General features: G+C 38.2%; 3 protein-coding genes, 1 non-coding gene and 1 pseudogene across 6 annotated transcripts; 3 read left to right on the forward strand and 2 right to left on the reverse strand.

Moving 5' to 3' along the window:
* Positions 1 to 20,070: 20,070 nt before the first annotated feature.
* Positions 20,071 to 128,415, forward strand: ATF7IP (activating transcription factor 7 interacting protein). Of its 3 annotated transcripts, none has more exons than XM_061125052.1 (15): positions 20,071 to 20,235; positions 70,273 to 71,774; positions 80,003 to 80,083; positions 81,445 to 81,590; positions 82,959 to 83,096; positions 90,044 to 90,109; positions 97,841 to 97,914; positions 98,499 to 98,587; positions 100,686 to 101,324; positions 106,845 to 106,909; positions 114,315 to 114,393; positions 115,953 to 116,108; positions 117,576 to 117,758; positions 119,667 to 119,779; positions 123,776 to 128,415. In XM_061125052.1, the coding sequence occupies exons 2-15, from the start codon at positions 70,280 to 70,282 to the stop codon at positions 124,193 to 124,195; spliced, it is 3,744 nt and encodes a 1,247-aa protein (XP_060981035.1). In that variant the 5' UTR covers positions 20,071 to 20,235; positions 70,273 to 70,279; the 3' UTR covers positions 124,196 to 128,415. The 3 variants fall into 3 exon arrangements, with proteins under 3 accessions (XP_060981035.1, XP_060981034.1, XP_060981033.1); XM_061125051.1 differs by lacking the exon at positions 20,071 to 20,235 and adding an exon at positions 38,408 to 38,735 and having other exon boundaries at positions 80,006 to 80,083; XM_061125050.1 differs by lacking the exon at positions 20,071 to 20,235 and adding an exon at positions 38,410 to 38,735.
* On the forward strand, positions 101,834 to 101,939 carry LOC133044069 (U6 spliceosomal RNA). The gene has a single exon (XR_009689821.1). It is a non-coding gene; the product is annotated as a U6 spliceosomal RNA (small nuclear RNA).
* Positions 128,416 to 129,102: 687 nt separating the features above from the next.
* Positions 129,103 to 215,594, reverse strand: PLBD1 (phospholipase B domain containing 1). Its single transcript, XM_061125054.1, has 11 exons — positions 215,259 to 215,594; positions 192,625 to 192,844; positions 167,456 to 167,539; positions 165,530 to 165,668; positions 160,660 to 160,800; positions 159,897 to 160,041; positions 140,900 to 141,100; positions 140,651 to 140,791; positions 132,801 to 132,986; positions 132,006 to 132,112; positions 129,103 to 129,401 (listed from the first exon to the last, which is right to left on the reverse strand). Exons 1-11 carry the CDS (start codon positions 215,362 to 215,364, stop codon positions 129,234 to 129,236), a joined length of 1,638 nt encoding a protein of 545 aa, XP_060981037.1. The 5' UTR covers positions 215,365 to 215,594; the 3' UTR covers positions 129,103 to 129,233.
* Positions 173,829 to 175,010, forward strand: LOC133043288 (dnaJ homolog subfamily A member 1-like; annotated as a pseudogene).
* Positions 196,130 to 209,500, reverse strand: LOC133043801 (hyaluronan synthase 2-like). The gene is made up of 4 exons (XM_061125053.1): positions 209,459 to 209,500; positions 206,242 to 206,336; positions 205,963 to 206,122; positions 196,130 to 197,868 (listed from the first exon to the last, which is right to left on the reverse strand). The coding sequence occupies exon 4, from the start codon at positions 197,786 to 197,788 to the stop codon at positions 196,130 to 196,132; it is 1,659 nt and encodes a 552-aa protein (XP_060981036.1). The 5' UTR covers positions 197,789 to 197,868; positions 205,963 to 206,122; positions 206,242 to 206,336; positions 209,459 to 209,500.
* Positions 215,595 to 252,178: the final 36,584 nt, after the last annotated feature.

The following is a 252,178-nucleotide window of genomic DNA, read 5'->3' on the forward strand; positions in this document are numbered from 1 at the left end:
ATTATACTAGTTCTTCACTGCCCCAACAAATTCATCAATCAAGGTTCAATTATTCACCCATCTCTGTAGCCATTATGATTCAACTGATAAGAGAAGGCCAACCAGGTAGCGATTCTTATTTTACACAAGAATTAGCTAAGAAGCTAAGATTCCTGGCCTTGTACTCAGATACTCTGATTCTGTAGGACTGAGATCAGCAAAGAGTCTGAATTTTCACTCAGATCGCCCAGGGAATTCTTAAGCACAAGGTCCTGAACACATTGTTGAAATGGTAAAGTAAAACAGCTGAAAATAGACTTTGAAAGCTAATTTCCATACCAACTGACATGGAGGCAGAAAACAAAATACAATTTTGAGTAACTATAGCATTGGGAGAAATTGGGGCTAGCCTGGCCCAAGTGGCAACTATTAAGAAAATAAAACAGGTATAGAAGAGATTACTCATTGTAAAAGACCCTGATGCTGGTAAAGATTGAAGACAAAAGGAGATGGGGGCAGCAGAGGATGAGATAGATAGCATCAGCGACTCAATGGACATGAATTCAAGCAAACTCCAGGAGACAGTGAAGGATAGAGGGGCCTGGTGTGCTGCACTCTACGGGGTTGCAAAGAGTCACATATGACGTAGTGACTGAACAACAACCAAGTGATCCAGGCACAGCAATTGCAGAGGTTAAAAGAATGGCAGTAGCTATTTAGACAGTGTACTGTGAGTTCTGCCAAAAGATGCTTCACTTCAGAAATCAATGGTTTTAGCCTCACTGCAGTGGAATCTGCAAGAAAAATTTGACAACCAGCTTACTAAGATGTTGCTAAATGTGTATTTCAAAAAGACACTGGATGTAACAAAAACTGATTTAAGCCATGACAATAGAATTATAGGCACTTAAGCAGTTCTCAGACTTAAATAAGTTTATAAAAGTAAAATATCTGAATAACGGGAGATGAGAAATCCCACAGAAAGAATGATATAACATCACACACTGGGAGAGGGAAAATGGCAAAACTTTTGGATATTGGCTGTGACCTAATATACAAAGTTCTTATGACCCAGGACATCACTAATTCCACTTATCAGAATAGGGCTTAAAGATATGAGAATGATAAGATATATTATATATTCATCATAAGATATATGAATTTGTTGCCCAATGGCCTCAGTCGGATTCTGAGTTCATTCTGATAGCCCTTGCTTAAAATAGGATGGCTAGTTATTAGTTGGGTGATGTGACCCACATTATGGTTGTCAGTCACCCTTGACCTTGTTCTTGCTTAATGCATCCATAAGCAAAGTAGCAACAGTTGCGGTGAAGGAGGCCATCATTCCCATTTATCACCTGTACTTCACTTTGCCATTGCTAACTCATCAGCTTGGGCTTCCCTGGTGGCTCAATTGATGAAGAACCCGCCTGCAATACAGGAGAGTGCCTGTAATGCAGGAGACCTGGGTTCAATCCCTGGGTTGGGAAGAAAATAGCAAACCCACTCCAGTATTCTTGCCTAGGAAATCACATGGACAAAGGAGCCTGGCAGACTACAGTCCATGGGGTTGCAAGAGTTGGACATCATAGTGGCTAAACCACCAGTATTGCTAAGGGTTTAATTGGCAAGGCATACTGATCAGTGAACAATTAAGAAGAAACTAGATAGAGGGGGTAGGGGAAACCATCTACCTGATTGTATGATCACATGACTCAGTTCTGACCTGTGAAACATAAGCAGAAATGTTTGTGAAAGTCCTTACGTGGGGGTGGTTGGGACATACCATTTTCACTTCTTTCTTTACTTGCTGACTGAAAGAATGTATGTGTGCTGTCTTATTTGAGAATATTCAATTCTTCCAATTCAGGATAAAGCAAATAAATGAGATATTTGAAACTCATAAGAAGTACTAAGTCTAGATACTGGGTAAGCTATGAAATAAAGGTGAAACTCATGGAGGGTGTTAACTATAGATATGTGTAGGCAGGTAGCTTATGAGATGTAGGCAAATTTCATAAAGTGTGTTAAATACAGATTTTAAGTAAGTAACTTGTAAAACATGTCTAAGTTACATATAATAAATGGAGTATATGGCAGGATAAACACGAATTTTATTCATAGGTAGAAAGGGGTAAACATGTTGAATCACAAGGTACAGGTATATCTTTGGGCTAACAGCTAGGTTATCCTTCAGCCAGCTGTTGTCGTAGGCAGAACTGTAAAGTGGTCCTCCAAATTTCTATACATCTTCACTTATTTATTCATCAAACATTAATTTAGGTGGTGTTGTGAAGGGATGTATTATGTATACATAATAATGCAATGTATACATTGCAGATGTATTTGAGATCCTAAATCAGTTTATTTTATTATAGGGAGATTATACAGGTGGGCCTGACCTAAGTTTAAGAAGGCTGTAGCATGAGACAAGTGCTCGGGCCGGTGCACTGGGATTACCCAGAGGGACGGGATGGGGAGGGAGGTGGGAGGGGGGTTCAGGATGGGGAACACATGTAAATCCATGGCTGATTCATGTCAATGTATGGCAAAAACCACTACAATATTGTAATTAGCCTCCAACAAATAAAAAATAAATAAAACAAAAAAAAAAATAAGAAGGTTGTAAATATAGGCATAAAGATCAGAGACAGAAAGCTAGAGATTCAAAACATGAAGAGTTGATGCACCGTTCCTGCCTTGAAGACGAAGGGGGCCACAGGGCAGGGAAGATCAGCAGCCTTATGGAATCAAGAGCAGCCCCTAGCTCACAGCCAGTGAGGAAAGGGAACCCCAGTCCTGCAACTTCAGCAACTGAATTCAGTCAACAGGAAGAATGAGCTTGGAAGTGGATTTGTTCACAGAGCCTCGAATAAGAACTCAGCCCAGATGAACCTTGGTTTCTGCCTTGCAATGCCTTGAGCAGAGAAACTAGTCATGTAGAACCTCTAGCCTCCAGAACTGTGACTACTAAATGGGTGTTGTTTTAACCCTCCAAATTGGTGATAATCTGTGACACAGCATTAGAAAAGGAATACAGCTGCTCATTAGTGATATTTATCATGGTACCATTTTGGCCTCACACATGTTCTACCCTACAAGCATAGATAACACTCATAATTGCTCAGCAAGCTAATTAGGGAGCTACACTTCCAGCCAGGCATACTCGTCCATACCTCTTGTTGATAGAACATATCAGTTTGTTGGTTCCAGAAACCTGCCTGCCAAACTCCCTTGCTCAAATCCTAGTTCTGCTTATAAAAATCATGCCACCAAAGGGGAAGAGTGATGAGGTTGAGAGAAAAAGAGAATATATAAACATTATGTAATCAAGGATTCAGTTAATGTGGTGCTTCCATCTACTTGCATCCTAAGTGTATGAAACTATTATCCTTGATCCTTTTTCCTTGTTTTCTCATTCTGTGTTATAAATTGATTTAATAAGCCACATAATTTGAGCATCTTCATTTCATCTGCAGACCTTTTTGTTCCAAAAACTCTATGATAGCTTGCATGCTAGTGTACTTAGAGTTTACTGTTGCATCAAGGAAATTTCTCACAAGACAAATGTGGGCATAATGTCTGGCATGCAAGCAGCCATTTTGGTCCCATGAGACAAAAGGTCCATGCTCAGGATGGTGTTGCTTTCAGATAGAAGGAGAAACAATTTAAAAGGAGCCTGAATTTCTTACATAATGGTGGGCTGTGACAGCCCTGAATTGCCTATTTTTTATGTGTGAGAGAAATAAGCTTCTATCTTTAAAAAGTGTCAGTATTATTGATTTTTCATCACTAACAAAACTAGCTGAGCCTAACTTTAATTTATGCAGTAACGTTTCATGTTTCCTCCACTGTGTCTAATAATTGGTTTTTAAAACAGTCTTTAGTTGTGGCATGCAGGATCTTTAGTGATGACACTTAAATGCTTAGTTGTGGCATGTGGGCTCTATTTCCATGACCAGGGATCGAACCTGGGCTGTCTGGATTGGGAGTGCAGGATCTTGGCCACTGGACCACCAGGGAAGTTCCCCCTACCCACCCCACTGTCATCTTTTAACTCAAGCCCTGCTCAGGGAAGCTGCCTTGAATTGCATTCCAGGATGAATGATTAGATCAGGGTAGGTATATGATTGGAGGGAAGCTAGTTTACATCCTATGAGATGACCAGTTAAACATGTGATTGTAAACATCTAAGACAAACACCCTAGCTTCCTCTGTAATTTGGACTATGGAGTTTGAAATGTGGAGGTTACCAGTTAGCAGAGAGTTTTGGGTTTAACAGTCTAGGGTGGGGCCTGAGAGGTTTTTTTTTTCTTTTTAAATATCAGCTTTCTACTAGTTCCTATTTATTTCCTAATTGGAGATCTCAGTTGTATTGAAAAGATTATGGTATACTGAGTCAAGTATTTAAATCTCATTCCTACCACTTACTAACTTTGCTAGTTGTCACGTAATCTCTCTGATCTGTAATTTCCTCCACTATGAAGATTATGTCTAACTCTCAGGGTTGTGAAGATTACATGACACAAAATATTTAAAATACCTGGCACATACTAGGCACACTGGAAATCTTCAATAAATGGAATGTAGTAGGTACTTTACTGATATCATACAATATTTGTCTCTCTCTGTCTGACTTACTTCACTCAGCATGAAAATTTTTAAGTCCATTCATGTTGCTGCAAATGGCATTATTTCATTCTTTTTAATGGTTGAGTAATATCCCATTGTTTAGATGGACCACATCTTCTTTATCCATTCCTCATTGATGGACATTTCGGTTGCTACCATGTCTTGGCCTTTGTAAACAGTGCTGCAGTGAACATTGAGGTGCATGTATCCTTTCAGATCATGTTTTTCTTTGGATACATGCATTATCTGGGTAATCTAGAGGGCTGTTTTAAAAGGCTGTGTCTTCTTGTTCACAAATGATATTTTCCTTCATATTTGCAAGTCCCATTTTTAGAGAATTGTATGTTGAACATTGTATATCCAAAAACTTATGGGAACTGAAATATTATTTTTGTCCCAGAGAGTTCATGTCTTTTCCACTGTCAGGAAGTTAGATTGAGAGGCATTGGTTTGTTCCACTTGGGATTATGCTCTGTTTGGGTTTAAAGTGAAAGTGAAAGTGAAGTCGCTCAGTTGTGTCTGACTCTTTGTGACCCTGTGGACTGTAGCCCATCAGGCTCCTCTGTCCATGGGATTCTCCAGTCAAGAATACTGGAGTGGGTTGCTGTTTCCTTCTCCAGGGGATCTTCCCAACCCAGGGATTGAACCCAGGTCTCCCGCATTGCGGGCAGACGCTTTAACCTCTGAGCCACCAAGGAAGCCCGTTGTTAGGTTTAGATTATTACAGATTTATTTTGTTTGAGTTTACCTCAGGTTTCAAGTATCTGGAGAGTGAAACTTGGAGTTCTCTCCTGTGTGTATAGCATATCCATTCCTCTAGTAGGACTTTTGAGATTAGGTATTGGGAGACTGGCTACATCTTACTGGGAAGCAAAACTCCTACAATTAACAAATTTATACTTGCTTTTGAAAGACAATTTGGAAAATAATTCCAAATAAAAAGACAAAACTCAATCAAAGTACCATCACTTCAATTAAATTTCATCATTATTTTCATGTATTTTCTTACAGAAATTATGCAGGGGTTTAATAGCGTATAATTGTCTTGTTATTTAATTGAAATGCTAAAAATAAATGTATACTTTGACTGAGAGTGAAACTACCTAAGAAATTTTTTTTTGGTCAAAACCTAAAGGAAAATAATATTTATAATGAGACTGCTTGCTTTTACATTTTGTCTAGTTTTCTCTGAGGAGACATCCACACTTTTGCATTCTTGCAAGACCTTTTAGTGTGGTAAAGTCAATTCAAAATGGCTTCTTAAATTATTATTCTCAGAATTTTTGTTGGGAGTTGTGTGCTGTGCTTATAGTTCTTTTAAACAAATCTGCTTAACTAATACCCAAACCTTCTAATTTTGGAAGTATTAATTTTGGTTAATCTCTTAGGTAAATAGGCCTATAACTGTCAGTAGCTTTTCTAAAAGGATACATAGGTCATATATTTTCTGAACCTTTGAGTATCTAAGAATAAATTTGTTATTTACTTTTTTACATTAAAAACAATTTAAACATAATATCTAATGTCCCATCCTTTCCCCTCTCAAAACTATTAAGATATTGCTCAATTAAGTATTTGGTATTAATACAACAGAGGAGAAGTCTGATGCCAATTTGATTTTTGTTCCTTGAAATATAACATTTTGTATCTCCATTCTTTATACACCCACCAAAGACCCACCCATGGCATATATACCTTCTTACGCTCCTGCCAAGCTAAAGGTCATAGGATTTTTATCTTGCCTATTATTCAAATATGCTGATAAAATGTTTTAAAACACAGGTTTCTGTTTTATTAATATCATTTGAAATGTACTTCAGAAGCCTGAAGTTAAGCACTGGCCATTGCTCTCTAAAGGTCATCTTAGTCAAAACTGGTGCTGAACAAAGAGGTCAAATACTAACCTTGTCAAGTTCCAGATGGTTCTCACTCTCCTTCACTTCACCTCCAGCTTGTCTTCCTATCTGTGAAACCTGTTGATGAGCAACAGACACTTGGTTAGGTCACAGAAGCCATAGCTAACTACACAGAGGCAATAGCTTTTCCTATGCAGTCCCACTTAGGCAGCATTACAAGCCTTACTTTTCAGAGAAGTTAGTTAGTGACTCCTTCTCTGTTCCTTCAACTAACCTTCTCTAGCTGTTATTTCCCTAGCTTCTACTACAGGTGTAGAAGGTTTAAATCACATAGAATCTCTTACTTCATAAGACTCATTTAGATCTCTGCTTCTCTTACCTAATACTAACTGATATTGTTATTGGTACTAACAATTGGTCCCAGGGAACAGAAACAAAATGATGGAACTTTCAAACTGATTCTCTGATCTGCCTAAATTTGGGATTAATGACCCTGTTGCCAGTAATAAAATGGTAGTCTATTGCATGAATTGGGCAAGATACTTAAATTACAACACATTGTCATGAGCAATCAATGGCCTATAGAAATAGCTGTTACCACAGATTATCTCATGGGAAAAACAATAGTGCTGGCTGATTGCTTCCAGAGGCACTGTAGAACTTGAAGAACAAAAATTATGAGTTCAGAACCTTAAATTTCCAGCTTTAGATCCAGATAAGGAACAAGATGACTTCTATGACTGCCTTAAAATACATATCTATCTCTTTTATCCGCAGAGTGTCAAGGTTTCTGACCAAGTCCAAAGTCTAGATGTGTGAATGGCTAAGTTACAGTGCAGATTAAAATTATAACATCAAATGGTCTCTTATATTAATGTTAGAACTTTGATTAGGAGTGAGAGAATTGGGGCTGGTACATAGAGGAGACTCCAATTAGGCTAAGAATTCACATTTTGTCAAGCATCTTTCGCATCAGAAACAGCCTTTTGTATTCTGTCTTTGTTACTTTTCTTTTGTCTGAAGGGCCAGTAATGACCTTTCCTAAATTGGTTGCTTTATAGGGTCCAATGATCCGCAGTATGGACTTGGAAGGTATCCCTTTGAAAATAAAGTACAAGTTGTTTCATCTGATCCCTTCTACCAGTAAGAAAGGGACAGGATGCTTTTTGTGTCTCTTCGGATTTTAGAGATAACATAAGCTACTACTATGATGCACTTACTGGATATTCCAAAGCCTGCTGGTTTGGTATGGATCCTGGAAGAACCTCAGCATCAGATCTAGTCTTCTGCACAATCTGTTCTGTCATTTGGGCCATATAACTTAGCAGATATGATTATCCTGTGTTTTCTTTGGTAGATAGGGCTACTATATGGAACCTCTGACTGACTCCTATAGGATTTTGAGGCAGAACTACACCATCTTCTGTGGATGACTACTGTCCTTTGAGAAACGGCTTCTGTCCCACTATAGGCCCTAATACTGACTGACAGCTTGACCAGAAGCCACTAAGTTACCATGTAACCTCAGTTGCCTGTCATGAACTGAGTATTGTATGATACATAGAAGCATAAAATTAAGTATTCATCAGTTCAGTTCAGTTGCTCAGTCTTGTCTGACTCTTTGCAATCCCATGAACCTCAGCACATCAGGCCTCCCTGTCCATCACCAACTCCTGGAGTCTACCCAAACCCATGTCCATCAAGTCAGTAATGCCATCCAACCATCTCATCCTCTGTCGTCCCCTTCTCCTCCTGCCTTCAATCTTTCCCATCATCAGGGTCTTTTCAAATGAGTCAGCTCTTCACATCAGGTGGCTAAAGTACTGGAGTTTCAGCTTCAACATCAGTCCTTCCAATGAACATCCAGGACTGATCTCCTTTAGGATGGACTGGTTGGAACTCCTTGAAGTCCAATGGACTCTCAAGAGTCTTCTCCAACACCACAGTTCAAAAGCATCAATTCTTCAGCACTCAGCTTTCTTTATAGTCTAACTCTCACACCCATACATGACCACAGGAAAGACCATAGCCTTGACTAGATGGACCTTTGGCAAAATAATGTCTCTGCTTCTTACTATGCTGTCTAGGTTGGTCATAACTTTCCTTCCAGCAGCACCCTATCATCAGTATAGATTGGTCTTGAGAAATTCCTACAGGAAGTAGTAAGTTGTATGAGTCTGCTTCTGTCTTCTGCTACACTTCTTCTTCTCTCTTTTGCACCTATGAATGCATTGAGACTTCCTATAACTAAGAAAATTTTGGGTGGACCTGGATTAAAGATGGTTCTGAATTATATACTGGCATCATTTGAAACTTGATGGCTACAGTACCACAGTCACACTGGAGTAGACTTGAAGAATATGGGTGAAGGAAAAACCTCATTTGGTGGGATTTCAACTGGTACATTTAGTTGTCTACTGTATCAGGACTACAGAGTTGGTTAGAAGTATGGATCTATATTTATTAATGGGCATTTGCTGTTATCTGGCTGGATGGTCAGGGACAAAACAGAATTTGAAGACTGATGGCACAGCAGTTTGGGGTAGAGGTATGTGAATGGACCCCTCTAAATAAGCACAGAGTGTGGATATATTTGTATCCCTTGTGACTGTCACCCAAGAACAACCTCAGCAAAAGAGTACATTTAAAATAAGGCAGAAAAGACAATCCATTCTATAGATGTTAGGCATCATTTTTCCTCAGACATCCCTGTCCTTGACAAATGGGCTTTTGCACAAAGTGGTCATAGGGTCAAGGTTGGAGGTTATGCATGGACTTAACAATATGGATTTCCACGGACCAAAACCATTGCAATGAGCCCATGATTAACATTAGAGACCAACAATGACCCTCCTGCTTTAAGACCATTCCTGGAGATAAGTCTACCTTGGCAGCAGGCTGATTACATTAGATTAATTCCATCATTCAAAGGGTATACTTTGTTCTCACTGATATAGACTATTTCAGACTAATATAATTTGGAAGAAGATTTACCTTTCCTGCCTATAATACTTCTTCCAAACCCACTACAACCTGTGGATTTACAGAATGCCTTAAGCACAATATTTCAAAGAATATAATTTTCAACCAAGGAACTCATTTTATGGCAAAGTATGTTGATATGCTCATTTCATAGAATTCACTAGTCTTCCTGTTCTCATTACCTAAAACAATTGTCCTAATAGAATGGTAGAATGACCTTTTGCTTTAAAGACAAGTTATCTTTTAGAGTAATTGAAAATATTTTCTTTTACCTTCATTTATTTCATTTCTGATACTCTTTAGTCCTTTATGTTGATACATGTTTCTGACCTATCTAATATTCCTTATCCCTGAGAACTTCTTTAACATTTCTTTTAGAGAATTTCTGCTGACAATGAATTTCCTCAGTTCTGATTTGTTTGAAAATATTTTTATGTCTTCTTCATTTTAAAGGATACTTTTGCCAGGTATAGAATTATGTTTCGTTTTGTTTTTTCTTTCAGCACTTGAAAAGTGTCACTTTATTGTCTCTTGACTTGCATTGTTTTTGATGAGGCGTATATGTTATAATTCTAAGCTTTGTCCCTCTATGAGTAATATATCTTTTTCTCTGGATGACTTCAAGATTTTTGCTAGTCTTTGACTTGCAGCTATTTAAATATGATATGCCTGAATTGTGGGGCTTTTGTATTTATCCTACTTGGTTCTCTGAACTTTTTGGATATGTGATTTACTCTCTGTAATTAACTTTGGAAATTTTTTGGCCATTGTTTATTCAAATATTCTACTTTGTTCTTTCTTCTCCTTCTAGGATTCTAATTATGCATAATATCAGACCATTTGATATTATTCCACATCTCCTGAATATTCTGTTCTATTTTTTTGTTGATTCTTGCTTTTCTTTTTGCATTTTAGTTTGGGTAATTCCTATTGACCTACCTTCAAGTTTATTTGTTCTTTGCTTCCCTATGTTGAGTTTACTGATGAGCTCATTTAAAGCATTCTTCATCTCCATCACTGTGATTTTTAGCTCTTCCAACTGTACTGATATTTTAAAAATCTAATCATTTTAGCATGAGGGGGTGGGGAAGGAGGTGAGGGATATAATGTTGAGATTAAGTCACAGCTTTAAGCAGCCCTGTAAATTTGGGTCTTGGGGTATGGATTTCTTAAGTGTTCTGTCTCTCTTGCTTGAGTGTACAAGCCTATCTTGGATCCCCTCTATCATTTCTTTTGGGTTTATATTCCAGGAATGGAATTGCTGAATCCTATGGTAATTCTATGTTTAACTTTTTGAGGAAATGTCAACCTCTTTTCCACAGAGGCTATACCATTTTACATTCCCACCAGTGGCTCAGATGGTAAAGTGTCTGCCCGCAATGTGGGAGACCCCGATTCAATCCCTGGGTTGGGAAGATCTCCTGGAGAAGGAAATGGCAATCCACTCCAGCATTCTTGCCTGGAAAATCCCAAGGACAGAGGACCCTGGTAGGCTATAGTCCATGGGGTCACAAAGAGTCAGACACAACTGAACGACTTCACTTTCTTTTTCTTTCCAATAATGCATGAGAGTTCTAATTTCTTTACATTCTTGTTGACATTTGTTACTATTATTTGCCTGTTTGTTTTTGGTGATAGCCCTCCTAATTGCTAAAATGTGGTATGTCATTGTGATTTTTAAAAATATTTATTTTTAACTGATTGATGATTGCTTTACAATATTGGTTTGATTTCTGTCACACATCAACATGTACAACATAGGTGTACGTATGTCCCTTCCCTCCCACCCGTTCCCACACCTCTATGTTATTACAGAGTTCCAGTTGGAGTTCCCTGAGTTGTACAGCATATTCCCATTGGCTATCTATTTACATAAGTTAGTACACATGCTTCCATGCTGTTCTCTCCATGCTGTACTTCTCCCTCTTCTCCCCCACCTTTGTCCTTAAGTCTGTTCTCTATATCTGGGTCTCCACTGCTGCTCTGTGAGCAGGTTTATCAATATCGTCCTTCTAGATTCCATATTATGTGTTAATATAAGTTTGTTTTTCTCTTTCTGACTAACTTCACTTTGTATAATAGGCTCTAGGTTCATCCACCTCATTAGAACTGACTCCAATGTGTTCCTTTTTATGTTTTAGTAGTAGTCCATTGTATACACGTACCACAGCTTCTTTATCCATTCATCTGTTGATGGACATCTAGGTTGCTTCCATGTCTTAGCTATTGTCAATCGTGCTGCAACGAACATTGGGGTACATGTGTCTTTTTCAGTTTTGGTTTCTTCAGGGTATATGCCTAGAAGTGGAATTGCTGGGTCATATGGTGGTTTTATTTCTAGTTTTTTAAAGGGATCTCCATACTGTCTTCCATAGTGGCTGTATCAGTTTACATCCCCACCAGCAGCGCAGGAAAGTTCCCTTTACTCCACACCCTCTCCAGCACTTGTTATTTGTGAATTTTTTTTTTTATTATGGTCATTCTGTCCAGTGTAAGATGATATCCCATTGTAGTTTTGATTTGAATTCCTCTAATAATGAATGAGCGCCAAAGAATTGATGCTTTTGAACTATGGTGTTGGAGAAGACTCTTGAGAGTCCCTTGGACTGCAAGGAGATCCAAACAGTCCATCCTAAAGGAGATCAGTCCTGGGTGTTCATTGGAAGGACTGATGCTGAAGCTGAAACTCCAGTACTTTGGCCACCTCATGCGAAGAGTTGATTCACTGGAAAAGACCCTGATGCTGGGAGGGATTGGGGGCAGGAGGAGAAGGGGACGACAGAGGATGAGATGATTGGATGGCATCACCGACTCAATGGGCATGAGTTTGAGTAAACTCTGGGAGTTGGTGATGGACAGGGAGGCCTGGCATGCTGCGATTCATGGGGTTGCAAAGAGTCGGACACGACTGAGCAACTGAACTGAACTGAACTGAGTGAATAATGACTAATGTTGAGCATCTATTCATGTGTTTATTAGCCATCTGACAGAAGATAAGATGGTTGGATGGCATCACCAACTCGATGGACATGAGTTTGAGCAAGCTCCGGGAGTTGGTGAAGGACAGGGAAGCCTGGTGTGCTGCCGTCCATGGGGTCGCAAAGAGTCGGACACGACTGAGTGGCTGAATTGAACTGAACAAAGACATTTCTTTGGAGAAATGTCTGTTGTTTTCTACAGAGGTATATCATTTTACATTCCCACCAGTAATGCATAAGAGTTCTGATTTCTTCACATTCTCATCAACATTTGTTATGATCGTTTGCTTGTTTCTGGTGATAGTCCTCCTAACTGCTATAATGTGGTGTGTCATTGTGATTTTTAATTTGCATTTTCCTAGTGACTAATACTGTGGAGCACCTTTTTGTGTGCTTATTGGATATTTGTATATCTTCTTGTAGATAAGTTTGTTCAAGTTCTTCACCCATTTTTGAACTGGGTTTTGTTGTGTTTATTGCTGTGAGTTATAGGAATTCTTTATAAATTCTGGACTTCTCTCAGATTTTCAATGATTTTGTCCCATTAGGTGGGTTGTCTTCTTATTTCCTTGATATTGTCCTTTGATATATAAAAGTTTTAATTTGAAAAAATAGAGAAATAATTAACACGGTATTTTATTATTTTCAGATATACAACAGAATTCAATCTCTGTACACCATGCAAAATGATCACCACAATAAGTCTAGTTAACATCCATTACCACACAGAGTTATAAATTTTTTTCTTATGAGAACTTTTAAGGTTTACTCTATTATCAATTTTCAAATATATAACACATTATTTTAAACTAGACACAAAGCTGTAGATTACATCCCCTTGACTTATTTATAACTGAAAACTTGTACTTTTTGACTCCTTTCACCAATTTCACTTACCTCCCTATCCCACATCTCTTGCAAGTGTCTGCCTGCTTTCTGGATCTATGAGTTTAGCTTCTACTTTGTTGATTTTTTAAAAAAATTCCACGTGTAAGTGGGATTATATGGTTTTTATCATTCTCTGACTTATTTCACTTAGCCAAATGCTCTCAAGATCCATCCATGGTGTTGCAAATGGCAGGATTTCATTCCTTTTTAGGACTGAATAATATTTCATTATATATATAGATCACATCTTCTTTATTTATTTATCCATTAAATGATCACTTAGGTTGCTTCCATGTCTACTGTAAACAATGTTGTAAGGAACATGGAAGTGCAAATATCTTCTTGAGTTGGTGTTTGAGTTTCCTTTCAATAAATACCTAAAAGTGTAATTGCTGGATCACATAGTTGTTCTATTTTTAAGTTTTTTGAGAAACTTCTGTACTGTTTTTCATGGTGACTGCACCAATTTACATTCCCAGCAACAGTGCACAAAGTTTCCTTTTTCCTCTACATCCTCATCAACACTTGTTATCTCTTGTTCTTTGAATAATAGTCATTATGATAAGAGTGAGGTAATATCTCATTGTGGTTTTGATTTACATTTTCCTAATGATTACTGATTTGATCACTTTTTCATGTATCTGTTGGTCATTTGTCTTCTTAGAAAAATGTCTATTCATATATTGTGCTTATTTTTCAATGTTTTTTTGCCATTGAGTGTATGAATTCTCTCTGTATTTTGAATATTAATCCATTATCAGATACACAATTTATGAATTAGTTTTTCCCATTCTGTAGGTTTCCTCTTCATTTTGTTGATGGTTTCCTCTGCTATGCTGAAGCTTATTAGTTTAATGTAGTAATACTTACTCATTTTTGCTTTTGTTGCCTTTGCTTTTTGTGTCAAGTGTAAAAACTCACTAAGACTAATGTCAGTGAGCATAACATCTGTTTTCTTCTAGGAGTTTTAAAGCTTCAGGTCTTACATTTAAGATTTTAATTCATTTTGTATTAATTTTTATATATGGTATAAGACAATTGTCCAGCTTCATTTCTTTGCATGTGGCTGTTCTGATTTCCCAACACTTTTTATTGAAGTGACTGTCATTTCCCTATAGTATATTTCTGGCTCCTTTGCTGTAAATTAACTTACTATATTTAACATATTGGTTGATTTTACATATTTGTGGATTTACTTCTGGGATCTCTATTCTGTTCCACTGATCTATATATCTGTTTTTATGCCAGTGCCATACTGTTTTGGTTATTATAACTTTGTAATATAGTTTGAAACCAGAGACCATGATGTTCCCAGATTTTCTCTTTCTCAGGATTGCTTTGGTTGTTCAGATGTGTATATGTGTGTGTGTGTGTGTGTGTGTGTGTGTGATTCTTTGTATCTTTAGGGTTTTCTGCATATCATATCATGTAGTCTGCATAATAAAACTGTCATAATGACAGTTTTGCTGCTTTCTTTCTGATTTGGATAACTGATTTCTTTTTCTTGTCTAATTGTCCTGGCTAGGACATTCAATACTCTGTTGAATAAAAGTGGCAAGAGTGGGCATTTTTGTATTGTTCTTGGTCTTAGAGGAAAAGATCTTAGGTTTTTACCATTGAGAGTGATATTAACTCTGGGCTTGTCATATATGGCCTTTATTATGTTGAGGTATATTCCCTCTGTACCACTTTGTTGGGAGTTTTTGATCATAAATAAGGTTGAATTTTGTCAAACATTTTTCTGCATCTATTGAGCTGATCATAATTTTTATCCTTCATTTTATTAATGTGATATATCATTTGATTTACAGGTATTGAACTAGCCTTCCGTTCAGTTCAGTCACTCAGTCTTGTCCGACTCCCAGGTTTTCCTACTTAACACCTCAGTAAACTACTCTGAAAATGGAGGACAGAAAGAAGTATCAGGTTATGGTTCATTCATATTCTATCTTAATGGTAGTACAGAATATATAGCAAGAAACTGCTCAAAGTGATCTATGTTTGTGACATTACTACTCTGACAAATATTACTACTACTACAATTGCTACTATGATTACTATTAGCTAATACTCATCAAGGTATTAAGGCTAGTATATACTCAGCATTCCTCAAAGTGTTTTATCATAATTTAATCTTTGTAAAAACATTACCAGATAAGGGACATTTTTACCATGCCCATTTCATATTTCTGAAACCATTTGGATAGACAAGTTTAGAACATGTAATAAGAAGCTGAGCATGCATGTGTGCTTAGCTGCTCAGTTCAGTTCAGTCACTCAGTTGTGTCAGACTCTTTGTGACCCCATGGACTGTAGCACGTCAGGCTTCCCTGTGCATCATCAACTCCTGGAGCTTGCTCAAACTCATGTCCATAAAGTTGGTGATTCTCAGTTATGTCCAACTCTTTGTGAACCCATGGAAGCAGCACGCCTGGCTCCTCTGTCCATGGGGATTATCCAGGCAAAAAAACTGGAGTGGGCTGCCATACCCGCCTCCAGGGGATCTACTCAAGCCAGAGATCAAACCAGGGTCTCCTGCATTGCAGGCAGAGACAAGATTTTAATTCAGGTAGTATATCTTCAGAGCCCATTTTTATAAGCACGAAATAAGACTGTTTCTAACTGATTTTGAAGCTGAAACACCAATACTTTGGCCACCTCATGCGAAGAGTTGACTCATTGGAAAAGACCGTGATGCTGGGAGGGATTGGGGGCAGGAGGACAAGGGGATGACAGAGGATGAGATAGCTGGATGGCATCACTGACTTGATGGGCATGAGTTTGAGTAAGCTCCGGGAGTTGGTGATGGACAGGGAGGCCTGGAGTGCTGCAATTCATGGGGTCGCAAAGAGTCGGACACGACTGAACGACTGAAATGAACTGAACAGTACTTAGAAACTCCAGCTTTCCTCTTTAACTGTTCCTTTCTCAAGTTTATATTGCTTTTCAAAAGTTTTATTTTCCTTGTTCAATTGTTGCTCAATTGCTTCATTTTAAAATGTTTACTATTTTAGGATTTTTTGCTTCTTGTTTTTTGGAACTTTTTCTGTGATATCGCTTTACTCCACTTTTTCTTTTTCTAGAAGACTATTCAGTCTGTATATATAAATAAGCCCATCATGGAGGGTAAAATATGTAAATCCTTCAGTACTTACTGGTAAGTAGCTGCCCTACCCCAAATATCCCTTCAACCAGCCAGTCTGTCTCAATGCTCAGCTGAAGAACCCCTGGACCTCTCCACAAACCTACAACTAGAGGATTCAGTTCAGTTCTGTCACTCAGTCGTGTGACTCTTCGCGACCCCATGAATCTCAGCATGCCAGGCCTCCCTATCCATCACCAACTCCCAGAGTCTACCCAAACCCATGTCCATCGAGTTGGTGATGCCATCCAGCCATCTCATCCTTTGTCGTCCCTTCTCCTCCTGCCCCCAACCCTTCTCAGAATTAGGGTCTTTTCCAATGAGTCAACTCTTCTTATGAGGTGGCTAAAGTATTGGAGTTCCAGCTTCGGCATCAGTCCTTCCAATGAACATGCAGGACTGATCTCCTTTAGGATGGACTGATTGGATCTTCTTGCAGTCCAAGGGACTCTCAAGAGTGTTCTCCAATACCACAGTTCAAAAGTATCAATTCTTTGGTGCTCAGCTTTCTTCACTGTCCAACTCTCACATCCATACACGACTACTGGAAAAACCACAGCCTTGACAAGATGGACCTTTGTTGGCAAAGTAATGTCTCTGCTTTTAAATATGCTGTCTAGGTTGGTCATAATTTTCCGTCCAAGGAGTAGCGTCTTTTAATTTCATGGCTGCAATCACCATCTGCAGTGATTTTGGAGCCCAGAAAAATAAAGTCTGACACTGTTTCCACTGTTTCCCCATTTATTTCCCATTAAGTGATGGGATCAGTATACAGATGACATCACCCTAATGGCAGAAAGTGAAGAGGAACTAAAAAGCCTCTTGATGAATGTGAAGGAGGAGAGTGAAAAAGTTGGCTTAAAGCTGGACATTCAGGAAACTAGAGGATTAACATCTGGTAAATTCAGTTCAGTTCAGTCGCTCAGTCGTGTCCGACTTTACGACCCCATGAATTGCAGCACTCCAAGCCCCCTGTCCATCACCAACTCCCGGAGTCTACTGAAACTCAAGCCCATTGAGTCAGTGATGCCATCCAGCCATCTCATCCTCTGTCGTCCCCTTCTCCTCCTGCCCCCAATCCCTCCCAGCATCAGGGTCTTTTCCATTGAGTCAGCTCTTCGCATGAGGTGGCCAAAGTACTGGAGTTTCAGCTTCAGCATCAGTCCTTCCAGTGAACACCCAGGACTGATCTCCTTTAGGATGGACTGGTTGGATCTCCTTGCAGTCCAAGGGACTCTCAAGAGTCTTCTCCAACACCATAGTTCAAAAGCATCAATTTTTTGGTGCTCAGCTTTCTCCACAGTCCAACTATCACATCCATACATGACTACTGGAAAAACCATAGCCTTGACCAGACGGACCTTTGTTGGCAAAGTAATGTCTCTGCTTTTCAATATGCCATCTAGTTTGGTCATTAACTTTCCTTCCAAGGAGTAAGCGTCTTAATTTCATGGCTGTAATCACCATCTGCAGTGATTTTGGAGCCCAAAAAAATAAAGTCTGACACTGTTTCCACTGTCTCCCCATCTAATTCCCATGAGGTGATGGGACCAGATGCCATGATCTTAGTTTTCTGAATGTTAAGCTTAAAGTCAACATTTTCACTCTCCTCTTTCACTTTCATCAAGAGGCTTTTTAGTTCCTCTTCACTTTCTGCGGTAAGGGTGGTGTCATCTGCATATCTGAGGTTATTGATATTTCTCCTGGCAATTTAGGGGTCTTCAAACCTTCTTCTATTCTAATTGGTCAGTGCCTGGTATCACAAGGATTGATAAACATTTTAAGTATCATATTACCATAAATTTAAGCCACACCTTTTCCTCTTTTCAGTGCCTTTGCATTTCTGTTTTATCTAACTTGAATCTTATTTCTTTTGTACCTATTCTGACAGCCACTTTATGTTGTACATTATAAGTCAGATCAAGCATCACCTCTTCTGTGAAATTTTCCTACATTCCACAAAGAAGATTTATGTTCTCTTGTTTTATATTTCTTTTATTTTTAGTATATAACCTCATGATTGTAATGATCTCATAATGTGAATCTGTATATATGACTCCTTTCTGATTAGAGGCAGTGTCATTTCCTCTGGGCATCTCTAGTGCTTAGGAAAGTGTGTGAATAAATAATAAACAGTGTACTTGATTGAAACAGTGAATGATTGGTTAGATTAACCAGCAGGTAGAATGGCTAAAGAGCCTATAAACATGTGATTGAGGATATATGGGGGAAGATTCAAACACAATAAAACTGTCTAATTGGAGTTTTAGGGAGGCAAGTCTAGAATATGAGCAAGAAAGAAAATTGACCAATTGGTGATTTCATGTTCAATTATTTTCCCTTTGTCATTAGCCAAGACAATTAAGAATGAACTATTACAAAAATGATTCCTTTTTATTTGCTTATAGAAGACAAAGAGAAAGCTAATGAACTCTACTATACCAACCTCATTTCTTATTATAGAATTTTAAATATTGATAGATTTATAATTTGCTGAGCATCCATTTTATAATTGAGCACCGTGTGTTAAGTAAATTATAATACCTAATTTGTTATAATTGAGCCTCTAGTTCTTTATTGAGCACCACTGTACTATATTCTGTGCTAAGGACAGAATCAAATTATAGAAATAAATATTAACCACCCCACATTAATTTCTAATTATTTACAAAAACTTCCTGTTAACTTTTTTGTCTCCTCCACTGTAGTAGAGATTTCTTAAAGACAGGCAAATTAATATAGGTCTGGAACACACTCATTGCTAAATAAATACTGAATGAATAGATTAAACGTTAAGGTTTACTAATGATATTAAAAAACAACAACAACCAAACTTCATCCATTTGTCAGTCTGCTTTTGCTTTCCAGAATACATTTACATCTATCCGATCATTTAATCTCCTCGACTGATTTGAATTACAGTTATCATCATTTTGGAGATGAGAAAACTGACTAACACACTTATTCCAAGTAACAAGTAAGCAGGAGTAACTGGACGTAATCCCAGATTCTTCAAAAAACATGAGGAGCATCTTTTTTTTTTTTTTTAACTGCACTCTGTGGCCTTCATGAGGGTTTGGCTCGCAATAAAAAACTGAATAACAGGGATACAACAGGTGGAAAGGTATAACTGGAAGCGCTTGTTCTGGTAGAGAACAACTGAAAGAAAAGATGTGTTTGCGCCATTCCCTCGTGACTTACACAGTTTAAAGTATATTTTCGGAGTTTTTAATATAAACGATAAAGTAACATGCTACAGCCTTTTTCGAAAACCTTGCCCTAGCTCTTTTAACTTTCACCCACCTATTTCCTTCCTTCTTTGCTGAGGCTCATAGAGGGCGCTCACAAAGTGCTACTCACTGGTTGAGCGATGCGCCACTCAAAAACACACCTCACTGCAACTAAAGGGCGCAGCGCCACCACCTCGGTCTAGCTTCTCTTTTCCACGGCAGGAGGCGGGGCCAATATTTCTCATTCAAATAAAAACCCAGGAGATTTGCATAGGGAACGGCCAACCCGGGAGCCTATTGGCTGAACGCACGGCGGGCGTGGCCAATAGTACGACCACCGAGCCCCGCCTACAATAATTTGCATAACGGCCCCGGCGCGTGCAGGGGAGAAGCGGGTTTGTTTTTGAATCTGCGGAGGCGGCGGCGGAGGCAGCGGCGGCGCGGCGAGTGGGGAGCGAGAGAGTGAGCGGCCGCGGTGGGGACGGCAGCGCGGGACGGCTCTGTAGGACGGAACTTGGTTCCTCCTGCCTCATCTCCTGCCCCGAAAGGTATATGTGAGTCCCAGGGGCTGTTATAACCACATTTTGTTAAATTACTATTGTATTTCTTAAGAGTCAAGACCGCATTATGGCGGCTGCGGGAGTTGTGTTTGCGCCTGCGCGGTTGCGGAGCTGCGGGCGGGCGCTGCATGGGAGCACGTGATCTTGCGGGGTCGGGCTCTAGCTGCAGTTGTGCAGCTGGCGGGGCGGTGGCTGCGCAAGCGCAATATTCATTTTCAAGATCTAATGTTCTTGGACGCCATTCGGGTTCTAGATTTAATTTTTCCTCATTCTTGAGGGGTTTCGTTTTGTTATGCGGGACTTCCTGTATTTTTCAAGGAAAACGTTTCTCTTATGCTGTATTCCTGTAGCGACCTGAGAGGAGTTTTTTTGTGTGTGCGTGTGTGTGTGTTTCTCCTATTTTCTGAGAAGCTGTGGACTTAATTTTGTGTAAAAATGACTGTCTACTTGTGGTTCTCGATTTTAGTTTCACTTTAAGTGTATTGCTGGATTCAAGTTTATATTTAGGGAGCTGAAGATCAGCACCTAGTGGTGTTCTCACGGGAAGTGCAATTATTTGAACTGCATATTTGCAAATACATTTTTAACCCTATCCTTACCAGTTCTATTATGGAATGTTTTCAAAATAGGAACAGTTGGAGGTTTAGAAATATGAGAGGGAGGGGACATTGGAAGAATCTATATAATGTTGTTTAAAAAGAAATCTCAATCTCCTTAGGTATTTATGTTTTTTAAAATAACTTGATCTTCGGTCGGTGAAGTTTTAATCAGTGGTGTGCCTCAGACCTTGCTTGCATTTGAGTTTTACATTTTTTTCTATTTCTGATTGCTTGTCTATTACTGCTTCAGTTAGATTATTTTTGTTACTTTGACTTTTAAAATTGTAATGATATGTAAAATATAACTCTTAAACTCGGTACATTTTCCTGATAAAGAATTCTACAAAGAACTCCCAACTACCCGGAGGCCTTTAGGAGGAGATTGTGAATCATCAATCAATCAGTTGATTAAAAAAACAGCCTGCTATATATAAATGTGTGTAAGATAGTTTGTGTTTGGTTTTTTAAGTTGTCTGTTCCTGGTTTTAGTTTCTTAAAGTACTTACAAGTATCCTGATTATTTTAGTTTAAAATGGTAGTGTTACTATATTTAAATCTTATGTAAGCCTCTGGGAGAAGTTTTATACGATTTAATATAATTCTACCATTGTGCAGATTATTTCTTACTGGCCTGAAAACTTGTAAATGGTTGTCATAAACGTCATCTTTGGCTTGTATATACAACAACTGTTTTCTTGGTTGGTTATGTAACTCTTAAGTTAGTCACCTGTCAAATGAAGTGACTGTCATTTTATAATCTTGGTTGGTTTAGGGACTTTATTGCCTACAGGTACCGTTAATAAGTATTAAATAGATGTAGTTGAAAGGAATACTTTTGGTTGATGGGTTTTTTAAAAATGACATCGCATGGATAAAATGCAGTGATAGGAATAATTCTTTTGTTCTGAACAGAGTATTTGTTATTGTGATATAATTTTTTAATCTTCTAAGTCTTTTACACAGAAATATATTTAGAGGGCAGTTGTGTAATTTTTTCCCTTATATGCTTCCAGGTTGATTACCCAACACACCCCTTCCATCTCCAGATATAATTTCAAATATTTTAGAGTTGAAACATGTTTTTTTCTGTGTCTGTGTATGCGTACATAGGTTAAGAAAAGAACTTCTGTCATAGGGCGTGTTTCATTCTGCACTTCCAGAAAAGTGAAATATTTTGTTTTATATATTTAAGCTTATGTTTTTATTTGCATATACAACTGATTGCCTCAGGTTAGTGTTGAAGCTTGTAAGAGGCACTTGACAATACTGAAGAACATAACGAACTATGTAAATATTAGTATTGGTAGGATAGTTTTGCTGTTAAACGTTTGTTAGAAAGGCAAGTATAGTTCTATAAACTTAAAACTAAGAATAATGTACTGTCTGAACATCTACTACTTTTTGTTCATTAGTACTCTGTGAATAGCAGGCGTGATTTGGAATTTAAGTTACTGTTAAGACTGAGTGAATACTGACTGAATTCCGTTACTGGGAGTTAATTAAAATCCTTTTAGATTTGTACATTTTAAACAAAAAATTCAGGAAAAAAAGGTTTCACTACTTAAGCCAAAGCCATTAAAGTTTGTTTTTTCTTTAAATTGTGGTTTGAATATTGATATTTAAAACTTTCTACTTGTTCGTTTTAGCACATTTCGTTTTAGAAGGTGTTGAAAATTAATTAGAAATAAACACACTAGATGTTTTTGTGACTTTCCTATTTATTGATTGATCAATTAGTTTATCTTTTGGATCATAATTTCATTCCTGCCCCTTAACCTGAGCATATGCATACACACATGATGTTGTATTGTGGATATTTACTTCCCTGGTGGCTCAGCGGTAAAGAATCCACCTGCAATGCAGGAGATGTATAGGAGACATGGGTTTGATCCCTGAGTCAGGAAGATCCCATGGAGGAGGAAATGGCAACACATTCCAGTATTCTTGCCAGGGAAATGCCATGGACAGGGAAGCCTGGCAGGCTACAGTCTATGGGATTGCAAAGAGTTGGACACAACTGGGCATGCACACACACACACATACAACCTAGTGCTTGCTATATTGTGGATATTTATCCATTTCATTGTTCTTTAGAAGTATGTTTTTCAAAAATGATTGCATAATATTCATTTTGTGAGAATATCCTAAATCATCAGATGTTCTTGAAATACACTTTTAAACAGCCACATAATATCAGTGTCTTTAATGAGAATGTACTGTGCCTTTCCTTATTGAACATTTTGTTCATTTTGCATTTCTCTATTATAAATAAAGCTACAGTGAACATCTTGTACATGAATTACAATCTATATCTTATTTCTTTGAAATTACTGTTTCAAAGGACTTTTAAAATAATTTACAAAATAGATAAAAACTTAGTTTTTTTGAAAAGCATTTCCCGTGCCACCATGATTTTGGTGGTTGAGAAATAGTAGCTTATTAACTTTTTTTCCTGGTAACTAGTGAAATTGAACTTTTAAATATTTAATATATATGCAGCTTTCTCATTTTTCTTGACTTTGCTGTTTGAGGATATTTTGTGTATCTTTTTTTGTGGTAAATGTTAATATTTTTCTTATTTGTAGCAGTTATTTGTGAATATGAAAATTGCTTTTCATATTTTTTGCAGGTTTTTTTTTTTTTCAGTTAAATTTTTTAAAACAATTGCTGTGGGCTTCACGGTGAAACAGTGGTAAAGAATCCACTTGCCAGTGCAGGAGACACAAGGGATATGGGTTCGATTCCTGGGTTGGGAAGATCCCTTGGAGTAGCAGTGGCAACCCACTCCAGTGTTTCTTGCCTAGAACATTACGTGGGTGGAAGAACCTGGCTATCTACAATCTATTGGTTCACAGATTTGGACATGGTTTTACCTACTTAGAATTGTTATATTTTAATATAGTGATGTGCACTGCTTTTTCATTTATATTTCCAGGACTTCTCTGCATAAAAAATATTACCTGTTGTAAGATGAACTAAATGCTTGTCTGTTCTGTTTATTTTTTCCAGGTGTTTTAATTATCTTAAAAAATACCTTTGCACCTACATAGAGTTTATTTTGACCTTGTGTAAAGATGAGTTGCAAGTTTCAATCTTTTCCAAATATCTAATTTTCTTTGAATTTTGTGTTGGTGATTCATTTCTTATTGCTTCTTTGACCATAGCTTACTAGATTTGAGCTGTCAGTTCTGCTTCATTTACTAGGGATATTTAATTAGGTCCATTGACCTTTGGGGGATCTATAGATAGGTTTGAAAACTTGCATGGATTCCAGTTTTATGTGAGTGAACATAATTTGCAAGTTTTTCTGGGGAAAGAGTTACAGTTTTATCAGTTTCTCACAGGAATATGTTATGTAAAATCTAAAAGCAGGTTAACAACACTGTAACTGGGCCTTGTTTATATAGCAGTACTGTGTTGTTTTATCTGCTGTAGTGCTATAGACTATATAAATATATGAAGGGACAATACATAGCGTTCCTTTTCATAATTTTCTAAGTGAGTTTTCCCTGCGTTTGTAATAAATTTGGCAAAGTTTTAAAACAGCCAACTATTTGAAGTTTTGTTTAGAGTTGCATGAAAGCTAAGTTAGGATAATTTACATCTTTATACAGTTTTTTTTTTCATTCATGAATATGATTCATTTCCTGTAGATCCCACAAAATGTACTGTTTTTAGGAACTCTGGAAAAAATTGTGGTACTTGTTACTTTTTATTGAGGTGTTACTTTACTGGTTTCCTATAATGGTATAATGTTAATAGGGATGAGAAGGTAGAGGATGTAGGATTTCATTTTCATTTTTAATCTGCTTTAGGATATAACATCATGTTAATAGTGCAAGTATAAAGTTAGTAGTAAGAGAAATAGCTTGCTGAGGTAAAGTGTTCTACAATATTTAAAAACAATTTTTCTTCTTTGTTTAACATAGACTGTTTTTTTAAATGGGAAAATTTTGAAATGTTATCTGATTCATTTTTTGGTCAGTCTGGAGCCTAGTAGATAATATGTAATAAAGATTAAAATTTTTTCTTTTTAATCTCTTTGATAACCTTAAATATTTCTCTCATAAGTATGTTTCCTTAATTATTAGCATAAATTCATTCTCTAGTAAATCTATTCTTTGTGCTGATTGCAGTGAAAAATATAATCTTGATTAATAGTGTATTTCAGTTGTAATTCTACTTTTAAAAATATTTTTATAATAAGTACAGGAAAGAATATAAAATAATTGCCAAAATATTTATGTTGAATATAGTGAAACTTGAAAGTTTGTGTCATGTGTGTAATGGAGAAATCAAGGAACTAGAGATAAAAAATCAAATGGTAAAATATTGGCTTTATAAAAATGAATCTAGGACTAGTTAGAAATCATGTTAAGATACTAAATTACTTTTCTTCAGTATTTTCTTTTTAATGAGAAATTTTGTCTTTGGGTATTTTTCAAGCAAATCCACTTATAGAAGTTTGCATATTTTTATTTTTTTGTGTATGACCTTTGCCCTTACTTGAGAATTTTTCCTAGTTCTCAATATTGTGATTCTTATGTTTCCAGACTATAATAGATAAGTTGCAGTAAACTAAAGAGTTTGTCTACAATGCAGGAGACGCAGGAGACATGGATTTGATCCCTGGATCAGGAAGATCCCCTGGAGAAGGCACTGGCAACCCACGCCAGTATTCTTGCCTGAAAAATCTCATGGACAGAGGAGCCTGATGGGCTACAGTCCAAGAGGTCACAAGGAGTTGGGCGCAACTGAGCGACTAAGCATACAGCACAGTAGTAAATTAGGGAGAGGAGAGGAATGCGTATGGATGGGGTTAGGAACTGATGGCTGGCATCTTCTTAGTGAATTGGGGTTAGGTATCAAGTGCGAGAACAAAAATTTACTAAGTTAATTTTGAGGTTATTTCGCTTGGGAATTATTACTCCTAGAGACGAATCAGTATTTATAGAATGTTCATTATGTTAACTGAGGATCTTATTAACAATTCTGAATTATAGAGGATATCTAATGATGTTAAATTTGTTCAAGAAGGCAGAGGTTTAGATATGGTTTGGCTTAAAAAGACTTCTATTACTTTGTTTTTAAGTTTTGAGGTATAGGGAAAATTGATATATTATCATACCTAGTTATTCAAAGGAGTCACAGGCAGAAAGAAGTTTGAGAGTAAAGATCTTACTTTCGAGTTCCTAACAGCTGTGAGGCATTATAGGAAAACTTAGGTGATGTTTTAACAGTAAATTATAAAAGCATCATTGAGTAACTCTGGGGAGCATTGTCCTTCTTAGTTTCCTAGAGTACGCAGAAATTGCCTATCCGTTAGTGGAGCTTCTCTTTTAAAATTCTCGCCCATTTGATCTTGTTATGTTCTTTAGAGATTCCAAGACTAGAAATTACTTCTCAGTATTCTTTCTTAGACAGTCATGCAGTCTAGGGAGTAACTCAGTGGTCTTTTCTGTCGTTTTAGTGTTTTTCAAAACAGAAAAGTGAATTCCAAAATTAAACTATGTTTATATATGCTAAAAGTTGTATGGTGAAATCCATTTTGTATTGGAGACAGTATGAGTGCTGGGCAGCATTTTCAGTGTTTTTAAGTGCTGCAAAATGAGAAAACCAGGGTATTAGTATTGCTTTATAATGGAATGTTTCCAGGTTTGAATTTTGATCTTTGGGTTTTTTAATCTTTAAGAGAGTGACTAGGACATCTCGTTGGTCCCCCTCCTAAAAAATGTGGCTGGCCTAAGGGTGCAGTTGATGGTGTCTGCTTGACAGTCTTTATGTAGTAATTGGACTTATATAAACACAAATGTCTGGGAAATGAAGATGGTCTATTAACTTTACTGTCAGAAATACTTTATTCGGAACTGCAGTTTTTCATTGTTCAGAATATTTTCTGTGTTCTTTTGTATCAGATAACTGTGATTAACTGGCTGTACCTCTTTTAGTTTGGGAGGGAGGGAGAGCCCCTTGTGTGCTGATGATGACTTGCGGTAGTAGTGTCATTATGTCGAACTATATAATCTTTTCTCCCTCTCTTTGTGGTTTGTGTAACCCTATGCTACTTTGTGAAACCTTGTTTTGGTAGGTACCCAGGAATTACGTGTATGGCACTTTTATATTCTATTAGAGAGCTTGAATTGGATGTAAAAATGGAGGTTCGTGGAACTGAAAGAGCTGTGAAAGAATCTCTTCTTGAGTCAGTAATTGTCAAAGATGTCTTCCATTTTGTAGAGGAGTAAACTTAGATGCTAAGAAAAGATTCTGCTCTTTTGAGGACCAGGGACAAAAGAAAAAGAGATCGGTGAAACAATAATGAATGACTTTACTGCTTCAGCTCTTTCTCAGTTAAGACTTTTCAGCTTAGGTATGTACCTGCCCTGTTACCCTTATTTGATTAAATGTCTCAAGAAAAGGAATAAATGGGGAAACATATGGCAAAGAGGCTGTTTTTGAACTTTGTTTTCTTTTAGGTAGTAAATGTCAGGAGCTGTTGGAATACAGTAAAGGCTAAACTTTCTGAGAAACTGTTAGTATTAAGGATAATGAATGTTTATTTCTCTTTTAAAATAATACAAAGGAAAACTCTTCAGGTGTGTAAGTGGCTTTGGCTTAATATTTGTGGTTTCTCTATGTTGAACATGGTTTCTAGGTTGAACATGGATGAATTCACCAGCCAGGGGCAAGGGAGAAAGAACAATGGGAGTGCACAATCATTCTTTTGAGAGCCTCATATCGATGTGGCATATATCAGTTTGATTCATGTTTTATGGATCTGCATATAATCATTGGAACATACATAGCTGGAAGAGGAAGGCTGGGAAATGTAGTATCTGGCTGGACAACCATTCATTCAGCTAAAGTTAGAAAATTTTATAAAAGAAGGAAAGAAATGGATATTAGAGAAGTTAGCATTTTCTAAAAGCTACTAAAGGAAGCTGGAGAAGTGGTCTCTAATTCATAATTTGATACTGAAAACTGACTGTCTGTTTTAAGATCCAGTTAAACTTAGATCTAATTATAACTCTCTAGCTTCCTTTGAAGGGCTTCCCTGATTGTTCAGTGGGTAAAGAATCCACCTGTAATGCAGGAGACACAAGAGACATGGGTTTGATCCCTGGGTTGGGATGATCCCCTGGAGGAGGGCCTGGTAACCCACTCCAGTATTCTTGCCGAGAGAATCCCATGGACAGAGGAGGCTGGTGTACTGCAGTCCAAAGCTTCACAGAGTCACATGTGCCTGACTGAGTAAACACACATGCATACACACACACATCTTCCTTTGAAGTGAAATTTTGAGAGCTTTACAGTCATGATTCCTGACTGAGGTTCTAGTTACTATGAATATCTTAGGTAGAATTCTTTCTCTTTCTACATGTCTCTGAAAACATTAAATCATGATGAGTTTTGCAAGAACTCAGTGTAATATCTTTGAATTTTGCCAGTTAACTTACTTTAAAAGGATGAAAGACTGTAGGTAAACTCTGAGTGAAAGTTTGAACTGCTTCTTTTAGCTTCAAAGTTGAGTTTATGTTTGAATTATCCATATACTATTTTTCTTCCTTTTATATCTATATGAATAAACTATACTTACTTTTTTCAAGATAGAAAATGTCATTTTTGAGGGCTTTGCAATATACACAGGTTAAAAAAAAATTGTGGTCATAAATTCTTTGCTTTCAGGTAAAACTTAACTGATAAGTAATAAGTAAGTAAGTAAAAGTTATTGTCTACAGATGATAAATATAACAATAGATATTTGTGTGAGGCACAAAAAGTGGGACTCTGTTAGATGGAGGTCAAGGAAACCTTAGAAGAATTGTATTTTAAAGGAAGAATTAGAAGGATATTCTTAGTAAAGGTTATTCAAAATCTCAGAAGTGGGAAAGTAGTATGTTTAGGAGAATATACTTATAATGTGCCTAATAAAGGATATTGTTATTCTGAGCTACTGCTAAGTCACTTCAGTCGTGTCTGACTCATAGATGACAGTCCACCAGGCTCCCCCGTCCCTGGGATTCTCCAGGCAAGAACACTGGAGTGGGCTGCCATGTTCTTCTCCAATGCAAGAAAGTGAAAAAGTGAGAGTGAAGTCACTCAGTCGTGTCCGACTCTTAATGACCCCATCGACTGCAGCCTACCAGGCTCCTCCGTCCATGGGATTTTCCAGGCAAGAATACTGGAGTGGGCTGCCATTGCCTTCTCCATATCCTGAGCTAGGAGTCTCTAATTTCTCTTTTTACTTTGCTCTACTTTGTATCTCTTTTAAAGGCTTTTATTCCTTTCAACTTTTTATGTTTATAATTACTTATGTAGAACTTTATAAGCATCCTGCAGTTAGGAATTTTATCTTATTGATGTATTTGACAACTGTCACATTTTAAAGACAAAACCCTTTTAATTGGGTATAAGACTGCTATTAAAGTTACAAAGTTGCTTTCGACAATACCTACATTATTACTGAGTAAATATTTGCTTATCGAAAAACAGAACCCCTTTGTTTTAGGTGCCAAAAAAAAGGGCGGGGGGCGAGGAAGCTGTTTTAACTCCTTTCATTTACTCATGATAATCCACAGATGTCAGAACTTTTCAGAAAATAATTAACCATGAAGTTTCAAACCCACTGGATAAATTGTCAAAAGATTTGACAGACACTTTGCATCTGGAAAATTATAAATAGTGAAATAACTTTTGGAAAAAAATCTTCAGTTTCATTCATTAAGAAATAGAAAAAAGAAAACGCTTTTGCTTACCTATTAGTAAGTTCTTAAAATACAAATCTGAAGGACAAATGTATGCAAATAAATAAGGGTTTGATGAAAAGGTGGAATGACTTAATTTTGTGTTGTTTGTGTGATTGTCTTCTTCCCTATAAAACTTAAGTGATATAATAGTTGCAAGATTAAAAATATGCAAGCAAATTAAGAAGAAGAAAAAGAAAAGACAAAGAATTTTCCTAAAACCATTTAGTAATATAGTGAAATGGAATGTATAGTAATTTTGTCTTGGAGCCTGGCCAACTAGTGTCTCGGAGCAGTATTTCTTACACATAAAATGGTGATACCACCTACCTGGTAGGCTTATTTTGAGGATTAAATGAAATTAGTTATATAAAATGCTTAGCATTTGTTCCTGACATACTTTTCAGATTTGGCTTCAATCAGTTGATGAATCTTTTAGTAAGACATGAATATTTACTAAGAGGCAACCATGTGCAGCTTTAGAGCGCCCTGCAGTACAAGGAGGTATATAGAAAATGACAGTGTTCTTGATTACTGGAGTTAGAACTTTAACGGTGTTTAAAAAGTAACTTAAAAGAGTAAGTTTGATAATGCCACTCCCTAGTAGGAAAAATATACATTCAGAAAAATAGTTTATTTGCAAAGGTTTGTGAGAGTTCAGATTTAGGACTTACTCATTACATTAAGACAAAAACAAAAAACAGAAAATACCACTAGAATATTTAAAGGATAAAAATCTTTCAAGGATATTGAATTCACCAGCCTCATCATGATGAAAAAGCAGCCATTTTCTCACATTAGTTATTTATCTTCAAGATTTATCATAATTCTTCAGACTGTCATTATTGTCAAAGTTAGAAATGAAGTCATTTATTTGGGGGGCTAGGTCCATACAGAATTATCCTGTTTTCTTTTTGTAATTTCAGGGTGCAGTGTGATCCCTCACCACTTATTTACCTGTCAGCTGTGGAACTTGCTGGACATGCTAACTTAAAATTGAGGCAAAACAAAGTGTCAGTTTTCTTCCATAACCCTTCCTGTGACCAGGTTTCTACCCCATAAGGCATAGTCTTGACCATATAAGTTTGTTTAATGATTTTCTGATTCTTTATTTTATTTTGATATTTTGACTACTTTATTGATCTAATGAAGTACTGTTAAGTATAGAAGGGCTTCCTTTTATCTGCTAACAAAACTATACATGTTTGATATGAATTAACTTCTGTCTAGTTTTATAAAGTATAATAATTTACCTATTTATCTGCTTGATTACAAGATTAGGAGCTAAGGTCCATCTAATTTATCTCAGTGAGTTTTCACCTGGAGTACTTAAAGCTGTACTATATCATGGTTCTTTAAGATTCCCACATTTGTTAGTGTTCCTTCTGTCAGCAAGTGATATTCTTTATTCCTCTGAGCTGGGAATCCCTTAAGTTATAAAAGAGATACTATAATGATTTCCTGTGAAAACCTACAAGGCATCGTTTCTACACTTGAGGTGCAGTCGTTGTTCCCTTTCATAGCTAATTAAAAGAGATAAATATCACCTGTCTCTGTGGTCATGGTTACAAATTTGATTTATCCGGTTTTATTCTGGAAGGGAGGAAAACAAATTCTTACTGAAACTATGTACGTGAGTTCATAAAAAGTAGAGAGACTCAGTTATGCTACTTTATACAAGATTTAATCATTCTTCTAAGTAGTTTAAACAAGGCCAATCAGTATATTTAGTATTTTTCTATAGAATTGTGCTTAAAATAACCTGATGGTTTATTAACTTACAACATATATTAAGATCTTTCACAGAATATTTTTTACTCCTGAATTCTGAGGGTATTGGATCAAGAGACTATTTAAATAATCATTTGTACAAAATATATCTTAAATTAAGAGTTAAAGGTAGATTAAGAAGATAGTGATTTTCTTATATGACCATTAAAAATAAAATGTTAACTGCAATTAGTTAACTACAATGTAAACTAAATTAAACTTCAGTTCTAGGTAATTCTTACTCTCCTGTTCTAGGGTTAAGTAATCTGCTTAAACAAAGTTGTCTACATTGAACTAACAGAAGAGTGGAATTCCTGACTCATTTTCTTGATACAGTTATGACAGAAGTTGATCACTAGGATGTGTGTATCCATGAACCTCATCTGTATAATAGTTGATATGTAGTCCAGTCTGACTCTGGGCAACCCTACAGACTGTAGCCTGCCAGGCTCCTCTGTCCATGGGGTTCTCCAGGCAAGAATACTGAAGTGTGTTGCCATTCCCTTTTCCAGGGGATCTTCCCCACCCAGGGACTGAACCCACTTCTCTTGTGTCTCCTGCATTGGCAGGTGTGCTCTTTATCACTAGCGTCACCTGGGAAGCCTGATAGTACAATTGGTACAGTTCTTTACTAAGGACTTTTTGATGTTTGTTAAGAAGACACTCCCCCTCCCCTACCCATCCAGCTTCAGTGGCAGGAAGGGTCATGATTCATTTTTGTTTCTTAATTCTCTTTGCTCTGGACTGCCTACTCACTTTCTACATCTGGTACACTACTTTCATCCTTAAAATTTTATTCACCATTGTGGGGATTTCTCTCACCCCTCTTTTTTGTAGGACTTTTGTTTTCTGTGTGCTGTATCTTTTTATTGACTTACTCTGTCATTAGGAGGAGTGGATCACATTCTCTAGGAGCTTTTTGAGAAAGAGTATATGGGAAATATGCTTTTTGAGATCATGTGTGTCTGAAAATTGTCATTTTATATTTTCATGCTTGATTGATAGTTTGGCTAGGTATACAAGGCTAGGTTGGAAATCATGTTACTTTAGAATTCTAAAGGCACTGCTCCATTATCTTCTTGCTTCTGTTACCACTGAGAAATCTGAGGCCATTCTTATTTTTTATTTTTTTCCCTCAATGGAAGCATGTAGAATCTGTTATTACTTTCTAGGTGTTCTGAAATTTCACTTTAATTCCTTGATATTGATCTATTTATTATTGTTTCCTGGAATTAATCAGTCCCTTTCAGTTTAGCAGCTGTTGTCTTTTAATCCTGGAATTTTTCTTAAATGGTGATATCTTCTGCTATTCTATCATTCCAAGGTGAATTTTTGGGTAGAGACTCACATTTTTTTCTCTCCTGTTTATGACTTTGTCTTTTTGCTCAGGTAGATTTTTTTTATCATGAGGTCCTTCTATTGAGCTTTTCTTTCTTTCTTTTTTTTTTTAATCATGTTCTTAATTTCTGTTGTGTATTCCTTGCCTGTAGTATTTTATTCTTGACACATGAATGCAGCATCTTTTAATATATGTGGATATTAATTTATTTTTGAAGTGTTCTTCCTGTGTAGTCTGTTACTTTGTGTTTTATTTTTTGTTTGTTTGTCTTCCATGTTAGACTTTTCTTAGTTGTCTTTCTCTTCCTTACCTGACTGTATAATGTGTTGTGGCAGAGTAAAAAGTTGATTAGAATATCTAAATCTGTCAGTTTTAGACTTCATTATGGGCTCGCCTGGGTAGGCTGTTTTTGGAAAGTTCCCAAGACCTAGGGTCTTGTGTCTTGTGCTTGTTAAATACCCTTAGAAGGTAGTCTTTCATTTTCATACATGGAGAGTAAGGATGTTATTGCCAGCATTCTGGAAGATTAATGGAGGAAGAGGATTGGGTTGTCCTCAGTGAGCACTCAATCCCTCTCTTTTTCATATGCTACTCTCAGTTTTTTAAAAAAACTTTTTATTTTATGTTGTAGTATAGCTGATTAACAATGGTGTGATAGTTTCAGGTGGACAGCAAAGGGACTCGACCATACATGTATTCATTCTCCCCCAAACTCCACTCCCATCCAGGTTGCCACATAACACTGGCTGTGCTGTGCTGTGCTTAAGCTGTTTTCGACCCCCATGGACTGCCACCAGTCTCCTCTGTCACCAGGCTTCTCTGTCCATGGGGATTCTCCAGGCAAGAATACTGGAGTGGGTTGCCATGCCTTCCTCCAGGGGATTTTCCCAACCCAAGGATTGAGCCCAGGTCTCCTGCATTGCGGACAGATTCTTTACCATCTGAGCCACCAGAGAAGCCCAAGAATACGAGAGTGGGTAGCCTATCTCTTCTCCAGGGGATCTTCCTGACCCAGGAATCGAACTGGGGTCTGCTGCTTTGCAGGCAGATTCTTTACTAGTTGAGTTACTACTCTCCTTTTAAACTGTGGATGTTGTTTTCAGATCTTTGCTAGGATTGGGGAGAGCAGGCATTCAGTGGAATGTGGTAAGGACATCTAGAGATTTCACTGCTTCACAAACAGCTTTCACTAATCTCTTTTTTAGTCATGCCATCCTACTATTTGCTCCCTTCACCTCAATTTCGAAAGTGTTTAATTCTTCTGGTTTCTATGTCTTTTGAAGTTTCTGCCATGTAAATCAAATTGGTTCCTAACTTATCCCCTGTGCAACTTAGAATGTAGTGTTTTGGGAACTGCTTGCATAGTTGCCAGTGAAAGTGAAAGTGAAGTTGCTCAGTCGTGTCCGACTCTTTGCAACTGTAGCCTATCAGGCTCCTCTGTCCATGGGATTCTCCAGGCAAGAATATTGGAGCGGGTTGCCAGTGGTTCTGCTTATTTTCCAGTTCCCAGAAATCTTTGTAGCTATTGTCCCTTTTACTTTTCTCTTTGTTCTTGAGGATTCATGCCTTCAAAAAATACCTCCAGTGTAGGTTAGTGGGATTTGAGTGAGTGAAGTTAGGTGTTTTCAGTTTACCATGTTAATAACCTTCTATTGTTATTTTTAATGTTGATAGTAACCTGTGTACTTAAAGTGTATTAACAAAATTAATAAAAATGTATTTTTACTTAATACAGTGAAGCCATTTGTTTAGGTTCCATGGAAGTTTCAACATTCACATATGCAAAGTTTTCTAATAGTGTGATATGTGATATATTAAAAGTATAGTAGTTGACTAAAGTTAATTCTCTTATAGTTCTTTTTCATTACTACTTGTGTGACCCCTGACAAATGATTTTATTCTATAGTCATAAAATGTTTGAGACTATAGTACCATTATTTTACATGGTCATAGTAAGAGTGAAATGAAAGTGCTAGTTTTACTTAGGAAAAGGGTAAAACATTGAGTAATCATGGTGATGTTTACTTTACATTAGAAATGCCTTCCAAATGTTTGCTTTTACAAATAAACATTAATTGGGTTTATTAAAATTCACTCTACCTAAAACAAGTTGATTATAATCTCTGACGTTATATAATCAAGCTGTACTCTTTCTTAGTAATATTGAAATTTTTTAAAGTAGATACTATGATTATATCTGTAATTTTCTATAGACTTTTTTTTTTTTTTTTTTCAGAATTCAGCTATTCTAAGCACATGTTATCTCCTGTATAGTGCCTATAAAAGCACTTTAAAAACTGAAAAATGCTCTACAAAAGATAGTTTTTCCACCTTGGGTTTTGAAGTGCAGAGTTTTTTAAGTTGACAGTTAAAAACTTAGCTGACATATTCTCCTTCCTAGAGAATAAGAGTTGAGATCCTAAAAAATGAAGATTCTTAAAGATGTAGAATTTTCAGGGATTTTTGTGGAAGAAATGAACACATGGGGAATTACCCTGGATATGCGCGAGTGCTTCCTGGTTTATAGTCTATGGGAACTTGAGTAGAATTTGTATCCTGCTGTTGTGTGTAAAGTGTAAATCTTTTAATTATGTTGAATTGGTTCATAGTGCTTGTCAGGTCTACTATATCCTACTCTTCTGTCCATTCTGTTAATTTTTGAGAGTTTGATATTGAAACTCCAGCTAAAAATCTTCATTTACTTAAAATAATTGTAATATATAGTGGAACTATATGTAACTTATGTTCTGTATTTTCCAAGTCTCTTGTAAATGTGTTATAGTACTTTCATAATTTAAAAAAACAAGAAGAGAGGAAGACAAATACCATAAGATAGCACTTATATATGGGCTTTGAAATTTGACACAGATGAACATATCTACAAAACAGAAACAGACTCATAGACATACAGAACAGACTTGTGGTTGCCAAGGGAGTAGGGTGGGGTGGGGGAGGAATTGGGAGTTTGGAACTAGTAGATGCAGACTCTGTTATATAGGGAATGGATAAACAACAAGGTCCTACTGGGTAGCACAGGAAACTGTATTCAGTATCCTGTGATAAACCATAATGGAAGAGAATATGAAAAGTTATATATGTGTATGACAGTCACTTTGCTGTACAGTAGAAATTAACACAATGCTGTCAATCAACTATACTTCAATAAAATGCATTTTTTAAAAATTAAAAAAACACAAGGAATTAATTCCAACTCACCAAATATTGAGCAAATAAATACTGTGTTTCACATTATGGAAGTGAGTGGAAAATGAACTAGGTTGTGATTTCTGTCCTATAAGGACTCATACGTAAAGATGTCAATGACAAAAGATGCTGAGTATGTTGGTGGTATGTATAAAAGATCTTGAGAGAGCAAGTACACCTGGTTTGGGGTTTGTACATAGTAAGGGGAAAGGAGAGCAAAAAAAGGATTGTCAGTGATAAAATAATTTAGGTTGAATTACGAATAGGATTTATTGGGTAAACCAGCACATAGTTTCTTTGGGATAAGGAGTGAAACTTTGGCAGTGACACCAGATCTCTGAGTAGCAGCCTGACCATTATTCTGAGTTGTTTACGTGTTGCACAGAAACAAGCACTGTGAGAAGGGATGGACAGAGCTCAAGTAGGCTTAGGCTGAGTGTAGTCTAGAATATATTTTAGCTATTAGCACTTCCATGAAGTTATTTACTCTCTGTTTCCTCAATCACGAATTGGAGATAAACCTATTTTTGTAGGGTTAGTGTGAGGATAACTAAACAATGTATGTAAAACTTACATGAAATCTTGATTTATGTTAATATACTTTACTACTCCTTTGTCTTCTAAAGCCCCTTGCGTGTAGACAATCGATACATTTATTGATTTGACTTAAAGTGTCTTGGGATAATAGAGAGAATACAAATAAATTGGTAGTAAATTGGTTGTAGTGGCTGGAGGAGGATTGGCATAAGGAGGGAACTTAGATTCTGTTTCTTATTTTGAAATCTAAATTGGGTGAAAAGGTAGCTCTTATAGCCAGTAGCTGTTGGGAAGATCCCCTACAGGAGGGCATGGCAACCCACTCCAGTGTTCTTACCTGGAGAATCCCCATGGACAGAGGAGCCTGGCGGGCTGCATACAGTCCCCGGGGTTGCAAAGAGTGGGACACAAGTGAGCGACTAAGCACACATAGCCAATAGCCAGCAGCTTAGCTTGCCCTGGAGAGCTTAGATTGAGAAAAAAGTATTTAGTGTTTACATTGGAAAGGTATTTGGCAAGACATAGGAGGTTTAAGGAGTGTGGGGGAGCAACCTACACTTGAAGGTATGTTACATAATGTATATCTCCGTAGAACAAGCTTCCAAAAGAATCTGCTGCTTGAACATCAGCTGCTGTTCATCAGGCAGCTCAAAATGTTTTGGTTGTTTGTCTCGCCCCATTAACCTTGGCCACATTCTGGTGCTACAGTATGTCTGTCCTGTTAGAATCTTTCCCAGTTTACCAATTTCTTGCTTTTAACAAATAGATCTGAGCCACCCTCAGAGAATCCATTATATTTTTGAAGAATTAATGTGGCTTGGATCAAGTGTTAATATCAACTTTTCTTCCCCTAATGCAGTACTTAAAGCAGTTTACATTGTCTGGCTAATCTCATGGAGGATAAATAAGGACTTTTAAAAAGCAGAATTTTTTAAAAAAACTTTTATTATGGACAATTTCGAATGTATACAGAAATAGAATGAAATAATGAGCTCCATGTGCCCATCACTCAGCTTACGCAATCATCAGTTTTGGGGGCCAATCTCCTTTTGGCTAATCCCTACCACACCCTTAGCAAGTTTTCGTAAATACCTACCTTTAGTGGTGGATAGAGACAAGAGAGCACAAGGCAGCTAAATTTAGGAAGGTAAACCAAGTCAGAGAAAAGGAAAAGATGGATTTCTTGGCTGATGTGAGTTATCAAGCAAACAGGTTCTTCTGTGCCTTTGTCCTTTTCCTTTTAGTGGTTGGTTAATGCTAAAAACTAATTCTTGTTGTTAATACACCCACTTTCAGACTGAATTTTACCCTTTTGTTCTTCCTATTTGTTTTTTCCCCTGAAGGTGTCTACATTCTTTATTTTTATTTGCTTTTCACCCATGTCAAAATGTTGAGAGATCTGTGCCAGGGCATGAAATTAAGTTTGCCCTGGGACCAACCACTCACCTGGAGATGTCTTTGTGACCATCTGGACTACAGACTAGAAGAAATTGTTTTTACCTTTATGGCAGGTTATTTAAAATAAGCTTTGTTGCCATTTTAGCTGTAAAGTCTCTAGTCCTCGCCAGTACTTATTTAAAATTATTTAGTCAAAAATCTGATTGCAAGGTTTAACCACTTGGCTAGATTTGAGCACTTTGGAGCTTAGATTCTGTGGGAAAATCTTTAACTAGCTTTCTAAAAATTGAAATTGATTATCAGGATTTAAAAAACTTAATTTTCTAGAAATTATAAAAAATTGGCACTCTTTTCATGTAAAAAGTACTGTAAAAGAGTTAAAAAAAAAAAAGACCTTGAGCAGAGTTTGACTTTTTTTTTTTTTTTTTCTGGACTGAAATGGAGGCTTTCTTTCAAGCGAATTCCCTGATGTTTGCTGTGTGTGATTTGGCTCTATCTCTGTAACTGCTAATATGTGGCGTGGACTTTTAAGCTGTTTGGGATCAGGATGTACCCAAACTCTGTATTGCAAGTCGGGATTCGCAGGCATTATGTTACAAAACTGGCTTGCTGCCTTCTGTTTTCTGTGTTCTGAGTAGCTGCATTGTTTGTTGCAGTATATGCACAAGCTGTTGTCAGTGTTGTTTCCTGCAGGCTGACATAGTGGGAGGGGCTTTGTTTGATACATAGCTGAGTTTCCACTGTGTGAGTTCTTGAGTGCACACTGCAGCCATCTTAATTACACTTTAGTGCAACTGAGACAGTGCAGCTGTCTCAAAATGGCTGCTAACCTGGTCTTTGTAACTGCTTAGGCAGCCACTATGCCACTGAGGAGACCTGCCACATGCATCAGGACCAGAGGTAAGAACCAGTTACTCTTTATCTCTGAACATTTTAATTAAAAAATATTTGCATTTTACTAAATTTATATAGGAAGGTGAACTTGGAGCTTGCTTGCTAAGAAGTTGAAATGTTTGCTGATAGAACCTATAAACCTCTTTTATGGAAACAGTACATAGCATGCTGAGGTCAAAGGTTAAATTCCTGTAATTTCTCACCATCTTATGCTTTGTCATTACCAGAACATTTGATCACCACAGTAGTGCTTTTCTGGCCCTGGTTAACTTCATTGTTTCCTTTTATGTTGGAAAATTCAGTGTGCTTGTTATTTATTTGTAGAAACAAAGCACAGTATGTTATCTCAGATTTTTTTTTTTTTTTAAAGAAGCCATAAATAAGTCTTGTTTTGCATGAAGATTGTGATTTTTTTAAGTTTGTATGTGTGTATCTGTATGTTTTGGAGGTATTGTTTGATAGCTTTCTGGGAAGAATGTTAATTTTCTGGATATAAATCACAGTTACAAAAATTAAAAAAAATTTTCAACACTGTTACTTTTTTTGTCCTGTGCGTTCCAGTTCTTTATTATTATGCTGCCTCCTCCCGGCCACCCAGTCCTTTCACAGTTTTGATGGGGCTAACTTTTATCATTATATTTTTTGCTTAAATTGACATTCAGATTCAGATTTTGAATTTAGAAATAGCTCACATTTTCTAGGTCTGGATACCCTTTTTCTTTGTATCTAATGTATTCTTATCAACAGGACTGAAGTAAATCACAGTTTTTTAGTTAATTAAGTGATATTTTGTGTGTCCAGTTTACCTTAGTTAAAATGTGTAGTATACTTAAATTAATGACTCAGTAACTTTGTCAATTTAGTTTCAAAATTTTCAAAAAGCTTTCTTAACGTTGTTCTGAAGCAGAAAACTTTATTGAGATATTGTAAGTCGGTAGTGACCCAGAAAGTAGGAGAATTAAATTTTTGTTATTGTATTATTTCAGATAGCAGAACAGTTATTTATAATTAAAGCGCTGATATTTAAGCAGTACTTAAAATTTTTTTTGTAAATGATATAGTGCATCCCTCTATCTTTATCAATAGAGTATTATGAATATATCCCTGACTAATATGACTTAGAACAGTAAGTTTTGAACTTTCTAAATACTGCAGCTTCTAAAAAATAGCAACTTTTTGCATCTTAAATTGTTGTGAAGAATCCTAGCATATAAAAGGGATATATGAATGCTGTATTTATTGTATATTTTATAATGTAAACTTATGACATCTCCTTATTATAAACTTACTTAATGAAATGAGAACAATTAGGCTGTTATGATGAAAATGATAGTTAGAAACCAGATCGTGTATGACAATTATGGTCTTTAGGATCTAGGTCACCTATTTGTAGATGTCTAGGTGCTAAGGGATTGTGGAATTCAGCTTGAAAAATACTCTAGAACATATATCCTTCATTTCTTTTCTGATACACAAATTTTCATGAAAGTAGTGTGTAAGACCTATATTTGCATGATTTAATAGTTTAAGATTGCTGCCTTGCCTTGAAATTGTTTTACTTGTTCTTATTTTTAAACTTTTTTAGCAACATTTTTGTTTTTCCTAACTTAATCAGTATTTATTTATTCAGTGGCCTAAAATGTATCTGGGATCATTAGCTCAGTTTTATCAACAGCTGCAGTATGTTCGTTTTATGTATTAATTTATTACTTTGTAAAGTTATTAGGACTTTTTTGTGTGCTGTAATGAATTCTCATAATCTGAACATTTCTTTATGTAAGTATGACCTTGCCTGTGAAAAAGTAAAAGAACTACGAATCCAATATGTGTGACAAATCCAATATATGTGAGTGATTCTATCCATTGTGCATTTCGTTTCAGTAAGGTTTTGCCCTAGAGTATGAAATAGGAAAGTGAATGTGCTGTGACTCTAATCACTCTTATTTTTTTTGGCTTCTTATAGTACAAACAGCTCACTGTGTTTCAAAAATTGCATATGATGTAAACCAGCTACTTGGTTTTATATTCTTTATTGCTGGAGAGAAACTGACTAGGTTGAAATTATTGATCAATTTATGTTGACCTTCAGAGTAGGGCCTCAGGGAAATTTTAATGATCCATTCTTCTTGCCTTCTATTGTGGACTATAAAATTTACATCCATCTTACCCTCCACAAGATGAATCCACTGATTATTACTTACACAAGGGGAAACACCAATACACTGCGGTTACTCATTTCTAATTCTTTCAGTGCCATGTTGCACTTTTGCAGCTATGAACATAAGCAACTATGACCTCACTGGGATTATTACTTTTAGGATTGGTGACAGTTTTTAAATTTTCTATGCTGAATTCCATGTTGGCTATTATGCTCAATAATTGAGGGCATGGTAAATCTGGGTAATTAAGGTGTTACATTATTATTTTGTCACTTTTTGCCCTCCTCATTTGTTTATCTCCTTTCACAAGCCATTTTGCTAGCATAAACCTTCAAGGGAAATGTTGAGGTAGCAGAAAGAACATTGACCAAGAGTTCAAACCTATATTTGAATTATACTTTTGCTACCTTTTTCTTGGCTAACTTTTACATTTTCTGACTTTCATTTCCTTATTTATGAAATGGAGGAAAAAATCCTATCTATTTGGCGAGGATATGTTGGCAATTTACATAATGTTTTTGAATAATACCAGAAAATACTCCACAAATATCTAGTACGCTAACTTTCCTGTAGTACTTGAATGCTCTTCAGTTTCTTTTCTCAGATGTCATATACTATATCAAATACAATTGGATCAGGGAATGTGTTCTGTTTAGAAAGAATGGGAAATTTCTCATAGAACTCATGCTCAGAAGTGGTAACTAACACCATTATATCCACCTGATAACTGATATATTCATATTTGTACTCCTGGGTCCTCTCTGTTGAATAAATTAGCCTTCCTTTGCTGCATGTGGGTAGTGGCAGAGGTATTATTAAGTCAAGCGAGTACAGAATGTTGTCATTGCAGGATTAGAGGAGAAAGCTTTGGTTCCCGTCTAGCTGCGTAGTCCACACATGCGGTGAGAAAATAACTTTTTCTAAAGAGATAACTTGAATTCAGGGCCTAAAGAGTTTTATATGTTTCAGTACAGAGGAGAGTCCTTACAGTATAGTTCTCTTTCGGTGGCCACAAACTGGCAGTGAGCAGACTTCTGTAATGTTTTAACCATTGCTATATTTCTCTAACACTTAAAGTTGCCAGATTTTACACAAAAATCTGCATGTCTCATCTTTTAGAAAATAGAATATTGGGTAGTGCTAGAAATGTATTTGCTTGAGAAAAATAATCTGTCTACAGTTGAGTACATAAACTCCTTCAGATAGTGCCTCCTCCTCACAGCTGGTCCTCTTCATTGATTCACATTACCTTCTGGGCTCCGGTGAGCTGTTCCTTTTAAATCCCTATCCTGCTTACTTCACAGATTGTTGGCGGCCGTTAATACCTAAAATACAGCTTCTCATCCAGAAGAAAGTAAACATAAGTAAAATCTAACCTATTTCATGTGGCAGGAGACATAGCATATGTAAAATCAGCTTACTCTTTAGAAGATACGGCACATTGTCTTGTCCTAGATTTTATATTAGAGTACCATGGTTACTGATTGAAGGAGATCCACTGACTTCAGCAAAAAGTGACATTCATTTGAAGGTAAAGTAGTTAAAAAAATACAAACTAGGAACATTTAAGTTCCTCAAAGTCTTTTAATGTGATAATAAATTCTCTTTACATGTTATCACTGTATTAAATCTGTCACTATATTTATTTGTTATATCACTATTGATGTTTTTAATGATGATATTGAATAGAAAATGTTAAATTATATTCACGATGCACAATTTACTGAACAGGTAAATGGAATGAACTTTATAAAAGAGTTTTGCTTAAATTGATTAAGAAATATTAGCACTTAAAATGAGTAAGTTCCTAATAGAAAGTTCTCTTCACTCTACTAGACTAGATAATTTCAGAGGTTATTATATATACTTGTTTTTGTTAATATTTCACTTCCATGTATAAAAGATTTACCATCTCAACTATGTGAAGACTTCCTTGATGATCCATGAAACATGGTAGTGTATAATTGTGATCTGATGGGAATTTGAATTCCACATTTTCCAGAGTAAGCCGGCTTCTTAGTGTTCATGTAATGCCATGACATTGGTAACTCCAGTGATGTGCTAGAAGAATGTTACTCATTTTTAGAAAGTGAGTTTCAAGTTAGAAAGCTTTAGGGAAAATTGAAAATCCAGTTAACTTGCACAGGAAACATTGATTGACTCTCTTGTTTTTCCACTTCTTACACTCCTGAAAGAGAAAGTGATTTGGAAGAAAGCGTAAAGTTTATTCACATAAGGGATTGTTAATAAATTGCTCAGGTTAGAACTTCCACTGAGTGTTCTCTATTAGTAATTTGTAATAGTCTGTTATTGGACATTAATGTGTAAATACGGAAATGATGAAAATAGTGCTTACTCAATAAATCTTTGAGTTTAATGAGAAGGGGGAGTTTAACACCAGAAAAAAAAGTCTAGAGTTGCTTCTGCATCTTCTTGAGGGCATCAGCCTTCTCTGCTGAAGTAAACCAGATAGTACTGCCCCGTGGAGTCATCTGACTGATGCTTTTTTTTTTTGCTGACATACAAGCACCATGGCATGCAGAGTGGAAAGTATTAGTGCAGAAGTCAGGAAGTGATTGTTTTGGTGCTGCTAGTGAGTAGTTGCATAGTTTGGATAAATTATTTAGGCTCTAGATGCCATTTTGTGACCATTAAATGAGGAAGGTGGTTGGACTATAGGTAAGAATACGAACTTTAGAATCAAACAGGGTCAAGGTGATTCATGTTCTTCCACTCATTTGTTAGAATAGTGCTCAGAGTGTCAATATAATGCCTATTTATAGTAAGTGCTCAATTGGTCCTATGCATTATTTTTTCTGGGATGGAGGCTATTTGCTTATTTTCAGAATTTCAGTTTTCTTAAAAATGGGGATAAAGTACCATATAGAGTTGATACTGGGATTTAAATGGGCAAGACAAAGTACCTAGTGTAGTGTTTGATACAAATAAAGTATGAGTAAGATTGGTTGGTTGTTTCTCACAAGGTTCTCTCCAGCATGAATTGTTTTGCTCTGTGTTTCTTTTTTTAATCATTATGAAATTGAGAGGTCTGGGGTACTAGATACTCTAGAAAAGGGTTTAGGGGAGAGGATTGTAAGGGCCCTGGCTGATACACAGTAACGATGCCCAAGAGCAAGGTGTTAAAATCTCAAATTGAAGACCTTCAAGAGCCGGAAGGAGACAAAACAAAGAGTTTTTATTTGTGCTAGGGCAGCATGATAGAGTGAAACAAAAATGTACTGTGAATTGATCAGTTGAATCAACAAATTTAATAAATATTTATTATGCTCCTCTTAATTTGCCAGGCACTGTTTTGATGGCTGTAATACAAGATCCCTTGCTCTCAAGGAGTTTACATTGGGGCAGGGAAAAAAGGAACATAGAAATAAATATGAGACGCTCAACTGAAGATGCTGGAGGTGGGATGGGGTAGTGACTAGCTAGGTGAACCCTACTCAAAATGTGTTCTGTGGGTCAGTTCAGGGTCAGTTATCAGTTCATCTGCTCCTGGTCCTCTGTTAGATAACTAAAATTGAGAATGTCTAGAAAATTTTACATTAATCTAAGAAAATAATTTTATATCAGATCAAAGAATAAAAGTCATATATTTTATATGCTTCCCTCACCCCCCAGATAACTCATCTTCATTGTGTTTAACAAGAGTACTAATCTGTAATGGATTGGAAATAAAACTTTGATTCTTTACCATTGTTAGTTTGAGAAACATTGTTTCTCAGTGTTTCTCAACTTTAATTTAGTGTGGTAATTTCCATTCTTGGCACTTAGGTAAGCAGGCTGCAGAAATTTTGAGCTTCTTGTGATTAATTAATTCATTGTTGGGATTAATTTATTTCCCTAAATATTGTTATTGACATTATATTTTATGCTGGACTTAAGGACTTTAGGTCCTTTGATTTTAAGTACATTTATTCAAAGAGTTGGGTGTATAAAGTAGAAACAGAAAGGGAGGAACCAAAATTAAAACTGGAATGAATACAGTACTTAGCTGATTTCCGACTCTGAGATTTTATGATCAGTTGTTCTTTTGGTATAAAATCTTTCCTCCCACCACGTGTTAACTTGCACGGTGTCTATATGAAGTCACATGATCTTATATATTTGCCCCTGTCCTTTCATCTGATGCCGGTGGAGCACAGATCCTAAGAAGAGAATATAGTTGTTTGAGGAAATCTACTACTGCTTATCAGAGATAATGTAGGTAGCATTTAGGATTATCCACATATTAGAAGTCTACCAATTCCTGTTTTTATATAGCTTTATCATTTCCTTATTTAGAGCCTTATTTATTGCACAGTAGGGATAATTTAAGACCTGTGTTTTAAGACAACTGAACATAAGATTAAAAGATAAGGAACATATTTTGGATAACCCTTAGCATAGTAAATGGACTTCCCTGGTGGCTCAGATGGTAAAGAATCTACCTGCAGTGTGGGAGACCTGGGTTCAATCCCTGGGTCAGGAAGATCCCTTGGAGAAGGGAATGGCAATATTCTTGCCTAGAGAATTACAGGGACAGAGGCTATGTAGTCCATCGTGTCGCAGAGTCAGACATGACTTGAGCGACTAACACTTTCATAGATAATGACTCAATTCTTACCCAGTCAGATCTGATCCATTAAAACAATACATAAGTGATTTAGGTTCCAAAAGAATATGCCACACAAAATATGTTCTTGTGTAGATACTTGTTACATAACATGCCTGAGTGTTGATATTGAGTGCATACTTTTGTAGTATTCACCAGTGGTAAAAATGTCGAATAATTTAAACATCATAGTAGTGACACTTGAAGATATATTATCTTACTATCTGGTAAAACATAAAGCAATATGATTCTAAGAACATGCCTATTTAATGATCATTTACTATTTAAATGATTAATTAAATTTTGAAGGTAATTGTAGAGTAGAATAAGGACAGCTTTTAGCTAATATGAATTATAATTTATATTTTTAATGGTTGTTAGAATAGCAATCATTGGATTTATGTGATCATGTTGGTCTATGCCACAAATTAAGGCTTTTGAATATCTCGGGGGGTTAAAAATATTTTTGATGTAGTGGGGTTAGAATTTCAGTTATATAAGAACTCTAAGTTGGTTTTTTTTATTACCTGGATTTTAATCATGTTAGTAAACAAATAACTGGATATATTCTAGAACCAGTCAGTGCCTGTTGGGGAACAAGTGGGGGAGGGTTCACTCGGCAGTATTCTTCAGTTTGGTCATGAAGTGAGGACTGCTTTATGTAAATTGTTCTTACTGGCGCCAGCTAGCTGTAACTGCAGTCTGGCTGTGCTAGGGCAGCAAATAATATGTGTCATGGATTTTCTGTTTGGAATGTATAAGAATGCAGCCTTTTGGACTGAAAGAACAGAGTTGATGCATTAGAATAGGAGTACTGAGACCTCCACAATTGCCAGTGAATAAGTGAAGTAGTGAGAAGCTATAAGCCTTTTAAGTTTCTGTTCTGCTTTTATAGATTTGTACCTATTGATACAATTGGGTAATATGTGGGAGGTACTTAACTGCACACAGTTGCTGCAGACTTAATAGTTGGCAGCATAGAAAGCTATACAAAAGAATTCTGATTCTAGGCATCTTCACTTGCAACAGTCCTTTGGAAGATGTACGTTGAGTATTCTGTGAGCTTCACTGACATGCTGTCTGATGTTTTTTGGCTTTTGAGGTTGATGGGATATTTGCTGCACAAACTACACAACAGATGTGAACCACTGAAAGGAGCTTTAATATGTAGCCAGTCTACTGTATTCCTTTTTTATTTTTTTAATGAATATGTACCAAACAAGGAATTTAGGCTCAAAAAAAGCTGATCTAGAAATCTGCATGAGCTTTTATGCTTACACAAATGAACTGAGTAGCAGTGGTTAACAGAAGAGGAAGTCTTTTTCACAGTATCAAGCTGCCCACAGGTAAGAGATTCAGGTCCTTCTTCTAATGATAACTTTTCTCCCTCCCCTACCTCCTCAGGCCTTATATCTGCCTCTCACCTTTGGGAAGTTTTTTTTTTGTTTTTAGTTTTATTAATACCAGGATTACTAGATTGTTTAATGTTAATTTTCAGGAGATTCTAAATGTCATACTTGGATTTGATTTCTTAAAAATATTTTCATCTTCTCTAATTTATCTCAGGTTTAAATTGAAATTAACAGTAGGCTTCATATATGAGTATTATTCATGCATACAATATGTTCTTATTACATGGAAATCAGTTTTAGGTCTCTTCATTATAGTTCTGTTACTGTGTTCTCAGTTGTAGTGACACCAAGTGGTACATGAAGAGCGATGACTTTTTGTAACCTTACTAAACATGAAGTTTTAGTTTAAATGTACCCCTTTAACCTCAAAATCAGAATGCTTGTGTTTTCACAAGTGACTCATTAACATACATTAGATAATGTATGTTTATACATATAACATGGTCAAGTGTTCCATACCCCCTTTATCATTTCCATTTCCACATATTTAAATTCATCACCATTTTATGAAGTGAATTTAAGAATCTAAAACTAACAAGAATGTATTAATTAGAAATTCTCTTGAGTCTAATATTTTATTTCTTAAGCTCGGTGAAAGGTACATGAGCATTTATTATTTTTTTTTTGTATGTCTGAAAAATTGCATGTAAAAAATCTCATTGAAAAAAAATAAAGAACTATATAAAATAATGAATATGGTAACCATTATTGTAAGTCGGGCATAACAGAGGCAACCCAGCACGCATGAAAAGATACGAAGATTTATGTTTATAAAGAAATTCATATATCAGTATTGCTGTTCAGTTGCTAACTCTTGTCAGACTCTTTGTGACACCATGGATTGCAGCATGCCAGGCTCTCCTGTCCTTCACTCTTTCATACTGTATCAGTGTGGCCAATGAGAAGATATATTACAGATTGATATAACAGTTTTAGAGGGATGAGAGTGGGGAGGTAAGAAAGTTGAATGAAGCTAAGAGGAGGGGGTAGTGAGGCTAGTTTAGAGAAATGGAAGGAAGGAATTAGAGTAGGCAGTTCTCTGCCTTTGCATTCTTTTCTGGGAGTTAAATAGCAGGTTCTTTCTGCAACCTGAAAGTGCTGGTTTTAGTTGGGACTTCAGTTCTCTAGATGAAAGGTAGTTGGTCCTTTATTACTGAGTAGTTGAATACTTAAAATCTAGAGGTCAACTGTGATAAAAGGCACACTCATGTTTCAGGGGCCCGAACTATTTCCCGTTGCCCTTTGACTGTATTGCTTGGGATTTTAAAAATGATTGTTTTAATATATGTTCTGTTGAAGTATGAAAATGTATATTTGTGGATATATTTCCTCTAAGTAAAGAGTTTCACTAGAATTGGAGAAATAGTGATAGTAGAAATATATCAATTTTGAATAATGTGCTTGAGGTTCAGTGGAAGAATGAGGCTGGATATGTGCTCTTGGTGAAGAGAGCACAGCTGGGAAATGTTTTCTGACTTCTCTTTGAGGCAGTGTTTGGGAGAATGTTGGGCTAGGAAGACAGTGGAGATAGACTGGTTTATATATGTATATAGATAAAGAGGCAAGGAGTTGTTAGACCAAAACAGAGGCATTTATTGATTACTATTAGAGTTAGGGGTCAAGGCAAAGAAAGATGATGGAAAACAGGAATATTCTGTCTATAAAGAAAAAAACCTAAAAAGAGGCACATAAGACAAAAATAAAGGCCATGAGCATAATAAAGATGTGCAATCTTTGAGACTGTTAAGCTTGAGTGTGCATGATTCAAAAATCTAGGGAATGAAATTTGAAGTTTTAGTTTTGGTGTTCCTCTTAGGCAACAAAACTTTTGTTTAGCAAGCAGTGTAGACTTAGAAAATCTTCGAAGTGAAATGGATGTGAGTGATCTAGTAGTTCTAACATCACACCTTGCACTGGAGTCTACTGTTTGTTATTTCTGACGGGTAATTTCTGACAGGTAGTTATCTGGCTTCTGCATCTACATTTCTAATGACAGAAAAGAAAGGCTCTAATTTTATAAGGCAGTTCCTTCTTTTGTTGGACATCCAAAACAATGAACGCTTGCAGATTTTGAGACAAAATTGGCTTTTCATTGTTTTGTTCCTGCCCTCTACCTTGTGTCTGTCTCTTTCTCTGTGTATCTCTCTGTATTTTTTACATGACAAATCTGCACTGTTTAAAGAAAGCCATTAAAATTCTCTTGTGTTTTCTAGGCTAAATATTAACCATTTTTCTAACGTTTGCTCATTGTTCTAGGTCATTCTTTAGCCTGGTTATCCTCTTGTTTATTCTATTGTTTTTAAAAGTCTCTTTTATCTGTTATGCTCATAAGTAAATACATTACTAAAAAGAATGTTCTTTTTTTCTGACAATGTACTTCTGTTATCTAGTTTTAAGTTTGCATTGACATTTTTGACAGCCACTTCCCACTGCTGAATTTTATTGAGTTTGCAATAAGTTAAAATCCCTTAGTCTTTTTCATGTATTCCATTGATAACATGTAATATACTTAAATATTTGAACCAAGTGTATTATCTTATATTTTCTTCTTGATTTCTAATGTGGTTTATTATGCTTTCTTTCGATTTTCCTTGCTTGTTTCCCCCCCTTTCGGAAGTCTTTCAAAGAGCTGGTTTTGGATTTCATTGATTGCTTGCTGTTTTATTGAGTTTCCCATGATAATGTTCAATTTTTATTGTAGTTACTTTCTTTGGGTTTATAACTTTTACATGCATTTTTGAGTTTGTGCTTCTTTATTAATATATGCATTTAGGTTTTCTCCTGAGTATCATTTTAATTGAATTCCCTGGGTGGTATTTTGTTAATACTTTGTTGTTTTTATTATTTTACCACTGAGTCCTCCTTAATCCAAAGTTTTTAAAAAAAATTTATGAGGAGATAACTTTCCCTCTCATTTCATTATTGTTTATCTAACTGTATTAAGTTATGGCTAGAGAATGTGGCCTTGTGTGAATTTTTTTGGGGGGGTAGGCTTTGAATTTATTAATATTTCCTTGTCACCACATGCACAGTCAATATTAATGTATGTTGATTTTTGTTCATAAAAATTTGTATTTTGTGTTTTTTGGATATACGATTCTATTTACTTTTCTACTGAGTGACTTCATTTCTTCACTTCAGCATGTTAATTGAGAAATGCATTTTTAATATTGTTTTTTTCATCTGTAGAGTTTAGAAAGAGGTGTGTCTATCTTTCTGGATTTATTAGTTTTTCCTTGAATTTTTAAAAATGTATTTTTGGTGTATGTGATTTGAAGTGGTATTATTTAGGTATAGCAGACATAATGTTTCTAGTGGATTGTACCTTTTATTAATTAGAAATATCTTTTTTGTTCCATTACTGGATTTTAAATTTGAATTTTTTTTTATATGTTACATGTGGGTTTTATACATTATACTTCTTTTTTGTTTGGCATTTGCCTCATGTATCATTTTTACCTATTAGTTTTCAACCTTTCTATGCTATTTTATTATAAGGTGATATATAGCACATATTTGATGATATTTTTGTCATTTTACCCAGTTTGAAGCCTACGTAACTTTTAGATTGATAGTTTTCTTTATTCCTTTGTTCCCTATTCCACAATCTTAAAGTCCGTTAATTCCCATTTTGTAATTATCTTGTATTTTGTTCCAGAATATTTGTTTTAAAGATGGTCGGTCCTCAATTATTTTAGTCTGCTCATGAGTTTTACTTCTTTTGTGGAGCATTGCTATTTCCCTTATCTGAGTTTCTTCCTAGGGTCTTTTGCTGTCTTCTATCTGTAAGTATATCTTTATATGATTATGTTAGCAATAATCTATTAACTCAGTCTTTGCTCACAAGTAATACTTTTATTTTTTCTGTCCTTGTTGATTTCTGGCAATAGGATTCTAGGCTAAAAATAACTTTCCCCCTGACTTTGGGGGATATTGTTGTTTTATTTTAGCATTTAGTATTGCTGATGACAAGTCTGATGTCAGTTTAATTTTTATTCCTTTGTAGTTAAAATGATTTTTAAAAAAATTCTGAGTTATTAGTATTTCTTCATATGGGTTTTCTGAAATCTTAACATAGTATGTCTATCTAAGTGTTAAAAAATTTAATTTAGTCTCTTTTGGTAATTAGTAGACCTTTTTCTTTGGAAACCTTTTTTTTTAGGTCTGTGAAATTTTTTTCTTACTATTCTCCTTTTTTTCCCTCAGTTCTTTTTTTCTATAATTCCTCTTGGATGAAAGTTGTTGCTTCTGGGTATATCCGTCATGTCTCTTAGCTTTCTGTTTGTCCTTTGTATCACCCCTACCTCCCCCTGCCCTGACATTTTTAATTGACTGTACTCCTCTTTGTGCTTGAGAGTTCCTGCTTTGTTTTGGGTATGTGCTGACCCAGGTGACTGAGGGGGCTGTCGCCAGCTGCTGATGGCATGAGCTGGGGATGCGCGTTTTGAGTGGGAGCCTCCCTCCCCCTGTCTCTTCTGGAGCTTACTTAGTGTCTGGGGGTCACCACCCTGTCTGCACTCACAAATGTCGCATCACTGCTGCCTTGGTTCAGCATTGGCATGAAAGAGATTGGGAAAAGTGGAATGAGCTTAACTGTTAAGATAAATCACACAAATATGCTGTCATCTGAAAACTGAAACTGGTATATGAGGTCTAAGTAAAAGTTTGTATTTATGTTGTTGTCTTCTCCTCAAGGGAACTGCTGTAAGTAGTTTGGCATTTATCCGTCCAGACTTCGAAATATCACTTATATGCATATATCGATGTTTATATTTATATAAATATATTATTTTGCATTTTAAAGCATAATTGCGTAAAATTTGGAATACTTATTAACTACTTAAATGTCTAAGAATTTTCTATTTATGTCCTCATTAATCTCCATAACATTTTTATGAAGGCAGGCCTTATATAATAGTCTCAGTTTCATAGATGAAGATACTGAGGCAAGGAGAGGAGAAGTCTCATGGACAGGTAATTTAAGAAGGAAATGATCATACCTGTATTCAAAGGGGTATGTCTGACTTCAAAGTTTGTACTGTTAAGTATGTTGAATTCTGCAGCTACTTGTATACTTAATATTCACACCAATAAGAATATCTACTGTGTTCTTAATTTCTTATTGTTCTTTATTCTTTAGTGGATCTTCAGTATTTTTTAACTATTAGGGATTAAGTTTTAATTTGTTTGTTTGCTATTATAGTACAGCAGTAGATATCCTGATACATTACCTTTTAAAAACATATTACATATTATTAGTAATACTTAAGATGGATATCTCAAAGTATCTTTGGTGTGTGAAGGTGAAAGTGAAAGTGGCTCAGTCTTGTCTGACTCCTTGGGACCCCATGGACTGTAGCCCACCAGGCTCCTCTGTCCATGAAATTCTCAAGGCAAGAACACTGGAGTGTGTTGCTGTTCCCTTTTCCGGGGGATCTTCCCGACCCAGAGATCTAACCTGGGTCTGTTGCTCTGCAGGCAGACTCTACTATCTGAACCACCAGGGAAGCCCTTTGGTGTATCAAAGTGATACACAGTTCTGCTTATTTGCCCCTGAAAATAGTTATGACACTGAAGTCTTATATCAGCAGTGTATGATGCTACTCATTGCTGTACATTATTGCTAACAATTTTTTTTTCCATTTATTTGTATTAGTTGGAGGCTAATTACCTTACAATATTTTAGTGGTTTTTGTCATACATTGACATGAATCAGCCATGGATTTACATGTATTCCCCATCCTGATCCCCCCTCCCACCTCCCTCTTTACCTGATCCCTCTGGGTCTTCCCAGTGCACCAGGCCCGAGCACTTGTCTCATGCATCCAACCTGGGCTGGTGATGCTAACAATATTCTTTACCATCTGAGCCACCACGAAGCCCAAGTAGTTGCCAATCTGATGTAAATGAAGTATTTTCTCTTTGTTTTGTCTTTTTCTGATTATTACCGAAGTTGAATATTTTTTCTTATGTTCCTTTTATGAATTGCTTATTTGCTTTTTTTTTGTCCTTTTGAGTTTTTTGTCTTTTTTACTCACTAATAGATACTCTCTTATTCTGGTACTAATCATATTAGCACTATGCTTTTTTTTTTTGAACTGGGGACTGCTCTGGTACTGCAGCTGGGCAGTAGGCCCGCCTCCCACCCCCAGGTGACAAGCTCTGCCTATTTGGCGGTGCAGCCACTAGGCTGGCAGGCTGCTGCCCACTGATTGGCATGCCCCTGGCGCGAGGCACCCCAGCTCAGTACAGCGTCCTCCCCGAGATTGGCGCCCACGGAAGACGGGCAGGTGGAGGAGCGGAGGAAGGAGGCCTAGTGCCCGAGAAGGGCCGGGGTGCGAGCCCACTATGCTTTTCAGCTTTAAAGTGTTTCTCGAGAACAGCATTGAAACAAGTACACTATCAAGGGTGAAACTGATCACCAGCCCAGGTTGGATGCATGAGACTGGTGCTCAGGGCTGGTGCACTGGGAAGACCCAGAGGGATCGGATGGGGAGGGAGGCGGGAGGGGGGATCGGGATGGGGAACACATGTAAATCCATGGCTGATTCATGTCAATGTATGGCAAAAACCACTACAATATTGTAAAGTAATTAGCCTCCAACTAATAAGATAAATGAAAAAAATAATCTGTGATTAAGAAAGCGCTAGAGTACTAACACTGACTAAACAATTTAGTTTAGAATTTTAAAAAGTGAAAGTGAAGTCGCTCAGTCGTGTCCGACTCTTTGCGACCCCGTGGACTGTAGCCCACCAGGCTCCTCCGTCCCTCGGATTCTCCAGGCAAGAATTCTCCAGGCAAGAATACTGGAGTGGGTTGCCATTTCCTTCTCCAAAGTAAATGCTAAATAAAGTGTTTCTCGAAACTTGTGGTTACTTGTTACTTTTCTGTGCCTTTGATATTTCTCTACATTGAGTCATATATCCAGCATAGTTTTGTCAGTCTTTTTCTTATATGTTGATGTTTCTAGATACTGTTTTTCTTGCTATTCTGAGTTAAATGTTTTCTTCTTTATATCTTCTCTGAGGTCTTACTCTTTTTGTTAAGATTTCTAGAACAATAAATGTATGAATATAGTACCACACTTTTTGTTTCTGCCTTTTATGGAAATATCTGTGATGTTTTACTACTAAATATGAAGTTTTCTATTGGTTTGAAGTTGCCATTATCAGCTAAGCAAGCAGTCTTTATGTTCTTAATTTTCATTTTTACCTGTGAATGAGCCAGGGAACATACTCAATGCCTTTTCAGTTTCTGTTGAAAAATGACAGTTAATTTTTAGGTTGTTAATACATATCTGAATATGCTTAATTTTTAAGTAATTAGAGGTATTTAAAATGTTTACAAAGTGCAATTTAGGATAGAAAACTATTTTCATTTAGTAGTTAGCCACACCTTAGGGATAGAGTGCTTCTAATGAGAATGTATAATTTTTTGTTTCTGGGCCTTAAAGATCTCATAGGAAGTGTCAGTCATTTCATACAGACTCCCTCCTAGTTTCTCCAAGGACTGTTCTCTGCACAGTATATTATTCAGAGAGTTGTTACTGCCATTAACAGTGACCTGGCTAATCACATGTCTTCTCCAGTAGAATAACTTTAGAATGTGTATTCCAATATTTAAAGGATGATAAAAAAATTTTGTAGAGAACTGTGATAAGTATTTGAAAATACCAAAGTAAGGTCTTTGATCTGAATTTGTGAACCCTTGAAAAGAACTTGGTGGTTTATTGCGTTTACGATTGTACTTCTTTGGGTTTCCCTCCCCAACCCCTTCGTTTTCCCTTTCTTTCATTTATTTATTTTTTTTTAATTCTGGAGGCTCTAGGCTCAGTTAAATATTTTAATGTGGCAGACAGCCAGATTTCCAATAGTCCTGAACTCAGCATGTTGCTGTTGCTTAGCAACTACTTGTGAAGTCTTGTGGATATAACTGAATTATAAGTAGGGTTATGGGCAGAAGTGCAATTGAAATTGAGATTGGTAAGAAAAGCATACTCTTTTTTTCCCCCTCCCGTTTGAATTTGAGTTATTCTTTATGCAGAGTCAGTTTTCAGAAATCTGGCTCATAAAAACTGGGTGTACTAACCCTATCAGGAAGACAGTAAGGGCTCTGTAGAGGTCTTGTTTGTAATTACACATTTGAAAGCCTGTTTTTATTATTAGGATTAAATAGTCTATACCAGAGAGGTAGCAGTTAATGGAAAATAGAGTTCTTCTCCTAATTTTCATGGTTATTCATGTAGAAATGTTTCTACAGATTGTATTACTGCCTATATTTCTTTTCCACATTTATGTTAAAATTTACATGTGTAACAAATTTTTTGTTATATTTCTATAAAAGTTTTTAATCACATTGTTTCTTTGGTGTCTTAAAAGCTGTCCTATAATAGTGACCATGTAGGCATTTGATAAATACACAAGTACTCCAAGCTATCTTTGCCATTTCTCAGTAGAGCAGTGGGTTTTCAAGTGGAATTTATTAAAATTTTATTTAAGGGTCAAAATTTAAGGATCCTCTCAGTCCTTTGTTTTCTATTTATTCCAGATGGAAAACTTTAGATCTAAAGGTCTTGAATGATTTGCCCAAGCCAACTCTCTCCAATCTGTGTTTTTTTCCTGCATTATTGTCTTCTACTGATGCAGATCTAAAGCTTTTTTTTTTTTTTGCACTCATATTTCATCAGTTTATACAAAGTTTAATTGTAGTCTGTAATTTAAAGTAAAAACATAAACTGAATTCAGTAGCAAGCACAACTAATCTGAGCTGATTTAGATGAGAACAGAAGAACGTGAGATCTCAGTAATACTTCTGGTCATCAGTCAATATATTTATAGAATGGGTGGAAAACATTGACTTCCTTGGTCTAATGGTTAGTAGGAGAGAGATTAAGAGAGTTTCCAAAGTATAATGTTTTGGTGAGATTTGCAGATTTTTTTTAGGTTCTGAAAGAAAACAAAGTGATAATCCTTAGTTTTGGGGAAGGAAACTGTGTTTTCTTAAAATACATCACAAGCTTTTTGTAGTAGCTTCTGATAGCCCAATTTGTGAAACTAAGCTTTTTAGGAACATTTGCCTAACACAAGTAGATTATATTCTCATGCATTGTTTGCCAGGGAAGTTCCAGAGTGGGCATGTAATTTTTCTTTTTTTGCTCCCTGGAAGAGTGCTGGTCCATTCCGAGTTGTATGCCCAAGAGAGATCTTGTTATCAAAAGCACAAGTTTTTTCTTAAATTCTAACAGAAGAAAAACATAGATTTGCAAATAAAATCAATTCAAAAAGTCGCAGTAAACATAATTTTAGTTAAATCTATTCAGCAATAATATACTAGCAAATATTGCTTTGCTACAGAAGAGAAAAATTATAGGTACAAAGAAGAATTTGAGTTTCCTCTTTGAAATGAAAGATTAGGCTTCTTTTTTTAATTTAGTTATGTTTATTGTTAGAGTTAAACTTCTGTACACATAGGCTATGGCCACAGAATATCTGGTTTTCAGACGACACTTTGAATACCTGTGGGTTGTAGGAGGGGAGGGTCTAGAGATGGGTAAGAGTATAGAAAGATGGAGGAGGGTGACATTTCTTGCATGTATCTAAACTTCTCTAGAACATTTACTTGCTGTACTAATTTTTAACGCTAAGGTGCCATTGATAGTTCAGACCTCCCAAAATTCCAATTGGTGTGTGATAAAATGTTTACTTTGAATAATATTCTGCAAATTTCATGCTTTTTCTGTTCTCTTGAAATATAAAACTGGTGTCAGTAAAACAAAAACATATAATAACTGCTTTAAATAATTTTAAGAAAATATGAAGTGCTGAGATATATATTTAAAGTGATAATTTGACTTACATATCTGGAATTGTAAAATACTTTTTTCCCACTTGTTGGGCCTTGTTATCAAATTTTGACCCATTTGTTACATTCTTCCCCCCTAATTATAACTTGTAGGTTAATTCATATCTTTTCTTTTGATGAGGATCATAGTTTGTTCAGGTAAGTAAACAAGATGAATTTACATTTAAGATTTAAATTGCCTTAAAGGTGTGGATACAGTTCTAGGTTAGATCTGAATATCCAAGTCACATGTGAATACAACATTAAGAAAAATAAGTAAAACAATAAGCTAAATTACCTTTCATTCAGACCACTGCTTAAAATAATAATATTTATGTTTTTAAAGGCTTGGTTAAACTTAATTTTAAAATCTAGCTATCCTTAAAAGGATATACTACCAATGGATTGCTTTTTTGATGTATTTTCATCCTTAACTGGAGCTCTTTTTGTTACTTAAAACTGTTCTGCATTTTTATGTCTTAAACACATTGTTTATAAGCTTTATTAAAAGTAAGTCTTTTACATGTAATTTTCATAATGAAGTTTTTAGACTTTCCTAATATCAAATGGCTTCCCTGGTGGCTCAGACGGTAAAGCATCTGTGTGCAGTGCTGGAGACCCGGGTTCGATCCCTGGGTTGGGAAGATCCCCTGGAGAAGGAAATGGCAACCCACTCCAGTACTCTTGCCTGGAAAATTCCATGGACTGAGGAGCCTGGTAGGCTACAGTCCATGGGGTCGCAAAGAGTTGGACACCGCTGAGCGACTAATACTGAGAGAGACTGAAGCATAATTAGGTTGGAAAGTTAGAGTGGTGACAAACATTCTTTTATTTGGGTGACAGAAACGTGTTGTCAACTTTAATATTATCCCACATTAGACAAAACTGAAAAACCAAACATAGCAGTATTGTAAAGATTAAATATTTATATGTTTAACTTTTGCTTGACATGAATAACAAGATTGTTTGTTTTCCTCAGGAATTGTTTTAGTTTGAGAAAACAGTTATTGAATGTTGACTGTGTGGAAAGCACTATATGTTGGAACAAGTTTGTGTCAAAAATAAATAAGGCCTAATCCCCACCTGGTTAGAGATCTGCTTTGATTAATATTTAATCTTTGTATTTTTAATACACAGTAAAATCTTTTACCCTTAAGTGAGATTCTCAAATGATTGCAGGGGAAAGGTGTTAGAAAAAAAATGCAGCGCTATTCAGATTTTGACAGATTTTAGAAGTTTAGAGATGTAAGAACTATGATTAAAGTGTTAACTTTTTCTCCTGAAAAAAGAACACTTAAATATATATGTACATACATACATGTGTACATATATAAGTAAAATGGTATGGACAATGGCATGTAACTTGAAATTCGTCCATTAATTTAGCTTAGAATTCATTTTTCTTTAATTGCCACTTAGTAAGAAAAAGTTCCAAGTTAATATTCTAGATGATGAAATGCAAGGTACATCATTTTCCCCAGGAAAATAAAGTGTTTTTGCTGGTGGTTTTCCTCATATATATTCACATCTATTCTGGGATTCATACTAGCATATTGTTTCTATTTTTAGGCTGTTGCCAGGCAGATTAAAAATTTCTCCTTTTAGGATTGCCCACTTTCTAGTTTTCTGATTGGTTACATGAACCTGCTTTCTTTAGCCAACCACAGTGACTATGCAAATTGTATTTCAGTTTCTGTTGCAGTGAGAGAACTGATAAGATGGCTGCAGGGGTTTTCCTTTGGGGTATGTTTATTATTCTAAAGAGGATTTTCATCATTATCTAATAATAAGCAAAAGTAGATTTTTTTCAAAATGGCATTTTATTTTTTGAAATGTGAAATCAACTAATTAAACAAGTTTTATAAGCCTTGAGAAATGCCTCTTGTGTGTCAGATTAGGTTAATTTTAATGGAGTTCTGTATTGAACCTTGTTAGAGGCAGCATTTTCTGTCAGTGGGTATATGTTACTTTTTGTTAGTAAATAAACATCCTGACTTCTCAAAGGAAGGCTGACTTCTCTGTAAACCTGCTGTATGTGAACATGCCAACATGTTAGTGTATAATTCTGTCAGAGATATTCTAGATTACTGCCTTTGCTTTATAAAATAATTTCATTGTTTCGCTTAAGAATCATTTTATTTTAGTTATATGTATATAGCCCATCATTCTTTTAGTCGATGTTCACTAAGTGTATATTATATTCCAGATACTGTGTAGCTTATTAATATTATTCCCGGATATTTACTTTATTTTTTATTCTTTTGTTAAATGACCTGTGAAGTACGTCATAGTGATACCAGCATATTTTTAAGGTGTTTTCTGACAGCAAAACTTGGGCATTTAAAATGTATTAATCTTATACCAAATACATGATAAGATGTGCCAAAGTATTTCATAAAATATACTTAAATGTAGGTATTATAGTCCATTTATAATAATTATTTATTTTGAAAATTGAAGTATAGTTGACTTACGGTTTTACATTAGTTTCAGGTATAAAATGTGATTCAATATTATTATAGGTTATATACCATATAGAGTTATTACAATTTTACTGACTGTATTCTCTGTGCTGTGACATTCCTTCCCTGTGACTTATTTATTTTATAACTGGTAGTTTGTACCTCCTGATCCCCTTCACCTGTTTCACTCATTCCCCACATGACCTCTCCTAATAATTATTTCTAGAAAGATACAAGTAACGTACTGTTAAATACAGTGGCAAGACACTTCATACTGAATAAAGATAGCACTGATAAACTGTAACAAAGTATTATGTAACTCCAGAAAGTTCAGTAAATAAACCTTGTTTATAAGCAAGTTTATCATTAATTACATGTAAGGCCTCTTGGTTATAGTGCCAGTTTATAGTAAAAGAGAATGCTCCTGTTTCACTTAAGACTCCCTAGTCCTTTTGGAAAAGGCAGTTGATTGCATTTCCTGTGCATAGGATACTTGATTCATATATGTACCTGGAGTGTTCATTTGCACCATGCTCAGTACTGTTTTCTTGTTGGTAAAATTTCTTTTGTTCTTTTATCTTATATGAGTATCTCATGCCCATTATTACATCCTGTGAGATAAACATACTATAGAATTATGTCCCATTTAGGACAGGGGAAAAAAGTAATTGGCTTATCTGAGAGGAACACATGGAGAACAAGGTTGCTGTTTTTTTCTACATATTGCCTTTTATAGAAGTATACTAGTGTAAGTACAGGTATACTTGTTGACCTAGAAGTGTTAATTCCCTAAAGTGGGAACCAATACTTAGTTCTTTTTGTTTTTGTTGCTTTGTGTTGAAAGTGTGACCCAGTAAAAGTCATAGGTTGAAAACAAATGAAAAAGTACTCAACTCTAGTTTTGCTGTTTAAAAAAAAAAAATCACAGGCTTATTGAGATGTAATTCACATGCCATACAATCCACATGATTAAAGTATACAACTCATTGGTTTTTAAAATACACAGTTGTGTAACCATCACTATAATTAATTTTAGAACATTTTTTTTTATTACATTATAAAGGAATCTTGTATCCGTCAGGAGCCATTCCTCATTTCTTCCCCAACCCCCAGTCCTAGCCAGCTACTTATTGCTTTCTGTCTTTATAGATTTGCCTATTCTGGACATTTCATATAAATAAAGTTACTCAATATGTGGCCTTTTGTGATGGGCTTCTGTCACTCAGCATGTTTTCAAAGTTTATTCATGAAGTAACATTTATCAGTACTTCATTCCTTTTTATAGCCAGATAATATTTCATTTTAATGGATATACCACATTTTATTTATCAGTTGCTGGACATCTGTTTTTATGGCTATTATGAATAGACACTTTTAGGAGGTTATGAGAAGTGCTTCTATGAGTATTGTGTACAAGTGTTTGCATGGATGTGATTTTATTTCTTGTGGATATGTATACCTAGGAGTAGAATTGCTAGATTTTTATAGCAGCACTGTTGAAGAAGTGCCAGCCTCTTTTCCAAAGCACCTGCTCCACTTTACAGTCCCGTCAGCTGTATGAGGATTCCAATTACTCTCCATCTTTTGCTAACACTTGTTATTTTCTGCTTTGGTTATAACCATTGTGTTGTGTGTGAAGTGTTAATTATGGTTTTGATCTTCATTTCTCTAGTGACTAATGATGTTGAGCATCTTTTTATGTCTGTTGCTTATTGGCTTATCTTTGGAGAAATATCTATTCAAGTCTTTTGCTCATTTTTAAATTGGGTTGTTTTATTGAGTCATAGCAGTTTTTATATATTCTAATAGATACAAGTCTCTAGTTCTATTGTTATTTGCTTGGATAACTTAATGAAAAGTTACTTTTAAAAAGATACTTGGATGTTTAAGAGCTTCTTGGTAATAATGTTGGAGCTAATATGTGAACCAGTCTGTAGGCTGATGAAATTGAGGGTGTACAGTCAGAGCTCATTCACTGTGTGAATAGGCCTTAGCAATTATATTAAATGACTTTTCCATTTTCAAAGAGAGAAGAAAATAGTGGCAAATACAGTATTTATGGTTTATTGTTTTGAACACTAGAAGACTCCATGGTTGCAAAATTTAAAGGATGAAATGCATAAGAAGTGTACGTATGCAAAGAAAGCAATTTCATGCTGAATCAAGTGTCTTTTTTACTTTACTAAGTTAATTATTATCCATGTAGTGAATGATAGTGGCATAGCTATTGATGTAAAGTTGAACTTGTATAACTTGTCACTTAAATGGGAAAAAAATATGCCTTGGTATAGGGTTATCTTTGAGTTAAGGAGTTGGGATGGGGAAGGAGTAGCATGCTCTCTGATAGCATTATACAGGCTTTGTTTTTAATTTCTTATCTGGATGATGGGTACACATATGTTCATTATATTAGAGTTTATATCTTGCTGCATGTTCTCTGTATTTAATAATGAAAAATTAATTATAAAAGAACATAAGTATTGCTAGACTTTAGTAAAATAATTCAAAATTTAAGCTAGAATCAAACCTAGCAAGCATCTAGTCTCACCTCCTCAGTTTTACTGTTGAGTGACATGAAATCAGGAGAGTTTGGGTGATTTATCCTGTGACAACTATTATGCTAATGTTGGAACACAGAGTAGATTTGGTTTTGTTAGTTTAGAAATCTTTGTTTTGCCAAGCTTTTATAATTATGTATTTTTGAGATGTGGTAGATTATATGTGCATGCATGCTCAGTTGTGTCTGACTCTTTGCAACCCCATGTACTGTAGCCTGCCAGGCTCCTCTGTCTATGGAATTTTCCAGGCAAGAATACTGGAGTGGATTGCCATTTCTTACTCCAATGGGTAAATTATATAGTTCACTGTTATTCTGGTAAGATTACATATCCCTGTGTTTTTCCATGTGACATGAATTGTTTCCCCATGAGAGCTTTTTTTCTCTCTACCCTCTTAACTTGGGTTTAGCCAATGGGCTATGAGTGAAAGTGGCGTCTACTGTGTCTAAGAAAAAGCTTTAAAATCCATTGTATATTGTATGGTTCTGTCATTGTGGGCTTTTTTTTCTCGGTCATTATGGGCTTTTCTCTATGCCACAAGACCTGGAATTGTGGGGGCTGGGGAAGCATTTGCTGCTTCTTCAGCTGATGACCTAGAATGAAGATTGTTAGTTATTAGCCAGTAAAAAAGCATTTTTTTTTCTTACTGCTTTATTACCTAGTGAAAGCTGACTGACACAGAAAGTAAGCTCTCCATCCTTTCTCCTTAGATTGAGTCGATAAGAAAAGTAAGCGCTATTTCCTATCATTTGAAGGATTTACCTCTTTCAACTTGCCCTCCTAAATCATTCTGGGTGTTTTATTTCATCCAAGTAAAGGGTGAAAAATTTTGGACAAGTGGTTCTTAAATTCTTGAGGAAATAAAATACATAGCAGTCTGTAATTTTACTCATGCTGCCTGGGTGCTGGTGGAGTTTGATGAGTCGACAGATAAGCTAGTGGGCCCTGATGGATAACTGGCTAATTTTCTGAGGGGTTGTAATTTAATAAGTGTGTTCTATAATTGAGTTTGTTGGATCAGGTCAATTAGTTTGACTTTGCGTGTATGACAGAATGATCCCCGAAATACACTGGAAGAAGTGATTTTAAGGTATCTTGTGTTTGCATTTTTTCATGTAGACTACTCTAGTATTCTTCAAAATATATCAGTGAATGCAACAAAGTAGACTGTAGTGACTGTTCTGGTTTGATGTGCTTATTAATCAATATTGATTTGCTCTTGCTTTGTCCAAGGGATTGTTGGTAAAGCAAACTTCTGTTTCCTTTGTTGCTGATGAGTTTTAAACATTTGGTTAAGGGATATCCCATTATATGTTTTGATATCTCAGCTGATATCATGAGGTTGCTGAGAGGCAGAGGGGTTATTTGTTGCATCAAATATTATGAGCGCTCGAAACCATACCGAACTCGTGAGTATTACTAGATAAGGAACGGATTTCCAGCAGTTAATGTTTCCTTTTTTTTTTTTTTTTTAAGGTAGTAGTGTTTTTCTGCAATTGAGGGAAGAACCATAGCATAGTAGAATTGAGGAATTGTGAACTGTAAGGGATTCTGGATTCTCAAGTAAAATATTGCCAGTGCTTTGTGAGTGACTTCAAGAGAAGTTTGGAAACAAGATGAAAATCCTTGTGGAAGTTTTAATAGGAGTAGTGATTATGTTTTACTACAGTTTTAGAAAAATAGTTATGGACAAAGTTGACAAGATACCTAGTATTTAAGATAAAAGTTTAGAAACTGTATTAAATCTGTGCAGATAAATAACAAGAGGATGAATCATTTCACTTGCAGTTTCACCATTCTTCACTAATGAGCAGTAAACACTACACAGGTTATTAACATTTACTGTGCAGCAGAGTGATTATTCTTTATGATTTTATTTCCAGGAGTATTGCAGAATTCTCAAGTAAAATTTAGAAGTGCAGAGTAAAGTCACACAGTTCTCGATTGAGAATGGAATTCTTAGCACAGTAACTGAGTTGCATTTCTACAGAGGCTAGGAATCCTCAGCATAAAGTGATCATTTAAGAGTAAGCCATCATTAGTCAAGCCTACTGACTAATGTTTATTTAATCTATTTAACATAAACTCAAATCTGAATAAAAATTATTTTTAGCATCCCATTATTCAGAATAATGTTATAGTACTACCAGTTAAAAGCATGAATTTAATTTGGAGTACCTGTGTCAAAGATAGAAATGTCAAGTCCACTTAAATGGCTTTGCTTAGCATTTTGCAAGTTTTTGCTAAAATTTTATTTTTAAATATACTTCATCACATATCCATACTTTGAATTAATATAGTGTTTGTGTATGTGTCTGTGCCCTTTGACCCAACAGTTGTGGTACTTCCTGTTGTTTTGTTAGTTAAAGCAGTTCTTGGAAAGCAGTAGTATAGATCCTCGTTTATTTAATCAGGAAAACCCTGCTATGGACCTGTTACTGAAATAAGAATCTGGGGCTATGTTACAAATATGTGTCAATTTCATCGTTCACCTTTAATTTTACACGTTTGGATTCTTGGTAGAGCACTTGCCCTCATCTGCTTCCCTTGTTGCCGGGCAAGGTTTGTGATGCTGATGTCTGATTGGTCTAGGCAGCTATGGCTTTAAGCCAATCAAACAGTGAATTTCAGTTCTCTCACAAGACTAAAGCATTCAAGCAGCTGCTGATTTATTTTTCCTATGGTGAGATTATATAAACTAAAAGTATGGCTGCAGCAAGCTCCCTCTTGGGTATGTTTGAAAAATTACAAGGTTCATCTGTAATTGAAAGAGAAAAAATGAAGTTTATTTTAAAAACTTGCTACTAAAAATCTCATAGGTTTGAGATTTTGAGGAAAAATATTCTGATGACAGATTTCCTAATTTTATTTTATAATTTTATATTTAAAGGACTAGAATGATATCATATAGAAAAAATTTCCCTTCAGTTTACATGAATATTTATTATGTAGTATATATATTTGCTTTATTTCTTCAAAAGGGGAGAGCTCATAACCTTTTTGTAACCTGCTGCCAAAGGCAGTTAAGGTGAAAAGAATATAGTAATTGTACTTATAACACTTAATACAGGTTATCAAGAATCACATTTTAATTTCATTAAATGAATCAAACTAAGTCAGTTCAGTGCAGTAGACAACAAAACATTTTATAATGCTATCCATAGTTAACCTTTGGGTCCAGAATACAATTAACTTCTGGAATTGGAAATCTATCTATAGGGATAGATGGGTATGAAAATAATCTTGTTAGTTATTTGGGTTTAAGATTTTGCTGGATTTTTAGTATAAATGTTTTATATATGTTAAAGACTATGGAATTTTAAAAAGAAATTTACAGTTGAATTTTGCAGATTCTAACCCATTGTGTAGAGACGTATGTTCTTGTTATGTATTGTCCATATTTGACTCATTCCCCAGGTAGGGCATGGATTTACATTTCTGGAAACATTCTTTAAATGAAGATAAATAAGATTTACACCTTTTATCCTATTTTATTTATGTGGTATATTTTGTGCATATTATAGGTTTAGAATTTTATGCAATTATGTTCTAGATTACTTTTATCAGACAAAGAACCTCACTGAAGTGTTGCGAATCCAGGTTTTAACTATGTTTTTCTGACCTTATTGTCTGTCTCCTGTTGCTGGGCAGGAATCAGAATGCTGGCTGCTGATTGGCTGAGTTTGTGAGCAGCTCTTGAATAGCCACTTAAATTCTTAAGCTTTTTGAGCAGGCAGATTGTAGGCTAAGACATTACAGCTTTTGGTAATACTTCTCTTTGTTGTTTCATAGCTATAATCTCTTTGCTAGAAAGAAGAGTGTGAAAGGAATGGGTGGAGGGGGATGAAGCAGAGAAGAAAATAATGGTTTCACTGAAGAAGAGGCTTATTGGGCTTTCCTTAAAAATAATTTACCCAAAATTTGGAAAAAAAAAATTCCAAGCCATAGAGACTTATTTGCAGGTAACACACCCTTCTTGGTTATTTAAAAATAAATTCCTTTAGTAAAGGTGAAATTCTTGTTAATACTGTACAAAAAGATTTTTTTTTTTTAAAGTGGTGATATTTCCCCACAGTTCTTGAATCTGAACATTAAAGTAAGGACTTAAAACATTTTTTCTTACTATCTTCCTTATGAAAAATGTTTTGAGGAGAAATAGTTCATTACATTTTACACATTTACTTCTAGATATGGCAGACACTTTCTGCTGTAAAATATAAGTGCTTTTCCTATGAAAATAAATTACAATCTTGTGAGAGCTTCATGACTGTAGTGTTGCTGCCTAAAAATGTAGTGTTTCTTTTGTAGTATAGTTTTGTGAATGATATGTCAGTTCCGGATGACGATATTTAAAATGATCTTTAGAAATGTTTTGTTCCAGTCATATAGTAATGGAGACTTGTTTGCAGGTAACACACCCTTCTCTCCTGTATCTGTCTTAAATATACATTATTTATGCAAAATAGATTTTCAAAAACTTACTGCTGATTGGTTTGCATAGATATGGCTGAACTAGTTTGAACTGGTTGTTCATGCTACTTCCTTCTTGCTTTGTTATTCATTATATTTACTTAGAACCCTTAAAAGATCTTGTAAATGGCTGTAGTGTGCACCCTTGTGGGTACAAATGGTAGTTATTCTGTAATTGTTTGTATAGTCTTTTATTTTACTGTATTGATGGCAATTTTGTTGATAAAATCAGCTTGCTTTGATAACATTTATTTTTATTAAATGTTACTTGGTGGCAGTTAACATTGAACATGATGTGTGCATGGTAGACTTTCTAATTCATATACAAACTACCAAAAATATTTAAGAGATACTTGTTTCAGATTCTGTATGCCTGAAAACCTCCTGAATATACATAGACAATTACAATAACATTTGTTGAGTGCTAACTGCTTTCCAAACACTTAATGTATAGAATCTCATAATCATTACTGCAACCTCTGTCAGGTACTGATATTCCCTTTTTAAGGTGGCTGATATTAAACACTGAAATGCTAGGTAACTTGCCCTGTGTCACATAGTAAGTACATGGGAGAGTTAGAAATCAAGCACATGTTTCTGTTGGCAGAATTCATGTTCTTACTGGAATTACTAAAAATTATGAAAATACGCTTTTAAAAAAAAGAGGAATGTTTGTTTTTAATGCATCTGGCAACAGCAACCAGTTATGTATATAACGGCTGAGAAATGTGGCTGTTACAATGTCAAAATCCAGAAGAATTGCAGTTCAGTATTTGAAAATATTTAAAGGGTAACCACACTCCTAGTACTATAAATTTAATCATTTTTATGCTTGGAGTCAGCAAGGAAAATGTCTACAAAACTTGCATTGTATCTTCTTTGCAGAACATTTTTCAATAAGTGCGAGTTTAAAATGGATTGTAGGTGGGAAAAATTTTGAAGTTTAAATTGTAGCTGCATTTAATAGTCCTTAAAAATAGTGCTGTGATAATTTTGCTTTGACGTTTCTTCTCATTTTAAGGTAATTTTTGTAAATAGTTTTACTCAGCTCTGTAACTTAAAAACCCAGGAAGACTAAGACCTATAAGTAGTTGGCTTACAGTAAGAGTATGAATGCAGATTTTATACTGCAATCTAAAAGTACTGTGACAAAATGGTTGGTTCTCAAGCTTTATTGGCCTCCATCAAATAGGCTGGGCCATAGTTTTGTGCCTTCCAGCTAGAGGAATGATGGAGTATCAGGAACATACCTGTAACTGAAAAGTTGGGTTTATTGTTTGTTGCAGTGAGAGAGAATGCTCACCACAGGGGAAACTGAGGCATATCAGTAGGAGGATATTAGAAAAAAACCTGGTAAAGGATTTATTTATAGTACAGGTTGGGTTTTGGTGCGGGGGGGGGGGGGGGTGGCGGTGGGGGGGGTGGGTGTTGAGGCAGGAGAGCCTTACTCTGGATTAGGTACTATCAGAAAGGCGGGGAGGGAGCAATTCTGTGCTCAATAACTATGTCAGTAACTGTTATCTATAAGGAAGACAAACTACAGTGAGGATAAAACTACAAGTGATTTAAAAAAAAAAGTGTAACCATCACTGTTTAGTCAGAGGGGGAGATATTTAGTAATTTATGGGTTGCTGGGTTGCACAGTGACGTTGTCTAATTTAAATGCTGAGTTTGTTATGTCCAACATGGCTTAGCTTTAAGCATCAGGTCAATTTTTAATAACATTGATCTTTGAACCTTAAATTCCTAGATTTCAGAGCTGCTTTTTTTCCTTTTTCAGGCAAGTATATCCTAGCATCATTCATGCTGGTAATGGTGATATTAAAGCAATATTCATGATTCCTGTGTATCTTAGTCCTTAAAAGGATGTTTGTTTTATTCCACTGCAGAGTGGCATCATTGTCTTTCTCTAGGAACAAATCTGAACTGGCCAGATGTTAACACAGAAACATTGATAGAGAACATCCTTATCTTAGTTCTTATCTTATTTTACCATTAAGTATGATATTTGCAATTTTCTTTTGTAGATAACCTGTATTAGATTTTAGTTGTTTACTTTTATTACATTTCTGAGAGCTTAATTATGACTCAGTTTTGAATTTTGTAGAATAAATATTCTGTGTTGAGATGATCTGTTGTTTATTTTTACCTTCTATTCTGTTTATGTGGTAAATCACATTGCTTGAAAAAGAAAAAATTTTTTTCTTAAATAACAGAAATGTATTATCTTACATTTCTGGCAGTTAGAAGTCTGAAATTAAGGTGTTGAGGGGGCCATGCCCTCACAGGTGAAGCTAAGGAAGGATCTGTTCCATATTTCTCTCCTAGCTATGGCTTGTGACTGACTAACTCCAGTTACCTCACAGTGTTCGCATGTGTATGTGTCTGTGTCCAAATTTTTCCCTTTTAATAAGTGCACTCACCATATGGAATTAGGACCCACCATGATGACCATATTTTAACTTTATTGTCTCTGCAAAGACCCCTATTCAAATAAGGTTACAATTTGAGAAATTATGTCTTAGGGTGCTAATTTATTTTTTTCAAGTGGACATCTTCGTTAGGCCTAAAATCTGCAATGCTTAGTGACTTACTTGTAAATCTACAATTGATTTTTTTATTAATGAAATTGACGCTATATATATGTATTTTAAATAGCTTATTCACATAGTTGTGTGTTACTACCTTTTAAAGAAATATACTTTTAAATAACTCACAGATGAAAGAAGAAATCACAATGGAAATTAGAAAATATTTTAATAGAACAGTGAAAAATATGACACATTAAAATGTGAGATGCAGCTAAAGCAGCGCTTAGAGGGAAATTTATAGCTTTACATGAATACATTATAAAAAAGAGGAAAGATTAAATTTAATGCTTAATATTTAGCATATTGTGGAACTGCCAGACTATTTTTCCAAAGCAGCTGTACCACTTTTACAATCCCATTGCCATCGTATGAGAGTTTCAATTTGCTCGCATTCTTACCAACACCTATTATTTCTTTTGATAATAGCCGTCCTGGTGTGTATGAGGTGTTACCTCATTTTGGTTTTGATTTGCATCTCTCTTATGACTAAATGATGTGAAGCATCTGTTTATGTTCAATGCTTATTGTCTTTTTTTGTATCTTTTAGAGAAATGTTTGTTCAAGTCTGTTGCCCATTTTTAAGTTGTTTTTTTTTGTTGTTATTTTTCAATTGCAAAAGTATTTTACATTTCCCAGATGTAAATCTCTTACCGGATATATTATTTGCAAGTATATGATTTGCAAATACAGTTGACCCTTGAAAAATGTAGGGACTAGGGATGGCGAACCCCTGTACAGTTGAAAATCCTCGTGTAACTTTATAGCTAGCCCTTTGTACCTGCAGATTCAACCAACCGCAGGTCAGGCAGTAGTGTAGTATGTATTTATCAAAAAAATTCCAAGTTTAAGAGGACCCCTAAAGTTCAAACCACATTTGTGCAAGGGTCAACTGTATTTTCTTCTATTGTGAGTTGTCCTTTCACTTTCTAGATAGTAATCTGTTATTAATATGTTAAGTTATTTAGATATTTCTGGTTGCAAATGTAATATTTCTTTATGTTCCTTAATTCTCCTTTCTTTTTTCCCCTATCTCTCTACATCTCCCCATTCCTCTACTGCTTTCATTCTCTTATTTTTCCTATGACAACTACTTTTTTACTTCATGTACTTTTTTAACACTCTCTCCTCCATACTCTATGAATCCATTAGCTTACTGAGAATGAAAACTAGGAATTAGTCATTTTCCCCCTAACATGCCTAGTAATTGATCTCTTATGAACTGTACCTATTATCAATTTTATGTTATATAAATTCAATAAATATAAAAATTAATACACAGCATTATGTATGTTATGCTTTAAGTTAGCATAAATAATTATGCTTTCTATAAATACTTTAAAATTATATAAAGTGGTGCTTGCTTCTAAGATCAATTTGTAATAAGTCTCTAATTAGGTGGCTTTGGTTTCAAGTGTTAAACTCTTTTTCTTTCTTTTTTTTAAAGATTCAAAATGGATAGTATAGAAGAACCTCAAAGAAAAGTCTTTAAGGCTCGAAAAACAATGAGAGTGAGTGATCGTCAGCAACTGGAAGCAGTGTACAAGGTCAAGGAAGAGCTGTTGAAAACTGATGTCAAGCTGTTAAATGGCAACCATGAAAATGGAGATTTGGACCCAACCTCACCTTTGGAAAATATGGACTATCTTAATGACAAGGAAGAGGTGAATGGCATTGAGGATCTTTGTTTTGATTCTGAAAAAAGTAAAGCAGAATGGAAAGAAACACCCTGTACCTTAAATGTTCATGTAAAAAGCAAGCAGGATGATGACTTAAAGTGTGAACCTTTGTCTGCAAATAATGTAAGTCCAGATCTAGCCTCTGAACTGGCTACTGAACCATCTTCTGGTGATTCAGCTTCTGATCTGGCTACTGGAGGTCTGGAGTCTGGAGATTCTGTCTCTGGAGACCTGGCCTCTGAAGCATTAACCTCTGGTGATCCTGCTTCTGGTGACCCTATCTCTGGCGATCTTGCCTCTGGCGGAATAGTCTCCAGTGAACTGGTCTCCAGTGAGCCAGTTTCTAATGAACTGGTCTCCAGTGAACCAGCCCCTGGTGAGTCGGTCTCCACTGAACCAGTCTCCAGTGATTCAGCGTGTGATGATCTGGCCTCTGGTGATCTTGCCTCTGAATCACTGGCCCCTGATGATCCAGGCTCTGGTGATCTGACTTCTAGTGATCCAGCTTTTGGTGATTCAGCCTCTGGTAATCCAGCCTCTGGTGAACCAACTTCTGATGAACCAACTTCTGAGACAGCCTTTGACCCCACCTTTGATCCAAGTTCGGTACCAGCCTGTGAACCAGTTCCTGAAACTGATAATACACAGCCCAGTAGCAATAAAGGTGATGATTTTCTTCAACAAAATAGAGACAATGAAAAGTTAGATCAAATTTTCTCATTTGATGAGAAAAATAAAGCTGATAGTAATAGTGATGCTGATGCAGAAGCTCTCGAAACGGATGATACAATTATTTGTTCAGATCTGTCTCCTGAAAAGAAGTTAGAAGAAGATGCAATCACAGAATCTGCTCTTGGAGAGGAGGCTATATCTAGCAGTGTGGAGATTGACCAAAGTGAAAAGAATGAAGAAGAAAATTCTGCAGACCTTATAGAAACCATTAGTGAAGATGTTATAAAAGATGGCAAAAATGAGAATATCCTAGAAAATACAGATTCTATGGAGACAGATGAAATCATTCCTATTTTGGAAAAGCTTGCACCTGCTGAAGATGAACTCACTTGCTTTTCTAAAGCTTCTCTCCTTCCAATTGATGAGTCAAGTCCAGATTTGGAAGAAAAGATGGAAGGTTCTTTTGGTTCACCATCTAAACAAGAAAGTAGTGAGAGCTTGCCAAAAGAAGCCTTTTTGGTCCTCTCTGATGAAGAGGATATTTCGGGTGAAAAGGATGAGTCTGAAGTTACATCACAAAATGAGACGTGCTCTCCAGGTTAGCATATTATTTAAATTTTAAAGATTTTTATTAGCTTTAATAAACTGCTTAGTAAAACATTCTCATAAAGTTTTAAGTTTCTTTTAGTTACGGAGGAAGTTGAGAATGATGGTGACTAGAATACTCTCTTAACTTGACAGGTTCTTAACTTCACAGAATTCAGAATTAACAAAGATGCACTCTGAGAGCAGCATTGTGTAAAGTGCTGAGAAGGGAGATAAAAAACGTAGAAAATATTACACTTGCCTGTAAGGAGCTTGTAGATTGGGAATAGAGACAAGATGGACCAATATAATACTGTGATGTAACAATTTCCAGTACATAATTAATCAAAATTCTAAAAGTTGTTCTTGCTGTCACTTACCAACCAAATAACTTTGAATCTATTATAAAGGCCTACTGTTTAATTTATTTTCTTCAAGTGTAACAAATTCCATTTTACAGTTTTCCAATTGAAGTCTGATTCTTTTAAGATTCTTTGTCCAGGGAATGATACCATCATTGCTGGAATTCAGAAACCTGGAGGCCTAATTATATGTTTGATATAGACTATCCATTTGCTTCCTAAGCATTCTAGATTCTACCTAATGTTTGACTCATTTTATAAATGATCTCTTAATAACTTAAATCTCTATTATTTGATTATGTTCCTCTCTTTGGTTAGATTCCCTATTACTTTAAGACTCCCTCAGACTCCCTATATAAAAACTGTATAAACTTCATGATTTGGTCAATGCTTGTCTTTCCCATCTCTTTTATTATTGCTAGAGAAAAAGGGAGAATGAGAAAATCCTACTTTGCTTTCATTGGTGACTCAAGCATCATTCCCATGTGAAACTTTCTCAATTACTTTCAGACTGGCATGAGTACCTTTATGTTTGCATTGTGTCGCATTCTCTTAGCCTTAGAACCCTGTGAGTGGAGTGACCTTGTAACAAGAAACACAGCATTTGGTTTTAGTTTGTTTGAAGAAAATAAAAAGGCAAAACACAGGATTCCCCAACCCCACTCCAATATATCATACCTACATTTCTTTTGGAGATAGAAACTTTTCCCTTATTAAAGATGACTTCATTTCCAAAGAGCATTCATTCATTTATTAAACCTGTATATATAGAAAGGCCAGTTTCTTCTCGGCTTGGGGATTTAAAGGTAAAATTTATTACTTGCCCTGAGGATTCTGACAAGAATTAAACCACAGGCCATTAAATACAAGGTTGTGAATACAGTAATAATGTTAAATTGGTAGGCTGGGAGTTTAGAGGAGAGTAACTTTATGAGATATAGATGTTTCAGGGAAGCACTTTCCTTTCACTATTTGTGTAACATAGAGTTTTAATGAAGATAATCCCTCTTAATTGCAACTCCATCCTACTTGCTCAGGTGAAAGATCTTGGAATGATACTTTTTTTGTTTGGTTCACGTTCCATATCCAGTCTGTCAGGAAATCCTGTTGTTGCTACCTGCAGAATAGATCTAGAATGTTGTCTCTTCTCGTCATCTTCACTGCTATCACTTCTGCTCTGAGCCATCATAATCAGGTCAAAATAATGCTTGGGTCACAGTTAGTGCTCAGTAAATGTTTGTGGAATTAAGTAAGTAATTCGTAATGTAAGAAATATAAGAATATTTTAAGTAATGTAAAAAAAGTGTGTCATGGAGGACCTTGCTTATAATGCTGAAACATACTAGCACTGGGGAACCATTGAATGAGTTCAAGGAGAGGAGAATAACATGATCAAATTTACATTTTGGAAAGATAATAAGTAACAGTGTTTAGGGTGAACTTCACTCATTTCTCAGTAAGTATAGAGAGAGTAGTATTAAAAATATCTTTTGGTAGTGAATATAAGAAAGTTAGAGCAAATTGAAGCTTTAATGGGTTTATACGTTTTACTTTTATTCCAGAATCTAGGATATTGGAGACCATCCCTCCCACACAATGCTGTTAAATGCAGCAAGATGAATATTAAGCTACCCCTATTGCATACTTTGAAAATTCAGAGTTGGGTTTATTTTTGGTTACTTACTTTTAGACTTTTATTTGGTTGTATGCTGTTAACAGAGTAAGTTTAGTAATAGATTTAATTTCTTAGCTGGTAACTGAACTTTTATTTTCTGTCCCCGGTTCCAAAGGAAATTTTGTTATTGTAGATTAAAGTATAGCTTCTTAACTGTTCTTTGTTCTTTTTATGTGGTGGTAGAATCTGTTTCATGTCACATTTGTTGCTGTTCATCTGTCGAGGTATTATTACTTTCTTCAGATTCTTTATTCTTGACTAATTTTTAGTATTTTCAGAACACAGAATTGTAAATCTGGCTTTTCCCGCTAAGTACTAATGCTTATGTGCTGTACTAGTAGGAAAACATAGAACTCTTACTATTTCAGACACTTCTTTAGCAAATTTGTTTTAAATGTAGCAGTTATGATGTGTATTAGCATCAATAAAAGATAATGAATGATATCAGAAAACAAATAGAAAAGCTATTTCAGGTTTACAAAGATAGGAAAACCTAACAAATGATTGCAGCTACTCCTGCTGTGTAATAGCTGATATTAAATGTTTAAAATCATAGTCTGTGTAAAAAGGCTAGGAAAAGAAAGGTTTCTCTCTGGGAACATTACAGCAACACTAGAGGAGGTATACACATTAGTTATATCTTTCATGTATTTTCCATACTGTACTCTCCTCTAGCTGCTGTTCATCTTTCCTGTCTTTCAGTGCCACTCTTTAAGTTATGTTAACAAAGCTAGCACAGTTTCATCTCTTCCTGTTTACTCTCTAACTTAATTGAATTGTGATTTCCACGTTGTCAGCCTCCTACCTAATTGTTCTCAGTGGAGTGACACTGATGCTCCCATTGTTAAATCCAGGGGCATCCTTTTTTTTTTTTAATTTTAATTTTTTTAATTATTATTTTTTCCATTTTTATTCATTGGAGGCTAATTACTTTACAGTATTGTAGTGGATTTTGCCATACATTGACATGAATCAGCCATGGATTTACATGTGTTCCCCATCCCGATCCCCCCTCCCGCCTCCCTCTGCATCCCATCCCTCTGGATCTTCCCAGTGCACCAGCCCTGAGCACTTGTCTCATGCATCCAGCCTGGGCTGGTGATCTGTTTCACCCTTGATAGTATACTTGTTTCAATGCTTATTTTATTCTCATACTTAAATGATCTCTTAATAACAATCCCTCCCTCTTGAGGTGTTCCTTAGTTTTAAAGCTACTGCATTCTTAGATTTTTCCTCCATTTTTGCCGTTGTCATTCTGTTTCTTATGGAGAAATGAAAGGGAGAGCTCTTCTGACTACTTGGCTTTTTAAAATTCTTTAAACATTGTTATTTCTTAATATTTTTGAGGAGAATAATCTGTTTTAGAGTAAATAAGATTTTATACGAAGTTCTGACATAATTTCCTTCCAGATATTACTTCAAATTTTAAAAATATCTGATTGATTTGTTTTCCCCTTTTCATTGAATCCTTAAGATAAATTCAGTTCAGCTCAGTCAGTCAGTCATGTCCGACTCTTTGCAACCCCATGGACTGCAGCAAACCAGGCTTCCCTGTCCCTCACCAACTCCCGGAGCATACTCAAACTCAGGTCCATTGAGTCGGTGATGCCATCCACCATCTCATCTTCATTTAATTTATTTATAAATTAATCTCATCCTAATTTATTTATGAGATAAATTAAGTGATCATAAATGCTAACCAGGATAATTGCATGGGAATAGAATTTAAGGTTTCTGTCTAATTTTGCTTTAGGGAAAGTGATAGAATTGCCATGGTTTAGACAATTAAAATTATTGGTAATTTGTTTTCACTGTTTACTGTGTTCAGCTAAAATTCTTTATTATCTCAGCCCATTAATATTCAACTGTCGTACCTATTTGGATTTTCTTTATGGAACCTTGTATTTCTATACATTGGTGTGGAAGTTGCAGATTTTTCTATCAAGAAGTTGAGGAAGATCAAAGATAAAACAAATTTTGGAAAGGGAAATGTGAGAGGAAGATCAGCTTCAGATGGCTGTTGTTGCCCATGTTAGATATATATCTGGATTTTAGGGCAGAGGCTTGGACTGTCTAGGAATAATTAGGAGTAGATAGATTACCATATTATAGCTGGCGTAGGAAATGGCAACCCACTTCAGTATTCTTGATTGGAAAATTCCATGGACAGTGGAGCATGGCGGACTGCACTTCCTGGGGTCTCAGAGATTTGGACATGACTAAGCATGCACACATAGATAATGTCTATATAACCATATAGACATTAGCTGATGTCGAGTGAGAGCTGAAATCATCTCAGAGTGAGTATAAGTGCGTGAGAGGAGGTCCAAGAACTGAGCTGTTTGTAGTCCAGTGATTAGAGATTGATGAGATGAGGAAGAACCAGCAAAGAGTACCAAGAAGGAGCTTCAGCTAGAAAGAAAATTAGGAGATTTTGTTGTCTTAGTAAGTCAAGTAAAGAATGTTCTGAGAAGGAAGGAATAACTAGCTCTATTTATGTATCAAATGCTGCTGTTTGTTCAGTTAAGGTGGAAGAGAGTATTTAATGACCTGGAGATCATTTGTCACGTTGACAAGGAGCAGTGGTGTTGAAAGCCTATTTGAAGTTGACTTTCAGAGAGAATGGGAGAATTGAAGATAATAAAATGTAACTTTGCCCCCCACTTTTGCTTTAAAAGGGAGCACAAAAACTTACTGTGGAAAATATATTGTTTGGAAATTTGTGTTAGTTAAATAAAGCCTTTAAAAATGTTCTGGAAAAGACATATTACCAGTAATGGCACATTTTTCTGACATTTAATATGTCTTGTGAGGTTGACATTTACATTGGCTATTTATGTTCCTAGTATCTATAAATTGCTTGTTTGTTTATCTTCTTTGCCCATTTTTTTTTGTGTGTGTGTGTGGATTATATTGTCTTTAGTTAGTCTGTAGGAACTTTTTGTTTGAAGTGTTTCTCATAGTCATTAATCTAAGGCGGGGAATTGGCAGACTGACTGATAAGCCCTAACTGTTTTGGTCAATAAAGTTCTGTTGGAACATAGCCACATCTATTTGTTTATGTACTACATATTTTTTATCAGTAGTTCCCATCATAAGTACAGAATCGAGCAGTTGTGTCAGAGACCATAGAGCCCACAGGATTGAAAATACTTACGTTTTGGCCATTTACAGAAAATGTTTGTCAACCCTGACCCAGGGCAGTGTTTTTGTCCATATTTTTTTGGAATAAAGTTCTATTCCATGTAATTCTGAAAATGGGGGACTAACCCCTGATGTAAATTCTGTCTTCTCATCCTCTACAACACAGTTTTTCTACCTTAATTTAATTGAATTATATTAAAGATAACTGTGATCAGGAACATTTGTTTCAGCTCTTTCCCAAAGTTTTTAGGATTACCAAAATTACAAGGTTTGGTACCTGCTCTTAGGGATTTTACTGCCTCATCTGGTTGAAAGGAAAGAATACCACAGATAGAACTGCATAGGGAAGCATGCCAATATATGAGGCTGTACTCAAGATGGGGAGGAATTACAGCAGAAACTGTGGATGAGGACAGCTTCTACAAAAAAAAAAAAAAAAAACCAGTCTTAAGCTAAGTATTTGGATAAGTTTTAGGAATCCCAGAAACTACTCTAAGTTATATATAAATCTGTCTGTGTACATAGGCTTTTGATTATTATTCTGAGTTGATGAAAGTTCACTTAGATTCTGTATAGGCTTTGTGAACAACAACAACAACAATTAAAGAAAGATAGGGCCTTACTCCTTTCTGTAGATTCTGTTAATACCATTTTTGTAATCCCAAGTTCTTTATTAAGTCAAACTCGAGCCTAAATTTTAATTCTCTTTGTTCTTTATTAAGTTCTTTACTGAGTAAAACTCGAGCCTAAATTTTAATTCTCTTTGTCTATTTTTAGTTCTTTATTAAGTCAAACTCGAGCCTAAATTTTAATTCTCTTTGTCTATTTTTAAGTCCTAATTGTTTTAAGTATGAGAATACAGTCACATCTTCTGAACATATCTGGAAAATGGAATTGGATGATAAGAGGAGTTTTTTGAATAAAATGAAGGAATCACAAGCTCAGCTTGACATCTCTCTCAGAAGAGAGGGAGAGTAGCATACACATAAGAGAGGCAGACCAAACCAGGCCAGTTTGCTCGGCTGTTTTCTGATTGAATGAAGTTACAAGGCTAATTTTGTCCTTTGGTGGTATGTTGGTTTGCTGAATAAAGACTAGGTAAATCTTAATCTTAAGCAACCAAGTTACTCTGGAAACTTGGAAACTATGGGAGTCACCACCCTTAGTATTAAAGATAGGAAAACTTGGAAAAGTAAATATAGTAAATGCTTTGTAATGAATGTGCAGTCTACAAGGGAGCAAAACAAACTTTCATTTCATTGAACTGAGGTTGAGGGATGAGATCTTAAAAACATTTCTCATGAGCATAGGGTGGTAAATGGGAAGTTAATTTTCTAATACTCATTTATTTTAAAGTTTAAAAATAGTCTCAGTAATCTTTATATGTACTGTGTTAACATTCTTGTTCTGTTTACTACTGTCAGGTTTTACAGAGTAATTGTTTTAATATCTTAGTGTGAAAAATATTGTAATAGGTTCATCAGTGATCCTCGTCTTTGCCTGTTTTCACCTAAAAATTCTTTTTTTTTTTTAACCTCATCTTCTACTTAGTATTCTTGCCTGGAGAATTCCATGGACAAAGGAGCCTGGTGGGCTATAGTCCATGGGGTCACAAAGAGTCAGACACGACTGAGTGACTAACACACACACGCTACTCAGGTCTGTTGAAACTAAAATCCTGGTATTTGAAGCAGAAATGCCTTATCAGAATCTTTATATAGTGCTATATGCACATGGTTGCTTATTTAATTTTGGTTGCAGTATATGATGAAATATGGCATCTTTTATTGAAGCTAAAGGATATAGGGGAGGAAAATAGAATCCAAATATATTAGTGATTTGTTCTTCTCCCCTTAATGATTAAGTTAGTTGAGGAGCTATAAATTGATTGACCAAAGACCATTTCTGGTGCCTCTGGAATTTTCTTTGTTATAACAATGCAGTTGTATAGATATCTTTATAAATATTTTTTGGTCGCATTCTTTAATTGTTAGCTTTTATATGCCTGTTGTAAAAATTACTTGTGCTACATTGCTTCAGTCATGTTCTATTCTTTGTGAAGCCGACCAGGCTCCTCTGTCCATGGGATTCTCCAGGCAAGAATACTGGAGTGGGCTGCCATGCCCTCCTCCAGGGGATCTTCCTGACCCAGGAATTGAACCTGCATGTCTTACTCTCCTGCATTGGCAGGCGAGTTCTTTACCACTAGTACCACCTGGGAAGCCCAAAAATTCCTTAACCTTTCTGAATGTTACTGTCCTTATCTACATGATGGCAAAAATACTGTTTATGCTAAGTCACTTCAGTCGTGTCTGACTCTGTATGACCCCATAGATGGCAGCCTACCAGGCTCCCCCATCCCTGGGATTCTCCAGGCAAGAACACTGGAGTGGGTTGCCATTTCCTTCTCCAGTGCATGAAAGTGAAAGGTGAAAGTGAAGTTGCTCAGTCGTGTCCGACTCTTAGCGACCCCATGGACTGCAGGATTATTTGGAAGATAAGAAGTAATGTATGTTAAGCACCTAGCTAAGTTAGTTGTTGGCACTGGTATTGAAGTAGCTATTACTTTTTAGTAAAACTTTTTTTATCCTTAGGATAGATTTTACCTATCCATAACCATTAAAATAATGATTCAGCCTATCTGGTCAAAAATATTAGGTGTTTTGAGTTTGTCAGTAATTTGTAATTTTTTTTGGTATTTTTTTGGTAATTAGTCACAACTAATGTTTTAGTTTTAATAACTGAATATAAAGGAGTCTGAATGCACTATAGTAGTTTTCACATCTATTGATGACAGTAAATTATTAAGATTTTTTTAAAATCGATATTATTTTTTTTTTCATATTAAGAGTTTATTATGAACTTGCAAGAACTTTTAAAGCTAGACTTGGTCATTGATTTCCACCAGTTCATGCTCCTTTTTTTATTCCCAATATTTTACATTTTGAGACTGATTTCATGAAATATTAGCTGGATAATTACACCAAAAATGTAAATTATTATGAACTGTTGACAAATTATAATGGAAGAAATTTTCCTTTTCTATTTTTGTTACGGAAGAAGTAGAAAGCAATGAAAAGGACAGCAAACCTGAGGAGGAAGAGCAAGTAATACGTGAAGATGAAAGACCTTCTGAGAAAAGTAAGCATGTATAAGCAAACCTGAAATTGTTTTAAAAATTGTTTCTGCTTTTAAGGCTGTAGAAAATACTGTTTTGTCCATGAAATGATTGTAAAATTTTTCAGTTTAAGTAAGCCACAGTAAAATAATTTTCTTGATGGTTAACTATCTTTGAAGGTGTTAATTATTTCATGTGCTTTATTGTTTTGTTTATTCTTTCCATTGTTCCATAAGAAAGATTTAAGCTTACTGTTTATTTAGTAAGGTACTATCTGAATATCTTGAGAGAAGTTGTTTTAGATTTTCTTTTAGAGCATGGTCCTATAGGAATTTTGTCTGAGGTGATACTGGCTAATGGAAGTATATATCTCAGTTTATTTAAAGCTCTTAAGCTTTATGGGAAGGGGAAAACAATGTTATTGAATGTCATTAGGTTTATGGAAAGATCACTGACCAGAAGTCAGGAAATCGGTATTCTGTAACTCTCTGTCTTACTCCTCTCCATTTGTGCATGTGTAAGTTGTAATACAAGAGAAGTTGTGGAATAGAATTGGATTTTAAATCAGGCACATAGATAGGGATATAGGGTGAGGTAGAGAGGAAGATTTATGGTCACATATGGCCATTTTTCTTTAATAAGTGTGGAGATTTTAATATTTTCCTTCTTACATATTCAGAAAGAAACCAGATAAAACTTGCTTATGATCTCATGAGTGTTGTCAGTATTTAAAAGTGAAGGTCTTTGAATATTTATTATTTACCAAATTACTTTCATAATAACATTAATTTTATTATTTTTATCAATAAATATTTGCAGTTTATTAAGATATATTAAGAATAACTGTTGACATGTTATTTTCCTAAGGCTAATGATAAAGGAAGAATTTTTCCTAAATTTAGTGAGGAAGAAATTTTACTGAGGGGATAGAATTAAATAATTAAAGCTATGCACACTTGTAGAAGTATGTAATGTGAGAATGAATACTGAGAAATCTGTGACTTGTGAATGAATGCTGTATTTTGTCAGAATTCATATTGTAGTATAGAATTTATTAAAAATGAATTTAAGATGATCTCATATTGTTAGTTCATTTTCCATCTTAATACGAAGATTTTGAGGAAGGAATGTTCTTTGTTCATATTGTTCGTCCACTTGCTTGTTTAGCCATTAGGAAGTTCTTATTTAGCATATTGAAAATTATTTCAAGTTTAAAGCTAAAAGCTATCTACTAACTTTTCTGATCACAAAAGCAAATGATTAAGAATGCTGTTTTTTAGATAGAAATAATATTTTCCTGAGGATGGAAAATAAGCAGTACAGCCTATCTATAATAAAAGCATTAGATTGGTGTTTAATAAAAGCACCTACTTTTTCTTCTCAGGTGAATTCTTTAGAAGAAAACGTTCTAAGTCAGAGGACATGGACAATATACAGTCCAAACGCCGTCGATATTTGGAAGAGGAATATGAGGCAGAATTTCAAGTAAAGATTACAGCCAAAGGAGATATAAACCAGAAGCTACAAAAGGTGTTAGAGATTATAAGTTAAAACCATATTAAATAAAAGGCTTCACCATCTTTATTCTTCTAGGTTTTTTGACTTTAGTCTGTATTTTATTGATATATTCAGATTTCTCATAGAAACAAAGAACATGAAAGTGGTTGGGTTTATTACCCTTAGTTTAATTCTAAAATTCCTTGTGACCCTTTTGAAGTTAAATCATTTTTGTTTTTCTAAAGATACAATAATAATCATCAAAATGGGAGAGAAATTATGACTTCTTATTTGCTTTATACAAAACTGAGTATCAGTTTTCAGCTTTTTTTTCCTTCTACACTCAACTTCATTCTAGTAGGAACATTAGAGTCTCATATGTTAACATTTTAGCTTTTATAACTTTTTTCATAAGCTGGTTTCATGGCTGTAAGTCCTTGCATTCTAAGATTTTTGTTACATATTTTAGGCTTAGTATTAAAAATGGTGTGAGCAATGCTCTGGAAGGACTAGGGAAAAGGAATACTTAAAGTACAGGCTTTGGAAACTTCTCACTATATGTATTAGACTAGAGATAGAAATAATGAAAATATAAAGTATTTAATATATTTTTCAAAATGTGTTCATGAATGTTGACAAATCTTTTTTTAAGAGAAGAATAGGAGGCTTGGGTGAAATTAATTTTTCAAAGCCTTACAGATTTAATGGTGAAATTATAAATAATCTAGGCCAGTGTTCTTCTACTCAAAGTGTAAATATCCCCATTAGAGAAAGGAACAGAGAGACGGTAAAAAAGTGGCTTTTTTTCTCTCAGATCTTTTTATCATATGGTGATAATAGTGCCAGTTTAGTCTTTCTTTTAGAGCTATTAGAAATATGAAGATAGCTATGTGAAAGGATTTTGAAAACATCTGTGTATACTGATGGAAAGTGCTACTCGAGTGTGGTCCATGGATACACACCATGTGTCCTCTTTATGGGTCCATAATGAGATAAATATAAAAACTGTGAGTAAATTTCTTAGTGCAGTGAGATTCTTAATGTCTCATAAAAATATCATCTGTAACAGATTAGAAAATATTAAAATCTGGTCCTTCACCTTGTTTCCTTAAATCACAATAGAAGGTATGGGAGGAGAATATTAAAACTTCAATTTCAGATTGTTTTAAAAATTTCACCCTCTGGAAATTTTCCATTTTTAGTACACTTTATTCTGTTACAGTAGATATTATATAGGCAGAAGTAGAGGATTTCAACAGATAGCATTGTGTTATGGATGCCAGTATTTTTTTTTTAAACAAACTAGCTAATGTATTAGTATTGTCTTAGTACTTCAGAATATTTACTGTTTGCTGCTTGCTTGAAATTCCTTTTTTGTAACAAAGGAATATATATTTTTAGGTTGTACAGTGGTTGCTGGAAGAAAAATTGTGTGCACTGCAGTGTGCTGTATTTGATAAGACACTGGCAGAATTGAAAACACGAGTGGAAAAGATTGAGTGTAATAAGAGGCATAAAACAGTCCTTGCTGAACTGCAGGTTTGTACAGTGAATTGCATATCTATGTGTCATCATTTTCATAACTTTCTTTTTTTTTTTCATAACTTACTTTCTGGTATATGTTTTCCAAGTTTTACAATAAAGTATATTTAACTTCTAAGTATTAGGAATAAAAAGAATCTCTATTAGTTTGCTCAGGCTGCCGTTAAAAAAAATACCATTAACTGGGTGACTTCCAAAACAGAAATGTAATGTCTCATAGTTTCTGGAGGCTAAAAGCCCAAGGTCAAGCTGTCATCAGGATTGGTTCTTTCTGAGGGCTGTAAGAAAGAATTGTTCCATTTGTCTCCTCTGGCTTCCTATGGTTTACTGACAGTCTTGGGCATTTCTTGTCTTGTGGAAGTATCATTGTGATTTCTGGCTCCATCTTCACATAGTGCTGTGTCTGTATGTGTGTCTGCTTCCAAATTCCCCCCTTTTCTAGGGATACTAGTCACCCTGGATTAGGATCCACACTATCTAGTAGGACCTCATCTTAACTATAGTTGACTTTTGGACAGTGTAGTGGTTAGAGGTGCTTCCATGTCCTGGCTGATGTAAATAGTGCTGCACTGAACATTGGGATGAATGTGTCTTTTTGAATTATGGCTTTTAGAAGCTTGAGCTTCTAATTAGTTGAAATGAGCACATGGTAGCAGGCTTTAGTAATTAATTTTATTTCAAGATTAAGAAGCTGGGAAATTTCATCAATACATTCATTCTGTCATAAGAGAATGTGTGGTTTCTATTTGGTAGGTTGTCTGAAATATGAGCATTGTCTCAGATGCTGACTTGAAAACCATTTATAGAGCCTTATTTACAAACAAGGGAGAAGTGGTTCATGAAAATAAAGTTGCGCAGTTGAAAGCAAATTGCAAGCAACTTCGATTTTAGGAAGTATATATGTCAGCCAACAAGTTTAGTTTTTTAATTTCGTATTGTAAATTTTATTTAAAGTGAGACTTTATTAATAATAAGGTCATTGTAGTTATTTTATAATGCATCATTTAGGACAACACTATTCCTCTCTTTTACCTTTAGTGGATCCTTACAATAGTGATAGTATTTTCTAATCATTACATTTTATTTTACTAGTACTATTTACAATGTTGAATTAGAACTTGAAAATGTTGGAAGATTTAAGAGAATAATTTCATTCATGGTTTGTTATCAGTCCCATGGCTGCATCTATGATTTTGTGCTTTTAGAACCTGAGATTTTAACTCTCTTATTTTTAAGATACAAGTCTGTCTCTAACTATAATAAACCTTTGCACTTGGATATTTCTTTGTAGCCTTAGAATCTTAAATCTTTCCAACATCAAACCAATCATCTTCTCCACAAATAAGTCATGTTGTGGAGTTTGCACATTGTTTTCCTTATTCAAAATTTTTGAATTCTTAGAAAAATTTTCCCATTGTTCCTTTTATTCACAATTTTTCAGTTCTTGGAAACTGATTCCTCTGTATCACTTTACATATACACAGTGAGTTGCCAAATTAAAACTTTTAAATTTCTTGTAAAAGTCTGTCTTTTACATCTTTTAACTTTCTACAAGACCATCATCACCCAGCTCCTTGATTATAATAGCAGCCTTTTACATGATCACTTTGGTACTGCTTTTTCCATCTTTACTGGTTCTTCTCAAGCATTGTGTTCATCTTTCTAAAATGCTGCTTGTTAATTCTCTTCGTATAGTCCAGTTTCCTCAGTTGTGTACCAGTTTAAACCTGTCTTCATTTTCTGATTTGTAATTTAGATCTCCTAGCTTTTGATCCACTTTTCCTAATCCCACCAGTTGCTTCACTGTCCTACAGAGTATTTTTTTTTTAAGATTTAAAAAAATAATAATTTTATTTATTTGTTGGCTGTGTTGGGTCTTCATTGCTGTGTGGGCTTTTCTCTGGTTGAGGTGAGTGGAGGCTGCTCTCCCTTGTGGTGGCTTCTCTTGTTACCGAACATGGACTCCGGGCTGTGCAGGCTTAGTGACTGCAGCACAGGGACTCAGCAGCTGTGGTCCCCGGGCCCTTGAGCACAGGCTCAGCAGTTGTCGTGCATGGGCTTAGCTGTTCCACAATATGCGGTATCTTTCCAGACCAGGGATCAAACCTGTGCCTCTTGTTTTGGCAGGCAGATTCTTTACCACTGAGCCACCAGGAAAGCCCCCTGCAGAGTGTTAAAATACTCACAGTATTTTTATTTCAGCCATTTGATTTCATATTGTAGCTTCCATTCATTTATGATCTGTCTTTACCATGCCATTTATTTACATTTTACTCAGCCCAGTTTAGTTCCCATCTCTTTCTTTGTTGTTCTGATATTTAGATTTTTATGGAAGCAAAATTTGGATAGCAATTACTTTAAAGTTTACAGTTCAGTGTCATTTGGTACCTTCACACTGTTGTATGATCATCATCTTTATCTAGTTCCAGAACATTTTCATCAATCCAGAAGAAAACCTTGTACCCACTAAATAGCCACTTCTCATTTCCTTCTCCCTCTAGCCCTTGGGAACCATAATCTGCTCTCTGTCTCTACTGAGTTACCTCTGCTGCGTTATTTCACATGAACAGAGTTATACAATATGGGACTTTTTGTGTCTGGCCTGTTTTCATAGCATAATGTTTTTCAGATTCATACATGTTCAGTATGTATCACTACTATATTCCTTTTCATTGCTAAGTAATATTTATGTTTCTATACTGTTGAAAATAAATAGGAGTTAATTCAAGATGTTAACTTGTGTATACACACACACACATATTTTGTTTATGTATTCTTCAGTTGATGAACATTTGATGAGCATTTGAGTTCTTTCCACCTTTTGAATATTGAAAATAATACTGCTGTGAACATTTGTATACAAGTATTTGTTTGAATACTTGTTTTCAAATCTTTTGGGCATATACCTAGGCATGGAATTGTGGGTCATATGGTAATTCTTTTGTTTGATTGTAGAACAGTCAATTGTTTCCTGTTTTATATACCCACCAGCAATGTTGAGCGTTCCATTTCTCCATTTCCTTGTTAACACTTGTTACTGTCTTTTTAAAAAATAATCATAATATCCTAAGGGATATGAAGTGGTATTTCATTGTGATTTTGGTTGTGTTTTCCTAATGGCTACTGATGTTCATCATCTTTTCATGTGTTGTTTAAACATCTGTGTATCTACTTTAGAGAAAATTTAAGTTATTTTTATTCCTGGATTTTTTGTTTTTGCCTTTTTATTGTTGAGCTGTAAGAGCTCTTTACATATTTTGGATATTGAACACTTTAAAGTACATGATTTATGACTATTTCACCCACTCTGTAAGTTTTCTTTTCACTTTCGTCTCTTGATAATGTCTTTTAATGCACAGAAATTTTACATTTTGATGAAGTCTTTTAGGCAGCATAGAGTTGGGTCATGGTTTATTATCCACTTTGCTAATCTTTTAATTGAAGAGTTTTTCATCTCTTTACATTTAAATTAGTTACTGATAAAGAAAGACTTAGTCCTACCATTTTACTTGTCTTTCACCTTTTTTGTTCCTTAATTCCTACATTACTGCCTTCTTTTGTGATTTTTTTCTAGTGAACCATTTTGAGTCTCTTCATTTTTCTCTTTCTATAAAGTTTTTACTTTTTCCTTAGTGGTTACTCTGGGGATTAAACTTAACCTCTTGAATTAATACCTATTATACAAAAAAGTATACAAAACTTTTCTTTCACAGTCTTGTCCTCCCATCTCTCTGGTGAATTTCTTAATTCAGTTATTATACTTTCAACTGCAGAATTTATACTTTTAAAAAAATATATAATATCTGTCTCTTTACTGATATTCTCTCTATTGGTGAGACATTTTTTTCCTTTTTTTTTTTTTTCAAGTTCTTTCTCAATGGTATCCTTTAGCCCTTTGAACAGATTTAAAACATTTATTTAAAGTCTTTGTCTAGTAAGTCCTATGCCTGAGCTGTATTTCTGTTAATTTTTTTTCTTTCTGTGAATAAACCATACTTTCTTATTTCTTTGTATATGTCCTAATTTGTTCATTGTTACTGTTTAAATGGATATTTTGAGTATTGCAATGTGACAATTCAGAAAATCAGATTTTCCCCTTCTCTCCAGGGTTTGCTATTGCTGCTTGTTGTTGTTTGCCTGATTAGTGGGTTTTTAAAACAATTTTTGGAAAGTATATATTCATTATTGTGTATGATCACTGAAGTCTATGTTTTGTTAGCTTAGTGGTCAGCTGATATTTTGACAGTTACCTTAAATGCTCAGACAGTAAGGAATCTACCTGCAATGCAGGAGACCTGGGTTCAGTCCCTGGGTTGGGAAGATCCCCTGAAGAAGGGAACAGCTCACTCCAGTATTCTGGCCTGGAGAATTCCATGGACAGAGGACCCTGGCAGGCTACAGTCCATGGGGTAGCAGAGTCAGACATGACTGAGCAACTTTCACTTACGTGCCGGGAGCCTAAAAAAGGAAAAAGATTACTCTCCCAAGTCTTTGCAGGTTAACTGTATTGGGGTACTCTTTCAACACAGCTTCCCTGGTGGCTCAGACAGTGAAGTGTCTGCCCACAGTGTGGGAGACGCGGGTTTGATCCCTGGTTTGGGAACATCCCCTGGAGAAGGAAATGGCAACCCACTCCAGTACTCTTGCCTGGAAAGTTCCATGGACTGAGGAGCCTCATAGGCTACAGTCCATGGGGTCACAAAGAGTCAGACACGACTGAGCAACTTCACTTTCACTTTCAACACTTAGTCTAGGCCATTTACAACCTGTTTTATCACACTTGCCTTATTCTTGTCTTCCTGCTTGCATAGATTCTGAAGGCTAGTCTGAGGTGATGGCTTAGGGTCTTTTCAGGCCACTTCTGAGCTTGCATTCTGTCCTGAACATTCAGATAGTCTTCTTAATTTCCTGAGATGGGTGAGAGCTTTTAAAGCCCCCTTCTGCCATGTATCTTCTTTTCCAATGTTTTCCATCTCAGGCATTTCTTTTCTTTTTTTAATACTTTTTATTTTATGTTGGAGTATAACTTATTAATAGTGTTGTGATAGTTTCAGGTGGACAGCAGAGGGACTCAGGTATACACATACATACATCATTCTCTCCCAAATGCTTCTCCCATCCAGATTGTCAAATAACACTGAGCAGAGTTCCTTGTGCTATATATAGCTATATATAGTTCCTTGTTGGTTATCCATTTTAAATAATAGCAGTGTATACATGTCTGTCCCAAACTCCCTGACTAACCCTTTCCCATATCCCTTCCCTCTGGCAATCATAAGTTTATTCTCTAAGTCTGTAAGTCAGTTTCTGTTCTGTAAATGTTGATTTGTATTATTTTTTTTTTGGATTCTGCTTGTAAGAGATGTCATACAATATTTCTCCTCCTCTGTCTGACTTTACTCAGTATGAAAATCTCTAGGTCCATCCATGTTGCTTCAGATGGCATTATATCATTCATTTTTATGGCTGAGTAATACTCTGTTGTATATATGTCCCAGATCTTCTTTATCCATTTCTCTCTCAATGGACATTTAGGTTGCTTCCATGGCCTGGCTGATGTAAATAGTGCTGCACTGAACATTGGGATGAATGTGTCTTTTTGAATTATGGCTTTCTCTGAGTATATGCCCAGTAGTGGGATTGCTGGGTCATATGGTAGTTCTGTTTTTAGTTTTTTTAAGGAACTTCTGTGCTGTTCTCCAGGCTTCCCTTGTGGCTCTGCTGGTAAAGAATCTACCTGCAATTAGGGAGACCTGGGTTAGGAAGATCCCCTGGAGGAGAGAAAGGCTATACACTCCAGTATTCTGGCCTGGAGAATTCCATGGACTGTATAGTCCATGTGGTCACAAAGAGTTGGACACGACTAAACAACTTACACACAGATACATACCATTCTCCACAGTGGCTCTATCAATTTACATTCACACAAAGAGTGTAAGGGTATTTCCTTTTCTCCACACCTTCTCCAGAGTTTGTTGTCTGTAGATTTTTTTGATGACCATTCTGAGCAATGTGAGGTGATATCTCATTGTAGTTTTGATTTGTATTTCTCTAATAATTGGTGATGTTAAACATCTTTTCATGTGTTTTTTTGTCCATCTTTATGTCTTTTTTTGAGAAATGTTTATTTAGGTCCTCTGCCCATTTTTTGATTGTTTTTTTGTTTTGTTTTGTTTTGATATTGAGCTGGATAAGCTGTTTTTATGTTTTGGAGATTAATCCTTTGTCAGTTGCTTCATTTGTGAATATTTTTCCCCATTCTGAGGGTTGTCTTTTCATCTTATTTATGGTTTCCTTTGCTGTGCAAAATATTTTAAGTTTAATTAGTCCCATTTGTTTATTTATTTATTTTTTGTTACTCTAGGAGATGGGTCAAAAAAGATCTTGCTGCTGTTTATCTGCCAGTAGGTTAATTTTTGAAAAGAAATATTTGAGTACTGTAGATGTAGCTTCCCTTGTGGCCCAGCTGGTCAAGAATCCACCTGCAATGCAGGAGATCTGGGTTCAATTTCTGGGTTGGGAAGATCCCCTGGAGAAGGAAAAGTCTACCCACTCCAGTGTTCTGGCCTAGAAAATTCCAGACTCATATGTACTATTGATTAGGGATCTTTTGTGATTTATAGATATGTTAACTATTAATATATAATTCTCAGTGAGAAAATTAAGTGTGGTTCCAACTATGTTAAATAATAAGAAATGCAAGCACATATATTCATAAATATGCTGGTTTGTGAGCAAGGAGGAAAAAATCCAATCTTCTAAAACTTAAGCATGTTTACTTTGGGTTTTGAAGTCAAGGATTGTACAACAACTTATCTTATTTTCTTTGCTGTTGTCTGTCTTCTGAGGATCCTATTACCCATAGATTTCTTGTTATGTATGCACAGATTCCTTTTTAATACTATAATGCCATTTGATTTCTGTCTCATTTTTGCTTTTTTTAGGCCAAGATAGCCAGGTTAACCAAACGCTTTGGAGCAGCCAAAGAAGATCTTAAGAAAAGACAAGAAGTAAGAATTTCTATTCTTACATAGTTGATATTTAGCCTTAAGTGGTAATCTTAGGAGGTGCTGACCTAAGGAGGAAGGAAGTCTGAAATTTTCTTTCATACTGTGTACTTCCTGCATGTTGTTTCTGGAACTTCTGCTCTAGAACTAGTTATTAACCCTTTCTAATCCTCACTGTTTTCATACGAACATCAGTACATATAATATGTATATATAAGGCATTCTTGAAATTGTATTTTCTCTCCATCTTTAAAATTAAACTTTGGGGATTTGCCTTACCATGTTTCTCTCAGGCATACCTTGGAGATACTGTGGGTTCAGTTCCAGACCACTGTAGTAAAGCAATTATTGCCATAAAGCAAGCCACAAATTTGTTAAAAAAAATTTTTCATTAAAGGAAAAAATACATAAATGTTATGTTAATTCTATAATCTATTAAATGAGCAGTGGTATTATGTCTGAAAAATCATTTAGATACATTTTAATGTACATACCTTAATTAAAAAATGCAAAACATAAGATAATTGCAATAACATCAGAGATCACTGGTCACAGATTGCTGTAGTCTATAGTAGGGTCTTCCTAGTGGCTACATGGTAGAGAATCTACCTGCCAGTGCAGAAGATGCGGGTTTGATCCCTGGGTCAAGAAGGAAATGGCAATCCCCTGCAGTATTCCTGCCTGAGATAGCACATAGACAGAGGAGCCTGGTAGGCTACAGACCATGGGATCACAGAGAGTCAGACACAACTTCGTGACTAAAGCAACAACAAATAGCAGTATAATAGTAATGAAGAAGTTTGAAATATTACAAGAATTACCAAAATGTAACACAGAGACATTAAGTGAGGAAATACTATTGGAAAAATAGTACCAAGCTTGGTGCGTGTTGCCACAAACCTTCATTTTTTAAAAAATGCAGTATCTGTGAAGTGCAATAAAGCAAGGTATGCCTGTACTTGCCAGTGTAGTATGTCCTGCAAAATAGTTCAGTATTTCACGGCCTCAAGTAGCTCAGTTCTCCTCTTCCTTTCTTCCTCCATGTAGTTTAGTCCAGGTGTCGTAGCATAGCACAAGCTGTGGTCTGTAATCACACTTTGCTTTCTGTTGTTTCCTTAGTTATTCTGTAATATGGATTTTTAGTATAGCATTGTATGTTGCAGTATTGTTTTTAGTTGAATTTCTTCTCCTCTTTCATTTGAGCAAGTTATATTTCTTTGTGTCTTGATAACTTTATTGCCTGGTACATAGAAATTTCCAATAGTAGTTTTTTTTCAGTAGTAGTCATTATTCCTATAGATATTTCTGTCTTGAATCATTTTCATATCTTCTTTACTTGACTTTTTAAAACAACTTATTTTGAAATGATAGATACACAAGAAATTGCAACAATAACACATAGACTCCTATGAACCCTTCACTCAGCCTTGCTCATTGGTGAAATATATACCTGTAGTACATTATCAAAACCAAGAAATTAGTACAGTTCTATCAAATAGTTTTGTAGACTTTATCAGTTTCCTTCAGTTTTTACATAAATTAATTCTGTATATCTGTGTTTCTCTGCAGTTTGATCTCATTATAGATTTATGTAACCTGCCACCGTAGTTCAAGATACAGTCCCATACCACACAGGGACTCCCTCCTGCTTCTCTTTTACAGTTTCAACCTTGCCTTTATACCCTACCCTCACCTCCTGTATTCTGGCAGCTACAAATCTGTTCTTTGAGTTTAAATTTTTAAGCTCTGATTTATCTTTTCTTGAGCAACTGACAGTTTGTTTACACAGGCTAATCATCAAATCCTCATTTGGCCACACCCAAAGATTTTTTTATTATGGTCTTCTTCACTGATATAATTGCTTTTCTGATTTTAATCTAGTTTCTCTGCTTTAAAAAAAGTGTTTCTTTTTTTGGTCACACTTTAAAAACTATTTCTTCAGTTAGAAAATTGGTATAAACCTTTTTTTAACCTTTATTTGCTATGCCTGAACCAAACATAGGGGTTTGAAAATTTTCCATTGTTTTTTTACAATATGATGTTCCATTTTTTTCTTTTCATCCTGTGTCTGAACTAAGTAGTGCTGCCCACCTTGTACTTTTCCAGTGTTTGTGCATATCACATTTGTTATCAGAACTGTTTTCGAGGTCTTACTTATTGAGTTAAAGGCGATAGGCTGAGACCTTAAGATATACAGATGAAAATATTATGATCCCTGAAACGTTTGTCTTGAACGGCTACAATAAGTATGGAAAGAAGGACAGATACTGTGTTAATTCCTAAAGATCAGAAAAGATTAATTTGAACAATTAGTGTGTGTGGCACTTGAAGAAAATGTTAAGGTAGTGTTCAGTCTTTCAAAATTGTGTTACTTTTTTTAGTTTGTAAGGCCAGTTTTAAATTTCAAAACTTAGACATCTTTCTAACTCATTCTTGTTATTGTTTTCTTCTTGTGAGAGATATTTCTAGAGAAATGTCAGAAGATTTTGTTCTTCCATGTTTTAATTTCCTTTATGGTTTCCACTATAACGTTTGTCTTGAAGAGCTACAATAAGTATGCAAAGAAGGACAAATACTGTGTAATTCCTCATAAGCAGTTTGCTGTTAAGACCGTATTCATATTTAATCTATTTTATGGCTTTATGACTGATATCTTTAACTTTCATCCTTTCTATTTTTTTTTTTTTTTACTATAAAAGAAATATCAAGATATTTCTCTCCTTTATGGAAATCAGTGACTTATAATTCTCAAATTTTAGATTTAATCTAAATTCTTTTTATTTTAATTGTGATAAAAACTTAACTTAGAATTTACCATTTTAAATTCTGCAATTCAGTAGTGTTAACTGTATTCACATTGCTGTGTAACATATCTCTAGGAATTTTTCATCTTGCAAAACTAGAGCTCCATAGAACAACTACCATTTCCCCTCGCCGTTAGCCCCTGGAAATGATCATTCTACTTTGTTTCCATGGTTTTGACTTCTCTAGATATCTCCTAAGTGCAGTCATACAGTATTTGTTTTGTTTATCTTATTTCACAAAGCATTATGTTCTCAAGGTTCATCTGGGTTATTGCATATGACAGGATTTCCTTTTTTAAGGCTAATATGCCATTGTATGTATATACCACATTTTCTTTATCCTTTTATTTATTGATTCATATTTGGGCTGGTTTCAACTTCTGGCTCTTATGAATAATGCTACAATGACATTGGTGTGTGCAGACACCTCTTTGAGGTCAAAGTTTTGGATATTTCTACCCAGAAGTGAAATTGCTGGGTCATTTGGTATTTCTGTTATTTTTTGAGGAGCCTCCATATAGTTTTCTTTTGCAGTCACATCACTGCTGAAGTCACATTTAGGGCTTCCCAGGTAGCTCAGTCCGTAAAGAATCTGCCTGCAGTGCTGGAGACCCCACTTTGATCCCTGGGTCTGAAAGGTCCCCTGGAGAAGGAAATGGCAAACCACTCCAGTATTCTTGCCAGAAAATCCCATGGACAGAGGAGCCTGGTGGGCTGTAGTCCATGGCTTTCAAAGAGTTGTGCACGACTGAACAAGTTAACACTGAGGAACTGAGCAATCACATCATTTACATTCCCATCAGCATGGCACAAGGGTTCCAATTTCTGTATATTTTTGGCAACACTTTTTTTTCCCCCTCTTTTGTGATAGTGTCCACCCTAATGGATGTGAGGCCTTATCTCATTGTGGTTTTGATGTGCATTTCTCTGATTAGTGATGTTGAGTGTCTTTTCACATGCTTATTAATCATTTTGCATATTTTCTTTGGAGAAATGTTTATTCAGGTCCTTTGGCCATTCGTAAATCTGGTTACTTACCGTTTAGTTGTTAAGATGTAGGAGTTCTTTTTATGTTTTGGATATTAACACCTTACCAGTTACATGACTTATAGTTATTCTCTGCCATTACGTAGGTGTCCCTTTCACTCTGTTGATTGTTTCCTTTCATGTGCAGAAGATTTTAAGTTTGATGTAATCTTCTTTGTCTTGTTAATGCTTTTGTTACCTTTGCTTTGATCCAAGAAATCGTTGCCAAGTCCACTATCCTGAAGCTTTCCTCTGTGTTTTCTCCTAAGAATTTCATAGTTTTAGGTTTTATGTTTAGTCCTTTAATCCATTTGGATTAAACCTTATATATGATTTAATGGTCTGACTTTATTCTTTTGCATTTGGATATCCAATTTTCACACAGTTTGTCAAAAGACTGTTCTTTCCCCATTGTGTAGCCTTTACACCCTTGTAGAACATCATTTGAGTGTATACATGAAGAGTTTATTTCTGGGGTCAGTGTTCTGTTTCACATTTCTACATGTCTGTCTGCATTCCAGCACCATACTGTTTGGATTACTGTAGCTTTGTAACATGTTTTAAGATTAGGAAGTATAAGCTTTCAACTTTGTTCTTTTCTAAGATTGTTTTGGCAATTCAGAGTTTCTTGAGATTTCATTTGAATTTTAGGATGCTTTTTCCTATTTCTGCAAAAAAATGACAGGAATTTTGGTTGAGATTGCATTGAAACTTTTGACCACTTTGGGTAGGATGGACATTTTAATAATACTATAGATTTTTTTAATGATGGCCATTCTGACTGGTGTGAGATGGTCTCTCATTGTAGTTTTGATTTGCATGTCTCTTAAGTTTACAACTGTTTTAAACTGGAAATAAATTCAGGTCACTTTTTTCTTCCCACCATTTTGTTGACATCACACATTATATCTTTTTGTATTGTGTGTATGTTAACATAGATTTACAATTATATTTCATACCTAAATTCTGTACTAGAATTAGATGTGATTTCTGTTTGCACTTTATAGTAATGCAGTATTCTGTATTTATTTTTGTATTTACTTTTACCAGAGAGTTTTATATTCTCCTTTGCTTTCAGGTTGCTCTCTAGTGTCCTTTCATTTCTACTTGAAGGACTCCTTTTAACATTTCTTGTATGGTGGATTTAGTGGTGTGAAATGCACTCAGCCTTGTATTTACTGTGGAAATCTTAATTTTACTTTCATTTTTGCAGTGATAGTGTTGCTGGTTATGATATTCTTGCTTGGCAGTATTTTTCTTTTAGCACTTGAATATATCATTCCACTCCCTTGTGGCCTGCTAGGTTTCTTCTGAGAAAAAAGCACTGATTATCTTAAGGGAGCAGCCTGAAATGTGATGGGTCTCTTTCCTCTTGATACTTTTACAGTCTTTGTGACTTTTCACAGCTCCACTATAATGTTTCTTAGTGTAGGTCTCTCTGAGTTGGAAGTCTTTCACCTTCTTGAATTTGTCAGGTTTCTTTCTTTGGGAAGATTTTGGCCTTTACTTAATTAGGCTTTCTGCCTATTTTCTTTCTTTCCATTCTTGTTCTCCCATATTTGTATATTGGCCCACTTGATGGTGTCTAATAAATCTCTTAGTCTGTCTTTACCTTTTTTTCATTCACTTTTTCTGTTTGATTCTCTTAACTCAGTAATTTCAAATGATTTATGTTTAGGTTTGCTGATTCTTTTTTCTGCTTGATACAGTCTGGTTTTTATCCCTTCTAGTAAATGTTTCAGTTCAGTTGTTGTAGTCTTCAGCTCCAGAATTTCTGTTGGTTTTAATCTGAAGTTTCATTTTCTTCTTGCTTTGTTTTCTTAATTTCATTCAGTTTTCTTTCTGTGTTCTTTTCTGTCTCATTGAACATCTTAATGATAGTCATTTTGAATTCTTTGTTGGGTAGTTCCTAGATCTGTTTCTTTGAGATTAGTTTCTGGAGATTAATTTCATAGATTGATCCATATTTCTGTGTTTGTTTGGTTTTGTATGTTTCTCTTTTGTTGAAATCAGGCATTTGAAAAAATACACTTCCCATCTTTTTGGAATATCTTTGTACAGATGAAGACCTTTGTACAGATGAAGACCAACCTTTAGTTGGTCCAGTTAGATAACTCTGATCTCCTTTCAAACCTTTTTTCAGAGATGGCATTTTCTTGGAGTTTGTGCATGTATCTCTAATCTGCAGAGTTTTGTCTGGTTCTATTTGGGATCTTCCCATCCCCCACCTGGTATCTGCCTTTCAAATTGCTGCTGCTTTAGCAAACCATTATATTGGAGTTACCCCTGTTGTCTCTCTGTATTACTGCCAGTTCTCTGGTTTAGGACCAAGAGGTTTGCCTTTCTTCTCATATACCCCCCAGGACCCCCAATGTGTGCTTCTTCTTCCTAATTGGGTGAGATTGAAGCCAGTACTTTGATCAGTGTCCCCCCAAAATCTGCAAATTCCACTGTTTCTTTCCTGAAGGAGAGGACACTTGTTGGGATTTTTTTTCTTTTTCTTTTATATTTACCACACTGTGTAAGGAAGGAGGTGGGATATGGTGGTTAAGTGCAACAGACTTTCCTACCTTCTATGATTTTATCTCTTTTGGGCTTACTCTCATTTAAGGTGCTCTAATCTCTCAACAGATTTCTTGACTTATTTATACTTATTTATTATGCATATACTCCTCCTTTTATATTTTTTCCCTCTGAAATGTTTACCTTCATTTTAAGTGTTTTGAGTGTACTGATACTCAAAGGCTTATTAGTAGATGCACTTCTTTCCCCTAAAATTTTTTAAAACTTTTCCCAGTGATGCTACGATGTTAGTTTCATTTGCTTTCCTAGATGTTTCAGATGTTTCTGTGTCAGAGCAGTTTATCTTAATTCTTTATCTTTTTCCTCCTCTACATGGATAAAATCGTTCTTTTATCCTATAATAAGTAGCAAAATATATTTGTTGTTGAGAAGAGTGATTAGTGGCATCTGCTTGATGTGATCCTAAGTGATTATCACCATTTGTTCAATATGTATTATATTTAATTAAGACTTGAGTGGACTTATTTTTCTCAATTTAAGAAATAGATGATGATAGTGGCATTATAACGGAGGCCCAAATAATGGTAATTAGCATATAAATGTTACAACTCTATTTCTTTTTTTTTTTTTTTTTTTCATTTATTTTTATTAGTTGGAGGCTAATTACTTTACAATATTGTAGTGGTTTTTGCCATACATTGACATGAATCAGCCATGGATTTACATGTGTTCCCCATCCCGATCCCCCCTCCCACCTCCCCCCCCAACTCTGTTTCTATAGTCCCTGTTTTGGAGGATGGAAAAAGGCTTAAATTAGTTTGTACTGAAGTTTAGAATTGGGGCATCTTTTTATGAAATTATAAGTCACATAGTGACAAGTCGTTATTTTTTAAACAAAAATTATAAAAATAATTTTGATTTGTGACATAGGATACCACTTAATTGGTAATTAATTACTTCTGAGGATAAACATATTTTCCTTGTTTGTTGAGTTTCTGCTTGTAATCTGGTGCCTCCTCTGCCAGGATATATAGTAGGCATTTACTAGATGTTTATTGAATGAGTATCTAGTTATTCTTTAGATTCATATTGTTAATGCTTACTGAAGACTTTTAACATGTAAACTATTTTTACATTCTTTATTTACTCATAAAAACTGAGGTCTAGGAATTATTCACTTTTCATATGATAAGTAGTTGTGACAATATACTAATTTGTGTAAGCGCTTTATGTGCCAATGCCAAGGTTTAATTTTTTTTTTCTTAGTAAGATTTTATCTTGTACTATAGAAATAACAGATAACGTATCAACAAAGCACTTAAAGGTCTGAAAGATTCCTTGTGAATTGGGCTTTATTTTACCTTGGTATTTTTCTCCCCAGAACCCACCAAACCCACCTGTATCACCAGGAAAGTCTGTAGTTGATGTCATCAGCAATAACAGTGTGCCCTACAGGTGAGAATTGTAAACAGGCTATTTATCAAGTTTTTCATTAAGAGAACAAGGTTCTGATTTTCTTTATTGTGCAGAAAGATCTTAGAATGTGATGCTATGTATTTTTGTAGAGATAAGTATTTGGTGTACTGAATTAAGTATATTTGCTTCTTTTTGCTTAGCTGTAATTGTTCTCCTATGGATATTGATTTTGCTAGTTTTTTATAAGGCTTTCTTTTGTCATTGCAGATTTCTTTAACCACTTGTGCTAAATAGTATTACCTTAAGTATTTGAGAAATTCTTTGGTCAGAGTTGATAAAAACTAATGTGTGCAGATATTCGGACCCATTTTTGGTTTTCAGGTTAAAGTATTGAGAACATAGAATATAAAAGGAAGACTCTTCCCTAATGCCCTACACCCCAGCATTCCAGTGTTTTCCTACCAGCTTTGCTTCACTGCATTCACTTCCAGTTTAGTGCTTTAAATTAATATCCACGTCTAGCTACCCTTTGTTCATATGGGCCACTGCTTTCTGTATGCATAAGTAGATATCCCTTAGAATGGCATGTCCAGTGACCATTTGTGTGTGTATATATTTCATAGAAATACAAACACGGTGAGACAGATGTTGGAGTCCAAAAGAAATATAAGTGAGAGCGCACCGCCATCTTTTCAAACCCCTGTGAATACAGGTAATATTCTTAACACCGAAATACATTTTGTTATGAATTGAAGGCTTTTGTTTTCTTTTCTTACACTCTTTTGAGCTTGAAATGGACTAAGAAACTGAACACAGTTATGTAAAATTGAGTGCTAAGAGCAAATTTTTGTTTAAAAAGTAGGATCACAGATGTACGTAAAAATACAGAAACTCAGATTTCTGCTGTAGTGATTGTCAAACTTTTGGGTGTTGGCATTCCTGTATAATCTTAAAAATTATTAAGAATCTACAGAGTTTTATTTATGTTGGTATATTAATTGATATTTACTATGGTAGAAATTAAAACATATAATTTTTAAATGTTTATTAATTCACTTAAAAATAATTGCAAACCTATATTTTTTACCATTATACAGTCCAGTATTCTTGCCTGGGAAATCCCATGGACAGAGGAGCCTGGTGGGCTGCAGTCCATTTGGTCATAGAAGAGTTGGGCATGATTTAGCAATTAAACAACAGAATTACATACCATAAGTAGCAAGTTTTGGTGAAAAGTAACTCTTTTCCAAAATTAAAAAAATTAGCGAAAAGAATATTATTATATTAAATTTTTATGTCTCTTTTATACTTCACTTAAAACATTAAGATGGCCAAACACACCTGGATTCTCATATCTGCATCTGCGTTCAATCTGTTGCAATTTGTTGTTTTAGTTGAAATATGTGAATAAAATTCAGCCTCATACAAATATGTAGTTGGGAAAGGCCTAGAGAGAATGTGGGTGTTATTCTTTGACACAGCAAGTAGTGGTTTCTTAAAGGTTAGTTGCAAAGTGAAATCAGAAATCATACCAATAAACCTTTTTAAATTTTTCACAAAGTTCGTTTGTCTTGTACTTGGATGGGTCTTTTACTAATATCATACATTGATCACTTGGAAGATATTCACCGAGTTTTCTAAGTCTTCCGAACATGGGTACATTTCATTAATAAATTTTTTTTAATTGTATTTATTTACTTTGTTATCAGTTATTCTCAAAAGAGCCTTTAAAGATTTGGGAAGCTAACCATGCTCTCAGGGTGGCAGGTAGATGTATTTTCCCAAGTTCTAAGTTGTTTATTTTTTAAAACTCAGATTTTACTGTTACCAGTATATACTGTTGGTTGTTTTCTTTGAAGTCTCTGCCTTATTTGGTTTATTTTCAAGAAAAAATTTGCCAGATACCCTAATGTGAATAACCGTAGTGTGTTTATAAGTCAGTCTTTCAAGTAAAAGTGGTATTCCATCAAATAGGCTGTGAGCTCAGCTTATAGCTCAGCCAGTCGTCCAAGCACTTTTCCTTGAGCCAGCCAGCCTTATTTGGTATGCAGCAGTAATGCTTTATGTGTGCCTGTGATTTTGGAAAGACTTTACAAATCAGTGAGAAGGAGATTTGGTCATTGATTTTTATTAAACCTGCTTAAATGAGAAGAAACACAAATGGCTGAGTTAAAAAAAGACTATAAAACTGCAGTGACCAACATTTTTATTTACTCTGCTCTTTGTTGTCAGCTCCTTAATTCTTCTCCCATATTCCCTATGTTATTTTCCATATCACATAATGTCAATAGAACTTTAATAGAGGTAGTAGCCTCTCCTCACTAGTTCCTCTCCCAGGGAATTCAGTAACATCGGATCCACAGGTACAGGTTTCACTTTATCCATATGGCAAAATACCATCACTAAGTTTAACTATTATGAATTTATGGTACTCTTTCTAGATATTCTATTTGAGTTTATTTATTGCCAGTGTTCTAAGGCATTTTTAATGTACTTTCAAAATTGTCTTTTCAGTTTTGCCTAGTTTTCACTGTTTTTTAGTTGTATTTCCAGCTAGTTACTCTGAAGTAAGTATGCTAATTTTCGGAGACTCTTGATACAGAGATAGCAGTCCTCCATCTTAATGATAAAACACAAATGTAAATGCAGAAATGATTCTGCAAATAATCTAAGAATTCAAGGATTTAAATCAAATTAAAAGATATGAGAGACTGCTGTATATATTGCAGTACGTCAAATTTGTATTATATTATCTTAGCTGATAAAGATAGCTATTTAAACTGAAACTTCTCTCTCTTTTTTTTTTACAGTACCTTCAACCAATCTTGTCACTCCTCCAACAGTTGTCAGTAGTCAACCTAAATTGCAGCCTCCAGTGACTTCAGGTTCTCTGACAGCCACGTCAGTTCTTCCTGCACCCAACACAGCTACAGTAGTTGCTTCTACTCAGGTGCCTAGTGGAAATCCCCAGCCTACAATCTCTTTACAGTCTTTACCAGTGATTTTACATGTACCTGTTGCTGTATCCTCCCAGCCTCAGCTCCTTCAGAGCCATCCAGGGACTTTAGTGACCAATCAACCATCAGGCAACGTTGAATTCATTTCTGTACAAAGCCCACCTACAGTGAGTGGTCTTACCAAAAATCCAGTGTCTTTGCCATCTTTGCCAAACCCCACGAAACCAAACAACATTCCTTCTGTGCCCAGTCCTAGTATTCAAAGGAATTCTCCCGCCAGTGCTGCACCGTTAGGAACAACACTTGCCGTACAGGCCGTTCCCACAGCACACTCTATTGTCCAAGCCACAAGGACTTCTTTACCTACAGTAGGCCCGTCAGGACTGTATAGTCCATCAAATAATCGAGGTCCTATACAGATGAAGATTCCAATTTCGGCTTTTAGTACTTCATCTCCTGCAGAACAGAGCAGCACTACCACCACAAGAATTGGTAAGTCAACATGTAGATTTAATAATAGAAAAGCAGGCTTGTTAATAGTCTAGATAATTGAATTTGTGTGTGTATGTGTATATGTAGTTGACTATCATTATTAGAAGACAGAGTGAATAGAATTTCACAGAGACTATTTTAGTTACCTAAGAGAAATGATGTTGTTAAAGTGGGATCTGAGAATTTATTTTGAGTAAGAAGTTACCATTTGTAATTCATCTTTTACTAGTTTTCCTAACCTGGGCAAATTTTTAATTTTGGCTTTGTAGCAAGCATTGTGAATTACTTTTATAATATATTTTACAGATATATCTGAATATACAGAAAACAGTATGTTTTAAAATATCTAAGTGATGTAATATATGCTAATAAGAGGAAATTAAGAACCACACATCTTCTCTAGTGAAAGTGTTAGTTGCTCAGTTATGTCTGACTCTTTGTGACCCCATGGACTGTAGCCTGCCAGGTTCTTCTGTCCATGGAATTCTCCAGGTAAGAATACTGGAGTGGTGCTCACTTGGGCAGCACATATACTAAAATCAGAATGATACAGAGAAGATTAGTATGGCCCTGCACAAGGATGACACACAAATTCTTGAAGTGTTCCATATTTTTTGTTCATGTTTGGCAGAAACCAACAAAATTCTGTAAAGCAATTATCCTTCAATTAAAAAATAAATGAATTAAAAAGAAAGAATTGTAGAGTGGGTTGCCATTCCCATCTCCAGGGGATCTTTCCAACCCAGGGATCAAATTTGAGTCTCCTGTGTTGAAGGCAGATTCTTTACCATCTGAGACACTAAGGGAAGCCCCTGCCCATTACTCCATTTGGAAAAATCCTTTGTGCATTCTTCACTCCTATCTTCCAAATTTGAATGGTTTTATACTAGGTCTTCCCTCTTTAATTTACTGCAGAACGTTTGCTTGCTTCTTGTTTTCTCTTATATAGTTTCCTATATGGCATATTTTACATGATTATGTTTGTATATTTATATATACTTTGAAGTATTGCAAGAAGGAGAACTTGATTGTTCCTAATTTAAAATCTGTAGAACTCTGTCTTCCTTGTTCTTAGAAAGCATAGATTGTATATACATTCTTCAACTTGCTTATTCTTCATTTCTGATTTTATATTTATCCCCACTACTTTGGAAAGATAGGAAAGAGTACCTGGGCATCATGTATATAGTGAAATTGTAGTAACTGTCCTATTGATATAGTTGACCTTGAAATATAAGAAAAAATTATAAAGTACAAAACTACTTTTTATAAGTGAGATATACAGGGCTTGTTTTTTTAATTTTTTATGTGGTCTTCAGGAGAGTACTTTTCTTCTGAGTATATATTCTCATAAAATAGAGTTTCACAGAGTTACTGAGAGTAAATGAATTGTAGATAAAAATTCATACTGGAATGAAGCTGAATATCACCCTCATACAATTAACATCTGGGATATAAGATTGAAATTTCAAATACAGTTATTATTAGTATTTAAAACTAAATATTTGCATGGTACAGTAATGATATTTATTAGCATTATCTGCTGTCACAACATTCCTTAGATGCTTACTTTTAATTGAGTTCAGTGAATGAGAAAGATTTTCTGGGGGTGGGTTACATTTCTTCCAGTCATTACTATTTTTTAACATGTTAGGTGGAAGATGATTATCATGGACATTGTTTTCTGTGATTTTGGAGTTTTTCTTCTTTATGAAATTTTGAACTTAGTTGTCATTATTTTTAAATCATGGTTACAAAATAAGGTAAATTCTTAAATATAGAACTTTCCCTGAAAGACCATAGCCTGAAAAGAAGTCAATAACTTGAAAGATTACTTTGTTTAATGTTATGATTGCAAGTTCCCTAAATACTTGTACAGTATCAGAATTATGAGTTTCCCAGGTGGCTTATTGGTAAAGTATCCACCTGTCAATGCAGGCAACTCAGGAGATGGAGGTTTGATCCCAGGGTCAGAAAAATCCCCTGGAGGGGGAAATGGCAACCCACTCCAGTATTCTTGCTAGGAGAATCCCATGGACAAAGAAGCCTGGTGGGCTGCAGTCCATAGGCTTGCAAAGACTTGGACCTGACTGAGCATACACACACACATCTGAATTATACTTCAGTTCATTATCCTGTTAACATTGTATGAACATTTGTTGACCCAAAGTGTGTGTTTTTCCCAAAATTATCTAGCTTAATGTGCTTTATTAGTTGTAATGTCAGTCTGTTTAATTTCTTGACTGTCATTAATTATTTTTGTATATAAAATTAATAATTTTAGTAATTATTAGTTTTGTGATAATACATTTATATTTATATTTAAAACTTTATATTTTAACATATATATACTTAACACATATATACTTTAATACATAAATTATATTATGGAGATCTTCATTTTGAGTTCTATTTGGAATGCTTACATATATTTGAAAGTAAATTATTAGATATTAACCAAAACCATTAATGTTAAGCTTGACTTTGTTTACCATATTAATTAGAAGGAGGTCCTATGAGATGATATATTCTCTGATTATGCATAATTTTAAGGATGCCATAAATGGCATGAAAGTGGGCATTTAGCTATTGAGACTTGCAAAAACCTAAGCCAAGATCAAATAGCAAAATTTGGGTGAATATGAAGGCTGAAGCCAAACATTAGTACACCCATAAGGTGATAAATTAATTAGTTATTTAAGTAAAACTTTTTAAAAACTATGCTTATGTAAGTTTTATTTGCATAATGTATAACTAGACAGCATGCATTTGTATATATTTATGTACATATGTCTTCATAGAGTAAGTCAATATTTTTTATAAGTATAAAATAAAAGTTGTTCTAAGGATTACTTGGAAATTTAAAGACCAAATATAGCTTGTCTCATTCATTCATAAAAGGAAATGGCTACCCACTCCAGTATTCTTGCCTGGAGAGTCCTGTGGACGGAGGAGCCTGGTGGGCTGCTGTCCGTTCAGTTGCACAGAGTCGGACATGACTGCAGCGGCTTAGCATGCTTGCATTCATTCATAAAACATTGAATGCCTGTTTTGTTCTAAAATCATGCAGACACACAGAAATGTACAAAATAGTCCCTATTGTAACCAAGCTTATAGTCAAATAGGGAACTTGAATGTTAAATAATTATAAATATGATGAATGTAAATATATGCAGGTTTCTGTGAGAGGATATGGGAGCTCTGGGAAGGTATGAGAATGGAGTGAATGGCAAGATGGTGGGAAGTAGAGTTTTAAAGGATTTTTACAGAGAGGAAGGAGTGTGACATCCAGAAACACTGGCTACAGGAGGGGAGAAAATGGAGTTAGAGAAACTAGAGGCTCTTGGGAGTGTTTTAGATGAGAGAGAGGGTGGTAAAAGTGACTTAAAAGTTTTTGCATTCCATTTATTTTCATTCAGTTATCCAGCACCTACCAACGTACACTACTAATGCACCCCTGTAAAATACACATGCTCATAATACACATCCATTTTATGATGCTGGTAAAAATTCAGTGTTGGTTAAAAGTGACAATATCTTTAAAGAATAGAGAGACAGAGATGTTTCTTATATGATAGGGTTTAGTGTACAATTTTTTACTTTATATCCTGCCAATTTTATTGCTTGATAGATTGATTCATAACTTTTTACTTTCAAAATTCATCTGAAGTGGTAAAAGAAAACAAAAGATGCAGTGAAACTATAAAATGTTACATTGAGAATCAAGACAACAATCTAATAAAAGGGTAGGAGAAGTTAGTGGAACATCTAGGATAAAGAATATTTTTACAGCTTTATGAATAATTAACTTTGTGTCCTGAGACAATTAGGTCAAAGAATCATGCTCGATAAGAAAACTCTCATATTTATTAGTATTTGTGTGTGTGTGTGTGTGTGTAGAAATAAAACATTTCATTAATCAGTTTAAATCTTTCCTGAATCTTGAGAATAATTGTATGAGGATAATTCCACAGAAAATTCCATGGACAGAGGAGTCTGGTGGGCTACAGTCCATGGGTTGCAAGAGTCAGACACAACTTAGAACGAAACCAGCCAACCAGCCAATCAACAGAAAATAAAAATGAAACTCCCTCACCTGCTTTGCTTCTTGACTTACCTTTTATTTTCACTTGAAAATGTGTTTTAAATCCAAATGAATGTATTCTTACACTGTATATATATATTTAAAAATTCGCAGTAAATTGCTTATGTTTTGGTAATGTCTTGAGTGTGTATTAATACTCTGCATGTCAGTAACCTGGAATTAATTTTTTTTTATTAAGTAGTATTTTTAAGAAGTATTATTTAAAAAAAATTTTTTTTATTAAGTAGTATTTCAAGAAATTTGCAGTCCAGAAATGAAGCTGATTCATTGTAAATGAAGCAATTTTAAGATATTAAAGATATGTGTATACATACATCTTAAATATACCTGGGAGATTCCTTAGGTTATATATACACACACATGCATTTGTACATATGTGTATATATGTATATTTTCTTGCTATGCAAAGATCTAAGATAATTCAGATAGGGTAGGCAGAAATTGGAAGGGCCCCTTTTACTTACCTAGCCTGTAAAACCCTCTTTTTAACAGGTAGATATTTATCCTCATTTGTTTAAATGTATAGACAGAAATAATTCTATCTACCATTTCTGGTTTTGTCTTTTTAAATATATTGATAAATTATTTACTTTGTATGTATGTTATGAAGATTTACAAATGAAAGGAGTGTCATATTTTGACTATAAAGTTTTTTTGACAGAAAGTGTGGATAGGATGTTTCAGCATTAGAAAACTCCTATTAATGTAATTGACCACGTTACCAAAGAGAAAAAACTGATTAATCACCTCAGTAGATGCTCAAGACATTTGACAAAACTTAATACATTTTCTTTAGAAATTGAGGCAGAAAAACATCCTTTGTTTCTTTTCTGTGCTGTTTTTTCATTCAGCTATCTTTTATACAACTATATAGTTGTAGTTCCATACATGCAAAATTCTTATGTATGTGTGTGTGTACAGACTCAATACAAGTTTATTGAAAAATGAATAAAGGAAAACCATCTGTGATTGAGCTGTTGAGATTATGCATGTATGTTTCATCAGGATCACTTTATTTTTCTAGTGAATTTATTACATTTTTGCCATGTTACTAAATTTTTTTCTCCAGAGTTGTGTAGTATGGAAGGATTATATTTTATTTAACTTTTCGTGTTATAGCATTTAGGTTATACACATCTTAAATTGCTTCCCTGCAATATTCCTTTGGTTAGAGTTAAAATTTGTGTTTAATGGGTATATGAAGTGTTTGGATTTCTAGTATCAATTTGTCCTTCTGAAAGATTTGTAGCAGTGGTCTATGAGAGAGTAATTTACATATGTGACATGTTGACAGACAAAAAACATATTGGAGAAAATTAACGTGAATTGTTGTATATAAAGAAACCTACCCTTTCACATTTTGTAGGTTCCTTTAAAAATAGCTCTGAGTTTGTTTTGTTTTTTTGACTCCTTAGAAAACCAGACAAACAAAACAGTAGATGCTTCTGTTAATAAGAAAGCAGCTGATAGCACATCACAGGTAAGATGTTTCCTACTGTTTCAAAATGAAAGAATGGATTTCTATTGATGTTCTTTGATAAAATGAAAATTATTCCAAGTCTGTTTTTTACAACTGTCCAGAATTTTTCAAACAGCTTCTCTGTGTTGTTTGACAAGAATTGAATTTTTTTACTGGTAATTCTCTTAGCGATATTGGATTATATATAACTGACAGTCTAGTAATTTTCTTTCATACAGTGTGAAGTTTTAGTCGCCAAATTACATGTAGCCCATCTTTTTAAGAAGGTCTCACTGGTTTATCCCTCTCCCCACTCCTCCCCATCCTCTGTCCTGCCATTGCCAACACACACAGAGACTCCATTTTAGTTTGTTCAGAGCTAATCAGAAACAGTTTTATGGAAAGAAAATTTTGGTTTTTCTGATAGCTTGTTAGTATTTTGCCGTCCTTGGTACTTTTTCATGTTAAATTTAAGTCACCCAGGAGTGGAGTAACTCCATTTTTCCTGTATTAATAAAGTTCATCATGATTCTTTTTCTACATTGCTTTAGGTGTAATAGATTCATAGGGAAGTCATTGCATGTTTGATGGTCTAATTTCTTCCCTTCCTCTTAATCATATCTAGAAACTCATATATTTTCCTAGTGAGAGAAAAAATCTTGAATAAGTCAGGCGTGAATAAAATATGTGAATTTTAAAACAAGGGCATAGTGATCTTTAATTTTGACTATTCATCTTTAAAATGATGAATTTTTGACCAGAGATAGATATACACCATGCTGTATAGATCACACTAAAGCTATTAGAAATATTTTATTTCTTACAAATTTTAGCAGGCTTTTTATATTATATCAAAGGTCAAAGTTCTGATTCTGAGAATGTCTTGTAGCTATGTTTTTAATTAAAAGCATATGGAGTACTTTTTTGGAAGGCGTGTAGTATAGGAAACATCGATATATTCAGTGACTTTTCTGTAACATTTATAGCAAGTCTAGCTTTACTTTATAAAGTAAAACTAAAACTAAACAAAGAAATTACAAACATCCTCATTTCTCTCAGTAACTTTTTTCTTGTTTATTTGGACATACTAGGTGATGTTTTAGAAGAGGAAAATGGACACTAATGGCTGTTTTTTCTTGTTATAAATGGTGATTCTTCTAGAGTTGTGCTGTCTAATGTGGTAGCCACTAATCACATGTAGGCTATTTAAATGAAAATAGATTTAATTTAGCCTTAAATAAAAAATTTACTTCCTCTATCATAGTAGCCCCATTTCAAAGCTCAAAAGCCACATATAGATAGTAACTACCATATTGGAAAACAAGGATATGGAATATTTTCATCATTGCAAAAAGTTATATTCTGATGTTATATGGCAGCCTAGATGGGAGAGGAATTGGGGGAGAATGGTACATGTACATGTATGGCTAAATCCCTTTGCTGTCCACTGAAACTGGCATAACATTGTTAATTGGCTATACTCCAGTACAAAATAAAAAAATTTTTTAAAGTTTTATTAGGTTGCTGAAATAAAGTGTATGGAATATTGTAAACATTTCAGTAAAAATAAATTGATATAAAAGTTTGCCATACTTTTAAAGTTCTTTACTTAAAAATATTCTTTTTAAATTAAAAAAAAAAACAAAATAATACAAAATCTAGTCACACTCAGCTACTTATGTTCTAGAAAGTCTAAAACATGTATTACCACTTCACAAGTTTTAGAATCGTAACTATTTTAGTTTACATTGTATTATATAACTTTTATTTTGATGAAGCAACTTGTACCAGTAGATCCAAAAGACACCTGAAATAGTAAGTTACTGCATCAGATTAGCAAAGAGACTGTACAACCAAATTCTAAGTTCTCAAAGAATATTTTTTTAAAAATTCTTCTTATTTATTTAATGAATTTATTTGGCTGTACCAGGTCTTAGCTGTGGCATGTGGGATCTTACTTCCCTGACCAGGGATTGAACCTGGGCCCCTGCATTGGGAGCATGGAGTCTTAGCCACTGGACCACCAGAAAGGTCTCTCAATGAATATTTTATTTGGCTTACAGGAATAGTAATTCACTACCATTGTATGAAAAACACAAGTAGCATGACTAGGCAGCTAATCTGTTAAAGTCATGTCTGATCAAAGGTTTGAATGAGTTCCAGTTATGGGTTTAAATAGTAAATATAATATGCAAGTTTTATTATATAATAAATTATTATGGAAATATATATGGGCTGCTAGTTATAAATTGATGCTATATTGGCTTTTTGGGTTATAGATAAAATTTTTGTTGTGCAGAAATATTTTGATAATGTTAACACTACAGTTTTTTTGAACATATGTTAAGAAATTGCTGTTAGCTTTTTACCCTGTATGTTACTTGGTAGCAAATAGAATCTGGTGTGAAATAGGTAGCCTATGATTCTTTACACTCTTAGCTTTCTAACCACTCAGATGACTTCTTTTTTCTATGCCAAGTCTTACTTAGTTTTACTTCTGAACACTTGTAAAACTATCATAATTTAGAAGGAATCTAGATGGCATGTATGGAAATGATAGTTGTTCAGACATAGCTAATGAGAAAATAATTAAAGATATAAAATATTCTTTTTGTAGTCCTTGAATGAAGATTTCTCTAATGTCTTTCAAATAAGCATTTATTAGCATATTCCATATAATTGTTATTATTTTATTCATAGATCTCATTTCATGTAGTACATTACTAATATATTTTATGGGGTAAAACATTATTTATTAAAACTACCATCATATGTTGTAAAACAGTGTAGAAATCATTTTCTGCTGCTTCTGTAGTTTTATATTACTGTTTAGAGGGACTTGAGATCCACCTCAGTTTTGCTGATTTGCTAGAAGGGCTCATAAAACCTGTGACAGGTTATATCATGGTTATGGTTTATCACAGCAAAAAATAGAGAACCAAACCAGCAGGGAAAAAAAATAAGCATCAAGTGGGATCAAGTGTGGTCAGGCTGAGGCTTCCATGTTCTTCCCTAACCAGCACTGCACAGGAGGGGCTTTCTCTCTGGTTATTACCTTAGGGAACAAGTGAAAGGTCTTTGCCCTGGTAAGCCTGACTGAGTGTCACGGCCTGAGCTGATTGGACAGCTGCTTCTTTCTGTGTAACCAGCTATGGCAGTCACAATGCAGGACTCCCAGCAGTGAACCCAGGTGTGCATCATCAGCCTTGGTGTTTGCACAGATCAACCTTGATAAGCCAGTATGACACAGTTTATTGATTAAGGTGTTTAAGGTACATAAGAAAATGATCAATAATTTATGTAAAATTTCTAAGGGCCACATTTTTGGTAGCCAACCAAACCTTGAGATAGTTCCCAAGTTCCTTTGGAGAGATTGTGGAGTGAACAGCCGGGTCTTCTGTACTGGCATTCTCTGCAGTTGTCGAAGTGCCCTGTTCTAGCCTTTCAAATATATTCTTTGTTATTGCCTTTTAAATATGATCTTATTATTTTAGTACAAGAAAAAAAATACTCTACAAAGCCAATATCTTTGCCTTCTTGAAATTTTCTTAGTGTTCATACGATGAGAGTGGTCATTTGGGGGGACACATGATTAAATAACTTTTTAATAAAATAAATTCTTAGTATTAAAACCTACTTGACACAAGATGTTTTTTAGCAGTTTCAGAACTTCAGTAATATGTATAAATGCAGATATAGGCATGTAATGTCTCTTTACATAAGTTTTCTCAGAATTGATGGCAGAAAAACATGAACCTAGTGACATAAAAATAATAAGCTCTAGAGTCAGACAGTCTGGCAACTGTAACTTACCTAATATGTAAGGCTTGAATACGTTATCTAAACCTTGGAATTGATTTCTTACCTATAAAATATGGTTAATGCTGATCTCAGCCACAGATTATTGTAGATTAAATTTGTTAGTGAAAGTAGAACACTGACCATGGAGCCTGATGGAAATAGTTCCAGCTATCATGAATATCTTTTATTTGCTGTTAATAATTATTGAAATAATTAGATTTTATTTCTTAAGAAAATAGAAACAGGAGACTACTGTAGTATGTGATAATAGATGAACTTTATCAGTCAAGTTAGGATAAATAAAAATACAATTCAGTAAATTAGCTCATTGATTATAGACCTTTCTTCCTATTATAGATTATACATTATAGAAAAATATGCACCTTACAATAGAGCATTAAAACAATAAAAAGAAATAGACAAATTGACCCTTTTATCTTTATAAGATTTACTCTTTGTATCTTCTCTAACATTAATGTAATTACAGCAGTTTTTTTCAGTGTGTTTGTGTATTTGTATTTAAAGTGAGTATTTAGGAGGAAAAAAACTAGTTATTTTCTTGATTTTTTGATGTGTTATTTCATCTGACAATCCCTAATATTGATAGGAAATTTCATTCTGTTTCTTTGGTTTAGTCAGTGATATGGTTGAATTTAGGTCTGCTGTTCTATAATTTAAAAAATATATCATCTATTTTTTGTTTTTGGGTACTTTTCCCCCTACTTTAATTTTGTGTTGATTTTTAATACTCTTAATTTTTCTGTTGTCTGTTCTTAAAAAGTTGAAGTATAATTGATTTACAATGTTGTGTTAGATTGTGGTGTACAGCAAAGTGATTCAGTTATACATATGTATATATTCTTTTTCATTACAGGTTATTAGAAGATATTGACTATAGCTCCCTTAGATACATAGTAGAATCTTACTGTTTTCTATTTTATATATAGTAGTTTGTATCTGCTAATCCCAGACTCTTAATTTATCCCTCCCTGCCTTTTCCCCTTTGGTAACCTCTAGTTTGTTTTCTATGTCTATGAGTCTGTTTCTGTTTTATAAGTGAATCCATTTGTATATTTTAGATTCCGTGTGTAAGTGACATCATATATCTTTCTGACTTGCTTCACTTAGTATGATAATCCTTAGGTCCATTCTTTTTTGTGGCTGATTAATATTCCGTGTGTGTGTGTGTGTGTATAAGAGAGACATCTTTATCTATTTATCTGTCAGTAGACATTTCGGTTGCTTTCGTATCTTGGCTCTTGTAAATAGTGCTGCTGTGAACATTGGGGTGCATGTATCTTTTTGAATTAAGAGTTTTCTCTGGATATGTGCCCAGCAATGAGATGTTTGGATCAAGTGGTAACTCTAGTTTAAGTTTTTTAAGGAACTTCTATCTTTTCCTCCATAGTGGTTGCCTCAGTAATTTACATTTTCACCAACAGTGTAGGAGGGTACCCTTTTCTCCACACACTCTCAAGCACTTATTGTTGGTAGACTTTTCAATGATGATGCTTCTGACCAGTTTGAGATGATACTTTCTTGTAGTTTTGATTTGCATTTCTCTGGTAATTAGCTGTGTTAGCATCATTTCATGTGCCTATTGACCATCTTCTTTGGAGAAATGTCTGTTTAAGTCTTCTGCCCATTTTTTAATTGGGCTATTTGTATTTTAGTTATTGATTTGTATACCCTGTTTAAATATTTTGAAAATTAAGCCCTTATCATTTGTGTTGTTTGCAAGTATTTCCTCCCAGTCTGTAGGTTGTCTTTTTGTTTATGGTTTCCTTTGCTGTGCAAAAAGCTTATGAGTCTTTTTAGGTCTCATTTGTTTATTTTTGTTTTTATTTCTATTGCCTTGGAAAACTGACCTAAGAAAACATTGCTGTGATCTATGTCAGAGAAAGTTTTGCCCACGTTCTCATCTGGGAGCTTTATGGTGTCATGTCTTACATATTTAAGTCTTTAGCCATTTTCAGTTTACTTTTGTGTATAGTGTGAGGGCATGTTCCAGCATCATTGATAGACATGTGGCTATCCAGCTTTCCCAACTTGCTGAAGAGACTGTCTTTTGTCCATTGTATCAGTCTTGGCTCCTTTGTCAAAGATTAGTTGACCATAGGTGTGTGGGTTTGTTTCTGGGTGCTCTGTTCTGATCCATTGATCCATGTCTGTTCTTATGCCAACACCATGTTGTTTTCATTGCGATAGCTTTGTTGTATTATTGATGTTGGGAGTGTTAGGCCTCCAGTTTTGTTCTATTCTCCCAGGATTGTTTTGGCAATTTTGGGTCTTTTGTGATCCCACATAAGTTTTAGGATTGTTTGTTCTAGTAATTCTTGGAATATATTTTTAACAGCTGATTTGAAGTCTGCTAAATTCAACATCTGGCTCCACTTGGAATTATTTTTATTGACTATCTTTTATTTCTAGTTGGGTTCTACTTTACTAGTCTTTGCCTGTTGTTCTAGTAATTTTTGATGAATTTAAAATTTAATTTTAAAAGTGGACCTTAGTTGGACAAGTGGATCTTATAGATCTGTTGTAGCAAGTGGATTCTGTTATGTTCTTCAAAGGTTTGTTAAGAACTTTTCAGTTTGGGTTTTACAGATTTGTGATGTTTATTAACAAGTCATTTTCTGTGAAGTCATTATCATAGAAAAGGTTTATAATTGTAAGATTTAGAGTTACATCATGGTCTTTGGATTTGGTCTGTATATCTAATATTAAGAAATTATTTTCTTTAATTTTGTAAAACTTTAGTATTGTAGATGAAAACCTTAATCATTTGGAGTTGACATGACTGTAAATATACCATAAAGTAATTATGATTAGCATTTATTGAGTGGTTCTTGTGTGTCATGCCTGGTGTTAAGCTCTTTGTTTGCATATTTGTATTAATCCTTATAATAGACTTCATATCAGTTTTTTGAAATTAAAAAAATGGCATTTTAACATAAGTTCATGTAACTTGTAAGTGTTGGAACTAAAAGATTCAGTCATTCTTTTTGACTTGAGGATCTTGGCTCTTTAGGTCTATGTTATACTGCTTTCCTTTTTTTGTTGCCATTATATAGTTTAAAAAAATTGTTTTAACTACATTTCTAATAATTTTGGACAATGAGTTGACTTTGGTCAAATTGGATGTCATCTGATTATAGCACATTACATCCTGTGATACCATACCATTCTTTAGGGAGAAAAATAGATTATTTTATGTAACCTAATTCTGGCTTTAAAGTTGCCTTTGGTCTTTTTGTGAATTAATGTTGATAATTTAGTATAGGTTTGGTCAACATTTTATTATTAGAAATGAATTATGTTTACATTTAATCACTTAAAGCACTTGATAGTCACTCTAATAGCTCTATGTAATTGACAGTATAATTAAAAAAGAAAATAATTTATTGTGAAAGATTTCTTTCTTTCTCTTTTTTTTTTGTGTGGCAGATATTTGACTCATGAGGATCCTTGGGTCATTTATCTGACAAACACTCTTTACGTAAAGTCATTTAGGGGTCTGGATTGAACCAGGCTATGCATTATCATTGCTTCCCCTCAGTATCGTTTTATTTTCCTTATGCCTACCAGAGTTCCCATAGCAAAATGCAGATGTTTTGTTTTTTAGAGTGGAAAAGCCACAAGCAGCGATTCAGGTGGTGTCATTGATCTCACAATGGATGATGAAGAGAGTGGAGCTTTACAAGGTACTTAAATATAAGTAATCATACTAAGGAATGCTTTAGTACCATTTTTCTCTCTTAACTCATTATACTTAGTGAGGACAAATTTTGACAGCATTGTTTATGTCCTTTTTAGAAAGAGTTTTTAAGATTAGAAGTAAAAAATAGAAATCAAATCTTGGGAGAATATTAACAAAGCATAAAGGAAAACAGAACAACTAAGAGAATATTTAACTTAGGGAATACTTCTCTTTTTATAGCTGTTATTTCACTTGATCCTTACCATAACCCTGTAATGCCCATTTTAGAATTCAGGATAGATTCAGAGTACAAATTAAATCTAGGTCTTTAGACTTTAAATGTTTTTTCCATATGTGTGTATGTGTACTTTAACATAGGTGTTAAATCAAGATATTGATAAAAAGCACATATACCCAGAATTCTCAGTATTATTCTGAGTTATAATATTTAGAAATTATATTGGTTAGCTGATGACCGACATTCCAAGTTATTCTTCTACAGTGTTAATAGGTGTTCTGTAAATAAAAATGTTCATGGTTAAATATGCTTGGGAAATGCTGAGTTAAAATTATATGGGCTTTTTTCCTTAATACAGATATCTCTGAACCTTTACTGTGCTGATTTACAATGTAAATCTCCAAGAATGATTCAAGCGATAGAGTATTTCTCAAACTTATTTGACTGTACAAAATAACTTTGCTCATAGACATATCTGTAAAACTTTGTGGTGGTAATTATATAATGCATGTGAAAAATCTAGTAGGATCAGAGTTATTATACCTTTAAGACATTAATTTTTTAAAAAATATTAGACTTTAAGAAATTATATTTTAGGGAATAAGATAGTTCAGTTGGTTTTAGAAAAACAAAATTAGCTATACAGTTCATTATGTGACATTAAGGTCAGGTTTTTTGTAAAAACTGCTGTAAAATTGGAAGATTTATGTTGGGTTTGAATTCATGCCTGTCTGATTACTGTTTAAACATTTCAAATTTTCTGTATTGCTTTTACTATTTTTTTAATACACAAATCTTAATGAAAGAAATTTCCCAGAGCACAAAAGTAAATACTGGTTATTTGTAAGAGGACACAGATAGGGCTGGTTTTGGATAAAAAAGTAAAATAAAAGTTCGTCATCTGTACTCTTGCCATTTTCCTTTGTAGCACCCCCGCCTCTTAGAATCTCTGTCCATTGTCCCACCAATGAGTGTTACTTAAATTCTCCCATCTAATGTGCATTGTCTTCATCAACACTCAGATATTAAAGTAGCTGCTGCTAAAGCCTTAAGCTTTTTGTGTTAAGTTAGAAGTAGGATTCTTTCATTAAAAAAAAAAAAAAATTACAACTATATTTTCTTTAAATGTGATTTAAAATCTGTGGTAGAACCAACAGTAAATTATTTAAGGTTCTGACTTGGTTTTCACATTGGCAGAAGTACACTTAATTAAAATACAGTGAAATTGTTCTCTTAGTGGTAAAATGCAAATAAATGGCAAAGATAAACTTGTATATCTGATATTTTTCTATCATTAATCATATTGCCTCACTTTTAATTAACAGACTCTAAAAAGGTAAATCACACCCCTGTGTCAACCATGAGTTCTTCTCAGCCTTTATCTCGACCGTTGCAACCCATCCAGCCAGCGCCGCCTCTTCAACCATCTGGAGTGCCAACAAGTGGACCTTCTCAGACAACCATACACTTACTACCTACAGGTAAACTTGCTGAATCACTGAGCTGAAACTTTAGTTTGGCCTGTTGTGAAATATGACTGTGAAACTGAGTGGAAGGGTTAGACAGAAAATTAGCTCATTTAAGTAAGTACCAATGGATGTGATTACTGGATCATACAGGAAATTGTGGTTTTGCAGAAACTGCCAGAGTAGAGTGGCTGTACCAGTTTGCATTTTTACCAGCAGTGAGTGTGAGGAAGGCACTGTTGCTCCACATCCTTACCAGCATTTGGTATTGTTAGGGTTTTAGATTTTCACCATTCTAATAGGGATAGTAGAATCTCATTGTTATTTGATTTGCATCTCCCTGATGATATATTATGTTGAGCAGCTTTTCCTGTGCTTCTTTGCCATCTGTTCATCATCTTTGGTGAGGTGTCTGTTCAGATCCTTTGTCCACTTTTTAATTGGGTTATACATTTTCTTACTGTTGAGTTCTAGGAGTTCTTTGTATGTTTTGGATGAGTCCTTTATCAAATAATGTCTCTTGCAGATATTTTGTCCTTTTCTTCACATTCCCTTGAGATGAACTTGATTTTAACCCTAATTATGTTAGTAATAAGTTATAAAAGCTATAACTATTTTTTTAAAGATTAGAAAATTAAGAATAATCTTCATTGTTATTTTTTATTTTTTAAAAAATTGTATTGGAGTATTCCCATTGTCATTTTGAAGACAATGTGTGTTTTTGAATGCAGTGTGACTTAATTTTGCAGATAGTCTTTTAACCAGCAGCACTGATACAGAATGGTTATAAAGAAGAGTTAAACTATATGTCTTTGTCATCTAACAGTGTAAACAGCAGAAATGAATATAGTTTCTCTGGAACAGATGAATATAATGATTCATTCTAATTATAACCAAGATGTTATAATTGATCAAACAAGAGTTTTTCAGTGATTCTTAACTAGAAATTGTTTTAACTGGCCTAACACTACTGTCAGAAGATAATCATTAAAATTTTATTGTTTCGAATAGGAGGTGATTTGACTCATCTGAAAAACTTGTCAGTTATAATAGCCAATCGGTTTTTTGAACTATGGGACCACAAGTTATTCTTTTGGATTTATACCCATCGGTAGAAGGCCTAGAGGGCCTAAAATTCCACTCTGCTAAGAATAATTTAACATTGAGGAAGGGAAATATATATATAAGATTATACTCCCCAAAGTCTAAACCCTTTCTTCATCTTCACATGCTTATTTATCTAGACAGACTAGAGTGGGAAGGGCCTTGGACATGGTCGAGGTGTTCTTTTCTTCTGAAACTTGGATTGTACTAATACTAACCTTGGTTGACCCTGTCATTCTTAACTTTTTCATGGTTACAAAAGGAGACTTTTATCTATTATAGTAAATTAGATTTTGTATAAAGTGAATTGTCATTTAATATTGCTTACTTAACATAGAATTTACTGCATCTTAAATCTATTTTTCTGCTTTTCATTAGCTCCAACCACCGTGAATGTAACACATCGTCCAGTAACTCAGGTGACCACAAGACTCCCTGTACCGAGAGCTCCTGCAAACCACCAGGTGGTTTATACGACCCTCCCTGCACCACCAGCTCAGGCTCCCCTGCGAGGAACTGTTATGCAGGCTCCTGCTGTTCGGCAGGTCAATCCCCAAAACAGTAAGAGACCCTTTTCCTATTTATGTTCTTTTGCATGTAGTTGGAGTGGCTTATATTGATGTTAGATGCAGCAAAAAGTGTTCAGTATCATACTAAAACTATTATTCATTCATTTTCTTTTCTTGGGAGAGTTAACCAGAAAAAAATGGACTGGTATCTAATTTGTGTTCTGTGTGTTGTCTTCAGTTTAATTATTTATGGCCTACTTGATTTGGTGTTGGTCTGTACAGTACTTTAGAGACAATTTGCCTAGTTAAAGTGGGAGTGATCAATTGTGACTTAGCCCAGATGGAGATAATGGTAAAGGATAGCCTCCAATGAGAGTCTTAAAGGTATGGAAGGTGGCTGAGAAATAAAAGATGGGAAAATGTTTAAGGTAACTTGTAATTTCCATGTGTGTGTGTGTGTATGTATGTGTGTGTGTATATACACACATATATATATATATATGAAATATATATGTTTTCAGTTGCAAAATATACAAACAAGTTTCTATAAAGGATATATTTAAAGCTTAAAGAAAAATAGCAAAGTGAACCACATATGAACTCTCCACTAGACTAAGAAATAGGACTTCATCAGAATCCAAAAGTCTATGTATGCCCGCTCTTAATTGCATCCTTCTCCCTTTCCATCAGAGGTAACCATCACCCTTACTTACTTTCTGTTTCTCTGTATGGTTTTGCAGTCTCTATAGGTATCACTAAAAATATTTAGTTTTGCAAAACTGAACAAGCAGGGACAAATCCAGCTATTTACTGAAACTTCAGTCATGCCATTATTAGGTGATGGCTATAGGAGGAAATAAACTAAACAGAGTCTCTAGTTCACATTCTGGCTTTAGCTTTCTCAAGCTTACAAGAGCTTTCTCTGGGGAAATCAGTCAGCGGTGTCTTAAATGAATTCTGGGAAACAGGGCTCGCCCCTGGCAAGGTACCCACAGTACTGGATATGTGGCAGAACTATGGTTGGGCGATGAGTGGCTTCTAAATTTTCTCCTTTTTTTAATTAAGAAAACTTATTTTATTTTTGGTCACACTGGGTCTTCATTGCTGCACATGAGCTTTCTGTAGTTGCGGGGAACAGGGGCTACTCTCTAGCTGTGGTGTTCAGCCTTCACACTGCGGTGACTTGTGCAGTGCAGGCTCTCAGGGCTCGGGCTTCAGTGGTTGCAGCTGTCGAGTAGGCTGGATTCTAGAGCAGTCTCAGTAGTTGCCCCATGGCGTGTGGGATCTTCCCAGACCAGGGGTCAGAGCCGTGTCCTCTGCATTGGCAGGCGAATTCTTATGCACTGTAACACCAAGGAAGTCTGCTTCTAGATTTTCTGCTTTTATTGCCCTGATGTCTGTATAAAGAGTTTTCTGTTGGATGAAATGAGTATCCTCAGCTGATTAGCAGGGCGTGGAAAGGAAGAGAGGAACCTTGTTAAAATGAGTCAAGATTAACTTGCCTGTTCTGGAGGCAGCAGAGATCTTTGTGAAGAGAGCTTCGTGTTTTCTATCTTTAGAGTCACAGTGCTCCATTCTGACCTATTTGCCTTCTGTGTTCTGTGTACCTCCAGTGCTTCAGTGCACTAGGATTTTGGGCAGGGATCGCATTTCTTTCTTCCCTATGCTGGGTCTCCTGATCACTGTGTCTCCTGTTGTCCTTTGTTGATCTTGTCTCTCGTGTGGCTACTTGAAGAAAAGTTCATGGAGGTAGACTGTTTATGTTGGTAGCTTGCATATGTGAGAATTTCTTTATCCTCATGCTCAAATGATATTTTAGCTGAGTATAGCCTTCTAGGTTAGAAATATTTTTCCTTTTGAATTTTATAAGCATCACTTTACTGATTTTTAAATGTTTAATTCAGTGTTCTACCAAATTTAGAATAGAACTCTAATTCAATCACTTCATTTTCTTTTATAGGTGTTACAGTTCGAGTGCCTCAAGCAACTACATATGTTGTAAACAATGGATTAACCCTGGGATCAACGGGACCTCAGCTCACAGTGCATCACCGACCACCACAAGTGCATACTGTAAGTGTGGACCCTTGGCTTCACAAAATTCTCACTATAAAGCTGTCAGATACCACTGCAGTTGGTACTTTTTCTTTAAACTAGTTATATCAAAAGAAAATAACAGGTCTTCTGTTTTTCCAGCAGATGTTTATTGAAGAAAGTAGATCTTACCATTAGATCTATCACCATTACCCAGAAACACTTCTGGGTAATGATGGTTGGGGAGTATAGAGTTTGCTTGTGGTGGTGTGCAGCATATAAAAAGAGTCCACGTCTGGGGCATCACAAGTGAAATAGACCATGTTAAACTTATGGTTAGGTTAAAGAGCATTCTTGAGTAGTGAATATTTTTTGAAAGTATTAAATATTTTAAGAAATATTGTTGCATGTTTAATTTTATTTTTTTCCTCAGAATTTTATACTAGTTCTGTTACATTGCTATCATTTTATTGGTTTAATTTTAAACTTTTATTTTAAAAAGTTTTTTTTAATTTAGCTGTAGTTTATCTACAGTATTGTAGTTTCAGGGGTACAGCTTCAGATCTTTTCCATTATAGGTTATTATAAGATATTGAATGGAGTTGCCTGTGCTGTAGAGTACATCCTTGTTTACCTATTTTATACATAGTGATGTGTATCTGGTAATCCCATACTCCTAATTTATCCCTTCCCCTCTCCTTTGGTAACCATAACTATTTTCTGTGTCTGTGAACCTGTTTCTGTTCTGTAAAGAAGTCCATTTGTGTTACTTTTTGGATTTCACATCTAAGTGATATCATATAATATTTGTCTTTCTCTGACTTATCACTTAGTACTTTTAATCATCCAATAGTATTGGGAATTCATTGGTTAAGAGATAATAGAGAAAACCAAAAATTTCTCCTTAGTTTTAGTCTCCAAATCAATGTCACATTATCCTGTGACCTGACTGTGATAGTATTTGGTATGATAGAGTGTGTGAACGGAAATGCTGGCTCTAATGGTGGTAGGAGATTGAGGCTGATACACTTTTTACCAAGCAAAGCATCCTTTTTAAAATATACATAATAATGGCTAAGTTTCTGAAGTGCTTTCTATGCACCAGGCACTGTTAATTTATGTGGTCCTTACATAGAAATTCTTTAGAACTCTAGCTTTCCTTTTTTTATCCTTTATTATAGGTATGGCCGCTAATGTACAGAGTGGTTGAGTAACCAGCCCTAGGTCATACCTCACAAAACCCGGTATATTCCAGTTCCAGAGCCTGTGCTCTTAGCAGCTGTTATTTTACTGTCCCACTGCAGTGAAAAAACGTCATGTTAATGGAGCACTTCACATATATGAGACACTCTACTATTTTGCTTGTATTATTTTATTTACTCCTCCCAACCCTGCTGTGTGCTGAGTCGCTCAGTTGTGTCCGATTCTTTGTGACCCCATAGACTGTAGCCCGCCAGGTTCCTCTGTCCATGGGGGTTCTCCAGGCAAGAATACTGGAGTGGGTTGCCATGCCCTCCTGCAGGGGATCTTCCCAGCCCAGGGACCAAACTCAGGTCTCCTGCATTGCAGGCGGATTCTTTACCGTCTGAGCCACCGCCACCAGGGAAGCCCTTGAGAATCAATATTCTCCATTTGATAGAAGAGGCTACTGTGTCTTAGAGATATTAAGTGATTACTCAATGTCATTACCAAACTAGTGTTAGAGGCAGAGCCATTTTAAAACTCAGATTTTCTGGTCCCAGCACCTCCAGCATGTTGTCACAGTTCTTCAGATCTAGCCCTGTAGGATCTGTGGCAAATATCTCATTACTGTTGTTTGCAACTACAAATAACTTACTTCATCCCATATTCCTTCGAGAAATATATAGTAAAAATCTCTTATTTATGCTACAGTTTTGCAAATGGGATGATCCATCAGAGCTTTTTTTAAAACATGATTCCATATGAATTGTCTTAATACACTGTATCTCATCGGAGAAGGCAATGGCACCCCATTCCAGTACTCTTGCCTGGAAAATCCCATGGACGGAAGAGCCTGGTAGGCTGCAGTCCATGGGGTCGCGAAGAGTAGGACATGACTGAGCGACTTTCACTTTTCACTTTCATGCATTGGAGAAGGAAATGGCAACCCACTCCACTGTTCTTGCCTGGAGAATCCCAGGGATGGCGGAGCCTGGTAGGCTGCCGTCTATGGGGTCGCACAGAGTCGGACACGACTGATATGACTAAGCAGCAGCAGCAGTATCTCATAGGAGAAACATTCTTTTAATTTAATTTTAGTAATATTTTTAACTGGGAATTTTCAAATATATATAAAAGTAGAAAGATTATTATAGCAATCCCCACGTACCCATCACCTGTCTTCAGTAGTTATCAGTCTTCAGCAGTCATAGCCAGTCTTCTTTCATCTGTATTGCCACCCACAAACTCTCACAACCTGTGTATGCACTGGAATATTTTGAAGCAAATCCCTGATATATTATCTCTAAAACTTCAAATAGAAACCTCCACTGCAGTGGCAGAAACAGAACAGTAACTCAGTTGACTTAACTGTTTTGAGTTATAAGAGGATTCTGTAGCCTCAAATTTTAAGAATTAGAAAGGGCTGTTATAGGCTGTAAGGTATTATCATACTCCTTAAATTCCTACTCTCTCCAGTCAAGTTCATGACTTCAGCCTTGTTCTCTTAGATCTTACTAGTTGTATGTTTTTTTAATGTTATTTACTTAATTTGAGAGAAGTAATACAGCAAGATGGCCAGTATTCAAATCTGTTTTTCTTCAGCTTTCAATGTTTCATGTATTTGCATTTGCTTTCCCCCCCCTCTAACTTTGTATTTATTTTAGCTTTTAAACTGTGGATTATGCTTTTTTCCAGATGTGTATATGAATTTTTTTCTACTTCGCATATGAATTTCAGCATGTTTTCATTCCTTGAGATTATTTGGCAGATCATTTTCTGAGTTGTTACTATGTATACATTACTAGCACTAAACTTTGAAAAGGCATGGAGATTTAGAAGTTATCAGATCTTCACAGAATTCCCTATTTAGTGTATGCAAATTATTCATTTAATGAAATGCATATTAAAACATAATTTTGTTAAATGAATTTCAGTTAAGGAAATCTCATTTTTTTCATGACTTCCAAACTAAAGTCATTGAGCAGTAATGTTTCACTTGGCGGGGAGGAGACTACTTATATCTCTGTTTCCTGGCTCTTAAATCTTTTTGAAAAAACTGTTATCATTGTAATCTTAAAACCTAGATGATATAATGTCGAGCATTAGGTCAGTTTGTAAACTTAGTATTCATGCTTTTTCATTATCTGGCCTTAACTTACCTTTCCAAATTTGTGTGTTCTTCTTCACAGTCTCCATGTTTTTGCCCCTAAGTCCCCTCACTTGCCTATCCCCATGCACTTGTTCATGCTTTTACCTATTAGCAGAAAGATTCACAACTATTTCTACATTTCTAAATTCTCTCTCTCACAGTCCAGTATAAGTGTCACCTTTTTCATGCAGACTGACCAAGAACATAATACACAGTCAGTGTTATATGTATGTACTTATAAAAATATGCTACTGTCTTTTTATGAAGAAACAGTCTGAAAATGAAAGTAGAGTTGATACTCAAATCTTAGATGATTTCTAGACTGCCAACACATATACTGAAACAAGGGCCTGTGGTATAGATCATTAAATCATTAATTATTTTATCAGAAGTAGATGATTATTTCAGTTTCTGTCAAGATGATGTTCCATCAGCCAGGGCTTTTGTTTCCTAAGGAAAACTCAGTATCTCAGACCCAAAAAGCACAGAGGGAATAATCTCAACACTCATCTTCTGGGTCGTGACTGGTTTACAAATTATCAGGGAGAACTTGCCAGATGTGTGATATTTGCTATTTCCCAGTATTCTTGATGTAAAATGAAGACTCTCTGAAAGTAAGTGATTTCTAGGATCTTATAGTTCTTGCTTTAAGAAACAGTCCTTGCTCTGATCATTATCCATCAACATGACTCTTTTTTCATTAGGAGCCCCCACGCCCTGTGCACCCAGCACCCTTACCAGAAGCCCCACAACCACAGCGTCTGCCCCCTGAAGCTGCCAGCACGTCTCTGCCTCAGAAGCCTCACTTGAAGTTAGCACGAGTTCAAAGTCAAAATGGCATTGTACTGTCCTGGAGTGTTCTGGAGGTGGACAGAAGCTGTGCCACTGTTGACAGCTACCACCTGTACGCGTACCACGAGGAACCCAGTGCCACTGTACCCTCACAGTGGAAGAAGATTGGCGAAGTCAAGGCACTTCCCCTGCCCATGGCATGCACTCTCACCCAGTTCGTGTCTGGCAGCAAATACTACTTTGCAGTACGAGCCAAGGATATTTATGGGCGTTTTGGACCTTTCTGTGATCCTCAGTCAACGGATGTGATCTCTTCTTCGCAGAGCAGTTAAACCTTGGAGCCTTTCTCTCTTCCTCTTTCAGAGTTCTACTTTTTGGTCTTGTTTTAATCTTGTGCATGATACCCATTGTAAAATGCACATTGTGCAAGATTTCTTGGACCGATGTGTATATACACTACATTTGTTCATAATCAGAATAAACTCAGCCCATAAAGCAGAATCTTTTCCTGAACAATTCGGGCTTCAAGGTTTTGAAATGTAAATGTGCACCTTGCTTTAGTTTTGAGGCTGGGGTATATGTGTGGTGTGTGCTTTTCTGTATTTATTTGTTTATTACAGTGGAATCTCCCATTTTCATTCTCAAATTTACCTCTCTTCCAGTGTGAAGTAAGTAGATCAAAGGATTTGAGGTATGTATCTGGCATGATTCTGCTTCTATGTGATCTGTAGGTTTATAGATAGATGATTTAAACTGACTCTAAATGAAACCCAAAGAAAAAATAAAAAGCAAAATGGTCAAATAGTTTAAAATAGGTTAATTTGAACACAGGAAAAGATCTTTTCATATTTTCTTTTGTCTTTTCTGGGTTGTCAGTTCGATGAGAAAGATGTGCAGTGGGCCCTCCCTTTTCTAATCTGAGATTTTTTCCATTTATTTTTGTGCCTTAAAGATTAACTGCAAAAGTAAACAGGGCCATTTTTCCATTGTGGTTTACTCTTCTCTTGTCAACCTTTCATCCTCATTTCCCTTTTTTCTCCACCAAATGTAGCACATTTCCCTCAAGTAAATTTTAGACCAAGGCTTTTATATGTAGTGACATCATTACATTTAACTTGCTCTTTTCTTCCAAGAAAATTAATGCTTTTTATTTCTGGTCACTATTTAACTCTGTGTAAAGTGAACCAAAAGAAGACCACATTGTGTAAGCCAATTGCCCTTCAAATATATTTTAGTTATCTATGTTGCACACTGTCTTAGAGATTATGAAAGCAATTCTAGTTTACCTTATCACCCAAAGTATACCTTATCACCCATAATATTCTTTCAAAGGAAGTAAATAGTAAAATTCACAAAATACAGTGAGCTAAACTATCAAAGGGAGAGTTCCTTTTCTTCTTTATCCTCGTATCATTCTTCCTGTATTAATCTTTTCTTTTGATGGTGCTAAGTTTTATCTGATTCACCATATGTCAGCTTTGGATAGGGTTTAAAGTATATCCTTTGGGGTCATTTGTGTAAGAAGTGACTTTACAACTTCTGTGCATCTCTGTTCCTCTTCAAAGTTTTAATCAAACTTTGGTCATGGATTTTCTATTTGAGTGCCAGTTATACTGGTATCAGGTACGTGTTGGAGTGTAGGTAGCTTAAGACAGGAGAGCTGGCGTAATTTGGGGGATGAGAGTGGGGTTGGCGATGCTTGGGAAGGAATTTATGGAGTTTGTGGAATACATTTTCAAGCCATCTTCCATATCATGTTTGAAATCATATTCCTGCCTTCTTAAATAAGTTACTCATTAATTTATTCCGGACTTATAAGAGGGAACTGTCATTTCCATATTAATGCTTCTTTGTTTGCAACTTCAATGGCTTGTAACAGGAAACATTCTACTTGTAAAGAAACTCTCTTTAGAGACTTTTACTGGTCACTGTACTGTCAGGTTGGATGTGAAGTTTGATCGATGCTGAAGAAAGCCTACATATTGCCAAAAGTAAATGCTCCAAAATCTTCCTTTTGCTTTCAGAAAATAGACCACAATGAGAATTAAAATTTCCATGAGTCATATTTGCCAACCAACTATGTAGGCGTTACTCAGTGTGGGTCTAATGATGATGGTAAAGAAATTGCCAATGTCATGCCAATGAAAAATTTTAAAGGGAGAAATTGATGATCTTCTAGATGTATGTGAGCACCTGTCTTATATCTGCATGTACATATGTTTTTACCTGCAATGGTTGCAGTGTTGATTATGTGTTGGAGATCATTTCAGTCGACAGAATAGAAAGCCCATGTTCAAAATTGCTCTTTATTGACCGGTTTTATGGTCATGTGATAATTTGCTTACCTAGCCTAGAAAGCTTCCCTTGGTGAGTACTTTATGTTTACTAATCCCTTTTTTTTTTTTAAAGCTTTCATAGCATTATATAATCAGGTGAAGAAAGCCCAGTATCATGAAAATATTATTTTGACCTATACTGTGTGATTTCTGTCAGAGAAAAAAGAAATAAATAGTAACCCTAAAAAATAGATTTACTACAGTAAAATAAAACTTTTTATTCCAAGTGGTGGAGGGAAGGTACAAAGAGAGATTGTAATTATTTGAGGGAAAAAATATTATAAGATGGTTTCTTTCAATTAGTCTGCCACAGGATTTATAGGCAACAACTATGTTGGAGTTACTGATGGGTGCTAGACTTGAACTCTAGGTTTTTATTTCAGGCAGGTTTTTTAATGTTGAAGAGAGCTTTCTTTTTGTTTGATTTGTTTCTTTAGAGACAGAGAATGGAGGACTCAACTAGAAATAGCTACTGGTCACATATTTTTAATAGCAATTCACACTTCATGGTACCTTTTTTAATTTCACAGTATCTTTTCACAGAGTATTACAAATAAGCTTAATAATCCCATTTTGGGAATGCGAGTTTGCTACGTTTTTAGCCTGGCAATACTTGTGTAAGTATTGCCTTATTGGAAATCCTGGAAACTTCTGATACTTCAACTTGAAATATAGGGTGTTTATATGATGTTTAAAGGTAATGGTGATGTTTGTTACTGTCTACTTTGCACTTTGTCAGAGTAATTTTCACCCAATTTTAAGTGTGAGTAAGCCTCACATTTTAAAATAATATTCTTGCCAGTACATTTATAAAGTATATACAAAGACATCTGTTGGTAACAGGTAACTTTATGAGGTAACTATATCCCTCTATTTCTCTGGACTCACTTTTTAAAACATGCAGAATACTGTGTGCTATTTAACACAGTCAAAGTTTATGAGAGAAGTGAAGAACAGAGCTTGCTTCCTTGAAAAGTGAATGTTTGTTGGGATGCCATTTGCCTCACAGACATGTGTTCCCCACTGTCCCAACCCCCATTGCCAGATAAGAAATGAAAAGTTTGATTGAATAAAATGACCTCAAACAAGGAGCTTAGGACCACCTGTCAGCAGAACTCCTTAGGCAGGCTGCACCATACAGTTCTCTTCCTGTAGCCGATAAGTGTTAACGTGGCTTTTTTTGTTTGTTTGCTCTTTTGCTTATATTTTCCAAATTATTGTTTATGCAGCAAGGTGTTAATATTGCATGATATGCATTTATCTTGTTCCACAAATTTTTCATTACTGTACAACATTAGCAGAATAATGTCTGCGTTATCCTCCTCTCTCGCTTGTATACACTGTGATGTTGGCACAGTACGTTACTGCAAAGACTTCCAAATGTTCTCCCAGACTTTCCTTGTTGGGCTATTTCAATATCCTGTGATTTATTCATTATTTTAGCTTTATCATTGACCATTCATTGGCCTGTTTTATTCTGATTTCCAGAAAGACCATGTCCCAGTATTAGATTATTGCAAATAACTCTATCTAAAGTCAATGTATAATTCTGCCTGCCTTACTCTCTACTGGGTAAATGATGGCCCCTCCCCTTTCTGAAAATTTTGGGACAAACAAAAAAAGTTAGAACAATTCCTGTAAAGTGTTTCGTTAGTGTGGCAGGTTTATCCAATTCCAAAAACTTATTTCCCTTGAGTCAGCCAATGGGGAGGAATAGAATGATACAAACGCGTGTTTTGTCTTCTCATCTTCAGTTTTATCATGCTAAGTTTGTCATTTTTTTTTTTTTTTAACTTGTAGAGTCAAATACCCACTCTTTATATTTAATTGCTATCTTAAAAAAAATTTTTTTTTGTAAATAAGGTAACTGGGCAATCAAACATTTGGGGAATCCTGGCTTTAGAATTTTTCAGCCATTTCAAAATTAAATATAAAAATAATTCCTTTGTAGGAAACTTGCATCCTAATATTTCTTTTTACAGTTGAAAGTGTAAATAAGAAGACAATGTAAGACCTTCTGATGTCTAATAGAAACTGGGCTGTAGCAAGTTGCCCTATTTTTATTAGGTTTTGAAGGTTTTTGTGGGTTTTTTTTTTTTTTTTCTTCTTTTTTAAATGTACAGTAGAGTGGTGTCTGTATAAGTGTTAACTGTAGTGGGATTTTGTCCAGCAAGCCTGAAATTTATACTTTGAAATAAACTACTGGGTTTTTAACATTCTGAGTACTCTGATTCACTCTGTTATTCTCAGACCTTGTGAGTATTCTTTTCTTTTGCGAGTCTCTCACCTTTTTAAGAGCCACTGTTACACTGTTCAGTATCGTTTACTTAATTTGACAACACCATGACACTCAACATATAACCCTCCAGCTTTGACAGAAACGTTAGGCAGAGCTGCTGCTAGGTTAGATAAGCTGTTTTTAACTAATAGGAGACAATATTAAAGTCTGCTGTATTATGTTTGTTCACTGCAGAAAGACTTCAACTGTTGCTTGTTAATGACCAGAGAAAAACAAAAACATGCTAACTGCATTTGTCTTGGAAGTTCCACCATCCCCTAGGGCTTGTCATGAAGTCCATCCAGCAAGGAGAAGGGGAAAGAGAAAGAGCATGAGGCAGTCAGGGTCTTAGCAGCCAGGCCCGGCAGTAGCACTCACCTCAGAGTCCACCCCAAGGACTCTGTCACATGGCATAGCTGCCCAAGGGAAGCTGGGAGGTGCGGCCTGTTCGGCCAGGCACACGTGGAGATGGTGGATCTTGAGGCGAGGGAGCAGTTTCTACCGTACTTTCTGGTGTATAAGCTTGTGTGCTGAAATGGTACTGTTTATTTATCATGTTTCTTCTATGGTGCCCCACCCAATTGTAGGTGCTTGTTTTAAAAATGACAAAATCAGCAGCAGAAAATGAAAGTGATAGACTGAATTGAATATATTTCATTAAAACTAATTCTGAATGGAAAAACACAGCTAAAATAGTGCCTTTGGTATCTTACTTGCAGCCTTCTATTCCCTTATCTCCCTCCATTTTATGTCAAGTTACAAAATAGGTTTCATGGTAATAAAATCAAAGTTGTAGGCCTCTGGCATGCCCTCATGGAGAGTTTTGTTGAAACGACTCCAGTGAAAAACAGGGAGGCCACCTTGTACAGTGGGCCCACTGATGGCATAAGCTTTGTACTTGGATGCCAGGTAGATGTCTGCCACCTGCAGAGAGAGAGGAGGGGGATGTTTTAGAAAACCATTGGGAAAAAAAAAAACGACTAAGCCCCTTTTGGTGAGGTCCCTGCTCTTTGTCCAAAGTCAAAATATTAGCTCCCCTTAAAATAAAATCCTGCAAGCTTCCACAATATGCTCTTCTGTATCCATTTGGCATCCAAATGTGAATTGACTAGTTGTTCAGTTGCTAAGTCATGACCTGCCAGGTTCGGGTTCCTCTGTCCATAGGATTTCCCAGGCAAGAATACTGGAGTGGGTTGCCATTTCCTTCTTCGGGGGGTTGGGGGGGTTCCCAACCCAAGGATCGAACCCACGTCTCCTGCTTGGCAGGTGGATTCTTTACCACTGTGCCACCTGGGAAGCCTGCATTGACTACTAGAAGTGTATTAAACTAACAGCCCAAAGTGTGAGATCTGGAGTCAGGTTACTCATATTTAGAATTAAACCTCCAAAATGTATTTTGACTCAGTTTTCTTATTTGTAAAATTAGAGTAATAACCCTACTTCATAGAAGAGTTGTCATGAGGATTAATGAGAGCAAATACTTGAAGCAGTGCCTAGAATGTATTAATCCCTCAGTAAAAGTTGTTATTAATCAGGGCAGTAACAAGAGTATTAAAATAGAAGGAACTTGATATCAAAAAATAAGGTCCATGGTTCTTAAAAACACTTAAACATTGGGTCGTAGCAGATCTTAAGCTTAGAGAGGAAAGCAGAAAATGTCTCATAACTTCAGATTTTCCTCATATTCAAAATGGCTCAAGAGAAGTGACATTTTTAAAATATGTGCTTCAACAGAACCTTTTTGATGAAAAATTGGCAGGCTCTTGTCTCCTGAAAAAGGTAAAATTTGGCAGATGAAAGCTTGGCTTGGTTTCTCCCCAGTTCAAGTAATTCTCTTTGTGTACTCTGGAATGGATATAACACTTTTTACTCACTTTACTGAATGTTTGCAAATACCATTAAAAAGAAATAAATACAAAAGCATTCACTGGGGCTTCATGTGTGCCAGGCTCACTACATCCACTAAATTTTTTGTACATTACACAAAATCTTAAAGAGTCATTAAGACTAAAGCTTGGCTCAAACTATTCTACACCATCTTCTGTTTAGCCATTAGGCAGATAGAAAAAATAATGTGTCAGGGAGTTGGCATTTTTAATAGATTTCAGAGCTTCAGATAGAACAGTTAACTCTAATAGATTTCTTCAGAACTTAGGATCATAGATGCAAATGAAAAGACACATGCCCAAGTACAAAAGGATGCAGTAGAATGATTCTTTTCCACCCACTAGGTGGTTAACACATAATCTTGGACACTCCAGATGCAGTCATGTGCCAATAAGTTGTTAACAGTTAGCTCTCTTAGGAAAAAAGACCCCAATTTGCAGTGTTTGCTGATTTCCATGATGTAAATATTCTACCATTTCAGGCTATCAAACTGGTGTTCACATTTTAAACCACTGGTTCTCACAAGCCTATGTGAGTGGGCTTCAACCCCACTGTAAACTTACTTGTTACCTATATTGTGAGACACATTACAGCACTTAACAGTTGTAGTGTAGTGAAAACCCTTTAGTGCTTGAGCATCTGGCCCAACACTTATTCCTTCAGCTCGATTCAGTTCCTGTTTAAAGTGACATCACTGTGCTCTCAATATGTTCTTTGGACTTTGGGCCAGTCTGGTAAAACTGAAGACAGCAACACTATCACCATCATCATTATTATGGTTATGCACATTTACAAATAACATGCAAAGTACTGTTGTAAACATTTTATAGATATTAAATGTTCATTCTTCACAACAACCCTAGGAAGCAAGTACTCTTCTTTCCATTTTTCAGATGAGCAAAGAGAAGCCCTGTGAGATGATGTGATGAAGTGGCAGAGCAGGGACTGGAAGTTAGTCCAAGGGACCTACCACTGTAACCTCTGAAAAAGCTGATCCCGTAATTGAGTTCATGTTTAAGAGACATTGGGCTTCCCAGGTGACTCAGCAGTAAAGAATCCTCCTGTCAATGCAGGAGACACTGGTCAGTCCTGGAGTCAGGAAGATCCCCTGGAGAAGGAAATGGCAACCCATTCCGGTATTCTTGTCTGGGAAATTCCATGGACAGAGGAGCCTGGCAGGCTACAGTCCATGGGGTCGCAGAGTCAGACACAACTTAGTGACTGAGCACAGGCACAGTAAGTTAAGAGACGTTACTGTGTTTTATGCCACAAAAATCTCTGCAGCTCTGCCTTTGAACAGGCCTAGGCGCTGGTGGAAATTAAATTCGAAAACCAATAGGGTGGGGCTTCCCTGGTGGCTCAGCGGGAAGGAGTCCGCCTGCCAATGTGGGATAACGGGTTTGATCCCTGGTCCAGGAAGATCCCACTTGCCGTCAAGCACCTAAGTCCATGGGCCACAACAGAGCCTGTGCTCTAGAGCCTGGGAACTGCAAATATTGAAGCCCGTGAAGCCACTGCAGTGAGAAGTGGACTGCACTGCAACTAAAGAGTAGCCTCTGCTCACCGTAAGTAGAAAAAAGCCTGAACAACAAAGACCCAGCACAGCCAAAATAAAGCAAACAGAACCCAACAGCACATTACCTTGGTGTCATAGCAACCTCCAGGACTCGGATTGTGTGAGTTTAGGTCCTCACGGCAACAGATGGTGTTGCAGGGATCACCCCTGCTATAAGGGTCCTCCTTGTAATCTAGGGAACAGTGAAGGGACAGAGTGAGCACTGGCCATTCCAAGATGCATTTTTTCACAGTAAGCTGTGTGGCCCTATTCAAGCCTAGGTGTCCAGAGCGTACACCCCAGAGGCCTCCTCTGCCCAGCCTGCTCCCACATACAGAAGGCCCCTGTGGCTTGTACAGGGCGGAGGCAGCCTCGAGCCCCAACTCCAGGCTCAACCTGCGCTCACAACCCTTCACAGTGATGACTGGACAGAAGAGAACAGAGCACAAGTGTGTGTCCAATTTTTTTTTAACAAAGCAAATACAAATCTGACTTTGATATTGTTCATCAAAAATAAAGTGTTTACAGGTAATTTTTGTTTTAGTAGCTGCTTTTGTCCTTGGAAGGAAATCTGTGTTTGGGATGGTAGGGTAAAAAAGAAAAAAAAGAAAAGTTACCCCTGTATGGGTTATTTCTTTTGTGTTTTACATAAGAATTTTTTCAATTAAATCCATAGAACCTTCTTCCCTGTCATTTTTATAAAGAAGGACAAAATTCTATTTGTTGAGTATATAATATGCATAGTATCAACTGAATACTAAATAATTCAATAACTTCTTAGACTGCCTTCTAGTACAGAAGTGATAAACTTACATGGATTCTTTATCCATGGGGAAGAAAAGGAGTTTTGAAGAATGATTCTTGAGAAATGTGCTACGTACTGTTGTATCGCATGATATATTTCATGGATTCCACATCAGTCACTTTTCCTTGGTCGCGCCGGAAGATTTTAGCTCGAGGAGCCAGATCGTAAGAGTAGTCCAGACCCAGGTTCTTGACCAGTATTGGATAGCCACTCCAGTTGTAAACTTTTTCATGGAAAGGAATGTTGTAGGAGGGCCAATATCCTGATTTGGAATGGAAGGGAGAGAAGGGTGGGATTGACAGGGAGGAAGAAAGAAGAGAGAGGAAACAAAAGAAGTGTCAGGAGTGGTACTTTCTTTTGAACATCGACACAGCTGTGTAATTACAAAGTAATATTACACAGAAAATAGTGGCTGTGAACCCTGGTAATCACACAGATCCTTAGAAATTTACAGAACCAGTATAGTCTATATTATTCCATTAGGGGGAGAAGAGCATCAGAATTCTTTGGTTTTTCACCCCAAATTCTGAAAGCAATCTATTAAGCAGAAGAAAACCTGACTTCTAGGCTCAGAGTTAAATAATTAGGCCTTTGTTAGTTAACCTCATTTCTGCCCCCTCTTTTTTTTTTAAGTAGGAAGAGGGAAAGGAAAAGTTATATTGTGAAGGGATTGGAGATGATCGTAAGATTCCAGTAGACTTTTAAGTCCTCTGACCCTAAACTTTCATAAGGCTCAGCTTCATTCAAAGCTTCACAGTGTTCCAGTCACTAGGCATCAAATGTGACACAACTTTAATAAAATTGCCTTTTCCGGAACATCTCAGATGACAGTAGCCTGGGGTATTGCTGCAGGACTGTCAGCCAATGTAGGGCCACCTTCACCATTCAGGGTTAAACTTCCACTCCCATCTTCTCTTGGCCCTTGTCTGCCTTCCTTTCTCCTTACTATTTTATAGGATCCTCTGCTTGGGGTGGAGTTATTAGGACAAAACAAATGACAAAATGTTCAACCTCACTGATTCTGGGGCATGGAGCCAGCATCAGGGTGAAGGGAGACAAAGACAACATTGAAAGTACAGGCTAAAAATCACATTTATTATTGCAGTATATCCAGGTAATTCAGACTTGGGAGTTAGACTGCCTGGCTCTTAAGCCTGGTCCTGCCAATACTAGGTATGTGACCTTACAGAAGTTACTTAACCTCTCTGTGGCTCACGTCTTCATCTGTAAAATGTGAACAATGATGGTCTTACCTCACAAGGATCACTGCTGGGAGCACTGAGTGAGTTCAAATGGATAGCAGAGCTTACAGTAGGGTCTGGTACTTGGTAAGCACTGGATGAACATTAACTATTACAGTTCTCTACATGAATAGCTCAAGTGAATAATAAAAATGGTTGCTTTTTACATTTTCATAAAGCTTTATGATTTAAAAAGCATTTAAAAGAGTATCTTGTATTGGGTTGGCCAAAAAGTTTCTTCAGGTTTTCCCATCACATTGTAGGGAAAAACCTGAACGAACTTTTTGGCCAACCCAATATAGTATCAAAACCACCTGCTGATGTGTAAATATTACCATCCTTCCTTCCAAACGAAGAAAACAGAGGTTCAGAGAGGTTGAATGCCTTCCTTCTGACTAAAAGCACCTAGGACTTCTATCGATATATCACTGTGGCTTCTAAATACTAGGTTTGTGGGCTTTTTAAAAAATGGCTAAATCATATGTTTCTTCCTCAGCTTTTCTTCCCTTCCAGTAAGATGGTAACAATACTACTTTTCTGGAAATATGTTGTGTGTGTGTGCTCAGTCGCACAGTCGTGTCCAACTCTTTGTGACCCCATGGGCTGTAGCCTGCCAGGCTCCTCTCTCCGTGGGATCTCCAGGCAAGGATACTGGAGTGGGTTGCCATTCCCTTCTCCAGGGGATCTTCCCGACCAGGGGATCGAACCCAACTCTCCTGTGCTCCAGCACTAGCAGGCAGATCTTTTACCACTGTGCCACCTGGGAAGTCATTGGAAATACGTTATGAAGGTCAAACAAAATAAATAAAAGATACATCAAGTATATAGTAGACACTCTGAATTTAACTCTGTGTTTTCTGCCTCTGGGGGAAAAATAAAAAATAAAATCCCCCAAACTACAGATGGATCAGCATCAATTTATTTAATACCAGGGTAGACTTCTTCATGGGATCTAAAAATGGGATTGCATAGAACCCAAATCTACCATATCATCAGCAGCAGTCCAAAGAAGAAAAGGCCTGGGGTAACTAGTCCACTTTAATAAGCATCTCCCTCTTGAGGCTGGCTATTACTATCAGGCTCTTAGGAGCTGGATGAACCAGTCTTCAGAGTCAGATAGCTGGGTCCTCAGTTTTGAATTGTTGTGCTAACCAAGTAACCGCCTAGTGATCTGACTTCTCAGGTGGATTTCCCAAGAAGAAGTGGAGGTAGGTCCACTGCTTGGTAGCACCTGATCTTCTTGGCAACTGAAGTTTCCACCGTAGTCAATTCTGTTTTACACACATGGTATGCATTTCACTGGCGGGAGCCACTGTGGAGTGAGGCATCTTCCCCTGGGTGTTATTACAAGATGAATGCGAAGACCTGGGAAATGAAGGACCAGCCCTGATCCCCAGGATCCACACGTTATCTTGGTTCTGTTCCTACTCATCTCTCAGTGGACCTATTTCAACAGTTTCCTAATTCACCTCCTGTCTTCTCTCTGTCCTTCAGTGTGTTCCCCCTTTTCAAAGACTTCAGTTTTCTAAAGCAAGGTCCCCAACCTCCGGAATCTAATGCCTGATGATCTGAGGTGAGGTGATGTAATAATAACAGAAATAAAGTGCACAATGAATATAATGCATTTGAATCACCCCCAAACCCAAATCATCCCCAACCCCCGTCCCCACCCCAGGATGTAGAAGAATTGTCTTCCATGAAACCAGTCCCTGGTGCCAAAAAGGTTGGGGACCGATGCTCTAAAGGATAAAGGCTAAACTGCTCAGCAGAATCCAAGGGCAACAGTTTTCCCATCACTACCTCATCTTCCACATGACAGCCTCCTCTCCAGCCATCCTGAGCTAATACATTCGCATTCATGCCATGGTCTCATGCCTCTATCTGTTTGATTTGTCCTCTTGTCAAACTGCTGAGCTCCTTTCTCACATGTCTCTTCATCGTTTCTGGAGTTGTTTGCTCACTGATCTCCAGTAGCATACTGGGCACCTACTGACCTGGGAAGTTCAACTTTCAGTGTCCTATCTTTTTGCCTTTTCATACTGTTCATGGGGTTCTCAGGGCAAGAATGCTGAAGTGCTTTGCCATTCCCTTCCCCTTCTCCAGTGGACCACATTTTGTCAGAACCCTCCACCATGACCCGTCCGACTTGAGTGGCCCTACACGGCCATGGCTCATAGTTCCATTGAGTTAGACAAGGCTGTGGTCCATGTGATCAGTTTGATTCATTTTCTGTGATTGGTTTTCATTCTCTCTGCCCTCTGATAGATAAGGATAAGAGGCTTATGGAAGCTTCCTGATGGGAGAGACTGACTGAGGGGGAAACTGGGTCTTGTTCTGATGGGCGGGGCCATGCTCAGTAAATCTTTAATCCAATTTTCTGTCAATGGGCAGGGCTGTGTTCCCTCCTTGTTGTTTGACCTGCGGCCAAACTATGGTGGAGATAATGAAGATAGTGGCGACCTTCTTCAAAAGGTCCCATGCACCCACTGCTGCACTCAGTGCCCCCGACCCTGCAGCAGGCCACCGCCAACCCATGCCTCTGCCCGAGACTCCTGGACACCCATGGGCATGTCTGGATCACTGCTCCTTTCTTCTGGGTCCTGGTGCATACAAGGTTTTATTTGTGCCTTCCAAGAGTCTGTTTCCCCAGTCCTGTGTAAGTTCTGGTGGCTCTATGGTGGGGTTAATGGCGTCCTCCTACAAGAGGGCTTCTGCCACACCCAGGTCTGCTGCACCCAGAGCCCCTGCCCCTGTAGCAGGCCACTGCTGACCCGAACCTCCACAGGAGACACTCAAACACTCAAAGGCAGGTCTGCCTCAGTCTCTGTGGAGTCTCTGGTGTGCACAATGTTTTCTTTGAACACTCCAATCAGTAGAGAAGTAACTCCAGAAAGAATGAAGAGACAGAGCCAAAGCAAAAACAACGCCCAGCTGTGGATGTGACTGGTGATGGTAGTAAAGTCCGATGCTGTAAAGAACAACATTGCATAGGAATCTGGAATGTTAGGTGTGTGAATCAAGGTAAATTGGAAGTGGTCAAACAGGAGATGGCAAGAGTGAACATTGACATCTTAGGAATCAGTGAACTAAAATGGACTGGAATGGGTGAATTTAACTCAGATGACCATTATATCTACTACTGTGGGCAAGAATCCCTTAGAAGAAATGGAGTGGCCCTCATAGTCAACAAGAGAGTCCAAAATGCAGTACTTGGATGCAATCTCAAAGATGTCAGAATGATCTCTGTTCATTTCCAAGGCAAACCATCCAATATCACAGTAATCCAAGTCTATGCCCCAACCAGTAATGGTGAAGAAGCTAAAGTTGAATGGTTCTATGAAGACCTACAAGACCTTCTAGAACTAACACCCAAAAAAGATGTCCTTTTCATCACTGGGGACTGGAATGCAAAAGTAGGAAGTCAAGAGATACCTGGAGTAACAGGCAAATTTGACCTTGGAGTAAAAATGAAGCAGCACAAAGGCTAACAGAGTTTTGCCAAGAGAATGCACTGTTCATAGCAAACACCCTCTTCCAACAACACAAGAGAAGGCTTTACACATGGACATGACCAGATGGTCAATACTGAAATCAGATTGATTATCTTCTTTGCAGCCAAAGATGGAAAAGCTCTATACAGTCAGCAAAAACAAGACTGGGAGCTGACTGTGGCTCAGATCAGATTATTGCAAATTCAGACTGAAATTGAAGAAAGTAGGGAATATCACTAGTCATTCGGGTATGACCTAAATCAAATCCCATATGATTATACAGTGGAAGTGACAAACAGATTCAAGGGATTAGATCTGATAGATAGAGTGCCTGAAGAACTATGGTCAGAGATTCGTGACATTGTAGAGGAGGCAGTGATCAAGACCGTACCCAAGAAAAAGAAATGCAAAAAGGCAAAATAGTTGTCTGAGGAGGCCTTACAAATAGCTGAGAAAAGAGAAGCCAAGGACAAAGGAGAAAAGATAAATATACCCATTTGAATGCAGAGTTCTAAAGGATAGCAAGGAGAGATAAGAAAGCCTTCCTAAGTGATCAGTGCAAAGAAATAGAGGAAAACAATATAATGGGAAAGACCAGAGATCTCTTCAAGAAAATTAGAGATACCAAGGGAACATTTCACGCAAAGATGGGCTCAATAAAGGACAGAAATGGTAATGGACCTAACAGGAGCAGAAGATATTAAGAAGTGGCAAGAATACACAGAAGAACTATACAAAAAAGATCTTCATGACCCAGATCACATGATAGTGTGATCACTCACCTAGAGCCAGACATCCTGGAATGTGAAGTCAAGTGGGCCTTAGGAAGCATCACTACGAACAAAGCTAGTGGAGGTGGTGGAATTCCAGTTGAGCTATTTCAAATCCTAAAAGATGATGCTGTGAAAGTGCTTCACTCAATATGCCAGCAAATTTGGAAAACTCAGCAGTGGCCACAGGACTGGAAAAGGTCAGTTTTCATTCCAATCCCAAAGAAAGGCAATGACAAAGAATGTTCAAACTACTGCATAATTGCACTCATCTCACACACTAGCAAAGTAATACTCAAAATTCTCCAAGCCAGGCTTCAACAGTACATGAACCAAGAACTTCAGCTGTTCAGGCTGGTTTTAGAAAAGGCAGAGGAACCAGAGATCAAATTGCCAACATCTGTTGGATCATCAAAAAAGCAAGAGAGTTCCAGAAAAACATCTACTTCTGCTTTATTGACTACAAAGCCTTTGACAATGTGAATCACAACAAACTGGAAAATTCTTAAAGAGATAGGAATACCAGACTACCTTACCTGCCTCCTGAGAAATCTGTATGCAGGTCAAGAAGCAACAGTTAGAACTGGACATGGAACAACAGACTGGTTCCAAATTGGGAAAGGAGTACGTCAAGGCTATATATTGTCACCCTGCTTATTTAAATTATGTGCAGAGTATATCATGTGAAATGCCAGGCTGGATGAAGCACAAACTGGAATCAAAATTTCAGAGAGAAATATCAGTGACCTCAGATATGCAGACACCACCCTTATGGCAGAAAGCGAAGAACTAAAGTGCCTCTTGATGAATGTGAAAGAGGAGAGTGAAAAAATTGGGTTAGAACTCAACATTAGGAAAACTAAGATCATGGCATCTGGTCCCATCACTTCAATGGCAAATAGATGGGGAAACAATGGAAACAGTGAGAGACTTTATTTTTGGGCTCTAAATCACTGCAGATGGTGACTACAGCTTTGAAATTAAAAGATGCTTGCTCCTTGGAAAAAATGCTATGACCAACCTAGATAGCATATTAAAAAGCAGAGACATTACTTTGCAACAAAGGTCTGTCTAGTCAAAGCTATGGCTTTTCCAGTAGTCATGTATGGATGTGAGAGTTGGACCATAAGAAAGCTGAGTGCTGAAGAATTGATGCTTTTGAACTGTGGTGTTGGAGAAGACTCTTGAGAGTCCTTTGGACTGCAAGGAAATCAAATCAGTCAATCCTAAAGGAAATCAGTCCTAAACATTCATTGGAAGGACTGATGCTGAAGCTCCAATACTTTGGTCACCTGATGCGAAGAAATGACTCACTGGAAAAGACCCTGATACTGGGAAAGATTGAAGGCTGGAGGAGAAGGGGATGACAGAGGATGAGATGGTTGGATGGTATCACCAACTCAATGGACATGAGTTTGTATAAGCTCCGGGAGTTGATGATGGACAGGGAAGCCTGGTGTGCTACAGTCCATGGGGTTGCAAAAAGTTGGACATGACTGAGTGACTGAACTAAACTTTCTAGGCTGTAACCTTCCACCCAGACATCATCTTCTCTTTCATTTATTCAACAAATATCCAGTGAGGACTTCCTGTGTGTGCTGAGCACTATGTTCAGTGCAAGATGCTAGGACTTACTATGGACCAGTAATATGCTTAAGAATTGATAGAAATTTATCTCAACTCATTTTCATAAAACCTGGTGAAATTGCAAAGGTGGGCTTCCCAGGTGGCGCTAGTGGTAAAGAACCCACCCACCTGCCAATGCAGGAGACTTAAGAGTCTCTGGTTCAATCCTTGGGTCAGGAAGATCCCCTGGAAGAGGGCATGACAACACACTCCAGTGTACTTAGTTGGAGAATCCTATGGACAGAGGAGCCTGGCGGGCTACGGCCCCTAGGGTCACAAAGAACTGGACATGACTGAAGTGAAGTGGCTTTGCATACACGCACACACATGTAAGATTACACTGTCATGGGACTTCCCTGGTGGTTCAGTGGTTAAGACTCCACGCACCGAGGGGTGCAGGTTCAATTCATCCCTGGTCGGGGAACTGAGATCCCTTATGCCACATGGTGCGGGCAAAAGAAGTATTAATTGAGCTGCTACTCTGTACTAGGAAAAATCATCACTGTGACTTAACCAGTGCATGCAACAGGAGTCATAAATAAATAGTACAGAAAACTTTTTTTTTTAATAAATAGTACAAAAAAGAGTACATTGTTATATAAGAGTTTGAGGTGTAGGTTTTACATGTGCTGAACCTTGTCATTCTTTCCCTGCGTGACTAGCAACAGCATTCCCACCCCTGCATCCCCACCATACATACCCCCCATTGTACATTCACACACCACACATTATCCATCATATATGTGTGTGTGCACACACACACACACACTCATCAGACTTCTAGCATGAAGAAAGTACCTCTCCGCAGAACAGCAGTTTGTTCAGAATATTCTACGTATGTAGGAATCTGCTCCACAATGTACAGAGTGCCTTCGTCAAGGCTGTGGTTCAGATTTACCTTCTTCAGGTCCAGGACCATGTACTGATTGTTATATGTGCCTGAAGCAGAGAAGACATGAAGACAGGGTGTGGGTATTGCTTGGCTGATTAACTCAAAATCTAAAAAAAACCGTACACACCTAAACGTTATTCTGCAGGGCCACTTACCAGAGTTGTATTTTGAAAAGACGTCTGCCCACTGCTTGCCATTGTTAGCCATCATATTGGCCACCCGGACTCTTTGCCAGGCCAGGAGAGACTGGGGTACCACGTGCTGCAGCAAGGTTTTATTATACACGCTGTTTGTGGTCTGCAGCAATACCAAACCACTGCTGAGAAGGTAAAAGTCGTCCAGAGACTCCAAAAACCCTACAGGAAACATGAATATATGAATCGGTATACATACGTGCAAAATATCAAATCATCATTGTTAATGTAGAGCTTCACATATACAATGCATTTTGCAGAGTATCAGTTATTATTTCTTTTGGGGGTTTTAAAAAAATTATAAGTGGAGGATAATTGCTTTACAGTGTTGTTGGTTTCTGCCATACATCAGCGTGAATAAGCCATCGGTATATACACGTCCCCTCCTTACTGAACTTCCCTCCTACCTTCCACCCCATCCCACCCCTCTAGGTTGTTACAAAGCACCAGGTTGAGCTCCCTGCATCATCACACTGCAAATTCCCACCGGTTATATATTTTACATATAATATGTGTATATTTCAGCGCTACTCTCTCAATTCATCCCACCATCTCCTTCCCCCGCTGTGTCCACAAGTCTATTTATTCTCTGTCTGCGACTCTATTCCTGCCCTGCAAATAGGCTCATCAGTACCATTTTTCTTGTTTCCATATGTGTGTGTTAATAGACAATATCTGTGTTTCTCTGACTCACTTCAGTCTTTATAACAAGCTCCAGGGCATCAGTTATCATTAGCCTGTCCCAGCTTAGGTTCACCTCTGCAGCAGGTGCCAGTGACCCTCCATCCCTGGGTTCTCCTTTGAAAAATTTTGATTTTATGATTTGACGAAAATACATTAAATCAGGAACTAGACCTAAGGATGCATGATTGACAAGCAAAGTATGAAATGAATTTTAATGACTATTCATTCACCACTTGGGCTGGAGTCATTTTGCAGTGTTTCATCTGAGCAACCATACTGGCAGCCTTGAGCACGCTCTCTGATAGAAAATCTCCACAGGATGGAAAGCTGTATTTCTGGCCTGATACTCTTGCTAATTCACTCCTTATTGTAGCAGCCTCGATGGACACAAGAGGGCAGGCGTTCTTTAACATGTGTAAGTAAGGGACTAATACTAACATGAAAGGAATAGTCTTTCATTCAAGAGCAAGACTGTTTATAGAAGACCAAAAAAAAAAAAAAAAAAAGTAGGCCATCCAGAGTTCCGGAACAAAGAAGATAAACTGTCTTACAAAAAACTTTAGTCAAGGAGTCTAATTTTATAATTTCGAGTTTAAAGTTAAAGAAAGGAAAAGGTCCAGGGAAGGGACAAAGTCCTGAAATCCTGCACTATAAGAGAAACAAGTGTTCTTTGAATATGTAAAATTATATTCTTGCTCTAATCTGTCACTAGCAACTTTGGAAGGCATACTATGTTAGATAAGGATAGAGTGAAACACTCTGGTATGAAAGCCAGTGGCAAATTACATTTCATAGTAAGTTTCTTACTAAATTTAATGAAGAGACAAAAGAGAACCCTTACAGTTCATAAAGCATCTCCCAGGACTTAGAAAATAACCACCTGAGGTCTTCCCTGGTGGCACAGTGGATAAGAATCCGCCTGCCAGTGCAGGGGACACGGATCAGGTCCAGCAAGATTCCATATGCCGTGAGGTAACTAAGCCTGTGCACCTAAAGCCCGCACTCTGCAACAAGAGAAGCCACTGCGACGAGAAGCCCTCGCACCGCAACGAAGAGTAGTCCCAGCAGCTAGAGGAAGCCTGCACAAAGCAACGAAGATCCAGTGCAGACAAAAATAAATAAGTAAAATCTTTTAAAAAATGGACTTTCAGAAGGTTTTTTTTTTTTTTTTAAATAGCCACTTGAATTATAAACAATGACAACTCTCCTCTAATTCTATTTAGATCTATTGCTTAGCACAACCCAGAAGAGTTTATTCTTCTTATCCTACCAAGTGTATTTAAAACGTGCCCCGTTTGGAAAAGTGACATCAACATCGCAGGGGTGTGGGACACTCCCTTTATCTCTCCCCCTCAATCTACAACCAGTAAAACCAGTAAAGCACCCATAACTCAACAAAGGTGCCTCTGCCCCACACAGCAGGATGCTGGAGAATTCCACACACCTGTTATCTAAAGGGGGGTGGCGTGGACCACGTGGAGGAGGAAGAACCAGAGGAACAATGAAGGCAGTACCTGTCGTCCTGAACCCCTGGCCACAATGGCTGGGCCCAGAGCCCGGGAGAAGCCCGGAACAGCTGGGCAGGTGGCCCGCAGGAGTCTGGTGGCCTGGTCACAGCACCCCCAGCCAACAGGCAGCTGGAAGGCGGCGGCAGCAAGCCCTGCAACCCTGTTCCTCAAGCTACAGGGGCACCGCGACTCAGCCTCCCCTCCCCCACTGCCTCCAGCAGCAGCACCCACAACCCCAGTCAAGGCAGAGACGCCCGGTTTCCGTTCACCCCCTCCCTCCCCATACCCAGGACCTGCACACAGCCGAGGAACCTGCCGTCTCGGAGCCCCAGGGGGCGCCGCCAGCAAGACCAGCAGCAGCAAGGCACCACCAACACCGGTGACAATGAGGGCCCAGGGCCACATCCCTGACAGAGACAGTAGAGGGTGGGAAGTGGCAGCTCTCAAGAATAACCAGAGGCAGCTCTGGGGAAAGAACCCACTCCCCGTCGCAAAAAAGAAAGAAGAAAAGAAAAGGAAAGGGAAAACCCACAACAAAACCAACTTGCGCTATATCGCCACCTACTGGAAAGCAAAAGAAAGGCATCTAATTACTAAACTGCAGGCGGATTCTTTACCAACTGGGCTATGAGGGAAGCCCCAATGACTAAACTACTCAACAGTTACTCAAGTGGGGGAAAAAAGTTTTACCTAAAGAAGAAATATTTGACAATTCAAATTTACTGGATGAAGCACAAGCTGGAATCAAGATTGGCGAGAGAAATATCAATAACCTCAGATATACAGATGACATCACCCTTACGGCAGAAAGTGAAGAACTAAAGAGCCTCTTGATGAAAGTGAAAGAGGAGAGTGAAAAAGTTGGCTTAAAACTCAACATTCAGAAAACTAAGATCAGGGCATCCGGTCCCATCACTTCATGGCAAATAGATGGGGAAACGATGGAAACAGTGAGAGATTTTATTTTCTTGGCCTCCAAAAATCACTGCAGATGGTGACTGCAGCTTTAAAATTAAAAGACACTTGCTCTTTGGAAGAAATGCTATGACCAACCTAGACAGCATATTAAAAAGCAGAGACATGACTTTGCCAACAAAGGTCCATCTAGTAAAAGCTATGGTTTTTCTAGTAGTCATGTATGAATGTGAGAGTTGGACTATAAAGAAAGCTGAGCGCTGAAGAATTGATGCTTTTGAACTGTGGTTTTGGAGAAGACTCTTGAGAGTTCCCTGGACTGCAAGGAAATGCAACCAGTCCATCCTAAAGGAAATCAGTCCTGAATATTCATTGGAAGAAGACGCTGAAGCTGAAACTCCAGTACTTTAGTCACCTGATGCGAAGAACTGACTCACTGCAAAACACCCTGATGCTGGGAAGGATTGAAGGTAGGAGGAGAAGGGGACGACAGAGGATGAGATGGTTGGATGGCATCACCGACTCGATAGATATGAGTTTGAGCAAGCTCTGGGAGTTGGTGATGGACAGGGAAGCCTGGCATGCTGCAGTCCATGGGGTCTCAAAGAGTTGGACATGACTGAGCAGTTGAACTGAACATTATATAAATTTTTGTATAGGTAAATATTATATTTCTCCTCCTGTATACACTGCAGTGTGCTTATTCCCAAAATGCCCTCCCCCTGCCACCCTTCCCCTCTGGTAACCACTAGTCTGTTCACTGTATCTATGTGTTTGTTTTTGTTTGGTTTGGTTTGTTCATTTATTTTTAATTTATTTTTGTATTCCACATATGAGTGAAATCATATATGTGTCTTTCTCCATCTGACTTACTTCATTTAGCATAATACTTTCAAGGTTCCCAAATAGCCAAAACAATCTTGAGAAAGAGGAACATAGCTAGAAGAATCATGCTTCCTGACTTCAGACTATACTACAAAGCTACAGTCATAAAACAGTATGGAACTAGCACAAACAAGACACATCAGTTGCTTAACTTCATAGATGTGTATGTCCAGTTTTTTCCCCAGGTTTGGGTAGTCCGCAACTGTTATTTCTTTCAATACACTCTCTTCACTCTCCCTTCTCCTTGCTGGGATACCCATTACCCTAATGATACATTTCCTAATGGAGTCAGATAGTTCCATAGGATTTTCTTTTTTGTAGACCTTAATTTCCTCTCTTCTATCTATATCATTTCTAGATTTGTCTTTGAGCTCACTAATTCTCTCTTCCATGTGGTCTCCAGTATTTCCAGTTCTTTCTAATGCAGCCTTCATCTCATTTATTAAGTTCTTCAGCTCCAGAGTTTCTATTTGGTTCTATTTTCGAATTTCAGTTGGTATTCAGAAAATACCAGTTTCTCTTTGGTATTCTGTTCATTAATTTTATTTCTGAGCTCACTGAATTGCCTTTCAAAGTTTTCTTGTAGCTCATTGGGTACCTTCACAGGGATCTGAATTCTCTATCACTTAGATAATGTTATAAACCATTAAAAATTTAAAATGTGTTCATTTGCACATCATATGCATTAACTGCTCTAAAGTTTTTGAAACCATAAGCCCCCGTGTCCTTGTCTTCTGAAGTAAAATATTGACTCAAGAGTTAATCATTGGAAAATGTGAAGACGTAGAAAGAAAGAAAGAATAGCTGTTGGGCTGGGGAACTGGTAACAATTTAGGCTATAATTCTGCCACACAGAAGAATCACTGAACTCCTAGTTCCCTGAAAGACATGGATAAAGGCCTGACATACATTCCTAAGTTGTTTTTACAAGAAGCAAACCCCACCCCCCCTTTCATCTGGAGAGATGAAAACTGCTGGCCACAAGGACAAAGGCCCTAGACTGGTTGAAATCAGAAGACTGATGGTGCTTGAAGCTTCACCTTGATGCCAGCCAATCCAAGAACTGTCGATTAGCTGATCATGCCCTGCTCCTCACGCTATGAAACGCCTCATTACCCTCTTCAGGGTGGGTCATATAGTTTTGAGGGCATTAGCCCTCTATGGCCCTCTTTGCCTGGCAAAGCAATAAAAGCTACTCTTTTCTACTTCACCCCAAATGCTGTCTCTGCATTTCTATTCAGCACCAGTGAACAGAGGCTGAATTTCAGCAATACTCTGAAGACCAAAAACCTTCCTTCCTTCCAAAAGAGTAGACTCATTGTTGACCAAGGACATGAATGACATACAACTCAGGGTCAGGCATGAGGATCATGAGTGTAAAAATATCTGTGCTGCATGTCTTCACCCCTCGCTTTATCCATACTTAGCAATGGGGCATTGTAGCACCTCCTAGCAAGAGGCATTGTCTGTTTCCCCACCCCTTAAATCTGAACTGTTTTGGCTTAACAAAAGGTGCCAGTTCTAGCCTAGGCCTCAAGAGACCTTGCACACTTCTCACTCTTTTATTACCCTGTTACAGCTGAGAAAACTGGTACAGCCTAGCCTAGTCTCCTAGTGCAGGAGGGCCAGCCTCTAGCTGTGCAGCCCCCAAAGTGCGGCAGAGTTCATCCAAGATCAACAGAGCTGCCCACCCCACCCCAGCCAACCACGGATGCATGGATGTGCCCAGCTGAGACACCGTCCTGTACACTCAAAAGCAATACTAATCACATATGAGTTTACAGCACAAACTTGTGGAGGTTTAGCAATAGCCAGTATAATAATAGTAATCCAGTTACACAACATACTTTGTTTTCAAATGTCTTACTGCCATTTGATTTTAACAGAGATGGATGTGACACTTCGGGAATAGTTTTCTTTTTTAAAAGGAAAAAACAAAGTAATATCTTGGCACCATACTCACCTTTCTGCTCAGGTTTTTCCCACAGCTAAAGAGGAACAATATCACTTCTCAGACCTTGGGGAAGGCAATCACCTATGCTGGGCTGTCTGATGTCTCAAAGCCTATCTGATACTCACTAAAACTTTATTTTAGTTTTAGTGAGTACTAACACCTACTAACTAAACACCTACTAGATCCCAAGCATTGTGCAGTGACCCCAGCCTAGAGACGGTAGTAGAATTCCTTCAGCTTCTCCAAAAGTCACATGCCCAGACTGCTCTCCCTGCCCACCTCTGCGCCACTCTGAGTCTCCACCGGGAGCCCTGCACTAAGGTGGCTGCAGTGGGAAAAACCTCTGCTTCCTCCCTAAGAAAAGGTGTTCTCCATGTCATCCCACAACATGAAATCTTCCAGTCATTTGCTCTGTCTACTCCACAATGGACTCAGTCTTCCTACCTTACAGAATGGCATTCATTTACTTCTCTTTCTGGCAAGAACCTAACTGGTACCAACCAATTTGCCCCTTCACTTTCCAGTAATTATTCTTCAATCAAGTATGGCTGTTTTTTTGTTTTTCAGCACATTTCTGCTTTGCCCTGCAATAGGAATGTGATCAATGAAAGATTCATACTATTAGATATTCAGGCACATGAAGACCATACACTGGAGTCTGAATATCCTGAAGTAGCTCAAATAAAACAATAAGTATAATTCTTATTCTAAAGTGATAATAATCTCTTGGGCCATAAAGATGGCTGAGCACTGAAGAACTGATGCTTTTGAACTGTGGTGTTGGAGAAGACTCTTGTCCCTTGGACTGCAAGGAGATCAAACCAGTCAATCTTAAAGGAAATCAACCCTGAATATTCATTGGAAGGATGATGCTGAAGCTGAAGCTCCAAAACTTTGGCCACCTGATGTGAAGAGCCACCTCACTGTAAAAGGCCCTGATGCTGGGAAAGACTGAAGGCAGGAGGTGAAGGGGATGACAGAGGATGAGATGGTTAGATAGCATTTCGCTCTCAAGGACATGAGTTTGAGCAAACAGGGAGATAGTGAACAACAGCAAAGATTATACAGAGTAAATATGAAGAGGTGGGTGTACATTTAATCAATGTTCAATTATTATCTACATCAAAATTGTTTGCTTTTCTTCAAGAAGAAGTTATTTACTTTAGGTTATATTACTTGTTTACTGTTTCCTTTTCCATCTATCCCATAGCATGTAAGTTCCACCAGGGCAGGAACTTCTTCTGTCTTGTTCACTCCAGTGGCAAGAAAAGGATTTGACATGTAGTGCGCTTGTGCTCAGTCATGTCCAATTCTTTGTGACCCCACGGATTGTCAATGGAATTCTCCAGGCAAGAACACTGGAGTGGGTTGCCATTTCCTTCTCTAGAGGATCTTCCAGACCCAGGGATCGAGCCTGTCTCTCTTGCATCTCCTGCATTGGCAAGCTGATTCTTTACCACTGTGCCACCTGGGAAGCCCCTTGACACATAGTAGGTGCTCAATAAATAAATGTTACGTACAAGAGAGAAGGAGAAGATGGTGGTGACTAACATTTATAGTGTACCTACTACACATCAGAAACTTTGCTTTAGAAGGATGGATACTTTCATTTGATCTTCACAAAAAGAGTGCTTAGATGAGCTATTTTTCATTTTTTTAAGTATTTAGCTTTTTAAAGCTTATAAACAGCATTGTCAGGGATAAATCTAGAACTGAATCTCAACACATGCCTTTTCTACCCTAACATACGTCCGACAAAATTGAGGGGAACAGTCATGCAAATGGCAACAAGACATACGCACAATGGAGCAGAGACATTAGAACCAATTAAGGAGAGGGTGAATCATGGGGAGTTGCATGTTTAAACAGGGTGGAGGTGGACCAGTCAATCAAGAAAAGTGTGGAGAATGAGGTGGAATTTCTGGAAAGATAGAAGGGAAGAAGCTTTCTTTTGGCTAGGTGGGGAAAGATTCAAGGCAGGGGTGGCCTGGCAGAAGTTATCAGCATCCTGGTGCTAAGTTGCTTCAGCGTGTCCGACTCTTTGCGACTCTTTGGACTGTAGCCCGCCAGGCTCCTCTGTCCATGGGATTTCCCAGGCAAGAATACCAGAGTGGGTTGCCATTTCCTCCTCCAGGGGATCTTCCCGAGCCAGGGACTGAACCCACATCTCTTACATCTCCTCCATTGGCAGGTGGGTTCTTTACCACTAGCGCCTCCTGGGTGTCTATTCAGTATCCTGGGATACTGAATAGATACAAAGAGGAACATAAAAAAAGAGTAAGGTACACAGGAAAGCAGGAATGAAGTGCTACAAAATCTATCTACAGTCTTTGGAACAGGTAACCGAGTTCTACTTTTATTTAGTTCTACTTTTATTTCTTCTCCTCCTTTGGTTCTGCCAAGATAAAAGAGGTAACATGAAATTAATAAAAGTAATTTACTCCATTAAAAATGTTTACAACTATAAAGGCAATTTAATAACAAATGAAAGTAGTAATATTATGGATTATGAAGGAGACTGGGCTACATTTTCCCCAGGCATTGAGGGTATTCTTTTATCTTCCTACTTTCAAGTATTGGAACTTCAAACAGGAGAAGGCTGAGCAAAATCATGTCTGCCCAGACCAGAAGGGCTGCCAGAGTCTAAAAGGATAGATTTGGAAACCCAATCAGTTAGAAATGCCTAGGGTGCTTGTTTGAATGCACCAACCCAGATCAACTGGTTAAGAATTCCTATGGATGGCACTTTAGAATCTGCATTTTTAACAAGCTCCAGAGGAAACTGTAAGGGGTATGTACATGTGTGTGGGAGGCGATGGAATGCCCAGATGTAATGCAAAGTAGGAACACATGCATGCTTGGTGAAACATACCGAGTGTGCTCTAGAGAGCTCCACTTACAGATAATTAAGCGGGAAGCCTCAGCCTCACAGGCATCATCATTATTTACTGTACTCCTCAATTAGAACACTTTGAATAGGTTCCAGCTTTGGTTCCCACGCAAAAGTTCCACCCACCCGTATCCCAGGAGGCCCTTTGAGTCCACGGTCTCTTAGTTTTAACCATTTAACTTAGATACAAACGGAACCATTTCTGAAAACAAACCTAAAAAAATGGGTATTTTGTAGTCAGATATATTTTGCTTGAACCACACTGCCCAACCTCTGCGCAGTATGGTTCTGAAAAGGCTGTTTAACTTCTCTGAACCTGTTTATTTGAAAAATACTGATACAATACCCTCCTTGTTAGGTCTTTATGAAAATTAAGTGACATAATACACACCAAATGTGTATTATGCATACACTGAGTGTCAGTTATAATGCTGGACACACAAGTAGGAACTAAACAAATGTTAGTTTGGGGGGCTTTTTTTTTCTTTTTATTTCAAAGACAGGTTAAGCACAAATGAGTTTAAAATAACTTACTTAAAACTTGGGTGCTGCCTAATTCCCACACAACTAGTTGGGTCCTATTCATGTCATTTCTGTTAAGGTCCTAACTTGCTTCAGTGGGGTCTGACTCTTCGAGACCCGGTGGACTGTGGCCCGCCAGGTTCCTCTGTACCTGGGATTTTCCAGGCAAGAATACTGGAGTGGGTTGCCATTTCTCCCCAGCCCAGGGATGGAACCCACACCTCTTCTGTCTCCTGCACTGGCAGGCGCATTCTTTACTAGTGCAACCTGGGGGGCTTACAGAGGATCAACTTACGGGTCCAATCCCTACACTGTCTAGGTGTGCATCTGAGATGCCTTGATAACAATTCCTGAACATCTTAGACTCTTATTTTCAAATCAACAGCATAAAGGGAGGGTGCTAAATAAATTAGTTTTAAAAACATGCAGTTTATTAAAAAAAATAAAAGGGAGGGCAGGATGAAGAGAAGACAGTGAGACTGTGATAGAGATGATGATCTCTTCAGTAGGCCCCTCTCCACCTCTCACTGAATTTCCCATCCTTCTCTCTCCAGTTTCCACATGTCCACATCAGGATGGAAACCTGTCTGTATCTGTCTGCTGTCTCCTTTCCTTTTTCTTTCCATTATCTTTCTCCTCCTTCCTTGCCTCCATAAATATTTATTCAATGACTGCCATGTGCAAGCCTCTGTACTGGCCCTGGGGATGCAGACGTGAATATGGAACATGGGCTCTGAAGAAGTTACCCACAGGCACCAGGGAAGCTGAAAGGACGGGTGGCTGGTTCTGCCTGAGTTAGGGAAGACTTCGAAGAGGAGCTCTTGTGAGACTTTTGTTAATATGGAAAACATTTGGGTAAGATGCATTAAAAGGCAATAAAAATGCTCATAGGGTGAACATTCCTGTAGCAACACAAAGAAATTGGGTGATTCCTCCCACAAGTAAAAATGATAAACTGTATGGTGGTGGTGGCCTAGTCACTCAGTCATATCCGACTCTTGTGACCCCGTGGACTGTAGCCTGCCAGGCTCCTCTGTCCATGGGATTTCTCAGGCAAGAATATTGCAGTGGGTTGCCATTTCCTTCTCCAGGGTACATTATGATTAATTGGGGCTTACCCAAGGAATGCCAAGTTGACTTAACATCTGAAAATTAATCAGTGCAACTCACTATATTAATACAAGATGAAAATTAGATGATCATTTTAGTAGAAAATGAGAACTGCATAAAGTGCAGCACTTATTTATGATAAAAACATAAAAGTAGTAAGAGACAGAATCCTCTTTAACCTTATGAAGGGTATCCACAAAAAGCCTACAATTAACATCATACTTAATGGTGAATGCATACTTTTTCACTCAAGATCAGGAACTAGGCAAGGATTTCCATGCCACTTCTAGTCTATAGTCTACAGTCCTGGAGGTCTTATCCAGTACACTCGTGGAAGAAAACAAAGACAGACAAGGTAAGGGGGAAGTAAAACTGTCTTCCTGCAGAGATGGGCTGATGATGCATCTAGAAAAATCCCAAGAAATCTACCAAAAAGAAAAAAGCTATTAGAATGATAAATGAACTTAGAAAGTTCTCAAGATAAAAAGTAAGTATACAAAAAATAGTATTTTGATATTGTGATGGTTTTTAAATTTCCACAAATTCCTTGGCAATTTTCCCTTGAAATGATAGATTCTAACATCCTCTTCTTGAGTGTGGACTAATCATAACAACCTCCTTCTAATAAACAGAATGTGGTGGAAGTGACAGCATGTGACTTCTGAGACTAGGTCATAATAGTCACTGCTGTTTCTGCCTTGTTCTTTTGGATCACTTGGTTTGCGGGAACCAGGAGCCCTGTTTCAAGGATACTTGAGCAGTTCTACAGAGAGGCCCATGGAGGGGAATCGATTCGTCAGCAGGATCTTGTTGACCATGGAAGTGAGTCACCTTGGAAGTACATCCTTTTGCTTCAGTTAAGTTATCAGAGATTTCAGCCCCTCAGGCTCTGAGTCTTTGCAGACACAAGCCATCCTAACTGGGCCCTATCTAAATTCCTTATCCATAGAGACTATGAGATGCTAAACGATTACTGTCATTCCTTCAAGTCACGAATTTGGGGCATGACTCGTTACATGGTGATAGATAACTAATGCATACATACAAGCAATGAACAATTGGAAAAGGGAATAAAAAACTGATTCTGATTACAGTAGCATCAAAACTCACTTAGGATTCAAATTAGTTTAAGGTATGTAAGCCCGATATACTAAAAACTACAAAAAAATTGCTCAAATTAAAGAAGAAGACCTAAATAGAGAAATAATATTTGTGGATGGGAAGACTCAGGATTACTGACATGTTGATTCTCTCTGATTGATTTAGAGCTTCAATGCAATAGAAATCAATAGATCTTTTTTTTTTTTGATAAGAACAAATTTTATTTTTAATACAATTTCTAAAGGTTATGCTTCATTTATACTTATTACAAAATATCTGCTGTATTCCCTGAGCTGTAAAACGTACCCTGTAACCTATCTTACACCCTATAGTTTGTACCTTCCAGTCCTCCTACCCTCTGTAAACCCTCTCTCCTCCCCACCAGTAACAACTAGCTTGTTCTCTATGAGTCTTCTTTTCTTGTTATATTCACTAGTTTGTTGTATTTTTTAGATCCCACATATAAGTGATTTCATATAGTATTTGTCTTTCTCTGTCTGACATAAGTGAAATAATTCACTTAGCATAATGCCTTTCAAGTCCATCCATGTTGTTCCAAAAGGCAAAATTTCATTCTTTTTATGGCTGAGTGGTATTCCATTGTGTGTGTGTTTGTGTGTATATAAATATATACCACATCCTCTCTATCAGTCATCTGTGATGAACACTTAGGTTGCTTCCATGTGTTAGTAATTGTAAATAATGCTGCTATGAACACTGGGGGGCACATATCTTTTCAAGGTAGTGTTTCTGGCTTTTTTTTTCTTTTTTGGATATGTATCCAGGAGTGGAATTGCTGGGACATATGATAGTTGTAGTTTTAGTTTTTGAGGAACTTCCATACTGTTTTCCATGGTAGCTGCACCAATACAGATTTCCACCAACTAGTGTAACAAGGGTTCACGTTTCCCCACATCCATTAGAGATACTGAGCAGAGTTCCCTGTGTCATACAGTAAGGTCCTTATTAGTCATCTATTTTACATATGTGTTGTCTGTTTAAGTCGTGTCTGACTCTTTTGCGACCCCATGGACTGTAGCCTGCCAGGCTCCTCTGTCCATGGAATTTTCCAGGCAAGAATACTGGAGTGGGTTGCCATTTCCTCCACCAGGGAGAGCCTAGCGATGGTGGCAGAAACTAAGGATCCAGAAAAGTACATAAGCTTTTATTTAAATTGTTTTTCAAATTAATTAAGTAATTAATTTTTGGCTGTGCTGGGCCTGTGTTGCTGCAAGGAGGCTTTCTCTATTTGCAGTACATGGGCTTCTCATTATGGTGGCTTCTCTTGTTGCAAAGCAAGGGAGGGCTCTAGGCACGTGGGCTTCAGTAGTTTTGGCACACGGGCTTAGCTGCCCTGTGGCATGTGGAATCTTCCCAGACAAGGGATCAAACCTGTTTCCCTTGCATGGACAGCAGATTCTTATCCACTGGACCACCACAGAAGTCCCAGTGTATAACCTTTTATCTGGGAAGTGTTCCCGAGCTATAGTGAGGCCAAGGGGGTGTGCCAGCATGATGTCTCCCAGCTTATGTTCCCTGGCTATGTCTCCTTAGCCTCTAGAGGAGTGGGAAACCTGAAGCCTGTCTGAAGCTGAAGCTCCAGGCTAAGTAAATATGTTTTTTCACAGGAATACTTGGGTTTTATTTCCACTTGCTGTCTGTGCAGTGCCCTGGGGGTGTCTGCCTGCTGAGAATTGTCTTTCTGGTGGTTACAGCCCTGTGGAGCTCAGGAATGCCAGTGTCCTTTGCCAGCAAGGCCAAGGGATCAAAGGGTGTCCCCTGTGTGGGTTGCACGTGCTCAGCGGCAGCTTTAGCAAGACTGCTGGGGAGTGTAGCAGGTAGGGCACGCTCACTGGCTTCAGAAAGACAGCTCTCCAGCCACAGCCAGGAGGTGGGGGAGTGGTGCGACCACTGTACCTGCAGACTTCAGCAAGGACACAGGACAATGTCACCACCATTCACCCTGCCTGCTTAGCTAGGCAGTTGGTGTTGTATTCAAGCTCACCAACCTGTTCTAGCATGCTAGGTGGAGAATGCAACAACCAGGTCCATCAGTGCCTCTGCCTTCAGGAGGGTTGTTTTTTTTTTTGCTCTTATTTATTTATTTTTGGCTGTGCTGGGTCTTGGTTGCTGTGCAAGCTTTTCTTTAGTTGAGGCGAGTGGGAGCCACTCTCTAATTGCAGTGCGTGGGCTTCTCATTGCTGTGGCTTCTCTTGCGGTGAAGCACGGGCTCTAGGGCACACGGGCTTGGTAGCTGCAGCTCCCTGGCTCTAGAGCCCAGGCTCAGTAGCTGTGGCACACAGGCCTAGTTGCTCTGCGGCATGTGGGATCTTCCCAGACGAGGGATCGAACCCGCATCCCCTGCACAGGCAGGCAGATTCTTTCCCACTGAGCTACCAGGGAAGCCCAGGAGCTTTTCAACTGTCCCCTGCCTCTCCAGCTGATGCCTTTAGACCGACAATGAATCTCCTTCACATACGGCCCTTTACAAGCTATTGTTACTCTGCTCGCTCTGAGGGTAAGACCACACGCAAAATCCTTTAATAGGGGAATTTCACATTCCTATTGCACTTTGGAACCCTTGGAGCTCAGCCCTATTGGGTCTCTAAGCCAGGAGTTTTGGGGGCTCGTCTTTCTGGGGCAGACCCCAGGAGCTGGGGTGCCTGGGGTGGGGCTCCTGGAGAAGTGGTAGGCTCATGAGAGTCCTCCTTGTCCAGTGTTTCTGCATGCAATAAGGGGAGAGGTCTTTTGCAAGAACATGTCTCTGCCTCAATGTGTTCCTTTTATTTTGTGTTGTGGGAAGCATTTTGTCTAGTTTTCAGATCTTTTTCAGAGGGAAATGTTCCATACTTAGCTGTAGATTTAGTGTGTCCATGAGAGCCCATGAGTTCAGAATTTTTCTACTCTGTCATCCTGGACACTGCCTTAAGACCTTTCTAGATTAAAATTGGGGATAATATATTAATTTGTTTCCTTGAATAACCTCCTCTATTTTTATGAAGTCAGCTGGGACTCTTGGTGAACACAGAGCATGAGATTGGCTTGAATAAGTCTGGGTGTGCTGGGGTAAGCAAATCCTTTTGCAGTACTGACCAAGGCACAGTGAAGGATTACTAATGCTCCTCCTACCCCTCTATGGTGGAGGACAGTTTTGGGAGTGCCCTTGTAATAATTCTTACTAGGCAATTATCCCTCAAGGATTTTGGCAAGAACAACAGAAATATACAGAAAGTCAAGATCTGCTATAGTAATTCAGCAGTCATATTTTTTTTTTCTTCTTGAAGATGAATATCAATCTTCTATCCATATATTGATCTATAACACATTACGTGGTTTGAGTTGCCTGGATTGTTGCCTCAGCCTTCTATACGTTCTGTTGGAAGCCTCTCTTGTCCACTGCTCAGGAGCTTGGCATTTTGTAATTTTAAAATGCAAATCTATTAATGTCACTTCCACTTGTCACTTTAATGGTCTTGCATTGCCCTTCATTCCCTCCCTCTGGGCTTCTCTGAACTTTTTCTTGCCTACAGGCTTTTACATGTGCTATGTTCCATGTGGAACATTATCCTGTTATCCCAATTGGTCTGGCCAATTTAAAATTTACACTTGCTTTTGTGTCTTAACATAAACTTTACTTTCTCTTAAAAGTTTGCTCATCATCCCCAAACTACTCTGCCCTATTATTACACAAATCACACTTTAAGCATTGCTTTCTTTGTTTGTCTCTATTTTTCACCAGAAGGTAAAATTTTGTTAGAACAGAGACTGTCTGTCCTGTTTTCCATCACAAACACTCTGTCTAGCACATTTTAACCAAAAATCGTAGATGAATAAATTATATCATGACTTGATCTATCAGTTCTGACTCAACAATTCTTAGTATATTTATCCATATTAGGAAGAACCTCTAAGTCCTGCTACTCTGAATACAAAACCAACATCACAATCCTAATTCACTCAATCTACCGTGGCATTCCTCCACCAAAGAAAAACAAGTCACCCAGCTTCCTTTCTGGGATCAACAGTACCTTCACATGGCATAGAGTTCACAGCAAAGCTTAGTTCCACACCTATTGAATGAATCCAATGTGACCAATCGCTTAATTAAACAATTCTTTCTAATATAAATAAAATTCTACATAGTTTTCATGTTTGCTGTTGAGAACAAAGCAGTTTAGTTACAGAAATTATGAATTACAGTGCTCCACTGGCTCCTATAAAAAAATCTTGGAGTAAGAAAGATGTCTTTTGTTTTCTCTCAGTTATATCTATACTTCTGTATCTGTCTATTCTATAAGGAAATCAACCCTGAATATTCATTGGAAGAACTGATGCTGAAGCTGAAGTTCCAATGCTTTGGCTGACTCAAAGAGCCAACTCATTGGAAAAGACCCTGATGCTGGGGAAGGTTGAAGGCAGGAGGAGAATGGGGACAACAGAGGATGAGATGGTTGGATGGCATCACCGACTCAATGGACATGAGTTTGAACAACCTCCAGGAGATGGAAGGACAGGGAAGCCTGGTGTGCTGCAGTCCATGGGTCGCAAAGAATCAGACACAACTAAGCAACCGAACAACAATAATACATGCAAATATCAGCAAGCCAAACGTTTTCATATGAAATCCCTCCATGGCCTTCCCCCTCACTACTTTTGGGATCCAGGACCGTTAAGATTGGAGAGGTTTGAAAGCAAAGATTTCAGGTAGCAGTTGAATTTTGCATTTTATCAAAAATAGGAGGACGAGTAGGAATGGTTCATTGTCTCAGTATCTTGCTGTACTTAAATTTTGGAACAAAGAATCAAAGCATGGTCTAACTTGCAGAAAGGAGTCCTCAGTCCCCCTCAATACTAAAACAATTCAGCAGACAACAACAAAGATGAAATCCAAGTGGTCTCAAAGGAAGGATCAGGTCACAAGGACAGTAAAACAGACCACTATTCCCCTGGTCAGAATTCCTGATAGAGTAAAGCTAGTATTATCAAGAACAACAGAACCAGAAGAGGCAATAATACTCTGACAAAAATACTCTTTCAAAGGTAGATATGACAGGTGATTGGTATAACCACCCTGTAAGTTGCATATTTGTAATTAGAGCTTGGTGTCCACATCATACCCATGTAGGACACTTGGATGTTGGGTAAGAACTTCCCCCTTGTCTTTTTGCTGGTAATGTTTCCTGTAGAGGTTGCAAACCAGCTGTTGAGGGCAATCCCAGTCATCAGATACAATTTCAGGGGTTTACACAGTAGGTTTTGTTTTTTAAATCCATATTTCTCTCTTGAGAAGCTAGAGGATATGGAAATACTGATCTCCAGGACATGTCCGGGAGACAACAGTCAGTAGGTGCCGAATAGCTGACTCCCTTTCAATGGACCCTGTCTTTGCTATAATTGTTTCCACTTCTATTTACTTTTACTGACCCCTTTTATTCACTTGTATCATCTTCTCATCCCCTTTAGGCATGCATGTGTGCACACTCAGTCTCTTCAGTCATGTCCAACTCTGCGACTCCATGGACTGTGGCCGACCAGGCTCCTCTGTCCATGGGATTCTCCAGGCAGGGAGAGAGTGCCCTCCTTCAGGAGATCTTCCTAACCCAGGGATCGAACCCACACCTCTAACATCTCCTGCATTGGCAAGTGGTTCTTTACCATTAGTACCACCTAGGAAGCCCATTGCAGACATGAGCCCCCTGGGAAGCCCCCGCTTTAGGCACAGGAGTTTGCAATTCCTACTCTACAAAGACTTTCCCTTCTCATCCATTTCTACTTGCTCAAATTCTAGTCATCATTCATGGTTCATCTCAAATGTCAACTTTTTTCCTTTTCCCAACAATCAGATGTGAGTTATCCCTATTTTGAATACTCACATTTCTAATACTTCTTTTGTAGCCTATATAGTATTCAGCAGTAATACTATTATCTGTATTTTATTTGTCTTGTTAGTATAAGACCTATAAGCTTGGGACAACGCCCCTTGTCAGCTCAGGAGCAGTTATGGAATAAGAACGACGCCCCTTTTCCCTAGGCAACATAATTCTCCTAAAAGAAAAGGGGGAAATGAGAGGGTAACAGGCAGGAAGGCCAGGGGTCTCCAAACGGAGGAAAGAGGCTGCAAGTGCCAGACATTTTTATCTCTCTTAAGTGGCAGGAGGAAACAAACCAGCAATACTTTTTCTTCTCTATACAAATTTAAAAGGAGGTTTCTCTTAAAATGCTGTGTTGCCATGACACCTGGTTTCACCTGAAGCTAACTACTCTCAAACCTTGAGTTAACCAATACATTTCTTTTTCCTATGGAAATGTTGTCTTAAGCTATGACTCTATCATCAAGTTGGTTCCGCCAAATGGCCCAACCTACTTACTCAGGTATTGTTCCCCTAATCTATGTAAATGAAACTATTTGTTTCTGCCCTTCTACAAGATTCAAGTCCATCGTTTTGTGGCCAGGGATGAATTATCTGGTGCCATTCTAAGTTTTATGACATTCCTTTCTTTTCATTAACAGACTGTGAGTGACTATATAACAATAATGTATCCTGCCTGAGGACAGTCTTTGGATTAAACCATCTGGCTAATTCTGTTATCTTAAAACACAAATTATGGGAGTAGGTCTGGTCTTTACAAGGATGTATCCTGCCTGAGGACAATCTTTGGATTAAACCTTCTGGCCAACTCTGTCATCTTAAAATGTAAATTATGGGAGTATGTCTGGTGAGGTCTTTACAACCTCCAGACATTCTTTGGATTCACTGGAGAGTATATAATTCCATTGCTAATACTAGCAAAGGGGTACTCTTTTGCCCCCTTCTGATGCCTATGTCAGAAGCTTTCTCTATCTCCTTTATACTTTAATAAAACTTTATTACACACACACACAAAAAGACCTATAAGCTTGTACATTCATTCACTCATTCATTCAGCAAAAATTTATTTAAGTACATGTTGCCACACACTAGGTAAAGTCCTGTGGCTATTGCAAAGAATAAGAGAAATGGGTAAATCAACCATACTTCGACTAAAAAAAAAATCATATAAAAGAGTACTGGAGACAGGCTCTCAAGGAGAAACTGCAATCAGGATCTTTCTTGCTCATCTTTGTGTCCACTGCAGAGCCTCAGAAAGTGACTTGTACTTAATAAATACTCAGTTGGCATTTGTAGAAGTTGCCAATTTTTGGCAACCCTCTTAGCATAGTTTATGACATACTACTTTAAGTAAAAATAATAGAGTTATAGTTCTTCAAACAGCACTCTAAAAACCAGTTTTCATTAATATATGTTAATCACTAAACATTTCTTAATCCACTCCAGTTATTCTGAATCACCAAGGTTTTATCCTGAAATAGGACTCAAAGTACTGAGATGTCCCTCTAAATTTAGTTACCTGGGTAACTGCTGAAAGAGAGGCGACTGCTGCTGGTGTCTTTATCAACGATGTTGAAGTCCCAGTGTTTATATATCCTGAGCATGGCTGCATATGTGTACCAGCTTGAGTGAGCAAAAAAGATGTTCTCAAATCCAGGAAGAACCTATAGCCAGAATCACAGTGAAGTAAACAGATAACTGACTGCAAATGTGGGAAATGTACAAGGATTACATCTACTGAGGTGTTTATTGCTATATTTGGTAGTGGAAAATTAACCTTTAATGTACACAAGACAGATTCTGTCCTAGCTTCCAAAATGGAAGATTCTAGAGTGTAGGAGTGGCAGGTACATACAGCATGAGGAAAATGATGAAAGAGAAATGCTGTGTGCATGCTAAGTGGCTTCAGTGGTGTCTGAGTCTTTGTGACCCCATGGACTGTAGCCTGCCAGGGTCCTCTGTCCATGGGATTCTCCAGGCAAGAATACTTGAGTGGGTTGCCATGCCCTCCTCCAGGGGATCTTGCTGACTCAGGGATCGAACCAACATCTCTTGAGTCTCCTGCATTGGCAGGTGGGTTCTTTACCACTAGCGTCCAAACAGAAAAAACATCATGTACATCCAATTCCCTCTATCAGTTCCTTCCAGTTCTTAACTTCCATGACAGAGGAACCCATGAGGTGATATGTAACTACAGCAGGGGTGATGAGATGCCATGTTTGGGTGACATAGAGAAAGAATCTCCACGGACCAGAAGAAGGACAATGAGAAAGGCTACTCACCTTAATAAGGGCAGAGCAATGTCCCATGTCCCATCTCTTAAAAAACTTCAGGCTGGAGTTTTTTGTGGGAGAAAGTGAGGGAATCAGATCCAGCAGGTCTCCAATAGCATTCAGGAACTGAATCTGGAACAGGGTTATGGGCTGGGGAAAGACAAAGACTGCACTTAACATTGATTTGTTACTATCACATGTCATTTTCTATCGGGAGGGTTCCCCTTGTTAGGTATCCACTACATCATTCCTTTGTGAAGAGTCCCTCATGTAACAGATACCTAGATTTTTTTGTTCTTTATAAAATAATTTTTATTACTTTATAGTTTACAAGACGTTTTAGCCTGTTATCCACAGATTCGAGGAGTGGGTCCTGGGAGAGGAAAACAAACAAAGCACTCTGCTTGCATTTCTCTACCGCAAGTTTTTTCAGTCTTGGCACGAGTGATACATACATACATATGTGCATGCCCAGTCATGTCTGACTCTGGGACCCCATGGACTATAGCCTGCCAGGCTTCCCTGTCCATGGGACTTCCCAGGAAAGAACACTGGAGTGGGTTGTCGCAAGATCTATAGTGGAAATTCTTTCCACTCCTCTGCTCAAACCTCAGTCCTGTCTCCAGCTTACCACTTGAATTGGTTTCTAGCGTCTCTCTCTAAACTTTTAAAAATGCCTTGTATGTGCTAAGTCGCTTTAGTCGTGTACTACTCTGCAACCCTATGGACCATAGCCTACTGGGCTCCTCTGTCCATGGGGAGTCTCCAGGCAAGAATACTGGAATGGGTTGCCATGCCCTCCTCCAAGGAATCTTTTAAAAATGCCTTACAAATACATTTTTTTAAACATAAATGACAGTATATTTTATGTGCTTCTTTTCACCTTGATTTTTTTTTTCCTCTTCGTATCTTTTGGTATCTTGGGGACCTTTCCATATTGGATGTAAAAATCTTCCTCATTCTTTTAAACAGTATGTCAATGAATGAATGCATTATAATGTTTTAAATCAGTATTTTATTGGTGAACTTTCAGGTGGTTTTCTAGTCTTTTACTATTAAAGACAATCTTCCAATAATCAGCCTTGGACACATTATTTCCTATGTGTGTAACTTTGTGTAGAACAGCTTTCTAGAGATGATTTTGATTTTAATAGATATTTCCATATTATCTTCACAGGGCTTACTTCAATTATACTATTACAGCCTCAACAAAGAATTAAACAATTAGTTTATTTCCAATTTGATTAGGAAAAAACAGTATCTGGTAGCTACATTTAAGGTAGACTATTTTTAAAGTTTTTATTGAATTTGTTACAATATTGCTTCTGTTTTATGTGTTGTTTTTTTTTTGGCCATGAGGCATGTGGGATCTTAGTTCCCCAACCAGGGATCAAACCCCCCTGCACTGGAAGACGAAGTCTTCGCTACTAGACTGCCAGGGAAGTCCCCTCACTGTAGTTTGGTTTTTTTTTTCCCTCACTGTAGTTTGTCTTGACATTTATGAGTACGGCTAAGTGTATATTTAAGAATCTTTGGATTTACTTTTTGTGAACTGTTAGCATGCTTTACTTTTCTACTAGATTATTCTTTTTTTATCTACTTTTAAGAGCTCTTTAAGTCTGATATGAATTGCATCAGATTTTTTCAGTTTGTAATTTGCCTTTAAATTTTTTGCCTTTATTTTAAAAATCAAGAATGATATCATACATATGAAAGAATGAAGATGTAATGCACATTTTAAGAAAAAAATAATAAAAATAAACTATGTACCTGCATCCCAGTTAAAAAATAAAATATTTTAAATAGAATACTAGCTGTGCCTTAGAAAGTCACCAATCTCATTTCTGTTCCCCACCAGCAGTAACCACTCTGCTAAATTTCATGTTGTTCATTACTTGCTTTCCTATCATTTTATCATCTATGTATAAATCCCTAGGCAATATATTTTTAAAACTTTGCCTGGTTTAGAATATGGATAAATAGAATCATATCATGTGCATTCTTTTGCTCAAAATTATTTTTTTATATTGATCAATGTTGATAGTGTGGAAATGGTTCATTCATTTTCATTCTTATATGGCATCCATGAACATATGGTATCACAATATACTTGGGATAAACATTTGAGATGTTTACAGTTCATGGTAAACAATGGTGCTATGAACTTTTACATATGTGGACCCCATGTTCAAGACTGTATCTAATCTTGGAGTGGATCCACCAGGTTGTAGAATATGTATTAACCTCAAATGTTTCAAGTAATGTCCAATCCTTTTCCAAAGTGGTTGTATGAGTTTACTTACACCAGTAGTGGTTGGGATTTCCCAATTCTGGTGTGTAATAGGATTTCATTGTGGCTTTATGATGCATTTTCTTGAAATCATGCATTTCTTCACATGTTTATTGGCCATTTGTATTTCCTCTTCTGTGAAGTTCCTGTTGATGTTTTGTGCCCGTTACCCATTTTTCTACTGGGTATGTTCTTTTTAAAGATTTGTTGACATTATTTATGTCTTTTAGATACAAATCCTTTGTTAGTTAAATGTATTGTAAATATCTTCCCTTGGTTTGCAGCTTATCTTTTCACTCTATTTTCTTTTGATAAAAAGAAATTCTTATTTTAATTAGTCAAATTTCCCAATCTTTTTCTTCATGGCTAGTGCTTCTATGTCTTGTTTAAGATAGACCATATCCTCCTGGGGAAGACTAAATGCTACTGGGTCAAGGCTATTGTCATTACTTCTAGGCTTTTTCAAGGGACAAAGAAAGGAAATGTACATTTTTTTTTTAATTAAGGAAGTTAAAAGTAATGATTTCCTACCTATATGTTAATTAAAAAATACATAGCATGTTTACTTCATTAACTTCTCTTGTGCTGAAAATCTTGTTATCTAATATACTTCTTTACTTTATCTTCATCTATCAAACTCTATCAGACTTCAAAATAGCAATATCAATATTTTTACTAAAGTAAGATTACAAGTCAAGGCTGTCTATTTTTGTTTTGGTGATTTTCTTATCCTTAGCATCTGTTCCATGGAGGATGCCCTGCTTTTTGAGGATAATTGTCTTTTGCTCTTTTGTTTTGGCCATGCTGTGTGGCATGTGGGATCCTAGTTTTCTGACTGAGGACCGAACTCATGCCCCTGCACTAAAAGTGTGGAGTCCCAACTACTGGACCACCAGGGAAGTTCAATAACTGTTTTGATGTCATTTAACTGTTGCCCATATGGTTATACGATGAACTTGATATACCACTAAGTATATTTGTGTGCATTCATTTTCAGGTCTCAGGAGTTGCTTTAAAAAATTTTGTTAAGTATGAACAGCATTTACATGGTTTCAAAGTCAAATGTAAAAAAGCAATTTACATCCAGAGAAATGTAGATTTCATTTCTGCTCCCTCCACTCTCCTTTCATTTTAGTTATTGGTTTACACTTTCATTGCTGTTTCTCCTTGAAAATATGCGTAAATCTATCATCTATCTATCTATCATCTATTATCTATCTATCTATCACGTATCTATCAATCATCTATTATCTATCTATCTATCTCAATTTCTTATGCAGAAGGCAGCACACGATATACACTGGTCTTTACTTTTTACACTTAATAACAGATTCTGAAGGTCAGTCCATAGCAGTATATGGAGATACACCTCATTCCTGTTTACAGCCACATCATTCGTACAACCAGTCTTCCATGTCTTTGGCCGTTTTCAGTCTTTTCACTACTGTAAATTATCTGCAATGAATAGGCTTCTATTGTTGCCAGTGAACCTTTGTGATAATTCTGGAAATCCTGCGTCAGAGGATAAATGAGTATGTGATTTTGGTGCTGGGTGCCAAACTGTCCATAGCAGATATGCCATTTTGTATTCCCACCAGTCTTTTAGGAAAATGTCTTTTTCCCCTTATTACCTCATCAACACAGTACACTCTCACACATTGGAATTTCTGCCAAATTGATAAGTGAGAAAATATTTCTCAGTACGGCTTTCCAGGTGGCTCAGTGGTAAAGAATCCACCTGCCAATGCAGGAGACGTGGGTTCGAGCCCTGGGTCGGGAAGATTCCTCTGGAGAAGGAAATGGCAACGCACTCCAATATTCTTGCCTGGGAAGTCCCATGGACAGAGGAGTGTGGCGGACTACAGTCCATGGGCTCACAAAGGGATTGGACACAACTTAGTGACTAAACAACAAGCATTTCTCAGTATGGTTTTAATTTGCATTTCTAATTTTATTACCAAGGCCAAGCTCATGTGATTAACAATACTTTTTGCACCTATTTTCTATAAACTGTTATTTTATATATTCTGTCCAGTGTGCGTGCGTGCACGTGTGTGTGTGGTTATATATATTACCCCCAGGAAATAAAATCTTCCTAGTTTTTGGAAGTATATTAAACAGTACCTTTCTATCCTCAATGCTTCAGTAAACTTTTCAGAAAAAACTCTGACATGTGAGCCTGGGTTGTGTGTGTGTTTGTGTATGTGCTGAGGAGGGTGGAAAGCATAGTACTTGCACACTTTTAAAAACTTATACATTTTTCTTTATCATATTGTCTAAAACTCTAGCTTTAGAAGGTTAATTAAATAGCCAGTACATTCATATCGGACTTTAACCTGACCCAGGGCACATGCACAAGACTGACAGGATGCAGAAATAAGCTGGTTTATTTGTGTATTAAGCTTGGATTTTGTGTTCAACATTGAGTCAGGTTCTAGTAATGAGATAGATAAGACTGTACTTCTATGCAAAAAATTTATTTTTTAGTCCTAATTTGATCTTCTCCTTAGTTGGAATGTAATTTTAAAGACCATTTTCAGTATTCTTGCCATACCACATAAATCCTGAGTGGCTTTTTAGAAATCTTACCTTTGTTCCTTCTAATATAGCTCTCTTTGTTGCCCCTGAATACAGTCCATCCATTTGTGCCATAACATAGCCTGCGTGTTTCCAAAATGGGTCATCCTTGTAATATTTGATGTTCTCCCGGGTCCACTGATCTTGCTTCCTGGAAGACAAATTAGATTTGTACTAGTGGTCTCTAGGGTTGTTCATCCAAAGCCAAATTAAACCCAAGCATTTAAAGATTATATATTCAGATACTTATGCTAGTATAGGGGCTTCCCTGGTGTCTCAGATGGTAAAGAATCTGCCTGCAATGTGGGAGACCTGGGTTTGATCCCTGGGTTGGGAAGATCCCCTGGAGGAGGGCATGGCAACCCACTCCAGTATTCTTGCCTGGAGAATCCCCATGAATGGAGGAGGCTGGCGGGCTACAGTCCATGGGGTCCCAAAGAATCAGACACGACTGAGCGACTAAGCACACACAAAGGCTAGTATAATTTAAATTCTGGCTCTTGTAACATTCCAGTAATTTTGAAAAGATATTAGGGCAAATCCTAAATGCTTTTTAATTTCTCCCAAGGACTATGAAAGTGAACATGTTAGTCGGTCAGTCATGTCCAAGTCTCTATGACCCCATGGACTGCAGCCTGCCAGGCTTCTCTGTCCATGGATTTCTCCAGGCAAGAATACTAAAGTAGATAGCCATTCCCTTTTCCAGGGGATCTTCCTGACCCAGGGATTGAACCCAAGTATCCCGCGCTGCAGACAGATTCTTTGCCATCTGAGCCACCAGGGAAGCCCCAAGGACTATGACTCTTTATAACTCTGAATGCTTTACCTAGAACTATCTAAAAACACAGATGTGATATTTATTTATTTGTCTGTGATTTATTTATCTGTGATATTGAGACCTAAGAAAGTTGAGGACAGACTATTCAAATGCATCTCATATAATATTATAATGTTTTCACTAAATCCATAGTGACAAGTTGATTAACTTACTTTTGTTAGATATAAGTGGTAAAGTTAAGCAGGGAAAAAAAAAAGCTCTTAAGGACATAGTGGTTTGTATTTGCTTATATTTCTCTCAGATCATTTTCATAGTTTATGGTTTGTTCTATTCCAGTTTTTGGCAATAACTGCCTCAATGACTGTCCTATAAAAGTCTTTTTGTTGTTGTTTTATACTCCTTTCATTCTCTCTCATGTTTTAGTTGTCTGCACTTTATGCAAGATGAGTTGACATCACTTTGTATACTAAAAGCAGTTTCTGATTTGTTCAGGCTATCTCCAGATCAGTTTAAAAACACAATATCACTGCTTCACGAGATCTAGCCTAGATGCTCTGAAGGACCTTCATATCTGACAAACAGGTTGCTAGGTATATATTTTAGAGGGCCAAACCAAGAGCTCTTCTATCCCCAAATTAGTCTCAGTCTGTCATCCCCACAAATATAAAACAAATTTTGAATATTGAGAATTATTAGTCTCCAGAAAGCTTTACTAAAATAAAAATATTCTCAAAGGATGTTAGGACTTATAACTTAAGATGTGCACTACCTCCCCAGCTAGGATGAGTCCAGGTCCATAAAAAGGAAGCACCTTAGAGAGGGAGGAGGGGGGTTTCTGAAGGAGAGGAGTCCCCAGGTGGAAGGGATCCAGGGGTTTGGTTTTGCCTGTCTTGTCCTGTGAGGCTTCCTCTAGCTGCATTGCAGCTGATAATGTGATATATTAACCTGACCTCTCAAAGGGCATAAATTAGAAGGCATTTGTCTGCAACCAGTTTTTATGCTATTATCAAAAGGTGCTACACTTAACTACAAGAACCACTCCGGAGTCCTGCCTTAGAGACAGAAAAGAAATTGGTGAAGGAAAAATGGCTGTTTGGAATGACAGATTCGATCCCTGAAGCCTCAGTAACAATGAGAAGAGGAATGCTAATCATACATACATTAAAAAGTCCTGCACTTTATTCAACATGGAGCGTTTCTTGATCAGCTGTGGGTAGAGGTTTGTGAAGTGGTCATCTATGTGCCTGAAACGAGAGATGAAAATCATTACATTTCCATTTTTCTTCTGGGATTTTCCCATCACAGTAAATTACTTGTTATTTTGGCTAACTGAGATGTTCCCTATTGCAAACCTTCCCTATATTTTTTAATAAATCAAACACACAATTTAAAATTGGAAATATTTTCAATGTATAGAAAAGCATAGAATATAACGAACACCCAAGTATCCACCAGTCAACTATATTAAATCATTCATTATATTTTACTATATTTGTTTCATATTTTTAAAAAAGATATAAAACATAAGCTAGAGTTGAAGTGCTGACATTAATTGTCCTCCCTTCTCCCTAGAGGCAACTGCAATCTTAAATCAGTATTTATTATTCTCATACACATTTTAATACCATATATATATTTAAATATTTAATCATAGATAATGTAGAGCATTGCACCCAAGTACTGCATTTCAGAGTCTTCTGTTGACTATGAGGGTTACTCCATTTCTTCTAAGGGATTCTTGCCCATAGTAGTAGATATAATGGTCACCAGAATTAAATTCACCCATTCTAGTCCATGACCTAAAATGTCAATGTTCATTCTTGCCATCTCCTATTTGACCACTTCCAATTTGCCTTGATTCATGGACCTAACATTCCAGGTTCCTATGCAATATTGTTTTTTACAGCATTGTACTTTACTTTCATCACCAGTCACATCCACAACTGGGTGTTGTTTTTGGTTTGGCTCCATCTCTTCATTCTTTCTGGAATTATTTCTCCACTCTTCTCCAGTAGTATATTGGGCACCTTCCGACTTGGGGAGTTCATCTTTCAGTGTCATATCTTTTTGTTCTCAAGGCAAGAATACTGGAGTGGTTTGCCATTCACTTCTCCTTCTCCAGTGGACGTTTCGTCAGAACTCTCCAGCATGACCCGTCCATCTTGGGTGGCCCTACACGGCATGCTCATAGTTTCATTGAGTTAGACAAGGCTATGATCCATGTGATCAGTTTGGTTAGTTTTCTGTGACTGTGGTTTGCATTCTATCTGCCTCTGATGGATAAGGTTAAGAGGCTTATGGAAGCTTCCTGATGGGAGAGACTGACTGTGGGGTTCCAAAGAATAGCAAGGAGAGATAAAAAAGCCTTCCTAACTGATTAATGCAAAGAAACAGACAAAAACAAAAGAATGGGAAAGACTAGAGATCTTTTCAAGAAAATTAGAGATACCAAGGGAACATTTCATGCAAAGATGGGTTCAATAAAGGACAGAAACGGTATGGGCCTAACAGAAGCAGAAGATATTCAGAAGAGGTGGCAAGGATACACAGAAGAACTATACAAAAAAGATCTTCATGACCCAGATAACCACAATGGTGTGATCACTCACCTAGAGGCAGACATCCTGGAATGCGAAGTCAAGTAGGCCTTAGGAAGCATTACTATGAACAAAGCTAGTGGAGGTGATGGAATTCCAGTTGAGCTATTTTGAATCCTAAAAGATGATGCTGTCAAAGTTCTTCACTCAATATGCCAGAAAATTTGGAAAACTCATCAGTGGCCACAGGACTGGAAAAGGTCAGTTTTCATTCCAAACCCAAAGAAAGGCAATGACAAAGAATGCTCAAACTACCACACAATTGCACTCATCTCACATGCTAGTAAGGTAATGCTCAAAATTCTCCAGGCCAGGCTTCAACAGTACATGAACCGTGAACTTCCAGATGTTTAAGCTGTTTTCAGAAAAGGCAGAGGAACTAGTGCTCAAATTGCCAACGTCTGTTGGATCATCGAAAAAGCAAGAGAGTTCCAGAAAAACATTTACTTCTACTTTATTGACTACACAAAAGACTTTGACTGTGTGCATCACAACAAATTGTGGAAAATTCTTAGAGATGGGAATACCAGACCACCTTACCTGCCTCATGAGAAACCTGTATGCAGGTCAAGAAGCAACAGTTAGAACTGGACATGAAACAACAGACTGGTTCCAAATTGGGAAGGGAGTACATTAAGGCTGTATATTGTCACCCTGCTTATCTGACTTATATGCAGAGTACATCATGCGAAATGCTAGGCTGGATGAAGCACAAGCTGGAATCAAGATTTCAGGGAGAAATACCAATAACCTCAGCTATGCAGATGATACCACCCTTATGGCAGAAAGTGAAGAAGAATTAAAAGAGCCTCTTGGTGAAAGTGAAAGAGGAGAGTGAAAAAGCTGGCGTAAAACTCAACATTCAAAAAACTAAGATCATGGCATCCGGTCCCATCACTTCATGGCAAATAGATGGGGAAACAATGGAAACAGTGAAGGATTTTATTTTGGGGGGCTCCAAAATCACTGCAGATGGTGATTGCAGCCATGAAATTAAAAGATGCTTGCTCCTTAGAAGAAATGCTATGACAAACCTAGACATTATATTAAAAAGCAGAGACATTAGTTAGCTGACAAAGGTCCATCTAGTCAAAGCTATTGTTTTTCCAGTAGTCATGTATGGATGTAAGAGTTGAACCGTAAGGAAAACTGAATGCCAAAGAATTGATGCTTTTGAACTGTGGTGTTGGAGAAGACTCTTGAGAGTCCCTTGGACTGCAAGGAGATCAAACAAGTCAATTGTAATGGAAATCAGTCCTGAATATTCATTGGAAGAACTGATGCTGAAGCTGAAGCTCCAATACTTTGGCCACCTGATGCGAAGAACTGACTCACTGGAAAAGACCCTGATGCTGGGAAAGAATGAAGGCAGGAGGAGAAGGGGACAACAGAGGATGAGATGGCTGGATGGCACCCCAACTTGCTGGACATGAGTTTGAGCAAGCTCTGGGAGTTGGTGATGGACAGGGAAGCCTGGTGTACTGCAATTCATGGGGTTGCAAAGAGTTGGACATGGCTGAGCGACTGAACTAAACTGTATAGCAATATTTATCATGTTTCAGAACATATATAAATAAGTAAATAAGATCATACTATCTACCTAATTTGTTTGTTTCCACATATTTTTTAATTTTTTTGCATTTAGTGTCATAATATTTATTTAATACAAATCTATAGTATTAAATTACATTAATATAATTTATTCTGTATGTAGTCTAAATGACATGGTCAATTCTTTTTTTAAATGTTTTAGTTGGAGGATAATTGCTTTACAATATTGTGTTTGTTTCTGCCATATATCAGTATGAATCAGTGATAGGTATACACACATCCCCTCTCTCTTGAGCCTTCTTCACACCTCCCACCCCTCCATATGACATTTTAAAAGAATTATCTATGCTATTATCAGCATAAATTTATTCTTTTCATGTGCTGATGGTATTCCATGCTATGACTATGTAAAAATTCATTTATGCAGTCCTATGATAAACATTTAACTGGTTTTTAATTTTTCACTATTATAATACAACTTCAAACATTCTTGTAAATATCTCTTTTTACACATTTGTTTTTCTAGGATATATATATATACACACACACACATATATAAAAATGCTGGGGTGAATATTCTATATACCTAGAGTTATAGATATTGCCAAATTGTTCTCCACAGCGATTGTACCAAATTACATTCTTCTGAACTACATGTTAGATTTCTCTTTGCTCCATAGCCTCACCAACACTTGGCACAGTCACACTTTCAAATTTTCAACAATTTGATGTATTTGAAATGATATGTTGTTTTAATTTCCATTCCCCTCAGGATTATTGACTATTTGAGCTTCTTTAAAACTTATTTTAAAAATTAAATGTTCCTCACATGATATATAGTAAGCATTTCTGGTGAGCTATACTTGACATATAACATTGTGTAATGGTTTGATGGATTTATCTGTTACAGTATGATTGCCACCATAGTATTAGTTAACACCTCTATCATGGTACATAATTATAATTTCATTTTTTGTGATGAGAACAGTTAAGATCTAATCTCTTAGCAACTCTGAAATTTATAATACAGGATGGTTGACTACAACCACTATGTCGTGCCTTAGATCTCTAGGACTTATTTACCTACTGGTGGCAAGTTAGTGTCCTTGAACAACATCTCCTCAATTGAACATTTTCTAATTGATGAAAATAATCCTTTTACATCTATTGTGATTTTAATATACTTGCATTTATTTTTATAATCTGTCCTGTTTTCCAATAACCATCCCTTTCTTTGTCATTCTTTTATATTTTCCCCATTAGATAACATTTTATTATCCTTCTTTTAGCTTCCTGCTAATTTAAAAGCTATAAAATGTACAACTGACTCTTAAACAACATGTGTTTGTACTACAAGGGTCCACTTAGATGTGGATTAAAAAAAAAATACACTCTTTAAATATGGAGGGCCAATTATAAGTCTACATGAGGGTTTTTGATTGCATAGGGTTGGGGATGGGTGTACCAATGCCTCTAACCCCAGCATTGTTCAAGGGTCAGCTCTATGTCCATCCTGAGGGCAACCATCATTAAAAATTTTTTAAATATTCATAACTATGCATTTTATTATAAAATCTAAGAATTTTTTTGTTTGTTTGTTTTTGGCTGCACAAAGTGGCAGATGAGATCTTAGTTCCCTGACCAGGGAGCAACCCGTGCCCCCTGCAATGGAAGCACAGAGTCTACCACTGGATTGCCAGGGAATTCCCATATAAAATCTAAATGAATTTTATGTTTCTCTCCTCCTCCAAACATACACATCTTAGCAAGCTTTACCTACCCACTGACATCATCCATCATGTTATTGTTCAAAGATTTAGTTTTACCTTTTCAATTAAAAAAATTATTAATTTTTTTGAAGTTTTACAATTAAATCTTCTTTCTTTCCTGTGTTAACAATTGTTCCTTATATCCCAAATATTCCCTCCTGCTATTCTTGTCAGTGTGTGTCCTATAATATCAAAAGGTAAATAGAAGTCTGGGCATGGTGAAATATTTTATTTATCTAAAAATATCCTTGTTTTGCCCTTGCTCTTGGGTAATTGAAATGGTTTGAAAACTCTAGTTTTATTTTTCCTTAGTACTTTTAAAATATTGGACTTCCCTGATAGCTCAGTTGATAAAGAATCCGCCTGCAATGCAGGAGACCCCTGTTCAATTACTGGGTCGGGAAGATCCTCTGGAGAAGAGATTGGCTATCCACTCCAGTATTCTTGGGCTTCCCTTGTGGCTCAGTTGGTAAAGAATCTATCTGCAATTCAGGAGACCTGGGTTTGATCCCTGGGTTGGGAAGATTGCCTGGAGAAGGGAAAGGCTACCCACTCCAGTATTCTGGCTTGGAGAATTCCATGGACTGAATAGTCCATGGAGTCACAAAGACATATCTTCTGGCTCTATTGTTGCTAATGAGAAATATGCTATCAGTCAAGCTGAGATTCCTTGGTAATCACTGTTCTTCTTGCTGATAGTTTTTAAAATTATTCCCTTTAACCTCAGTTCTCTGTAGTTTCACCCTCTGGGTTGTAGCAATTTAATAGGCTGTGTCTTCTAACCAAGGACTCCTTTATTTGTTGTGTTTTTGCTGCACTACGTAACTTGTGGGATCTTAGGTCCCTGACCAGGGAATTGAACCTGGGCCCATGGCAGTGAAAGTGTCGAATCCTAACCACTGGACCGCCAGGGAACTCTGAAAGTGTTTTTCCCCCCCTTTTTTTTCTTTGTTTTGGCTGCACTGGGGGAGTTGCAGGATCTCAGTTCCCTGAGCAGGAACTGAACTTGGGCCATGGCAGTGAAAGCCTGGGATCTTAACCACGAGGCCATAGGGAATTCCCTTCGTGTCTTTTTCAATTTTGATCAATTCTCAACTACTACCCTGTTAACTCCTCCTTATTTGAAATTCCTCCACTTTCCCCCCCACCCCCCACCCCGGGGCTTCTGATAGACATATGTTGGAGTTTCTTAATCAAATCTCTCTATTTAATAACAGCTCTCTCGTTATTTTTACCCCTTTCTCTGGGCAGTGTACCATGTAAATCCCTCAATACCAGTGTTTGATTCAGAAATTATTTCTCTGACTTTATCTTGGCCAAGGTTTGCCCACTTATTGATATTTTAAAAATTAATTTCCCTAATTTTCATTTATGATATTTCAAACAAGTTCTTATAAAATATCTACTTGTCTTCTTATTCTTCCTTCTTGCTCCACTAATTCTTCAAGTTTTCCTTCATTTGTAACTTAGAGTACCTTAAGCATATTTAAAGCATTTGTTCCAAAGACAAGGGCCTAGTGAGAGGTGGAGGAGCTGTGGCTGCCCCAGCCGCGCACAGCAACGCACTCCTCCCCACTCCCCCACACTGGCGTCGGCCTGCTCATTGGCAGGTGAAAATGGTGAACAAGACCACTTACTATGAAGTCTTGGGGGTCAAACCCAATGCCACCCAAGAAGAATTGAAACAGGCTTACAGGAAACTGGCCTTGAAGTACCACCCTGATAAGACTCCAAATGAAGGTGAGAAATGTAAATGGATTTCTCAAGCTTATGAAGTGCTCTCTGATGCAAAGAAAAGAGAATCATAAGATAAAGGAGGATAACAGGCAATTAAAGAAGGTGGAGCAGGTGGTGGTTTTGGCTTCCCCATGGACATCTTTGATATGTTATTCAGAGGAGGAGGCAGGATACAGAGAGAGAGAGGTAAAAACATTGTGCATCAACTTATAGTAACCTTAGGAGAATTCATACAATGGTGCAACAAGAAAACTAGCTCTGCAAAACAATGTGATCTGTGACAAATGTGAAGGCCGAAGTGGTAAGAAAGGAGTGGCAGAATACTGTCCCAGTCCACTGGAATGCAAATAAGAATTCATCAAATAAGACCTAGAATGGTTCAGCAAATTCAGTCTGTCTGCATGGAGTGCCAGGGCCATGCGGAGCAGATCAGTCCTAAAGATAGATGTAAAAGCTGCAATGGAAGGAAGATAGTTCGAGAAAAGAAAATTCTAGAAGTTCATATTGACAAAGGCATGAAAGATGGCCAGAAGGTAACATTCCATGGTGAAGGAGACCGAGAACCAGGACTGGAACCAGGAGATATTATCATTGTTTTAGATCAGAAGGATCATGCTGTTTTCACTTGATGAGACGACCTTTTCATGTGTATGGCCATACAGTTGACTGAGGCATTGTGTGGCTTCCAGAAGCCAATGTCTACTCTTGACAACTGAATCATAGTCATCACTTCTCATCCAGGTCAGATTGTTAAGCATGGAGATATCAAGTGTGTGCTAAATGAAGGCATGCCAATTTATCATGGGCCATATGAAAAGGGTTGCCTAATCATTGAATTTAAGATAAACTTTCCTGAGAGTGGCTTTCTTGCTCCTGATAAACTCTCCTTCCTGGAAAAACTTCTGCCTGAGAGGAAGGAGGTAGAAGAGACTGATGAAATGGACCGGGTAGAATTAGTGGACTTTGATCCAAATCAGGAACGATGGCACCATTACAGTGGAGAAGCATATGAGGATGATGAATATCATCCTAGGGGTGGTGTTCAGTGTCAGACCTCTTAGTAGGGCCCATGAATAACACTCACTGCTGGTGTTTTATTTGCAGTAGTGATTGAGTGAGGGACTATAATCATAATATGCTCACTACTTGTTTTTAATATTCAACTATAGTAGTGTTTTAAAAGTTAAATGAAGAATAAACTTGAATATAAAAGCTCTGACTTTGCCCTGTATATATGATGACTTCAGGGTGCAAGATAAGTTTAATACTTGTAAAAACTACTTTAAAAAATTTCCCCTAGCATTTGTTAGGCCATACTTTGTAATTGATTTCAGCTATGTACATGGAATAGCTTAGATTGAAATGCCAGGTATATGTATTGACTTCAGTGTATGACCCTTAATTGTTAAGCTATGAAATTAAAATTGTATTTAGGGGGGAGGAGCCACGATGGCGGAGGAATAGGACGGGGAGACCACTTTCTCCCCTACAAATTCATCGAAAGAACAAATTGAACGCAGAGCAAACTTCACAAAACAACTTCTGATTGCTAGCTGAGGACATCAGGCGCCCAGAAAAGCAGCCCATTGTCTTCGAAAGGAGGTAGGACAAAATATAAAAGATAAAAAGAGAGACAAAAGAGCTAGGGACGGAGACACGTCCAGGGAAGGGAGTCTTAATAGAGGAAGTTTCCAAACACCAGGAAACCCTCGCACTGGCGGGCCTGGGGGAAGTTTTTGAATCTCGGAGGGCAACCTAACTGGGAGGAAAAATAAATAATACCCACAGATTACGTGCCTAAAAGCAACTCCCAGCAGAAAAGTACCCCAGACACCCGCATCCACCACAGCAAGTGGGGGCGGAACGGAGAGGAGCGGGCGGCATTGCTTAGGGTAAGGACCGAGCCTGAGTGCCCTGAGGGCAATAGGAGGGAGCTTTTGTGAGATAGCAACTTAAACTGTGGGACAGCAAAAGAGAGAGAGAAAATTAACCGGCCCGAACACACTGCCGGCCGTTCGCAGAACAAAGGGACTGAGCAAGTCCAGAGGAGCTAGCCGGCTGCGGACTGACCCAGCCCCGCCAGAGGCAGGGGGTAGGGGAAAGGGGTAGGATCGGCCCCAAGGACCGCATCCCCTACCACACTGCAAACAGGCCTCCAGTTTCTAACCAAAGACCTCCTGAGATTCTGGATGGTCGACATCCGCCGGGAGGGTGGCGGCGAGACACAGGGCCCACGCACCTGACCCGCGTGGGCGGGGACTGGGGCTGGGGACGCGGAGGGCAGAAGGCGCGCGCACCCGACTGGCGCCAGCGGAAACTGAGACTGGGACCGCGGAGGGGAGAAGGCGCGCCGCACCCGGGGAGAGTGCGCCCGTCAAGCTCCTGGCTGCCTGAGCTGCTTGAGCCGGGGAAGGCACGAAATGCAGGCGCAGCCGAGTCCGCGCTTTTGCGGAACACCCGAGGGCAGGAACCACGCGCAGTGCGGGGCACGCTCCATATAGAGCAGCCGGGAGCCTGAGCAGCGTAGACCGGGAAAGCAGCGCCCCCACCCCCCACCTCCCCGCACCGCGAGGGAACTAGCTACCTGAATAAGAGACCACCTCCGCCCGCCTGTATCAGGGCGGAAATGAGGCACTGAAGAGACCGGCAAACAGAAGCCAAATAAACAAAGGGAACCACTTCAGAAGGGACTGGTGCAACAGATTAAAATCACTGTAGATAACACCGACTACACAGGGAGGGGCCTGTAGAGATCGAGAAGTGTAAGCTGGAACGAGGAGCTATCTGAAACTGAACCTAACCCACACTGACTGCAACAGCTCCAGAGAAATTCCTAGATATATTTTTACCTTTTTTTTCTTTTCTTTTCTCATTTATTTTTTCTCTTTTATTTTCTTTTAAAATTCCCTATTACTCCCCCATTACTCCTTAACTTTCATTTTCATAGATTTTTATGATTTTTTTAATTAGGAAAAAAATTTTTTTCTTGTTTTTTTTTTTCTTTTCTTTCTTTTCTTTTTTCTTTTTCTCTTATATTCTTTTAAAGTTCTCTATTACTCCTCTACTACTCCTTAATTTTCATTTTCATTTCACTATAACCTTGCAAAAAAAAGAGAAGCCCTATTTTTAAACCAAACTTCATATATGTATATAAAATTTTTTGTTTTTGTTTTTAATATTGTATTTTTAAGAGTCTAACCTCTACTCTAGATTTTTAATCTTTGTTTTTCAGTACATGATATAAATTTTGGACATTTAAGAATCCAATATTCAGTTCCCATTTTTACTCAGGAGTGTGTTGATTACTCTCTCCCACTTTTGACTCTCCATTTTCTACCTCAGAACACCTCTATTTCCTCCTTTCCCCTTCTCTTCCCAATCCAATTCTGTGAATCTTTGTAGGTGTCTGGGCTATGGAGAACACTCTGGGAACAGACAACTGCGTAGATCTGTCTCTCTCCTCTTGAGTCCCCCTTTATCTTCTCCTGCTCATCTCTATCTCCCTCCTCCCTCTCCTCTTCTTCATGTAACTCTGTGAACCTCTCTGGGTGTCCCTCATGGGGGAGAATCTTGTCACCATTAACCTAGAAGTTTTATTTTTTATTTATTTATTTTTTTTTAACCTAGAAGTTTTATTATCAGTGCTGTATAGTTGGAGAAGTCTTGAGACTACTGGAAGAATAAAACTGAAATCCAGAGGCAGGAGACTTAAGCCCAAAACCTGAGAACACCAGAAAACTCCTGACTACACAGAACATTAAGTAATAAGAGACCGTCCAAAAGCCTCCATACCTACACTGAAACCAACCACCACCCAAGAGCCAGTAAGTTTCAGAGCAAGACATACCACGCAAATTCTCCAGCAACGCAGGAACATAGCCCTGAGTGTCAACATACAGGCTACCCAAAGTCACACCTAACACATAGACCCATCTCAAAACTCATTACTGGGCACTCCATTGCACTCCAGAGAGAAGAAATCTAGTTCCACGCACCAGAACACTGACGCAAGCTTCCCTAACCAGGAAACCTTGACAAGCCAATCATCCAACCCCACCCACTGGGTGAAACCTCCACAATAAAAAGGAACCACAGACCCCCAGAATATAGAAAGCCCACTCCAGACACAGCAATCTAAACAAGATGAAAAGGCAGAGAAATACCCAACAGGTAAAGGAACATGAAAAATGCCCACCAAGTCAAACAAAAGAGGAGGAGATAGGGAATCTACCTGAAAAAGAATTTAGAATAATGATAATAAAAATGATCCAAAATCTTGAAAACAAAATGGAGTTACACACAAATAGCCTGGAGACAAAGATTGAGACGATGTAAGAAACGTTTAATAAAGACCTAGAAGAAATAAAAAAGAGTCAATTAAAAATGAATAATGCAATAAATGAGATCAAAAACATTCTGGAGGGAACCAAGAGTAGAATAACGGAGACAGAAGATAGTATAAGTGAGGTAGAAGATAAAATGGTGTAAATAAATGAAGCAGAGAGGAAAAAAGAAAAAAGAATCAAAAGAAATGAGGACAACCTCAGGGACCTCTGGGACAATGTGAAACGCCCCAACATTCAAATCATAGGAGTCCCAGAAGAAGAAGACAAAAAGAAAGGCCATGAGAAAATACTCGAGGAGATAATAGCTGAAAACTTCCCTAAAATGGGGAAGGAAATAGCCACCCAAGTCCAAGAAACCCAGAGAGTCCCAAACAGGATAAACCCAAGGCAAAACACCCCAAGACACATATTAATCAAATTAACAAAGATCAAACACAAAGAACAAATATTAAAAGCAGCAAGGGAGAAACAACAAATAACACACAAAGGGATTCCCATAAGGATAACAGCTGATCTATCAATAGAAACCCTCCAGGCCAGAAGGGAATGGCAGGACATACTGAAAGTAATGAAAGAGAATAACCTACAACCTAGATTACTGTACCCAGCAAGGATCTCATTCAGATATGAAGGAGAATTCAAAAGCTTTACAGACAAGCAAAAGCTGAGAGAATTCAGCACCACCAAACCAGCTCTTCAACAAATGCTAAAGGATCTTCTCTAGACAGGAAACACAGAAAGGTTGTATAACCGTGAACCCAAAACAACAAAGTAAATGGCAACGGGACCATACCTATCAATAATTACCTTAAATGTAAATGGGTTGAATGCCCCAACCAAAAGACAAAGACAGGCTGAATGGATAAAAAAACAAGACCCCTATATATGCTGTCTACAAGAGACCCACCTCAAAACAAGAGACACATACAGACTAAAAGTGAAGGGCTGGAAAAAAATATTTCACGCAAATGGAGAACAAAAGAAAGCAGGAGTCGCAATACCCATATCAGATAAAATAGACTTTCAAATAAAGGATGTGAAACAAGACCAAGAAGGACAGTACATAATGATCAAAGGATCAATCCAAGAAGAAGATATAACAATTATAAATATATATGCACCCAACATAGGAGCACCACAATATGTAAGGCAAATGCTAACAAGTATGAAAGAGGAAATTAATAGTAACACAATAATAGTGGGAGACTTTAATACCCCACTCACAACTATGGATAGATCAACTAAACAGAAAATTAACAAGGAAACACAAACTTTAAATGACACAATGGACCAGCTAGACCTAATTGATTTCACCCCAAAACAATCAACTTCACCTTTTTCTCAAGTGCACACAGAACCTTCTCCAGAATAGATCACATCCTGGGCCATAAATCTAGTCTTGGTAAATTCAAAAAAATTGAAATCATTCCAGTCATCTTTTCTGACCACAGTGCAGTAAAATTAGATCTCAATTACAGGAAAAAAATTGTTAAAAATTCAAACATATGGAGGCTAAATAACACGCTTCTGAATAACCAACAAATCATAGAAGAAATCAAAAAAGAAATCAAAATATGCATAGAAATGAATGAAAATGAAAACACAACAACCCAAAACCTATGGAACACTGTAAAAGCAGTGCTAAGGGGAAGGTTCATAGCATTACAGGCTTACCTCAAGAAACAAGAAAAAAGTCAAATAAATAACCTAACTCTACACCTAAAGCAACTAGAGAAGGAAGAAATGAAGAACCCCAGGGTTAGCAGAAGGAAAGAAATCTTAAAAATTAGGGCAGAAATAAATGCAAAAGAAACTAAAGAGACCATAGCAAAAATCAACAAAGCTAAAAGCTGGTTTTTTGAAAAAACAAACAAAATTGACAAACCATTAGCAAGACTCATTAAGAAACAAAGAGAGAAGAACCAAATTAACAAAATTAGAAATGAAAATGGAGAGATCACAACAGACAACACTGAAATACAAAGGATAAGAGACTACTACCAGCAGCTCTATGCCAATAAAATGGACAACTTGGAAGAAATGGACAAATTCTTAGAAACGTATAACTTTCCAAAACTGAACCAGGAAGAAGTAGAAGATCTTAACAGACCCATCACAAGCAAGGAAATCAAAACTGAAATCAGAAATCTTCCAGCAAACAAAAGCCCAGGACCAGATGGCTTCACAGCTGAATTCTACCAAAAATTCAGAGAAGAGCTAACACCTATCTTACTCAAACTCTTCCAGAAAATTGCAGAAGAAGGTAAACTTCCAAACTCATTCTATGAGGCCACCATCACCCTAATCCCAAAACCAGACAAAGATGCCATAAAAAAAAGAAAACTACAGGCCAATATCACTGATGAACATAGATGCAAAAATCCTTAACAAAATTCTAGCAAACAGAATCCAACAACATATTAAAAAAATCATACATCATGACCAAGTGGGCTTTATCCCAGGAACGCAAGGATTCTTTAATATCCACAAATCAATCAATGTAATACACCACATTAACAAATTGAAAGATAAAAACCATATGATTATCTCAATAGATGCAGAAAAAGCCTTTGACAAAATTCAACACCCATTTATGATTAAAACTCTCCAGAAAGCAGGAATAGAAGGAACATACCTCAACATAATAAAAGCTATATATGACAAACCCACAGCAAGCATTACCTGCAATGGTGAAAAATTGAAAGCACTTCCCCTGAAATCAGGAACAAGATAAGGGTGCCCACTCTCACCACTACTATTCAACATAGTTTTGGAAGTTTTGGCCACAGCAATCAGAGTAGAAAAAGAAGTAAAAGGAATCCAGATAGGAAAAGAAGTGAAACTCTCACTGTTTGCAGATGACAATGATCCTCTACATAGAAAACCCTAAAGACTCTACCAGAAAATTACTAGAGCTAATCGACAAATATAGTAAAGTTGCAGGATATAAAATTAACACACAGAAATCCCTTGCACTCCTATACACTAACAATGAGAAAACAGAAAGAGAAATTAAGGAAACAATACCATTCACCACTGCAAGAAACAAAAGACCTATACATAGAAAACTATAAAACACTGATGAAAGAAATCAAAGAGGACACAAACAGATGGAGAAACATACCGTGTTCATGGATTGGAAGAATCAATATTGTCAAAATGGCTATACTACCCAAAGCAATCTATAGATTCAATGCAAATCCCTATCAAGCTACCAACGGTATTTTTCACAGAACTAGAACAAATAATTTCACAATTTGTATGGAAATACAAAAAACCTCGAATAGCCAAAGTAATCTTGAGAAAGAAGAATGGAACTGGAGGAATCAACCTGCCTGACTTCAGACTATACTACAAAGCCACAGTCATCAAGACAGTATGGCACAGTCATCAGACAGACTGGCACAAAGACAGAAATATAGATCAATGGAACAGAACAGAAAGCCCAGAGATAAATCTGGCACAAAGACAGAAATATAGATCAATGGAACAGAACAGAAAGCCCAGAGATAAATCCACGAACCTATGGACACCTTATCTTTGACAAAGGAGGCAAGGATATACAATGGAAAAAAGACAACCTCTTTAACAAGTGGTGCTGGGAAAACTGGTCAACCACTTGTAAAAGAATGAAACTAGAACACTTTCTAACACCATACACAAAAATAAACTCAAAATGGATTAAAGATCTAAATGTAAGAACAGAAACTATAAAACTCCTAGAGGAGAACATAGGCAAAACACTCTCCGACGTGAATCACAGCAGGATCCTCTATGACCCACCTCCAATATTGGAAATAAAAGCAAAAATAAACAAATGGGACCTAATGAAACTTAAAAGCTTTTGCACAACAAAGGAAACTATAAGCAAGGTGAAAAGAAAGCCCTCAGATTGGGAGAAAATAATAGCAAACGAAGCAACAGACAAAGGATTAATCTCAAAAATATACAAGCAACTCCTGCAGCTCAATTCCATAAAAATAAATGACCCAATCAAAAAATGGGCCAAAGAACTAAACAGACATTTCTCCAAAGAAGACATACAGATGGCTAACAAACACATGAAAAGATGCTCAACATCACTCATTATCAGAGAAATGCAAATCAAAACCACAATGAGGTACCATTACACGCCAGTCAGGATGGCTGCTATCCAAAAGTCTACAAGCAATAAATGCTGGAGAGGGTGTGGAGAAAAGGGAACCCCCTTACACTGTTGGTGGGAATGTAAACTAGTACAGCCGCTATGGAGAACAGTGTGGAGATTTCTTAAAAAACTGGAAATAGAACTGCCATATGACCCAGCAATCTCACTTCTGGGCATACACACCGAGGAAACCAGATCTGAAAGAGACACGTGCACCCCAATGTTCATCGCAGCACTGTTTATAATAGCCAGGATATGGAAGCAACCTAGATGCCCATCAGCAGACGAATGGATAAGGAAGCTGTGGTACATATACACCATGGAATATTACTCAGCCATTAAAAAGAATTCATTTGAACCAGTCCTAATGAGATGGATGAAGCTGGAGCCCATTATACAGAGTGAAGTAAGCCAGAAAGATAAAGAACATTATAGCATACTAACACATATATATGGAATTTAGAAAGATGGTAATAACCCTATATGCAAAACAGAAAAAGAGACACAGATGTACAGAACAGACTTTTGGACTCTGTGGGAGAAGATAAGGGTGGGATGTTTCAAGAGAACAGCATCGAAACATGTATATTATCTATGGTGAAACAGATCACCAGCCCAGGTTGGATGCATGAGACAAGTGCTCGGGCCTGGTGCACTGGGAAGACCCAGAGGGATCGGGTGGAGAGGGAGGTGGGAGCGGGGATCGGGATGGGGAATACATGTAAATCCATGGCTAATTCATGCCAATGTATGACAAAACCCACTACAATACTGTAAAGTAATTAGCCTCCAACTAATAAAAATAAATGGAAAAAAAAAAGAAAAAAAATTGTATTTAACTGGCAGTCAGACAAAGAACTTAATTTGTAGAGAAGTATTGGTCTGTATAGTTGCATTAAGTGGGATTCATTGTGATGCTTCTGTATTTATTCTGTTGCCTCAACTGTTACTTGAAGATGGCATGCTGTACAATTTAACTTAGCCTGTGGTATCAGTGATAGAAATGATACCTTTCTAAAGATGGGGTTTATCATAACATGCTGCTTCTTGAGGGCTTGCACCTGTAGAATTGCATTCTCTTCTGCTGTGTCGTCTTTTATTAATATATATAGCTATTGGTCCTTGTTACTTTTTTTTTCTCCCCCTTCTCCTTGGACAGTAAGCCTTAGAGTAGTGACTTCTGGAGCAGGGAAACTTAGAGGTTAGATAGGACCTTTACATGGAGAAGTAATTTGCATGTATGAGCTAGGAAGGTGTTTTTGTAGGTATGTTACAGGCTTACTTTAAACCATTGAACTTATGCTCCAGAGTAACTGTAATTTAATGTTGGTAGTATAGCAAATTATGATGAATAACTTTAATTGTATGTTTAAAGTCATATGTTCACAAGTTCAAATCTGGGTATCAGAATTTAAGCAATTCTTGAAATGTATGAATGTCTCTTTAATATACTGATTACAAAGCAAAAAAAAAAAAATTCTTCAAGTTTTTCCTTAAGCGTATTTACAGTGTTTGTTCCAAGGACAAGGGCCCTGCAGATCCATACTCCCCCTCTTTGTTTTCTGCTCCATTTCTGGTTCAAGGGTTGTTCAACCCTGTTTGGGGACCAGATATATTACCACAAAGCCCACTTTTTGCTGCACTTTTTGTCTGCCATTTGCTCTAAATTTAGAGCAACATAGGTCGAACTGTGAGCCCTGTGCACTCTCTGGACTGGAAGTTTACCCAAAGTCTGATTCTGGTTTTCATTTGATGCTTTTTCTGCTGTGCTGAGTCTCGTTCAATCCTTTGTGACCCCATGGACTGTTGTAGCCTGCCAGGCTTCTCTGTCTATGGAATTTTCCAGGCAAGAATATTGTAATGGGTTGCCATTTCCTACTCCAGGTAATCTTCCCGACCCAAGGATTGAACCTAAACCTCTTGAGTCCCCTGCATTATCTGGTGAGTTCCCTACCACTTGCGCCACATGGGAAGCCTGAGGCTTTTGTTGACCCAGAGTTCAGCACTGTAAGCAGGACATGACTCAGCTTTCAAAAATGGGAATTTGGCCCCCGGCACAGTGAAAATCTAGATATCCTTTATCTAATAGCTTCCAGCACTGAAACTGACAAGATGGAAATAGAGTTTTATTGCCCGCTAGGCAAAGAACATTAAAATCCTTTGAAATCTTTTATGGTCCTTGACTTCAAACAACTTCATGAGGCTGTTTCCTTCAAATTATTTGTAAGTTTTTTTTTTAACTTAAGAATTGCATTTAACTTTTATTTATATATCTCTTATGCTGCCATATTCCTCTATCAAGTTGATCCCTTTTCTATCACCTCTAAAATGGAGGGAGAGAACAGCAATAAAGCTAGACAGGTATGTGGGTGACAGGGAAGAGACCCTCTGCCCTGGCCTCATACTTCAGGGGAATGGAATACAGAAACTACAGGTATGCTGGGTGACTTGATTTAGTTGCTTAGAAGCAAGAGCCCTGAAGTTTCCCCTCCAAGCTTGCCTGGGGAAACTGAGATGGCTTCCTGGATTGTCTGGGTTCATGAGCTAAATGAAGCCAAACCTGCACCCACCTTGAGTTTTAGGGGACAGCCAAAGTTGCTCTTGTCTGGTCTAGGGTGAAATAAGAGGACATTGGGAGCTGATGAACCTCCTCAGGGCAGAGGACTAATATTTGGGGTGACCACCGCAGCCTCAATGGCATTGATTGTGCAACTGGAGACCAGGGAGACCTTGGAATCCTCATCTGATGTCAGGTGGGGAAACAGCCAAGCTAAAGACTCAATGAGATCCTTCCACTGCAGTAGATGCTCCAGAGAAGGACACAAGACAGACAATCACTACTTAAAACATCTCCCCTCCCTCAATGATGCCTGAGTATAACCAGTCCATTCTGAAGTTTTTGGGACAGGAGTGTAATATTCTGAATTTCTTGTGTGTGCATGCTCAGTCAAGTCTGATTCTTTGTGACCCTCTGTTCATGGGAATCTCCAGGCAAGAATACTGGAGTGCGTTGCCATGCCTTCCTCTCGGGGATCTTCCCAACCCAGGGTTAAACTCACGTCTCTTATGTCTCCTGCATTGGCAGGTGGGTTCTTTCCCACTAGGGCCACCTGGGAAGCCTATTTTGAACTGACTTAGTCTCAATGATAAATTATTTTGTTCTTATTCAAATAACTGTGGTCACATTTCTTGCCAAGAGGAGGAATGGGCTCTTAACATTAAAATGAGTTAAGTGAGAACGAAGTTCTATTTTTTTGGAAAAAAATAACTTGTGGACTATTGACCCACAATAGTCACTCAGGTAAAGAAACAAAAGTCATACTTTTTAGCTGAGGTCTCCACCACTGCATCTTGCCCAGCTCCATTCAGAGTTCCAGATCCTCTCTACTTTTCAGTCTGTTTCAATACAGGGCCATGTTTCTCAACTGGAGTGATTTTTCCATCCATTTGGCAATGTCTGGAGACATATTTCGTTGTCACAATAGGGGGAGGAGGGAAGGTGCAATTGGCATCTAGTGGGTAAATAGCAAGGACGTTGCTAAACATCCTACAGTGCACAACAATCCCTGATGTCAAAGTGCTGAGGCTGAAAAACCTTGAAACAGAGGAACATTCATCCTGACTTGGGGGTGGAGCTGCAGAGGTCCACATCACAGTAGATAGGACAGATGGAGACAGAGGAGGGTAATTAGGCTAGAATTATTAAAATTGCTTCTTCCTTTTTTGGGTGAGGGCTAAATTTTTTTGATTCTGACATTCAGAGCAGGCGAACAGAAACCTCTACCTTGAGATCAGAAGTGGAGGCTTCTCCTGATTCTGCCCCATCCAGGGGCCCTGAGGAACATAACCCACTCACAGCCCCCTCAGGAGGCTGAGGCCCTTCTCTGACCCTTGGCCCTGGGACTCTATTCTTTGTGTGTGCTATAGCAATACAGGACAGCAGATAAGAGCAGAGGCTTTGAATTCTGGGCTCAAAGCTCGACCCACTCCTTCTGGGCTCTTTGACCATATGAAAGACTCCCAACTTCTCCATGTGTCCGGATTCTCATCAGACAGAACCCACACCAGTCTCCAGGTCAAGGATGTATTAGATTTAGTTCCAGCTCCTATGGTATGTAAAGTCAGTAAGTTTCCTCCTAAGCTTGCGGAGACTTCACCCACCTTTCCATCTCTCACACACTCGTATGCACCAATCATGAAGACGTGTGTGTGCCCACTTTTCCCTGAATCTATCTGCGTTATGTTAATACCATATCACTTGACAGCCCACTCCAGCATTCTTGCCTGGACAATGCCATGGACGGAGAAGCCTGGTGGGCTGTAGTCCATGGGGTCGCCAAGAGTTGGACATGACCCAGCGAGTGTCACTTAGTGCTGGTCAGGAGCTCTCTCCTACACTTTCCTAGCTGTTTTTATTTCCCACTTCCTGGGTCTGAGACTGGATCAGGCTCCTTTAGTATTTCCCATTGTGATTAATCTATTTGTGTATGTGCTGTGTCCATGTGCATGGACTCCATAGCCAGGTAGCTTGTTTCCAAACCTGGCTTCTGCTTACTAGTTTTGTGACTTTCAGCTAGTTACTGAACTTTTCTGTGCCCAAGTTTTCTCATCAATGATATGGAGATAATAATAATATATATCTTATAGCACTGTTGTGGATGAAATAATTTAATGGGCTTCCCAGGTGGCTCAGTGGTAAAGAATCACTTGCCAATGCAGGAGACACAAGAGTTGTGGGTTCAGTCCCTGGGTTGGGAAGATCCCCTGGAGGAGGAAATGGCAACCCACTCCAGTATTCTTGCCTGAAGAATTCCGTGAACAGAGGAGCCTGGTGGGCTACGGCCCATGGGGTCGCAAAGAGTTGGACACAACTGAGCAACTAACACACCTCATACAAGTAATTTGACATATATAAAATGTTTTGAACAATGCTTGACATATTTTAAATTATATATATATACACATATGCTAGTCATTATCATCATCATCACCATTTTGTGGTTCATGTTAAGTTCCAAATAATTACTGGTTGATGTGTCATTTGATAATTTGAGGGTGGAACTGTGTCTTACTTATCTTTGCTGTGTCTACAGCCTTGACCAGAAGCCATAGTCAGTTTCTGATATCAGAAGGAGCAAGTTTGGGGGTATGGAGGAGATTCTTGAAGTATCTCTTGATGGTAAGACAAACACTGAAAAGCTTCCACTTTTTGACTGCTTTCTCTACTTTCTCTACTTGTGTCAAAATCTTGCTAGAATATCATTTCATCATAGTTTCAGCAACTGTTGTGTCAACACATTAACTTAAAAAGAGTGAGGAAAGTACTGAGGAACTCACTCCCCACTGTCTCTCCATTCCCAGAACCCAGCACAAGTGTTGGCTACATGGAATTCACTCACCCAAGCTGGGTAAACCCTGAAGAAGTCATTTCTGCAGCTGCTCCAGCAATGCACGAGATCAGCTGCTTTGCTAAAAACTAGAGCAGGCCAGGTCCCCACACCCTCATCACCATTCTTTCCAGAAAGGTCTCATGACTCATTTTATTAAAAATCAATCTATGGCTGTTTATCAGCTTTTACCTCATTAGTGAGCCATCAGAGACTCTTAATTTGAAACTCTTAGGGAGCCACCCCAGTAGAGTTTAAAAAAAAGGGGGGAGGGGGTGGAAATTCCATCTGGCCAAGGCTGCTAGACAGGGCATTACATGGAAATAGGTAGCTCACACTTCTGATTCATCTCTAATAAAACTGGAACAACAACAGGATTCAGTTCAACTTAACAAGCCTGTTAAGTAAGTGCTGGTGGCAGAAGTGCTGTGCTGGGCTTCTGGGGTATGCACAGATGAAAGAGGGGGACCCTGTCCTCAAAGCACTAAGAGATGGTGGAGGAGAAAGATGGGGCTTTGACCCAGTAGAAATGGAATCAGAAAGAGCTTCATCAAGGAGACAGCGTCTGAGACGGGTCTTGGAGGTTGAGCAGTATTTTGATCAGTAGAGATGTGAAGAGCAGCATCTGGCTCTTAGGAATCATAGCTTGAAGAATTGCTAGGAAGGGGATGTGCAAGAGGTGGAAGGAGCATCACGGCACAGCTCACGGGCGCATGTGAAACGCATGGTGCACCATGCAGGGAGGGGGTTCCTCGGGGGACGGGGGTGGGGCATCGAAAGAAGAGGGAGAATAGAACATGAAGAAGAGCAAACCAGTGAGAGAAACCCCGGAAAACAGGGAGTGCCTGCTCTAAGCTGGATGTGCCGCTGCTCCACACGAGATCACCCTGCAGAAGCAGCGCAGGTAGACAGCCGTGAGCTTCAGCATAAAGAACTGATACAAAGGGTTGGACCCAGGAGAGTGTTGCAAAAGTTCAGAGAAGCAGCAAATTGCTGAATGCTTCAAAGGCGATGATGGAGCATATGAGGATATGTCTTTGCGTTTTGATTTGGTTTCTTGAATATTTCATGTTTCAAATGATATTTTCCGAGGTCGTCAAACCAACATCCTTGTCTATCTCAAGATGTTCATCCCACGATCTCCGACCTTGCACACACCTCTGCCCCCAGGAGGTGCAGGAGGCTATAAGGAACACTTCATTTTAAAAGTGGAAGAAAGTGGCGGGCCTATACCTTCCACTGCTCCTGGCAGCTGCCTGAGCAGCTCTGTGAAATGAGAGGGAAACAAGCTAGCTCTTTCTTCTGGCCTCTGGCACAAACTCACCTTCTCTGCCCTGGCACCAAGGCTGTGTCTGGGTACGTGGGACTGTACTTTGCAAAATAGTCTCCAGCAATATATGTTGTAAGTGGATGAAATGATGCCTGGGTATGAAGATGCTACTGCTTCTCATTGTGTAGCTGAAAACAAAAGACTCTAGCCTGTGACTTGTTTCTCCACCATTGGTCCGTGGCTACAGTCCTTCCAGAGGGTTGATATTTTAAGCTACTTCTGCTTTGCTTCAGAGAATGCTCGATACTTTTGCTCAGAGGGAGCCCCACGGCCTCCCTGCTCAGCTGAGACAGTGCATGGGGCACTTACTGCTGCAGTCCTTCTTTGATGGGGCCTTGGGTCTAAGAGTCTCAATTCCAGGAATCCTTCCAGTCGCCACTCACCAACCACACCCCCCTGCCGCTCCCACCCTACTTCCCTGCCAGAGCTCGTGTCTCTGTGAGCCCCAGCTCTCTACTTCATTTGGCACTTTCTCCAAATTAAACTCTTGCACCACAGAATGTGTACTAAGCCTTCACCCCCTGGACCATATCAGAGAGGAAGCAGGTAACCACTTCCCTCTCCTCCCTCTTCCCCAACCCATTGCCAGGGGTCTGTTTGATGCTTGCTGGACCATATCCCATGGCTCCAAGCTGTGAGCAAGGCACAGAGCAGAGCCTTGGAATGTGTGCTGATTCAGAAATTCCCTTACTTACTGAACTTCTCAGTAATGTAGTCAGAATGACAGCCTCTGAAAGGAGTTTATGGGAAATGCCCTTCTAAAGATGGTTTTGGGGGACTTCCCTGGTGGTCCAGTGGTTAAGAATCTGCTTTCCAATGAAGGGAACACAGGTTCGATCCTTGGGTGGGGAACTAAGCCCGTGTGTCACAGTGAAGACCCACCATGGCCAAAACGTACATTGAAAAAAATAAATAAAAAGAGGGTTTTGGTTATAATTAAAAAAAAAAATAGTAGCATATATTTATTTATTTGGTCGCGCAGCTCATGGGCAATTTGTTCCGTAACCAGCAATTGACCCTGGGCCCTCGGCAGTGAGAGCACAGAGTCCTGACCGCAGGACAGCCAGGGATATCCCTCGGTGGTAATTCTTCCTCCTCCTCCTTCTCCTCTTCCCTGTTCTGTTCCATCCTTCCTTCCTTCCTTTCCTCTTTCCTTTTTGTCCTCTCCTTTCTCTCTCTTTTTCTTCTCCTTCAAACATACAAATATTGATCTCACTCTTCCACCTACCCTCTTCCACCCTTTATCAGGCAACTTCCTGCTCACCAGCATCTTCTCAGGCTCAGTGAGATACAACAAGATCCCGCGCAGGGCAGAGCTCCTCTCAGATTCCTGGTACCACCCACAGGGGAAGCCCGTCATGAGCAGCTGGGGAGTTTCCACAATCACAAATACTGATGGAGATGAACAGAGAGGCTGTCTTTCCAATTCAAGAAACCTCTGCTTGAAATAGAGAATGACCACCGTCAAATGGGCCTCTACCCAGAGCTTCCATGACATGGCTGCCATCTGCCTTTTTAAACCAGATGTCCCTGCTTGCGCGATTGGAGCCTCCACTCCTGGTCACTGTAAATGCAACTTATTCAGGCTCAGTGCCTTTCTTGAGGGCTCTCTTCTGTTACCTTCCACCTTGAATGATTTTGGCTAAGTCTAAGGTTCTCATCTATCAAGTGCTTGACCCACCTCTCACTGCTTCCACAAAGCCTCCGTTGGCTGCTCTGGTCCACTGGGGTGCCTTCCTCTCAGACTCCCATAGGATTAATGATTAAATCACTTTTCATCTGTTTTCTGCAGCAGAAATGCTGCCGAGAATTTCCCAACGTTTCCTCAAGGATCCTGTGATGAGTGAGCTTCCTAGGCTGGCCCCTCCCTCACTCCTGATCCCTGGTCCCCAGGCTGCTGCTACAGGATCCTAGGGAAGGCGGATTCAGAGTCTGAAATCAGGAGCTTCTCTGGGGGCTCAGTGGTAAAGAATCCATCTGCCAATGCAGACAGATTCCATCCATCTTCCATCCCTGATCCAGGAAGATTCCTCAAGCCGAGGGGCAACTAATTAAGCCCATGTGCCTCAACTACTAAGCCTGAGCCCTAGAGCCTGGGAGCCCCAGCTACTGAAGCCTGAGAGCCCTACAGCCTGTGCTCTGTAACAAGAGAAGCCACCACCAAGAGAAGCCTGCCCACCACAACTAGAGAGTAGCCCCTGCTCGCCGCAACTAGAGAAAAGCTTGCACAGCAACGAAGACCCAGCACAGCCAAAAATAAAAATTTTTTTAAAAAGAGAATGCAATGAGAATTTAGTGGATCCAGAAACAGATAAGGATTTGGAGGGAAAAAGAAAAAAGTCTGGATTGTTACATGCAGAATAACAGTTTTAAACATGTTTTTAAACATCGTATTCACTTTATAGTTTTCTACATCTCCAAATACAGAGTTCCCTACTAAGGGGACTTGTATAGCAAGGTAATAAAAATTTGGTAGAAAGATAAAAACAGGAATTTTTAGTTTAAGGTTAAAAAGAAAAAAGCAGCCAGAGCCCAGTAATTAGCCATTCAACATTTGATATAATTGCCAGCACTTAGAAACAGATTAAGACCAGCACTGTGTTTACTATGAGTAAGGCTGTAACAGGGGAAAATAAGGTTTGGTTAAACTTGCACTCAGCGATCTAGGTCACAGAGCATAAAAAGAAGAAAGCCAAGTTCTCAAGATATTTTATATCAAAGGAAGAATGAGGCTTGTTTAAATAATTTGCAACTTTCCTTTCTTCAAGGAAGAGTTCTCCAAAAAGGATGCATCATGATTGCATTATTATAACTACATTTTTGTTATTTTCATTAGACAAAGGAAGAACTCAAGAATCAAACAACTATAGAACATTCATGTTAAGACATCAAAATTTCAATTTTTGATTGAATCTTTGCCCACTTGAAAGTATCATTCTAGGACAGTTGAAAATAAATGCTCTTACATTTTATTTTTAATTAATTTTTAATTAACCCTCTCTGTTTTGTGCTTCTCAAAGAGCCACTTCATCTCCCTTTGCTTTCTCCCTGACAATGAATGACTAATGAGATGAAATGGCTTAGCTGTCTTTACAACAGTTTCATGAGAGGGAAATGTTTTAAATGTCACAACTGGGGGCTTTGCTCCTTCTAGGCAGGCATGACTATAGATACAAATGTAATTGTGATTTTTTTTTTTTTTTTTAACTTTAGGCCATACTGCACAGCACTTAGGATCTTAGTTCCCCAAGCAAGGATTGAACCCAGGCCCCTTGCTCAGCGTCTTAACCACTGGACTACCAAGGAAGTCGCTGTAAATGTAATTCCGATGTTTCTATCATCTGAGAAGGACCATGGTGACTTTTCAATTCTAGTATACAATGCTAGGAAGAAAAATGTTACTGCTGAAAATAAGAAAGGGACAGAGGTTGCCTTGCAGTTCTCTACCATGACTGGGGTACTTACGGGGCAGTGAGGTAACCCTCCAAAAAGCCGGCGGCAAACATGATGATCTCGTTGCTCAGGGACTGAGAACCGTACCCTGCTTTGATCTCCAGGATGCCCCAGCCTGTCGTTTTCACAGAGTTGTTGTAAAAGCCATAGGCATCCCCATTCCTGTCCAGGACATTTTTGACTTGTATTCTCTTCTCGGTAGGCATCCAGTACGCAGTTGCATAGTAGACCCCTGGAAGAAAAGAAAAAGGAATAATGCTAGGATGTCACTGAACTGAGTGGCTGATGCCTTTCTTTTTCTGTGTAACCAACAATTCTAGCACATCTGCTTTTGAAGAGTTTCATTCTATTAGAGTTGGGGAATCTGTCACACCACAGTTTGTCCTTGTTATTATTGTTTAATCTCTAAGTCGTGTATGACTCCTTGCAACCTCACGGGCTGTAGCCGACCAGGCTCCTCTGTCCAGGCAAGAACAGTGGAGTGTGTTGTCATTTTCTTCACTGGATCTTCCTGACCCAGTGATCAGACCCATGTACCCTGCATTGGCAGGCGGATTCTTTACCAGTGAGCCACCTGGTAAGCCCTTGTCTTTGTTACAAATGGGGAAAAACCACAGCCTTGATCAAAGGCAATGAGTCTAGAGCACAAAGAACCAGGTCAAAGGTAGGGGTGTAGTTGGAGCATCAGAGAGGGGGTCTAAGTGCTTCAACCTTAGGGGTGGAATTCTGGGTAAGGCAGGAGCTGGACCTCTCACCCTTCTTGTCATTCAACCAAGAATAAGATCTGGGATTTCCCTGGTTGAGAGTCCACCTTGCAATGCCGGGGACTTGAGTTCGATCCCTGGTCAGGGAACTAGGATCCCACATGCCTCGGAGCAGGCAGGCCTGTGCTTTGCAACTACTGAGCCCAAGTGCTGCAACAAAAAAATCCCACATCACACACTGAAAATCCTGCATGCCACAACTAAGACCCAATGCAGCCAAATAAATAATAAAATAAATAAATATAGTTTTTCAAAAAATAATAGGGTTCAACCCTGGTCTGCAGCCCTTTTCATCCCCCTCAATAGTTGGGCCAAAGCATCCACATTCTCTCACTTTCTACCCTATCTCTCCTGCTTAATTCTTTTGTTTCTTATCAAAAAGATTTTATTTACAAAAAAATTCCATGGAAATACACTGAATAATTGCTAAAATAAACTCAGGCAATTCACTCAATCTTTTATAAGAAGGAGAGAATTTGACATTTGAATGTTACTAAAGCTTAACTTAAAACATAAATAGAAAGGCAAACTCAAGGTTAGTCTCACTTAATGGCATGGTCTGTTTGCTTCCCACAAGCTCTCCAATCAGTGCAAGTATACATTGTAGAACATTATGAACCTTTTTGTACTCTGAAAGTAGGCTGTGCAGTTTTTTTCTTAGGCAAAATGGGTGGAATATAGGTGTCTGCATAAAAAGGAAGCAGAAAGGCAGAAAACACATGGTTGAACACTTTTCCACATTTCTGCTTCATCACAATACTTTTTATTCAGCTCTTCATGTGTTCAATTGTGTTTTTAACACAGGTCTACAGAGCACCAGCTACAAGGCAAGATGGGTCATCTCTAAAGTCAAACTGGATAAATAAGATCCCAGAGTAGCTAAATGAACCAGGCTGAGGGTACCTGGTCCATCAATTTTTTATGTGCTAATTCTTGACACAGCTATTAATACTAAACCTTGATACCATGTCTACTATGTGAACATATTTATGTAGGCCAAGAACAGAAGAGATGAAGCAATTATCTATATAATTCAGAAAAAAATCTTTCCTAGAAAGTTAAATAACAATAGGTGGAGCTTGATTCTGCCAGTTTTGAATCTATATGCTTTATCCTTGTTATAATTTATCCTACTCACCCATATAAATCTCATGGACATGAGTTTGAGCAAACTCCGGGAGACGTTGAGGGACAGGGAAGCCTGGCATGCTGCAGTCCATGGGGTCGCAAAGAGTCAGACACAACTTAGCGACTAAACAACAACAAAGTGAACTTTAGGAAAAAAAAAAACTTTGGAAAAAAAAAAGGTAGGTGAAGTATGTTCAACATATGGACAGGATCCAGTGAATACAGGTCACAGAACAAAATGATGAACAATTTGTCCAAATTACACAGATAATTTTTCCCACTTTCCTTCTTCATGGCCTGGAAAAACACTATGATAATCTCCAAAGACTGTCTTTGACACGTAAATTTCATCTATTGCTGGATACTTAGTGCTTTCTTTTGAAAACAAGCACTCGCTTTTTTTTTTTTCAATCTTATGAAAAAATTGCATTTTTCTACCCCTTTGGCTTTGCTTTTCAAGGACTTCTTTTTGGTACATGTAAGTATGAATTTCTACTTCCAAAGTGTGACAGATATATTGGCCTTTTCTAAAATAAATGAGGAAAAGGACTTCCCTGGTGATCCGGTGGGAGTGGTTAAGACTCCTTGCTCCCAATGTAGGGGGCCCTGCTCAGGGAACTAGATCCCACATGCCTCAACTAAAGATCACATGTGCTGCAATGAAGTTGGAAGATCCCATGTGCTGCAACTAAATAAACAGTTACAAGAGCTCCCAAATAAATATTAAAAAATAAAATAAATGAAAAAAGTTAAAATATTGAAAGTTTAAGCACTTTTTCACAGAAATAAACTATTCAATTTTAAAGGTAAAGAGAAAGAAACACTATTCTTTCTATCAAGAATTATATCAGTCAACCAAGCTTCACATTTTGGGTCAACATTTTTCAAGTATGAAATTTTTCAGAACCTCTTTTATTTAAAAAAAAAAAGGAAGAATAGATGAATTTTGGCAGAGGAGTAAAATATAAAAATATGCACAATTTGTTTTAAGATTGGCATACAAAGTTTTAAAACAGTACAATTATATAAAAGTATGGCCTGTAAAATATCCTTTGGCATTTCACTTGGTAGTTAAACAGAAAAATTTTCTAAAAAAAAAAAAAAAAATAGCTACCAACATAGTCCATAAGTTAGGGTTGTATATGTTGAAAGAAATTTCCCTTGAGTTTCAAAATCCTTTTCTTCCATAATAACTCAATGGACATGAGTTTGAGCAAATCCAAGGAGATAGTAAAGGATAGGACAGCCTGGTGTGCTGCCATTAATGGGGTCACTGAGAGTCGGGCACGACTCAGCTACTGAACAACAACACATGTAAGTCATCACTAGTGAGGTATATACGGCAGAACACTGTTAGGCAAACAGAAGGAAAGAGTGCATAAACAAATAATTCTTCCCATTTTCATAGAAATATTAGGTTAAATCTGAGTCACCCTTTTTGCTGTGTCACTTTACTTTGGCAGAATTAAAATAAGCCCATACAAATGTCTATGTTCAAGTCCCAGCAGCAGCGATATGTCTCCTTTGGTGGCATTATTTGATGCCAAGACACCGTACAGTCCCCTGGAGGGATGAAGATTGTGTGCATGTGTCTGCATCTATAACTGCAAACACCAAATGTAAGATCATACATCAAGCGCCATGTCATACTGTTGTCCCCTCCTCTGCCTGCCACACTTCTTGATGACAACCACATACAATGTCAAAAACAGGACCCAGTAGCATACATAGAGCAATGTTCCTACAATTATAACTGTCTGTTTTGATTCTGAGAATGGCTTTTTAGATTCCATATAAATGGTGAAAACCACACCACCCAGGAGGATTGTGAACCAAACTGTTACGGGGATGAGTCCTATGAAATTAACAACAATGGTCTTCCTTCCAGAAGTACCCCACCCGGCTTTGTTAATCGTCGCAATTGCAAACATCTTGGCGGGAAGTAAACTTGACATGTATAACACTGAATAGAGGGACATAAAGACCATAATGGTGTTTCCTCTAAGGCAGCTGGCAAAAGATGATTTTATGAGACCCACTAACTGGACAGTTAACAAGAAGAGGAGTATGTTCCAGGTTTTACCCCTGTAGAAAAGCTGGATTACTGTGGCAATGAGAAAGAAAGGGAAGAAGCCAGTGATGACAGCTTCATAGGTCATCCACAGGTGATGTTTGTGGAACCACATCGCGTTGTATAGCCACTCTCGGAAGTAGGACTTGCTCCAACGGGTCTGCTGGTTTAACCACCTGAGATATTCCTTAGGTGTTTCAGTAAGGCACTTGGATCGAGCTGTGTATTTCGTTGCATAGCCCAGACTCAGCACTCGGTTCGTTAGGTGCCTGTCATCTCCAAAACTACAGTGGCTGCCCATGAATTCTTGATTGTACCAGTCTTCCACAAATTCCTGCAGTAAGGAGTTACGGTACATTCCCAGGGGTCCGCTAATGCACTGGACACACCCAAAATAAGACTGACAGGCCCTTTCTATGTTAAAAGCCATCCAGTATCTCACGCTGCTGAGGAAAGAGATCCAGGAATCATACTTGTTTAAAATCTGGACATCTCCCCCGACACCTCCAACCATGGGATCTTCTTCTAAAACCTTTACCATCTCCACCGATGAGGCAGGGTCAAGTATGGTGTCTGAATCACAAACCTGTACATAATCCACACTCCGTCCCAGTGCTCTGAAAGCTGTGTACATGACTTCTCTTTTTCCACCCCATTTTTGCATGATACAGATATTCTTGTTGGATAAGACCAACTGGGTGACATGTTGTGAGCTCTCTTTATGTGACTCATTTTTCTCACCAGGACCCTTCATGTGGAAGTTGCTCTTCCAGATATACGTGGCTGACATGTCCCTGCCCATGACTTCACTGAAGATGTCCATCATGTAAAGGTCATCTTCTGAGTTTCCGTCTATGACCATGACAACTTTAATTCTGGGGTAGGTTAGCCTTTTCACAGATTGCAAACATTTCCGTAAGTAGCCTGGATCTTCTTGATATGCGGCAATGCAGAGAGCAACAGTTTTGTTCAACTTAACAGGGGTTTCTAGAGATTTTTTCATTTTCCGGTGCTCCAAAAAGGCAAACAGACTTTGGATGACGAGGTGTGATACTAAAACTGCACCGTATAGCCCAAAGGAGAAATAGTAATTATCCGTTTGGAAAAATTGGTAGCCAACAATATAAGCAGCTGTGATTCCAAAGAGGAGAGAAACTCCAAAAAGTGCGGTTCCAATTATTCTCAGGATACATAGTAACCTCCCACAGTGCATCTTGTTCGGCTCTGGGTCATAAAGTTGTCCTCAGCCTGTCTGTCCTGGAGGGTCGGCGGCAGGCAGTTTCCAAAACTGAGCTAATAGGAGATCAGATGAATTTGAGACAATGGACCAAAAAAAAAAAAAAAAAAACCAGTTTTAAACACAACATTTATAAAAGATTGAGGAGTTTTTATTTTATTTTTTAGTTCCTCTCCCTTAATACTAGAAAGTCTCTTCTCTCTTTTGTATTTAAAGAAAAAGAAAAAAAAAAAAAGGCCTGGTGAAAACTCAACAGAACCGAGGAAGTGTAGAATTGGGAGAAAGTCTTTGGCAGGGCCTGGTTCAAGTCCTGAGTCAGTGGGTTGCTGGAAGCCAGGTCTGTTTAACTCTTTTCAGATGTCTTGATTTCCTCCTTTTGGCTGTTGCCTTTCTGCCTCCTTCAATGGAAGAGGTGTCTCCTGCTTAATTCTTCACAAATGACATTAGATTCCTACTTTGTAGAAATGATAGAAACTATCACCTGTGGATTCCTCAAGTTCTTGATAATTTTGTGAATTGATCCTCATAGCTCCTGTGTCCATCTCACCCTTCTTGGTGTCCTCCATCCCTCCACCCATGTTCTGGGTCCCACCACTTTCCTTAAGTGGCTCTCACTTTCATGAGGAACTTCACTGCATCCTGTATCTTCTTGATCCTGTACCCTAAAGCTCCCTCTCTGCAGTGGCTCATCGCCATTCATTCAGGTTACTGTCTTGCAGCTCAAAGCTAACCAGCCACAGCAGCCCTCTCTGTATCACAAATGAAATTCTCGAATCCTAACGTCACATGAACTTCCAAAAGCATATGACCCTGGTGACCACTTATTCTTAAAGCTCTTTCCTCCCATGGTCTCTGGAATAACAATCTCCCGAATCACCACCTCCTCTATTTGCCTTTTCCTTACTTTTCCCAGGAGTTCCACTTTATCCCCAACAGCACAATGGATAATACCTTCTGGATGATTCCTTTAGCACTAGGAATTAAAAATATCCAAAGCAAAATTCATATTCTCTTCCAATCCATCCTCCACCCTCTGCTTTCTAGCTTTGTGGTCTTTCAGCCTAAAACCCAAGTCCATCCAGGTCTCCTATCTCCTCCACAACTCATATTTAATCAAAAGTTCCTAAATCGCTCTCCCGTTAGTAAGTGCCTCCTTAGCACTTCCTTTCTATGCTAGTTTTTTAAAAAACAAACTTATTTGGTTTTGGCTGTGCAGGTCTTTGTTGCTGCACACAGGCTTTTCTCCGGCTGTGGCAAGCAGGGGCTACACTCTAGTTGCGGTGCATGTGTTTCTCCTTGTGGTGGCTTCTCTTGTTGCAGAGAACAGGGTCTAGGATGCTTGGGTTTCAGCAATTCCCACACACAGGCTCAGTAGTTGTAGCTTCCGGGTTCTAGAGCACAGGCTCGGTCATTGCAGTGTACAGGGTTAGCTGTTCGCAGCATGTGGGATCTTCCAGAACCAGGGATCGAACCTGTGTCTCCTGCATTGGCAGGTAGATTCTCTACTATTGAGACACAGGAAAGACCATTTCTATGCTAGTTTCAATATCACAACTAGTCTAAACTATGAAGAGGCCTTTCCCCCCCAAGGTCTCTGACTTTTAATCCATTTTTCATACTTTGCCAGAGTGACCTTTCTAAAATGCAAAACTAATTTGTTTACTTGAATACCCCCAACTGTCAATGGCTTCCACTTCCTAGAATTAAAATTCTTTGACTTATCCTCTTGGGCCTTCATGACCTGGTTTCTGCCTGCCTATCTAGTTGCACTCCACGTGATCTCGAAACCATTACACACAGCTCTCTGGCCTACCATGAGCTGGTCCAACACCTCTGACTTTGCATATGCTGTTTCCTCTGCCTGAGATTTTCCCCCTTGTTGACTACCGAGTAATCTCAAAACAGTTATTTAAGACTCAGGAAGCAGCACCCTCTTTATAGGGACTGACTCGCTCTACCTTGTATGGAGGTCTGCTGGTCTAATGTAACTTACACATCTGCTCCTGCTCCCAGCCTATGAACTTGTTTCCTCAGCACCTAATACTGTGTCTGGCCCACAACAAGTACTCAATTTTTGTTGTTGTTTAGTCGCTAAGTCATGTCCGACTCTTCTGTGACCCTGTGGATTGTAGCCTGCCAGACTCCTCTATCCATGGGATTTTCCAGGCAAGAATACTAGAGTGGGTTGCCATTTCCTTCTCCAGGGGATCTTCCAACCCAGGGAATGAACCCATGTCTCTTGTATTGGTAAGTGGATTCTTTACCACTGAGCCACCTGGGAAGCCATAGGTATTCAATAAATATCTATAAAAGGAAGGAGGACATAGGAAGAGAGCAAGATGAAGAAAAGAAATAGTATGTACAGCATTCATTTCTCTGCCTCAGAAACCATTGCACAGCTGCTCAGGTTAAAGAGAAACTTTATATTCAGGTCATCAGGGAGGTGGGAGGAGGCCAGAATGACTCAGATTCTGGGCTGCGACTCAGCAGATGGGTATTGTATCATCACTCAGAGTGGGAGCAGAAGGGAAACATGTCTGGGAGGGAGCATATGTTTAGTTTTGGACATACTGAGTTTTTAGTGGTTAAGATACTAGAAAGCTCAGATACAATATTTAAATATGATTATCTGCTTTCAACATTCAAAACTGACTCAGTATTTTATTTATTTGGCTGAGGCATGTGGAATCTTTGGTTGCAGAATGCGAACTCCTAGTTGCAGCACATGGGATCTAGTTCCCTGACCAGGGATCGAATCCGAGGCCCCCTGCATTGGGAATGCAGTGTTTTAACCACTGGACCACCAGGGAAGTCCATATATATATACATATATATATATATTTTATGCAAAGACTGTCTATGAAATGAGCACTAAAATTAGAAACTTAATATTAGAGCATCATGGCACCTTGGCCCAACAAGGTGATAGACTGGGACTCGGTCAAGCTGTGCTAATCAGCTAATGTTATAACTGTTAAAGAAAGATCTTGAGCAGGAAAATCACTTTATTCTCAGTCAAGTCATGACCATAATGTTGGGCTTTGTTTAAAAATGGTGAAGTGGACCCAGAGAAATCGGGTGGAGAGGGAGGTGGGAGCGGGGATCGGGATGGGGAATACATATAAATCCATGGCTGATTCATGTCAATGTATGACAAAAACCACTACAATATTGTAAAGTAATTAGCCTCCAACTAATAAAAATAAATGAAAAAAAAATAAAAAAATAAAATTCTTATTTAAAAAAAAAAATGGTGAAGTGGAAGTAATGGCAGTGATAAACATAGGCAGGTGCAGACTACCTATTCACCAGGTTTCTGGTGATGAAAGAGAGTCTAATTGTTACTGAGTCAATTGACCACAGTTGGATAATTGTGGGCAACATCCACAGAAAAGTCCTTTCTGCTCCTCCCAAATATAATAAATATGCTTTCCAAACTGATCTTGGACCATGAATGCTACAGCCTCAGCCTCTTCCAGCTTTTCTCCTGCATTCTCGTCCACCCTTACCACCAGTGAACTTGGAGGGAAATGAGAAAGGATGGCTGTTTCACTGTTACTGGTACTACCCCTTTTTCTTACCACAAATAACAAACTTCTGCAAATCTGTGCTTTTTTGACATTCATATGCCCCCATATAAGGGAAAAAAATTTTTTTTACCCAGTCCTCAGGAGAATTCAATGAGAAAAATTTGCTGCTAACACACTGACCAATTTAGCAAGTGCTTTGAGAATTAAGCCAAAATCTGAGTTTCTTGTGCTACCTCTAATTGATGTCCTCCGTTCCTCAGTGTTTCCTCCATATATCAACTCTTCCCGGTTGTCCAGTCTCATGCCTTTAAAATTTTTTTTTTTCTTAAATACTTGATTAGTTTAAGCCTTATGCTTTTCTATTAAAAAAAAAAAAAAAAACCCTCCATGTTGTGAAGTGACTGGTGTGGAAACTGTAATAGCAAAAAGGTAGAAAAATATCACATAATTCTAATCTCAACCATGCTCTATGCAGGCTCTGTGAAGGTAGGGGCAACTTTTGCTTATGACCGCATATCCTGGGAATGCTAGAGCTGGCACAATAATGTTTCTGTGATGGATCTAGATTACATGTGTGTGTTCCTGACCCCAAAGTGAAATTTATCTGAACATTCACAGAAGTTAGTCTAAAATAACTCAAGTTGTTATGTCCTTAAGCTCGGGTAACAAGCCTAGAGGACGTTCAGATGCCCAAGGGGCAAATGCCATGTTCGTGAAAATGAGACTTAAACATTTCTAACAGCAACATCCTTAGAATCAATGCACTTGATAAATATTTATTGAATGACTGAGAATATTACTTTCTAAAAAAGTTTTTCCTTCCACAAATAAAGACGAAAAGAAGCCCCATCAATTTTTGATTTCTCTCTGTAAAAACCCAAACATCCAAATTGAATTTCTTTTCTTTACCTATGTATTCTAATATTTTCTATAAGTTAATTGTTTTCAGTTGAAAAAAAATTCATCACGCTGTCTTAGAGTTTGTAAAACAGTCAAACATGGCCGAAATCACTTTTTCCCTTGGTTGGAACCTAAGTCTGCTAGCACTTCATTTATGAAAGAGGAAGCGGTGTTCAACCCTGAGCAATACAATTTTCCCCTAATATAGTCAGTCAGTTAGATAGAGGGACAAAAGAAACATGAGAAAGCAGAGCATATGTCAGAGAAAATATAAAAGCAAAATTGCAACTTAATCTATTCAGATTAGTTTTAGCTAATAGTTTACTATGATCCTCGAATTGCTTTTCTCTTTCATGTTCAATGAGCACAGTCACTCAGCTTCCTTCTCTGTACCCTGGCTTTGCACCTTTCCTTCTCTGAAAGGACTTAAAGTAAATGCATACCTGGTTTTTAGATTTGCTTAGTCTCTTCATCAGAGTCACTAAGAAAATAACTAATGAATAATCAATCTCCAGGCAACAAAATCCTAAGTTGGTATTTTAGCTCTCACTCTCTCCAGAAATCAGAGCCTGGGATTCTGGATGGCAAGAGAATCATTTGGCGAGGTGCTCCAGCGAACGGGAGTAGGGGGCTAGGAGAGGGGAACACGGAGGGATGGAAAGCAGCAGGGTGCATTTCAAGATGGTCCAAAGAGGTGTGCAGAATAAGCCTCTGAAGACCACACCCCAGGGATGGAAAGAGGGAGCATTTATCCACCCACTCCCATCCTGAGGAGGTCAAAGGTGGCCTTTGACCATTCCCAGTTATGCACATGCTCCAGAGCTAAACAGCTATGATTTCAGAGGAGCTCTGAGGTAGAAAGTGGGGGCTCTTGCAGTTTGGCTGAGGTGAGGTGCCTCAGCTTATCTGAGTGAAGCTAGAATAAAAGGCAGAGTATGAGGTGGGTTGAATAATGTGTCTAATACACAAAGCAGGTTGAAAGGGATTAGTTTAAAAAAAAATAGCTTCAAGGAAACCAAATACTAGTACATAAAAACGCTGCAGATTTCCTTGGCTCTGGAATGATCTCTTTCCTTAACCTCCTAGAAGTGTACCTGGTTCTTCACTGCTGGCTTAACTCAGAGTTCTTGTCAAAAGTCTTATCAACAGAAAGTCAGCTTTGCCCCATTCTGATTCAGCACTCAGCTCACTGCTCATCTAGATCTCTCTTTAGTTATATGCATTTGTGTGTATTTGTTGCAGTAAATTTGACTATAAACTTGTTAAGAATGAGGGGTGGCATCATGTATCTCATTGTATTGACTCCCTTGGGCTTAATATAATGTTTTATCCTATCAAATCCCCAGCTCTTACACTGGCTGGAAGGTTACCATTGGAGACAAATTCACATCACATCTGCGGTACATTAATTCTTGATTTCTCACTGTAAATTAGAATTTTGATATCTTAGGTCTGGTTTGAGTAACTTGATGCTACTTTATATTAGACTATAGCTGTGTTTGCAAGGCTGCAGGGCAAACTTCAGAGCAAGCCTGTCTCTCTCAATCAAGAGACTTTCACAATTTTTCCCAAGAAGATTATAACATATCTGCTGTCTATGCAGACATGGAGTTTCAAGTGTTAGACTCAAGTTTCCTCATAATTTCACTACCTCTATTAGTTTCATTTTTTTAACCACATTAAGTAAATTCCTGTTTCATAGTAGTACACGAAACCTACATAATAACATTATTAATACATTTTCTAGTCACATCTTTAAGCTAAGTTATCAAAAAATTGTGAGACATAGGTTGTAGAAGCAACTGGAACCTTCTCTATTTTTAGAAAAAGGTAAAACAAATGTATTCTTAAACAATTCTTAAAATGTTAAACAAAATTAATTCCTTGAGATTCACTGCATTATTGCTGCTACTACCTTTTTTGCTATTTCAATAGTTCATGCTTTGTAATTTGGAATCCAACAAAATGTAACAGGTGACACAAGTGATAATAATGTCTAAATAAGTGTGAAAACTAAAGTTTCTATTTTGTGTGTCAGAACCGAGACCCAAGATGAAGTTCACAGATAAACACTTCATATATTACGGAAAGTAAATCACCAAGAAATAGTTACTTAAAATTTTCTACCCCAATTTTGGGGCTTCCCTGGTGGCTCAGATGGTAAAGAATCTGCCTGAATGCAGGAGACCTGGGTTTGATCCATGGGTTGGGAAGATCCCCTGGATAAGAGAATGGCAAACCACTGCAGTATTCTTCCTGGAGAATCTCATAGACTGAGGAGCGTGGCAGGCTAGTCCATGGGATCGCAAAGAGTCAGACACAACTGAGCAACTAACACATACACACATACCCCAATTTCAGGACTGAAGGAGGGTGTTTTAAATTTTATTCTGGAGAAAGTTTTTGATCTTTTCTATAAGTTTCAGGACCAGGAAACAAAATATAATAATAAAGATTAATAAGTATTAATACTTCTCCCAGAAATTCTTCTGAACTTATCTATTTAAAAAAATGTTTTTAGCAAAGGTCTAGTCAATAAATGTGATGCCATGCTTGTATTTGCCCTGTCAGAGTCTATAATAAATGTATATTTGTATGTCAGTCTTTATGAGAGAACTCCCTAAAATTTCTCAAAATATCCCAAACTCCACGCATCCCAAACTAAAGTCACCCTATTCTCAACCCTCAAATAAGCACCTTTTCCTTTAGTTCTTACCTTGATTGAAGGCAAGAAACATCTACCCGTTTTGATCTGGGTATTCTCAACTCAACATTGCTGAGTATTAGAGAAATGCAAATCAAGACTACAATGAGATAACACCTCACACCAGTCAAAATGGTTATCATCAAAAAAATCCACAAACAATAAATGCCAGGGAAGGTGTGGAGAGAAGGGAACTCTCCTGCATTGTTGGTGGGAATGTAAATTGATACAGCCACTATGGAGAACAGTATGGAGGTTTCTTTAAAAACTAAAAATAGGTCTACCACAAGACCCTGCAATCCCACTCTGGGGCATATATCTGGAGGAAAACATGATCAGAAATGATACATGCATCCCAGTGTTCTTACCCTAAAAAGAAAACTGAAGTTGTTCCTTCTGGCCATTTACCAAGTCCTCATGCTTTTATCTACTTCCTTTCCTTCCCTATGTGTTACTTTAGTTGAGGCTTTTCCCATTTCTGGGAATTATCTTGTATATATTCTGATTAACAAACTGGTATAGCCCTTGAATTGGTTCAAGATGGCAGAGTAGAAGGATGTGCATTCACTCCTTGAGAGAGCACTGGAATCACAACAAACTGCTGAACCATCATGGACAGGAAGATGCTAGAACCAACCAAAAAAGATATCCCACGTATCCAGAGACAAAGGAGAAGCTGCAGTGAGACAGTAGGAGGGGTGCAATCATGATAAAATAAAATCACATAATCACCAGGTGGGCTACTCACAAACTGGAGATCAATTATATCACAGAATTTCTCCCACTGGAGTGAAGGTTCTGAGCCCCATGTCAGGCTTCCCAATGTGAGGGTCTGGCAACAGGAGAAGGAATCCCCAGAGAACCTGACTTTGAAGGCCAGTGGGATTTGACTGCGGGACTTCCACAGGATTGGGGAAAACAGAGTACACTCTTGGAGGGCACACACAAAATCTGGTGCACATTAGAACCCAGGGGAAGGGAGCAGTGACCCCACAGGAGACTGAACCAGACCTTACCTGCTAGTGCTGGAGGGTCTCTGCAGAATTGGGGGGCAGCTATGGTTCACCATGGAGACAAAGACACTGACAGCAGCAATTCTCAGAAGTACTCATTGGCATGAGGCCTCCATGAGGTCACATTATCCACACCAAACAGCCTATAGGCTCCAGTGTTGGGCTGCTCCAGGCCAAACCACCAAGAGGGAAGGAACACAGCCATACCCATCAGCAGACAAGTGGGTTAAAGTTAACTGAGCACAGACTTGTCCCACAAGAGCAAGACCCAGCTCTACTTACCACCAGTCCCTCCCATCAGGAAACTTGCACAAAACTCTTAGATACTCCATCTACTAGAAGGTAGACAGCAGAAGCAAGAACTGCAATCCTGCAGCCTGTTGAATAAAAACCACTATCACAGAAAGTTGGAGAAAACGAAAATGTGGAGGATTATGTCTCAGATGAAGGAACAAAATAAAACCCCAGAAAAGCAATGAAATTAAGTAGAGATAGGCAACCTTCCAGAAAAAGAATTTAGGATAATGATAGTGAAGATGATCCAGGATCTTGGACAAATGATTTAGGCAAGGATTGAGAAGATGCAAGAAATGTTTAATATAGACCTGGAAGAACTAAAGAACAACAAACAGAGACAAAAAGTACAATAACTGAAATTAAATAGATACTAGAAGTAATCAAGCAGTATAAATGAGGCAGAAGAAGGAATAAGTGACCTAGGAGGCAGAATGGTGGAAATCACTGCCACTGAACAAAATAAAGACTGAAATAAAGACAACCTAAGATACCTCTGGGACATATTAAACACACCAACATTTGCATTGTGGGAGTTCAAAAATGATAAGAAATAGAAAAAGGATCTAATAAAATATTTGAGGAGACTATAGCTGAAAACTTCTCGAACATGGGAAAGGAAACCTCTCAACCAAGTTTGGGAAGTGCAGCATGTCCCAGGCAGGATAAACCCAAAGAAGAGCACAGAAAGACACATGGTAATCAAACTGACAAAAATTAAAGACAATGAAAAATTATTAAAATCAACAAGGGGAAAATGACAACATACACGGGTACTTCCCTAAGGTTATGAGCTGACTTCTAGGCAGAAACTCTGCAAGCCAGAAGGGAGTGGCACAATGTATTTAAAGTGATGAAAGGGAGGAAACTACAACCCAGAATACTCTACCCAGCAAGCATATCATTCAGATTTGAGGGAGAAATCAAAAGCTTTCCAAACAAGCAAAAGTCAAGAATTCAACACCATCAGAAAAGCTTTACAACAAAAACAAAAGGAACTCCTCTAGGTAGGAAAGAGACTAGCAACTTAAAACAACCTGTGCATCTATAGACTGCTATATCAAAATCTCATAGTAGAGGAAAACCTAAAAACTACAATAGATATACCCACACACACACAAAAAAGCAATCCAACATAACACTAAAGATGACCATCAAACCACAAGAGATGAGAACAAAAGAGGAAAGGAAGAAAAAAGACCTACAAAAACAAACCCCAAATAATTAAGAAAATGGCAATAGGAACACACATACTGATAATTACCTTAAATGCAAATGGATAAAATGCGCCAACCAAAAGACTGAGACTGTTTGAATGGCTACAAAAACAAGACCTGTACATATGCTGTCTATAAGAGATCCATCTCAGACCTAGGGACACATACAGACTGAAAGTGAGGAGATGGAAGAAGGTATTCCATGCAAATGGAAATCAAAAGAAAGCTGGAGTAGTCATACTCATATCAGACAAAATAGACTTTAAAATAAAGACTGTTATAAGAGACAAAGAAGGACACTACATAATGATCAAGGAAGGGATCAATCCAAGAAGAAATAACAATTGCAAATATATATGTACCCAACAAAGAAGCACCTCAATTCATAAGACAAATCATAACAGCCATAAAGCGAAAAATTGACAGTAACAAGATAATAGTGGGGGACTTTAACATCCCACTTTCATCAATGGATACATCATCCAGTCAGAAAATCAATAAGGAAACACAGGCCTTAAATAACACATTAGATTAAGATAGACTTAATTTATATTTATAGAGCATTCCATTCAAAAGCAGAAGAATACATGTTTCTCAAGTGCACATGCAATATTCTCCAGGACTGACCACATGCTTGGCCAAAAGTGAGTGTAAATTTAAGAAAACTGAAGTCATATCAAGCATGTTTTCCAACTACAACACTTTGAGATTAGAAATAAAGTACAAGAAAAAAAAATAAAAACACAAACACATAGAGGTTAAACAAGACTAAACAAACAATGGATCACTGAAGAAATCAAAGGGGAAATCAAAAAATACCTAGAGACAAATGAAAATGAAAGCACACTGATCCAAAACCTGTAGGATGTAGCAAAAGTAGTTCTGAGAGGAAAATTTATTAGCAATACAGTCTTACCTCAGGAAACAAGAACAATCTCAAATAAACAACCTAACCTCACACTTAAAGCAATTAGAGAAAGTAGAACAGACAAAACCTAAAGTTAGTAGAAGAAAAGAAAACATAAAGGAAAGTTTTCATAAAGAAAACTTTGTGAAATGGAGACAAAGAAGACAACAGCAAAGATCAACAAAACTAAAAGCTGATTCTTTGAAAAGATAAAACTGATAAAGTCTCAGCCAGATAGAGAGAGGACTCAATAAAATTAGAAATGCAAAAAATGTTACAACTGACACCACGGAAATACAAAATATCATAAGAGACTACTACAAGCAACTGTATGACAATAAAATGGACAACCTGGAAGAAATGGACAGATTCTTAAAAAGATACAGTCTCAAGACTGAACCAGGAAGAAATAAAAAATACGAATAGCCCAATCGTACACACTGAAATGGAAACTGTGATTTTAAAACTCCCAACAAACAAAAGTCCAGGACACAGGTGACTTCTATCAAACATTTAGAGAAGAGCTAGCACCTACCCTTCTGAAACTGTTCTGAAAGAATGGCAGAGGAAGGAAAATTCTCAAAATCATTCTATGAGGCCACCATCACTCTGATACCAAAATCAGACAAAGATACCACACAGATAAGAAAATTACAGGCCAACATCACTGATGAACACAGACACAGAAATCCTCAACAAAATACTATCAATTCTAATCCAACAATACATTACAAGGCTCAAATACCATGATTAAGTGAGATTTATCCCAGGGATGCAAGGATTTTTCAATATTCACAAATCAAGCAGTGTGATAAACCACATCAACAAACTGAAGGATAAAAACCATATGATCATCTCAATAAAAGCAGAAAAAGCTTCTAATAAAATTCAGCACTGGTTTATGATGAAAAAAAACCTCTCCAGAAAGTGGGCATAAAGGAAACACATGCTCAGTTGCTCAGTCAAGGCTGACTCTTTGCAACTCCATGGACTGTAGCCCTCCAGGCTCCTCTGTTCATGGAATTTTCTGGCAAGAATATTGGAGTGGGTTGCCATTTCCTTCTCCATAAAGAAAACATACCTCAACAGAATAAAGGCTGTATAAGACAGACCTACAGATAACATCATAGTCAATGGTGAAAAGCTGAAAGCATTTCCTCTAAGATCAGGAACAAGGCAAGGATGTCCACTTTTGCCACTTATATTCAACATAGCTAGGAAGTCCTAGCTACAGCAATCAGAGAAGAAAATAAAAGGAATCCAAATTGGAAAAAAAAAAAAAGTGAAACTGCCATGATACTATACATAAAAAACCTTAAAGATACTACCAGAAAACTACTAGAGCTCATCAATGAATTCAGTAAAGTTGCAGGATACAAAATTAATAGAGAGAAATCTTTTGCATTTCTATGCACTAAAAGTGAAACATCAGAAAGAGAAATTAAGGAAACAATTCCATTATCATTGCTTCAAAAAAATAGAACAAAATAAAACACCTAGGAATAAATCTACCCAGGGTGCAAAAGACCTGTACATAGAATACTATTAGACACTGATTAAAGAAACCAAAGATGACACAGATGAAAAAATATATTATGTTCTTGGATTGAAAGAATCACTATTGTCCAAATAACTGTATTACCCAAGGCAATCTACAGATCAAATGCAATCCTTATCAAATTACCAATGATATTTTTCACAAAAGTAGAACAGAAAATCTTAAAATTTGTATGGAGGCACAAGAGATCCCAAATCATCAAAACAATCTTGAGAAAGAAAAACAGAGCTGGAGGGATCAGGCTCTCTGACTCAAGATTATCCTGCAAAACTATAGTCATCAAAACAGTATGGTACTGGCAGAAAAACAGATATATAGATCAATGGAACAGAATAGAATGCCCAGAAATAAACTCATGCACCTGTGCTCAATTAATCTATGACAAAGGAGACCAGACTATACAGTGATGGGAAGATAGTCTCTTCAATAAATGATGCTGGGAAAACTGGACAGCTACATGTAAAAAAAAAAAAAATGAAAAAAATGAAATTTAATACCATACACAAAAATAAACTCAAAATGGATTAAAGACACTACACAGCTCCTAGAAGAAAACATCGGCAGAACACTCTCTGACATAAATGGCAACAATATCTTTTTTGATTCATCTCCCAGAGTAATGGAAATAAAAACAAAAACAAATGGGACCTAATTAAACTCAAAAGCTTATGCATAGCAAAAGAAACCATAAACAAAACCAAAGATAACCCAAAGATTGGGGAAAATATTTGCAAATTATGTGACCAACAAGAGATTAGTCTCCAAAGTTTATAAACAGCTCATGTGGCTTAATACCATCGAAAACAAACAACCCAATCAAAAAATGGGCAGAGGACCTAAATAGACATTTCTCCAAAGAAGACATACAGATGGCCAAGAGGCACATGAAAAGATGTTCAACATTGCTAAGTATTAGATAAATGCAAATCAAAACTACAATGAGGTATCACCTCACACCAGTCAAAATAGCTATCATCAAAAATTCCACAAACAATAAATGCTAGGGAAGGTGTGGAGAGAAGGGAACCCTCCTGCAGTGTTGGTGGGAATGTAAATTCATACAGCCACTATGGAAAACAGTATGGAGGTTTCTTTAAAAACTAAAAATAGGGCTACTATATGACCCTGCAATCCCACTCCTGGGCACACATCTGGAGGAAAACATGATCAGAAAGGATATATGCACCCCTATGTTCATTACAGCACTGCTTACAATAGTCAAGACATGAAAGCAACCCAAATGTCCATTGACAGAGGAACAGATAAACAAACTGTGATACATATATGCAATGCAATTATTACTCAGCCATTGAAAAGAATGAAATAATGTCACTTGCAGCAACATGGATGGATCTAGAGTTTGTCATCCTGAGTGAAGTCAGACAGAGAAGGAGAAATATCATAAGATAGTGCCTATATGTGAAATCTAAAAAGAAATGATACAAATGAACTTATTTACTAAACAGAAACAAAGTCACAGATTTAGAGAACAAACTTATGGTTACCGGGGCCAAGAGTGAAGGGAAGGGATAATGAGGGAGTTTTGGGGTTGACATGTATACACAGCTGTATTTAAAACCTATAACTAACAAGGATCTATTGTATAACACAGGGAACTCTGTTCAATGTTATGTAGCAGCCTGGACGGGAAGGGAGTTTGGGGGAGAATGGATACATGTATATGTATGGCCAAGTTGCTCTGCTATGCACCTGAAACTATTACATTGTTAACGGCCTATATTCCAATGTAAAATAAAAAATGTGTGTTGTTTTTCTTTTTTTTTTAAAGATAATACATTACCACATTAAAAAAAAAAAAACTGGTACAGAAAAACAGGAAGTGAAGTGAAGTGAAGTGAAAGTCGCTCAGTTGTGTCCGACTCTTTGCGACCCCAGGGACTGTATAATCCATGGAATTCTCCAGGCCAGAATACTGGAGTAGGTAGCTGTTTCCTTCTCCAGTGGGTCTCCCCAACCCAGGGATCAAATTCAGGTCTCCCACATTGCAGGTGGATTCTTAACTAGCTGGGTCGCCAGGGAAGCCCAAAAAACAGGAAAGTACTGGGAAATTCTAAAGCAGCCGTGGTTAAGAAAACGGCACTTTGGCAAAAATAATCATGATGACTTCTGAAAGAGCTTTCTGAAAGAGCTGCTTAACGTACTGGTATGCACCCCAACTCCCCAGAATGTTAGGCCATGATTAAGAAAATATGTTTTTATAACAAGTTATTACCTCACTGAACAGGGATTATCATCAGCAATTCTGTTGCCTTATCAAGAGATCCATGATGCCTTTTCAGAGAAAAGCAATTCCCGTGGCTGGTCATAATAGTAATTCATTTATATAGCCCCTACTATGTGCCCTAGTTAGTTAAGCTTTCCTGATAGCTCAGTTGGTAAATAATCCACCTGCAATGTGGGAGACCTGGGTTTGAGCCCTGGGTTGGGAAGATCTCCTGGAGATGGGAAAGGCTATCCATTCCAGTATTATGGCCTGGAGAATTCCATGGACTGTATAGTCCATGGGGTTGCAAAGAGTCGGACATGACTGAGGGACTTTCACACTATGTGCCAGGCACTGTTCCTCATAACAAACTTACGATATAGGTATTATTATAATACCCATTTTACAGATGAGGAAATTGAGGCATGGAGAGATTAGATAATTAGCTAAAAGTCATGCAGTTTGTCAGTATTGGAGCCAGGCTTCAAACATAGGTGGTCTGGCCCCATGGCTTCTGTCTTGGAATTCCAACCTATCTCTCTAATATTTGACTTCCAAAAACGAAGACCTGCCATGGAAAGAGTGAACATATGGCGCAACTTCCACAGGGAATCTGGAAATAAGGAAGCCCTCAGAGATAAAGGATCGATTGAGATTGGCCTTAACCACAAGTCTACTATGTCAATTAAGGAGCCTGAACAACTCCCAGGACTGTAGACTCCTTGAGAGCCACTTAAAGGGATTAGTTAATCTAGACAGGCAGTCAGTTAGTCTCAAGTGGTACTGGTAAACCATGGAAGAGTGGAAAAGGAGTCTGTGACCAGCTGTTTTGGGCAAGCAGTGACCAGTAAGGAGCAGCTATGTACTGCCTGAAATGCCCAGTCCTAGGGAGAGGCAGATGAATCAGGTCCTCAGCCTGAGAATCCCTGATATATTTTTTATCCCAGGTAGTTTGATTACAGTGAGAATGTGCCCGGAGCAGGCTACACAAATAACCGGATTGTTAAAAATCAGTTTCCTTGTATCCAATCAGCTCTGGAGAACGGCAAAGAATGAATTTCTAGAGTCTATCCCTGAGAAACCCAGGGCCAGATCTGAAACTCACTTTACCAAGGCACATGCCACTTTATGAGTGTCTTGGCAACCAACCCATCTCTTTCCCTAGTGACAACCTGACTGCCCTATATATATGACTAGAAAAACTGGTAATTCCCTGGTGGTCCAGTGGTTAGAACTCCATGCTTTTATTGTCGACGGCTTAGGTTCAATCTCTGGTTGGGGCCACAAGCCGCTGGGATCCTAAAACACACGCGCGGGGCCTTCGGTCTGGAAAGATAAATGCAATGTGATTATGTTTGAAGTCTATAATAGACTGAGGCCAGAATCGGGGACTCCGTTTAAGAAGCAGTTTCTTGCAGGGTGATATTTTCCTAAATAAACAGTGCCCCATCTTCAGAAAAACAATGTCTCCACCTCACTCTTTAGGCTACCCACTCCATCTCCCGGAACATTTAAAACAATCCCAATAATCTAAAAGGAGACCAGGAAAGGGAGAAAAGTTTCTGCCATTTCCGTTTCCGGGGCACTCCCCAGCCTGTCCCAGGTGTGTTCAAATGAGCACTCTAAGTGGGCTAAGAGGCCGCATCGACACCACCGCCTCCAGAATGTGCAAGCAAATTACGGGTCAGGAGCCAGGGAGTGATCACTTCTGAGCTCAGAAGCTGAGGCAGCTTCAGAGACTGGAAAAATCTAAGAGTGATAAGTGGTCACGTTGCAAAAGCTAAGGCTTTGAAATCTGGTAACTGCACATACTGGTTAATGGAAGACAGTAGAATAAGAACCCATAAGGCGCTTTTAGGAAGGGATAGCCCTGCTGAACCTCACCCTAGTCTTGCGCAAGGTCAGCACAGAAAAGGGATTAGGAAATAAAATGAATCCTCTCTCATTTTAAATAAATTGTCTCTTATATGTTACTTTTGAAGTCTTTCAGGTTGTTGTTTTTTTTTTAAACTTAATCTTAGATGTACTCATTGGGAGTGAAACAGACAAAACCCAGACCCACCCTCCCCGACACACACACACACACACACACACACACACACACCCTCCTTTTGCTTTTGAAGCAAAGGGTACAGTTCAGTGTCAATACCTGCAGGAATAAAACCTTGTTTAAAACCTGTTTTATTAAGAGGGGAGTAGTCAAGTACATGCCTTTTTGCATTTCAGCTCTGCCTCCATTTGTTGTGTATCTTTATGCAAATCATTGAACTTGCTCAATCTCAAACTTTCTCATCTGTAGAACAGGGATACTAAACCTATTTAGGATCGTGTTATTGTTGTTGTTTAGTGACTAAGTCGTGTCAGACTCTTTGCCATTCCATGGACTGTAGCCTGCCAGACTCCTCTTTCCATGGGATTTCCCAGGCAAGAAAACTGGAGTGGGTTTCCTTCTCCAGGGGATCTTTCTCACGCAGGGATCAAATCCACGCCTCCTGAGTTTTCTGCATTGGCAGGCGGATTCTGTTTTACCACTATGCCACCTGGGAAGACCATTTAGGATTGCAGTGAGCAGTATATGAAAGAACATAAATCTTTGGGTACACTGCCTAGCACATTTCAAGCTAACAATACCAGGTTGCACTTCTCAACACTTTAAACCAAAGCCACTGTCAAAAAGAAAAAAAAGTGGCAACCTGGATCACACTCTATGATGAGAATAAATATAGTTAGATGTCCTTTGGCTGACTTTTTTAGGATCAGCCAAGAATCAGCAAAGCCAAGAGCCGTGCTGGAGCGAACCGATTTGTCTGCCAAGAATTCCGGCCAGCACTTTCTAAGTTCGGAGAAACACACCCCCAAGTCCTCGTCCGGGGCCATCCCCGAGCGCCAGCAGGGCTGGAGCAACCCGGGCTGTCCCCCACCCAGGCAGAAGCGCGTTCCTTGGCGTCCACCCAGAAAACAGACGGACACCCGCGGGAAGTCAGCTTGAGTGGACTCCGGAGCGCACGGGGCGGCACGCGCGCAGAGGAGAGCGCGCGGGCTCCCAGGGGTCCCTCCCGGCGCCCCCAGCCGGGGCGGCGCACTGGCCGCGCGGCTCACCTGCCTGGCTCTGAGGCACCGCGGCGGCCAGAAGCAGCAGGAGCAGCGGTAGCCGGGCCGGCGGCGGGGGCAGCCCGAGGCGCTCATCCAGGCTGTGGCGGGACATTGCTCGGCGGCCGCGATCTCCGCTCCGCTCCGCTCGGCAGGACCAGGCAGCTGCTGGCAGAGCGGTTCTGGGGCCGGCAGCGGGGCGCCCGGACGCGGAGGTTCGGGCGTCTTTCTTAACTTTCCTCTCTCATAAGCCCGGCCTGTTTGGGGCTTTTTAGGGGCGAGGAAGCCTCACGTGGTCTTGAGGACAACCTTCGCCCCGCAGGGCCAGTCTGGGAAGGGCGGGTCCTTTCTGACCCTCTAGCGCCCCGAGAGCCGGGCCGGGCCGGTTCCCCTCCTGCACTCCTGGGACCTGCGTGCTACTTTCTCCGCACTCCGTCGGGCGGTTTGGCGACCCAGGGCTGGGACAGATCAGTTCACGTCCACACCGCTGGCCTCCAGGGCCGGCCACTGGTCTGCAGCAGCGGAGAGGGGGCGTCCTGGGCAGTGTAGAAATGCATACCCCTGCCTACACGCAGCTCCGATTCCTCGCCCTTTCGGAGAGGGCTTCCCAGGTGCTTACAACTCAGGGTTTAGAGCCCCTCTCCATTCCCGCTGTTTAACCTAAATCCATTTGCTACCGCTCAGGACTTCGGATCGTTTGTTTTTCTCTTCATTGGCGGGAGCCACCACTGGCGAGTGATTCAGATCAGATGGGGCTGAAACCAGAGATATCCCAGAAAACTCCTCTGAAGTCCCCATTTCTGTGCGGGGTCAGTTGAAAGTGACATTGTGAAGTAGGCAACATCGTGCCTTGGGGGACATTGTGAAGGTGGCAGAGGGTGCCCTAGGTGACATTGTGAAGTAGGCAAAAGGCATTTTATTCATCCAATAAGCTTCTGTTGAGCCCACCTTATGTGTCCCATACAGGTGGTATAAAGACCATTAAGACCAGGGTCTACAGCAGGCCAGAAGCGACAGAGCCCTATAAATAAACAGGTACCGGAAGTTGCCATTAGTGCTGTAACAGAGCCCTGCTTACCTATGACTGCATCCACCTGGGGACCAAGGCACCGCCTTGTCCATCTTTCTTCTGAGCTTAACCGAGGTGTTGAGGGGAGATGGGAAGGGAGGAAAAGAGGCACCTTTCCTAGAGGGCGAAACACATTTGTCATGCTAGGAAAGATGTAAAACAATTACATCAGATCTCTATGCAAATTGTTAAACACATCATGTAAGCCTGTTTCTTTTCCAAAAGGTGTAATTAACTTAGCATTTAAACACTTATGCACTGATGGCAAAAATTTTAGCATGCCAAATTTAAGGTTACTCAATCTCATTTGGACTAAATTCTAAGCATTCTTCAATTCCTCTGTATTCTTTGCCCCCCTCCTTAAGGTTCATCTTTGTTTCAGGGGGCTTATGTGTTGACTGGGTAGAAGGCATCTACTCTGGTGGGCTTTTTGGCTTGGTGGCCTCCAGTGAGATGTAGTTCATCTCTTCTGGTCCTCCTTGTGGTACAGCAGTGGCAGGAATCCACTGTTGACATCTGAGGTTCTTGGCCTCACGTCTGGATTCCTACATGCTCTGTGTATTAGTTAGGTAATGACAAACTCCCAAAGTTCGATGCGTTAATGCAACTGAAATGTATTCCTGACTCATATACCAGTCTAATGTGGGAGTTCTTTATTGGTTGGTGGCTTTCTTTCATGTGGGAATTAAGAACCTGGTATCCTTTCATCTGTGGTTCCACCATTCCCTAAGGCAGATGTCCCCATCTTTCTTGGTTCATAGTGCCCTGAGAATCTTGGGACTGCAGGCCAAAAGAAATATCTAACAGTTTCTTTTATTAATTAGTTAGGATCAAACAATTTATCAGTAGTAATTTACCCAGTGTCCTAGATAGTACTATGTTTTCCTCAAAGATTTATAATATCTCAAATGCTCCGTTTAGTTCACTGTGGTATGTTCCACTGATACTGTTATTTCCTGTGAATATTTAGCATATCCTAGGTCTCTTGCATTGCAGGTAGGTTCTTTACTGTCTGAGCCATTAGGGAAGCCCATATTCTAGGTAGCCCTTGTGAATTCACTGTGGTTGTCAAACTGGATACAGGAACCATCACCCAAGGGACTTGGAATGTTTTCTTCTAACCAGAAGAAGAGGAAAGAATATGGGACAGCTTTCCTACTTCTTATTCACTTCCACTCACATTCCATCAACAGTAGCTAGACATATTGCCATACCTGGATGCTGAAGAGACTGGGAAATGCAGCCTCTGGCTGGGATGTCACCTCTCAGCATGGAAAGAAAATGTACATTTTTGGGGAAGGAAGCTGGCTGTCTCTGGCCCTCTCGGCAATCTCTCCATCCAGACTTGGATTCTCCTGGATCCTCTGGCTCATTCTCAGACCCCTCCGATCCCTCATGTGTGTGTGGGGGGGAGGGGGGGAATGGGGGGGGGGGCGGTGGGGAGCTGGGGTGGAGTAGGGACTCAAAGATCCTCTGACTTGGGGTGTGTTAGTCAGCCTCCCCAAACAGTGCCCTCTATCACTGCTTATCTTCAATTCACATGTCATTGTAGGGCACATAACTCCTGGCAAATTCATGAGCTACATTCTGAGAAGTTTAAACACAGCCTCCTCTGCTCTGGTAACTCTAGACCTATTTGGAGTTTCTATTACCAAATGCTCCCACATCCCGCCCCACCCATCAAATAGGCGACTCATCTCCTAGAGGAAGGGTGGTGCTGGCCCTTGCATCAACCCACTGAGTCTTTCTCTTATCAGCTCTTCAAACTTTGTAGTTGTTTGCATAAGAGTTATTATACATTCTTATACGTTATTATCTTTCAAACATTTATTATCTACTATATACCTTATTATGTATTCCTCTTATTCCAATTTATTGTTCTTGAATATTTTCACACCACTTTATTTCAATCTGTGCCTTTCAATTTTCCAAGCCCAACTGTTGAATATTTCAAAATACTTTTCTCTCTCAAATGCATACATTTTACATTTGAATGACTTTGAATATTATGGTTTGTGTCTACACAAGACCTCAAAAAGTCACAAGCTTTACTCTTTGTTTTTTTCATTACTTTTGTCTCCTCCTTCCTTGAGAAACAAGTCTTAGCTTCTTGGATTTAATCTACTACTGGAAAATTTACTAAGTTTTACTAAATGTGTAGGATAGTATTCAACTTCCTTCTGTATATTTACTTCTGTAGTTAATTTTTCTTGTATTTATTTATTATTTTCCTACATTAATTTTTGTGCAGGTTGTTTTGGTAGTTGAACTTACATTTGGTACTTTGAGATCAGATTGTTGAGTTTAGACTGCTGCAGAACCAAAGAAAAGATGGACATTCCTGGGCTCAAGCTTAATGCCTGTGGAGCTTGTTTTGCTCACTTATAACACAGTTCTGTACTGAGCATCACCGACTCAATGGACATGAATTTGAGAAAACTCTGGGAGACACTTAAGGACAGGGGAGTCTAGTGTGCTGCAGTCTGTGGAATCACAAAGAGTCAGACATGACATAGCAACTGAACAACTGTACTATATCCCTATCCTCTCTTCTACTCACTTGCTTGAACTTTATATAAGCTGCCATCCATTGTAATTTCCAGACTGCAGGTGTTTTGTAAATTGGTTACATAAAAGAGGGGCTGCCATTGGTCATCGATTGTAAGGCCACTAGCACATCTTAGCTTTGGGACCACAGTATAAGGGTGAGACGTGAAGCAGGCCTGGGTTGACTGAAGTAGATGGGGCAGAGTTTAAAAGAGAAGTTGCTATATCAGTTGAATACTGATTAGAGTAGATGCTTAGTAGTGTAGAATAGATGGGATAGAGCAGATGATTTAGTATCATTATCTTTCACTACAGATAACTATAAACTTTTTACCCATCTGATAGGCATCTTGGTCCCCATCTTTACATTCCAAAGAGGCTGAAAAAGACTGAACACGCTTGAGGCCAAGCATATTTTCTTCATTGTTTAAGAGATGTAATTTTTTTGCCTGACAGTTCTTTTTTCATAATTTTTCTTTTTCTATTTCTTTGCTAAATTCAGTGGCTGTCTCCTGGAGTCAGTTCAGTCGCTTAGTCGTGTCTGACTCTTTGCAGCCCCAGGACTGCAGCACGCTAGGCTTCCCTGTCCATCACCAACTCCCAAAGCTTGCTCAAACTCATCTTCATCGAGTTGGTGATGCCATCCATCCATCTCATCCTCTGTTGTCTCCTTCTCCAGCCTGCAATCTTTCCCAGCATCATGGTCTTTTCTAGTGAGTCAGTTCTTCGCATCAGGTGTCCAAAGTACTGCAGTAGATGCCACCAATTTCTCTATTTACTTTCCTTCCCCCATTCTTAATTATTTTAGTATTTTCTCTTCTTTCTACAGACAGAAATACCAATGCCAAGTAAAAACAGTTAACAAAATGCAACCCTTTTTTAGTTCTGTTTAATCTTGACTACAGATGCAAAATATTTCTGTATTAAATGTCCCAGATCTTCTTTCAGATTATAAAAAAGGATTTAAGCCTAAACCATGTATAACAGTGAATAAATGAAAAGTGTTTGATCAAGATTTGGTTGGTCTAGTTGCTACTGATATTTTTAAAGAAAGACAACAAGGATACAAATCTTAGGCAGTTCATTCTTGGAAAGTGGATAGAAATTAACATGTAAATGAAACCCAGGGTCAAACCCCATGAAAATGTTACTAGGAAAAGATCCTATTTCAGTCTAGCTGAGTAAACTAGATGAACATCCCCTGGATACAGAGAACTGTGTTCTCAACTGTGCATATCAATCTTCCAGAAAACTGCAGTCTGAGAAAGGAGTACTGGGGAGCATTGCCAAGAGAAATTTGAATACTCTCTCTGTTGAGAAACACACTGTCTGCTAGCTCTTTCAGTGTAAAGATGAGTAATCAGAAACAAGAACCAGCACAACATGGAGTCTTTCAGAAATATTGCCATATGAGGGGAAAGGAACATCATCCTGAAAGCTCAAATTTCTAAAAACTATCAATTTTAGGAACCCAAAGAAATCTTAGGAAAATACTATTAGCATCTTCTATAGGATACAAGAAGATAGGCTGTCTTTATCAAGAGAAGAAAATTTATAAAGTAAAACAGGTTGAGAAGAAAAGGCATGAGATGAAATGGGAGATGGATAGAATAAGAGACGGTTGATAGAAAACTAAAAATTTCATTGTCTTATTGACTTTCCATTGGAAGCTATGAATGAAGAGCAGAAACTGACACTGTTGAAAATGGAGTCAGGAATTTGACAGAAAAATTGATCAGGCCCTCCAAAAAACAGAGGGGAAAGATAGATATGAAAAGGAAGGTAAAGATGAGAGACACAAAAGAGTCTACAGTCCAACCTAAGAATGATATTCTTACTGAAAATTAAGATCAAATAAAGTCAAACAGAAGCACTGATCAAAACACTCTCAGGAAAACTTTCCTGAGCTGAGTGCTTTTCCGGATATGATGTGATGGGAGGTGCACAACATCACTTACGTTGTAGTCTTGGCAATATTTTTGCCTACATCAAATCATGGGGATCATATCTGGCTGGGGCCAGCTTCATGGGCACATGACCTGTGTGGTGACATATCCCCCATCCTCAATGGTGAGAGACGCACAGCAACGTGGACGCACTTAGTGACACTGGGCTGGACAGTTAAATAGGGTTACAACAGTAGGTTTTCTATTTTGTGACTTTTATTGCATCTGGACTACAGATGCAAAATATTTCTGTATTAAATGTCCCAGATCTTCTTCCAGGTTATAAAAAAGTGATTTAAACTTAAGTGGTTTATAACAGTAAAAAAAAATTTTTTTAATGGCAAGATGTGTTCTAAATATAAATTATAAATGAACACTATAGGAAGTTACCAGTTTATAATCTTACAATCTCTAACTTGCTCTAAGCAAAATAAAAAATTAAAATTTCAGCAATCTTTCCTGCAAAAAAAAAAATAAAAATATATATATAAACACACACACACACACACACACACACATCATCATCATCATCAACCTTAGAAGGGACCCACGCTTGGTTTAACGTCCTGCTGCCGCTTGTCCTGAAATTCTTACTAATTTCTGAACAGTCTTGCATTTTCATCTTGTGTGGGGCGTCACAAATCATACAGCCACTCCTGAATCTGCCAAATCCACATTGTGGGACATTCTGCAAGACAACTGGCCTATATTATTTTTTAAAATGTCAGTTACTTAATAGATATCCCCTTCCCCACCCCTCAAAAACCCACTGCCCTAGAAAAAGCATGAAGTACTCTTCCAGGTTAAAGGCAGTTAAGGAGACGTGATGACCCAAAATATTAATAATGTGTAAGCTTTGATTGGATCTTGAGTGGGTATATGTGTATGATGGGGGAATATCTACAAAAGACATTTTAGGGGAGAATATTTGGAAAAAATTAAATAAATAAGGACTATATATTAGATGGCATTGTACATTTAAATATTTATTGGGCATGAAAATTGCATTCTGTGTATGCAAAAGGAGGTCCTAGTTTTTAGCCAATACAGGCTGTGGTCAAGTGTCATGATGTTTGCAACTTACTTTCAAATGGTTTGGTTAAAAAAAAATGCGTGTAGTTTGGTCGCTAAGTCTTGTCTGACTCTTTTTGCAACCCAATGGATTGTAGCCCTCCAGGCTCCTCTGTCAATGGGATTCTCCAGGCAAGAATAATGAAATGGGTTGACATTTCCATCTCCAGGGGATCCTCCCAGCCCAGAGATCGAACCCACGTCTCTTGCGTTGGCAGGCGACTCTTTGAGGCACCAGGTGCCTCAAATGCACATCTATGCATTTGGGTGCACCATATATGCACCCAAATGCATATATGGACACAAGTAAAATAAATATGACCAAAGAACTCCCACAATAATCCTCTCGGCAAACTTCTTTTCTAAGGGGGAGTTTTTAATGAGTATTTGTCCATTGACTTTCTAATTGGTTTACATCTCCAGACTCTCCCTTTCCATGGCCACTAATACCTAAGTCCAGGCATCTCCTCCCTGTTCTCTTTCAGCAACCAGCAGATGACTTCTCTTAAACACTGATGCTCTCAAGCCTGAACTCATCAATCTACCAGCCCTGGTCCTGGAGGTTAAAACTTTACCTTTTAAACTTATCAAAGCCTTCATTCAATAAAGGTTAAGTCTCTCCCTACGGGCAGCTGCCTATCAACTCTTAAAAAAACAGTAGGTTCTGAATGGTATATAAGAGGAGAGAAAAAAAAAAAGAAAACTCAAGAACTGTGATTGTTCCAGTGAAGGGAAAATGGAAAATGTTACCTGCAAAGTAGTAAAAAAGAAAAAAAAAAAGCTGATTGACTTTGCCGTTCAAGAATCATCTACAGCCTTTGTAGAGAGAAAAGGCTGTGGCCATGAAATTTTATATTGAGTTCATTTTAGTTCATGTGTTAAGGTAACCAGTGTTCAAGGACTCAGAAAATAGAATTGCATGAATCATTTTTGAAAGAATTACTTTGATACAGTTCAACAGACTGGATGACAAGTCAAAATTAAGAAAAATAGGGAAATTATGTAAAAATTTAGAAAATCTTTTACGTGGTTTAGTAACTTCAGGACCCCACATTCAGGAATCGAATGGGTTCTGTATTCTCCAGTGAATTCTCCTAGCAAGGTGGTAGCTCGCCCTTCTGTGCTTCCATTAGCAAGACTGTGTTTTTTTCCTCTTCCCCTTCTTGCCCACTGACACAAGGTGGATTTCTCAAGTTGCATTTTCCACAATGCAATGTGGATTGAGTCCCTGCTGTGGTTGATAACTTCTAAGTGTTTTTCTGCTCAGCTCCTTACCAAGCAATTTTATTGAAACACTGTGTCAATAAGAATTACCTAACAGAAGGCAAGTTGCATAAAAAAAAAACCCCATAATGGCTATTTTCATTGCCAAATAAATTGAGCAATGATTTTTCTACATCCTGGCAACTCCTCTTGAAAAATGTGTCATGTTTTTTTAAAAACTGGCTATGAAAAACAAAAATTTTTTTTTTTAAATCTCTGAGTCATGTCCAACTCTTTGTGATTCCATGGGCTGTAGCCTACAAGACTCTTCCGTCCACAGGATTCTCCAGTCAAGAGTACTGGAGTGGGTTACCATTTCCTTCTCCAGAAACACAAATTAGTCAGGGGCAGTTGCTTAGCAGTTATGAAGCCCATCCTCTTACTGTTCTAGGGAATGATCAATCTTATTCATTAGGCTTAGTAGTGTGGGGTCTTGGCTAAGCAAAACTAGGATTCATGTTTGCACATGTCTGATGAATGCATGTGTCCACACGTATCCATCTACCTGAATTGAGTTGTACTAAGGAAGGAAACTGGAGAAGTAGGTTTGTGTTGAGCACCTGGAGGAAACCAGAATAGGTGGGGAGAAAGATGAGTGGGTGGAGAGAAAAGCATGGTACCTCTTCCATAATTTGCCTGCCTTGTTAACTTGGTTTTGAAGCTTGAAGAGTAAGGGGCTTCAGGTGGAAGCAACAGATTTCAAGGAGTTTTTGAGACCTGGAGTCATTAGATCACTGTTCTGATGCCGGGCGACACATGGGCCATGGAGTAGAGAGAAGAAACATAGCTTCCACAAGTAAAAACTGCAAGGGGGACAAACTGCACTGACACTGGTAAAGATAAAGTGCATGTATATGGAAAAACCGTATGATAATGCTATGAATGAAAGTGAAAGTGTTAGCCACTCAGTCGTGTCTGATCTTTGTAACCCTACGGACTGTAGTCCAGCAGGCTCTTCTGTCCACGGGATTCTCCAGGCAAGAATCCTGGAGTGGGTTGCCATTCTCTTTTCCAGGGGAGAGGAAGGGGGGTGGTGTCTTCCTGACTGAGGGATCAAACCTGGATCTCCCGAATTGCAGGCAGATGTTTTACCATCTGAGCCACCAGGGAAGCCCTCACAAATAGTTTAACATCATGGACGCCCTTTTGCAAGGTGGTTGTTATTGTTTGGCCTTTAAGTCGTGTCCAACTCTTTTGTGACCCTACAGACCAAAGCCTGCCAAGTTCCTTTGCCCATGAGGATTCTCTAGGCAAGAATACTGGAGTGGGTTGCCATGCCCAGCTCCAGGGGATCTTCCCGACACAGGGATCAAACCCATGTCTCCTGAATTGGCAGGCTGGTTCTTTACTGTCTGAGCCACTGAAATGAAAATGGTGACTGGGAGGAGGAAGGGAGTCAATCACCAATGGGCTCATAACCAAATTTGTTTTACTGCATGCATATTCTTATATTCAGTTCAGTCGTCGTTTCTCTCGGACTCTTTGCCACCCCATGGGGTGCAGCATGCCAGGTTTCCCTATCCAACACCAACTCCCAGAGCTTACTCAAACTCATGTCCATTGAGTTGGTGATGTAATGCCATCCAAACATCTCATTCTCTGTCGTCCCTTTCTCGCACCTTCAATGTATCCCAGCATCAGGGTCTTTTTCAATGAGTCAGTTCTTCGCATCGGGTGGCCAAAGTGTTAGAGTTTCAGCTTCAGCATCAGTTCTTCCAAAGAATATTCAGGACTGATTTCCTTTAGGATTGACTGGTTTGATCTTCTTGCAGTTCAAGGGACTCTCAAGAGTCTTCTCCAACACCACAGTTCAAAAGCATCAATTCTTTGGTGCTCAGCTTTCTTTATACTCCAACTCTCACATCCATACATGACTACTGGAAAAAACACAGCTTTGACTAGATGGACCTTTGTTGGCAAAGTAATGTCTCTGCTTTTTAATATGCTATCTATGTTGGTCATAGCTTTTCTTTGAAAGAGCAGGCGTCTTTTAATGTCATGACTGTAGTCACCATCAGCAGTGATCTCGGAGCCCCGAAAAATGAAGTCTGTCACTGTTTCCATCATTTCCCCATCTATTTGCCATGAAGTGATGGGACCACATGCCATGATCTTAGTTTTCTGACTGTTGAGTTTTAAGCCAACGTTTTCACTCTCCTCTTTCACTTGCTTCAAGAGGCTCTTTAGTTCTTCTTCACTTTCTGCCATAAGGGTGGTGTCATCTGCATATCTGAGGTTATTGATATTTCTCCTTGCAACCTTGATTCCAGCTTGTGCTTCATCCAGCCCATCATTTCTCATGATGTACTCTGCATATAAGTTAAATAAGCAGGGTGACAATATACAGCCTTGATGTACTCCTTTCCCAATTTGGAGCCAGTCTGTTGTTCCAGGTCCACTTTTAACTGTTGCTTTTTTTACCTACACACACATTTCTCAGGAGGCACATCAGGTAGTCTGGTATTCCCATCTCTTGAAGAATTCTTCACAGTTTGTTATGATCCACACAGTCAAAGGCTTTGGAGTAGTCAATAAAGCAGAAGATATTCTGGAACTCTCATGCTTTTTCAAAGATACAGTGGATGTTCGTAATTTGATCACTGATTCCTCTGCCTTTTCTAAATCGTGCTTGAACATCTGAAAGTTCACCATTCACATACTGTTGAAGTCTGGCTTGGAGAATTTTGAGCATTACTTTGCTAGTGTGTGAGATGAGGGCAACTGGGCAGTAGTTTGCGCATTCTTTGGCATTGCCTTTCTTTGGGATTGGAATGAAAGCTGACCTTTTCCATTCCTGTAGCTGGAGTTTTCCACTGCTGAGTTTTCCAAATTTGCTGACATATTGAAGTGATCACACCATCGTGGTTATCTGGGTCATGAAGATCTTTTTTGTATCGTTCTTCTGTGTATTCTTGCCACCTCTTCTGAATATCTTCTGCTTCTGTTAGGTCCATACCATTTCTGTCCTTAATTGTGTCCATATTTGCATGAAATATTCCCTTGGTATCTCTAATTTCCTTGAAGAGATCTCTAGTCTCTCCCATTCTATTGTTTTCCTCTATTTCTCTTCTTTACTCAGCCATTTGTAAGGCCTCCTCAGACAACCATTCTGCATTTTTGCATTTCTTTTTCTTGGGGATGGTCTTGATCCCTGCTTCCTGTACAATGTCACAAACCTCCCTCCATAGTTCTTCAGGCACTCTTGTCTGTCAGATATAATCCCTTGAATCTATTTGTCAGTTCCACTGTATGATAGTAAGGGATTTGATTTAAGTCATACCTGAATGGTCTGTCTTGCCAACATGCGCTGGATCATCAAAAAAGCAAGAGAGTTCCAGAAAAATATCTATTTCTGCTTTATTGACTATGCCAAAGCCTTTGACTGTGTGGATCACAATAAACTGTGGAAAATTCTGAAAGAAATGGGAATACCAGCCACCTGAGCTGCCTGTTGAGAAACCTGTAAGCAGGTCAGGAAGCAATAGTTAGAACTGGACATGGAACAACAGACTGGTTCCAAATAGGAAAAGGAGTACGTCAAGGCTGTATATTGTCACCCTGCTTATTTAACTTACATGCAGAGTACATCATGAGAAACACTGGGCTGGAAGAAGCACAAGCTGGAATCAAGATTGCCGGGAGAAATATCAGTAACCTCAGATATGTAGATGACACCACCCTTACGGCAGAAAGTGAAGAAGAACTAAAGAGCCTCTTTGATGAAAGTGAAAGAGGAGACTGAAAAAGTTGGCTTAAAGCTCAACATTCAGAAAACTAAGATCATGGCATGGTCCCATCACTTCATGGCAAATAGATGGGGAAACAGTGGAAACAGTGGCTGACTTTATTTTTGGGGGCTCCAAAATCACTGCAGATGGTGATTGCAGCCATGAAATTAAAAGACGCTTACTCCTTGGCAAGAAAGTTATGACCAACCTAGACAGCATATTAAAAAGCAGAGACATTACTTTGTCAACAAAGGTCCATCTAGTCAAGGCTATGGTTTTTCCAGTGGTCATGTATGGATGTGAGAGTTGGACTATAAAGAAAGCTGAGTGCCAAAGAGTTGATGCTTTTGAACTGTGGTGTTGGAGAAGACTCTTGAGAGTCCCTTGGACTGCAAGGAGATCCAACCAGTCCATCCTGAAGGAGATCAGTCCTGGATGTTCATTGACAGGACTGATTTTGAAGCTGAAACTCCAATACTTTGGCCACCTCATGTGAAGAAGTGACTCATTTGGAAAGACCCTGGTGCTGGGCAAGATTGAGGGCAGGAGGAGAAGGGGACAACAGAGGATGAGATGATTGGATGGCATCACCAACTCGATAACATGGATTTGGGTGAACTCCAGGAGTTGGTGATGGTTAAGGGGGCCTGGCGTGCTCCGGTTCATGGGGTTGCAAAGAGTTGGACACGACTGAGCGAATGAATTGAACTGAACTGAATTGAATGGTCCAGTAGTTTTCCCTACTTTCTTCAATTTCAGTCTGAATTTGTCAATAAAGGGTTTATGATCTGAGCCACAGTCAGCTCCTGGTCTTCTTTTTGCTGACTGTATAGAGCTTCTCCATCTTTGGCTGCAAAGAATATTATCAGTCTGATTTAGGTATTGACCATCTGGTGATGTCAATGTGTAGAGCCTTCTCCTGTGTTGTTGGAAGAGGGTGTTTTCTATGACCAGTGCATTCTCTTAGCAAACCTCTATTAGCTTTTGCCCTGCTATTCTGTACTCCAAGGCCATATTTGCCTGTTGTTCCAGGTATCTCTTGACTTCCTACTTTTGCATTCCAGTCCCCTATAATGAAAAAGATATCTTTTTTGGGTGTTAGTTCTAGAAGGTCTTGTAGGTCTTCATAGAACTGTTTAATTTCAGCTTTTTCAATATTACTGGTTGGGACATAGCCTTGGATTACTATAATATTGAATCGTTTGCCTTGGAAATGAACAGAGATCATTCTGTAGTTTCTGAGATTGCATCCAAGTACTGCATTTCAGATTCTTTTGTTGACTATGATGGTTACTCCATTTCTTCTAAGGGATTCTTTCCCACAGTAGTAGATACAATGGTCATATGAGTTAAATCCACCCATTCCAGTCCATTTTAGTTTGCTGATTCCTAAAATGTTGATGTTCACTCTTGCCATCTCCTGTTTGACCACTTCCAATTTGCCTTGATTCATGGACCTAACATTCCAGGTTCCTATGCAATATTGTTCTTTACAGCATTGGACTTTACTTCCATCACCAGTCACATCCTCATCTGGGTGTTGCTTTTGCTTTGACTCTGTCTCTTCCTTCTTTCTGGAGTTATTTCTCCACTGATCTCCAGTAGTATATGGGTACTGACTGACCTGGGGAGTTCATCTGTCAGTGTCCTATCTTTTTGCATTTTCATACTGTTCATGGGGTTCTCAAGGCAAGAATACTGAAGTGGTTTGCCATTCCCTTCTCCAGTGGACCACATTTTGTCAGAACTCTCCACCATGACCCATCCATCTTGGGTGGCCCTACATGGCATGGCTCATAGTTTCATTGAGTTAGACAAGGCTGTGGTCCATATGATCAGTTTGATTAGTTTTCTGTGATTGTGATTTTCATTCTGTTGATGGATAAGGATAAGAAGCTTATGGAAGCTTCCTGATGGGAGATACTGAGGGGTAAACTATTTCTTGTTCTGATGGATGGGGCCATGCTCAGTAAATGTTTAATCCAATTTTCTGTTGATGGGTGGGGCTGTGTTCCCTCCCTGTTGTTTGACCTGAGGCCAAACTATGGTAGTGGTAATGAAGTACACTGTTATATATTCAAATGGGTATTACTTTTAAATGGGGGTGGGAAAACAAAGCTGGCTAAGCAAAGGAAAGAATTACATGAGCATAGTATAATGAATGTCTCTGTGTTGTGAGCTTGGGGGTGATTTTTTCCCCCACCTGTCAGTATTTTCCCAAAATTTAATGACAAGAATATGGTAGTTTTCTCATCTAAATTTTTTATTTTGACATATCCATACGAAATATCATTTTATTTTTAAAAATATTTGAAGGTGTCTTGACTGAACAAATCCTCTTACTAGCTTCTAAATCAAATCAGGAGTTTTAAATTGGCTATTATATGCTTTGAAGCATATATTTCAGATCAAGCCTTTTCACTTTGAATAAACAGTTTAATTAACAGTTCTGTTCATATCATTTTCGTAGTCTTTTTTTTTTCACCAATGCCTTTCCATTACCAGAAGCAATAGTTGTGTGTATGAACCAACTAGGAAGCACTTTCAGAATCATCATGGTTGCTTAATACCATATCAGCATGATCTTCTCTGGGCTGGGATTTCAAAAACCACCTCAGAAGATTTGAACTTCCCCTGGCCTACACTATTAAAAGTCACCAGCTGACATAAGAAAGTTAAAATGTCATAACTTAGTTTTCACAAATATGACTCTGTATGCCTTTCTACCTCATTTTCTCTCTCCTGAGTGAATCCCCTCCTGCTTGACTACTGTGTCTGAAATATTTTCCCCCTTTCTCTTTTTGATGCTATTACTCTCCTAGCATATCCTTGTTCTCTCTTTCTTTAAAAAACAATCTATTGGGACTTCCCTCCTGGTCCAGTGGTTAAGAATCCTCCTTCCAGTTCAAGGGTCATGGGTTTGATCCCTGCTCAGGGAACTAAGATCCCACATGCAGTGGGGCAACTAAGCCCATGAGTCACAAATAGAGAACCCAGTGCAGCCAAAAAAAATAAACAAAACAAAAACAATCTATCATGTAAGGTTCAACTTTAGGTCCAAATCAGATATCTTCAATAAGCTTTTTGGAACACCTGGTAAAAAATAGCTTTATGCTAGATGCTATAAGAGCTCCAATTAGAAAGTTTGTAGCTACTGTTCTGGTTAAGAACTGGTTATATGATCCTCCAGGTCAAGGCTATGGTTTTTCCAGTAGTCATGTATGGATGTGAGAGTTGGACTATAAAGAAAGTTGAGCACCGAAGAATTGATGCTTTTGAACTGTGGTGTTGGAGAAGACTCTTGAGAGTCCCTTTGACTGAAAGGAGATCCAACCAGTCCATCCTAAAGGAGATCAGTCCTGCATGTTCATTGGAAGGACTGATGTTGAAGCTGAAACTCCAATACTTTGGCCACCTGATGCGAAGAGCTGACTCATTTGAAAAGACCCAGATGCTGGGAAAGATTGAGGGCAGGAGAAGAAGGGGATGACAGAGGATGAGATGGTTGGATGGCATCACCGACTCAATGGACATGAATTTGGGTAAACTCTGGGAGTTGGTGATGGACAGGGAGGCCTGGCATGCTGCAGTCCATGGGGTTGCAAAGAGTTGGACACGACTGAGCTGAACTGAACTGAACTGAACTGAAATGCCCCAAGCTCTGAAGAAAAGATTCCACTAAGACTTGCCAAATAAATAATTGGTTTGGTAAAAGCAATGATTTTGCTCTTTGATCTCCAAGACTGGTCCCCGGCTCTTCCTCTCGGCCACATTGCTTCACTAGCTCTGTATGTATACATTCTGATGCTCTTAAGAGAATGACTCTCTCCCTTTTAAGACATTATATTTTCTATTAAACAATTCTTGTTGACACTAGGGTCTGAAGGCCTAGGGAATGACTTATTTTTACTTTCCTTCTTATCTCTCTTATTCTGGTCAGTGACACATAATGTAACCACTATGGGTATGTTGTTTCTAGAACCAAATCAGATGGTTTTAAATCTTCACTTTGCCACTAACTAGGCAAGTAACTTCATAGCTCCATATCTTTATTTTCTCACATTTATAGTGGGAATAATAATGCTAGTACCTGCCTCACATGTGTATCATAAGTATCAGAGTGAATAGACTTAAGGTGATTTAACAATACCTGTGTGATAGAAGGGGCTTCCCTGGTGGCTCAGATGGTAAAGAATCTGCCTGCAATGCAGGAGACCTGGGTTTGATTCCTGGGTCAGGTGATAGAAGATTTCACAAGTGGCCTCTTGATTCAGTTTTTAATCAGGGCTAAAAAGTCTCCATTCATGTGAAAGAATTAGAAGTCTTCAGAGTAAAGTTTCTAGTCTACCTGAACAAACCAACCTGATTCTATATATAACAGTCTTCGTTATAGCTAATGTGATTTTATTTTTAAAAACTTTATTATATCTATCAATTTGCACTTACTGGAAGCCTATTCAATTGAATTAATGAAAATTTTGACTTATTCTTAAGAAACATTTCTATATTTTATTATAAACTATAATATGACTTGTACTATTATCAGTTCAGTTCAGTTCAGTCACTCATTCATGTCCAACTCTTTGCAACCCCATGGACTGCAGCACGCCAGGCCTCCCTGTCCATCACCAACTCCTGGAGTTTATCCAAACTCATGTCCATTGAGCTGGTGATGCCATCCAACCATCTCATCCTCTGTTGTCCCCTTCTCCTCCTGCCTTCAATCTTTCCCAGCATCAGGTCTTTTCAAATGAGTCAGCTCTTCGCATGAGGTGGCCAAAGTATTGGAGTTTCAGCTTCAATATCAGTCCTTCCAATGAACACTCAGGACTGATCTCTTTTAGGATGGGCTGGCTGGATCTCCTTGCAGTCAACATAGGTTAAAAAAAAAGTTTGCAATTAGCATAACCTTCAAATGAATACTGTATCATTCTGCACATTATTTGAATGATAAATTCTTAAGACTTGATTCTGTTTATGCTCCTAATGCTCAATAAAGTAAAACTGTCTCTAAAATTAAAACAAACAAACAAACCAACCCATACACTCCTTTTAGAGGCAGTTTTCTAAACCCCCACTTCAGCTTCTTTCCTTATCAGGTTCTGACAGCCCTGGGTTACAGTATTCAATACCCAACTGCCAGAGGTCTCAGATATTTAACACCCAGGAATGGCCTCTTCTTCTTCAAGCCCTCAGAAGTATTCAAAATTTCCAATCCCTGGGAAGCCACAAAACCTAGCTAACCTCACCCGGTTTGCTATGAAACTACCATTACAGCTCCAGCTTGCTGACCATGCCTCCAGGCGAAAACTACTGTGCGGCCTTGCATGGCATCCTTCTCTAGTTTGGAGTTGTAAAAACAAATCCAGCCTTTCATCCAAGTGTCACTGTGCTATGTCTGGCTATCCAAAGAACTTATAATCATACCTAATATCATATAATTATGAAATAACCTGGTTCATGTTAAGAACTCAGTTAAGACTCATGTTAAGAACTCAGTAACTTTTAGCTTGAAAAAAAAGGGCTTTCTATTCCCAATTTATATAAAGTTGCATGCATGCAAATATTGCAAGACTATTCCTTTTGAGAATTCATGGGGGCTTCCCTGGTGATCCAGAGGCTAAGACTCCCCGCTCGCAATACATGGGCTGGGGTTCAGTCCCTGGTTGGGGAGCTAGATTCCACATGCCCCAACTAAAAGTTTCCATGCCACAGCTAAAGATTCTGAATGCTGCAACTAGGACAGTATGCACAATTAAAAAAGAAAAAAAAAAAAAGTTATTTAACCTTTAGACTGGAGCTAATCTCGATAGAAAAATTTTTACAGTTTTGTTTGACTTTATTGTATTACAATATTGTATTCCAAAATATACTGAAGAAACCAAAATGTCCTCTAAAATATGCCTTTTTTGACATAAAAATTATTTTGACTTGAAGGCAATTAAGCAGCAGTAAATGTGGGGCTCCTCAATAGTCCAGTCAAGCCTTAAGAATCTGCCTAGCAATGCAAGGGACACTGGTTCAATCTCCAGCCTGGGAAGATCCGACATGCCGCGGGGGGACTGAGCCCGTATGTCACAACTACTGAGCCCATGCACCACAACTACTGAAGCCTGCTCTCGAGAGCCTGTGCTCCACAACAAGAGAAGCCACTGCAATGAGAAGCCCATGCACTACAATTAGAGAGTAGCCCCCACTCACTGCAACTAGAGAAAGTCCATGCACAGCAACAAAGACACAGCACGGCCAGAAAAAAAAAATAAGCAGGAAATGGATGTATTGAGAGACTAGGGATAGTCTTTCTTAATAGAAGACAGAGAGCAGAGTAGAGAGATCCTAGGTTCACCTTGTCCCATAAATACATCAATTATGAGTACATTTGAAGAAAGTGGGGAAAACCACTAGACCATCCAGGTATGACCTAAATCAAATCCCTTATGATTACACAGTGGAAGTGAGAAATAGATTTAAGGGACTAGATCTGATAGACAGAGTGCCTGATGAACTATGGATGGAGGTTCGTGATATTGTACAGAAGACAGGGAGCAAGACACCATCCCCAAGAAAAAGAAATGCAAAAAAGCAAAATGGCTGTCTGAGGAGACCTTACAAATAGCTAAGAAAAGAAGAGAAGCAAAAAGCAAAGGAGAAAAGGAAAGATATACCCATTTGAATGCAGAGTTCCCAAGAATAGCAAGGAGAGATAAGAATGCCTTCCTCAGTGATCAATGCAAAGAAATAGAGGAAAACAATAGAATGGGAAAGACTAGAGATCTCTTCAAGAAAATTAGAGAAACCAAGGGAACATTTCATGCAAAGATGGGTTCAATAAAGGACAGAAATGGTATGGACCTAACAGAAGCAGAAGATATTCAGAAGAGCTGGCAAGAATACACAGAAGAACTATACAAAAAAGATCTTCACCACCCAGATAATCACGAGGGTATAATCACTCACCTAGAGCCAGACATCCTGGAATGTGAAGTCAAGTGGGCCTTAGGAAGCATCACTATGAACAAAGCTAGTGGAGGTGATGGAATTCCAGTTGAGCTATTTCAAATCCTGAAAGATGATGCTGTGAAAGTGCTGCACTCAATATGCCAGTAAATTTGGAAAACTCAGCAGTGGCCACAGGACTGGAAAAGGTCAATTTTCATTCCAAACCCAAAGAAAGGCAATGCCAAAGAATGCTCAAACTACCACACAATTGAACTCATCTCACACGCGAGCAAAGTAATGCTCAAAATTCTCCAAGCCATGCTTCAACAGTACGTGAACCATGAACTTCCAGATGTTCAAGCTGGATTTAGAAAAGGCAGAGGAACCAGAGATCAAATTGCCAACATCCACTGGATCTTCAAAAAAGCAAGAGAGTTCCAGAAAAACATCTATTTCTGCTTTATTGACTATGCCAAAGCCTTTGACTGTGTGGATCACAAGAAACTGTGGAAAATTCTGAAAGAGATGGGAATACCAGACCACCTGACCTGCCACATGAGAAATTTGTATGCAGGTCAGGAAGCAACAGTTAGAACCGGACATGAAACAACAGACTGGTTCTAAATAGGAAAAGGAGTTCATCAAGGCTGTATATTATCACCCTGCTTATTTAACTTATATGCAGAGTACATCATGAGAAATGCTGGCCTGGAAGAAGCACAAGCTGGAATCCAGATTGCCAGGAGAAATATCAAAAAACTCAGATATGCAGATGACACCACCCTTACGGCAGAAAGTGAAGAAGAACTAAAGAGCCTCTTGATGAAAGTGAAAGAGGAGAGTGAAAAAGTTGGCTTAAAGCTCAACATTCAGAAAACTAAGATCATGGTATCTGGTCCTATCACTTCATGGCAAATAGATGGGGAAACAGTGGAAACAGTGGCTGACTTTATTTTTTTGGACTCCAAAATCACTGCAGATGGTGACTGCAGCCATGAAATTAAAAGATGCTTACTCCTTGGAAAGAAAGTTATGACCAACCTAGACAGCATATTAAAAAGCAGAGACATGACTTTGTCAACAAAGGTCCATCTAGTCAAGGCTATGGTTTTTCCAGTAGTCCTGTATGGATGAGGGAGTTGGACTATAAAGAAAGCTGAGCGCCGAAGAATTGATGCTTTTGAACTGTGGTGTTGGAGAAGACTCTTGAGAGTCCCTTTGACTGCAAGGAGATCCAACCAGTCCACCCTAAAGAGATCCGTCTGGGTGTTCACTGGAAGGACTGATGTTGAAGCTGAAACTCCAATACTTTGTCCACCTGATTTGAAGAGCTGACTCATTTGCAAAGACCCTGATGCTGGGAAAGATTGAGGGCAGGAGGAGAAGGGGACAACAGAGGATGAGATGGTTGGATGGTATCACTGACTCAATGGACATGTGTTTGGGTAAACTCTGAGAGTTGGTGATGGACAGGGAGGCCTGGTGTGCTGCGGTTCATGAGATTGCAAAGAGTTGGACACGACTGAGCGACTGAACTGAACTGAACTGATAGTAAAATGTCTCTGATAATGACCTGATGACTCACATAAAAAATTTACCACAATTAAAGATAAGGAAAAGCCACATGAAACAGGTAGGAGGGGTGGAGATGCTATCTAGCTGAAACCCACACCTCTGACACTGTGACCAACGTGGGGAGGGATTTCATAGCCTTGCAGGGTCCCTTTGGGGACTGAGGGCACCGAATTCCTCACTGGGCTCCTCCGGGGGACCTGTAGGGGAAGATGAGCCCCTGTAACAGCCCATGGGGATTACATCCTGGAGAACCAGAGGGCTACAGGAAACCAAGACTCTGCTCTTAAAGGGCATGTGCAAAAATTCACTTACTGCAAGTCCCAGCACAGAGGCAATAGTCTGAAAAGTGCCTGGGTCATACATGAAGGAGATTCATGGACTAATTTTAGAGCATGTGCCCAAAAATCAGGCATCTGTTGAAACTTTCTCTGGGCCCAGAGGAGCTGGCAGGCATCATTTTTCATTTGCAGCTCTTACCCAGCTGGACTGACACTGGAAATCATCATTTCTGACTCTTCCCTTTTAACCTATTTGTGCTGCTCACCCGGCTCCGGGTTCACCTGCTGACCTGACAGAGCTGGCGTTCCTCCAAAGCACCGCCTCCTCTCCCTCACACACACACACACACACAACAAACACACACACACACACAACACACACACACACACACACACCCCACACACCACCACCACCAGACCTGGCAGCTGCTCTCAGCTCGTAGCTGGGTCCCTCCTAAATAGCTCCCTGCTTTAACAGACCTGGTGGCTGCCCTTGGACAGTAGAGCCCTCAGGCCCCACACCCTACCAGATATGATATTCACCCTCAGCCAGCACCATCATTCCCCCAAAGCAGCTCCCATCCCAGAGGCTAGCCCCGCACCCTCGTGTGGCCCAGCCAGAATAGGAAGACATACACAGTTCACACAGGCTCATTCCTGGAGCAGCTGGCTCTGGTGGCCAGGGGAACCATGCTATTGGGCCCCAGAGGACAACTTCCACATAATGCCACTCTTTCAAAACTAGAAGACATAGCTCATCTACCTAATACACAGAAATAAACACAGTTAGGCAAAATGAGGAGACAAAGAAACATGATCCAAAGGAAACAACAAGAGGAAACCCCAGAAAAGTTAAACAAACAAAATGTAAATAAGCAAACTTTCAGCTAAAGAGTTCAAAAGACTGGTCACAAAGATACTCATTGAAATCAGAAGAAGAATGGAAGAACTCAGGGAAAATTTCAACAAAGAGAAAATATGAAAAAGAACCAATCAGAGCTGAAGAATTCAATAATGGAAATTTTAAAAATACACTAGAGAAAACCAAGAGCAGCTTAGATTATGCAGAAGAAAGGATCAACAATTTTGAAGACAGGCCAGAGAAAATCACACAATCAAAACAGTTAAGGGAAAAAAGAAACAGTTAAAGGAAAAAAAAGTAAGACAAGCTATTAAAATCATATACATCTATAATAATTAGTTAAGGGATACTGTAAAATAAAATAATGTAAAAGATAACATTAAAAACATAAAACATGGGTGGGCAGAGTAAAAATGTAGTGCTTTTAGAATGCATGCAAACTTAACCAACCATCAGCTTAAAATAGAGTACTACATACATAGATATTATATAAGAACCTCATAGTATCACAAGCCAAAAACTGATAATAGGTACACAAAAAATAGAGAAAGGAATGCAAACATATTACTAAAGAAAATCATCAAATCACAGGGGAGAAGAGTAAGAGAAAGAACAGAGAACAGCAAAACTAACCAGAAAACAATGAACAAAATGGCAATAATTAGTTATCAATAATCACTTTAAATTTAAATGTACTAAATTATCCAATCAAAAAAACAATGGGGGCAGTTGAATGGATTTAAAAATGAAAGACTCATATACATGTTGCCTATAAAAGACTCACTTCAGATCTAAAAACACAGGTGGACTGAAAGTGAAAGGATGGGAAAAGGTATTCTGTGCAAATGGAAACAAAGAGAAGGCTGGTGTAGCAATCCTGTGTAGAATCCACCTCCCAATGCAGGGGACACAGGTTCAATCCCTGGTTCGAGAAGATCCCCCGTAGACGCAGGACAACTAAGCCTGTGCACCACAACTCTTGAGCCTGTGCTCCAGAGCCCGGGACCCACACTACTGAGCCACATGTCTAGAGCTTGTTCTCTGCAGCAAGAGAAGCCACTGCAGCGAGAAGCCTGTCCATTGCAACTAGGGAGTAGCCCCGCCAGCTGCAACTAGAGAAAAACCTGTGCGGCAACGAAGATGCAGAGCAGCCAAAAAAAAAAAAAGAAACAACCAAAACAGACTGTAATAAGAGACAAACATGGCCTTGCTGAGGTATCACTGACACACAGTAAACTGCACAGATCTAAAGTGCAAATGAAATTTAAAGTGTAAATATGTTTTGACCTATGTCAGTTCCACCCGCACTCTGAGACGGGTGAGACTGAAATCAGCCCTGAGGCAGCCTCCTGAAAAGTCTGAATGTCGTCTGTGTGTTTAGGTCTTCTCTTTCTCTCCTCAGGGATAAGCCGCGAGCTGAATCTTCCCGATTGGGATGTGCTGAGTCAGGGTTAGGGACTCTGTTGGCGGAGGACATGCTGATTCAGACTTCTGCCTTATTCTCAGCAGCCTGTAGGCTTTGAGAGTACACCGGCTCTCATCAGAGCTCTGAGACAAGCAAGACAGAAGCCAGTCCCTTGGGAAGCCCCCATCGTTCTCCCTCTCTCTCTCCCCCCCGCCCCCTCCCTCCCCAGGGAGAAGCTAGGATAGGAGGATTTCCATTTGCTCACTCTACATGAAGCCAGAAGGATGATCGATGCCCAATGCCTGCCTGCTTGTCCAAGCTGTTGTCTTTGTTCTCTGTGTCTTTTGATCTGGGATCCCCTGCTGTCCGGGCTCAGATTCAGATAAGAGAAACAAGTGCCTTGGGCAGTCTCCAGAACAATCCACATGTTGGCAGTAACATCCATTCCTTTCCCTCCCTCCCCAGGGAGAAGCTGGGAGCTGAGAATGTCCTCCCAATTCATAAAAAAGAAATAGGAGGGATAAACCAAAACCTAGTAATGCTAGTTATATACAGGGGATAGACTGGGATGGAGTGTAAAAAATGTGGGAATTGGAGCAAGGTAGAAGGGAAGGGAGAACTTTCCTGGTGGTTCAACCGGTAAAGGGTCTGCCTACATGCAGGAGACCCGGGTTTGATTCCTGGGTCTAGAAGATCCCCTGGAAAGGAAATGGCAACCCACTCTAGTATTCTTGCCTGGAAAATCCCATGGACAGAGAGGTTGGTGGGTTACAGTTCACGGGGTCGCAAAGAGTTGGACACGACTGAGCGACTAACCCACACACCAGAAGGGAAGGGAGCCTAGGTGTGACATTTCTCTGAGCATAACATTCTATGTCCTGAACTTTAGAACCATATTAAGGTTTCATCTACTCAGAAAATATATATAATTTATAAACCAGGATTAGGGATGGAGGACAGACTAAAATCGGAATAACAACTAGCAATATAAGCAGTATAACCTACATGTAGATTTGGAATTGGTTTCTTTATTTGAAAATTTAAAATAACAAGTTTCCTTGAAGCACTGTTTTGAGAATTAAATGAGCTAATGGGTTCACTGACTCAAGGACATGAGTTTGAGCAAACTTCAGGAGGTCGTGAAGGACAGGGAAGCCTGGCCTGCTGCTCTCCATGGAGTCGAAAAGAGCTGAATACCACTGAGCAACTGAACAACAGTAACAACAAAATGGACATAAAGCTATTTACCATGCTACATGCCCAGTAAGTGTTACCTATTATTATTTTTGTGATTGTAATTATGTTGTCAGAAGGCTAGGTTTTTGCAACTAAATATCAAAATATATATATATATCCAATATGGAAATAAATATAAAGAAATACAGCTGTCTTTGACCTTCAAGTTTGACTAGTGCTTCAGTTATTCACTTACTCATTCATAAAGAAACATACGTATCAGGAACTTTGTTAGACCTTAGGGATTACAAAGAAGAATAAGGCAAAATCTCTGTTTTCAATGGTCTCACAGTCTTAGGGAAGTCAAGGAATAACCACGTAACTATAATACACTGTGGTAAGTGCAGTGACTGATAAACACACGGTACTTTGGGAAGTTCCAAGGAGGAAGTATGTAGCTTGGGATGAAGTACGTCAAAGAAATCTTCCTAGTTGAGGTGAACTTGAGCTAATTCTTAAAATGAATAGCTGGGAGCAGAAGAAAGAGAGGAGGCAGACAGGGGAAAGGTTTTGAAGCTCCTCTGTCTACACAATTCAACTCAAAAGCAAGAGAATTCCATGCTTTAATTAATTTTTTAAAAATTGTAGGGCTTCCCTGGTTTCTCAGTGGTAAAGAATCCACCTGCCAACGCAGGAGACACAGGTTCGATTCCTGGCCTGGGAAGATCTCACATGCCACGGAGGCATGAAGTCTGTGCATCACAAGTATTGAGCCTGTGTGCCTGAGAGTCTGTGCTCTGCAACAAAGAAGCCCTTGCACAGCTACTAGAGTAGCCCCCAGTCTCTGCAACTAGAGAAAAGCCTGAGCAGCAGCAATATCCAGCACAGCCAAAAATAAATAAATAATTAAATTAAAAAAATTTTTTTAAATGGACTGTCAGCTACAGTCCATGGGGTCTCAAAGAGTCAGACATGACTGACTGACTAACAATCTCTTAAGGACTGGTTCAGTTTAAAAATAGGAGATGAAAATAAAAGTGACATTGCATTCGTGTTGAATAAAAATAGGAAATTCATGCAAACTGAAACACTCATGTTGTCATGACTGACTGCTACACGTGCTCCATATAGGCAGGCTGACTTGAGAGCCTGAAGTCAGAGCAAAAGGAATTAGCTAGAACAGGCAGTTGCCTGGTTGAGAACATGGGCCTGATTTCCTGTTCTTAATCTATATGATTTCCTGGATTTAAAAATCCTCATGACTATGGTTATGTGAAAGATGAGCTTGGGAAACAGGGCCAGGTCTTAGACCGATAAGCATCAAATGAGAATGCCTTTTGGAACTGGCACAAATAGCACCTGCTGAGAAAGCTTCATGAGCTGAGGTCATGTTAAGACATCAGGGGAAAGAAATTAGCATGGGAACGTATACCTGCCAAATTATTAGTGCCACATTGGCTGTGAAACTGGGGTGTCTCTGAACCTTTGAGAGTTAGATAAACCATATCAACATAGAGTATTATGCAAACTGGGCTTCCCAAGTGGGTCATTGGTAAAGACTCAACCTGCAATGCAGGAGACACAAGAGACGTGGGTTCCATCGCTGGGTTGAGAAGATCCCCTGGAGAAGGAAATGGCAACCCTCTCCATTATTATTGCCTGGAAAATTCCATGGACAGAGAAGACTGGCAGGCTACAGTCCACGGAATCAAAAAGAGTCGGACACAACTGAGCACTAATGCATGCAAGCATTAGGCATAGTATCCACTTAAAATAATTGCGTGTACATGCATAGATGCATGAGTATGGGTGTATATATAAAATATTATGAGTGGTTTTCCTACATAAAGAAACCTAGGTAGAAGCATGGGGTATTCTTTATTTTCTTTTCACTTTATCTGTGATTTCAAATTTTTTTAAGAATAAAAATGCACTACTTATACAATAAGCATATTGTATAAGAAAGCTTGAAAAATTAGCATCAGAGAAAAAAAGACTGTCTTCTACATTCACTGGAATGACTAAGAGCAGTGCAGCCTGGATGGTGTTAGATGCGAACAGGTTAAGATCTCAGGGAGCACTGAGGGGAGTGGCACGTAGAGAGGGCCGTTGTGCTGCACAAAAAGGAAAAAGGAATTTCTTTTCAGTTTGGACTAAAAAAACAGGAAAGGATTATTTTTGGTAGGAGTGTTTTAAATGCCCCTCCCACTGGCACAACTGGCACAAAAAATATTTATCTTGCATAAAGAGAGCACACATTATTTTTCGAGCACACTCAGGTCATTTATCTTCTAGGCTATAAAGCAAGTATCCACAACTTACAGAAAGTTAAGGGTGTATACATCACAATAAATGAAAACAGAATTGATTAGACAAAGGTAACAAAAAACTCCCTCAAACATTTAAAAATTTTTAAAATACACATTTAAGTATTCAGGGATGACAATAAATCATGAGGGAACACTGACAACACTTAGAACTCAATAATACTGAAAATGCTGCTTCTCACCACCTGTGGGATGCGACCTTTTATTACGTGTGCTTCCCTTAGGGAAGCTGTGGGGTGGAGCTTCCAGTGTGCCCTTCAGTCCGGTTCAGTTCAGTTTGTAACTCAGTCAGGTCCTATTCTTTGTGACCCCATGGACTGCAGCACACCAGGCTTCCCTGTCCATCACCAACTCCCGGAGTTTACTCAAACTCATGTCCATTGAGTCACTGATGTCATCCAACCATCTTATCTTCTGTCATCCCCATCTCCTCCTGCCTTCAATCTTTCCCAGCATCAGAGTCTTTTCTAATGAGTCAGTTCTTTGCATCAGATGGCCAAAGTATTGGAGCTTCAGCTTCAGCATCAATCCTTCTAATGAATGTTCAGGACTAACGTCCTTTAGGATGGACTGGTTGGATCTCCGTGCAGTCCAAGGGTCTCTCAAGAGTCATCTCCAACACCACAGTTCAAAAGCATCAATTCTTTGGTGCTCAGATTTCTTTATGGGGTTTCCCTGACAGCTCAGTTGGTAAAGAATCTGCCTGCAATGCAGGAGACCCTGGTTCGATTCCCGGGTCGGGAAGATCCTCTGCAGAAAGGATAGGCTACCCACTCCAATATTCTTGGGCTTCCCTTGTCGCTCAGCTGGGAAAGAATCCACATGCAATGCAGGAGACCTGGGTTCGATCCCTGGATTAGGAAGATCCCCTGGAGAAGGGAAGACTACCCACTCCAGTATTCTGACCTGGAGATTTCCGGACTGTATAGTCTATAGGGTTGCAAAGGGTCAAACAAGACTGAGTGACTTTCACTTTCACTTTCTTTATAGTCCAACTCTCACATCCATACATGACCACTGGAAAAGTGATAGCTTGACTAGACAGACCTTTGTTGGCAAAGTAATGTCTCTGCTTTTTAATATGCTGTCCGTTTTGGTCATAGCTTTTCTTCCAAGGAGCAAGTGTCTTTTTATTTCATGGCTGCAATCACCATCTGCAGTGATTTTGGAGCCCAAGAAAATAAAATCTGTCATTGTTTCTATTGTTTACCCATCTATTTGCCATGAAGTGATGGGACCACATGCCATGATCTTAGTTTTCTGAATGTTGAGTTTTAAGCCAACTTTTTCACTCTCCTCTTTCACTTTCATCAAATGGCTCTTTAGTTCTTCTTCATTTTCTGCCATAAGGGTGGTATCATCTGCATATCTGAGGTTATTGATGTTTCTCCCAGCAATCTGGATTCCAGCTAGTGCTTCTTCCAGTCCAGGATTTCGCATGATGTACTCTGCATATAAGTTAAATAAGCAGGGTGACAGTATACAGCCTTGACGTACTCCTTTTCCTATTTGGGACCAGTCTGTTGTTCCATGTCCAGTTCTAACTGGTGCTTCCTGACCTGCATACAAATTTCTCATGTGGCAGGTCAGGTGGTCTGGTATTACCATCTCTTTCAGAATTTTCCACAGTTTCTTGTGATCCACACAGTCAAAGGCTTTGGCATGTCAATAAAGCAGAAATAGATGTTTTTCTGGAACTCTCTTGCTTTTTCGATGATCCAGTGGATGTTGGCAATTTGATCTCTGTTTCCTCTGCCTTTTCTAAAACCAGCTTGAACATCTGGAAGTTCACGGTTCACGTACTGTTGAAGCATGGCTTGGAGAATTTTGAGCATTACTTTGCTAACGTGTGAGATGAGTGCAATTATGCGGTAGTTTGAATATCCTTTGGCATTGCCTTTCTTTGGGATTGGAATGAAAACTGACCTTTTCCAGTCCTGTGGCCACTGATGAGCTTTCCAAATTTGCTGGCATATTGAGTGCAGCACTTTCACAGCATCATCTTTTAGGATTTGAAATAGCTCAACTGGAATTCCATCACTTCCACTAGCTTTGCTCATAGTGATGCTTCCTAAGGCCCACTTGACTTCACATTCCAGGATGTCTGGCTCTAGGTGCATGATCACACCTTTGTGGTTATCTGAATCATGAAGATCTTTTTTGTATAGTTCTTCTGTGTATTCTTGCCACCTCTTCTGAATATCTTCTGCTTCTGTTAGGTCCATACCATTTCTGTCCTTAATTGTGCCCATCTTTGCATGAAATGTTCCCTTGGTATCTCTAATTTTCTTGAAGAGATCTCTAGTCTTTCCCATTCTTTTGTCTTTCTCTATTTCTTTTTTTTTTTTTTTTGTCTTCCTCTATTTCTTTGTATTGATCACTGAGGAAGGCTTTCTTATCTCTCTTTGCTATTCTTTGGAACTCTGCATTCAGATGGGTATATCTTTCCTTTTCTCCTTTGCCTTTAGCTTCTCTTCTTTTCTTAGCTATTTGTAAGGCCTCCTCAGACAACCATTTTGCCTTTTTTGCATTTCTTTTTCTTGGGGATGGTCTTGATCACTGCTTCCTCTACAAGTCACTGCCGGGAGCCAACACACGAGACCCTACCTAAGACAAGGTCATGAGGGAGAAAACCTGACAGACAAGGAGGATCAGGTTTTCAGGGATTTCGAAAAGGCCAGCTCACGAGATCCCACCCATGACAACGTCTGGAGGAGAAAACCTGACAGGCAAGGCAGATCAGGTTTTCAGGGATTCCGAAAAGCTGCCCCCGGCACTCACCTTAAAGATGATATCTGTCTTTCTGATGCTTGCTTCAATAGACTACTCCCTAATTTCTGTGACACAGGCAGAAGGCCTTCCTGATCTCTTCCCAAATAAGAATCAATTTAGAACTTTAATCAATAAGTTTCCTGGGTGGTGGTATTTTATGAGATTATCCAGGGTGAAAGGAGTGTTTTAATTTCAACTCCTTTGCTGGCATTTTAGTTTGTTTGGCAAATGCGTTTATGCCCTTGGTACTAATATGCATGACTGCTCATAATACCCTAATCATAAAACAACATAAAGAACCTGATCATATAAAAGCCCTAATAGACATAGAGCCTTTTTGAGGGGTGAAGGAGTCCTATTAGAAAACATAAGAAAAATTATTCTAAAGGTGGTTATTGGGTTGACGTTTGCTTGCTGTGTTTTTGCTCTTAATGTGCTAAGGTTGTGTTATAGAAACCATTGTTAATATAGTTATAGATCTAGAAAAATAAGAGCTTAGCCCTAGTGTGGTAACAATGAAAAGGTTGTTAATTATTAGTCAGGAGTGCTAGGCAGGGGCTGCCTCACCAAAGTCGCAGAGTCGGTGTGGGGTAAACTTCTTAGATAAACTCAACTGACAACTTCTGCAGAAGGACTAATTTTTGTGTTAACAAGGTTATACTTCTACTCTGTACTGTTGCCCTATGAGACTGCTACCTTTCAGTTAAGGTCACCATAGAAACAGAAAATAGGTTTACATTCACCTGACTTGCATAAAATGTTAATAGGCCCCAAGGCCAGAAGGTAATGTACAAGACCCTCATAAATAAAGAAGTATGCAGAAAACACCCCCGTCTGGTCACTCTCTTTCTCTCTTTCTGTCTCTTTCCCTCGCAGACTTGGCCCTATCAAGGTTGGTCTCACGTGTCTTCCCTTGCTGACGCCGTTCAGCCTGAGGGTACCCCCTGGTTCTTGTCGAGACTGGACCCCGGCAAGTCACGAACTTCTGTTCATAGTTCTTCAGGCACTCTGTCTATCAGATCTAATCCCTTGAATCTATTTGTCACTTTCACTGTATAATAGTAAGGGATTTGATTTAGGTCATACCTGAATGGTCTGGTGGTTTTCCCTACTTTCTTTAATTTAAATCTGAATTTGGCAAGCATTCAAATTAGGGCACATCAATTTCATTTTCTACAGTATTTATATTTAGTATGAAGTGGAACCTAGTATCTACTGCTTTGCCAAGTTAAAAAATGAATTTTAGAGACTTCCCTGGTCCAGTGGTTGAGATTCCTAGCTCCCACTGCAGGGGCATGGGGTTTCATTGCTGGTGGGGGAACTCAGATCCCACAAGTTGTGTGGCACGGCCAAAAAAGCAAAAATAATTTTAATTTAAGGGCCAATTTACAGATGTTAGTTTGATTTCAGTTAGAAGTTGTATGACAATTAGGTGACTGTTGAAGTTTTTCATGAGGAGTCAGGATGGGGGTGAGTGTTCCCTTAGGACTCATTTCTAAAGGAGTATAGAAGCCTAGCTGGAGTGAGTGAACACGATTGTATCTCAGACATCTTTCAGAATTTTTCAACAGGATTCCCTGAGAAAATCTAGCCCTAAATGGCCAAAGATATCCTTTGTATGTAACGAGTTAACCTCTCTTATGCATGTAGACTAGGGTTAGTTATGTATATCTTTGGGGGAATTAAGAAAATAATCAAATAATTTTCTACATCCTGTGGTTTGGATGACGAACCCAGGCTGTAAAGAGCTGTGTGGCAGTGGAATAAACCCTGCATTGGCCCTTCTGGGCCCTCATACCTGCGCTCAGCCCAGGGGATCCTCATCCTGGTAAAAAGCCAGGTGACCAGGTAGTCAAGGGGAGTTAGGTGAAACGTCTACACCCTGGGCTGATGGAACTCATGCTTGACAGATGTATCTTTGAGCTCATGCTTGAGATATTTCCCTTGTCCTTAAAGCCTTCCTGTATTCTCCTTGAAAATCCCCTCCTTGGCTTTGGAGTCAAGTGAAAATAATCCAGTTGCCTTGCGTAAAAAAAGAGGACTCTACAGGACATAGGAAAGAATGGTCACTGAACTAAGACCAAAACTGTAGCAAAAAAATAGAAGCTTAGACACAACACTCAGGGTATGTGTCATTTTAAAAATAAGAAACATAAGGAAATTTCTGATCGTATCACAAATATCAGTCCTAACAACCAGCAGCATCACAATCACCTGAGATCCTCATAAAAAATGCAGAGTCCTATGTACATACTGCTATATTTAAAATGGATAATCAAGAGTGACCTACTGTATAGCTCAGGGAACTCTGCTCAATGTCATGTGGCAGCCTGGATGGGAGGGGAGTTTGAGGGAGAGTGGATACATGTGTATGTATGACTGAGTCCCTTCACTGTTCTCCTGAAACTATCTCAATTGTTTATACCCCAATACAAAATAAAAAGTTTAAAAATATATATATATATATATTTCAAAAACTTTATAAAATACAGAGTCCTGGTCTCTATGACATCAGAATTTCTACAGCAGGGCTAGGGAATCTGATTAAATATGAAGACTCACTGACTTAAGAAGATTTGTTGGGCACATAGCAAAAGCCTTTACTCAATGTGGCTCAGATGGCAAAGAATCTACCTGCAATGTGGGAGACCAGGGTTTGATCCCTGGGTTGGGAAGATCCACTGGAGAAGGGAATGGCTACCCACTCCAGTACTCTTAACCTGGAGAATTCCATGGCCAGAGGAGCCTGGCAGGCTACAGTCCATGGGGTCGCAAATAGTGGGACACGACTGACCAACTAACACTTTCACTTTCACCCCATGTAAGATCTTAATTAGGAAGATCCAAAATGGTTTCCTTTGATATACAGAAGACCTCTGTTATTTGTGGGTTTTGTAGTCACAGTTTAGATGACCAAAGAGAGATCCTAAGTCTCCATGACATGTAGCCATTAGGGGTTTCCCTGAGGCACAAAGCCTAGATCAAATGTAATGAGGTCAGCAGATGACCCCAAAGACACAGCCTCTCAGCACAAATTTGTGATTCTCTTTGCCAGCCTGCATTCTGCAGGGGAAATTATTTACTAAAATTGAAATTATATTAATAACATTCATCTGTATAATATAACCTAAGGTTGATAATCACTTATTTAACAATGTCTCTCATATAATTTAATATGCCAAATAAGCCTAATTAGTGTAACATCTCTCATCTTTTGAGATGTTTTCACTTGGGTTTTTCTACGTTTGCAGCCAGGACAAATGGAACATATTTCTAGCAGAATTAAACAATTTCATGGACCCAGAGGTATCTTCAGAGACAGTGAAAAAGTTACTACCTTCTCAAGATCAGAGTCATTCCCAAAGATAGTCAAAAGAAGGAACCAACAGCCTGCCTGTCCCAGGGAGGCAGAAAGTCAAGCCAAGCTATTACCTTAAAGGTAACTGTTTAATAGTCTTTGCAGTGTAGAAAGGCAATTCAGACAGAGGATTGTCAGAATAAGTACTCAAAGGAGCACAGAGGGAGCAGTAGGAATTATATCAGTCCTAAGATATTTCATTTTAGGTAACTTTTATGTCCTTAATGTTTTCATTCTGGCCTTTTACGATGAATCTTCTAATGAGTTTTTTTTTTTAATTTTGAAACATTTTGGAGGCTTCTTCCTACCAATTAAAATATGTATCCCTTGTGTTTTAATACACTTCTTAAATAATATTATCCAACTGGAACATTCCTCATAATGGTCACTACTAAGATCCCTGAGTGTTGGCAGCAGTTTGACAGGACACTTAACAAATGATGTTCAACCCACATTTCTGTCCAGCCACATCTGGCCACAGATTTATACAACCCAGACTTCTCTCTGGAAGTATCTTGGGGCCCTCTAACCTGATCAGTCTAAAGGAAATCAACCCTGAATATTCATTGGAAGGTCTGATGCTGAAGCTGAAGATCCACTATTTTGGCCACCTGATGTGTAGAGATGACTCATTGGAAAAGACCCTGTTGCTGGGAAAGATTGAAAACAGGACAAAAAGAGGGTGATAGAGGATGAGATGGTTGAATGGCATGACCAACTCAATGGAGAAGAGTTTGAGCAAACTCTAAGAGATAGTGAAGGACAGGGAAGCCTGGCATGCTGCAGCCCACAGGGTCCCAAAAAGTTGGACACAGCGACTTGAACAACAATGAACCTGATGGTTACCAAGGCAAGTTCTCAGGACAAAATTCTAGATTGCCGTTAGTAAGATTTTGACCACATTTGGTAGATATTTACAGCTTCTAGGACTATGGTTTTTAAGTAGGTGTGCTAGAAGGTGGCATGCTTAACTCTTTTTAGGGATTCTATTATTATCATTATTTTAGAGAAGGTTTTGGGTTTCTCAGGGCCAAAATAATTCCTAAAAGGAATGTACTGTTGGACTGGGAACTGTGTGGTGTTTTGCAGGGTACCTCACTGCACTGATAGCTGAGTTGGTAAAGTATCTGCCTGCAATGCAGGAGACCCTGGTTCGATTCCTGGGTTGGGAAGATCCACTGCAGAAGGGATAAGCTACCCTTTCCAGTATTCTTGGGCTTCCCTTGTGGCTCAGCTGGTAAAGAATCTGCCTGCAATGCGGGAGACCTAGGTTCAATCCCTGGGTTGGGAAGATCCCCTGGAGAAGGGAAAGGCTACCCACTCCAGTATTCTGGCCTGGAGAATTCCATGGACTGTATAGTCCATAGGGACACACCTGAGCGACTTTTACTTTCACTGCACAGAAGTCTTCTTGAAGTTGTCAGGTAACCGAGTGCTGATCTATCCCCTTTTGTGACCAAATTGCCCTAACACCAGACTCTTGGGTTATGTGGTAAATATTCTAACAGTTTTTAAATGCTCTTCCCACACCCACCAATTTTGTGACTTTTCTCTTCTGAGATTCCTAATAGCAATAGCCTTTACATAAAATCTATCCACTCAAGGCCTCACACTTGAACCCAGTCCAGTTTTAGTCAGACCTAGTTTGAATCCAGACCAAGTCTGGTTTTTTAAAGTCTGACCCAGTCCAACTCTGGTCAACAACCACCCACAGTTCTGATGTGGAATCTCGGGATCTGGGGACAAAACCAAGGGCTGGGGTTTCCAATCAAATAAGTAACTATGGAAATCTAATTAGATCAGCAGCTCAGTGCAAAGAGGGCAGAGCTGAGAACCAAGACGAGACTTACCCATGGGCCTCAGAAATAGTGAGAAAAACAGCGAACTCAGGCAGATCACAGGGTACCACACCTGTGTCTCTTGCTGTCTTTGAAGCTGTCAAAAGTCTCCTTCAGTCCTGATGCTGCCATCAAACTGTTAAATAACAAAAATTCAACTGAGTAAACTTAAGGATCAAATTGGCTTTCTTAAACTATTAATGAATTGAACAGTATCCATCCTTGCAAATAGAAGGGACCTCTTCTAAGGTATAAAAAAGAAAAGACCTTTAAAGGCAAAAAGAAGGCAGAAAGGGGAAATTATTAGCAAAGAATGCATTATTTCAGGCAAGATTACCCTCTGAAAGGGAATGGAAGAACCAACAGGGCAGATTATCTCAGTGCTGACCAGGTAATTCCGGGTTGACTTGTTGAAGATTCCTCAGGAGTTGGGGCTATAATTAGGATACATATTTAGTTTCACTTTGGTGTACATGGGTTTAGAACAAGTGACTCCATTTTGGGTCTGTTGTTTCTTTTAAAAAAGCAGAGATATCACTATGATGACAAAGGTCCGTCTAGTCAAAGCAATGGTTTTTCCAGTAGTCATGTATAGATGTGAGAGCTGGATCATGAAGAAGGCTGAGAGCTGCAGAACTGATGCTTTTGAATTGTGGTGCTGGAGAAGACTCTTGAGAGTCCCTTTGGGCAGCAAGGAGATCAAACCAGTCAATCCTAAAGGAAACGAACCCTGAATTTTCATTGAAAGGACTGATGCTGAAGCTCCAATACTTTGGCCACCTGATGCAAAGAGCCAACTCATATGAAAAGGCCCTGATACTGGAAAAGATCTCTAGTCTTTCCCATTCTATTCAAATGGGTATATCTTTCCTTTTCTCCTTTGCTTTTCACAGCTATTTGTAAGGCCTCCTCAGACAGCCATTTTCCTTTCTTGCATCTCTTTTTCTTGCGCATGGTCTTGATCCCTGTCTTCTGTACAGTCTCATGAACCTCTGTCCATAGTTCATCAGGTGCTCTGTCTATCAGATCTAGTCCCCTAAATCTATTTCTCAATTCCACTGTATAATCATAAGGGATCTGATTAAGGTCATACCTGAATGGTCTAGTGGTTTTCCCCACTTCAATTTAAGACTGAATTTGCCAATAAGGAGTTCATGATCTGAGCCACAGTCAGCTCCTGGTCTTGTTTTTGCTGATTGTATAAAGCTTCTCCACCTTTGGCTGCAAAGAAACTAATCAATCTGATTTTGGTGTTGGCCATCTGGTGATGTTCACATGTAGAGTCTTCTCTTCTGTTGTTGGAAGAAGGTGTTTGCTATGACCACTGTGTTCTCTTGGCAGAACTCTATTAGTTTTTGCCCTGCTTCATTCTGTACTCCAAGGCCAAATTTGCCTGTCACTCCAGGTGTTTCTTGACTTCCTATTTTTGCATTCCAGTCCCCTATAATGAAAAGGACATCTTTTTTGGGTGTTAGTTCTAAAAGGTCTTGTAGGTCTTCACAGAACCAATGAACCTCAGCTTCTTCAGCATTACTGGTCAGAGCATAGACTTGGATTACCGTGATATTGGAGTGGTTTGCCTTGGAAATGAAGAGAGATAGTTCTGTTATTTTTGAATAGCAGGGAGAGATAAGAAAGCCTTCCTCAGCAATCAATGCAAAGAAATAGAGGAAAACAATAGAATGGGAAAGACTAGAGATCTCTTCAAGAAAATTAGAGATACCAAGGGAATATTTCATGCAAAGATGGGCTCAATAAAGGACAGAAAGGGTATGGACCTAACAGAAGCAGAAGATACTAAGAAGAGGTGGCAAGAACACACAGAAGAACTATACAAAAAAGATCTTCACCACCCAGATAATCACGAGGGTGTGATCACTCACCTAGAGCCAGACATCCTGGAATGTGAAGTCAAGTGGGCCTTGGGAAGCATCACTATGAACAAAGCTAGTGGAGGTGATGGAATTCCAGTTGAGCTATTTCAAATCCTAAAAGATGAAGCTGTGAAAGTGCTGCACTCAATATGCCAGCAAATTTGGAAAACTCATCAGTGACTACAGGATTGGAAAAGATCAGCTTTCATTCCAATTTCAATGCCAAAGAATGTTCAAACTACCACACAATTGAACTCATCTCACACACTAGTAAAGTAATGCTCAAAATTCTCCAAGCCATGCTTCAGCAATATGTGAACAGTGAACTTCCAGATTTTCAAGCTGGTTTTAGAAAAGGCAGAGGAAACAGAGATCAAATTGCCAACATCCACTGGATCATCGAAAAAGGAAGAGAGTTCCAGAAAAACATCTATTTCTGCTCTATTGCCTATGCCAAAGCCTTTGACTGTGTGGATTACAAGAAACTGTGGAAAATTCTGAAAGAGATGAAATCCCAAACCACCTGACCGCCTCTTGAGAAATCTGTATGCAGGTCAGGAAAAACAGTTAGAACTGGAAATGGAACAACAGACTGATTCCAAATAGGAAAAGGAGTATGTCAAGGCTGCATATTGTCACCCTGCTTACTTAACTTATATGCAGAGTACATCATGAGAAACGCTGGGCTGGAAGAAGCACAAGCTGGATTCAAGATTGCCAGGAGAAATATCAAAAACCTCAGATATGCAGGTGACACCACCCTTATGGCAGAAAGTGAAAAAGAACTAAAGTGCCTCTTGATGAAAGTGAAAGAAGAGAGTGAAAAAGTTGACTTAAAGCGCAACGTTTAGAAAAGTAAGATCATGGCATCTGGTCCCATCACTTCGTGGCAAATAGATGG

The sequence above is a fragment of the Dama dama genome, chromosome 22 (genome assembly GCF_033118175.1).
Source record: "Dama dama isolate Ldn47 chromosome 22, ASM3311817v1, whole genome shotgun sequence".
NCBI classification, from domain to species: domain Eukaryota; kingdom Metazoa; phylum Chordata; class Mammalia; order Artiodactyla; family Cervidae; genus Dama; species Dama dama.

What these genes read in the sequence shown, in the direction of transcription:
- PLBD1 (XM_061125054.1), bottom strand. Translation starts at nt 215,364, where the DNA reads ATGTCCCGCCACAGCCTGGATGAGCGCCTCGGGCTGCCCCCGCCGCCG. An exon ending in CTATATTAGAAGGAACAAAG is followed by an intron (nt 160,801 to 165,529) that starts GTAAGATTTCTA and finishes GTCTTTCCCCAG; the next exon opens with CCCATAACCCTGTTCCAGAT. An exon ending in ATATATCATGCGATACAACA is followed by an intron (nt 132,113 to 132,800) that starts GTACGTAGCACA and finishes ACTGTTCCCTAG; the next exon opens with ATTACAAGGAGGACCCTTAT.
- LOC133043801 (XM_061125053.1), bottom strand. Translation starts at nt 197,788, where the DNA reads ATGCACTGTGGGAGGTTACTATGTATCCTGAGAATAATTGGAACCGCA.
- ATF7IP (XM_061125050.1), top strand. An exon ending in TCAAACCCCTGTGAATACAG is followed by an intron (nt 98,588 to 100,685) that starts GTAATATTCTTA and finishes TTTTTTTTACAG; the next exon opens with TACCTTCAACCAATCTTGTC. An exon ending in GCAGGTCAATCCCCAAAACA is followed by an intron (nt 117,759 to 119,666) that starts GTAAGAGACCCT and finishes TTTCTTTTATAG; the next exon opens with GTGTTACAGTTCGAGTGCCT.